The sequence below is a fragment of the Muntiacus reevesi genome, chromosome 3 (genome assembly GCF_963930625.1).
Source record: "Muntiacus reevesi chromosome 3, mMunRee1.1, whole genome shotgun sequence".
In the NCBI taxonomy this organism is placed as follows: Eukaryota; Metazoa; Chordata; class Mammalia; order Artiodactyla; family Cervidae; genus Muntiacus; species Muntiacus reevesi.
Genome location: NC_089251.1, coordinates 77,784,558 through 78,038,684, shown reverse-complemented (window position 1 = coordinate 78,038,684; position 254,127 = coordinate 77,784,558). Strand labels below are relative to the sequence as shown.

Here is a 254,127-nt window from a genome sequence, read left to right as displayed (position 1 = left end):
TTATCCTGTAGGTTTCAGATTTGTTATAGGACTGGAATCTGGACAGTAGAAAAACTCTCTGTGGGTTAATGGCAGCCAACTTCTAAGCCAAAACTGAAGGACATAGGATAGTTATGTACATGTTTCGGTGTCCTCAAATTTAGCTGCAGATTAGAGTCCCCTAGATAAAAGTTTTTTACACAACTTTCTTGAGCTATAACTGACATATAATAAGCTGCATACGTTTTAGGTGTACAGTAGGAGGAATTTTGATATATGTTATACATCTGTGAAACTATCACCATGATCAAGCTAATCACCGCTAAAGTTTCCCTGTGCCCCTTGGCAACCCCTCCATCCATTCTGCAACAATTGGTTTGTTTTCTGCCCCCATAAGTTAGTTCTCATTTTCTAGAATTTTAATTTAATGGAACCATACTCTTTTTTTTTTTGAAGGGGGGAGACTTGATTTCTCTTACTCAGCATAGTTATTCTGAGATTCATTTACATTGTTGCCTGTATTACTAGTTTGTCCTTTTTATTGCTGAGTAATATTCCACTGTATGAATATACCACAATTTATCTTAACCATTTACCAGTGAAGGACATTTGGGTTGTTTCCAGTTTTAAACAACTATGAATAGCACTGCTATAAACTTTCATGAGCAAGTATGAGCATATGAGTTTTCATTTCTCCAGGTAAATACCTAAAAGTGGGTATGGTAAGTGTACATTTAACTTTAAAAGAACCTGCCAAATTGTTACCCAAAGTGACTGTACAATACCATTTTGCTTGCTTACCAGAAATGTATGAGTTCCAGTTGCTCCACATCCTCTCCAGGAATTGGATTGGTATTGTCAGTATTTCTAACTTTAGCTGTTTTAATAGATGTGTAATAGTATCTCCATTGTGGTATTAGTTTACATGTTCCTAGTGACTGCTGACGTTGAGAATCTTTTCATGTGTATATTTGCTATCCTTATATCTTTTTTTGGTGAGAATCTTTGAAGTCTTTTGCTTATTTTTGGGGGGGGTTTTGTTTTCTTAATTGGTGAGTTTTAAGAGTTCTTTATGTGTTCCAAATATAAGTCCTTTGTCAGATGTATGATTGACAAATACTTTCTCTCTATCTTTTTATTCCCTAACAATGTCTTACAAAGGGCATAAGTTCTTAATTTTGATAAGGTTTAATTTATAATTTTTTTAACGGGTTGTACTTTTGGTGGTATAACTGACTGAAGATCACAAAGATTTTCTTCTCTGTTATTTTTCTAGATGTTTTATAATTTTAGGTTTTATATTTAGGTCTATAATCCATTTTGAGTTAGTTTTTATGTATGATGCAAGATATGGAATGATGTTTACTTTTTGCATAGGGGTATTCACTATTTATTGAAATGACTGACCTTTCTCTATTGAATTGCCTTGCACCTTGGTCAAAAGCCAATTGACCATATATTTGTGGGTCTTTTCTAAAGTCTCCATTCTGTTCCATTGATCTATCTTTATACTAATATCACATTGCCTTGATTACTATAGCTTTGTTATTAATCTTGAAATCCAACTTTATTCTTTCTCAAAATAAGAATTTTAGAATTAACTTAAATTTTACAATATTTGTCAACTTCTGGGTTTAAAAAGTCTAATGGGATTTTGATTGGGATTTGATTTTATAGATCTATTTGGGGAGAACTGACAGCTTAACAATTTTAAATATCCCAATCCAAGAACACAGTATATATCTCATATATGTGGTCATTTTTTAATCTCTTTTCAGCAATGTTTTTTCAGGGTACAGGTCTTATACTGCATTTTTGAGGTTTAATTTTAAGTAGTTGATACTGTTATGCCCTTGTAAATGTTTATATAAGTTCAGTTTCCAACTGTTTGTTGTAACTGTTTAGAAATACAGTTGATTTTTTTAAATATTGTCCTGCAGCCTCACTAAACTCTTTTATTAGTTTTGTAGCATTTTTATGTTCCATAGAATTTTCCACATAGATAATTATGCTTTTGAGAGTAAAGACAGCTTTACTTCTTCTTGTCCAGAGTGGCTTCCTTTTACGTATTTTTTCTTGCCTTATTGTACTTGCTAGAAGCAGTAAATTGCTAAATAGAAATAGTGACAGTAAACAACCTTACTTGGTACTTGGTCTTAGAGGAAAGAGAGCCAGTCTTTTCCATGAAGTATGAGTTATCATTAGGTTTTTCATAGATGCCCTTTCTCAAGTTGAGAAGTTCCCTACTTAACTGAGAGTTGCTTTTTTAAAAAATCAGAAACGGATCTTGAATTTTGTCAAATCTGCATCTATCGAGCTATACTTATGGTTTTTCTTTTAAGCCTGTTAATATAGTGAATTACATTGATTTTCAAACATCAAACTAACCTTGAAATCTTGAGGTAAATCCATTTGTTTACTATTTATTATTGTGTGTGTGTGTATATATATATACACATATGTATATATATAGTTAGATTCCATTTGCTAAAACTTACTTAAGAATTTTTACATCTATACTCATGAGAGATACCAGTCTCTGCTTTTCTTTTATTGTAATGTTTTTGTCTAGTTTTGGTATCAGAGTAATTCTGGTCTCATAGAATGAGTTTGGATATGTTCCATCCCCATCCCCTTCAAGTTACTTGAAGTGTTTGTATGTAGAATTATTATTATTTCTTCCTTAAATATTGGATAGAGTTCATCTTGGACTGAAATTTTCTTTGTGGGAAGATTTTTAACCACTAATTCAATTTATTTAACAGATGTAGAGCTATACTGGTTATCTATTTTTTTGTTTGAATGATAAATTCTATCAAAAAATTTTTATATTTCCTCTAAGTTGGCCATATTTATTGGCACAAAGTTATTCTTGATATTATCTTATAGTAATTTTAATATCTGCAGACTCTATAGTGATATCACCTCTCTCAATCCTGATATTAGTCATTTGTGTCTTCTTTCTCTTTCTTTCCTGATCAGTCTGGCTAGAGGTCTATCAATTTCACTAGTCTTCTCAAAGAACCAGCTTTTAATTTCATGTATTTTTCTCCATTGCTTTTGTTTTCTGTTTCACTAATATCTTCTCTAATCTTGATAATTTACATTTTTCTGCTTAGTTGAGGTTTAATTTGCTCTTTTTCTAGTTACTTATGGTGGCATCTAAAGTCACTGGTTTAAGGTCTTTCTTCTGTACTATGTTTAGTGGTATAACTTGCCTATAAATATGTTTTGGCTAAACTTCACAAATTTTGATATACTGTGTTTTCACTTAGTTCCAGATTATTTCTTAATTGCCCTTTTGATTTCTTCTTTGACCTGTAGGTTATTTAGAAGTGTGCAAATTCGTTCTCAAACAATTGGCTACTTCCCAGATATCTGTTTTTAACATTTAGCTTAATTCCTCTGTGATCAAAAAACATATTCTTCTGATTTAGATATTTTAAAATTTCATAAGACTTATTTTGTAGCTAGACTATGGTCTATCTTGGAAATTTTTCTGTGTGCTCTTGAAAAGAACATGTATTCTGACACTGTTAAGTGGAATGTCCTTAAAATGTTAAGTTAAATTAGTTGATAGCATTGCTCAAGTCTTCTATATCCTTACTGATTTTCTATCTTACATGTTCCATCAATTAGTAAGAGAAAGGCTTCGAAATCTCCAACTATAATTATAGATTTGTTTCTTTTTCTTCTACAGTTCTAAATATCCCACTGCCAAAGCCACACATGATAAAAATCAATCCAGAATCTCTGGGGGCATGACCCTGGCATCAGTATGCTTTTAACTCCCCAGAGTGATTTGGGCTTCCCTGGTGGCTCAGATGGTAAAGTGTCTGCCTGTAATGCAGGAAACCTGGGTTCAATCCTTGAGTTGGGAAGATCCCCTTAAGAAGGAAATGGCAACCCACTCCAGTACTCTTGCCTGGAAAACTCCATGGATGGAGGAGCCTGGTAGGCTACAGTCCATGGGGTCGCAAAGAGTCGGACACAACTGAGCAACTTCACTGGTAGAGTGATTCTAGTGTGTAGCCATGTTTGAAAAACATCACCTCATGCAGTCCACATTGTGGATTTGACAGATTCTCAAATGCATGATCTTATTTAATCCTCATACCTGCCTTTGAGTTAGACATTATTCATTTCTATTTTACCTAAAATGAAATTGAGTCCTAGACATTTGTCCAAGATCACACAATTGACCAGAAAGCCTAGCTGAGATTTGAACCCAAGTGACCTAACTCATAGTTTATTCCTTCGAGGTACTTACATTTTCTTCTGTGAGGTAGGTTTATTGACTAGAATTCTATCTGTATTTCCATTCTGTCCCCCTAACACACTCTTTTGGGTTGTGGGCAGAAGTTGTGTCTAACCCAAAACTTATAATTTTCACTGGACCTACCACAGTGTCTGTCCCCTGGAGACGATTCTAAGGTTTTTCTTTTTCCTCTTGAGAGATCTAAGTATCTGGGTTCATCCCACCACATACTCATCCATCTGCCTTTTTCATAGTCCATCCACAATCTAAGGTTTAAGTCAAGCTGTAATTAACACTGGCACACACTCTTCTCCAAAAACCTCGGGCTGCAGACGGTCAGCCTGCTTCACTCCACTACTACACAACATTGGCAGCCTGGGCCCAGAATTTGCCCTGAGCTACCCTTATAAGTTTGGGGCAAGATTATGAGAGAAGAGCAGCCGGGGATGGATGCATTTCCTGTTTTGTTTGAGTGCTTCCAACAGGAGAAGTAATGATGAAAGAAATCCTGCCCATGCCAACCCCTCATTTGTTCTTGGCTGTCAGGGGTTTCTGGCTGGTCTTTTTCGATTTGTCATTATTTGTCTCCAGAGGTTCTGGGTTTGCCTGCATGTGTCTGCTGGTATGTGGATGCTATGATTAATTAAGTTGGTCAAGGATTAATATTTAAAGATCAGGAATGATTTGAATCATTCCTCCAGGGGAGTTGTTCAACTGCCTCCAGGGAAAGGGATCAGCCCCCCAAAATGGCTCATTAATGTTTTTGACATAGTGTGCCTTTCAAAGAGACAGATACATCATAATTTGTTTCACCATTCCTCTGCTACTGTACATTGTTCATTGTTTCCAGTTTTCACAGTTATCAGTGATTCTCCCATAAATATCTATACTCATACAAAGATTTCGTCCCCCCTTCTTTTGAATTATTTCCTTTGTAGAAATTTCCAGGAGTGCTGTTACTATACAGAAGGATTTGAATGATTTTAAGGGATTATGAGCTCTTAAAAAGGCAGTGCCACAGAGTTCATAGCCCATGTCTCATCTTGATTAGTTGAATTAATTATGGCATGGAAGAGCCAAGTTATTTCCTAAAGCATCACTCACTGTCCAGTCTTATCCCACAGAGTGGTGTGAGCAATACTAGATAAAGGCATCTCCATCACCTCATTCTTTATTCCACAGAAACTCACTCATAAAAAAAAAAAACCCTCACACATTCTAAGTGATGAGCTTTTGGAATAAATTTAAGAAACTCCAGAACAAAACCGTGGGACAAATCAGTGATGCACCTCCTGAGATAAATCCTGTCTTAGAAATGAAATGAGAGCACGCAGTGTGCATGGCGGGGGGACAGTGGCGCGAGGGTCCAGGTCAGTTATGATTGGAACGCTGGTGTCACAGTTGTCCCCTGCAAACTGGTTTCTGGGAGCTGGGTGCAGACAGTCTGAGTTGAAAGCCTAACACAGACAGCAGCTGTTGAGGATGTAAAGTCTCTGGCCAAAGTGGATAGGGAGATGGGTGTGGTCACCCATAGACCAATTTCCACCCCACCCTATGAGCCCAGTGGCTCGTAGAGAAGAAAGAACTTCCCGTGTTGCATTCCAGTGCTCCTTTCTGGGCTTAGTGGGAATCTTCGAGAATGCAAGAGACTGGTTGCCAGGCCTGATTGCCCTGCACACACTCCCTCATCTGGGTTCCCCTGACAGTCACCGAGACTCTAGAGAACTCCACGACGAGCCACGCTGGCCCTGGATGGCTGCACTGCGCGGGCCATAGCCCCAGGTATAAAGTACAAGTCAATCCTCCAACCATCCTCGAGGGACTTCGGGGGAAAGTGCAGGGAGCATGTGGCTCTTTCCTGCATTGCACAAGGAAGTGCTGATCCACCAGATCACCACCGGCCCCTTCTGCAATTTCTCAGAACCTCTGACAAGAGCCCTCAGGCTGCATCACTGAGCAAGGAATCTTCATTATTCATTTCAACATCACTCTTCTTGGAAACCCTGAGTGCTCCACTCTCCAGAAATAATCCATCAAACTTTTCCCTTTGTTGAAGTCACACTGTGAAAACTCCCATAATCAAATTCCCCATGTTCGGATCTCTGATATTATTATGTAACAGCAGAGTCCAGAGCAAAAAGAGTGGGGCAGACTGACATCTTTTTTTTTTCTTTCTCAGTCTTTTAACTTTTTATCATGAAATGTTTTAAACATACACAAAGTGAGACAGAATGGCATAGTGAACCCCGTGTCCCTACCACCCAGTTGGAACAATCTCTACAGGTGCTGATCTTGTTTCAAGGAGCACCCCTATCCTACTTCCATCCCCTCCCCCACAAATATGCACATTTTCTTAACTGGAATTTTTTTTTTAATATGGACTATTTTTAATGCCTTTCTGAATTAGTTACAATGTTGCTTGTTTTATGTTTTGGTTTTTTGGCCTCCAGGCATATTGGATCTTAGCTCCCTGAGCAGGGATTAAACCTGCACTTCCTTGCCTTGGATGGCAAAGTCTTAACCATTGAACCTCCAGGGAAGTCCCTAACTGGAATTTTTATAAGCAAGTCCCAGACACAATGTCATTTCACTTGTAAATACTCCAGTATGCCTCTGTATCTAAAAAGAGCTTTCTTTTTTGATGCAACTTCTATAGGCACTAGTATTTATTAAGCAACTATTGGTATTTGTTTGGGATTGATATTTCGGTTAAGCATAGCATCACTGGACATAAATTTGATTAAAGTCCAGGAGGTAATGAAGGACAGGGAAGCCTGGCGTACTACAGTCCATGGGGTCGCAAACAGTTGAACACGGCTTAGCGACTGAACACCACCACATGACAATAAGACCCTTTACACAATTTAGTTAATTAAACCTCAGCCCAGCAAAGAAACACCTTAGAAATTAATAACCTGCACAGTGGAAAGAAATGCTCTGGTCTTGAGAACTTTGCTGTTTGCATTTTATTCATGAAGAAAACTGCTCAGCCAACTCAAGCTGTGGAGAGGCTGCAATCCAAGAGAAGGCAGAGCTTGGAACAAGAGGCAACGAGTCAGAGCCTGACTTGCTCCATCCCCCCTGGATATTCAGGTTATTAAAGGGACAAAGCTTCCTCGTATGAAAAATTTCTTTTAAAAAACAAAGCAAAGAAACCTTTCTTATACCTTTAAATTATATTATCAAGATAGAAACACCCAGACTTCTTAAAAAAGGTAGTGCCTTTAAAAAAAAACTATTCATAAAAAGAGTTTTGAAAAATCCAATTCCTATTTCTACTCTCTTCAGGTGTGTGTGCAGAGAGAGCTCTGGAGGAATGTTGCTTCAAGCCTAAACAATCTCAGTGGAAGTATTTCTGTTTGCTCTGTGTTCCTCCTTGCAATCTCTGCACCTAATCTCTGCACCTAATCTATGTACTCGTGCTCAGGAGATGGAACCAGAGGGGTAGCACTGGATTGACTTGCCCTAAGAAATGTTCATCTGCGAAAGCCTAGCCTTGGGGTGAGTCTCTGCCTCAAGGATGAGCTGATAAACCCACTCTCAGTCACATCGGCTTTGGGCCTTCTAACTTCAGCCTCCTAGACTCAAAACCCCAGGTCAGCCCTGGAGACAGTCACAGCATACTGCTGATTCTCCCTTACGATTGCCATTACTCATGCAAGAGAGCCCAGTTTGAATGGATGCCCTCCTCAGGCCCAGTCCACCGTGGCTGGAGGTTGGGATGTGTCACACCAAGAAGCTGCCAGCCACCGTTGTGGGTGAGGACTCTGCATGAGGAAGGAGGTGTTGTCGCCCTGGCTGGCCGTGTATATGGCGCTCACTGAAAACTGGGCTACTTGATTTATTTAATTTTTGGCTGCGCTGGGCTTCACTGCTGTGTGCTGGCTTTGTCTAGTTGCGGTGAGACAGGGCTCCCCTTTGTTGTAGTTCATGGGTTTCTCATTGTGATGGTTTCTTTTGTTGTGGAATACAGGCTCCAGGAGCTTCCCTCGTGGCTCACTGGTAAATAAGCTGCCTGCAATGCAGGAGATGTGGGTTTGATCCCTGGGTCTGGAAGATCCCCTGGAGGAGGGCATGGCAACCCACTCCAGTATCCTTGCCTGGAGAATCCCATGGACAGAAAAGCCTGGCGGGCTCCAATCCATGTGGGTAACAAAAGAGTCAGACACGACTTAGCCACTAAACAAGAATGGGCTCTAGAGCATGGGCTTCAGTAGTTGTGGTACACAGGCAGCCTATGGAATCTTCCTGGGCCAGGGAAGGCAAACTCTTAACCACTGGACCTCCAGGGAAGTCCCCGAGCTACTTCCATAGGCTTTGATAGGTGTTCCCTCCATCTGGGCCCACCCGTCCAATGTCCGTGTGACTTGCCCTCTTGCCGCTTTCACTTCTTTCACATCTCTGCACAAGTGCCCCATTATCAGGGAGGCCTTCTGCCCCCGCCCCAACACACAGCCAGCCCTTTCTTCTCCTCGCTCTGTCTCTACCACTCATCACACCCTGACACATAGTTATTATTTGTTGTCTGTTTTGGTCACTACCCTATGCCTTGAACCTAGATCAGTGCCTAGAATGTCCAGCAAGGGTTCATCACATTTGTCCAGGGTGAATGATCTCCTTCAGAACAAGGCCATGTCCCCTTTTTCCTGCCATACCTGAGTGATCAGAGCGGACAGTGAAAACAGATGCTCTTTGCCGAGCAGGGGCTCTGTAGGAAATCCATGGGGAGATACAAAGGATCCAACACTCACCCCGATCCAACACTTTCCAGATCCAACACTCACCCCGAAAACCTAGCTGTTCTAGTAGGAATGCCAATTTCTTAAATGTGTATCTTCTGTGCCCACCTTTGAGCTTGGGACCACCAACTTGTCCTATATTCTTACCCTTCAGGGTGTACGTGAAGCTTCCCAGTGGCCCGACTAACAAACTTTCAGGCACTTACACTTTCATAATAATATATCCCTCTCAGAGCTATACCACTGAAAGGTGTTCCTTCAACAACAGAAAGATTTATTACTTTCTTCCCCCACAGAAAAACCACAAAAATATTTTCTTCTTGACTACAGCAGTGAGTTCCAAGTTTCATTAAAGAACTGGCCAGATGCTTCCTCCTAGCTTGTGTGGGAAGAAGTTAAGATAAAGGGCACTTGGAACTCTACCTCTGGACACCTGCCTCATACCTTATTCCCTCATGATAGGTCTTCTTCCTGTTTTCCTGGGGTTGGGGATATACAGTTGTATGTGACCTGCTTCCCCAGCAGCTGGGACTCTGGAACCAACCCCCCTTCTCTGCCCTCTCTTTCTGGTATTAATAATAGATGGCTTTTATTGAATTGTGCACCTGTCATAAACCAGACATGGCACTTCACAAATTGTTTCAAATTCTTAATCTCCAAACTGGAAAGGAGCTGTACCCCGAGTGTCTGCTGCTTGGACAGCCCCTGTATCTGGAAAAGCAGAGTCTGTCTTTCTGTCTCTGTCACTGAGAACCACTCTCCTCTAGTAGATTTGCAGGAAAGAATGGCTCTCTCATCTCCAAAGCCAGTCCAGGCTGTGGCCAGTTCCACTGCTTTCTCCTGCCTCCAGCTCCACCTTCAGCCAGGTCTCTGCTCGCTGGAGTGTGGGTCCTGGCCTGTGTTCTGGGGCTGCCATCTTCCCTGGGCATGACGCTGATGGTGGCCTTGGGGGTTACGTTGACAGAATAACGGCCCCCAGAATGTCCACATTCTGGAACCTGTGAATATGTTACCTTACATGGTAAAAGGACTTTGCAGATGCAATGAAGTTAAGGACCTTGAGTTGGGGAGATTGTCCTGAAATATCCGGGTGAACACGATGTAATCACAAGGGTCCTTATAAGGGAAAGAGAGTAAAAGTCAGAGAGGGAGATATGACGATGGGAACAGAGGTCAGAGGGATATGAGGAAGAGGCCAAGGAATGCAGGCTGTCTTTAGAAGCTGAAAAGGGCAAGAAAACAGATTCTCGCTTGGTGGATTCAGAAGGAATGCAGCCCTGTAGACATCTTAATTTTAGGTCTTCTAACCTGCAGACCAGTAAGATAGTACATTTGTGGTGTTGGTGACAGTTCGTTATACCAGCCATAGAAAACTAATGCGAGGGACAGTGCAGGAAAGTCACGTTTGCTATCGTTGTCTTCCCTCTTAATTCTACACATCTAACATGAATGCGTAAGCCACTTCACTAAAAATTGGGGGATATGTAGAAGGGGAAAAAATGAAAATTAAATATAATTGTTCCCAGAGCCCCAAGTGAAGAAGGAAAAGCCCTTAGCAATGTGTCTTCGTAGGCCTGGTCCATTTCCTAACCTTGCTGACCAGTCCCAAGGCCAAACCTGTTTCTTCTTTTCCTCTATGAGCCCACTCTTCTCCATGGTGCCATTCATTCATTCATTCAACAAGTGTTTACTAATTGCCTGTGGTGTCCAAGGGACCGTTCTAGGTGCTGGGAGTAGAGCACACAAAAGACAAAGAATACAAGCTAAATATATCACTGTATTTACCATTTAATACAACACCCCCCACCCCAAGCCCCGTGATATCCACACTCAACAAAATCCATCCAACCCTTACCCTCCACCACAAATAGGATCATCTGTAGAGTAAGCATGATCCACAGCCAAACATTTTTCGAAGTCTAAGTTACTCAGAAATCATACCATGTTGTTAAATGACTCCCAGAATAATCTATGAGAGGTTTCGCTTCTCCAGTTCTTGTTCTCTTTAGGATCCCTCTGCCAGAGTATAATCCAGATACCCCTCCTCATTCTTCCTGTGGTCTTCTGATCACCTGCGATTAATTCTTAGATATCACACACACACACACCCATACACCAAAGAAAAACCATCAGTGTTAGCTCAAATCCATACTAAGGAAGTGAAGGGAGAATCATCCTGCATGAATTTCATTCTTTTTTTTTTTTTTATGAATTTCATTCTTCCAACATATTCTGCCCAACTAAATGGGGACATGCCCCACTTTTGTTATGCAAAGCAGCTCCAATTTCCCCTTTCTCAGTTCCTGCCTGGAGACCATGCCCAGGACTCACACTAGCAATGCTGCCTATTACGGTGCCCTTCCAAACAGAAAGACCTCTAGTCATTACATCATCCCTTTCTACCCAGAAGCTTGGTAGATGTGCTTTTTAGATTCATTGAGCCACATCGCATTCCTATCCAGGGCTTCCTCCACTAACAGACTCCACGAGGATATGAATCTGCGCCCTCTTTCCCCAGTCCCTACCACGCCCTCAAGAGTTATGGGACTTTTCTAGTTGGAGGAAGGAACTCCCAAGGGAAAATACCTTCTTTTCATCACTTGTAAATGATTCTCTCCTCCTCCTTCTCCTCCTCTCCTATGGTGTTTTCCTAACAAAGGGTGCACGGCACCATCCATCAGATACTTAAAAAAAAAATTGTATTGGAGTATAGTTGATTTACAATGTTGGCAGGTGTACATCAAAGTAATTCAGTTATACATATACATACATCTACTCTTTCTCAGATTCTTTTCCCAGATTCTTATCCCAATTACAGAATACTGAGTAGAGTTCCCTGTCCTATATCATAGGTCCTTGTTGATTATTTCATATGGAGTAGTATGTATATGCTAATCCCAAACTCTTAATGTACACCTCCCCCCTCCACATCCTAGCCTTTCCCCTTTGATAACCATAAGTTTGTTTTCAAAGTCTGTGAGTCTGTTTCTGTTTTGTACATAAGTTCATCTGTATCCCTTTTTTTTAGATCCCACAGACAAGTGATATCACATGATATTTGTCTTTCTCAAGCAAATACTTTTGATTAAAGCAAATATTAGCTCTCTGGGCACTGAGAAATTTCAGAAGGAAGAAATGCTAGCAATAGAATCCAGTGAAGCTTACTACCATTAGCTACACAGTGCTGGTTGAAGGGTGATTACTGTGATAGAAATAAAAATGCATTGATTATGTGTTTCCCTGCCAGGGACTTTACTAAATGTTTTTCTTGCCTTTAGCTCATGTAGTCCTCCTCTTCAATGAGGTTAGGATGACTTTTATCCACATTTCACAGATGAGGAATTTGAGACTGTGAGGGGTTAAGAAAATTGCTCCAAGATTACATTGGGAGTTGGTGGCAGAGTAGGGGTTCAACCAGGTTCACCTGATGGTCAGACTTTAACCTCTGCGGTGCTGTGCTTTAGTGACTGGAATGCTCTCCAGGCTCCTCCTATCTCCAGTTCCATTCTTAACTGAAAATAATAAAGGCAGGAAAGAAGGAAAAGACAGGTTTCCTGAGCAAATTTGAGCACCCTGAGAATTACAGATAGGTGAGAAGAAACCTGAGGCCAGGAATAAGAAACTACTTTTTAAATTACAACTAATTGAGCAATAATAAGTTTGAAAATTCATGGTTTAGAGTCAAGCATGGTGTAGGGACCAGTGGCAACATTTATTTTGGAAAGTGTCAAGGACTGCCACCTCCATTTAGATGCTTTTAATACATGACAGTCTAAAATACTCTAAAGAGAATCCCAGCAGAGACTACAAGCCAAGAGTCCTTGGCTTACAAAATCATGGGGGCTGCTGCTTCCTAAGTTACCAGGCTCAGAAGCAAAACTTGGCAGAATCAGAGACAAAGGATTTTGATCTTGTTCCCACCATTGCAAAACAAACCACTGGGTTACCTCTGTTGCTGCTCCTGAGTATCAAGACCCTGCGAGGCACTGTTTGAAAGAGAATCCCATTTAGGTCTTTGCCCAGGGAAGTCAGTAACCTCTAGAGGTAGTCCCCCAAAGACCTAAGTTCAGGGTCTTTTCTACCCCTTTTCATTTCCTGCAGAGTTCTATTTCTTAAGGAAATGTTCCACATGTAATCGAGTTGCTACTCTGACACCATTTTCATTGAGTAACTCATGGTGATGTCACACCAGCCAGGCACTAGGGGAAGCCCTGTTTTTATGGGTTGGCTCTTAATTTAGGAATTTTTATTTTCAGACTTCCCTCCCTTTTTTTTTTTTTTTTTAATTTTTTTGCTGGACTCCACTGCATTTGAGCAAGATGCCTGAGTGGTGAAGTGTTGCCTGCTTTTGAGAGAAGGAATTCCTGCTCGTTGAGAGGCAAATGGTTGAGTGAAAGCAAGATGTAAGTCCTGTAACAGTACATCTTAATTGGAGAGCTGGCAAGAGAGGAAGGATGTGTAGGCTGGTGTGGGCTCCATTGCTCCTAATGGGGTTCGTGGAACTGAGCTAAAGAGATGGGCCACGGACAGTAGGACTCACAACCCGCCCTCTGCTGCCACTGTCCTGTGTACCTAGGGAGCCAACTGCCTCCTCTCTGGCACCTGGGCAACCACATCTAACCCACATCCCAGCTTCCTCCCTCGCCTCTCGGCTGCTCTCTGCAAGCTTGGCAAACCTTGCCTGTAAAAGCCTAATCCAAACAGCATGAGCTCAGTGGGGTGACTCATGTGCAGTGATGCGTGAGGCCAGCAAGTGGAGATTAGGATCTGGCCCGCCCGCCAGCCTACCCTGCACTTCCTTTGATCAACTCTGATGGTTTTTAATTCTGCAGAAGCAGCTTCCTGCCAGGGACAAGTACCTCTTGGTGGAGGCTGGAGCCGTGTCGATGCTGACCTACTTGTCAGAGTCAAGGCCCACATGCGCTAATGGCATGCAGACTGACACTCTGGGCTCACAGTCCACACGGAGCCAAGAGGGGAGCCTCTTTCGCTGAGGTGCCCGTGGTAACATCAGAAGCTTGCTCCGAAGCCAACACCAGCAAGGCCATGGGTGTGAGCAGCCCAGTTTCTGAACCTGATCCTGGCGTTGGTTAGACTCGCTGGGTAATAAAGAAAACTGAAACTCTCTCTAGGGGACTTTTTTTTGGTAAGCTGGAGCATCTCTAAGGACAGTGTTTGGCACAAAATGAAACACTCTCTGGGCTCTTCAGAAGTGCTTTTTCACATCTGTTTTGCTCAAAATGGAACACATTCGAAGTATATTACTTTCTTGAACTTTTCTCCCCCTGCTTGAGTGGAATGTGTTTGGGTCTTGCTTCTTCCAAATGCCCTCAATGACCAACACCAAGCAGAGCCCCTGAGACCAGGTCTCATTCTCTCTGCTTCTCTCTCATCCTTTATCATGCTCGATCCTTAATCTCACTTTTCTCAGGAAGTGAAGGAGTGATTCTCAACCTCAGTTGCAAGTTAGGGAGACCCTGGGGTCGGGCTTGGGCTTTAAATAATCCCCAGTCCCAGGCTCCACCCTAGCATAATTCACTCAGTCTCTGAGGGTAGGTCCAGACATCAATAGTGTGTGCCTGTGTGCGTACTAATCACTCAATGGTGTCCGACTCTTTATGACCCTGTGGACTGTAGCCTGCCAGGCTCCTTTGTCCATGAGATTCTCCAGACCAGAATACTGGAGTGGGTTGCCATGTCCTCTTCCAGGGGGTCTTCCAGACCCAGCGATCAAACCCAAATCTCATATCTCCTGCATTGGCAGGTGGGTTCTTTACCATTAGCACAACCTGGGAAGCCCTCAGCAGTGTGTGAAGCTCCCAATTATGCAGGCAAAATTGAGACTCACTGAAATTTAGGGTCACATGGCATAAACTGTCAGCCCTAGAAATGCTTCCTGTTTCCCTGTCTGTCCTTCCCACCACCATTCAATCTGAGAGCCTTCTAGAGACTGGTGTATATTGATACTTTAACCAGGTTAAGGTAAGATGTTACCTCAGTTCACTTCCGTCGCTCAGTTGTGTCTGACTCTTTACGACCCCATGAACCACAGCACACCAGGCCTCCCTGTCCATCACGAACTCCCGCAGTTTACTCAAACTCATGCCCATCGAGTTGGTGATGCCATCCAGCCATCTCATCCTCTGTCGTCCCCTTCTCCTCCTGCCCCCAATCCCTCCCAACACCAGGGTCTTTTCCAGTGAGTCAGCTCTTCGCATCAGGTGGCCAAAGTATTGGAGTTTCAGCTTCAGCATCAGTCCTTCCAATTAACACCCAGGACTGATCTCCTTCAGGATGGACTGGTTGGATCTCCTTGCAGTCCAAGGGACTCTCAAGAGTCTTCTCCAACACCACAGTTCAAAAGCATCAATTTTTCAGTGCTCACCTTTCTTCACAGTTCAACTCTCACATCCATACATGACCAATGGAAAAACCATAGCCTTGACCAGACGGACCTTTGTTGGCAAAGTAATGTCTCTGCTTTTTAATATACTATCTAGGTTGGTCAAAACTTTCCTCCCAAGGAGTAAGTGTCTTTTAATATCATGGCTGCAGTCACCATCTGTAGTGATTTTGGAGCCCCCCAAAATAAAGTCTGACACTGTTTCCACTGTCTCCCCATCTATTTCCCATGAGGTGATGGGACCAGATGCCATGATCTTAGTTTTCTGAATGTTGAGCTTTAAGCCAACTTTTTCACTCTCCTCTTTCACTTTCATCAAGAGGGTTTTTACTTCCTCTTCACTTTCTGCCATAAGGTTGGCATCATCTGCATATCTGAGGTTATTGATATTTCTCCTAGCAGTCTTGATTCCAGCTAGTGCTTCTTCCAGCCCAGCATTTCTCATGATGTACTCTGCATATAAGTTAAATAAGCAGGGTGACAATATAAAGCCTTTGCATACTCCTTTTCCTATTTGGAACCAGTCTGTTGTTCCATGTCCAGTTCTAACTGTTGCTTCCTGACCTGCATACAGATTTCTCAAGAGGCAGGTCAGGTGGTCTGATATTCCCATCTCCTTCGGAATTTTCCACAGTTTATTGTGATCCACACAGTCGAAGGCTTTGGCGTAGTCAATAAAGCAGAAATAGATGTTTTTCTGGAACTCTCTTGCTTTTTCAATGATCCAGCAGATATTGGCAATTTGATCTCTGGTTCCTCTGCCTTTTCTAAAACCAGTTTGAACATCTGGAAGTTCTCGGTTCACATATTGCTGAAGTCTGGCTTGGAGAATTTTGAGCATTACTTTACTAGCGTGTGAGATAGATGCAATTGTGTGGTAGTTTGAGCAATCTTTGGGATTGCCTTTCTTAGGGATTGGAATGAAAACGGACCTTTTCCAGTCCTGTGGCCACTGCCGAGTTTTCCAAATTTGCTGGCATATTAAGTGCAGCACTTTCACAGCATCGTCTTTCAGGATTTGAAATAGCTCAACTGGAATTCCATCACATCCACTAGCTTTGTTCGTAGTGATGCTTTCTAAGGCCCACTTGACTTCACATTCCAGGATAGGGTAATTAGACTACCTATTAAAAGAATTTGTTCATCTGATTTAAAGTATTTACCCTCCCCTGAAGACTCTTGAGAGTCTTGGACTGCAAGGATATCCAACCAGTCCATCCTAAAGGAAATCAGTCCTGAATATTCATTGGAAGGACTGATGCTGAAGCTGAAATTCCAATACTTTGGCCACCTGATGCGAAGAGCTGACTCATTTGAAAAGACCCTGATGCTGGGAAAGATTGAAGGCAGGAAGAGAAGGGGACGACAGAGCATGAGATGGTTGGATGGCATCACTGACTCACTGGACATGGGTTGGGGTGAACTCCGGGAGTTCATGATGGACAGGGAGGCCTGGTGTGCTGTGGTTCATGGGGTCGCAAAGAGTCAGACATGACTGAGCGATTGAACTGACCTGAATTGAGACTTAGCAGAGATTGAACATGAAGAACTGAAATACAGACTAGATGGATCTTGCAGGGAAGGAGTAGGGAATAGCTCAGCACACAGCACAGGGACCAACCCAAAGGGACTTTCTGGGAGACAGGTTTGTATATTGTGGTGATGGGCTGTGGGTAGGGCTTTCAGATCAAATAAGGATCACTAGCTAAATCTGAATTTTCTAATAAACAACAAGTAGTGCAATATTTGGAACATACTTATACTAAAAAATTATTCGTTGTTTATTTGAAATTCAAATTTAATTGGGTGTTCTATAGTTTGTTTGCTAAATCTGGAAAGCCTAGTTTTAGATGGCAGAACTTCGAGGAGAATTTTGGGTATTTGAGGTAGTGGTAGGTCTCACCTGTGTGCATCACTGTCCTCCAGGGTGTGTTGAGGAGAACAGGTAGAATTTGGGCCTGTCCCAATGACTAGGTATTGTTATGAGCATCTAGTGGGTGTGAACCAGGATGCCAAGGATAATGCGGTATGTAGAATAGTTCCAATGAAGAATTATCCCATCTAAAATGCCAATATAGTGCTCTGACCTGTCCCACCCACTTCACCATTTTACCGAGGCCTCACCTGATTGCCTTCACATAATTGCTCCCTAGAAAGTAATGCACTGGCCTCTCAGAGTAAGTTCAGAAACTATCCCCAGAAAAGAGCCAGTTGGATAAATTCCCAGGTACATTCTTCATATAGTCCAACAAAACTATATAAATGATCCAATGAAATGAACCCTTGAAATTAACCCCAAGCCTTCAAAGTTTGCAATGAGTACTGCCGCCTTTGGGAAGCCTTCCTTGACTGCTCCAAGTCTTCACTGATCTGTTTCCTCAATTCCTAGAATCTTTGTTCTTCTCATTTAACGCTTGAACATATTTTAATAGTTGCATGTGTCTAGCCTGTGAGTCTCTCTAACCACCCAGGAGATATTGGGGAAGTGAGACCAAGTTCTAGGTGACCTTGGTCATGTTACTAATTTGATGGTTAGTTTTGTTGTTTGTTGCGCTTTGCAGGTTTTTTAAAAAAAACTCTGGTGTAGCTGAAATTAAATGTACAACTAGGTGAAGCAGTTAAAGTAAAGATGAAAGGGGGGGTTGAGAAACCACATAGAGGAAGGGGAAGATCAGGAGCTGGAGATAAGATAATTTTGTAAATGGGTATTAAACTTCAGTTCAGGCTCCCTGACAGTCAAAGCAAAAAGGGAAACACAGTTGGTTACTGTCTGGAAAAAAGGAAGCAATATTAGCTCATGAGGAAACATAGTCTTTTTCTTGTGAATTCTAAGTGAAATTTATCATATAGATCCTAAAAGACAAGACACTGAGAAACATAATGGAAAATGTCTTCCACTGAGTTTTCAGAAGATATCAAAAATGTGGGTGGGCTTGTTTATTTCTTTTGTTTTTTTGTTTTCCTATTTCTTCTGTTTACTTTCTAAGAAATATGGGACTGTAGTATTGAACTTTGACTCAGTGAAGGCACTCTTGTAAGGTGTTAAAAATATTCTTTTCTTTTGTTTGTTTGTTTTGTTTTGCTTCATTTCTAGTGATCTGATTAATCAGGGGGATCTCAGAAGTTTTCAGCGCCCGGAGTTTCCCATGGACAGAGGAGCCTAGTGAGCTACAGCCCATGGGGTTGAAGAGTCAGACACACCTGAGTGACTAAACAACAGCTTTCATGAAGGCTTCATGTGTGGCTCTCCCAGGAGCTCTGACAGCCATCAGGAAAAGGTAGGGATGCTGTAAGTATCTAGGGTTGTGGTGCGAGGTCGCGGACGGATGGCTGGAAACAGCCACATTCTGCCTCGCACCCAGCCTCCCCGCCATCCTCTCCGCCCCGCCACTCGCACCCCAAGTTAGAAGCAGATAGTTGGAATTAGCCAACTGTCTTTCCAGCCACATCCCCAGAAAAGGGATAAAGGAAAAGTGTGTGTCACCAGGGCCAGATCCCGAGAATGGCTTGAGGGACTGCCTAATGCCATGTATCATCCTTTAATAAAATGCTACACTTTGGGGTTATTTCGCCTCTCTTCTAAAGTCAGAGAACAAATAATCAGATGACTCAAAAGAGTTTCCTTTTTTGGTTTTATTTGGGGCTTTTTTTGTTTTGTTTTTAAACCAACTTACTAAATGGGTGGGGGACTAAAACAAACGGAAAATAAGCCACAGATGAAGCCCCCACCCTGGGCTGGGCAACATCAGTAAGAGGAAACTGTGGCCTGGGACGTTGAAGGGTGGCTGGTGAGCACACGTGTCCCTTCTCCCTAGCCACCCACCCCCACCTCGGAGGCCAACCCTTCTGCGTGGTGGCTAGCAATGACAAAACCGAGATGAATCACCATATGTCAGGATCCATAAATTGTGAAAAGTCTAAGCAGCAGGTCTGGGATGAGAGGTCAAGGCCAAAGGTAAATATTTCTGACACAGGCTTTTGTTTTCAGATGGTGGCAGCTTGGATTTCCTTCCTGTTGGTGAGAAAAGGATGGCGGGGCTAGGCGGGGCTGATCCAGCTGCAGAAGGAAAGGCTGCTAGAGCAGGAAGGGACGGCTCTTCTCACTTCCAGGGAGCCTCCCCATGGCTCCCCCGCTTCTCTTTGCTGAGGCTGGAGGGAGGGGGCACCCAGGGAGAAGTCTCCACCTCCTTTTCTTGGAAGTTCAGCCTGGTTGTGCTGACCATACTGGCCTAGGGCGCTTGCTTCTGGGTCAGAGGACATCAGCCTCAGTGCTGGAATGTGTCTCCTGGACTCATTTCTAATCCTCTGGCAGGTCAGTGTTGACTCACACTCTCCCTTCACATGGGATTAGAGGAAGGGGGTTCAGGGTCATTTTTGGCTATTGAGCATCTGAACCCCCTTCCCATGTTTGGGATGCTATCACTTCATGAATTTCAGTGCCCTAAAAAAAGAGTGTTCTAGTCTTCTAGAAGTCTCTAGAAAAGTCTAGTCCCCTTTGCAGCTAGGACGTGGATATACAACCAAGACTTGGCCAATCAGGTGCTCTTGCTCCGGAAGGAATCAGAAGTTATTGGCACCAGCAAAGTGGGACACTGGAGAATCCTTTCTTGGGGAGGCTGCAGGGCGACAAAAATATCCAGGTTCCCACTGCCCATGGTGTCGAGGGCTAAAGACAGTGATGGTGGAAGCCGCGGTGCAGCACTCGGCAATGGCAGCAGGGGTACCCTCATCTCACTCTTTCTAGGCTGTGATTGTACCTGTGGCCTTAGATACGATCCTGAGTTCCCGGTTCTTGTGTTTCCTGATCCTGTTTTTCAACCTTCTCAGTGATTATTCAATAGCTTTTTGAGAAATTCCTTTTCTTAAATCGGTCAGAGTTAGTTTCTGTTGCTTGCAGCTGAAAACCCTGATTCTGCCCAGCTACGACTGGTTTCAGTCAATCATTTGCAGATGCTCCTTTTGTTTTTCTTCCCTGCTTGCATTCTTCAAGCCTCTGTCCTCCTGGCAATTCCACAAGTAATCCAGAAAAGGAGGAACGAGCATGCAGAGAATTTGACCACAGCTGGGAAGTGAGCCAAGAGAACTCTGAAGAACTTGAGTATTAGATCCTTCACTTTGTTAGGTGGGGTGGATGTGGGATTAATGAGACAGAAGGCTGTGGGCTGTTCATCTTATGTTGTTTTTTTCATCTCTAATTTGGTTATACAGCGATTCCCTATTGCACTTACAGAGCCCATGAGGGCATGGACTGAGTCGCCTTGTTTTCCCCAGTATCCAAGTCTCAGTAAATAGTAGTAAAACGTGACAAAGAAAGTTTGAGAAAGAATTCAGGAGAAAGAAGCTACATATATCCTTAGTGTCTCTGTAAAAAAAGAACTGTCTGAACTATGTGGGCTGGTGAGTTGAGCCAACACTGCAGGCATTTGGTGGTGTTGATTGAAGAGCAGGAACCTGGAACTTTAGCCATCAGACTGTCAAAGACGTAGACACACTCCCAGGCAGGCAGAGCCTAACCTGGGTCTAGTCCAGGGAGAATGTCAGTCCATTCTTTCTTGGAGGGGAACCCCAAGAGTGCCTGCAAGTTCAACTGAGATGGCTCTCCAGAAAGCATTTTGAATCAATTTCAAATGCATTGACAGTACTTGGTTGAAACCCCAGACAGAGGTCGAGGGTGGATGGAGTTAGTTTGAATCTAGAAGACCAAGAGCTGGTTACCTTAACCATAAAAGAACCTCAGTGCATCTATTGTATGGGCTTCCCAGGTGGTACAGTGGTAAAGAATCTACCTGCTAATGCAGGAGACTCAGGTTCCATCCCTGGGTTGGGAAGGATCCCTGGAGAAGGAATGGCAACCCACTCCAGTATTCTTGCCTGGAAAATGCCATGGGGTTGCAAAGAGTCGGACACAAGTGGGCATACACACGCACACACACATCTTGTTTTGAGTAACACTCATTCAGATTTGAGTCCACAGAAAGTGTTTGCTACAAACTGACTCTGGTTCTAATTTTTGTTTGTGGGATTAACCAAGGAAATATTTACCTTAGGCAGGCCTCTTAACTAACCTAAGTTTTCATTTCCTGATTTTAAAATCTCTAGTTATAGAGAGTTTGGGCTATCTTGCTCACTAATTTCCTAGCTAAAATTCGATGTTTCTGTTAATTTTCTTAAGGACAAGAATCATGTGTTCTTTTTCAAATGCCCTTGCATCCAAGGCTGGATCCAGGAGGCACAGACAGCCCATGGTGTGGCCATTTTCTGAAAAGACTAGGCTAGACCCCTCTAAGACCTTTCTCAAGCCAGGACCTAACGCTAGCAATGAGAACGTTAGATGGGGGGAAACACTGTAACTAGGATCTGTAACCAGTTACAGAATCTTCTGAACTCTTTGTGGTGCTTAGTTTGGCTAGTAAAGCGGAATTTCCAAGATATCTACTTCTAGCCTATGCTTGTCCCTTGGACTGCAAAGAAATCCAATCTGTCCATCCTAAAGGAAATCAGTCCTGAATATTCACTGGAAGGACTGATGCTGATGCTGAAACGCCAATATTTTGGCCACCTGATGCAAAGAACTGACTCATTTGAAAAGACCCTGATGCTGGGAAAGATTGAGGGTGGGAGGAGAAGGGGACAACACAGGATGAGGTGGGTTGGATGGCATCACCAACTCGATGGACATGAGTTTGAGTAGGCTCCAAGAGTTGGTGATAGACAGGGAAGCCTAGTGTGCCCGCAGTCCATGGGTTTGCAAAGAGTTGGACACGACTGAGTGACTGAACTGAGCCTATGCTTATCTTTAAATTCACATCGAACAGTAGAAGGTAGTTAGAGCTGCTCATATGTCCAATACTGTCTGGGGCTAGTGAAGGAGAGAATTGTGAAACATCATGTGTGTGTATTAGTCGCTCAGTCATGTCTGACTCTTTGCGACCCCATGGACTGTAGCCTGCCAGGCGCCTCCATCCATGGGCTTTTCCAGGCAAGAATACTGGAGTGGATTGCCATTTCCTTCTCCAGGGATCTTCCCAACCCAGGGATTGAACCCAGGTCTCTTGCATTGCAGGCAAACTCGTTGCCATCTGAGCCATCATACACATGCACGTATATTTTAAACCTGTGCTGTGCATCTTGGTTTCAGCCCGTGAAATCTGTGGTGACTGTTTTTGCTCCGAGAAGGTGCTGCGCCTCTTTCCTGGGCTTAGAATGGTAAGCAGATTAGAAGGTCATGAGTGACAGCGGCCAGGATGGTCCTCTTACTTCCTCCGCTTCCTCTCTGGGGAGAGGCTGGAGGACTCCGGAGAAAACAGAGATGGGAAGGAAAACAAGTCAATGCCAGCGTGGGGAGCAGGGAGGGGAGAGAATGGTGACAGACTGTGGGAGCTGCCAGCAAACATCTGATTCCCTGCATTGCTCGGAGGAGAGGAGGCAAGTCTTCCCAAATCCGGGCGCCCCAACACGATTGCGAAAGCCACACCCATCGGCCCACAGACAGCCGACACTGCTGCAGAACCAGTGAGACACCTTGGGAAACCGCCCGAGTTTCTGGAGGCATCTCTGTAAAAGCTGCCTTTCGCCCTGGTGGATGCTGGAATCCCAGCACTGGGTGACCCAGAGCCGCCTTTTGTCCACGGCAAAGTTAATTTCAGAAATGTCGTTCTCGGATGGATGTGGTCCTCGGGCCAAGAGTCAATGCCTGCTCCCACCGGCGGCCGCGGGGCCGTCTGAGCACGCGCGCAGAGGCGCTCCTGGAGCTTTGAAGTCAGGAGAGGTGGGCAGGGCAGGCCACGGTGGAAAACTGTGAAGTCAGCAGAGTTATCGCGGGCACTCCTCCCTTCCCCCTTGCTTCCCCTTTCTCCACCCATTTCCCCCCTCTCAGCTTCCAGCTTCTCATTTCCCAGGGGATCGTGCAACAGAAGAAAAGCCGTCCAGAGATACGAGGGGCCAGCCCATGGCTCCAGCTATCGAAGTACGCTCTCCCCACCGCCCCCCCCACCAAGTCTAAAACAAACACAGGAACGCATTCCATACATTTCCAAAGACAAGAGAGCGCACACAGAAATCCTGGCCTTTGGGCCTTCTCCCTTAAACCCCACGAGTTTGGGGCCTCGAGTTTGAAGCCGGCTTCCTGCCTCCCCGGGGGTTTTAGAAAGATTCAAAAGCTCCTCAGACCAAGACAGCTGCTTGGTTGATGGCTCACATTGAAACCACAAATTATAAAATGATAAATCGCTGCTCAAAGCTCTTCCAGGAAGGGCTATGTTGTGAAGATTAAGTTACAACCTCATGGACCTATGAGTGAGTCGAGCTGCTGACTAACTCTCACACTTCTTTTCCTGCCGAAGATGTTTTTGCTTCGTGAACTTTCACTGTTTCTGAATACTTGAAACAAATGACTGAAGGCAGGAAAAAAACATCGGGGACTTCTTAACCCATGGAGCTTTTTACAGGCTTTATTATGTAACGGCTGCTTTCGTTTTGTGAGACCCAAAGGAAGTTGAAGAAATTTTCTTCTAGAGCACTTAACTGCCAGCGATCTGTGAGAAATGGCTTCGTGTGGGCAGCTCCACTCACTTGAAACCCTAGTTGGAACGTGTAGTGTGTGCTAAATCAAAGCTGGTTTTAAGGAATTTGGGTCTTAAAGTATCTGTTCAGTGATTTGGGCAGGATTGCAACATGAATTACTGTATTTGGTTCCCCTGAAATGAATTCTTTGGACTACTCTTACAGGGTCTGGTCTAGTGACAGAGTGTGACAGATAATTAGGCCACATGCATACTTCCATGTAATGATGCTCCTCTCTGCCAGGGTTTTGGCAGGCAGAAGGAGGTAAGATGAAATGCTTGTTTGAGGCCCGCATATTGCCTCCCCGAGGGGTCTGGCACACTGACCTCATTGAGATCACCTGGGGCTGCAGGAAGAAACTCAATCATCCATCCATTATGTGTCTCCAGCAAGGGCCTTGGTTACACAACTCTGATCAGGTTTCTCCAAGGCCACTCAAGTCTTGAGGACCATCAGACTGTGAGTCATAATCACTTTAGCATTGACTCCTAAGTTCCCTCTTGTTGATTTTACACCTCCAGCCCTTCAGTTTCTCTCTTTCTTGGAGGCCTTGGGTTCGGTGTGGCAGTTTTCTGATGTCATCTTGTGTTATGACCCACGCCATCCACTGCAGGACCTGCCACGGCTACTCTTGTCTCTGCTTTTCTTGAAGTCAGGCCTGCTGTCATTACTGCTGCTTTTTCTGGGCTACTTCGAGCTGTGGAGAGAGTTCTTTTCCTGTGATTATAGCTCTTTCTTCCAATTTTGACTGGTCTGGCATCTCTATGATTATAGCTCATTAGGACTCCTGAGGCTAGGAGGCACTATTTTTTTATTCTACCTTGTTTTTATTTTTTTTTAAATAACATGTATTATAACTTACTTTTTTCAGGGAAGTATAAATATGAAAACAATAATAGTCATTAATCCCACAGTCCAGTAACGCTTCACAGTATTTTTAAAAAAATAAAAGTAATAAACCCAAGGGAAGAAATTAAAGTAATAAAAATGGTATCAGAGAAGAATACAATCTCCTCTTCTGCCCCTGAATCCCTCCCCAAAATATAACTACCATTACTAATTTTTGTGTATCCTTGTTACTGCACATGTATGTATGTCCTTTAACAAAATTTTACATAAAAATAATCTTTCTGTATTCATCATCATTCTACATTTTGCTTTTTTCACCTAAAATGCTATCTAAGAGATTTTTCCATCTGTGCACTGCAGGGATACTCCCTATTTTTAATGTCTGCATAGTCTTTGTTAGAAGAGAATGTGCCTTCCAAATGAAATGCGTTCAAATAAAATTATTCCAGGTCATTTCTGTCCCTTACTTCCTCCACTCCCTGAATCCGCAGTGACTTATCTGACTTACAAGTTTGGAAGAATAACTTAGGCATGTTAGTTTCAACCCTGGCCTTCCTGAGACTCTCATTTTCACAGTGGTGAAAAAACTAGTACCTTCCTTGTATAGAGATTAGATGAGTTAATATATGTAAAGCTCTGATGATGCATAGAAATTATTCAGTAAGTGCTAGTTCTCATAATTAATTTTGCATATGCTGTACTGGGACTTGCTTTCTCCCTTAGCAATATATCTTAAGGATTATTCCACAGCAGTATATATGCATGCATGTTTTGTTGCTCAGTCATGTCCAGCTCTTTGTGACCCCATGAACTGTAGCCCACCAGGCTCCTGTATCCATGGGATTTTTTCAGGCAAGAATGCTGGAGTGGGCTGCCATTACCTCCTCCTCCAGGAGATCTTCCCAACCCAGGAATTGAACCCACATCTCCTGTGTCTCCTACATTGACGGCAGATTCTTTACCTGCTGGGCCATTGAGGAAACCCACTTATAGACATACTTCATTTTAAAAGTGGCTAGTATGGTGTTTCATAGTATAACCACTCTGTAGTTTATTTAGATGTGCCCCAGTTTGGGTTGTTTCTAACATTCAACCCTTTCTCATCTGAGGATAGAGAGTTCTAGAGTCAGTCATTATAAGGTTCACTTGCCATAAGTATATTTCCCTTTATTTAACAAACATGTATATCATTTACTACCTGTCACACAATGTCCTAATCACCTTTAAAACTTTATTATTAACTCATTAATACTCATAATGATGCTTTTGAAATAGGAGCAGTTTAATCTCCATATTACACATTGTATAATGATGCTTTTGAAATAGGAGCAGTTTAATCTCCATATTACACATTGGGAAACTGAGGCACAGAGAGGTTAAGTAACTTACCAGAGATCACATGGCTGGGAAAAGGAGGACTCAAAAAGCCAGGCCAGGCAATCTGTCTCCCAAATTCACACATTTGACCTCCCTGTCCACATTCTTCACCTCTCTTTATTCTAAACCCTGTGGCATCACTTCAACAAGACCCTGAGACTCATCTTGTCCCATTGCACACCCCTATTGTGGATGGGAATTCAGCCTCTTTGGAATATACTTAGGGACGTATAGGTGATTTAAAAGAGAACATGATCTGGACTTTGCTGGTGGTCCAGTGATTAAGACTGTGCTTGCCAACGCAGGGGGCACAAGTTCAATCTCTGGTCAGGGAACTAAGATCCCACATACTATGTGGTGGGGCCAAAAGAAAAAAAAAAAAATAGACAAAACATGTTTGCTGAATCAGTCTGACTCAAATTACCAAGAGCCAGCTTTTCTAAGGACTGTCCTGACTGTAGCCAGCCAACATGGAGAAAGCTTTTCAACTGATGATACTAGCATTTGCCTTCAGAGGTCCCAGGTCTGGGCTCTCTACTCTGCCACAGTGGCCCGCTGAGCAAACTCACAATGCAGGTCAGCAGACAGCCTTAAAATAAACAAACATGTTTGTGCTGTGCCTGGTTATGAAACAGTGCATATCCAATTTGGTAGTGCAAAACTCATGCAAATAATCTTTGCTTTTTCCGATTCCTGCTGTGTATGAATCTTTGACTTGGCCAACTCAAATTCCTAAAATACTAAGGTTCAGAAAGTCTGGTCAAAGTTTACTAGTTAAATATGAAACCCTGCCTCCTCTATCCGTCATCACTGCCCCCATCCCTACCCTCAAGCCACTTTAGCTTTTAGACGTGTACACTAAATGCCTTTTTCTTTAAAGATATGGGTGAGATATTTCTTTTGGAGTGTATCCAGATAATCTGGCAAATCCACACTTGATGTTAGCCACAGGGAAGAATATTTATGAAAACCAAAAAGAGGAACAAAAAATAAAATTAGGGCAGACTATGGACTCACCCTCCTTAGAAATCAGAAAAATGGAAGACCTTACCAAACTGAAGGGTTTAATTTTTTTTTTTTTTGCTTTGTTAATGGAAAAAATATGTACACATACATAATTTAATATTCTGGAAAATTCTTAATGATTAGCATTTATATTTTCATTTCAAAAGTTATTGCTTATTCTAACATACTAAGACCTGTACTTTTTCCTTTTATACATAAACTTCTATCTCTGGGTTCTGTCTTTTAGAAAGAAAGTTACTTAAGGCCAGTTTTTTACCCATCCTGAAGCTTAAATTTTGGCTCAAGGAGCTTCCTGTCCTGTTCCAGCTGTGACATGTTGAAAATAAACCTGGCAGTTGGAGACAATTTATTATACTTTCTGAGCTTTTGCTGTGGCTGTAGTCCTTTATGTCTTAGGAAATAGGGTGGGAGATAGGGAGAGAAGTGGGGGAGAGGGAAGGAGAAGGGGAGGAGATCTGATGGGAACAGGAAATAGGGTCTTCCGGTTTTCCCAGGACTTCTTTTACCTTTTACCTTTGCATCCTCCAAGGGGATGAACTGCCTCTGCACATACGGACACACCTCACTTTACTGTGCTTCACTTTTTTGTGAGCTTTGCAAATATTGTGCTCTTTACAAATGGAAGGTTTATGGCCATCCTGCCTCAAGGAAGTCTATCAGCACCATTTTTCCAGTAACATTTGCTCATTTCATAACTCTGTCACACTGGTAATTCTAGCAATGAACATGAAAAAAGAGTCACTCAGTTGTGTCCGACTCTTGGTGACCCCATGGCCTGTAGCCCAGTAGGCTTCTCTGTCCATGGAATTTTCCAGGCAAGAATACTGAGTGGATAGCCATGTCCTCCTCCAGGGTATCTTTGTGACCCAGGGATCAAACCCAAGTCTCCTGCTTTTCGGGCATATTCTTTGCTGTCTGAGCCACTAGAGAAGCCCTTTTTCAATATTGTACTTGCTACGGTGACATGATCAGTGATATTTCATGTTAGTACTACTACTCACTGAAGGCTCAGATGACAGCATTTTTTAGCAATAAAGTGTATTTAAATTGGGCTTTTTCTACGGCACAGTGGGTGAAGAATTCGCCTGCATAGGAGACATAGGAGACATGGGTTCCATTCCTTGGTCAGAAAGATACCTTGGAGGAGGAAATGGCAACCCACTCCAGAATTCTTGCCTGGAAAATCCCATGGACGAAGGAGCCTGGCAGGCTACAGTCCATGGAGTCACAAAGGGTTGGACATGACTGAGTGAGTACACATACACGTATTTAAATTAAGGTATGTTGTTTTTTTAGACATGATGCCATTGCACACTTGATGGGCTACAGGATAGCATAAGCATAAATTTTATATGCACTGGGAAACCAAAAAATTCATGTGACTTGCTTTACTACAATCTTCACTTTATTGCTGTGGTCTGGAACCAAACCCACAGTATCTCCGAGGTCCGCCTGTGTGTCTAATCCAACTCTTCTCATAGGGAGGTAGTTGAGCAAGAAGGGATTGCATTGGGATGGGAGCAGGGACTTGTCTTACCCTTAATTATAGTGCACAGTTCCTGAGATTGAACACAGGAAACTAGATTCTGGCAGAATTGCTAAGAACAAAGACAGAAATTGATTTAAAAAGAAGTGATCCATTTTTCATTAAAAATACCAACCACACACTCAGGAAATTAATCACCATATCCTCCCACCCCAGTGTCATCTACTGGAAACTGCTCTAAACCCTTGTCCCTACTGAAGAAGTAAATCCAACAGCCATGTTTTGTAGCTTGTTATCCAGCTGTCCATTCTCATGGCTGATTGGATAAGAGGTGAACACCTGATTCAAGGGCAGTTAATCCATAAATTCACTAGATGCCCATGACCTGTAGCCAGGTATGAAAAGAGAAAGAGATAGTGGGCTAATCAGAGTCATTCTCAGAGGAGTGGCATGAAAGCAAGGAGAGAAGTTATTAGCAGTGCAGAAAGGAGGAAGGTCGAACCATATTTAAAATGATGAAATCCCACAAACACCGATGAATGTCTGTTAGTGAGGTCTGTCAGGCCACCTCAAATTGAGAACTAGCTTTTAGCACTAGTTGCTCCGAGGGCCAGCCTGTGATGGTTTCTGTTCTTGGATTTCTGAAAGCTTCCATTATCTTATCTTGTATTTTTCTTAAAGTTCTTATACTCGAGCTAGCTGGAATGAGTGCCTGGTAGTTGTAGCCAAGAAAAAGCTGAACTAAAGCATTATTAAATAGGCAGGCAAAAATAAAGCCAAAATAAAGAGGACTGAGAAGTCAGGAAAGTCAAGGCCAAAAGCAATGGGAGTAGGTGACTCTGTTAAAGTTCTTGAGGTTGCCAATAATGCTGTTGAAACTAGTTCAAATTGATTAAAGAAGAAGAAAGAAAAGGAATTCATATATTTATGTGAAGGATGATCGAGTAGAGCAGGGGCAGCCAGGACTCTTAAAAACTAGTGACAGTTCCTCAAAATGTTAATCATGGTGTTATTACCATATGACCCAGTGGTTCGACTCCTATGAAAACTTAAGTGCACACTAAAACTTGTGCACCAGTGTTCATAGCAGCATTATTCAGAATAGACCAAGAGTGGAAACAGCTCCAATGTCCACCAACTGACGAATGATAAAGAAATTAGCATACCCCTACAATGGAATATTATTTTATCATATAAAAGAAATGAAATGCTGATACATACTACAGCATGAATGAACCTTGAATAAGTGAAAGAAACTAGACACAAAAGGTCACTTATTATATGGTCCCAGTTGGCTTCTGGGGGAGATGAAAATGGTCTGGAATTAGATAGTGATAGTGGCTGCACAATTCTGAATATAATTTTAAAAACCAACTCAATTGCATACTTCATTTTTTGAAATATTTATTTTTATTTATTTGGTTACACCAGGTCTTAATTGAGGCACACAGGCTCTTTGATCTCCGTTGTGGAATATGGGAGCTTTAGTTACAGCATGTGGGACCTAGTTCCCTGACCAGGGATGGAACTCAGATCCCCAGCAATGGGAGCTTGGAGTCTTAGCCACTGGACCACCAGGGAAGTCCCTCAGTTGTATACTTTAAAAGATAGAATTTTCTCAACATGTGAATTATATCTAAAGTTATTATTACAAAAGTTATATACATATGAAAACAGAACAAAGCCAAGCAAAACAACAATATTGTGTCTCAAAGTGGAAAGCCAGGAAGAGAAAACCACATGACTCTCTCTGTCTCTCTCCACCCACTACTGCCCCAGGCTGTCACCTCTGCTTCCCTATGGACATCTGCTTCATTCTTCCCTCTCTACAAATCAGCTTTCTTTGCTTTTTCATGCACAGAGCAGCCTATAAACCCCACAGTTCAAACTTATGTGTTGTGACAGAGACTAACCAGGTGGCCACCTGTCCATTTGTTCTTCATTCTGAGCATATAATGAAATGACATTTTTCAGCGTCCTTTGCAGATCAGTTCAGTTCAGTCACTCAGTTGTATCCGACTCTTTGAGACCCCATGGACTGCAGCACACCAGGCTTCCCTGTCTATCACCAACTCCCGGAGCTTGTTCAAACTCATGTCCATCGAGTCAGTGATGCCATCCAACCATCTCATCCTCTGTAGGCTCCTTCTCCTCCTGCCTTCAATCTTTCCAGCATCAGGGTCTTTACTAATGAGTCAGTTCTTCACATCAAGTGGCCAAAGTATTGAAGCTTCAGCTTCAGCATCAGTCCTTCCAGTGAATATTCAGGACTGATTTCCCTTAGGATTGACTGGTTTGATCTCCTTGCAGTCCAAGGGACTCTTTACAGTCAAGTGCAGTCATATGATGAATTATGGCCAGGAAGATATGGGCAGAAATGATACATACTATTCTCAGGCCTGGCCAATTAAAAAACCTACTTTGTACCCCTCCATCCTCTTCCTCTTCCTTTGACTAGGGCCTTAGAAAATACTTGAACTACTAGATGAAAAAGGAGCCTGGATATTTGATAAAATTTATTGGAGCACAGCATTTCCCCATTGACCTATTTGAACTGGATATGATTGAGAAATAAGCTACTGAAATTTGGGGGTCAGTTGTTGCAGTAGTTAACCTACTCTGACCATATATGTCCTCTGTACAAGAGACTAACCCAGATTGACTGGCTGGGCTCTCAGTTCCAATGTAAAATCTTCAGATAAGAAAATTGCATTGGTCCTAAGTGAGTCAGAGAGTCTCCTAGTTCAGTTGTCTGAAGCTGAGGCATGAGGTCACAGGGCATAAACATAGTTCCCTGGGCGCTACTTACATAAGCAAGAGGCATTTATTAGAGAAAAGATGTCCACTCTCGGGGTTAAAAAGGAGGGGTCACCGTGAATTAGGGAGATGAAGATGCGATGCCCAGAGCAACTCTATCTTTCTCCCCCTAATACATTCATAGAAATATAGGTATGGGTATATATATATTATAGATATGAATGTAATATATTCTGGTTCCTAATTTTAAAGGTAAAGTTCTTTTAAGGCAATTTGAAAAAAGAAAAAAAGACTGAGTCACCATTTTGCTGTACCTCCTCCACGCCTTTACATTCCATTCTTTCTTCTCCCCACCCCCACCCCCGCCATCCTAGGGGACAGTACAATGCAGTGTGTGCCTGCTAGGTCACTTCAGTTGTATCCAACTCTGTACTCCTATGGACTGTACCCCACCAGGCTCTTCTATCTGTGGGATTCTCTAGGCAAGAACACTGGAGTGGGCTGCCATGCCCTCCTCCAGGGAATCTTCCTGACCCAGGGATTGAACCTGTGTCTCCTGCAACTCCTGCATTGCAGGCAGATTCTTTACCGCTGAGTCACCAGTGTAGCTAAGAGTAATTAACTCTCTAGAATGAGATTACCTGGCAAGAGCTTTGTTTCACTGTTTCCTGGCTCTGGGATGTTGGACAAATTATTTAACTCCTGTCTGTTCTAATTTCTCCATCCATATGGGAATATTAATAATAGCACTTACCTTAGAAGAGTCTCATGAAGATCAATTAGTTAGTTTGTTCAGGGTATAGGATTGTGCCTGGTTCATAGGGAGAATTTATTTGCTGTTTGTGGTTATTATGTATTTGAAACTGCATTGCAAATTTAAAAAATTTTTTCTCGAATCTTCTAAAGATGAAAGGCGGACTGTATTTTTAGTGACAACTCTTTTTATGTTCTTGAAGATCCCAAAGAGGTGGCAATCAGTTGTTCTTGGGGATGCTCTGAACTGGTGGAGTTATCCAAATGCAGATATTTATATGGAGATTGAAAAGCAGAAACTTTACTTTGTCGACAAAGTTTCCTACAGTCAAAACTATGGTTTTTCCAATAGTCATGTATGAATGTGAGAGTTGGATGATAAAGAAAGCTGAGCATCAAAGAATTGATGTTTTTGAGCTGTGGTGTTGGAGAAGATTCTTGAGAGTCCTTTGGACTGCAAGGTCAAACCAGTCAGTCCCAAAGGAAGTCAGTCCTGAATACTAACTGGAAGGACTGAGGCTGAAGCTGAAACTCCAGTACTTTGGCCACCTGATGCGAAGAACTGACTCGTTAGAAAAAACCCCAATGCTGGGAAAGAATGAAGGCTGGAGGAGAAGGTGCCTACAGAGGATGAGAGGGTTGGATGGCATCATCAACTCAATGGACATGAGTTTGAGCAAGCTCCGGGAGTTGGTGATGATAGGGAAGCCTGGCATGCTGCAGTCCATGGAGTCTCAAAGAGTCGGACACGACTGAATGACTAGACTGAACTGAGATGAAGATACTGAGGTTTTTGTTTAAATAACAGAAAGAGCCATTTTTATTGGCAGCAGGTATACCTCTTCCAGATTATTTTAATGTCTCATTTCCTCTGTTAATGGTCTGAATCAAGAAGTTGGGGCCTCAGGACTTGGGTCAAGAGGACCAGAGGAGACTCCCATCCAGGAGATAGGACGAGCTCCTGCACCACACTGGCAGCTGAAATCAAAGGAGGGGGATGCTAGGTAGGAGCCCCTGGAAAGAGTCTTACAGGGGAAATTTAGGAGCAGTGATATCCAATATCCACTTTTACAGGGTTTTTTCCTGCACTGTAATTCCCCTCTGTAATCATTAAGACTTCATGAAGTTTGCTAAAATTGCAGCCTTATGTTAGCAGCATCCTGGGAAATAGAAAAAGGTTTTCATATTTCATGGTCAGGTAGATATTAGAGAGTGACAGCCAGCTGGAAAAGCTGTTACGAGATGGCTAGAGGTGACTGGGGAAGAATTCTGGAACAGAGCTGCTCAGTGTAAGGTGACCAGTGGAAAGCAGCATGGATTGGGGAATATGTAAATACCTGGAAAGAGGCAAGGACGGTAATCCAATAAAGCTGGAAAAATCTGGATAATCTCTCTCTGCATATGTGTTTAAATGTGCGTTTGTGTGTCTGCATACATATACAGAATTTATATCCACTTTGGATTTATGGCATATAATTTTTCCCATTATGTCGTGAGCTTTCTTAGTATCTTTAAATATTGTTCAAGTATATAACAAGTATATAATGAATTATGATCTGTTAACACCCTATGGTTTTATTCTCTTATTTATTTAACTACTTCCAACTTTTAGACTTTTTTTTTAATTTTTCACTTTTGTTAAGTAACACTGCAGTGAACATTCTTACATATTCTTCTTTGCATATTAAAAAATTATTTCTCAAGATAAGTTCTCAAAAGTCTGTTTTCTGTGCTAAATTGTATGGACGGTTTTAGGCTTTTGATATATACTGACAAATTGCCTGTTGGGAAGCTCATAGCCTAAAGGGCTCCATAACCACTGCACCCCATCTTTATGTGAGATTAGCTGTGCTCATTTAAGGAGGGTGAACGTGATAAATATGGGACCGCATTTGCTTATTACCAAGACATTTCGTCAAGGAAATATGTCTCAATTTCCTTGTCAAAAACTTGCCTTTCTTTACCTCCAGGATAGTCTTTCTTTAGCAGATTTAGCTGTGAGGAAACATTGATATTCTTTACAGAGAGAACTCTCTAGCCTCCCTCAAAGGGAACTTATTCTTTCTAAAATTTTTTTAAACTTTTTATTTCATATTGGAGTATAGACAATTAACAATGTTGTGATAGTTTCAGGTGCATAGCCAAGGGATTCATCCATGTATGTACATGCATCTATTCTCCCCTAAACTCCCCTCCCATCCAGGCTGCTACATAACATTGAGTTCCCTGTTCTGTACAGTAGGACCCTGTTGGTTATCCATTTTAAATATAGCAGTGTGTACATGTCAGTCCAAGCTCCCTAACTATCACTTCCCTCTATTCCCCCCGGACCTGCACCCCTGCCCCACTGGAAACTATTAGTTAGGTCTCTGAGTCTGTGAGTCTGTTTCTGTTTCCTAAATAAGTTCATTTGTATCATTTCTTTTTAGATCTCACATATAAGGAATGTCATATTTCTCTTCTATCTGATTTACTTCACTCTGCATAACAGTCTCTGGGCCCATCCTTGTTGCTGCAAATGGCGTTATTTCATTCTTTGGATGAGTAGTATTCCATGCATATATGCACCACATCGTCTTTATCCATCCCTGTCAATGGACATTTAGGTTGCTTCGATGCTTTAGCTGTTGTAAACAGTGCTTCAGTGAGCATTGGGGTGCAGGTATCCTTTCGGACCATGTTTTTCTCTGGGTATATGCCCAGGAGTAAGATTGCTGGATCATGTGGCAACTCTATTTTTAGTTTTATTAAGGAACCTCCATACTATTCTCCATAGTGGCTGTACCAATTTACATTCCCCCTAACAGTGCAGGAGGATTCAAAGGGAGCTTATTCTTAATTCTCCTCTGTCTACTTTGAAAGCATGGTGAAATGATCCATCTGCTGGTGGCATGACTGAGGGAAAACCTTGTCTATGAATCTCAAGTTTACCCCCACAGTAGGTATCTTGACTCTAGATAAATGCCCACTAGTTCTCACATAACATACTTAGAGTGATTGTAACTTTACATATTACTATAGAGAATATTGATGGCGAAATATGATGGGCATGTAGAGACCATTTACAAGACCAGACTGACGTATGTAACATCGTCCACTAGAATGTGCTGAGTGTGAGGATGGAGTTAGTGGCATCGCCATGAGAGGAACAATACAAGTGATGTGCTCACACCAGCTGTCCATGGCTCTCTTTTAACTGCATCCCTTAGTCCAAAGATAACCATGGGCAGCTCTGAACCCTCAGTTCAGAGGGAGCAAGCCATTCAATTTCTTTGATTTTATTAAAAAATTCATGGGAAGTAGCTCTTGAGAAGTCCCTAGAACTCTGTTCTGCACTTTCAACACTTGACATCACAAATCCTCCATGGAGAAGTTGTGGAAACTAAGCAAGAAGTTTAATTGCATCTCCTGAATCATAACTAAATAGTGAAAGGACCTGGATTAGTACTGTACATTTCTTTTTATTTGTTTATTTGTTCTTAACAGTACTGTTGCTGACTATCAAATAATGCATGTGTATAGGAGAGAGAAATGAAAGTACAAAGAGTAAAATAAAAATCACCCATAATTCCAGAACAATAGAGATTGGTGCTGTTAACATTTTGGTAGATTATTTTCTCATGCTTTTATCCATGGATCTATAAACATACTATCATCTCTTTTGTAATTCTAAGATCATACAGTATTATTTTGTAATCTCCTTTTTTCTTGTTGTGGGTTGTTTCTGATTTTGCACCATCAAAAGTTAATACCATGAGGGCATTTCTTGGTAGGTTAGCCTTTGTATGTAGCTCTGATTATTTTCTTTGGGCTGATTCCTCAAAGTGAAGTTGCTGAGTTAAAGGTAGTCACAGTTTAGAGCTTTTGATAAACAGTGCTAGCAGGCCCTCTAGAAATATGGACCACTTTCCGGACCTGTTAGTAGTAGGTGAGGCTAACTGTTTGCCTGTCTCCTCATCTACACCAAGGAGAATTCTTTTTTGAAAAATAAATTTTCCAAGTTGATTTCTGGCAAATGATGTCTCCTCACCTTAATTTGTACTTAAAACAAGATCTTCTCTTATACAGAATTATCGATGCTCTGTACTTCCTCCTTGATGAATGCCAGCTTGTGTCCTTCGCCGTGGTAACACTTCCTCACCTGCCTCGAGGCCAGCTTGGTGAGCCTCGTTTTGTGCAGAATCCTGGATGACTAAGAGTGACACCAGTGAGAAGATGCCTCTCTCATACCGTGTCCCTGGGAGGCCCCTAAGGCTCTTCCATAGGAATGGCTTCTCACTCCTGGGCAAGGATGGTCCGTTTTACACCATGGACTGTCTGTACCTGGGTCATGTCTCACTGCACAGCTGGTGCCAAAATGCCACCGTTTGGGAAAGAAGGTTGCAGGTCCGAGGTAATCTCATATTCATTTTAGTTCATAGACTAACCGATTTATAGATCTTCCCCAAACTACAGCTGTCACAGTTGCACTAAAATGAAAGTGGCCAGGAGGACCTTACCTGATAATGATCACTCAGTTGAGTGCAAGTCCCCAGGACCCGAGGATGAAAAACCCCCATTGTGACTGGAAGGACTTTGATGATGAGCACCACTGACCTGTGCCAATTGGAAATGTTCTGCATCACAGACCATTCCCACCTCCATCAGGCACTCAGTGTGGACAAACCAAGTTTTCGATTAGGAGGAGGGTGAGGAATGATACACACATTTCTTGATCTGGCGACACACATGCTTAGGTGCGCACAAATGCATTCTATTTGCACATATGCATAAAATTACTAGGAAAACAATAAATGCTGGAGAGGGTGTGGAGAAAAGGGAACATTCTTGCACTGTTGGTGGGAATGTAAATGGATGTAGCCACTATGAAAGACAGTATGGAGATTCCTTAAAAAAAACTAGGACTAAAACCACCATATGACCCAGCAATCCCACTCCTAGGCATATACCCTGAGGAAACCAAGGTTGAAAAAGACACGTGTAACCCATTGTCCATTGCAGCACTATTTACAATAGCTAGAACATGGAAGCAACCTAGATGTCCATCAACAGATGAATGGATAAAGAAATTGTGGTAATATACACAATGGAATATTACTCAGCCATAAAAAGGAACACATTTGAGTCAGTTCTAATGAGGTGGATGAACCTAGAACCTATTATACAGAGTGAAGTGAGTCAGAAAGAGAAAGATAAATACCATATTCTAACACATATATACAGAATCTAGAAAAGTGGTACTGAAGAATTTATTTGCAGGGCAGCAGTGGAGAAACAGACATAGAGAACAGACTTATGGACATGGGGAGAGGGGAGGAGAGGGTGGGATGTATGGAAAGAGTAACATGGAAACTTACATCACCATATGTAAAATAGACAGCCAACGGGAATTTGCTGTGTGGCTCAGGAAACTCAAACAGGGGCTCTGTGTCAACCTAGAGGGGTGGGTGGGGAGGGAGATGGGAGGGAGGTTCAAGAGGGAGGGGATATATGTATACCTGTGGCTGATTCATGCTGAGGTTTGACAGAAAACAGCAAAATTCTGTAAAGTGATTATCCTTCAATTAAAAAATAAATAAATTTTAAAAATTTCTAGGAAAAGAAACTAAAGGAAATGACATGACCAAAAGCAAATTATTCATTTTATATTTCTTTTTCCAGAAATAATTTCAGACTGTCTAAAGGCAAATTAATACAGTAATATCCATACAACTTACTCCTCGGATGAACCTTTGATAGGCACTCAGACTGCCTCCCTAAAGTGTGCAGACAAAAAAGGAAACTGCTTCTTAAATTCATTGGAAGTTTTATGTGCTTTACTTACACTCATGAAGAACCATAAACCAGGGGTGGGAAATCTCTCCAGGTCTTTAACATTATTATTATAATCCAAGTGTTTCATTGCACTAAAGAACCACTTAGGACTTCTTACGTTTCTAGTTACAGTTTATCTCTTAAATGCCTGTTCTTTACTCACATACTTCTGACATTTGGAGAAAGACTGAAAATAAAATAAATCTTCTATCTTTTATTACTTAAATCAAAGGCCATTTTAATTTTATAAGATTTCATTACAAGGTTTTGAACCTGTATTTGGTTATTTAGTTATTGGATTTAAAATTTGGTGTTTCAGTGGACCTCAGAGCAGTGACTTTCTAGAAATATACAATCAAGGTATCACCTAGTGGTTCACCTGAAAGTTTTTAGTTAATCAGACTTGGTTTTATCAGGTCATCCCACAGTAGTTTGCTGAGGTTTTACATATGGATGAGGAATATTTGATTTAACTCTGTAGGGGATATGAATTAGTAGAAGAATGGATTTTCTGAGGAAAATAAGAAACTAGTAAGGACAAGAAATTGTGATCTAGATAATAGCTGCTGTATTAGCTTATAGTGCAAACTGAATAGTGGAGGAAGGAGGACAGCATGGAGAAAAAGCATCTGCTCAGTAACTAATGAGAGGCTAGGAAATCAGTGTCTACAGCCCAAGGAGGAAGTGGGAGAGAAGAATTGGTAACCCTGGCTGGCAAGCATACTTGGGTACCCTGAATACTAAAAATTTGTGCCTTTATCATATACCAGGTCAAGTTAATTTTCTGCCTCTGCTCTTCTCCGTTCATTCATTAAGCAAATGTTTATTAAGCACTTGCCATATGCCAGGTGCTTGTCCAGGGACTTGGAATACAGTAGTGAACAAAATAAAGTCCTGCCAAAGTTCTTTCAACTCTAGCCTGTATTTTCTTCTTCAGCTCTCACGCTAGCCTCTCAGTCTTCACCCTCTTTTCCCCCCCTGCAACCTGATTTCTTTTCCTACCATCATGATAAAACAGCTCTCTGAAGATTAGGTCATCACTGTATCTAGTGCCCTTTTGTCTTTCCCCATCTTCCTCAGACTCTGCAGCATTTAAGAGCATCTGATTTCCATCAGTTTTTAAAACTCTTGGCTTCTCTGGGTTTTGTGACGTGACACTAGCTTGACATTCCTTCTATGACTGTTATGCTCTTTCCCTGACTTGTTCTCTTGCCTCCTAAATTGTGGTGGTCTGTTCATTTCTAACACATTGCTCATGTCTATTTTCTCTTTCTCAAATCTTTCTCCTTGATCCTTCTCATGACTTAAGTCATTGGCTCTATTTAGAAGTATCCTAAATCTATATTCCCGGACCCAGCTCTCTCCTAAACTTAAATCTCACATTTTAGACTTTGTGCTGGAGGCTTCCATCTGGGCATCTGCTCGTGATGCCCAGCGCAATCTGTTTAAAACTGAAGGCAGTGTTTTTACCACCCAGGGTTCAAAACTGCAAACAACAGAAACCCACTCTGGCTAATTCAAGCAGAAGACGATTTCACTGGGAGGATATCAGGTGGCTCACTGGGTCGACAGGGAAGCCAGAGGACCAAGCATGGAAAATGGGCAGGAACCCAGGCAGTCTAGGGCACAGAGAGCACGGCCAAGTTCACTCCATAGGAGGAGTCTGTTGAGGACGCTGCCCTGGAGCCGGCTTTCCCCGCACACAATCAACGCTGGCCTTCAGTGTCTCAGCCACCTTCCAGTGTGGTCGTTGATGGCTAGATTTTTGTATTATTCCCCCCAGGTTCAAAGACTTGGGTTGGGGCTTCTGATTGGTCTAGGTCATGTGCTGGGTCCCAGCTGCCCAGGATGACAGCTGATTCCCTTCAGCTTCCCACAAAAGGAAAGGGATCTGACACAGGCCAACCAGAAAATGGCAACTAACCACTATCTTTCCCCCTCCTCACTTCATTTCCTTATGTCCCCTTTTGCATTTAATGCTGCCATCCTTCTCTCCATTACTGGGAGTTGAATCTGGATGATTTCTTTTACTCCTTTCTCTCCCTTAGCTTCTGAGGCAGTCAGTCATCGAGGTTTGCAAGGATTTATTTGTCGTTCATTCATTTGTTGTTTTCCATCACAGTATTTTCTTCTTGGACCTTTCCATAGCTACTCCTCCGAATTGCATTCTCCACTTCCAGGACCTCCTCCAATTTATCCACCCACAGGTTCATTTTTTTCTGTAGCAACACTTTGATCTTATCACTTGCATTGTAGATGTCTCAGCCTGGCATTCAAGAATCTCCACAATAGAATTCTAATGAGACCAAGAGGCAAACTGGTGTAGTGAGAAGGGCTTGGCCTTCAGATACAGATTAATTTGAGTTCAAACTCTGATTTTCCCACTTTCTAGTTGTAAGACTCTTGAGGCTCACTTTCCTGATCTGAAAAATGGGAATAATAAAACCTATATCTCCTAGGGTGTTTGTAAGTCAGCTCTTTGAACGTTAGAATGGTGTTATGAGTTGTCTTTAGGTTACAACATCAACTCACAGATGCTTATAATGAACAATATTCAATTACAGACCTGTCTGTTTCCAAACTTTAAGTAAGATTGTCATCAGTGTGGTTTTGACAAAGGCAGTTTAGGATCAGTATGCTACATGTTTTGAGAGCTAAATGGAAATCTAACCACCATTTATAGCATTGTTCCTAATTTCAAACAGCTGACTTGCAAATGACCTTTTGGAAATATTTTATTTGCAAGTAGAGAACTTCCTGTGTTATTAATTTTGGGAGTTGAATTTCCCTGATTGGCTGCTTTCCACTATAACATTGCTATTTTAAAGTATTTCCCTGCAGAATTTCAATTTTGTGAGAGGCTGCTATGAATTCCTTCTGGGGAAAAAACATATAGTTATGGTGGACAGATGAAAATTATTAACTATTATTTCTCAGGCTCACCCAGCATTCTGTAAACGTGGTGAACTTATAGCACATAGAAAGAAAGCTCTAAAGTTTGTTTCACAGTCTCAACAAGCCCTGTTTCATGGCATAAGTTCTGGGTCGGCCCTGGGAAAACCCAGCTCTGCAGCCCAGACTGGAGCTTCTGTGGGCTTGACATGAATGGCACCATCAGAGCTACCCTAATTAACCTCAGTCGGCATTCATTCACTCACTTATGCATCCACACAGCAAATCCCCCTCAGTCAGGCGTGTTTGGTGAACCTCACAGTATAGGTTTCAGTCTCATCAGCTCCTGCCAAGAATTTACAGCACTGCTGATTGCTTGATTTTTTTCCCCTGAGGTCAGTAAGACTTTAGGTGAAAGATGGTAATCATGCCAAGATTGGTAAAAGTTGTTTAATTAGCATGATATTTTAAACTAGTCTCTACACATATAGTTTGTGGGTGGGTATGTGAATTAATATGCACTGCAATGTATTTTTTTGTCTCTCTAATGGTTTTTAAGGTGAACACATGTTAACAATATTATTAAAATAATACTTATGATTATTAAATATTATTTTTGATTAATAGTATGATATGATATACTTAAAAGTGAAATCTCCTATATTTCTCTCCACATATTTCTTTATCCACTCAATTTCACTTCCCAAAGGCAACTACTTTTTAACACATTGGGTGTAGATGCTCCCACACTTCTTTTTCTTTGGGAATAATTTTATTTATTTTTAAATGTATTTATTTAAATTGGAGGCTAATTAACATCTGTGTCTCTTTTGCTGTCTCGCATATAAGGTTATCATTACCATCTTTCTAAATTCCATATATATGCGTTAGTATATTGTATTGGTGTTTTTCTTTCTGACTTACTTCACTCTGTATAATAGGCTCCAGTTTCATCCACCTCATTAGAACTGATTCAAATGTATTCTTTTTAATGGCTGAGTAATATTCCATTGTGTATATCTACCACAGCTTTCTTATCCATTCGTCTGCTGATGGGCATCTAGGCTGCTTCCATGTCCTGGCTATTATAAACAGTGCTGTGATGAACATTGGGGTGCACGTGTCTCTTTCAGATCTGGTTTCCTCAGTGTGTATGCCCAGCAGTGGGATTGCTAGGTCATACGGCAGTTTAATTTCCAGTTTTTTAAGGAATCTCCACACTGTTCTCCATAGTGGCTGTACTAGTCTGCATTCCCACCAACAGTGTAAGAGGGTTCCCTTTTCTCCACACCCTCTCCAGCATTTATTGCTTGTAGACTTTTGGATAGCAACCATCCTGACTGGCATGTAATGGTACCTCATTGTGGTTTTGATTTGCATTTCTCTGATAATGAGTGATGCTGAGCATCTTTTCATGTGTTTGTTAGCCATCTGTATGTCTTCTTTGGAGAAATGTCTGTTTAGTTCTTTGGCCCATTTTTTGACTGGGTCATTTATTTTTCTGGAATTGAGCTGCAGGAGTTGCTTGTATGTTTTTGAGGTTAATTCTTTGTCAGTTGCTTCGTTTGCTATTATTTTCTCCCATTTTGAAGGCTGTCTTTTCACCTTGCTTGTAGTTTTGTTCGTTGGGCAAAAGCTTTTAATTAGGTCCCATTTGTTTATTTTTGCTTTTATTTCCATTACTCTGGGAGGTGGGTCATAGAGGATCCTGCTGTGATTTATGTCAGAGAGTGTTTTACCTATGTTTTCCTCTAGGAGTTTTATAGTTTCTGGTCTTACATTTAGATCTTTAATCCATTTTGAGTTTATTTTTGTGTATGGTGTTAGAAAGTGTTCTAGTTTCATTCTTTTACAAGTGGTTGATCAGTTTTCCCAGCACCACTGGTTAAAGAGGTTGTCTTTTCTCCGTTGTATATTCTTGCCTCCTTTGTCAAAGATAAGGTGTCCATAGGTGTGTGGATTTATCTCTGGGTTTTCTATTTTGTTCTTTTGGAATAATTTTAAAGTTATCCCTAGGCATTCTTTATAGTTAGAAGCTAGAACAACATTGCCATTTAGCCTATGACAGATCTTGGAACTCTTCCATACACTGCTTATGTTAAACATATTATAGAAACAAAGAATTAAAAGAACTCTTTTTCCCTCCACTCAAATATTGTTAATTTCTGATTCTGAACGCCAAAGAAAAAAGCCATGTGTTTTTTGGTACATATGCTTATGTGGACTATAGATTCATATAATCTACACAATTCCATGACCATAGCATTTAGTTTATAAAAAAAACATTCAGACAATGAAACAAAAGGAGAGAAAAGTCCAACATACTTAAAAAGCAAACAAACAAACTTAATTGCTCTTGAGGTCACTTTAAAAATGTCTGAGGGAGAGACTGTCAAGAAACCAAAGTTTCTAGTTACCTTTCAAGGCCATCTAGCTAATGAGAGCATAACAAAGAAACCATTATAGGAATGTTTTATTTTTCTTCAAATCTTAGGTCAGGGCATTGACAGTAGGTGTTGTGTGGCTTCACAAGTATTCAGAAACCCCTCCCACAGTAAGCTCATTTTGACGGAGAAGGGAAGGTAATAAAACACAGAGTCAAGGTTCTGTGTGTGAAGAAAATGTTTTAAATTCTTATTATTTGATAACTGTATTTAGCCTTTTGCCATAATTGAACTCCTGAAAAATGCTGCATATTTTTACTTCTGCTATTGAATTAAATGAGACTTAAAGGGCTCAAAGTGAGGGGTCAGGGGAGCTCTGTATTGAAAATAATCAAAAGGTAAATCTTTTGTTAGAGTTGTTTTTACCCACTTGTGTGCGACACTTTTTCGACCCCAAGGACTGTAGACCGCCAGACTCCTCTGTCCATAGGATTTCCCAGGCAGGAATACTGGAGTGGGTTGCTATATCCTTCTACAGGGGATCTTCCCAACCCAGGGATCAAACCCTAGTCTCTTGCATTGGCAAGCAGATTCTTTAACACCGAGCTACCTGGGAAGCCCTCTGTTAGAGTTCGGGGTCCAAACAACCACCCAATAATTGGTAACTGTTTAGTATATTTGAATTTTTATGTGTGTTTGATGATAATGTACAGCTATATTTTCATTTTGAGGGATTTATGTTAAATCTTCTATTTTATTATAGTAGTTTTAGACTGTTTGCAAGATCTAATTTGATAAATATAAAACAGACAAATTAATACTGGTTGCTTTAAAACAATTAGGCAGTGGTTGTTGAAATAATGTTTTCAGATTGACTAGTTTTCAGAGTTCTATGTTTGTTTAATATTCAGTAAATATTTATTGAACAGTTAGTCTGTAATAGGCACTCAATATATAATGGTGAGTAAAAGCAGACACAGTGCAAGCCCACTTTTAATAATAGCAGCAGCTAATACTTACCAAGTACTTGCAACATATGGGGCCCTGTTCTAAGGGTTCTTATTGTATTATTTCATTGCATCCCCTCAACAACTCTAGGAGTAGAAACAGTATTATCCTCACTTTACAGACGAAAAACCTGAGGGACAGAGAGGCTAAGTAATTTGTCCAGTGTTACATAGCTAGTAAGTGGTGGGGCTGGGATATCAATCTAGGCAATGTGACCCCAGGGTCTGCACTCTTAAGCACTGGGATACACTCTCTCCTATTTTCTAAAAGCCTTTCTTGTAGTATACAACCTAATGGGTAAGATACTAATTGAATAATCATTTAAGGAAATGAAAACTTCTAACTCTGATAGTGACATGAAAAGGAATATGGAGAAACTATTTGGGTCATTGTTACCAAAATGTTTCTCTTTTCCTTCTGGTTACCTGAACAATATTCCTAGTCTTCCTTACAGTTAACTGTGGTCATGCAACTAATCCCAGACTATGGAGTGTGGATGAACGTGAGGTTCATACTTCCATGTCTGGACTGTAAATTTTCCTGATTGATTCTCCCTATTCTTCCACCACTACCCCTATTTGGTGGCTGAAAAGAGTGGACTTAACACAGAAGAAACCTGGATCCTTGAATGGCTTCGTGGAGCAGAGTCCCTGATGATCTGTACTGGATAGTGATGAGTAAAAAAAAAAAATATTCTTTTAAGCCAACTGAAATTTTGGAATTGTTTTTAATAGCAGTCGGCCTATCTTGACTAATACAGAAGGTGAAACCTTGAAGTTGCATGCTGCTATAAGGAAAAAAACCCTAAAATATATGATTTGGAATTCGTAGCTTTTCAAAACGGTAGGGATGGTGTGGAAACAGAGTATCAGAGGGCAGAATACTTGAGAGTTTGTCATGTCATCACAAAAAATTTGCTACAACTGTTGCTTGTGACAACTTAAAAGGTAGCACATTACTTGCCTAGTAAGCCTACACAGCTCTACTGGAAGTTTTTGGAAAGAGAGTTGATAGTGTGTGTTGGCTACTATTTGCTAACTTCAGTGAAGCATTAGAACAAACAGAAAAGCTCAAGCAAGAACTGGCCATTTTTTAAGCAGGAGTAAAGGAGTTAGAAGAAGTCCAGAAATTTGGGGGATGAAAAATTAGAAAGCTGACTACTTCTTGACACTGAAATAAGAAACAAAATATTAAAAACCTGTGAGTAACAAAGTCCCTGTTAGACCCAGACTCAAAGATCTGATTAAGAGTGTGGCCTTCCCATCCAAGTCTAATGGCCTGAAGATAGCCCCCATTAAATTGAGAGAGAGGAATCAAGGAAAGAAAACAAAAACAGAAATCATGCTTGAAAATTATGTATAGGAAAGAACTTTGGGTGTGGTTACTGGCACACGTTGCTGACTGGAAGCAAACAGATCAAAAGCCTACCAAGTTTTTGAGGGAATCATGTTCTCAAAGAAATCCTTTGATTATTTGAGTTGAAAGTAACCTTTGAATTTCATACTAGCACCAGCAGGAAGTGAGCTGAGAAGACTCTAAGGAAGGTGTATTCCCCAACACCCTTTTTCTGTAGAGTAGCAAAGCCAGGGACCATGGAGTAGATAAGGGAATTCCTTGCAAAGACGAGTAACATTTAAACAAAGAACTTTTCTTACCCTTCATAGTAACTATCCCAGCAGAATTCTGGAATTTCTGTGGATAAGTGAACTATAAGTGACTACTGTATTTCTCCTCCTATTTGTTCTTTTTCTGAATAAGCATTTATTTCATTTTTCTGTCCGTTTTGTTTGCTTTTAATAAACTTCTGGTTGACTTTACTAATTAGGATAAGCATGAATTTCTTTCGTAAAAATGTAAGTAACTAAAACAGAGGCAGAGAAATTCCCTGCTGGTTCAGTGGTTAGGGCTCTGTACTCTCACTGCCGAGGGTTCGGGTTCAGTCCCTCCCTGGTAGGGGAACAACAACAAAAACAGAACAAAAAGCAGAGACAGATTTATCAAGAAATTAATGAAACTTAAGTTCTAAGGGTCTCTGCCAAGGCTCCAGAAAGTGTCTTTTCACTGCACCCTCCCCTTCATCACATTTCCCTTCATGTCACTTTGTGTTGGAGTGACCCTGGATATTCTGGATATCTGGCTAAGGGAAAGCTGAATTGGGGATACATTTAATTTCAGGCTTAATGAAACATACTTACATGGCTTACAGTCCCATTTAATTCAGTTATTGCTGGCTTTCCTTGTTTAGCAACAGATTCCAGGATGGAATCTATGGCCCTTTGCACTGATTCACTTGGCATCCTGTCATGGAGGTTACAGGGCTAGAGGTCATAATGTGGTATTAACACATGGTTGGCACTGGAAGTATGTGGGTAGTGTGGGAGAAACAAGGTTTGAAACATAAAGAGCCAGAAGTTAGTCCAGGGGAAATTCTTCTAATCATCAGACATGTACAAATTTAAGTGGAGAATCTGGTTCTCACTGATGTCAAACCAAAATGGAAGTTCTTTTCTGTTAGAAATATACTCAATAACGCAGTGTTTTATTTTTTAATTCATCATACATTTTATTTCTTTTCTTGTTTTTTTAAAGGGTAATCACATGAAATAGGATCAATCAGAATTCCTGCAGCAGTAATACAGCCTGTTCCATATGTGTGAGATGGTTTTTTATGCATCCCAGCTGTCCATAATAAAGACTGATTGATGAACAATGATGCCAGAGGAAAAACTACATTTCTTTTGTGCTCTCTATTAAAAAGTTATTTAAAAATCACAATCATATTCATAACACTGATCTTACAGGCTTACTGTGACAATGAAATGAGGTCAGGCATACAAATACAAAGTACTTGGGTACAAAACCTATATAACAGGTTCCCATATAGCAGGATCATGTAACAGGCTCATATGATCCCAGTAAATAACACCTATTAAGAAAAAAAAATCACTGTCATATGAAGAGGTAATCAAAGAATATACAACTAAGAAATTTAGTAAACATGTATTGGAGGTGTGCTGGATATTTAATTAGATGTCATATTTCTCAATTTTATAATGTTTATGGTATTTGCAGTCTTCTTAAAATGTATAATCTATTGTGATTACTTTTCTTAGTCTAAATAAATACTCGATTTAACCTAATTTTGTATCTGTATGGTTTGTATTAGCTTTTTTTTTTTGGCTGCATCACATGGCATGAGGGATCTTAGTTCCCTGATCAGGAACTGTACTTGCATCCCTTGCATTGGAAGTGCAGAGTCTTAACCACTGGACCACCAGGGAAGTCCCTATATTAGTTTTTCTTAAAGGGGCCTCATAAATAGAAAATGCGTCAGGCCCCCATAAAACATGGATCCTTCTCTGAATTAAAAATATACATTTACTTGCTGTATGTCAATTACATCTCAATAAAACTGGGAGAAAAAATGATTATTATTTTTTTTTAATTTAGCAGTTTCTTAAAAAAATGGAATGTACAGCTACCATTCAACCAAATAATCCAATTCCTGCGTATTTATCCCAGAGAAATGAAAAGTATGTTCACAAAAATATATATATACTTGAACATTAATAGCAACTCTCTCTATATAACAGCCTCAAATTGGAAGCATCCCAAATGTCTTCAACAGATCAATGGTCAAACAGTGATAATCCCAACCATGGAATTCTCAGCAATAAAAACAGCAAGCTCTTAATACTCACAATGACCTGGATAAATCTCCAGAGAATTATCCTGAGTGAGAAAAGCCAATCCCAAATCATTACATATTACATGATTCCATTGAAATGCCCTATTTATAGAAATGGATTACAGATTAGTGGTTGCCAGGAGTGAAGGAGCAGATGATATCAGGAGAAAAACGGGTGTTTTTATAAAAGGCAATTTGGATCCTCATGCTCATGGAAATTATACAGATGTTTTGTATCTCCACTGTATCAGTATCAATATCTTGGTTTTGATATTGTACTATAGTTTTGTAAGATATCGCTATTGCAAGGAACCTGGGTAAAGGATATTCTAACAAGTACATGTGAATCTACAGTTATTCCAAAATAAAAAGTTTTTTTTTAATGTGTATATATACCAGTATACAAGTTCTTATTCTTTTAATGGACTTAAAGCAGAAAGTTTTGCATACAGGCACAGAAGAGCAGCTGTCAGAAGTAAGCATGTCTCAAATATTAAGCAATTAAGACTTAACAGAATCATACAGATATGAAAATGCCCATAGCAAAGGAAACACTGGGTAAATAATTTCAAAGAAAGAGGAAACCTCAGACACCATTTTGTCTGTAACCTGAATTTATTTTGGCTGCTTTATGGCCCTTTTCCCCATAGCATGGTATTCAGAAGACACACAGGTCTGATATCCAAAAAAGAAATTTAAAGTAATTTAGACTTTCAGGGAAGATTTTTAAAGAGACATCAAAGGTGAAAAGTACGATAAGACTTTGACAAAATGTTTAAACAGTCCTTTCAACCATCCAGTTCCTCCAAGTTCCTCTCATTATGACAGTTGCTATTTCATTTTTCTCATCTTATTTCTTATCTTCCTCTCTCCTGCAGCTGACTAAAAGGACTGATTGTTGTTTAGTCCTTAAGTCATGTCTGACTCTTGCCACCCTGTGGACTGTAGCCCGTCAGGCTCTGCTGTCCATGGTGTTTCCCAGGCAAGAATACTAGAGTGGGTTGCCATTTCCTTCTGCAGGGGATCTTGCAGATTCAGGGATGGAACCAGAGTCTCCTACATTGGCAGGCAGATTCTTTACCTCTGAGGCATCACGAACATCTGTATTATCACTCTTAATCTCTTCTAAGCCAGCTCTTTATTATTGTATAGATCAATTTAGTTCCTGGGTACCTTATATTTCTCCTCTGTAACTAGTCCTCTGATCCATACAACATAGTCCCAAGAGGGACATGGGAAACCACTGGAAGGTCTTGAGAAGGATGGAGAATACAGGTGTGTGGGAGTGAGGATGAAAAAGAAGGTTTAGATGTTTTGGTTACCTGTCCAGTCTTCCATTTACAATTGAATAAAATGAGGCCCAAGCGAGGTTAGTGACTTGATAACTCACCTCTTGAGTCACATGGAATTGGGCCTGGAACTCAGGATTACTTCAACCCTTTGTTATAGTTCCCTAGTAGGCAATCCTATGATTTGTCCTGTCAGGGGTGGCTTTGCATCCCTGGTGGAAAACAACAGGAGGGGGGAATTAGTGCTAGTTCTGCCTTTACCAGGCTCCATGACCTGGCGCTGCTGCTGCTGCTAAGTCGCTTCAGTCAGGTCCGACTCTGTGCGACCCCATAGACGGCAGCCCACCAGGCTCCTCTGTCCCTGGGATTCTCCAGGCAAGAACACTGGAGTGGGTTGTCATTTCCTTCTCCTGACCTCGCGCAGGTTACGTCTTTTCTAAGGCTCAGTGTCCTCCCTAAAGCGGAGGCAAGATGAAGGCTTGGGCCCTGTCCAGTACTAACATTCCTCGCTTCTGGAACATCCTGGGTCCTGCCCTGCTCTGGGCCTTGGGCGGTGGAGTGATGGCCTTGAGCTAGTCAAGAAGACGCACCCTCATCTCTGTCCCTCAGCCTACTGGGGCAAAGGAAGAACCCGCGGAGACTGGATCCTCCCCCCACTTGGTTGCCTCTTTAGTGTGCTAAGACACTCGGGGTGGCCATCTCCTGTCAGAGGAGCTCCAGACTTGAGCTCCGAAGGGTCTCTCCGGACTTCCTAGGCGCTGCGAAGCAAGGAATCTTTAGAAGTTCATGAGTATCCCAGGCTGGAGGTCTCCCCTTATCCCCACTTACTCGGAACCAGTTTCAAGTCCCAAGTCCTAGGCTCTTAGGAAGCCCACCGCGCAAGCGCAGTCACCCATCCCCCGCGAGGGGGGCGGAATCCGAGGCAAAGGCAAGGTGAGAGGGAAGGGTCCGCGAGACCCCGCCTCCGGGTCGTCACGTGGGAGGCGGGGTCGGAAGCGTGACGGCGTGCGCGGGGGCGGAGCCACCGCTGCGCGCGGGCGCGGGGGCGGGGCGCGGCGCGGCGCTCACGGCTGCTGTCTGGGAGGGAGGCAGGGCAGGCGGCGGAGCGGCGCGGCTCTCAACCTGACGGGGAAGTGGTCCCGGCGGCCGCGGCTGACTGCCCCGGGGCGCGCGGGCCGACGGACTACGGAGGCGGGAGCCGAGCCGCGCGTCCGAGAGAGCGAGCGGGTCAGGCTCAGCGTCGGCCACCCTAGTCGGTCCGCTGAATGAAGTGCCCGCCCCGCTGAGCCCGGAGCCCGGCGCTTTCCCCGCAAGATGGACGGTTTCGCCGGCAGCCTCGGTGAGTGCGGCTGGGAGTCCTTCCTCTCTTGCGCAGGGTGGGAACCTTGTTCCCTGCACACGCAGCCCGGGCCTGCTCTCCACCCTGCCCCTCGGGATGGCAGCAGTTCCACTGCACATGTTCCCCTCGAGCCCGCCGCCCCTCTCCGGGCTCCGGTGAACTCAGAACCCCTCCCCCATGCCAGCCCTCCTCACCAAGACCCTCCTTTCCTCCCAGCGTCCCCGTCAGTGCGGGGCGCTTCTTCCCCGAAATGGGAACCCTTTCTTTCATAGAGTCCGCCCTAAAGCTGGTGCGGCACCCCCCCCCCCCCATACACTCAATGGCTCCCCCCACCTTCAAGGTTAGGACACCTCTTTCTCAAACCTGAATCTCTTCTGGGTACAACACTCCTCCCCCGTCTCACATACCGAGGTCTCTTTCAGGGTGGGGACATCCCTTACCCACGCACAGGCTCCCTTTTAGGGAAGGGACCCCCATTCCCTCCCTCCCTCCTCAAGCCTTCACTTTAAATTTGGAGTCGTCTTTTAAGTATCTCTTCGAGTAACTGACAACTTCCCCTCACTCCTTCCACTTGTGGTGGAGAGATCCAGTAGCACTGAAGCATCATTTTCCTAATACAGGAAAGGAAGAGGTGCATCTGTGTTGGGGGACCCTCTTTAAGAGAAGAGTGAAAGCAGAAGTCTGCCTGCTGGCTCTGCAAGCATGCTGGGGAGAAGTAATCCTGCCCCATGAATCCATAGGAAAGGGGGCCTCTGTCAGGGAAAGAAAGGATTCTCCATTTTTGGAATATGTTGTCTTTGTGGAATGGAGAAAGGGAAATAGGCTAAAGTATTGTTTCAGTGTTCCCTTTCACAGTGTTTCCCGAATAAAGGTAGTAAATTTTGTAACTGGTTACGAGAATCAGAACTCGTGGCTGGTACTCAGAGCCATATAATCTGTGTCTGGAATTACTATTCTTTGAGGCTATTGGAATCTGGTTACTGTAAAGATTGAGCTCAACTGTTACGATGGTGAGAGAAACAGTTTCTGCTTTGGCTGATACTGCAGTTATGTGATACCTACTGTTGGATTGGTATATTGAGTATTTGACGCCTTTCCTTGCATTTCTTGATAATAAATTCCTAGTTGGTTAATGTTCATGGATCAGTGCATGATCTGGCCATAGGCCATAGTTTATTCAGACGTGTTGAGATCAACTTTTTTTTTTTAATATAAAGTAAAAAAGTATATTTAAGAGCAGTGGACCCACTACAGGTATTAAATAGTAAAAACCGTAATTTTGGCTATGACTTTATTTGGGAAGAACACATACACTTTCTTTGGGAAACACACACTAGAGAGTGGAAATCCTAAAATAGGAGGCAACTGAGTGTTACTCTTTCCTCCCCAAAGGCACCTGTTGTCCATTATCTAACCTTTGATGTCTTATAATTCCTTTCATAGTGAAGTTGTTTCATTCTTGGGCTCGTTTTAAAGAGGTATCAGCTTCTCACTGCCTGTTTTTTAAGCCATATGCCTGTGTCTGGATTTATTCCCTCATCATATTGGACTGAAACACTTGTCCTTTATGTTCACAAAGAGGTGATCATATACTTGGGCAAAAAACTTGAGTGTTGGGGGATGTTGTGGGGCTGAGGTATCTGCACTGTTCGCTCCTCAGCCTGTAAGAATGGTGGGATCACTGCTCAAATTAGAATCAGCTTTTACTTCTGGCTGTTGGTTTGTGGACTTCGAAGGCTTGCCAAAACTTCATCTTCTGTAAGTGTTTTGTGGGAGTCGTTCTCACTAATTGGGTGCACTTAAGCGTTTATTTTGAAAGTGGATATGCATTTTTAAACAACTGTCCCTTCTTATCCTGTTCATAAGGTAACTGATAGTAGAGACTGAAAGAGAAATTTTAGTTGGGGCTCCCACTTTTCATAAAGAATGTTATAACTGACTGTGATGTTGAATTTTTGTATTTATTTAGTAGTTTTTTTATTCATTTGGTACCACCCTTGGGTGACACCTTGAGACTTTCCCCTTCTTTAAGTATGATATTGATCAGGAGCAGAAGAGATGCTTATATTTAAAGAGAGGAACCTATGTCAGCTGGGAGGGAAAGAAATGGTTCCTGGCAGTATTTTTGGAGCTGCTCCTGATGAAGATACTTCTCAGCAGAAAATTTGTGCTTTCTCTTTCTGTCCCCCTTTGAAAGAGTAGAACTAGGCCCCATCTTAATTGAAACCTTAAAGGATTGTGAGTGGGGAAGGGTAAAGCTGGTATATTTTACTGGTAGTCTTTAAACATAGTTTTGCCCAACTCTTGCCAGATGGCTTGTTTCTATTCCCTTCAGTTCGTTAGTCTAGCACTTAAGAGTTACGTTGATCTTTATTTTACCTTCAAGAGAGCCATGAATGTAAAGACAAGCTCTTGTATTCTAGTAGATGTTTAAAAACTTTTTTTAACCAAACAAGAATTCAAAACATGTGAAGTTCTTCTGGGGTCATGAGTATTAAAGTATTTATTCTCAAGGAAGTGTATGTGTTTCATTTTATATACTGTATGGGTTCTTGAAAATAAAGAAAACTACGTTTTTATAAGCAGAAAAGCTGAGTGCTTTGTAAACAGTGATTCTAGAGGAGCTGATTATTTAAGGGAATACTATGATGCATTATTTTGTTAAGTGAAAAACTTTAAAGATTCAGACTGTACCATTGATTGTTGAGTGTTTAGATAAGGAAAACACTTATGTGCATTTTATGAGATGTCTAATGGCAATTAAAACTGTAATGATTTTGAAATCATTGAGAGGAATGTTAGGTGCTGATCTGTGTTATACGTGCCATATTGAAATTGTATACCTGTTGTATTTCTTTTGTTTTGTCTATATGTTAAAAACAATGAAAGGATGCTTTTATTCTCTGCAGCTGATGAATTTCCGGCAGTTGGACTGGCAGGTGTTTGTACTTTTTCCTTTAGGCATAGTATCTTTTGGTTCACAAATTACTGTAATACAAAAAAGCAGCACTTTAGAAACAAGTTTTTTTTTTTTAAATTAGTGAGGGGGAAATACTAATTAATTGTCTTAGTGTCCTGCCTCCAAATCAGTATATATGAATATACACACACACCTGTACAAAACATGTATATAGTAAACATTTTAAATTTCAGGTTTATTGTGTTTTGTATCCTGCTTACATTTCCTATTCTTCTTGGTATACTTTAGTATTGTAATCATGTGGGATTCCAAAAATGAAGAAGTCAGAAGAAAATCAACTAGCTATATCCCCAAAGAAATGTGAAAATGTTAGTGCCACAAGGTTTTGTAAACTTTTTGCTATGTATAAATAAAAGGACAATTTTGAGAATCATGGAAATAGGAGAGGAAATGGTGAAAAGTTATTGTTGTCTACCCAAAATAAATCTATATGGCACCAAAAAAAAAAAAAAAAATTTCAGGTTTATGTGCAGAAGTGGAAAACTGTTGACAGAGCTTTTCGTGTTGATTTTCATAAGGCATAGATTAGGTGCGTTTCATGCCTAGTTTTTTTAGCATCTCTTTTTCGTAATAAAAGTTTTAATTTTAAAACTTGTCTTGGAAATAGCCTCAGGTTTAGTCAGTGTTTATGCCTTAAAGAAAGCATATTGTTCACCACGTCAGTTTTAACTTTTTTTGCTCCAAAGATTAAAAACAAAATTCCAAAACTTCTTTTTAAAGAAAAATTGTAATGAATTAAATTATAGGGTTAGTATAAGAAATGTAACATTCTTCAGTGCAGTAATAATATGCTTCAGTTTATCAGATACATGAAGAAAACAATTTTTTAGCATAATATTAGAACTTATCATTTCTCATCTCATATATACTCTTGCTTTCTTAAAGGAACAGTGTAGTGTAAGATTTTTACATATTAATCTTAAGTATTCTTTATTCATATAAAAATGTTTCTTATGTAGTAACATTACTTGTGGAATTTTTTCTTAGCTTTTAATTTCTTATTGGCTGTCTCTTGAAGGGCTCGAGACAGGCTTACATTATAATATGACATGAGTAGTAACTCTTAAATGGTTGTTTCAGCATCTATAACATGAGTTAGAGTATTTCTTAACGTGTACCCATTTTGTGACATGCTTCTTGCCCTTCAGGAGCTTACCATCTGGTTTTAAATAGGTATCTAGAGGTGTTTAATGCTAAGTAAAGGACCAAAAGTGGGAGTTGAAGGGGAAGGCACCATTTAGAATGCAGTGCTGTGTATCAAGCACATGACTTCTAAGAGATGACGTTTGGAGAGTACTGAAATTATCCTCAATAGAGCGTGGCTTTTTAAAACCGTGAAATAACTTATTTAGAAGTCCAAATATTAGGGAATGATAACTACTAGCTCCTTTTTTGCTTTGTATTTAAGCTTGAATAGCATGTAGGACAAGTACTGTATTAATTTTATATATATGATATTTATATATATATAGCATGTACAACTTCAGTGTTTGTTTATAAGAAATATTGTAGTAACGTTTTGATTTAAAAATAGATGGATTCTAAAACTTTTTAGAAGTTTAAGGAGATAATCTACTTCCCAAATCTGTAGTATATTTTTATGTCTGTGTGTGATATCTTGGCCTGTAGTTGTAGCTGTCATAAACTATTATAATGCCTTAGCTTTGCATATTGCTTTATAGTTTACAAAACTTTATCTCATTTAATCTGCACACTAACCTTGAGAGAGAATAAATTATTTCCCCATTTTTAGATGAGGAAACTAAAGTTCAAGGAGTTTGCAATTTTTTGAAAAGACTTCAAATCCAGATTTTTCTTTTCCCTTTCTTCTTTTTCTATGGTGGGGGTGTGGAGCCTGATTTGTAAGGTTTGTATCCAGTGAGAACACAATACAAAAGAAGGAAAAAAAATTTTTTTATTCCTAGTTTATTTGTATTCAGCTGACGTTAACATGTTGATATACACGTTTTTAGTCTTTTCTTGTGCTTTTTATACACAGTTAAAATTATACTATAGATATAATTTTGCATTCTGGTTTTCTCATTAGATCCTAACCATTTTTTTGACTTGAACTCAGATTTTTCTGATGGGACCCAGTGTTCTTTTCCTCATCCTATTACTGACTCTTCATAACCCACTTGCATGTCAACTCTAATGTACTTGGATCTGAACTGTTCTTCCTCTAAATCAACTTCATAATTTTTCACTATACATATCACCCAGCCTTAAAGTCTTAGAACCATGTTTGACTCGGCCTTTTTTGCCTACCACATTAAAATCTCTTCTAAGACTTATCAGTTCTTGTCACCTTTTCACATTCCTTACTTTCCTTTTCTGACACCACAGTTGAAGGCCTTATTTTTCTGTGTTTGCATTATTGCATAGCCTCAAGAATCTCTACTTGTCTGTAATTTGTTTTGTGGAGGAGGGGGGGGGACCTTTTCTAGATTGCTTCATTGCCTTAATGACTAAATTCAAGCACCTTAGCCTTGGTGTCAAGATCCTCCATTATTAAAAAAAAAAAAAAAAAGATCCTCCATTATCTCTTTCTACTGTCTTAATGTGATCTGGCCTTAAATGACCTATTTCTTTTTTCCCATATTTGATTGGCAATTTTTCATCCCTGTGACTGTTCTGTCTTGAAGTACCTTTCAAGGCCCAACTCAGATATTGTTTCCTTTCTGAGCACTCTTCTTTCTTTGTTTTCTTTCATTCCCAACTCACAGTATCCACCCTCGAACTTTTAACACAGGAACGTTTTTAGGGCACTTACCACAGAATATTTCTTCTCGAAAGGTAGAAGTAATTATTACAAGTCCTAAAATTACTGTAAGTCTTATTTCTACAGCCAGATTATAAACCCAGTGAAAGGCTGACACTCATGTGTTTTTGAAATCTCATAGCAGAGCAGGGGTGGTTTCATGATCCTGTGAAATTGGAGGGAAATTACTAGGGAACCAGTATATAACTGGCAATGTACAACCTTTGCTCTTACCATCATTTCTTAAAAAAGATGATAACTTGAAGGCCAAAAAATTACCATACACAATGTCAGAGTAGAATCCTTAAAAAAATTAAATAGCTCTTTATGTTCTTGTTTTTTTCTGTTCTTATTTCACCTGAAATATATGAAAACTTTCTCCCAACTTTGTTGAAAATTTAATAAAGAACCGTATCCCAGGTTTTCAGGTAGTGTTTTTCAAGTGGAGGTTTTGTGAATCACTTATTAAGGATTTAGAAGTCAGTTTATTGAGGGCCAAGATGAATATTTTAAAAAATGAGGAAGAGAAGGAAAGGAAAAAAAGATTATAAGATATTAGTGCTTTGCATAATATTGCTTCAAGAAATTTTCAATTTCATATAAATATGTTTGCCTTAGATTGCAGAATAAAATTTTTTCTACTGGGGGTCGCAATTCAGATGAAAGATAGATGTTTAGTGGCTGTTACTCCCTGTCTTTGATCTGCAGTCAGATGCTCTACCCCTGAGCTCTACCCCCACAGCCTTACTCCCTATCTTTGAAAGACGAGGCGGGACGGCTGACATATATGAAAATGTGGGTGAGCAATCAGAAGTAGTAGTTATAATGAACTGTGCTGTTTTTGAAAAGTTTTTCAGTTCAGTTGCTAAGTCGTGTCCAACTCTTGACTCTAAATATAATGATTATACCGTAGTTATCATCAGTAGCAGCAGAAGTATATCTGTAGTTCTAGAATCAGTTCAGGCAAACTCCATATGTAGAAGTGTGGTTTTATAAAACTGATAAGCTAGGGTATTATACTTACTTTGCAGAAGGATTCAACATATTGTGGGGTTTTTTTTTTTTCCGCTTTCTTGATGGATTTGTTTGTGTCTTGACTGTCTCTCCACTTCATTAGGTTTTCAGAATCTATCCAGTCTTTAAGGCATGGCTCAGGTACACTTGTCTTTTTCTGGAAGCTGTACCTGATTGTTCTAGTCTTGCACTCAAACCATTGCCCTGTAGAGCTTCTAAGGTCAAGGAGACGAAGTGCGTATACCTTAGGGATCTAGGAGTATAGCCAGAAGTTGTCTACTTAAACATTCATATGATTATTTTTCAGCCATTTTAATAAAGATTAGTTGAGACAGGAATCATTGATACATACTAAATCTATGGGATATTTTTGATGAGAAGCAGAATGTTTCAGTTCAGTTCAGTCACTCAGTCATGTCCGACTCTTTGTGACCCCACGAACTGCAGCACGCCAGGCTACCCTGTCCATCACCGACTCCCAGAGCTTACTCAAACTCATGTCTGTAGACTCAGTGATGCCGTCCAACCATCTCATCCTCTGTTGTCCCCTTCTCCCACCTTCAATCTTTCCCAGCATCACAGTCTTTTCCAGTGACTTAGTCCTTCGCATCATGTGGCCAGAGTATTGAAATTTCATCTTCAGCATCAGCCCTCCCAGTGAATATTCAGGACTGATTTCCTTTAGGATGGACTGGTTTGATCTCCTTGGAGTCCAAGGTACTCAAGAGTCTTTTCCAACACCACAGTTCAAAAGCATCAATTCTTCAGTGCTCAGCTTTCTTTAATAGTCCAACTCTCACATCCATACATGACCACTGGAAAAACCATAGTTTTGACTAGACAGACCTTTGTTGGCAGAGTAGTCTCTGCTTTTTAATATGCCGTCTAGGCTGGTCATAGCTTTTCTTCCAAAGAGCAAGTGTTTTTTTAATTTCGTGACTGCAGTCACAATCTGCAGTGATTTTGGAGCCCCCAAAAATAAAGTCTCTCACTGTTTCCATTGTTTCCCCATCTATTTGCCATGAAGTGATGGGACCGGATGCCATGATCTTAGTTTTCTGAATGTTGAGTTTTAAGATTACTTTATCACTCTCCTTTCACTTTCATCAAGAGGCTCTTTAGTTCTTCTTCACTTCTGCCATAAGGGTGGTGTCATCTGCATATCTAAGGTTGTTGATATTTCTCTGGGCAATCTTGATTCCAGCTTGTGCTTCATCCAGTCCGGCATTTTGCTTGATGTATTCTGCATAAAAGTTAAATAAGCAGGGTGACATATACAGCCTTGATGTACTCCTTTCCGTATTTGGAACCAGTGTATTGTTCCATGTCCAGTTCTAACTGTTGCTTCTTGACTTGCATACAGATTTCTTAAGAGGCAGGTAAGGTGGTCTGGTATTCCCATTTCTTTAAGAATTTTCTGCAGAATGTTTGCGTCTCCCCATACATTGCATATTAGTTACAAAGGGAAAAAATAGTAACTCTATACATTATGAAATCAGACAGCATCTTGAGTGCATGATCAAAATAAATAGCACCAGTGGTCGTTGTGTGCCTCTGAATGTGATGCCCTGCAGAAAGCACATCACTTAGGTAGTTCTCCAGCCAGGAGTGCATAGCCTGGATGTAATCATGAGGCCTTATTGGACTTCAATTGGGGAACATCCTATTTTATAAAAGAGTAGGGGGGAGACTCTACTCTTCAATGTTGATGTTACAAAGACAAAGAAAGGCTGTGGAAGTGTTTCAGATTAAAGGATATTGAAGAGACATGACAGCTCTTCGTGGTACCTGATCCTGGAATGGATCTTGTATTAGAGGGGAGGATGCTGTAAAGGATATTATTGGATCATTTGGCAAAATCGGAATATAGATGGTAGATAACATAAAGGTACGGCATCAGTGTTGAACTTTCTCAAGTTGGTAATCTAAGGTTCTATAAAATAATATTTTTATTCTTAGGAAATACATGCTGAACTTTTTTTAGGAATAAAGGGCCATGATACATAACTACTCTCAAATGGTTCTGAAAAAATTATGTATATATGTCATATATATATATATATATATATATATACACGCACATATATAGCTGTATTTGTGTGTGTATGTATTTGTGTTTGTACTAGAGAGGAGGAGGGAGGGTAGAAGGATGCTTCTGTGCAGTAATGCAAATGAATAAAATGTTAACAGTAGATGAATTTGGTTCACACTGTATGGGTGCTTTGTACTGTTCTTGTTCTGACAGCTTTTCTGTAATCTGGAAATTATTTTTAAATGAAAAGTTTTTAAAAAATCATATGACTTTGCATTAAAGTCCATAATATAGGATTTTAAAAGTAAAGAAATATCACCTCTCCCAGAAAATTCCAGGCGAACTCTTGGGATAAAACTGTGGCTCCAAGAATGTGTTCCATGTATATCATGTGGTTTCCTTTTATCCCTAGGCCTCAGTTTGAGAAACATGCCTCAGGGCCAGAGGCAGCTGCGGTTCAAATTTAGTCGGCAGACATGTTTTGTTTGGCCTTCTTGAGTGTGTTAAAAATTGGGAAATTTCACATAAAAATCTGCATCTTTGGTTTCTCTTGAAAAAATGGAATGATCTTGCCACTGTCGACTTGCGTTGCAGATGATCTGTATACTCACTGAGTGGTGTGTCAGGTAAACTGCCTCAGCCCCTGCCTTATGCCTAGCTTGTTTCAAGTATTTACCTTATTGCCTGGCCCTTGTAGGCTGTGTTCACAGCCTTTCTCTCGGGGATCCCCAAACTCTGGGCCGCTCACTGGTACCTTCTGTCAGATCAGCAACAACGTTAGATTAGAAATAAAGCTCAAGGACTTTCCTGGTGGTCCAATGGCTAACACTCTTACTCCTGATGCAGTGGGAACCAGATCCCGTGTGCCACAACTAAGACCTGGCATGGCCAAATAAATAACTTTCTTTTTTAATGCAATAAAGTGCACAGTAAATGTAAATGTGCTTGAATCATCCCCAAATCATCTCTCCCATCCTAGGTCCGTGGAAAAATTATCTTCCACAAAATTGATCCCCCCAGAAAGTTGGGGTCTGCTGCATCTTGCCCAGGAGGTGCTGAAGTATCTTCTTTGTGCTTGTAGTAGTTTGAGAATTAAGTTGTTAAAATGATGCCCTGACACCTGCTAACATTCAAGTGTATGTATCCTAAAAACAAAGACAATCTCCTACATGACCGTACTACAATGAAGAGAATCAGGAAATGAATATTGATACATTACTACTGTTTCACCCTCAAACCCATTCATGTTCTGCTAATTGTTTTAATAATGTCTTTTTTAGTAAATAACCAATTCAGAATCAAATGTTCTATTTACCAATAGTTGTCATGTCTCTTTAGTCTCTTTCAATCTGGAACAGTTCCTTAGTCTTTCCTTGGGTTTCATGGACTTGATACTCTGCAAGATAATAGGCTATTTGTTTTGTAGAATGTCCCTAAATTTGATGTTTTCTCCTGATTGGATTCAAGTTATGTATCTTTGGCACAAAAGCCACAGAGGTGAGCTGTGTTTTGTCTCATTGCATCCTACCAGGTAGCACACAATTTTGATTTGTCCCATTACTGATGATGTCCATTTTGACCATTTGATTAAGGTGGGGTCTGCCAGGCCTTTCCATTGTAAAGTTACTTTTTCTAGAAACTTTGTAATTAGTATTTTGTAGAAGGTGCTTTGAAATTTTATAAATATTCTGTCCCTCATCAGACTTTCACATTACTGGTTTACTTAATATATCTGTATGGAATCAGCTGTCTTATTTTCTTCCAATGGGTTATAATCCATTATTGTTTATATATTGATAAACATTCTTTATGGTTCTTGTAATTTTGTAACTGTGTAATAGTATATCTTACACTTAAAAATTGTGTTGAACATATGGACTAGACCATTAATGTAAGTTAGTTTGAAGGAATTTGCTGTAAGTGGGAAGCCATACAGGGTGTTTGTTACTATTGTGTTTCTATATTTAAATAATCAGCAATTATTGAGAGCGAGATGCTGTTGTGTGGTGTGTGTGTTTGGGGTAAAAGAGAATATAGTTAAGCAGCAAAGTCAACCATTTTCTTTCCCCTTTAAATATTGTGATCATCTTTCCTTCTCAGAGAGTATAAATATAAGCTTTAATGGATCCTATTCCATTATTTGGACATCTGATCTGCTTAAGCTGTGCTTATAGAACGTAGTTTAGCGTATTCTGGATGACCGATGGCCATGAGGAGCATCAGACGTGGTTCTGTGCTGTAACGCAGGGCCACTTCCTCTGTGCACTGGACTGACAGTTCCGACTGTCCTTGTGTCGTTCAGTGTCAGCGTGCTTACCCTTTCCTCTCTATATGTTACTTAATGAATCTCACCCTTAATGTTTGTTTATGTATCTTGAAAGATGACTCTTCTCTTATTATTAGACCTACAATTGGACAGTAATTTTTTCTGGGGATGGGAGTTGCACTGTGAGGCGTATAGGATCTTAGTTCCCCAACCAGGGACCAACCTATGCCCCCTGAGTTGGAAGCTCAGAGTCTTAACACCAGGAAAGTCCTGACAATAGTATCTTAATGTCAAATATCCCTGCTGGTCTCTTTAAGTGTCATTTTTCAGTGGTTTGTTTAAATCACGGTTTAAACAGGATCATACATTGCTTTTGGTTGCTATGTCTCTTTTAATCTATAGTGTATATTTTCCTTCCCTTCCCCCCCCCCCCCAGTTTACTAAAGAAACTAGACCTTTCTTCCTGTAAAGTTAAATTAACATAAGTACTGACTGTATCTTTTGTTTTTTTTTAAGCATGTTTCTTTGTTTTGTCTGTCCTTTAAATAGAAACTTTAAGATTTTTATTTATTTGGTGTATTTTGATCTGCTGCACCATTACGCTTCTAAATTTTGGTGCTTAGATTTTCCCATTGTGACCTGTCAGAGCATCTTCACATTGCTTCTTGAGTCCTGATCCTGGTGCTTTGTCAGCTTCTTTGCTTTCTGATAAGATGTTCAGACTTTACACTTATACTTCCTGCTCCATTTTTACAGTCAGCTGTTTTTCTAAGAAGTTGTGGTTCCTTTTGGTAGAAAATGGTACTCTAGGCTCTAGAGGTGCTTGTTGTTACTAGATTGGTTATTGTTTCTAATCCAGCCTTTCTTTCGATTTCCAGTTTTGAATTTGCTGCAGACTGGGAAGCCAGATAACAAAACTGTTTTGACTTATATAACGGTTGTTTCGGGTCTCAAAAAAGAACCCAAAGGAAAGACCTATGCCCTTTGAAATTATATGGTGTAGCACTTACAGGGACAGAATCATACCTAATAAATACTACTAACGTTGGTAATATGTGACTAACGTAATGTCAGATGTTACTCAGGATAAAACGATAAACTTCATTTTCTCACCCTAAGGATCCATCTTTTTTCCCCCTAATAATTCTATTTATTTATTTATGTTTGGTTGTGCTGAATCTTTATCACCGCACAGGCTTTTCTCTAGTTGCAGTGTGTGGGCTCCTCACTGTTGTGGCTTCTCTTGGTGCGGAGCACGGGCTCTAGGCACGTGGGCTTCAGTTGTGGCTTCCCGGCTCTGGAGCACAAGCTAAATAGCTGTGGCTTGCAAGTTTAGCTGCCCCTCGGCATGTGGGATCTCTGGATCTCAGATCAAACCCGTGTCTCCTGCATTGTCAGGCCGATTCTTTACCACGAGCCACCAGTGAAGCCTTCTGAATGAGGCCTTTAATAAAATACCTGAGCTTTTAGTTTATAAACTTGATGATATGTACATGTTTTAAATTATAGACCACTTATGTTCCCTATATCTTCGTTTTTAAGGTTATCTTTTGTTTTTTTTTTTGTTTTTCTTTTAGGATAAATCTCTGGATTAACGAGCTGTCAGTATCCTGAGAGTCAAATTATGCTATGTTAATATTTGTCATATTTCATAATAAGAATGTACTTCTTTTCCTTTTCAAAATTTTTTTCCAGAGAATGTACTTTTCTGACTTTTCAAAATGGATGACTTCCTAAAGTTGAGATGACTTGCTGTTTTAAAACAAAACTGTTTAGTTTTGATACCTGACATTTTTTTTGCTTAAGTCATTTTTCACTCATGTATGTAACTTCTTAGCTGGTTTTTAAGTGACATGTCAGAGAAAATGACAAAATTTGTTTGTGTTTTTCTTTGAGGCATTTGTTCCAGAAAAGTGCCATAACTGACTTCTGTTGATGAGTGGGAGATTTTTTTTTTTTTAAACTTTGGAGGATATCCTGTTTTCAGTTTAGTTGGGGCATAGTCTTTGACTTTCTTTGACTGCTTTGAGTACCTCTTGGCATTCATCTTATTTTTTTAATCCTCCAATTATAATTAGTGAGGTTTTTTTTTTTTTGCACAAACAACATTTTCTTGATTTTTAGGATCTATTATTGTGAATCATATAAGATGTAACATATTAGGGAACAAAGTTTAGAATAAAGAGAATGGCCACGAAAGTAACCAGTTTTTGACTTCTTTTCTTGAAACCTTTGTGAGTACTTGTGAGTGAAATTTAATGATTCTATGCACACTGAAACTTGTGCAGTGTGAAACTCCTTATCTTGGTTCATTAGTGCATACAGTAATGGGGCTAAGATTATAAGTTTGAGTCTCATATAGGCCACTTACTTGCGTGTGTTTCCTGATCATAAGCACATTCATTAAGTAAATAGTTTTTGATTAGCTTCTTTGGATCACACTCTGTGCTAAGTGCAGTGGGAAATTGGTGAATGAGACTCTCGAAATCCCTGCTCTCATGAAGCTTATAATTCTGTGGGGGATTCAGGCAGTATTTATTCAGGAAAAATTTATTGAATGCTTGGTATGTGCTCAGCACTCTTCCAGCTATAAACATAGTTCTTATGGAGCTTATGATGTTGGCTTTTAAAATACATAGTAATAAGAATTGTGGTGGTGAAGTATAGGAAGCTTTGGAAACAAAGGAGGACTACCTTAAACTTCCAGCATCCAGCCTTTTCTGTTTTATTCACATGCATGTCTTAGTTTTGGATGTAAGCAGAAAAATAGAGATCAGGTCACTGTAGCCTTCCCAGCTCATGAAAATGGCTTAAAGGAATGACATTTACTTTTTTTCCCTTCCTGCTCCCATATAGCTGAGAAAATGATAAACCACCAGTAGAGCTCACTTTGCAGTTTTCAATCTACGCAGAGACCATTTTCAGCTTTGCTCTCCTGGTGTCATCCTAATTTAAGTCAGTGAATGCAATAACTTTCATCCTCTCTGTTTTCTGTGTAAGTGGTGCTTTTCTGAGATATTTGCTTTTCTTATGTCTTTGTTGGAGTATGAGTCCTGTGATTAAGTCTGTGGTCTTCGATATACTTGCTTTAAGAAGTAATCATTGATGCACTACATCTCAAGAAATTGGTTAAAAAATGGGTTACTTTTTGAAAGGGAGTAGCAGAGCAGAGGCACTGACATTTATTCAGTGTTGTGAATTCAGGAAGTATGTCAGATACTTTTCATAAACTGTAATAACTAAATGGCAAAGAAGGTTGTTAACGTCAGTTTAAAAAAAATACCCTCAAGGGTAACTTTTAACTAGATTGAATAAAACTGAACTTGTTATTACAACCCTACATTTGAGGGCGATGATTATAGTAGTATCTGTATTAGACTTTTGGTGACTGAAATGAACTATTGCTGCTAGTATGAAAATCTAATAATTCAGCAAATATTTATTCACCAAGTGCCATGTGCCAGGAATTGTTTTCATACTGGGAATATATCAGTGAAGAAAAGAAACAAAAATTCCTACTAAAGCATATACTGTAGTGAAGGGAGATAGACAGTAAACAGTTTTCATTTAATTATTCACTCTTAGGATGTGATTCCTGCACTGTCTATTATAAACATACTGTCCTTTTTTTATATAATAGATGATGATACAGCCTGTGTGGTCTTTGGTTGTGTGAGATAAGCTTAGAGAAGAGTAATCTTGGGGAATGCAAAAACAGATAGGTAAAGTGTTGACTGTGCTGTGGCTACTTTATCACTGAGCATCTTAGTCACTGTATCTGATCATATGACAGTTTTGAAATAGTATATGTACTTCTTAGATGTCCACACTCAGACTCTTAATTTGTCTTTTTGCTTCATATTTAAAGTTTTATTGTTTACTATAATACTTTTATGTGTTTAGATGTATATTCCCTTGAATTTTAATATTTTTTTCTTGTGGAAAAATTTGACCATATTTCTCTAAAATCTTTTGCTTCCTCTAGGTTAGTTACTGCAGATCATTGTTTGTCAACCTGGATTCGGGACCCCTATTCAGTTACTAAGGCGAATTCCCAGGGTGCTGTGGAGCTCTCCAGACAGCTGTCTGTGGGTGGTGGTGAGAGTGGAGGCAAGCAGTGGGTTTTGTGACCAGGGTGAGGTCACCTCTTTTACCTCCTGGCCCTCCTTCTTTCCGGACTTTAACACCTACTTTGGTACTTAGAGCAGTTTGGGTTCTATGCTGTGCTCTGAACAGTTGTTTAGTAGTACTACCCATAAGATGATGTTAGATGTTTTTTGGATGGAACTCACAGGGGTGTGACGATGTCACAGCAACAACAAAGAAGTTGTTTCAGTAGTTTGAAAACCACTGGTATGGTTTTAAGTGTTCTGACCCACGATAGGCAATTGTTTTCATGTCTGCAAATTAAAGACTTCACATTTGATCTTTCCTGCTCTCGTTTAACTTGCATATGGCCACCAGAATGTTATATTGTCGCTTTCTGGCCTAAAATCTTTCTATCATTTTCAGCTTCTATGAGATGAACTCTTAGCTTGGGCCACCTGGCTCCAACTTACTTTTCCATTCTTATCTCTTTTTGGGGAATCTTAGGTGGATTCATTCTCTCACTATCCCTTTTCTTGCCATATTTCTTGCTATCTTGTTTCTTATGCCATAATTTATTATATATTACATATATAATATGTTGATGGGGTTGACATATACCCTCGGGAAAACTAGGGAATTTGAAAAGCAACAGATAATGACACATTCCTAAGACTTGCATGAGAAAGTGTCTTTAGAGTAAGGTCTTATGAATTGTTTTCTTTTCCTACTATTAACTTGTTCCTGCTTCTCATCACTGGTATTTTGTGTAACTCTGGGTAAGCCAATCTTCTTTTTTGCCAAACTTCATTGGACTTCTTTAAGACTGAGTGTATTCTGTTCCTTTTGGAATTTGTCTGGTATTTTTGCTATCAAATATAATGCATTTTTTTTTTTTTTTTTACAATGCATTCTTGATAGCAAATTCTCAGTCATTTGTTTTAAAACATCACCAAACACCTCATTATCATATCTTGATTTTAGTGAAAAAGAGTAGAACTACAGAGTAGTTTTGAGAATTCAAATTTTTTAAATCAGCTTTATTCAGCTGTGTGTGTTTTAAATCGTTTCAGTCATGTCTGACTCCTTGCAGCCCTATGGACTGTAGCCTGCTAGGCTCCTCTGTCCATGGGATTCTACAGGCAGGAATACTGGAGAGCGTTTCCATGTCTTCTCCAGGGGCTCTTCCTGACCTTGGGATCAGACCTGTGTCTCTTATGTCTCCTGCATTGGCAGGCAGGTTCTGTAGCACTAGTGCCGTCTGGGAGCTGCGCTTCACCTGTGATAAATTATGCCCATTTCAAGTGTATAGTGGGTCTTCAAAAATTATATAGTTGTGTATCTACTACCACAGTCAAGGTATACACCATCTCTATCACACCAGAAAGTTCCCCCCAAAGCTCCTATACCACCTTGCAGTCAGTCCTTTCCCTCTGCCCTGTTTCTGGTAACCACTGATTTGCTTTCTTTCCCTATATTCTGCCTTTCCTAAAATATCGTATAACTGGAATCTTACAGTCTGTGGTCTTTTGTACCTTTCACTTAGTGTACTTTTGAGATTCATCTGTGTTGCGTGTTTCAGTAATTTATTCCTTTTTATTGCTGGATAACATTTTACTGTATGACTGTACCACAATTAGTTTATCCATTCACCAGATGATGGATGTTTCAGTTGTTACCATTTTTTGGCTATTATGAATACAGACAGCTGCTGTGAACATTGGAACTTTGGCTCCCCACAACCCTGCAGCCACTAATCTGCTTTCTGACTATAGATTTGCTTGTCTGGTGCTCATTTTTTAAAAAAATGGGGTTGATTGTCTTCTTATTAGGCTTTGAGAGTTCTCTGTATACTGTGGATGCAAGTCCTTTATCAGTTATGTGTTTTGCAAATATTTTCTTCCGCTTTGTGACTTCACTTTTCATTTACTTAACAGTGCCTTTTGAAGAGTGGAAGTTTATTTTGATGAAATCCAATTTATCAATTTACTAGGATAAAGTTTGTCTTTTATAGTACATTTTATGTCCCATTAAGAAATCTTTACCTAACCCAAGATCACAAAGATTCTAAAAGAAAACTTTGTCTGCTCACAACACTTCTGACACCAGATGTCTGGGTGTTCCACACCACTAACTTCCTGAAATTAGTGCAGATCCTATAGGTTAAGGATTCAGTCCCTCACGACTGCCTTCCTTCTCCAGATATCAGTTACAAGTTCAGACCTCAGATACTTGTGACTGACCATTTATAAATATTTGGGATGTTCCTGTGCCACTTCTTGGGTCTGCTAATATGTTAGAATGCCTTAGAGAACTCAGGAAAGCACTTTTCTTACTGTTACTTGTTTATTATAAAGGATACAATGCAGAAGTACCCAGATGGAAGAGATGCATTGGACAAGGTTCTTAGGCAGGAGTATGGAGCTTCAATACCCTCTCTGGGCATGTCACTCTCCCATCAACCACCTTGATGTGTTCATGTACCTAGAAGCTCTCTGAACCCCATCATTTAGGGTTTTAATGGAGGCTCTGGTATATAGGCATGATTGATTAAATCATTGACCGGTATGGCTGAGCTCAATCTCCAGTCCTTCTTCCCTCCCCGGAGGGAGGGAAGGGGTGGAACGGAAGGGGTGGAACTGAAAGTTCAGACTGTCTAATCAAAGAACTGGTTCCTCTGGCAACCAGCCTCCGTCTTCCAAAAGTTACCTCTTTAACATAAACTCAGGTATGGTTGAAAGGGGCTCTTGACATCCCTACTACTCAGAAAATTCCAAGGGTTTTAGAAGTTCTATGCCAGGAACTGGGGGCAAAAATCAATTACATATATTGTATATTATATCACAATTTCTCTCCTATTTTCTTGTAGAAGTTCATAGTTTTTACTTTTATTTTAGGTTTGTGATCCTTTTAGAATTAGTTTTTACATATGGTATGAGGTACGAATCAAGGTTCATTTATTTGCACATTGATACCCCTTTGTTCCAGCAACATTTGTTGAAAAGATTAGCCCTTTTCCTTTGAATTGCCTTGGCACCTTTGCTGAAAATCAATGGACTGCATATGTGTCAGTCTATTTTTGGACTCTCTATTCTGTTCCATAGATGGCTATGTTTATCATTAAGTAAATACCACACTGTCTTGATTATTATAGCTGTAAAGACTTCAATTAAATTTTTTGTGTTTGAAAAATAATTTAGAGGAAGTAAATTTGACTTTACAGCTTTGTAGACTGACAGAAGATTACATAATTCAATGATTGTTGTTAACATTTTATATTTATATTTTAGAGTTTACTTTTTTAAATTACTTTCAAGAACACAATCTCTTGATTCACTAATGATTTTAAGAATTAGAGCAGGCATTGATATTCATATTTTATAAATGAGGAAGCTGTAATATTTAAGAGGGATAGTTTGAGTGTGATAAGGAAAGAACTAAAGCCCAAATGTTATGCCTTCAAAAAATCCAGTGCGCTTTCCACTGTAACACATTGCTTTCATTTGCTACTTCTCTTTATTTTGAATATCGAAGAATGAGTATTTTATGAAAAATTGAATCACTAAATTTTATTTAAAGTATAGAGCTATAGAAGAACAGTTAATCTGTTTTCTTGGTCACCAACATCAGAAGACACATTAAGAAGTCAAAATTGGACTTCATTCCCCCTCGCCACCCAGTGGTGTGTTTTACAACCAGAATTGGTATTTATAGTTTAATTTTAAATTTAGAAATGCAGGAAAGAAGCAGCAAGATTTGTTAAATGAAAGCTGAAAGATTGCTTCTAAAAGAACTGTTTTAAGAAATGAGGATATTCTTGCCATAGTGAGGATAAGAACAATAAAACTTGAACTTTAGACTGTTTGAAGTCTGAAATTATATAGTATTCTCTTATGTTGCCACCACATTCTTTTCTCCCCACACCCTCAGATCATACTTAAGAGATTCTTGTAGGAATACTGGTAAATGATGATGACACCTGGGGGTTTGTGTGGTAGAGTTGAAAGAAGTGGTAGCTTTTGGAATGTATTTTGGAGAGGCTGTCGATGTGCTGATGGATAGATGTAAGGGATAAAGAAAAGGAATGAATCATGATCCCATGGTTATTCACTTACAGGTTTTTTTCCTCTCATCAACTTGATGGTGCTATGTACTTGGGGTGGAGAAGACTTAGATGAATTGGAAGAGCCACACAGTGGAGAAATGGAAATCAGAGAAGCTGTTGAAGTTCTTTTTTTGAAGTTAACTTTTGTTGGAGTGTAGTTGCTTTACAGTGTTGTCAGTTTCTTCTGTACAGCAAAGTGAATCAATTATACTCCCTCTTTTTTAGATTTCCTTTCCATTTAGGTCACCAGAGAACACTGAATCGAGTTCCCTGTGCTATACAACAGGTTCTCATTCATCTATTTTATACATAGTAGTATATATATGTCAGTTCCAATCTCCCAGTTCATCCCATTCTTCCTCTTCCCTCTTGTCCATAAGTTTGTTCTCTGCACCTTTATCTCTATTTCTGCTTTTCCACTGAGTTATCTATACCATTTTCCTAGATGCCACGTATAAGCAATATCATTTACTTGTTTTTCTTTCTTACTTCACTCTGTATGACAGTCTCTAGAGCTATCCACATCTCTGCAAGTGGCACTTTTTTTTCCTTTTTATAGCTGAGCAATATTTCATTATATTTATGTACCACGTCTTCTTTATCCACTCCTCTGTCGACGGGCATATTTAGTTCGCTTCCTTGTCCTGGCTGTTGTAAATAGTGCTGTGGTGAACATTAGGGTGCACGTGTCTTTTTATATTGGTCACTTTGAGGGCTTATATGGTAGTTCTGTTTCTAAAATTTTGTTTTTATTGAAAGCAATATCACATCTCAGACCGAGAAGATAGAGACAAGATGAAATTACTTATGATCTTACCTTCCTAACAATCATTTAAAGTGTTTTGGTGTGTGTGTTTACCGCTTTGTGTAGAAATTGGCAAACTTTCTGTAAAGGCAACTACTCAATTCTGTTGTGGCATGTAGGTACCCATAGACAGTATCATATCATTGGGTGTGCTTGTGTTCCAATAAAGCTTTATTTACAGCCACTGAAGCATGAACTTCAGTTAATTTTCTCATTTTGCAAAATATTCTGGTATTGCTATTTCCCCCCAAACATTTAAATGTAAAAATTGTTCTTAGCTCATAGGCCATGCAAAAATCACTGGCAGACCAGATTTGTCTTATGCATTTGCTTTGTGGTTGCAGTAATAGCTTACACTGAATTTCATTACCTACTTTTTGTATATACTATAGGTATAAATGTGTACAGTTCTAGTTGAAAACCAAAGTGATCACATTTGCTGAATACTCTAAATAAGCTCTGATAAACTTAGAGTTTACAAAGTGCCTTTATATTATTTCTTTTAATTCTTAAAATAACAATGGGAAATATTTACCAAGCTTAAGATGGCTCAGACGGTAAAGAATCTACCTGCAGTGCAGGAGACGTGAGTTTGATGCCTGGGTTGTGAAGATACCCTGGAGAAGGGAACGGCTGCCCACTCCAGTATTCTGGCCTGGAGAATTCCACTGAACAGAGGGGCCTGGCAGGCTACAGTCCATGGGGTTGCGAAGAGTCGGACATGATTGAGCGACTTTTCACTTCTCTTCACTTAAAATACACCTTATATACATAATTGAGGGTAAGGATGTACATTATGATTGGAATTATTAGTCTCTTGCCTCCACTTCTCCATGCATGCTTGTTTTGTTCTTTGAAATAAGTTTTTTTCAGCAGCAGGGCTCATCCCAGTAGCTCTGCAAATGTGTCCTCAAGGTTTCCTTCCCTTAACTCTAATTTGAAAAATCCAAAGACTGGACTTTGGTCCTGCTTAACATCAAATTTTTATCCCACTGCTAATCATTAGGTTTACGAAGGGCAAATTCATCATTTAGGAAGATAAAAGTTCTCTTTTGGAACCGAAGTCTAGAATATTAGGAAAAGGGATTGAGTGGTATCTCAAATGAAGGTCTAAAGGGTAGCACATACAGCCACTTGGGGGAATTATGAATTGGACAGCCCTACCAAATCATGTCTATTTACAATCCTTGGTTAATTCACTGATTTAATTTTGTGTTCTTTTCTTCTACTTGTTTGTATCACACTCAGTTCTCTTTCCTTCACTCTAGTTTTCATTGCTACTTAATTGTTTTAACACCATCTCTAATTTTAAAAATCTCTAGCTTTGAAAGTCTCTTTCTCAAGAGTCTAGGTCTTACACCTCAGTGAAAATTATTCCTTTCTTTTAAAAGGTCTGTATTCTTTCTGTTGTTTCCTGACCACTCCAATCCCTTAAATACTAATATGCTTTTAGAGCAAAAATCTTGGTCCAGTCTCTTGTCACTTCTATAACAACATAAAAGGTTGGATGCGAAATAAGTGAGGATCATTTGGAAACCCAGACACTAAAATCTGAGTATATTTTGCTAGAGTAATTGGCTTCCACTAGAATTCAAAAGCCCCTAAAGCAGTTACTGGTGTCTCAGAGTTTTTAGGATAATTGATTCCACTGTCATTTTCAGTTTTCTCCAGTCCTTATCTAGAACCAAGAATGTGAGAGTCTTGGTTCATCTGTACAGAGTGTTCAGGTTTTTGCTAATGAGAGAAATGATAGGTGAAACCCAACAGTAGTAAGATTGTTTTGGAGGTTCTGAGATGATAGAGAGTATGGCTGGAAGGCCATGGAAATAGACATTTCAGCTGATTCGATCCATCAGCCAAACATTGGTCTTCAGCTGCATCACAGCAGGCTTCAAAGTGAAATACTAGATAATGTGCAGACAGTTTATCCTGCCGAAGAAAAAATTAATAAAAGGTGGTTTGGGGATGAAGAATTAGAAGAGGAAAAGCGTTTAGAATTATGTCTGTTGTGTAATTGTTTAGACTGATGGTAGAAAATTTTCTCGGGATAGAAATTACTGTGGAGATTTTATGTCTTAGGGCCAAACCCAATCTAATGCTGTAATGAGGACTAAAATGATTTCAGTTCTTTTACGTTTTGGCCGTTTGTCATCTCAGATTTCTTAATGTCCCCATCTCAAATTCTTTCACTTAATCACACTAGAAAGTTTGGGGTTTCTTTTTTTTTTTTCTTGCCATGTAAGGTGCCATTCACAGGTTCCATGGCTTACGACATACATAAAGGGACATTCTTATATACTTTTAGTTTTTCATTTGTTACTTATTGAGAGTAATATGCATTCTTATTTTTAAATGTGTTGATCTTACTTTATTGTCAGCTGGTTTTAAGATTTACCTTTTACCATTTTTAGGGCCATTCATGTTTTGCTTATTTTAAATCATATTTGTGATATATTATTTTTATAGCCTGTAAACAAAAATATATACAAAGAGATGGTTATTGTAAACTCTTCACTTCTAATGTTAAGTGTTAATTAGAATAACCTACAGTATGTGGTGAAGAAAATCATCTTTTAAAATGAGATTAGATAAAATTTATTTGTATGTATTTCATTTACTTTTCACTTCACATATTTTCTATTCAATTGTTTAAATTTTTATTCTGGATTTGTTGTACTTATGTACTCTGAATACAAATCCTTTGTCAACTATATGTGCTATTAATATTTCTCTTCACATTGTGAAGTTATTTTCTTAATGGTGTCCTTTGATGGATAGGAATTTTAAAACTTTCGGTGAAATCTAATTTATCATTTGTTCTCTATGACTAGTGTTTTTACTTTAGATCAATGATTAATTATACTTCAGATTGATTTCTGTATGTGGTATGAGATAAGGGATAAAGATCATTTTTTGCTTATGCTCTGTAATAAACAGCACTTTTTGTTAAAGACCTTGCTTTACTTTCCTATTAGGCTTGAATATTACCTTATTAAAATAATTCTTCAAGTAGTTACATAGTTAGATAGCTTATTGGTTATAGAAACTATGCTCCTAAGTTCAGTATTACAGGTTCATTCTTTTAGGATCAGTTAACTTGGCCTGGTCTTGTGGCCACAGATACATTTCTGATCTGCTTTAGCCATCTTGTAGACCTCTATAGCCTAACTCCATTGTGCTGCCAGATAAAACATTAGAGCGTATGCCCTCCATGATAATTCACAAATTTAATTAGTGTGAAAGACAGTGCGTTACTACATTTTTAAGGATGTAGTATGCATAGTAACATAGTGCCTATTGTGGCATGCTCAGTTTTTGTGCCTTACTAAAATAAGCAGAAGTACGTTAATTCTTGTAAACATTAGGAAATAATTTTCCAGATTTTTGTTTAGAGTGGAAAATGGAGACATGACGCTATAAAGTCCCTTTGTTGTTAGGCTTCGTGGGTAAATGATAATTATAAGAAATTTAAAGACAGGAAAATTTTAAATGTAGTTCTCTATATACTTGTGTCAATATATAGATGTATTACACAGACCCAGTCAGTGGCTTACATTTCTGAGATATCCCGCATTAAACACAGTCATCTTTTAAGAGACTGAATTTCAGTTATATTACTGTGGTAGAATTTGTGCCAACCTTTGGTTAATCATTATCTTGTTGATTATGTCTGGTTCAAGATGACTCAGTTTTCAAGGAGCTTTATTGCAGCATTACATATTTACTACAGGAAGCCTGGACGGAAGTGAAGCATCAGGTCATTGGAGATTTTTTTTCTCTAAACTTGATTGTACCAAGTGTTATTAAAGTTAATTATTTTTCAGTAATTGAATTCTCTGTAGAGCCTAGTATTTCATTAACCAAATGTTATAGGATCAGTTATTTCTTTTTCATGACAGACAGGTATGTATACAGTTTGATGATTGTTTAAATATTGATCATACTTCATATCATGCTTTTGACTGCATTTAGATAAAATACTGTATCTTCATTAGGTTGAGTATTATAATGAACTGAGAATTTTGGAAACATAGAGATTTCAGTTGATGAAGATGTGAATGTATTTATATGCTGAGGGCAAATGACCAGTAGATAGATCAGAGGTGAGAAGAAGGGGCCATGCATGATGGACATAACTTTTCTACAGATAGTATTTAATATTAGGAATTCTCTGTAGTACATTTGGTTTTTAACCAGAGACAACTGTTTCATTGTTGAGAGAAAAGGAGGTAAGGATACTGATATGGGGAGGGGTATTTCTACCTGAAGTCTGCTATTTTCTCTTTAAAAGAAGAGGCAGGACACATTCAGAGAGTAAGTATGAGGTAGAAATGGTGGAGTTTAAAGCTGAAACTGAGTTCTGAGAATTTGAAGTACTGAGGCTAGTGCGATTGGAGTTTACTTGACAAGTGTAGACTCACATGAGTTTGATGGCCTTGGATTTTCTGGTCACCTCAGTTGTGTGCATCATTTCCCCCATCCTGCCCCCACAGTACTCTGGTAAATATGGAGGACAGCATTTGAGAAAGGGAGAATGGTGTAAGAAGAGCTAGGGACCAAAAATTAAAGGTATCATAGTAAGAGTGGTTGAATGGATGTATCTTGGATGTCTGGACTGGATAGGGGAAGAAAGAAGTGAAGCCAAAACAAGACTGATTGGGAGAAAATGGAGGAACGTAGCACCAAAAGTTTCCTTGAAGCTAAAGTGTGAGGGGTGGGTTGGCCAGGAGCCGGGGTGAGGGGTGGGAGGGGCGGTGCAGAGTGTGAAAGGGCCAAAAGATAAGAAATGGTAGTTATAGGTCAAAACTATGAATTTTAAGGTTTCAGATGAATAATTGTTCTAGTTTATAAGGTCCAGAGTGATCATAGAGGTAGATTGTTCAGTTGAGTGTTGGATGTAAAGATCATTGTAGTTGGATACGTCCTTACTCCTTAAGGAGGAGAGCAGCTAGGATGTTCACAAGGATTTGGAAGTTACCTGGTTGATGATGCCTAAAAAGGCAAGTGAGGCAGTAAGACAGGCATTAAAACTACTCTGTTAAGTTGGGGAGTGATGGGGAAGTTGATTGATGGCAGTGATGAAAGTTAAGTAGAGCCTGGTTACAAATAAGGAAGAGAAGTTGTAACAGTAGACTTTTGGAGTAGTCATACGTGTGCCACAATAGGAGAATGATAAGAAAATGCTGATATCTCCCAGTCTGTTGTTGGAGAGGTACAAAGATAGGTGGAATGAGGTTCTGTTAAGGGTCTAGGAAAAGTTTATTCATAAAAGAAGCAGCATTGCAAACAGTGTAGTAAAAAGCTTTGGAAAGGAGGGCACCCTATCAGGAGAGAGGATGGGTAGGAAAGAGCAGGAACCAAGCCTTACAGAAATCAGAGGTCTGTCATTTATTGGCCAGATGGTGAATGTTTTAGGGAAACAAAAGTGGTTTGTATTGTTACGGAAGCATAGACGGAGGCCATTTGTTATGAGGTGGTGATTCATGGTACATCATTTATGCCAGTTTCAAAAAACAATTTTATATGGTACCATTCCTTAATGAGATGAACAATGGTTGGGTAAATAAGGTTGTGAAGATTTAGAATAGAAATACCAGTACTGTGTACACATGAATAAAGAAGTAAGAATTTCAGTGGTAATTACTTATGACCTTTGCTATACAAACAGCAATTTTTTGTGAATTCTTTGTAAATGCTTATGTGGATAAATGTTAATTTGTGGTCATCAAGCAAATTAATCAGTTCATTTAACAAATATATGTTGAGTTCTTATTTTGGTCATTGGGATTAAAAGCTGTCTTTTTTGCTTTAGCACTCTCTAGTCGAAAAGATAGTTTCAGAAATTATGGCACTAATTCAGACTCATAAGCTTTCTTTGTAAAGACAATAATTCTCAAGTTTAGCAGTTTGGCTCTAAACATCATAAACAATTCTAAATTCATACATAGAGGAATGTTTTAAATCTTTTTTAAGAGTTTTTACAGATACTAGTCTGATAATGTTGGCATGCTTTTTATTGAATCTTTGGTGGGAAAAATAGAACGTGAAGCAAAGCACAGCGCTCTGCCAAGGAGAGCAGAGGCAGCCATAGGAAACGAGGGCGCAGCCACAAGCACCAGCAGCCCGGTCTATCCCAGGTCCCGGCTGCTTCTTCCCTGTCTCCATGGGCTGCCTGCTCTGTTCTAGGGAAGACCCGGGTAAGAGAAGTGCACTCACCCTCTTTGTTCACTACACAGCAGCTTGGCAGAGTACAGTACTTGCCAAAGTTCTCAAGTTTGGAATATGACAGTCTTTAGCTTTATGACTTAGTTCAAAGTTTGAAATCCATATAAGTAAAATTTAAGTGAAGGGTCAGTTCAGTTCAGTCGCCTGTATTCCAATTCCCAGCAATAGAATTGAATTTCTAAAGGTTTTGTGACCTGTGCTGATGGTCAGTGTCTTTCTTGGCTGCATGCCAACTTCCTAATTAAACCTGTGAAAGCATTCCTGTCAAAATCTAGCTATTTAATTAATATGTAATTATAATAACTAACTTTTATTGAGCCCCACTCTGTAGCAGGTTGTATTCCAAGTTCTTTACGTGTATAGACTTGTTTAATCCTCACAGTAACCTTATGAGAGAGTAGTATTATCTGTTTTATAGACGAGGAAACTGAGGCTTGGGCTAAACAAGTCACTCACGGTCACACAGCTAGACTCAGTGTGTGTCAGTTGTAAGCTTGGTTTATGAAGTTAAACTTAAGACTATTAAACCTTTAAAAACTTAAAATACAAGTTATAAATATCACTCTCCATAAATATGTAAAGATGTAAGGTTTTTTTTTTTCATTGTTTAATGGACATAGTTTATCTTTCCATCTGTGGTAACCCTTTTTTTAGACTCTGAGATAAAAGTATTTTGAATCTATATTATGTACAGTATAGTTTTTCTCAATTTGAATAAATTTGGTTTGTCATTATTAAGCATACTAAATGTCTTGACATAGCTGTAATTAAACTTAACATAACAAAGTTGACTTGAATGTTACATAAATTTTATTTGTAGTACGATGGATAGTACCATTGCCTATGGAAGCAATTGTACAGGGTGGCTATAAAGTCTGGTTTCACTGATTAATATTACAAACCCTTTTTCTGTATACTTATCTGTGTTTCCAGATTTTATAATCACCCTGTATTTTATAAAGGCCTTTTCTGCATGCTTTGGTGTGGGTTTTAGTTGCCTGGAAGTAAAAAGGAAAAAAATCAGAAAAGAGATAAGTACTATACTTTTGTGGCATATATAAGAAGAAGAAGGCCTGGACTCCAATATTTTGATTCCCTGTAACTGTGTGATGATAGTACTAATCATTAAAATATAGTAACACTGCATGCATGTTCAGTTGCTCAGTTGTGTCCAATTCTTTGTGACCCCCATGGACTGTAGCCCACCAGGCTCCTTTGTACATGGAATTTTCCAGGCAAGAATACTGGAGTGGGTAGCCATTCCCTTCACCAGGGGATCTTCCCAACCAACCCAGGGATCAAACCTGAGTCTCCTGCTTGGCAGGAGGATTCTTTACCCCTGAGCCACTTTATTTAGTGCTTAAGGTGTTTTAGATATAGTGCTAAACACTTTATATGTATTTATCCTTTTAATCCTCTCAACGGTCTTATTAGGTACTATTTTCTATCCTTAAAAAAAATTTAGAATTTTGAGTTTTAGAGTATTAAACAGTGAGACAGGCTTCATAACTAGTGGCATAGACAGATTTTGAAGCTAGATTGATCTGATTTCAATGCCTAAAGCATACTCCCTTGTCTGTTCTGCTATATGATAGGGGTTGGCTTTTCCTGTAAGTGGTCATATGGTAAATATTTTAGGCTTTGTGGGACACATGGTCTCGCAGAATTGTTCAACTCTGCTGTTTTTGTAAAACAACTATAGACAGTACTTAAAAGAATGGGTGAGACTAATAAAACCTTACTTACAGTCACTGAATTGCATATCATTTTTGTGGGTCCTTTAATACTGTTCTTTTTTGAATTCAGTTTTCAGGTGTTCAGAAAGTGAAAAGTCATTCTTAGTTAGCTGGCCCTATGAAAGCGGGTGGTGGGATCAGATTTGTCTTGTGGGCAGTAGTTCGTCGACCCCTGCAGAATGATGTAATTGTTCTTTCCCCCACCAAGGATAACAGAAACGGAGAATTATTAACATTTCTTTAAAATAAACTGGTATTTTTAGGTACAGTTACAATTTAGAAATGAATCTAGGTAAATATTCTTTGGGCAGATATTCATGAAATGCTAAGATTATGAGACTTTAATATTCTTACTACTATACCATATACTTTTAGAAATCGTAAATATTCAACTTAGTTATTTCTGTTAAATTGCCAGTTTGTTCTATATCAAAATTTTTTTATTCGAAGCCTTTTTGTTTGTTAGAGGCTGAGGTAATTTGATTCTTCTGTTAAGAAAAAGGAGTGTTGGAAATACAATGAAGAGTTCTCAAAAAAGATGATTCATACAGAGTTTACAAAACTGTTGTCTTAGATTACAATTTGTCACTTATAAACTTGACCTTTTAGAATGAATTTACTGTAAGTTTGGCTTGTATGCAACAAAAATACTTCCAGATGTGATCACTGATATATGATTCTGATTTAAAATGCTTAATGGAAACTTTCAGTGTTGACACATCGATACTAATAAAAATCTGTCCCTACAGGTAGTGAGGTTTATCAGCAGCCGTTTACTTTTTTATATTTGGTAAGGAAAAAAGATACACGAACACTAAATTAATCTCAGTTTGATCAATAACGATCATAGGTATTGATGGAGTGAAATGGCCATTTATATTATATGGTTGGTGCTGAGTCAGTTTCCCTGACTTGCCTAATTCACAATAAGCAGTCAGTAAATGTGTGATATTAAATTCTTTGTCAGCAGGTACACAAATGGAGGAATCAAAAGATATGTTAGTATAAAAGGAAATATTATTTTTAGGAATTGTCAAGTTGAGTAAATCAGATTCTAGACAGAAATGGGGGAAATTACTTGTATTAATAATGCTATGTCAGAATCATTTAGTGGTTGGCTATTACCTGTAGTACAGTATCCAGTTTTCTTTGGGGTAGGATTCAGAGTGCTCCATAATTTGGCCCTAGCCTTTCTTTCCAGCCTTGGTTTTCATTCCCCAGTGTTAACAGACTGTGTAGTCAATCTTTGTTACTCAGTTGTCCACAAATACTCTCTCACTGTGGAATTTTCTTTTTTTTTGCCTAGCCAGATTTTTCTTAGAGTTCAAGATCTGAGTCCAGTCTCTCTCTTCTTTCAGTCAGACTGCTTTATTCATCATGATCTTTTTTTCCCTCTAAATTTCTAGCCCTCATTACTTCTGTCACACATTTGACAGTTACTGGCTTGTAATATTTCTTATAAAAATGTTACATATTTGTTTTGTCATCCCAGTCAGATGGAAAACTCCTTGAGAACAGAGAACATATCTTTTTTTCTTAATATAAATTTATTTATTTTAATTGGAGGCTAATTACTTTACAATATTTAGTGGTTTTGCCATACATTGACAGGGTGTACATGTGTTCCCCATCCTGAACCCCCCTCCCACCTCCCTTCCCCTCCATCCCTCTGGATCATCCCAGTGCACCAGCCCCGAGCACCCTGTCTCATGCCTCGAACCTGGACTGGCTATCTGTTTCACATATGATAGTATACACGTTGCAATGCCATTCTCTGAAATCATCCCACCCTCGCCTTCTCCCACAGAGTCCGAAAGACTGTTCTGTACGTCTGTGTCTCTTTTGTTGTCTCGCATATAGGGTTATCATTACCATCTTTCTAAATTCCATATATATGCATTAGTATACTGTATTGGTGTTTTTCTTTCTGGCTTACTTCACTCCGTATAATAGGCTCCAGTTTCATCCATCTCATTAGAACTGATTCAAATGTATTCTTTTTAATGGCTGAGTAATATTCCATGGTGTATATGTACCTCAGCTTTCTTATCTATTCGTCTGCTGATGGACATCTAGGTTGCTTCCATGTTCTGACTGTTATAAACAGTGCTGTGATGAACATTGGGGTGCACGTGTCTCTTTCAGTTCTGGTTTCCTCGGTGTGTGTGCCCAGGAGTGGGATTGCTGGGTTATATGGCAGGAGAACATATCTTGTACTTGTTTTAATGTATTGTAGAACTAGGGAGGAAAGTAAAAACTTCATGAATTCCATTTTTATGTTTGTGAAATTTTTTTTTCTAATGTGCGTTAGTTCTCCTTTTTCTTCAGTTTTTATTTTGAAATAGCTTCAAATATAAGGAAAAATTATAAGAATAATTCAAAGAACTTCATGTTCTTCACTCAGATTCACAATTACTAACATTTTGCTGTATATGCTTTGTTGTTCTTTCTCTACCTTTTTTTTTCCTACTGAGCCATTTGAGAATAAGTTGTAAATATTACTGTCCTTTATGCCTAAATACCAGAATGTACATTTTCTAAGAATAAAGGGCATTATACAACCATAGTATAGTGGTCAAATCAGGAAATAAACATTTGTACAATACTAGTTTTAAATCTGTAGACATGATTTATATTTCACTGATTGGCTCCATGTAGCATTACCCCCTCCCACCCTCACCACCCACCCCTGCCCCGTTCTAGTCCAGGATAATGCATTGCATTTAGTTTTTTTGTTTCTTTAGTCTTCTTGCTTTCTTTAATCTGGGACTGACCCATTCCTGAGTCTTTTTTTAAATGACATTAACGTTTTGCAGATTACCAGCCATTTATTTTGTAGGATGCCTGCCAGTTTGAGTCTGTCTTAGGTTTTATCATGACTAGGTTTAGGATATGAATTTTAGCACATGTATAGTCTATAAGTGATGTTGTGTCTTTAGAGTGCATCATATAAGGGACGCTTGATAGTTGTTTGTCTGGTTATTTTTGATGTTTTGTTTGATCACTTGATTAAAGTGGTTATTTTTCTTCTTAAGAGGACCTAAGTGCTCTCCTGTAGTGGAGCTAATTAATGTTAGAAATAGTTGAGGGCATTACCTGCATTAACTTAAGGGATATCAACTTCTGTTAATTTGGTAAATAATAAAATTTGAATCATCGCAGAATTATAATAGTCACTAGTGAATTTGGATAGCACAGTGATCAAGACAGACCTGGACATTTATCCAGACGCATAGTAAAGGTTACTGTAAAGCTATAGTAATCAAAAAAATGTAGTGTTGGTAGTTGCTTAAACAGGAAAAATATTTTAAAAGCAGACTCATAAAGCATTAAACATATGATGAAGGTTGCATTTCAAATTAGTGAGGAAGAGAATGAATTCATTAATGAATTATATTTGGGAAAAATAGAACTATTATACAACTTTCAGTTGTAAAAACTCAAGAGATAAAGTATCATTCTCATCATATCAAGATGCATAGCAGCAACATGATTTATCACTCCTGGCTGAGATGTTTTTCAGACTTCTTCACTGTAAAGTTACTACCCCACTTTCCCATAACTACTCTTTCAAAGGTACAACCCATACCTAAGGAATAGGGAGTTAATGCTCTTATCTCCTTGAAGGCAGTATACTTTCATATAATAATTTATTTGAAATTCTTCTACATGGGAGATTTATCTCTTCTCCCCTGTTAGTTAATTCATTCAGTTATTCCTATCAATTTGGACTCAATGGATATTTATTTTATACTTTGGGTTATAATCCAATACTACTTCATTTGGTACTTAGATTGTTCAACTTTTTTTTTATTTTGAGAACTTTTTTACTTTCTTCTATTATAAAAGGACTTAGTTTTTAGATGAGTTTATTTGGGGCAGTTCTTTTATGGTCCAGTGGTTAGGATTCTGCTTTCACTACCAAGGGTCTGGGCTGGATCTCTTGTTGGGAAACTAAGATCCCTCAAGCCTCATGGCCCATCTAAAATAAAATAAAATTTTATATCACTCAAAATTATATCCATAAAATTATAGAATATTCTTATGCTTATCTTAGAAATCAGTTGTTTAAATATTAGGAATGTGTTATAGTTATTAAAAACTGAGACTTTCTTTCTGAAGGAATCAGGAAGACGCCTTTGTAAACTTCTGTCTCTCATGCTCTGTCATATATTTCATTGTAGAGGCCTTTCTTTGCAGTTACAACTTTTTTTTTTTTTTAGTATTTTCCTCAACATTTATTGAAATACCTATAATATCACAAGTATTGTGGGAGGTATATGAAATATGATCTTCTATTGTGAAGGGACTTGCAGTTGGATCTGGTTAACAGTCTATAAGCACAGTTGAGAAAAATCAGTCACATATAGAAAGTATTAAATGATAGAGGTGAGGCTTATGAGAGTTTAGGAAAGAAAAGATTCAGTGTTGAATAGAATGAAAGAAAGAACTACTTGGGGGTGAGAAAGGAGTGAGTCCTGAAGGTAGATAGAGTATGGGAGATGGGCAAAGTTGTTTTAGACCAGAAAGTGAGTTGAGTGACTGTTGTTATCTGTAGAACAATGAGAAAATTCTCTTGGGTGGATATGTGTAAAACTGAAAGTGTTAGTCGCTCAGTCACGTCCAACCCTTTGTGACCCAGTGGACAGTAACTCACCAGGCTTCTCTGTCAGTGGAATTCTCCAGGCAAGAATACTGGAGTGGGTTGCCATTCCCTTCTCCAGGGGATCTTCCCAACCCAGGAATCAAACCCAGGTCTCCTGCAAATATATACTTGGGATATATATTGGAGTAGTTTAAAAGTATCTGAACCAATGGATTCCCTCTATCTTTTGTAATGAAGTTTAAAATCACGGCTTTAGACCCAGAAGGATGGCATGGGGAGGGAGTTGGGAGGGGGGTTCAGATGGGGAACACATGTACACCCATGGCGGATTCAAGTCAATGTATGGCAAAACCACTACAGTGTTGTAAAGTAAAATAAATAAATAATTTAAATTAAAAAGAAAAGTTTAAAAAAAAGAAAATCACGGCTTTAAAGTATGACCATGCCTGAAGGGGGTCTGAGAAATGCTGGTCTGGATGAAGGACAAGCTGAAATCAGGATTGCTGGGGGAAATATCAATAACCTCAGATATGCAGGTGACACCACCCTTATGGCAGAAAGTAAAGAAGAACTAGAGAGTCTGTTGATAAAAGTGAAAGAGGAGAGTGAAAAAGTTGGCTTAAAACTCAACATTCAGAAAACTAAGATCATGGCATCTGGTCCCATCACTTCATGGCAAATAGATGGGGAAACAGTGACAGACTTTATTTTGGTGGGTTCTAGAATCACTGCAGATGGTGATTGCAGCCATGAAATTAAAAGACACTTGCTCCTTGGAGAAAAGTTATGACCAACCTAGACAGCATATTAAAAAGCAGAGACATTACTCTGCAAACAAGGGTCCGTCTGGTCAAGGCTATGGTTTTTCCAGTGATCATGTATGGATGTGAGAGTTGGACTATAAAGAAAGCTGAGCACCGAAGAATTGATACTTTGGAACTGTGGTGGTGGAGAAGACTCTTGAGAGTCCCTTGGACTGCAAGGAGATCCAGCCAGTCCATCCTAAAGGAAATCAGTCCTGAATATTCATTGGAAGGACTGATGCTAAAGCAGAAACCCCAATACTTTGGTCACGTGATGCGAAGAACTGATTCATGTGAAAAAACCCTGATGCTGGGAAAGATTGAAGGTGGGAGGAGAAGGGGATGACAGGATGAGATGGTTGGATGGCATCATCGACTCAATGGACATGAGTTTGAGTAAACTCCGGGAGTTGGTGATGGACAGGGAGGCCTGGCGTGCTGCAGTCTGTGGGGTTGCAAAGAGTCGGACACGACTGAGAGACTGAACTGAACTGAAAGGGGATCTGTCCTAATTATTAAAGGACTTGGATATTTAAAATCTGCACATATTTCTCCATCTTCAAGTTTTGTGAATTATATCCCACTTTCATAGTAGTTTGTAGATGCTAGTCTACTTTTTAGCTGCCAGTATTACAAAGAATTCCAATATTTAAAAAAATCTGCAAATATATAAAATGTTATTAGAGACATTGAAATTTATCCTCCCAGGAAGGTTATATTACTTTCTCATTGAAATAATTTAAATTGTATAACTTTGCTCTTGTTACTGCATAGTGTATTGTCAATGTTCTGACAAGAGTAAGATTTATCTTTTGTGTGGTGGGTAATATAAGCTTAGGCTGGCAGCGAACAGTAATATTTTCTTCCCAGACACACAATAAGCCACTTAAAAATAGTATGTAAGCATGTATAACGGCGTTCTTTAGCCATTGTGGTACTTGACTACTTTGGTCCTTTGGATCATCTGTTAAGAATTATAATGTTTTTGTTGGTTTTAATTTCTTAATGAAAATTTTCTAATTGTACTTTTTTTTACTTATAGTTGATGGTGTTTGAAATTTAAACTAGTCTGTATTTAAAGTCATCTTATAATAAAATGTTAGACTTCCAAGTTTACCTGTCAATATCCACTGAAAATTTTTATTTATATTTTAAAGAGAAGGAAGAAAAATATATTTAAAAATTGACGATGCAGTAAATGTGTTTAGCTACGTAAGTTTTATTTTCTGTTATTTCTAATTGGAGGATACTTACTTTACAATATTGTGGTGGTTTCTGCCATACATCAACATTTAGCTGCGTAAGTTTTATCACAAGAAATCAGAATGTTTTATAAATGTTTGAGACTGTTGGGGAGGGAGGGTCATTTTTAGAAGCTCCCCTTCCGCAACAAGTCGCTGCTAAAATTCTGTCTTGATTTTCTTCTCATTAGAACTTTTTTTTTCCTATCCAGATTAACAGATATATTGACATGACATTGACAGATATGCCTACTCTATGTATATTATTTGGTACGGTATAAGGCAGATTATGCTTCCTTTCTTGCATTTATGTATCTACATCACTTTCCCAGTGTTTCTTCTAGGGCAGCATGTACCATTCATCAGGGCTTGGAAATAGGAAAATGTATCTGCAGATACTGTAAAAGTAGCTACTAGAGAAAGAGGGTTTGACAGTATTGTGTGATGGTAAAACACTGGAATAGGAGTGTGGAGGCCTGTGTTCTAGTCCTGGTTCTGCCCTGCATTATGTATTCTTGGAAGTCAGTTTCTGCATTCTCATTTGATTTATGTTATCTCCTAAGCCACCTTCTACATCATTTTATACTATGATTCTGCAGACAAATGAGCAAACTAGTTTAAAATGTCAAGAATAAAGTGTTGGAAAACCTCTGCTTCAGGTGTAAAAAAATTAAAATCTTAGAACTTTGCCCACTCTCCACCCAAGTACACTTATTTTTTTCATTTATTGATTCCTTTTTCAAAATCATTTTTAATTGGAGGATAATGGCTTTACAGTGTTTTGTCAGTTTCTGCCCTAAGATGTGAATCAGCCGTAAGTATACATATAGCCCCTCTTCCTTGAAACCTCCCCGCACCCCAGTCCCACCCCTCTAAGTCATCCCAGAGCTTGGAGTTGAACTGCCTGTCTTAGCAGCTTCCCACAAGCTGTCCATTTTACACATGGCACTGTGTATGTTTCAGTGCTACTCTTTGAATCCAGGTAGGCTTTTAATTGAAGTATAGTATACATACAGAAAAACTGTACAGATTATAACAGCACAGAACATGAATCACAAAACATTACCAGAATCCCAGAAACCCTTCGGTGATTCATAGTCACCCCTTTTCCTCTCCTTTCTAAGGATAACTGCAGTCTTGACTTCTAACATCATAGATTAGTTTTGACTATTTTTTAAATCCCTTAGTATGGCTTTTTGTGTCTGGCTTCTTTCCCTCAGCATTATATTTGTATTGTATTTTGTTCACTGTTCTTTTTTTTTTTTTTTAATTTATATTTAAAATTGAGCTGTAGTTGATTTATAGTACTATATAAGCTTCAGGTGTCTAACACGGTACCTTGTTCATTTTCATTGTGTAGAGTTCTTAGTATAAATATACTTTGATTTATCTAGTCGTCTGTTGGAATAATCAAAAGGAAAATAAATAGAACTACCTTAAAGTTAAGCATGTCTGATAGTTTTTAATCTTCAGGGATTGAGTATTTCCAGTTGATACTTTAACATACTGTTTAAATGAGCCTTCAAGTTACAAATGGATTCTTCAACTTAGTTACTGAGTAGCCTAATGTCTCCCTTTTTTTTCCTCTTTGCCAGCAGCCATTTTAATCTTGTTCTGCTGCCTTTACTGGAAGAAAGGGATAGTTTAATTATTATTTTAATAGCATGAAAAAAACTCCAGAAGCATACATATTAAAGAAGTAAAAGAAAAAAAAGGAAGTAAAAGATTAATAAGGACAGCAATTTAATATCTTCTAAATTTTCAGTTCTAGGGTAGATATAAGAATTAGAGTCTTAATTTCATATTTTTTAGCTATTTAGAAGGTACTTTTGTGTTTTCTTAAAATAAGTATAAAATTAGGGGTATTGATGACTGTGTTGTTATTTAAATACATCAACTTATGGTTCTCTCACATAATTTATAAGCTGAATATGTGGAATTTTTCTATTCATTTCATCAACATTTGTCAAGCACCTATTACACGTATAGTCATAAACTTTGTTTTACTGCCTGTGTCAAGTATTGTGTCAACTGGTGAATAACATATACAAGTTTGCAATCCTTAAAATTTTTCCCAGCAAGTCACTGAAAACCGAAACTGTAGAAGCTTAAAAGACATTTTATTATTTTAGACGCAGTTAATTCTCTATTAACTCTTTTTAAGGTAGCAACTTGGATGGGAGTCAGATAACTGACAGTGTCAGATGATGGATTCATTATGAATTTAAAGAGCAAAAAATACATCTAACACATTTGGTTTTCTGTAAATATCACCCAGTATATAAAAAATGAATGGTTTAAGAAATAACTTGCTATTTGTTGCTTAGCTGAGTTTTTATTATACAGTGAGTGGGATCTATATATTTAAAAAGACTAGGAAGTGATATTTCTAACTAGCCTTTTTCTCTTTTTTTAAAAAAAAATTCTTACCTGTTTAGCCTAGATATTATAGGGTCCTTTTTTATTTTTCAGTACATTGAGAATGGATCATTTCATAAAAATGAAGGATTTGGGCTTAATATTTGCTACTTAAGGTACTTTATTTATGTATTCTGGTTTTTAAAAAGCACTGCCAAAATTTAGCAGCTTTAAAGAACAAGTGCATTGTTATAAATCATATTATTTTGAGTCAGAAACTTGGGCAGAGCTTAACTAGGCAGTTCTACATTAAGGTCACTCAGTTATATTCGACTAGAAGGTCAGACAGTTTCATTTACATGTCTGGTACACATCTGAATGGCTCTCAGGCTGGATTTAGCTGAAACTTATCAAACTGAGCATAGGTTTGTGGCCTCTCTGGCATAATATCTCAGACTAGTTAGATTTATAAATGGCAGGTCAGTACTCCTGAAGAAAGAAACCAGAATCTTACAATATGCAAGGCTTATTAATATATAGTCTTGAAAGTTATGCAACCTCTATTAATCAAAAAGCAAGTCACAGGGCCACCCTAGATTCAAAGAAGAGAACTGTAGAAAGTCATGAATACTTCCTGGGAGGTGTGGTTTATTGGGGCATCATCTTTAGAGACTAGATACATTACAGGATCTAAAGATCTATAACTGCATAGTATATATAGAAAACTTTTTAAAAAACAGAATGGCATTCAAATACCATAACCCAATTATCTTAATATTTTTCTCTATTAAATCTTCCAGAGTATTCTGTAATTTGTTTATATTTTTCCTAGAAATGTATGTACCTGTTATTTTTTTCTCTTTTGTTATGAAAACTGCTTAATATACAAAAAAAGATGAAGTAATTTACAGTGAACACCTAGATAACCACCGTTTAGATTCTATAATTAACATTTTGCTGTACTTGGGTTATCACATGTCTGTCATCAGTCTGTCTTATTTTCTGATGACTTTGAGAGATGTAGGTACTCAGAAGTAGATTACTTTTTCCTTTTGATTCTTTCACCTTGGAGGATAGTCAGAATATATAAAGAATCTCTCTTTAAGAACTTATATGTTGGGAACTTTTCAACCTGCCTTATTCATCACATATCCAGCCAAACTTTGGTTTAGTTTTTCACAACTCTTAAACCTCAGAGTCTCAATAAGATCTTTGGAGGAAAAGAAGAAATCATTTTTTAAATTATAAAAGCAATCGCTCACAATCCCAGCATAAGCACAACTGTTCTCATTAATGTGTCCCTGTTCTTTTTCTATTGCTAGTATTTTTATAGTTATTTCTGATGTATTGCACAGTGGACCCTTAAACAACTCAGGGATGAGGAGCACTGACCCTCCAGGGAGTAGAAAAACCTGTGTATAACTTTATAGCCAGCCCTCTGTATCCCTGTTTTCTCTGTGTCTGTGTTCCACATACGTGGATTATGCCGTGGATAGTAGCCCTTGGACTATGTATTACTGTAGTATCTATTGAAAAAGAAGTCTGTGTATAAGTGGACCCAAGCTCTTCAAGCCTCAACTACATGTAGGTTTTAAATCTTTTATTGAATTTTGGAGTTTTTAGATTATTATAGCCTGATAATGAATGAGTGATATTTTATTGAATATCTGGATCACTGTTTTTAACCCTGCCCCTTTTGAACAGTTGCTTTTCAATTGAGAAAAGCTATTGAACCAATGAAATATTACATATATTGTGTGAAATTTGTTATATGCAAAGTTTATCCCACACTTCTGATTTATACAACCTCAACTGTTGAAACAGACGAAATGGCAGAGAAACAAAAAAGTTAGAAGGAACAAAGATGAACTTCAGTTCTGATTAACTTTGCAACTGCCTCAGAAGCAAATAAGGAAGTTAGAAAAAAATTTATTTTCAACTTTGGTGGAATGTTTTTGTCAATTTAAGTAAATTTTCATTTTCACCAGTATTCTCAGAGCTGGGCTGAGTAAATTTCCTAAAGTCTACCTACAATTTTAAGTGTACTAGAATTTTTTGGTGTCAGAAGTATAAGGACTAGATATGCATATTATATTTTCAATGAATTTTATTCCTGTCTGGTGTGAAACTCCTCTATGAATTATGAGAAGCAGTAACCACTTCACTACACTTTCATAATTGGTAGTTTCAAAATTTTCTCCCAGTTTAAGCATAATCAGCTAATCAGAGAGAGATTCAAACAAATTAGATCCAGTAATCTTAGGGATAAGAGTCTTGTAGGAGATAGTTTATGAGTTCTACTATAGTGATATGGGCTTCCCAGATGGCTGTGGTGGTAAAGAGCTTGCCTGCCAATGCAGGAGACGTAAGAGACGCAGTATTGATCCCTGGGTTGGGAAGGTCCCCTGGAGAAGGGCATGGCAACCCACTCCTGTATTCCTGGCTGAAGAATCTCGTCGACGGAGGAGCCTGGTGGGCTGCAGTCCTTAGGATCACAAAGAGTCAGACATGATTGACTTGGCACAGTGGTATAGGATTACACTTAATGTGTCAAAGCAGTTAAATCTTGTTCTATTTAAAGATTTTTCAGACAAAGCAGATTTTACTTGTTAAAAGTTATTCTTCCTGGAATTAACTTTTACCAGTGAAATAAAATTTCTCTCTAAGACCTGTTTTTCATGTTATATATTGAGTATATTTCATCTTGTTTGACCCTCAATGGAAACAGATGATTACTGTTTTTTATAGAGTAACTTTAGATGCTTAAAACCTAACATTTGTCTTCTAGGCTTCATTGTGCCTGAATTAAGTTATTTACATAATACAGACCTGAACAGAGCTTTCTGTTAGGAAAAAAAGATGCTCTCAGGGATTCTTAAAATATGCTCTGGACCACATTTGATCTTGTGTGTGCATATATTCATTGTCTCAATGAGTAGTTAGGTAATTTGAACTATCAATACATTGACTGCTGGGACTTTTAGAACTTACGCCCGAGTATCAGATCTATCAACAAATATTATAGCTAATTGCTTAACTAGAGAAAATGGATTTGATCTGAACTTTGAATTAACTTTGGAGAAGACATGGGGAATTTGATCTAGGTTCTGATCATCACATTTTTGGAAAATTCCTCAAATGAATGATTGATCCTGGGATTAATTTGTGGCTCTGATTCAGATCTGGGGTGATCCCATAAGATTGCATCATCCTTTACAAAGTGGGCTCTAGAATATCCCATTTTTTCCACAATTGAAAATTACTACAAGGATCTCTTGTTTGTGTGTATCCTCCAGAGCGTGTCTGAAGAGAATAGATGGTGGAGGAAAGAAGAATTAAATTTGTCTCATCATATTTACTTTGGTGTCAGCCTTTCACACTTGGTTCCTATCTGGACAACACAATACAATTTCATATGAGGAGTAAATGGATACTCCTTTAAATTTTGAGGGTGCTTTACTTTGACAATAAAAATATTTGAGCTCTGTGGATTTCAGCCAGTAGTATAGTAGTGACTTCTCCTTTGCCTTTTTCAAAATCAGTGATAACTTTTAGTGTAGGTATAATGCAATTGAGTAACTTGTTATGCATGTTCCTAAAAATGTAATTGAGATATATTTACCTTGTTCATCAGTGACATCATTTAAACAATCACAGTTCTTGGCAGTGAGGAACTAACAGTGAACACAGAAACAAGTGAATTCTGAAGCCAGGATTAAGTTTAGTTTTAGACCTTGAATTGAGTAATTATTGCAAAGACAACATCAATTGAAGAAATGCCCCTTTTCATAAGGAATTATCTGATGTCTTTGAAAAGGGCTACCTTATAAATTTCCAAGTTCTGCAAATCTTAGATTGTTTTAGTTCTTACATTGATGTTTGTTTTGCTTTTCACAAATTAAAAAATGACAGATTATGTTTAACATAAGCTTCAAAAAATTAAGTTTCTTTTGTGTTTTTGGATTTGTTTTGGTACATGAGCATTTCAAACTCTCTGCAGCCAGAAGTAGCTTCTTTGAAATTTCTGTCGTATATAAGAACAGTTTAAGAGTGTCAGTTTGTGGGGGTGGGGGTGGGGAGGATTTGTTCTTAATCTGCTGTTTAATAAGTGCATTATTTTCACTCATGCTGTTTTTTTCCCCCATCTATTTTTATTAGTTGGAGGCTAATTACTTTACAATATTGTAGTGGTTTTTGCCATACATTGACATGAATCAGCCATGGATTTACATGTGTTCCCCATCCCGATCCCCCCTCCCACCTCCCTCCCCATCCCCTCCCTCTGGGTCATCCCAGTGCACCAGCCCCGAGCACTTGTCTCATGCATCCAACCTGGACCGGCAATCTGTTTCACACTTGATAATATACATGTTTCAATGCTGTTCTCTCAGATCATCCCATCCTCGCCTTCTCCCATAGAGTCCAAAAGTCTGTTCTATACATTTTTGTGTCTTTTTCTGTCTTGCATATAGGGTTATCCTTACCATCTTTCTAAATTCCATATACATGCGTTAGTATACTGTGTTGATGTTTATCTTTCTGGCTTACTTCACTCTGTATAATGGGCTTCAGTTTTATCCATCTCATTAGAACTGATTCAAATGTATTCTTTTTAATGGCTGAGTAATATTCCATTGTGTGTATCTACCACAGCTTTCTTATCCCTTTGTCTGCTGATGGGCATCTAGGTTGCTTCCATGTCCTGGCTATTATAAACAGTGCTGTGATGAACATTGGGGTGCACGTGTCTCTTTCAGATCTGGTTTCATCAGTGTGTATGCCCAGGAGTGGGATTGCTGGGTCATGTGGCAGTTCTATTTCCAGTTTTTTAAGGAATCTCCACACTGTTCTCCATAGTGGCTGTACTAGTTTGCATTCCCATCAACAGTGTAAGAGGGTTCCCTTCTCTCCACACCCTCTGCAGCATTTATTGCTTGTAGACTTTGGATAGCAGCCATTCCGACTGGTGTGTGATGGTACCTCATTGTGGTTTTGATTTGCATTTCTCTGATAATAAGTGATGTTGAGCATCTTTTCATGTGTTTGTTGGCCATTTGTATGTCTTCTTTGGAGAAATGTCTGTTTAGTTCTTTGGCCCATTTTTTGACTGGGTCATTTATTTTTCTGGAATTGAGCTGCAGGAATTGTTTGTATTTTTTTAGATTAATCCTTTGTCTGTTTCTTCGTTTGCTATTATTTTCTCCCATTCTGAAGGCTGTCTTTTCACCTTGCTTATAGTTTCCTTTGTTGTGCAAAAGCTTTTAAGTTTAATTAGGTCCCATTTGTTTATTTTTGCTTTTATTTCCAATATTCTGGGAGATGGGTCATAGAGGATCTTGCTGTGATTTATGTCGGAGAGTGTTTTGCCTATGTTCTCCTCTAGGAGTTTTATAGTTTCTGGTCTTACATTTAGATCTTTAATCCATTTTGAGTTTATTTTTGTGTATGGTATTAGAAAGTGTTCTAGTTTGATTCTTTTATGAGTCGTTGACCAGTTTTCCCACCACCACTTGTTAAAGAGGTTGTTTTTTTTCCATTGTATATTCTTGCCTCCTTTGTTGAAGATAAGGTGTCCATAGGTACGTGGATTTATCTCTGGGCTTTCTATTTTGGTCCATTGATCTATATTTCTTCAATGGGACAAAATATATTTCTGTCTTTGTGCCAGTACCATACTGTCTTGATGACTGTGGCTTCGTAGTAGAGCCTGAAGTCAGGCAGGTTGATTCCTCCAGTTCCATTCTTCTTTCTCAAGATGGACTCATACTGTTTGTTATAGACCATTCAAAGCAGCAAAGTTCTCTAAAATGATGTTATTTACATATAATGCACACATAATACTTGTGATTTAAAAATACCAATTGTCCATATCAATTATATGTATGTATGTATATATATCTTAGTGCAGTTGAACAAAGTTGCTCTTTGGGCATTTTTGAGAGAGAAGCTAGTAGTAGAGGTAACAGGAAGAGGGAGGGTAAAACCACCCATCAACTCCATCACTGACAGTGGTCTATTTTGCCCCATTATTTAGGTTACCACTGCCTTATTTAGACTATCAATCCCTCTAACCTTCATGGTCCTAGCAGCTCCTTATCTGTTGCCTGGATTCTAGTCTCAACTCTCAAACCTATCTTTTGCCTTAAATTCATTCTCCATTTAGCTGCCAGGAGCGATAAGCTACCTAAAAATGTGATTTTGATCTGGTCACTCTCCTGCTGTCCTTTAATACGACAGTGGTTTTCAGAGTGATGTGTAGATGATTTCTTGGTGGTATAAGAAAAAGTTTTAGAATTTTAAAATTTACCTTTTAAACCTGAAGTCGAATAAAGGAAAGAACTGTGCTTTACCAATATTAAATAGAACAGTTAACATGCTGCCTCATTCAGTCTGTCAGATGGGACGGTCCTCTGTCATGAGAGGAGGCGTGGGAATCCACACTGCACGGGGATTGACAGTAGAACTCTCACGTACTCTCGTGTGTGGCAGCATGTTGCCGTTTACCCGTGCTCTGTTAAGGGCATCTGGCTTCCCATGTGCCTCAGACAGTAAAGAATCTGCCTGCAAAGCAGGAGACCTGGGTTTGATCCCTGTGTCCGGTATATCCCCTGGAGAAGGAAACGGTAACCCATTCCAGTATCCTTGCCTGGAGAATTCCGTTGACAGAGGAGCCTGGCGTGCTACTGTCCAGAACACGATTGGAATAACACTTGAGTCAAAGAGTCGGGCACAGCTGAGAGACTAACACTTGTCATATTATCTAATGCTCACAAAATAAATAAGTGACTTTGAGAGATTTCTTTGAAGAAACCGTAGGTTAATAATAATGATGATGTTAGTAAATCAAGCACAGGAAAACAACAAAATGGTACCGCTGATGCTTCTACTGTTAGTTCAAGCTCTTTGTCAGCCACATTACAGTCTTAACATCAGTGATCTAATCAGGTCTGTAAATCATCTTGCTAAAGTGAATATTACTGAGAAGACTTGGGTGAATCTTTCCCTGAGTATATGTATTGTCTTAAACTATTAACATAAGATTGAAAAGCCAAAAATAGTTTATTTGTCATGTCTTGATATTATTCACCACTCTGGGTCTGCATAAAATGTAAATATTATAAGCATCTTGGGGATTAAGTCCTATTGGGAAAATAAGACAATGTATTGGGAGTTTGTGAAAGGATTAAAAAAAATTGCAACCACAAGATTAAAATATTTGCTTCACTTGGAATAAATAAGTGTGCCATTTTTCAGGATACAAACAGAAACTAAGCTATTACTATTAGCAAGATATTTAAGATATCATTTACCTTTATTCCATAATTTTCATGTTTTTATTTTTACATGTTTTATAATATTGATAATATATTAGCACAGTTAATACATGTATAAAAATACACATATATTGGGAATGTGAACCCAGTGTTTAAAAACTTTTAAATTGTGTAACATATGTAAACATAATCCTGATCAATAAAGAGACTATACCCCAAACTCCAAAAGACCCCACCTTCTTATGCTTCTATCACTTACTATCACCTCTCACATCACTAATAATAGCCTTTGTTTTGTTTTCTGATAATATGGTATAGTTTTGCCTGGTTTTGTACTTTAAGTGGAATCATAAAGCATATATTCTTTTATGTCTGGTTTCCTTTGCTCAGTATTATGCTTGTGAGATTCATTTGTGTTGTTGTATGTAGCTGTAGTTCATTCAGTATCGTGATTATATGAATATACCACAGTTTATTTGTCCATTCTAATATTTATGGATATTAGTTTGTTCCCAGTGTCTTATTATGAATAATGCTGCTCTGACTCATATACGTATTTCTTGGTACACATGTATACACATTTCTCTTGGGTGTAATCATACAACTGGAAGTGTTTGGTCATGGGAAATTTATTTATTCCACTTTAATTGATCATGCCAAATAGTTTTCCATAGTGGTTGTACCAGTACATAGTCCTACCAGCAGTTCCCGGAGTTTGTGTCATCCCACATCTTCAGCAGCACCAGATACTGTTAGTCTTTTAAGCCATTTAGTGAGTGTACAGTGGTAGTTTAATGTGGCTTCACCTTGTACTTTCTGAATTACTAATATATGTACCTTTTTGTGTATTTATTATTGATCATCTGGCTGAAAAGTTTCAATTCAGGTCTCTTGCCCAGTTTTCTGTCAAACTGTCTTTCTAATTGATATGTGGGTATTCTTTGTATATTGAGGATATGAGCCCTTTTTGTTAGTTATATGTTCCAACCACTTTCACCTATTCTGGCTTGCCTTTTTACTCTTTTTTTTTAAAAATATTTATTTGTTGGGCTGCATTGAGTCTTACTTGCAGCACACTGGAGCTTTGTGGCAGGCGGATCTTTTCTTGCAGTGCGTGAATTCTCTTGCTGTGGTCCATGGACTCAGTAGTTGTAGCACGTGGGCTCAGTTGCTCCACAGCATGTGGGAATCTTAGTTCCCCGACCAGGGATTGACTCTACATCCCCCTGCAGTGCAGGGCAGATTCTTAACCACAGGACCACTCAGGAAATCCCCCACTTTTTACTCTTAATGATATTTTTTTATGACTAGACATTCTCAATTTTAAGACTAATCTCACTATCAACCTTTTAACTTATCAATGATGATTTTCATGTCTTATTTAAGTATCTTCTAAAAGGCTTATTGTTTCATCTTTCACATTTAAATCAACAATCTACCTGAAATTTCTATTTTCAATATGTTTTGAGATGAGGGAAAGGTTTCATTTCTTTTTTTCCACATATGGAGATTCATGTTACCCAGTATTATTTATTGGCATGATTCTTGTTTCCTCTGATCTCTAAAGTGCTGCCTTTGGTCTGCATGAGTGATTATTTTTGGATTGTCTTTTCAGTTTCATGGATCCATTTGTCTATGTCTTAATTACTATAGTCTCATAGTAAGTCTTGATATCTAATAAAACAAGTGCTCCTACCCTCTTCCTTTTTTTCAAGAGGATGTTAGTAATTCTTGACCCTTTGCTTTTCCATGTAGACTTTAGAGTAAGCTTATCAAATTTGATGTGCATGAGCACACACAGGATGTTCACACACAGGTTACTGGTGTTTTTCTGTATTGCATTACATTTCTGGGTCAGTTTGGTTAAAAGTGGCATATTTTCATTGAGTCTTCAATCCTTGAACATGGTATATTTATCTGATTACTTAGGTCTTTAACTTCTCCTACAGTATTTACTAGTTTTTTATATAGAGCTCTTGAATGTCATTTATTAATTTTTATTCCTAGGTATTATTTTTTAGTACTTCTGTAAATGATGTCTTAAATTATTTTTTCTTTTTCTGTTTGTTGCTAGGATGTACTAATACAGTTGGCTTTGCATATTGATCTGTATCCATCAATGTTGCTAAACTTGATATTAATTCTAATAAATTATTAGGATTTTTTAGGATTTTATATGCCTAATTGTATTGTCTGTGAATGATAATTTTATTTCTTTTCTAATCTTTATTTCTCTTGTCTTATTACTTGAGTAGAATTGCAGTACAGAATAAAAGTAATGAAAGTAGGTATCCTTGTTATCTTTTTTTTTTTTCCTTTGTTCTCTGGCTCAAAAGGAAGGCTTTAAGTATTTCAACATTAAATATGATGTTGTAGTTTTTTGGGTTTTGGTGTATGCATGTTCTGGTATGTACATGTTTGGTATATGTATGTTCTGCCAACAAAGGTCTGTCTAGTCAAAGCTATGGTTTTTCCAGTAGTCATGTAGGGATGTGAGAGTTGGCCTATAAGGCTAAGTGCCGAAGAATTGATGCTTTTGAACTGTCATGTTGGAGAAGACTCTTGAGAGTCCCTTGGACTGCAAGGAGATCCATCCTAAAGGAAATCAGTCCTGAATATTCATTGGAAGGACTGATGTTGAAACTGAAACTCCAATACTTTGGCCACCTGATGCAAAGAACTGACTCACTAGAAAAGACCCTGATGCTGGGAAAGATTGAAGGCAGGAGTAAAAGGGGTTGACAGAGGATGAGAAGGTTGGATGGCATCACTGACTTAATGGACATGAGTTTGAGTAAACTCCGGGAGTTGGTGATGGACAGGGTGCCTGGCACGCTGCAGTCCATGGGGTCGCAAAGAGTCAGACACAACTGAGCAACTGAACTGAGCTGGTTACTATGGCTGCATAACCAATTAGAAACATAGAGGTATAAAGCAGACATTTATTTCAAACATGGATTTGGATTACAAATTTAGAATTAGGGCTTACCATGGAAGGCTGTCTCCACTCTATATTGTCTCATGCCTTAGCTGCAAGGTGCAAAGTAGTGGGAAGGAATCATCTGAAGGTTAATTTACTTGTATATCTGGTTGTTTATGCAGGCCCTGGGCTCCCACCTGAGTTCTTTCCTGTGGTCTCTCCCAGTGGGTTAGTGTGAGCTTCCTCATTGCATGGTGGCAAACATTTCCAAAGAAAAGAAGGCTGGGTAGAAGCTGTTTCCTTTTTACAGCCTCATCTCAAAAGTCATGTAAGCGTCACTTTTTCATTCTCTGATTAAGCTGTCACAGGCCCCTAGCCAGATACAAGAAGAGGAATTATTAACCCTGCTTTTTGGTTAAAGGAATATCTGTCAATCACATTGTTAGATGAGCACTGGGATGGTGTATGTACATGCTTTTAATACATAAATGTATGTATGTATGTGTGTGTGTGTCTAACTAGGGAGAAATGTAGAAAATACGATCTCCCACAATGCCTTTTCATCAGATGAAGAATGTTCTTTTCTATTCATAGTTAATCAGATTAAGAATGTTCCCTTCTATTCACAGTATTTTTACATTTTTGTTTTGAATTGTTGTTAAATTTTATGAAATGTGTTTGTTGAACATGATCTTATTTTCTGTTAATGTGATAAATCTCATTGATCTCAATAATTAAACTTGACTGTGATTTATTATCCTTTTAGCATATTATTGCGTTTGGTTTGTTAATATTTTCTTTAGGATTTTTGCATCTTTGAAAATTCCCTGAGCGTAAGGACTATCTCTTACATCACTTCAGTATCCTACCATAGATTTAATATGGGCTTCTCTGGTGGCTCAGACGGTAAAGAATCCGCCTGCAATGTGGGAGACCTGGGTGGTATCCCTGAGTTGGGAAGATCCCCTGGAGGAGGGCATGGCAACTTACTCCAGTATTGTTGCCTGGAGAATCCCCAAGGACAGAGGAGCCTGGCGGGCTGCAGTCCATGGGGTCAGAAAGAGTCGGACATGACTGAGCGACCAAGCACAGCACAGACCTAAATAGAGCATTGAGCATATGAGATAGAAGCTTGGAAAATAGCTCTTTCTGTCACTTCCTATTCACAATACCAAATCCTTTGAATACTGAGTGTTGGTGATTTTTTAAGAAATGTGCTCTATTGTGGGACGCCTAGGAAAGTTTTTTTGAAAATGCGAACATATTTATCCTGTCACAGAACTCTTGACTGAGTAGTCTTCTGTTTTTCCTCAGATACTGTGTTTCTGTTCTTTATGGTAGAACTTTATCATTTCTGCCAGCTTGAGCACACTCCCTTTAAATAAGCAAGGATTTAATTATTTGAAGCAAGAAGTACTAACATGAAATGCCAAATTCTCTACTTTGAGGCTAAAAAAACTTTGAAGTTACCTTATTTTCTCCTTCAAAGTAGATGGCATATTGATTGTATGACTCTCTCTGTAGCCGTGGAGAAATAGAGTCATACAATCAATATGCCATCTACTTTGATTATGATGTTTCTTAGTCTTATTAATAAAAATTACTTAGTAAAACTGATTACCATCCTTTAAGAAGAGATACTTTTAAAATTGCTTTATATATTTTAAAATTATAAATATATACTTGCTCATTTAGTTTGATTCTACATCAGAAATTGACAAACTATGGCTCTTGCACCGAATCTACAGTCCCTGTATGTACATCGTTGTGTTGTGTGTTAGTTGCTCAGTTGTGTCCGACTCTTTGCAACCCCATGGACTGTAGCCCACCAGGCTTCTGTATACATGCAGTTTTCCAGACAAGAATACTGGAGTGGTTGCCATTCCCTTCTCCGGGGTATCTTCCTGACCTAGGGGTCAAACCTGGGTCTTCAGCATTGCAAGCAGATTCTTCACCGTCTGAGCCCCCAGGGAAGCCTAGCCAGGAGTAATTTGTATATTTTTAAACGGTAAAAAAAATCAAAAGAACAATATTTCTTGACACATGAAAGTTACATGAAATTCTAGTAGTAATTTCAGTGTTCATAAATGAAGTTTTACTGGAACATATTCCATCTGTAGAGATACTGTCTGTGGCTGCTTGTTCTGCAAGAGCAGTGTGATGACTAGAATAGAGATCTTCTGACCCGCAAAACCTAACATATTTACTTTCTGGTCCTTCACAGTAAAAGCTTGCTGACCCTTGTTCTTTATAAATGGATTTCGTTATTTTTTTTCCTTCCAAAAAACAGGATATAAAATACACTGTTTATACAGTGGATATGCATCATCTTGTTGGTGACTTTTTCCGCTTATCCACCGATCACTGATAGCATACTGATACCACACTGATACATAGTGTGTAATATTCCATATTTAGATACTATATTTCATTCACCTGATCTCATTTTTATAGACCTTTAGGTCTGTTTATACATACTACAGACATTGTTGCATCAGAGTACATATGTGTAATTTTAGTTATTTAAGTAGCAATTACTAGATTGCTTTTCAGAACATTTGTAGCAGTTCACAAGTAAACCAGTATAAAACTGCCTGTGTCCTGAGGCTTTGGCCACTATTTGCTGTCATTTTTTTAAAACTTTGCCTGTAAGAGCAGTAAGACTTATTTTAGTTTTCAATCTTCTGCTGACTAAAGAGGCGAAGCCATTTGTACTTGTAAAGATGTGCTTTAAAGGAGCTGAAGTTTCATCATCTCAACATTTCATTTTTCTGTTTTTTAAGATCTTAAGTGTCAGCAGTCACAAATTGCAAATTTTACGCCAGCCAGTCATCTTTCCTCTCCTTGCTTACAAGAAGTCTGTCCCTATTACAAGAGTACTGTGTGAGAGATTTTGACCTACTTAGCCCAGATCTCTCTCAGTATATGAAAAACATCCACATTAAACACATCTAGATACAATGAGTAGCATGTTTGTTTACAAACGCCATTATGTTTTTCTTAATCTTTGGGTAGCTTAGTAAACAGACATAATAGTCTTTTAAGCGATGCCGGCTGTAACCTACATTAAGAAAAAGATGTAGTTGTTCTTACAATTCCAGCTTCTTTCTCCCCCCCCCCCCCCCCATTGTACTCTTATTTAGTTGATTCCTATGTGCTTTTCACATTCTCAGCAATGCCCCAGGAGGCTCTAGTCAGTCATTTGCGGAAAATGGAAACTACAAACTTTCAAAGGGAATTTACAATTTAAATTATGAAATGAAAGTTTTTGTTGCTTACTGAATGGTTTGTTGTTGTTTTGGTGATAGCTTTTTTGCTCTATAATTCATATACTATACTTTTAAAGTATACAATGCAGTGGTTTTTAGTATATTCATTCCCAAGGTTGTGTAACCTTCACTACAATGAATTCTAGACCATTTTCATCACCCTAAGAAAAGATTCCATGTTTTTCAGCAGTCACTCCCCATTTCCCCCATCTTCTATAGTCTGTAGGCAACCACTAGTCCACTTTGCCTGTTCTGAACATTTTGAGTAAATAGAATCATACAGCATGTGACTGACTTCTTTTAACTTAGCATGTTTTCAGGATTCATCTGTGTTACAGCATATATCAGTACTTCATTTCTTTTTATGGCTGAATAATATTCCATTGCATGGTTATACCATGTGAATGAATATCTTTGTAATTCAGTGGGTATTTGGGTTTTGTTTACTTTTTGGCTCTGATGAGTAATGCTGCTAGGAACATTCATGTGCGAGTTTTTGTGTGGAGATACCTTTTCATTTCTCTTGTGTATATACCCAGGAGGGAATTGCTGGGTCATGTGGTAACTCTGTGTTTAACTTTTTGAGGAACTACCAGACTTTTCCAAAGTGGCTGCACCATTTTCCTTCCCAGGAGCCCAATGTATGAAGGTTTAGTTTCTCCATACCCTCACCAACAGTAATTGTCATTTTGACTATAGCCATCCTAATAGATGTGAAGTGATGTCACATTGTGATTTTCTTTAATGTGGTGTGATTGTTTTTGTATGATAAAATATGCATAACATAAAATTAACTATTTTAACCATTTTTAGGTATATGATTTACAGTGTCGAATAACTGTTACCACTGTCCATTTTCAGAACATTTTTGTCATTCTAGACAGAACTTTGTACTCATTAAATACTAATGCCACATACCCCTCTTTTCCTAGCCATGATAACCTCTGTTCTGCTTTCTGTCTCTCTGAATTTGCCTACTCTGTATACCTCATTTAAATGCAATCATATGCTATTTGTCCTTTTGTGTCTGACTTATTTTACTTAGCATAATAATTACAAGCCATGCTGTAGCTTGTGTCACAGTTTTATTCCTTTTTAAGGTTGAATAATATTCCATTATATGTATACACCACATTTTGTTTATCCATTCATCTGTGGCTAGTCATTTTGGTGGTTTCCCCTTTTGGCTATTGTGAATAATCTGATGTGAATTTTAGTACTGACATATCTGTTTGAGTCCCTGCTTTCAATTCTTTTGGGTACATATCCTTAGAAGTGGAATTGCTGGATCTGTTTAACTTTCCTGAGGAATCACCAGGATGTTTTGCACAGCAGTTATGTGATTTTTATTTCCATTTACAATGTACAGGGTTTTAATTTCTCCACATTCTTTCATGTACTTATTAGCAATTTATATATTTTCTTTGGAGAAATGTCTGTTCCACACTTTGGCCTATTTTTGAGGGTGAGATTGCTGGCTTGTAGAGTAAGTGTACTTCAAATTTAGTAAACCTTGCTAGCTTATTCTCCCAAGTAGTTTATTAATGTACATTTTCCCTCAAAAGGGTATAAAAGTTCTGATGCCAGTATTGGGTGTTGCCAGAATTTACAGCTTTTTTAAAATGTAATAACTATGAAATAAAAGCTTATGATTTTAATTGTATGTCCCTATTCAGTGAGGTTGATCCATTTTCCCTTCTTCCCTACAAACAGAAGTTTGCCAGCTCCTATCTTTTTCTTAGTTTGAGTTCTTTTTATAGTATCTGTTTTTAATTTTTGCCTTTAAAGTCTTTACTTTTCAAAGCAGAAAGAGCAGAATTTGAGTTTATGTTCCTGGGATTTAATATGGTACCTGACAAATTAGTCACTCAGTAAAATGTAGAATGAATAAGTATTTTATAGAAATCTAAAAATTTGTTCTGTGCTTAAAGAAATAATGCTACCTAAATTAAGACACAAATGGGTACTACCGACTTGCACAGCTGTGTAAATTGTATCTTTGTTGTTATTTAGTTGCTCAATTGGGTCTGACTCTTCTGCAAACCCGTGGACTGTAGCTTGCCAAGCTTCTCTGTCCATGGGATTTCCCAGGCAGAACTGGAGTGGGTTTCACCTTCCTTCTATGGGTTATCTTCCCAACGCAGGGATCGAACCCGCATCTCTTACATTATAGGTGAATTATTTGCCACTGAGCCACGTGGGAAGCCCAAATTAAAAGCATTTTACTAGCAAAATTTTGCCTTCTAGAAATTAAAGGACAGACTTTAAGAGTTGCTACTCAAGACACAGGGCATTTGGCAATGAAAACTCGGAGTCCTAACCACTGGACCAAAGGGATTCCCCACCTCAGCATCTTGAATAACTGTACGTCATAGTACTCAGATACTTGAATGTATGAATAGGCCTTTTAGAAAGATTGACTGTAATAGTAAAGAGGGAAGAAGTGCTTAAGCAAAGCAACTAAACTATTTAGGAACCAAATACTTTCTGGTCTGAAATCAGATTTTGATATGAGAAGAAAGAAATGCCCAAGGTATATAATCTACAGACTAGTAGCAGTCTGCGAATGGGGGGTGGTGAGAAGAACTTCAGGCCCTGGTGTGTGTGAGGAGCCTTTCGTTGTGTATTGGTTTACAGAGCACCAGGTTGCAGAACTTCTGGACAGTTCTATCATCTTAGGGGTCTGGGAGCCGTTCATTAGGGCTACGTTTGTGTTCAGTTCAGTCGCTCAGTCACGTCCGACTCTGCAGAAGAGTAATTAAGACCCAAATTATAAAACTGCAGTCTTATATTTGTCTGTTGACTGAAGAGAGACATAATAAAGTACAGTCTGAGTCAGAGCTTCTCACCAGTCAATAGCAAGAATTTGAACTCTGTCCTAGTCTGTGCCTGGCATTACATTTCCTTTGTATCATTCTATTTCCCCTCTGTCTGCTTTTATTCACTCTACATGGTCTCACCTAAATGTCCTTTATTTCAAACACATTGCACACCTCCCAGCCCACTTAATTCCTGTTAATCTTCCAAGGAGCTCCTGTATTTTGATGAATCTCTACCAGGTGTTAATCTGTAGAGAAGTATTTTCCCAAGTCTCACTTGAGGAAACACTCTTGGTGGTTCCTGCTTTCTTCTGTAAAGGCTTTTGTAAATATTAATCTAGGTCATTTTGCTTCATTCATCTTTTATCAGCTTTGCTTTTAGTTGATCCTTATCTCAATGTAGTTTAGGTTTTATCTGCTTCACAGTGTTTTGTGTGTGTGTTGATAGTAGTCATGTTATTTCTGTTTTGCTTTGGGTTGGTTTAAATTTGCTTTTCTCAATTATAAATAAAAGTTTAAAAGCAACAAATTGAAGAGATAATCCATCAGTAGTTTTGTTTTGACACTTAACTCCATGAATTTGTTCTTTAACTAGCTTTAAAAAGTAGTTATCAAAAGAATAAATACATATTGTATTCATTAACTTTCACCTGCTTTTACATACTTTTGTAAGAGAGACTAAAGACACTTGTAGTATTGTAAGCACATGTAGTTTAAAATTGGAATGTCTGACCAGATGTAAATTATTATAGGTTACATACTCATGCAGTTGTATTATTTTAAAATAATTTGGAAAAATAGTGAATTAAGAAAAATGACTGTTCCCATTGTTCATCATATTCATTATCTTACTCTGGTGAAATGGCTGTAATCAGTCAGCCAACTTAGTCTTTTTAACACTTAAGCTTTTTAAATTAATGAAGTGACCATTCTTTCAGTTTCTTTACAGTTCATGTGGATTTCATTTTATTTTAAACAAAGGCAAAAGGAAATGTGGCTTGCCACTTTGCACACACATTGTTTATTTCCTAGTAAAGAAAAGCACTCATTTGATGGGCTTTAATTCTGTTAATTATAGAAACTAATATGTTTTATGTTTCAGAAGGCAGAAACTGGGTTCTGTATTTGAAGCAGTTGAACATTACTCTTAACCAACTGAAAGATGATCAGAGAAGTAGTGCCTGAGGACAACCAAATTACTGTAGTGAATATTCATGTGGTGCATTAATTCATGTGTTTCTGCGTGCGCCTGGAATTTAGCCACTCCCGAAAGCAGCCTACGTTTTCTGTCTTTTTACCCTCCTTTTGCCTGCGTGCTGTTTGCTCTCCTTCAGTTTCTTTGTCTCTTTATAAATAAGTAGAAGTCTTTTCTTTAGATAAGAGAGCAAAGGGGCAAGAGAAGAACTATCTTAAGAAGTTTTTATTTGTGCCAACATAGAAGTGCTTTGTGGTAGGCCATCTGGACCGGGAGGATTTCCTCAGAATGTAAAGTATGTCGTGAGATTTAGAGAGCTGGGATTTGCTCTGGAACTATCTGGGAAGGCAGCAGGAAACGTGGACAGAACTGGTTTATATTGCTTGTAACGTAGGTGGCAAGAATGGAAGACAGCCTGCCTGGTCTCGCTTCAGTATGTGCTTCCTCTACACTTTCAAACTTCTGCACTGGTAACGTATCTTTCCTTTTCTGGGAGACATGTGTCACAAACTTTACTACTTGTGACAAAAGAAATCTGAGGATGTGGGAATGAATTTAGGCCCCTTCCTTCCCTCCTCCCTCCTCCGCCCAGCTTCCTTTAAATATATGTGTCAGTAATAGCATAAATATTTGGTTACCTACTTTTATAGATGACTTAAGATTGTACCCCCTTTAAGGAAATATTTTCCTGTTGTGAGGGCAGAATGGACTTTGTTCAGCTTGTTTTCCCTGTCCCCACAAAAGATGGTCATTACATTGTTCGTGAGGGAAAAAATAAAAACCGCTTTTACTGGAAAATAGTTTAAAAAAAAAAAGCGTGTCTCTTAAATAATAGGAAATGAGAATTGTGTAATTAAGCTTGACTTTTGCTTCTATGAAGTCTAACCAAAAAAATATCAAAAGCAGAATTATCTCATTGTGAATGAATCCTAGTGATAGAAGGAAGTAAAGTCCTTCCCTGGAACTAGCCTTCATGCTCAGAATGCTGTGGCAAAAATGGTTTTATATTTTCTTTTATTTTAACACAATTCCTCTTATAATTTATACTACTAGGGGGATTTTTTAGTAAGAATATCTTATAAGAAAAACAAACATGAGTTCTTTAAAATAGAAAATATAAGTCAATATTATTTGTTACTCAATTGAAGACAAATTAGATACTCTTTATTTTCATATATTATTACTAGCTGGACATGACTGAGTGCCTGAACTGAACTGAACTGGAGGTAAATAATATTGTCATTTTCTAAAGAAATAGAGTATCCAAATTTAACAGTGTCTTGTTTAAAACTTTGAGAGAAAAATTTGACTTTTAGCAGTAAAATATTAAGATAAATAGGAAACATTAATTCCTGCATAAATATATGTTCATATGAGCTCTGTTTTTATTAGTGTATTTTCTTATGGTTTATTTCCGAAGTAAATTGTAGCTGTTATAGAATTGGTAGTGCATAACTTTTTGATATAATACTTAAATATTGTCTTTAAAAGACAATATTTGAAGACAGCCATTTCCATTTTAGAACAAAACAAAAAACCACTTATTTTGCTAAATGCCTTCTGATGAGAATTTACTAATGTGACAAATCAGTTGTGATTTTGTTTTGTTTTTTGAAGAAATGACATTTAAAGGCATCCAGTTTTTCTTTGGATGCATTATATTGATTTTTGTGTCTCTCATTAGCCTGAGAATAGTTCTTTTAAACATCATGAGACATACTGTTACAAAAATGTTTTTATTTACTGTGTTTAAAAATCTACACATTAATCAAATTTGTATTCAAAATTTGGGTGCATTACTAATTAGGTTTACATTGCAGCCTAAATTAACTTTGCTTTTCTTTACTGAGAAAATAGTTTTATGTTTTGTTCATGAAGAATTTTTCACAGAAAATTCATATGAAATAAGAATATAAGGAAGCAGAATCTTCTAAAATCCCACTTGCTAGACACATACGTCCAGTTTCTATACAACTGTATGTGTATGTGTGCTTGTGGATATACAGTTCTACATGGATATAACTACACTATAAATGTTGCCTGCAGTTTTTTCCCTCTTTTGTAGTACGTTGTTACACCTACTAAACTTTGTAGTTTATGGTTTTAAATATATCCCATCCTTTTTAAGAGCTCCATGAGGTACCATAGTACAGACGTTTATTTAATCAGTTCACCATTGGTAGTGGTTTAGGCTAGTGCCTTCGCTGTTTTTTTTTTAAACTATAAACGATGCATGGTGTTATATGATTTCTCATGGTTTTTCACCCATATAAGCTCCTCTGATCTTCACCACTACCATTCTGTTCATTAAGGTCTGACCAGTGTCTTAACTTAAGAGTTGTAGGAAGGGGAGATCAGAAATGGTTTTTAATTTTTGTTTCTAATATTTGTTTTTTGGATGGTATTGTATTTCATATACCTTTTTGAGACAGACTCCCCCCCCCCCTCCAAAATTCATAGGTAACAAACTAGTCTTAGATCATACCATTAGGCCTCAAAACAATCATTAAAACCACAGGTTATTTGGTTTTATGACACAAAACTTCAGGATTTGGGAAGTGAAGCTCCATTTTTATCTGTTTGGGGATTTAATTTGAAAAACTGGTTTCATTGTTCTAAAACAAAATGAGTAAAGTAATTATGTAGTCTAGTCATTCCCATTACCCTTCCTGTCTCAGAAAAGTCACTAACTAACCTCCACCTCAAAAAAGTATAACACAATATGTTTTAATTGTCTTTATGACACAGATATTCTATTATCTGTGGACACCTCCCTTACTGTCCCCTGCTCTACACTATCAGAAGTAGCTATTGTCATAAATTTTGTATATATCATTCCCTTGCTTTATGGGTTTATTCTAAACAACATATCACTTTTATATTTTTTGAACTTTATATAAAGTCCAACTTTCTTTTTATAGTCATTGTTATATTCCTAAGATTTATACATGATGTTTCACGTAGCCATAGTTTATTTTTACCACTTACTAGTATTCTGTTGGGTGTTTGTATCACAGTTTGTTTATACATTTTACAGCTAATGATTGTTTCCAGTTTGTTTCTGTTGTGAACTTTGCTGTTGTGGACATGATTGAACGTTTCTATTGGTGTGCGTATGCGCAAACAGAGATTGGCCTGGCAGGCCACCTGTTTTAGTTTAAAAAAAAAAAAAGTTTTATTGGAACATAGCCACACCCAATCATTTACGTATTTATGGCTGTTTTTGTGTTACAAAGGTAGGTTTGAGTAGTTATTATAGAGATTATGTGGTCTGAAGGCCTAGAATATTTATAGTATCTGGCCCTCACAGAAAAAGCTGGCCAGCCCTGCTGTAGGTCAGGGTCTGTACACCCAGGAGTCTCATTGCTGGGTCATGCGATGTGTGCATCTTCAGTTTCACCAGATGAGGCCAAAGTTGTATTTTGTTGTTGTTGTTTGTTTTTTAGCTCAAAGTCTTGAAACAATTTACTGCCTACCGGCAATATATGAAAATTCATATTGCTCTTTATCCTAGGGAATACTTGATATACTTGATACTGTCACGCTTTAAATTTTTTGCCCATTTGGTGAGCATGAAATAGTAATTCATATGGTTTTAATTTTCCTTTTCAAGATTATAAATGAGGTGCTTGAGCCTCATTTCATGAGTTCGTTGGCTATTTATGTTTCCTTTACCATGAGGTGTTTAAATAGTCAAGGGTTTTGCGAATAGTTTTTCTATAGGATTTTTGTCTTATCAATTTGTAGGAATTCTTTATTCAGGATCCTAATCCTTTATCACTTATAAATGTTAGAATTATCTTCCCCATTTGTGAATGAGGAATGTGCTTTTTCTCTTTATTGTGTCTTTTAGTGAACATGTGTTCTGAAAGCTAATGTAGTTTCAGCATTTACTTTTATGGATAGTGCTTATCTACCTTGTTTAGGAACCTCCTTTCTACTTGCAGGATATGAAGATATTCTCTATTATTTTTCTAAGGGTTTTTATGATTTTGCCTTTAATTCTTTAACCTTCTTGAATTTGACATTCATGTGTGGTGAGGAGAGGTACTTCAACATACTGAATTTTAATGAATTTGTGAATTTTACTTTAACTTGGGAAGTTCCGCCATTACTTCTTCACATGTTTTTTTTTCACCTACAGTCTCTTTCTCCTTTTCCTGTGGGACTCCAGTGATACAAACATTAGGCATGAAACTGTGTCCATTTTCTTCCTCTGTGTTAAAATTGTAAGCATCATATGTATATAATGTATGTGCTTATACATACATTATTGTTAATACTGAGTGCAAAGAAAGAAGAAGAAAAGGTATGAAGAAAGATTACAAGTTTGAAAATGTAGTACTTTAATTATTTAATTAGAAAAATAATAGCTTCCAGGGCATCATTTTATCAGTGCTTGCAGCACAAAGTAAGTAATATTTTCAGTGAAAACTGAGTCATCTAGAAATGGCTACATTATAAATATATGCCCTTATTAGGAAAACAGGAAAGTTGAGTGTTCCACTTTAGAAAGATTTACATAAAATGATTAACATTCAAAAGATGCTAGAATATATAAGCATGCCTCGTTCTGATATGACGCTGGCTTGCCAACTTTTAGATACTTAGAATAGAATACCATATATTTGTCTTGGCAAAGGTAACACGTATTTCTTGACAATTCAGAAGACAGGTTAACTATGATTCACTGTAGTAAAAGCATAATAAGCAGTTACCATTGTAGTTTTAAAACTGAAATATTGAATATTAACATTTACCTCGCATTTCTAATAAAAGAGACTAACTTAATGCCAATAAGTACATTAGACTGATGGAAAAGAGGTTTATGAACCTTCTTTCTCTTTTCTTTCTTTCCCCTTAATGAGTATATAAACCCCTGGGAATTTATTTGTAGTTCATATTTTAACCCTCAAGGCTAGAAACTGTTAATACTTTGAAAGGAGCAAAGAAATAGGAGACTACCATAGTAAAAGGAAAAGGAATTAGCATACTTGGATTAAGAAAGGTGAGTGGAATATGCCTCTGGAAATGGGTATATTCTATTTACTGAACAGATGTATTCTTTAAAAATTCATTGTGAATGTGCATGTGGTATATTAGAAATTGAAGGAAAAAATAACAAACTTTTGAAAATGTAAAGAGGGAGCGTGACGGGTTCTTTGGAGTCATCTGAGGAAGGAGCTCTGACCCCAGTTGGCTGTATGCCCACGAGTAACTCTCCTAATTTCATAGTCTTAGTGTGTGTGTGTGTGTGTGTGTGTGTGTATGTATGTGCACGCGTGCACTCAGTCGTGTCCGTTACTTATCTATAAAATGGCAAGAGGGACTGTTGATCTTTAAGATAGTCTCTGTTCTAGCTTTTGTAATCAGTGAGTGCAAATTTAAGTTCATTGCGTTATGCTCTAATATGTTCCTTTATAAATTGGAATACTGTGCTTAGAGGAAACTTGCTTTAAGAAATCAAACTTCAGAAGCTGTATATTTTAGCTTAAATATAAGTTTAAATAACATTGTTACTGTGAAATTCAAATAATGTAGAAATACTTATACTAAAAAGCAAAACTTTCCCTTTATCCTGTCCTGACCTCATTCTCCTAGTTGGAAGTAACCCAATTACTAGTTTGATGTGTATGCTTCTAGATTTTTCCTCTTGTGCATTATATACATATGTAAATATGAAGTTTTTTGTTTACTTTTTAGAAGTATGTTTTGGTGCATGTGTGTGTGTTTCAATAAATTATTCAGTACATGTTATTCCCTGACTTGCGTACTCCACTTGAGTTGTCTTGTGGGGCTTTCAAATTTCTAGTTTATATACCTGTCTTATTATTTTTATGTTATTTATTTATTTATTTATTTTAAAAAATAATTTTATTTATTTTTGACTGCACTGGGTCTTCATTGCTGTGTGCGGGCTTTCTCTGGTTGCGGCAAGCAGGGGCTTCTCTTCGTTGCAGTGCATGGGCTTCTCCTTGCACTGGTGTCCCTTGTTGCGGAACTCAGGCTCTGGGTGCATGAGCTTCAATAATTGCAGCATGTGGGCTCAGCAGTTGTGACTCCTGGGTTTAGAGCACGGCTCAGTAGCTGTGGCACATGGGCTTAGTTGCTTTGTGGCATGTGGAATCTTCCTGGACCAGGGATCGAACCCATGTCCCCTGCATTGGCAGGCAGATTCTTATCCACTGCGCCACTGCAGAAGTCCACCTGTTTTACTATTTTTAATTGTATGGCTTTCTATGATGTGAATGTATTATCATAGCTTGTTAACCCCATCCAGGGACTTTAGATCATTTCCAGCTTTGTAGCAATAATAAAAACAGTGTAGTAAAGAACATGCCCACACAGAATAGTAACTTATTGGACCCTTGGTGTATGGCAGTGCTGTACATTATTTCATTTAATAATCTCAAACTGGAGATAAGTACTATCATGAAAAAGTTGCATGAAGAAGCCAGTCAGAGCTGGTAAGACGTAAACAGATTTATTCAGGCAGTGTAACACTGGAATTTATGCACAGTTCAACCACAGCTTTTATTGCTCCTGAAAAGGTGTAAAAGGCCAAAATATTAGGAGGATGTTACAGGATTTTAGGGCTATAAGGAACCATAGAGATCAACTCCTACGCAGCTTTGCATCTCCGTTGCTGCTGCTGCCTTGTCTTGAGTGACCCTGTAATTGATCATTCAAGCTGGAAAAGTTTAGAGAGAAAGAAGTGTTATGATAATATTTTTGCTGAGATAGCAGACATGTTTGTCCTGGACAAATCGAGATGCATGAACACCTTACCCCTAGCCTAGACCACCTTCACCTTTCACACGGGTTACTGCATTAGCCTCATGCTTGGTCTCCTTATGTTTACCCTTATCCTGTTCCAATCCATTCTCTCACAGCAGCCAGAATAACCTTTTTAGAACATAAATCTGCTTCTATCACGTCATAGTTTAAACCCTGTTTGGCTTTGTGAAAGAAGATATTTATTTGATCCTCCCGTGATTATTAAGATGCAACATAAAAGTAAAATGCACGTAAAACTGTGAGTCAAGTCCTTTGTTTGAATCTCATATATCAAGACTAGTTTGGTGACCTTGGGCAAGCTATTTCTCAAGCTGTTTCCTCAAGTATAAAGTACAGATAGACCGAGGAGGGAGAGGAGGTAATAAATATGAAAGGTCCTGTATAAATCCAGGACGTTGTTAATAGTTAACATTATGCTTGTAGTGTCCTTTGAAAAATTGTCCTTGTCTTAATCACAGTATCTAGCAGGTCGTGGTAGGATTTTTACAAGCTGAACCACCATTCATGTGACTGTCCAAGTTTCACAGTCTTTTTTTTTTTTTTTTTTAATCAAAATCTATAAAAGTTAAGTAATTTACCAAAAGTAAAAGCTAGTTACCATGTCGGCACTAAAACCCAAGACTGTATCTTTGGCATTATAGTCTGGTAATCTTTCCACTAGACTTTGCTTCCTTCCCAAAAGAATTAAGATTATGTGTTTATAAAAAATCACATAAATATTTTACCTGTGATTATAACTTTGATACATAACCCAGGCTTCTGTAATTTGAGAAAAGTTTAGAAAGGTGTATCTGTATAATTTCCTGACTTAATCAGGACTTTTGGCTTATAGGTGGTGGCTTTTGAAAGAGACTTTGTCGGGTTACATAGGTAGCTAAAAGAAATATTAGAGTAACTCTTAGAATTGATGGTCCAGGCTTCAGAGACTAGAACTGGAACTAGAACAGAGACTAGACTAGAACTAGAACAGCCCTAGGTCTGTATGTCCTTAACAGTTGACAAAAAAAGAACAATGAGCTACACCTCCCTCCCTCCCTCTGCTTTCTCTCTTTTTTGGGAGGACCCCTTTTGGCCTAACCCATACCCATAACCATTTCTGTGGTAGTGTTCGATTGAACATTATGAAAATACCAATAGACATATTCCAATAGACATATTTTAACCATCTAAAAAAGCCACTTCATATACATCACCTTAGTCGTGCAGGGTGTTATAGGAGAAAATGAGGCATCATAGATCCACAGCCCTAATGGAACCTCAAAAACCAGTAGAGTTCCACAAAAAAGCTGTTTTTCTGCTACCAGAAGAAGGAAAATAGGAAAGTATTCTGGAGAGACAAATGTTAATATAATAATAACCATAGTGTGACACAGAGGATGGATCAGTTAGAATACAGGTAGTGTATAGCGTGCGTGCTCAGTCATGTCTGACTCTTTGCAGCCCCATGGACTACCCCGCCAGACTTCTCTGTCCATGGAATTTTCCAGGCAAGAATACTGGAGTAGATTGCCATTTCCTACTCCAGGGGAATCCTCCTGACCCAGAGATCAAACCCATGTCTCCTGCATTAGCAGGCAGATTCTTTACCACTGAGCCACCTGGGAAGCCCAGAATTCAGCTAGACCATTCTGGAAATGAAAAAGACTTCAAATATAAAAATTTCTAAAATGAGAAGCTGAATTTTTCTTTCCTTAAGCATCTTAAAGTTTGACAGATCTGCCTTTTACGTAATACATGGGCCTAAAGCTCTCAAATTTTACCTTTTGTACTTTGCTGTTGTATGTTAAACATTTATTGAATGTCAGACACGTCCTGGATACCTTCCACAAAACAATCATTTAAAGACGAACTGAGGCTCAAAGAGATAAAATAACTTGCCTAAGATTACACAACTTATTAACTACGGAACTAGAATTCAAAGTCGAAATTGAAGGTAAAACCCAGCTTTTCCCTTCATTGCAGTACTTCTCAACGATTGTCATTGAAATACCTCTAAAGACAGAAGAGAGTACACGTGTATGCCTGAGATGTCTGTAGGCACATAGGATCTTAAATGAGTATGTTTGCTACTCTGTAATGAATGGTGAGAACTTTGGTTTTTAAATGCTGATGGTTTTGTTATTGTTGCTGTTTTTTTAGTTAATATATGGCTGTGCTGGGTCTTTGTTGCTGCAGGGGCTTTTCTCTAGCTGTGGCGAGTGAGGGCTACTCTCTAGTTGTGGTGTGCAGGCTTCTCATTGTGGTGGCTTCTCTTGTTGCAGAGCACAGGCTGTAGGGCACACAGACTTCAGTAGCTGTGGCTCATGGGCTCTAGACCACAGGCTTAGTAGTTATGGCGCAAAGGCTTAGTTCCTCCACGATATGTGGGGTCTTGCTGGATCAGGAATTGAACCAATGTCTCCTACATTGGTAGGTGGATTCTTTATCGCTGAGCCACCAGGGAAGCCCCCGTTGTTGCTGTTTTTAACTGAGACTTTGAGTTAAATTGTCTGCCTAAGCTGTCTGGCACATTATCTCAGCATGAGAAAAATGGCACACTGTGGCTTAGCGTGTGCTGCAACTAGAGAATGGCTCACCTAGCATATATCACTCAGGTCAGACCCATCAGCTGTGCGGACCTCATGTCTTGCGTGAATTTTTCTGCTTATAGTGAATTGTTACACAGCTTTGGAAGTGGTTTGTAATTGCTGTATTACAGCTGAACATTATTTTGTTGTTGTTGTTGTTGCATCCCTAAGGGAGATATTAGCTATGTGCTTTATAGAAACTATACCTTTTTTTTTTTTTTTTTTTAAGAGAGTTCGAGGCATTGGAGGGAAAGAGCAGCAAAAAGTATGCTACTAATTATGTAGCGGTGCTTGGGGGAGGAGGTTGGGAGTATAATAAGACAGAAGAAAAGAATGCTTTCTGGTCATTGATGCTGAAGGTGAGAGGTTCCCAATTTGATACAAAAAGCAAAACTGAAGTGATTTGAACTCCTTATTTTCATAGATAATTATGATAATGATATAATAAGTACGAAGGATGCTTTGACTAGTTTGCAGTTGCGCCGGTTTCCAGATGTCTACAAAGTGCTATATTTAAGGAACATTTTGATGAAAAAGTTGTTAAGGTGGTGGTATAATAAACAAAAAACTTGACCATGGGAAAATTTTCATAGTTTTAATTACACATCAGCTATATTAACTCTTTTGTTTTAAATTAGTTCAAGTAGCTATGAAAATCTTTACAGAAGTTAATCTGTGTAAAAATGATTTTCGGTTTTTCTCATCTTTTATAAGACTTACCTGGTATACATTTTCTTATACGTCATTAAATTGTTTCTTAAGCAGTTTACTTTAAAAATATTCCATATTTTCTTTTTTTTTTAATAGATGATAGTATTTCTGCCACAAGTACTTCTGATGTTCAGGATCGCCTCTCGGCCCTTGAGTTACGAGTTCAACAGCAAGAAGATGAAATCACAGTGCTAAAGGCAGCTTTGGCTGATGTTTTGAGGCGTCTTGCAATCTCTGAAGATCATGTAGCCTCGGTGAAAAAATCAGTCCCAAGTAAAGGTAATTAAGTGTGTTGTGAAGTAGGGAGAATTTTGCTTTTCACAACATTTTCTTTGAAATAATATATTAAATGTATTTTATCAGTGACATTAAGATTGGGACTATAAAACTATAGTTTCTCTTTGGGGTTACATATGACTAGAGTTTATTTTCCATTTCCTTTTTCTTTATTCCCGAGAAATTCTGAAAGTTTATTATTTTAAATTGGGAATTTTTGTGTAATGCCACTGATTGTACTTACTGACTTTTGTATCATAGTGTTTGTGTGAATTTAATGTCTTCCAACTGCATAACAAATTTACTTAGAACACAAACAGAATCATCTGTTTCCCATAGACTTTACAGTGTATGTTGAATATAGCAGATAGGCACTTACACTGTTAAAATGAACCCTCTTATCATTACAGAAATTATTTAAGCCATTGTAGTTCATATAGCTTCATGCTAAGCCTTCTGTGGTCCTTAGTAAAGTCTTGAAGAATTTAATTTAAACTCTGAAATTTATCGCCAACCCCAGTTCAATGGAAATTTCAAATTCCAGACTTTGGGAATTTTCACAGATTGAAATAAACAGTCATCAGGACCTTGTTGCTCTGAGTTTGGAGCAGATGTCGTGTGACTTTTCTCTTCTTCAAACCACCCAGAAGGAATTTTTAATTCTTTCACATAATTGAACAATCAAACACATCATTTCATATGTCTCACTGATTTCTTGGTAGAGTAGATGGACCATGTTGCAAGAAGGGGAGCCCTTCCAGGCCCATAAGTGGGCTCTTGTCTAGCACTCAGAAATGAATTGTCTGAGAAGACTCACATGCTGACAAAGCAAGAGATTTTACTGGGAAAGGGCACCCTGGCAGGGAACAGTAGGATAAGGGAACCCAGAAGAATTGGCTCTGCCACATGACTCACAGTCTTGGGTTTTATGGTGATGGGATTAGTTCCGGGTTGTCTTTAACCAGTCATTTTGACTCAAGAGTCCTTCTTGGTGGTGCATGCCTTGTTCAGCCAAGATGGATGTCATTGAGAAGGATTCTGGGAGGTAGTTGGACATGCGGTGTCACTTTTTAACCTTTCCTGAACTCTCCCTGTTGGTGGTAGCTTATTAGTTCCGTGTTCCTTACCAGGACCACCTGTGGTAAAACAACTAACTCATGTTAATGGTTACTATGGTGCCTGGACAGGGTGGGAGGTTTCAGTCAGGATGCTTCCCCTAACAAACATAGGCATAATTATCCCCATTTGGCAACAGGAAAAGAAAAGATTCATCACCTTACCTCTACTGTAATATGTCAGTGCAAATGATTAATCAGAGGAGTCTTACATAACTCCTAGATTTTTAGTAAGGAATTAGATAGTTAACTAGAATGTGAGGAGCAGATTTGGAAGGAAGATTATGAATTCAGTTTCTTAATGTTGAATTTAAGGTACATATATATGGTTTTTAGATAGATATAGATAGATATAAATTTGAGAATGTTCAGCTTATGGATGAACATTTCTATGTTGAAGTCATAGAAAGAGGAAGTAAAAAAGAAAGTAGCTCAGGGTAGTTCTTTAGGGAGCTCCAGTATTTCAGCATAGCAAAGAAAGAGTGATTCATGTTGCCAGCTGCTACAAAGAGGTCAAGTAAAACAAAGACTGAGAGGTGACCATTGGATTTGATATTTCTGAAAATATTAGAAAACCTCTCCAAAAGGAATTTTAGTGGCGTGATAGGATTACAAATCTAATTGCACTATTTGAGAAATAAGAATTGAAGAGAATTGTAGAATCAAGAGCTGCAGCTGTAGCCAGCTACTCTTTTCAAAAAATTTACCTGAGAAGGGAAGAGGGTAGTCAGCAGAACAATGCTAAATCAAAGGCCAGTTTTAATTTTAATTTTTTAAGATGTTATAGACTTGAGCAGAAAAATATGTTGAGAACAGAAAGGCAGCAAAGAGGAAGATGATGTTGGTGGGGGAGGGGTAGTGGTAATTGTGGCAGGTTTCCTGGGAGTTTGAGAAGGGATGTTAAAAGCAGATTAAAAGCTGTTAGTATTAGATGGAGTAAAGACTACAGCTGAGATAAGCTGGAAAGAGATAAAATTCAGTGGAGATTGATGTTATATTCACAGTTGTCAGTGCTGGAAGTTTCATCCCTTATCGCTTTCTCCTTGGAGATAGTGTTAGTCGCTCAGCTGTGGACTGGAACCCGCCAGGCTCCATGGGGTTTTCTAGGCAAGAATATTGGAGTGGGTTGCCATTTTCTTTTCGTGAAGCCCTTTAAGAAACTAAGACAGCTTCCGGGTGACAGACTGAAAAAAGGGAGTAAATGTTTGGACTGGTTAGAGAGTGGAGAATGGAAGGCCACAGAAAGAAGTGCTCAGGGACCCTGGTGTGAAACTTCAAGGGAGAGGCATTCATTCTGCCTGGCTTTCTGATTTACATTCTTATACCTCCCGCCCTCCAGCACTCCGGGGCTTTGTGTTAATTGTAGAAAGTTAGATAGCATGCCGTTAATACATTTGTCTTACTAACCACCATTAGATAAATATGTCAGTGGTATGGGATAAGAGTAAACTTCTTTTGACAAAAGACTTGATTAAAACCACTCTGGTTGTTATAAGTGGGTTTTTTATTTTTTGAGAACCTACTTTGAAGACTGTTAAGATCACGCCAGGGGGGGAAATTTGTTTGGTTGTAAATTGATTTTTATAAGAGGATTCTGGAGTATTAGTGTATATGGGCTACAGAGAAGGTAAACTCTGCGTAATGAGAGAAGAACAAGTTTCTCTTCTATACTTGATATGTGTATCCTCCGCTTCTGGCTCTATATTAAATCCTATAAGAGAAAGTGACATAGTATTTGATCATTACTCACAACATTTTAAAAAATTTATATAGTTTGTATTAGCCTACAATCTTTAAGAAATGTTATTATGCTAAAACAATAATACATTTTAATCTTGTTTTGAGGAAAAATTAAAGTGTTTTCTCCCATTGTTTATTTACTAAGGTATTTTAGTAAAGAAAAATTTATAGAGAAATTTAAAGACGGCTCTTTTTAATTTGGCATTAAATGATATTTTATATGACACATCAGTTACTTAGCATCTACTTGTTTCAGTTTCATGAAATACAAATACAATTAAATAGCTGTAGCCTCTATACCCAGGAATATATTTTTGTAAACTGTCCTTTTCTAATTGTCCTTCATTATTTCTTTGTATCTAAAGTGAATTTCGGATCAGCTTTGTTACAGCCTCTTCCGTAGAGATTTATCCAGTTCTAGAAACATCTGCAGTTTCTACATTGGAACTTTTTCTTCCACATAGTACTGATTATTAATTCTTTTTTTTTTTTTCATTTATTTTTATTAGTTGGAGGCTAATCACTTCACAATACCACAGTGGGTCTTGTCATACATTGACATGAATCAGCCATGGATTTACATGTATTCCCCATCCCGATCCCCCCTCCCACCTCCCTCTCTACCCGATCCCTCTGGGTCTTCCCAGTGCACCAGGCCCGATCACTTGTCTCATGCATCCAACCTGGGCTGGTGATCTGTTTCACTATAGATAATATACATGTTTCGATGCTGTTCTCTCGAAACATCCCACCCTCGCCTTCTCCCACAGAGTCCAAAAGTCTGTTCTGTACATCTGTCTCTTTTTCTGTTTTGCATATAGGATTATCATTACCATCTTTCTAAATTCCATATATATATATGTGTTAGTATGCTGTAATGTTCTTTATCTTTTTGGCTTACTTCACTCTGTATAATGGGCTCCAGTTTCATCCACCTCATTAGAAGTGATTCAAATGAATTCTTTTTAATGGCTAAGTAATATTCCATGGTGTATATGTACCACAGCTTCCTTATCCATTCGTCTGCTGATGGGCATCTAGGTTGCTTCCATGTCCTGGCTATTATTATTAATTCTTATTAATAACTTTATTAATTAGAGAGATAATAAGTTCCTTTCTGTTAATTCTATGTCTTAAGTTTTCTTTGACTGCCATTCTTTTTTTCTTTTTTGGCTATTACAAAAGTTTATTTAACAAAAAAGTTCAGTAAGAAAATGTACACAACCCAGTTTTTCTGGTAGTAAAATGCGGAGAAGGGGACACATGGAAGCAGTTGATTTCTCTGGTGAACACAGCCGTTGTTCATACTTGTTCCAAGGCTTCTAACATGATGATACTATTTCTTCATATTACCACCATTCCATTATTGTTCTGTTGCCCACTAGTTGCCATCTTCACCCATTCATCTATCACAAGATTCATAAAGGGATCAAATCCCTGCAATATTCCTTGGACATGTCTGCCACCATTTAATTTCAATGATAACTTCTTGTCCATAAATTTCTTCAACTCGGGAGGGTGTGCTTTGTCCATGATGTCTACTCTTCAAGCTAAAGAAGCCTCCAAACGGAATTCGAGTGGTCCTCTTGCCATTCTTATAATATGCTGATATGGTTCGCTTTTTCACTAGTCCACTAGTGAATATTCTTTAAGTTACTTTAGACACAGACTTTGAATTGCTGGCTATAAAATGGATTGATGGGGGAAGATTGATTATATAATAATTTGGGGAAATATTAATTAAGAAATGAGCATAATTCATTAAGAATTTATTACTGTTTCCCATTAGTGAAAAATTTTGCCTGACCATTTGTTTTCTAATATTGATACTAAAACAGCAAGAGAAATACATAAAGTTTTGTTAAATTTATTTGCAATTCTGAGCAACTTTATCTCAAAATGTATATATATTACAGTATAAAAAGTAATTGACAAATATTAAGTGAATTTTTGTATATTTTGTCATTTGTATATAACCTTAAAAAGATCAACTATCAGTTTTGACATAAAACAGAATTAACATATTAATACTATAAATATTTGGAATAAACACTTAAAGTGTTTTCTAACAAATGCAAAAAAATTTTTGAAAAAAATTTGAAAAAGTGAAATTATTTTGCAGGGATTTTATATTTTTTCCTTCAACTAAAAAGTAGGTGATCTGAAATTAATGTTATATGTCAATTATACCTCAATTAAAAAAAACCAAAATCATTCCTGATACTATAGTACAGCTTTATACGTGAAATTTTTTAGTCCCTTGTGAAATGAGGATTTGTAGTATTCCCTTTCACACAAATTACTGCACGACAGTAATCATTACCGTCTTCTTAAGATATTTAGAGCTTCTAGAGGACTCTTCTTTAGAGGTAAGAGTAAACTGCAATAGATAAGTGGGTAATAAGATTTTATGAAGCTGTGGTCAGAAGTGTAAGTCAGCTTCCTTATTGTTGAAGACAACTATTACATATTTTTGCTAGATGGTGGTGATAAGGAAACATGACTTGGCTGCAGGTAGGGCTAAAACTAAACGTGTATGCTAATGGTTTAATGACATTCTCTGCCACTTCATAGTAGTATTGCCATTCAGTTAATGCCAGACTCAGAAACACACCTAACTAGTCATTTCAATATTTTTAGTTCTGTTCTTTTAGTTTGTCCTCTCCAGTATGCCAGCAGTATTAAAAACTAAACCTCATTTTTTCTTGAACATATTATGTCAGACACTTAACTGAGGTAGAAAGTTTTCCCAATAGTTTTTAAGGTGGCCAGTCATTTAAATTTCTCATATACCTTCTCTTCTGTTGGAGAATTCTTTCCTTTTGACGACATATGTTCATAATATATACACCAGTTGCAGCTGAATCCTTGCCAAAAAAAAAAAAAAAATTACCTGTACTTTGGAGCAAAAGGGAAGGCCCAGGGAACACTCTGGCAGTTTTAACTGCCAGGAAGACAAATTATGTCACAGCTGGTGCCTGGGAAACCCATTAAGACCTCTTGGGGTGACCAAATGAATGTAATTTGAGAATATAGCCCAGTGGCAATATGTGAAGACAAGCTGTTAGTACACAATGGTATAAAAGCTCATGAGTCAAATTATCTAAAGGTGGGAAACCGTCATTTTAAACCAGGAAACTGCTGGTAAATCAGAAAAATCAAGCATTATGACTGCTGCTTGAGAAGTGAGAGAACCCAGAGGCAAACCTGAAATTTAGAGGATGTCAGTTCTCTAAAAAAAGCATTCCTAATTATGCAGAATCTAGGATAGTATACAGGCACAGATCTGTATCATTTGGCTCTTACTGTAAATAACATTTGGGAGCAGACAGAGATGGTCATGAGTTTGCTGGAAATGTTGTTAATAAGTAAATTCCTTTAATCAGATTAGAAGGAGTGAATTTCCTTGGTGGGGCCCGTAAGCTAAAATGATTCATAATTGTGGTAGGGGATGGAGAGTATCTTATTATTTTGACAACACATCAAAGACTTCTAAGCTGCTCTTTGTATGTGAACGTAAACGGGTGGATATTGCCTTAGACAAGGCAGCAATTACCATTTACAGAGCTCCATTTCTCCGTGAGAGTCAAATACTCTTTGGTCATTTCTACTCAGAATACTCTTAAAAAAATTAATGGCCAAGAGTTAAGACTAAAGTACACCTTCCTGTGAGACAAGAGAAAAGGAGAAACGTATGGATAGAATTCCAAATGGAAGAGATAAAATTTGATAAAGTATATGTAGTCCTCACTCTTTTCAAAGAATGAAGCAAAGTTTAACTGACAAATTGAAAAAGGTGGGAGGGAGCTTGAAAATGTGCAAAGAATGGAAGAGGTGAGTGTGAACTAAAAGTTTTCATCACAGACCATCTTTACCCTTTTCCTGATCAAAAAATTTCTCATCCTTTAGGGCCTCAAATGAGTTCTTGAAAATGATCTATTTTGGTCTCTTCTTGGAGTTGTTTAAAAGTTTTGTTTTGTGGTTCTGTTGGTATATATATATATTTGTTGCTCCTGCAAGATTATAAACTATTTGGAGGCAGGGACAGTTTCTTACATAACTAACCTTGGGGTGACTCAATAAATGCTTGTTAAAATACATGCAGGAAGAAGAAAGCTATAGAGTAGGAAGTTATTTTGTAAGTTAGTTTTTGGATGGAGGGATTGGGATAGATGCAAGAATAAGAAGATATTACAGATGAGGGTAGCAATATGCATTTCAGATTTGCAACACTTGCAGCAGTCCCTAGTGATAACTTTACTGTGTGAGTGTAGAGTTCAGTGAAATTCATTAGTATTTAGGAACTGTTAGGCTAAAATGTCAGAAAGATCATCTGCTTAGGTTTGTCATCAAGAAATATAAACAATGATGATTAGCATCGTTATGTCACAATAAAGTAAAATAAAGTATAAAGTTTATTCATTGGCCTTCAACCCTGGCATTATGATGGCTAAAACTGAAATTGTAATTAAAACTAAATTAGTACCTTCTTGGTTTATGGACTGTTAGCCTAATTTCTCTTATTTGAACTGTATTTCTGCTCAGAAATAGGACTACTTTTGTACTGTTGTTTACTAGAGGTCGCTGTTGCTTCCAGTCTTGCAGGCTAATCTTTGAGAGGCTTGTGACTTAGACTTTATAATGCCCAAGCCTTGGGGGAAGGGATGTAGATATATAAACATACGTGTGTAGATAATGATGCATTTTAGTCATAAATTTGTGTATCTGCAGTCATTTTTATGCTCCTTTCTTCCAGTTAGATTCCTAATATTCTAAATTTCAAAGAATACATTTTAGACTTCTCAGCCAGGAAACAAGCCTCTACCCACAGTTCCTTTTTGTTTTTTGCCTATGCTTTACATAACTCATTGCCTCTACTGTGGGAGATCATTCACCCTTTTATCCAAATACTAAGGATTCCTGGCACTAAGAGTTACTTGAAATTAAACTATAGGATGGACAGTGACCATGAAAATCTTTTGGCCTCTTCTTGCTACTTCACATAAGTACCTCGGGACCTTGATGATCTAGTACTTTTCTCTGCTTAGAATTTTCTTTTCCCCTACTCCCATCTGGTGAATTCCTGTTTGTTATCCTGGCATAGCTCAAAATGTCACCCTCCATAAGACAGAATTACTTCTTTGCACTTATTACCTAACCATTCCTTCTCCCTGGGGTCATATCTTGATTTCACTCTCTAATATAACCTTGAGCAAGTTAATAATCTCTCTAGGCCTCGGTTATTTCATCAGCAAAACTGGAATGATAATAGTATATCCTTTTAGGATTATAGTGAAGATTAAAGGACCTAAGAATTATAAAACACTTAGGATAACAATATTTAGCAAGTGCTTGATAATTAATATTAATACTCTTCTATTTCACTTACTGTATTGTATCTCTTTCCTTCATCTTTTCAATGCACCAGTCACTATTTTAGGTGCTGGAGATTAGAGAAATAAAAAAGGCACTGACTTTGCTTCCATGGGGCCTTAGGTAAAGTGAGAAGACAGCTAAGTCAATAATTATGATATAATAATTGATATTAAAAAGGTAAACTTACGGTGTTGTGGGAACACCTAACTGAAACTGGAATCAAAGATTCTTTGCAGAAGGTGACATCAGCATTCATCTTCCTTTATGATCCTAACATCCAGCTACTGGTACCAGTTCCCAAATTGTTAATCTGTATTCTAGACTTGAGCAGTTAAGAATTATCTACTTACTAGATTCTTCTGCTTCTTTGTCCCTCAGAATTCGTAAATGTAAAATGTCCCCAAGCTGAAATCATTATCTTTTAAGACCTAAATATTTCTTACATCTTCCTTTTCCTTTCTATTTATGCTACCTAGCTCTTATTTTAGGTCCCCATCATGCTATGCTTAGACCACTGCCCTGAAATCTACTCTTCATACAGCCAGCTAGGATGAACTAAGTATTTTTTTCAGCTTAATAGAGATCTTTGGTGGTCTCTCTCTCTTACAGATAAAATCTCCATAATCTAACTCCTCCTTACCTCTCCCATCTGGACTTGACCATCTGGACTCTGCTTTTTCTTGTTCTGCATTCTCACCACATGAAGAGCTCTTTTTCTACCCCACCCCCATGCTGTGCCCACTTACACACCCCACTTTACCTCCTTTCTGTTCCTTTACACACACTGGGAAAAGATCCATGTATCTTATCACCTGGCATTTACCTGGCTGCCTCTTACTTGTTCTTTAAGACTGGTGTGCACTTTTCCTAGGAAGCCTTTCTTGAGCTCTGTGTCTCTAATCATCCTGACAGAACCGTGTGTCTTTTCTCTGTACTCGTGTGATACTGTGTACTTATCACTTTGTTGCTGTACTTTATGTTTTCAGCGCTAGTGTGATTTTCTTGCAAGATTTTAATTCCCTGATGCTCCTGGCTCCCTTATATTCTCTTGTAAACACAAGGCTAGGATAATAATAGTCCTTGAGTGAATATTTGATGGATAATGAATATATGTTAATTGAGGCAAGCAGAGGTGACTAGTGTATTACAGAGAGAAGGACCATCCAGGAGCAAAGTGCAGAGGAGTAAAAAAAGTACTTAGTTTGGAAGATTAAAATAAACAGAAATATGAGGTGTGAAGTTGGGAGTGTCAAAAATGAGCTTCAACTGGTGAAGAGAGCCCATAGTGAAAGATTTTCTTATGCCTTGCTAAGGAATTTAGTTTTTATCCTGAGGACACTGGAGAGCCATTAAAGGATTTTAAATTAAGTAATGACAGGTAGATTTACACTAATCCATTAACTCTAAGATGGCCCTATTTCTTGCATTTTAACATCTCTGGAATTGCAGTGTGTCTTACTGTTGATTGTGTCTTACAGTTCTTCTAAGCAGCACTTCTTTCTGGTGCTGTTCATGATAATGGTATATATTACAATTGATGGCATGTTAAATTCAAAGATACACAGCATGTTTTAGAAAGAGTTCTGGCACAGTGTACAGGATGTTTTAAGAACAAGGTCATAACACTGCCAGAAGGGAGAACAGAGATAATCTGGTCATAATCCAGAAGAGAAATTTGAGGCAGTAGTGGTGAAGAATGCATTCATTTCATCATTTAGATATTAAGTGTTTTCTAGGATTCAAGCAGAATGCTAAGCATGGTGATACGGACAAGAATCATAACAAGTAAGATTTCCAGCTAGAGTTATAGGTTTAAGTAAAAATAAATGGTTTAAGTAAAAATGGATCATAGACCTCAATATGAGGACTAAAGCCATTAAAAATTCTATTAAAAAAATACATAGTAGGAGAAAATCTTAGTGTCCTTGGTTTGGCAAAGATGTCTTTTTGTTTGTTTGGCAAAGGTGTCTTAAACAGGACACAATGAGTACAAATAATAGAAAACTCAGTTATTTGAACTTCATTAGAGTTTTTAAATCTCTTCTTCCAGAGACTATCTTGAAAATAAATGTATTTACCTTTGAGAAATGAAAGCATATGTCCACTCGAAAACTTGTACAGTCTTGTTCATTGTAGCTTTATTTGTAGTATAGAAAACTGGAAACAACCCAGATGCCAGCAGGTAAATGAATAAGTGAATTAAAACATTGTGATACCCATATGATGGGATAGTATTGAGCTATAGAAAAGACTAATCTGCTGATACACTTACCAGCTCAGATGAACCTCAAAATAATAATGCTGAATTTTAAAAGGCAGGCAAGAGATATACACTGTATTATTCAATTTATATAAAATTCTAGAAAATGCAATCTAATCTATAGTGATAAGAAGTAGATCGGTGGTTGCCTGTGGACAAGAGTGAGGGAGAGAGCAATGAATCACAGAGGGACAGAAGGAAACTTTAAAGAATGATGGCCACATTCGTTATTCTGATTTGGTGATTGTTTCCAGGGACAAAGATATGAAAAATTTAGTATTAATAAATTGTACACTTTATGTGGGCTTCCCTCATAGCTTAGTCGGTAAAGAATCTGCCTGCAGTGCAGGAGATCTGGGTTTGATTCCTGGGTCGGAAAGATCCCCTGGAGAAGGAAATGGCAATCCACTCCAGTATTCTTGCCTGGAAAATCCCGTGGACAGAGGAGCCTGACAGGCTACATCCATGGGGTCGCAAGAGTTGGACATGACTTAGAGACTAAACCACCACCACACTTTATGTACAACTTATTGTATGTCAGTTTTCTCTGAACAAAACTGAAGGGAATTTTTTTTTTTTTTAAGAATGATAGATTCAACAGAGCTCTTAGTCACCCATTCATTGCCATTGAACGTTGGCAGTAAGGATGTGGAGGAATCAAAACTGATTTCTTATTTTCTGGTTTGTATAGTGAATGACTGTTAATGTCTTTCACCATGAATAAGATGTATCACAGAGTCCTGGTTTTTAATTGTATTGTTTGGTGGGAGGAGGGGCACATAAGTTCATGAGGAGGTATTCAATAGCAGTTAGATGTAAAAAATTATAAAAAGGGTATGATGGTGTAAAGATAACTGAAGGCCAAAATATAAAATCTGAGCAAGAAAAGAATATCCAGCAAATGAGAGTGAGAAGAAATCAGAGCTAAGAAGAAATTCAGGCAAGGACAGTGTCCTAGAAACTAAGGACATTGTCATTGCCTAAGTATTTTTCTTTCATGAAAGATCAACAGTATTAGATGCTGAAGAAAAGTTAAGCAAGATAACAACTGAAAAATATTCATTGAATTTAGTGAAAAAGAAGTCACTGGTGATCTTCTCAAGAGAAGTTCCTGTGAAGTGGTTAGATGATAACCAGGTTATGGAAGGCTGAGGTGCAGATTGGAGAGTGTAGACTACTGGCTGTTCTCCAGATATTAGACTTGGAATGGAGGTGGATGGGTGCATGTGTCAGGGTTGGGGTAATTAGGGGAAATGCAGAATCAAGAGTTCTTTTGAGTATACAGTCATCCATTAGTATTCTTAGAAGATTCGTTCCAGGACTGCTGAGGGGGATGCTCAAAATGCAAAGACATTTAAGTCCCTAATAAATTGGCATAGTACAGTTGGCCCACAGACTTGAGTGTCTGTAGATATTCATATCTGTGGGAGACGGAGGGTGTCCCAGAACCAGTCTCCCATGGGTGCCAAAGGACAGCTGGATATATTTATGAATTATACATACCGAGTTATGTATATATATTTTGAACAATGCCAATAAAGTTATTGGTGTTTAGCAAGTAGAATACATACAGTTATTAAATTCTAAATGAGTTACAGAGGACTTGCTACTCTTCATGCAAATCGTGACCATAATCAGACCAAAACTAAAGAGAGTATCCCATTTATACTAACTGGGAGAATGTGTTTGTTTTTCTTTTAGAGATAATTGCTAACTTGGTGTGTATGAAGTACAAAGTCTTCTTTCTCCTTGAGGTAAAAGAACATGAAGTAGCTTTTCTCTGTTTACGTACTTGTTTGTAAGAGAAGTTCTAAAATAATTTAAAACAAAATTCAGGGGGCTTCCCTGGCGGTCCAGTGGTTAAGACTTCGACACAGGGGGTATGGGTTCAGTCACTGGTTGGGGAGATAAAATCTCACATGCCTTGGGGTCAGAAAAAAACCCAAAAAACATAAAACAGAAACAATATTGTAACAAACTCAATAGACTTAAAAATGGACAAAATTTAAAAATAAATATTGATTAGTGGCCTATCTCACTGCTGCACTCCAGTTTTTCAGAATGAGAACATTAATGTATAATTCCTTCCTGAAAGACTTTTATCATGTGTATATTGGCAGGATTCTGATAAAGATATTAAAAATATAATAAACATGATTTGTACTTCTGTCTGTGGTGTGGCTGCAAAACTTCTCCAGTGTTTTTAATTTTGTTCTCGTTCACTCGTACTTATACAGTCAACCAGATTCAATGAGAGTTCAGGTTAGGCTAAAGATTTATCATTTTCAACATAGAGTACTTGATAATTTTCAGTCACACAGTATGTTTTTTGAGACCTACCATCTTATTCATATCAGCATCTTCATTTTTCTATTTTTCTTTTATTTTACATAATACAGAATAAAATAACTAGATAATTGCAAAAATATTTCAATTTTTTAAATTTTTATTGCCTGTATACTTTATAACTGGCTTAGTACTTGGAAACCTTTATAGTGAATAATAAAAAGGAAGCCATTATATTAATATATATACCTCGAAATGGCCAATACATCATAATATATCTCATCTTTTTGAAGTAAGTATCTAGGATGCGACAAGAGAACCTTCTGAGACTCATCAAAACTGTAAGGCGTAACACTGCCATCTAATCATGTGGAGATAAATGGTAATTTCACAAGATACCTTGGAAGCATTTGAAGAATTGAACAGTAAACTGTAGGACTTCGAAACTGATGATATATTGATTTTTTTAAACATTTTTATTGTAAAATACGTGGTATAAAATTTACTACTTTAACCATTTTTAGGTGTACAGTTCAGTGGCATTAATTACATTCACATTGGTTGTGTAACCATCACTACCATCCATCTCTAGAACTCTTATCTTCCCAAACTGAAGCTGTGCATCCATCTACTCATTTCCCCATTTTGGTTTTTTTTTCTAGCAACTACCATTTTGTTTTAGTTTATACGAATTTAACTCTTCCAGGTATCTAGTATAATTAAAATATGACAGTTGCTCTTTTCTTCTTATCTGGCTTATTTCACTTTGAATTAATGTCTTCAAGGTTCATCCATGTTATAACATGTTTTACAATTTCATTTCCTTATTAGGCCAACTAATGTTCCATTGTATATGTATATACCAGTCATTTGTCAATGGACATTTGGGTCAGTTCAGTTCAGTCGCTCAGCTAAGTCACTTCAGTCGTGTCCAACTCTGTGCGACCCCATGGACAGCAGCCCACCAGGTTCCCCATCCCTGGGATTCTCCAGGCAAGAACAAGGAGTGGGTTACCATTTCCTTCTCCAATGCATAAAAGTGAAAAGTGAAAGAAGTTGCTGAGTCCTGTCCAATTCTTTGCAAACCCATGGCCTCCCTCTCCATCACCAACTCCCATAGTTTACTCAAACTCATGTCCATTGAATCGGTGATGCCATCCAACCCTCTCATCCTCTGTTATCCCCTTCTCCTCCTGCCTTCAATCTTTGCCAGCATCAGGGTCTTTTCACATGAGTCAGTTCTTCGCATCAGGTGGCCAAAGTATTGGAGTTTCAGCTTCAGCATCAGTCCTTCCAATGAATATTCAGGACTGATTTCCTTTAGGATGGATTGGTTGGATCTCCTTGCAATCCAAGGGACTCTCAAGAGTCTTCTCCAACACCACAGTTCAAAAGCATGAATTCTTCAACACTCAGCTTTCTTTATAATCCAACTCTCACATCCATACATGACTACTGGAAAAACCATAGCTTTGACTAGATGGACCTTCGTTTGACTAGATGGCCAAAGGTCTCTGCTTTTTAACATGCTGCCTAGGTTGGTCATAGCTTTTCTTCCACGGAGCAGGCATCTTTTAATTTCATGGCTGCAGTCACCATCTGCAGTGATTTTAGAGTCCAAAAAATTAGTTTCCACTCTTTCCCCATCTATTTGCCATGAAGTGATGGGACCAGATGCCATGATCTTAGTTTTCTGAATGTTGAGTTTTAAGCCAGCTTTTTCACTCTCCTCTTTCACTTTCATCAAGAGGCCCTTTAGTTCTTCTTCACTTTCTGCCATAAGGGTGGTGTCATCTGCATATCTGAGGTTATTGATATTTCTCCCTGCAATCTTGATTCCAGCTTGTGCTTCATCCAGCCCAGAGTTTCTCATGATGTACTCTGCATGTAAGTTAAATAAGCAGGGTGACAGTATACAGCCTTGACGTACTCCTTTCACAATTTGGAACCAGTCTGTTGTTCCATGTCCAGTTCTAACTGTTGCTTCCTGACCTGCATACAGATTTCTCAAGAGGCAGGTCAGGTGGTCTGGTATTCCCATCTCTTTCAGAATTTTCCAGAGTTTGTTGTGGTCCACACAGTCAAAGGTTTTGGCATAGTCAATAAAGCAGAAGTAGATGTTTTTCTGGAACTCTCTTGCTTTTTCTATGACCCAGTGGATGTTAGCAATTTGACCTCTGGTTCCTCTGCCTTTTTTAAATACAGCTTGAACATCTGGAAGTTCACGGTTCACGTACTGTTAAAACCTGGCTTGGAGCATTTTGAGCTTTACCTTTTGGCTATGTGGATAATGCTACTATGAATATAGGTATACAGATATCTGCCTGACTTCCTGCCTTCAATTTTGGGGGCTGTATATACCTGGAATTGCCAGGTCATTTGGTCCTTTCATGTTCGCCAGTACTGTTCTGTACACCAGGGGTGTGTGTGTGCATGGGTGCACATGTGGTGCTGTTTTACATTTCTGTATGTAATATAGAGGACTTGGGATTTCAGTTCCTACATGTATGTAGAGAGCACTGTGAACAATTTGCATCATATATTCTTACTGAAAAATAGTCAAAGATCTTGAATAGATAGTTCTCCAAAGATATACAGATGGCCAGCAAATCCAGTAAAAGATTCTCAGTATTAGGGAAATGCAAATCAAAACCATGGTGAGATAGCACTGAATTCCCAGAGATGGCTACAGTTGAAAAAAAAAAACCCTGAAAATAACAAGTGTTGGCAAGGATGTGAAATTGGAACCCTCATACACTGTTGGTAACATTATAAAGTGGTGCAGCTGCTGGGTTTGGGGATTCCTCAATAAGTTAAACGTAACGCTGTGACCCAGCAATCCAACTCCTAGCTATCTACCCAAAATATTTAAAAACATGTTCAAAGGAAAACTTGTATACAGATGTTTAAGGCAGCACTGTTTACAGTAGCAAAGGGAGAAAACAACCCAGATGTTCATCAGCAGATGAATGGGTAAACAAAATATGGCATAGCTGTAAAAATTATTCAGCCATAAAAAGAATAAAGAATAAAATACTCTTACATTGCTGCTACGTGGATGGACCTTGAAAACATTGTTCTAAGTGAGAGAAACCACACACAAAAAGCACATAGTGTATGATTCCATGTATATGAAATACTCAGAATAGCCAAAAGTATGGAGACAATGAATATTAATGGGCGGCAAGGGCTGGGGATGTGTAGGAGGGAATGGGGGATGAATGAGTATAGGGTTTCTGTTTGGGGTGATAAAAATGTTCTGGACCTGGGTAGTGGTGATGGTTGCACAATGTTGTGAGTATACCAAATGCCGCTAAATTACACGTGTTGAAATGGTTCAAATAGTACATTTTATGAGTGTTTCACTACAGTAAAAAGAAAAATAAATTAAGGTAACAAGAAGTCACTGTTTGGCAGGCCATCACTAGAATCTGATGATCAGTGATATTAGCATAGTTTGGGGGTTATTTTACCTTATATGTGAAAATTTTCCTGGGAAGTTTGAAAAATAAATTGTAGTAGGTCTTTTCTTTTCCTTCCTCTCCTGATTCATTTTGTCTGAGGTAGGGAATAGGAACCTCAAAATTCAGGAAGTACTGTCTATGATTGACCCAAGTGGCTCCCAACAGCGTATCATTGTCAGAAATTCAGCACTGTACTATCACACATGTAACATCCTAGGCTGCCAGATGTTGTAGGCTCTGTACATAAAAGTTTTTGTTCCCTGTGCTTTTATGAAGGAAAAGAAATGAGATTGGCCAAATAGAAAAGATTTTCTTGTGTTCATGTGAGAAAACTGAGTTCAAAAATTCAAAATTATTCTCTTACTTCCAAATTTTTAAATAAATTTGACCCTTAATAGATGTGGCTCTTTTATCTTGTGACTGTGTCTTCCTTACCATTACCTTGCCAGCATATTCATCACACATACATTCCAGTCCTCCTCCTGTTTGAATGAAGACAACAGAGGTTATTTCATATATTTATGCTTTATTTATAGGGAACAGTATTCTAAGATTCAAGATTTATGATATCTAGGATTTCTAATCAATTAAATGTCAACAGAACCTGAGCTCTTTCTGAAAATCGCTGATATGTAGGGACTTGTGGTTTACTTAAGGCACAGCTTTGAATCATGTCCTTTAAAGCTACTGTGTGTGAAAAACAAGTAGTTTAGTTAGAGAATGACTCGAGCTGCAGTTTAGCAAATTAGCATGTCTTTTTTATAGGTCTGTTTTAATGAGATTAAATCTTCAGACAATAATATTGTGTGCTGCATAATGGATTTCTCTGAGACCTTCAGATCTTATTCATTTCCTTTTGAACTGTAGACAATACTGGAGATGTATCTAATTAAAGTTGGGTGTACAAGCTAGCAAAGTTCATTATTCTCTGGAGGAAATAACTATTTCATTGTGTTTTTATATAATTTTTCCAAATAATTTATAACTTTATATACCACATAGAGTTGTCTCAGTTTACAGATATTTATTTATCTTTTTGCACTCAGTCCTTTCTTATTTATATACTTGATGCTTACTGAAAAAAAATAATTTTGTATGTTGTTTATGGCGGGGTGGGCAGTCTGCTTACTAAATCTAAACACTAATGGACGTACTTTTTAAGCTCTAATCTTTGAGGAATATTTTGAAAGTTAATTTTAAAACTTTTTTCTTAACCATATCTAGGCCAGCCAGGCCTTCGAGAAGCTATTTCTATGTCCTGTATAACCAACGGGAGTGGTACCAACAGAAAACCAAGTCATACCAGCTCTGTCTCAATCGCAAGAAAAGAAACTCTTTCATCTGCTGCTAAAAGGTATGCATTTGTAAAAAGCTAACATTGCAAAACTATCTGAATGTGATAACTCAGTCTTCTTTTGAAAAGAATATGAAATAAGAGCTGTATGGAATTCAACTGAGCATATCTTTTGAACTCTTTGTCTCTGAATGTAGTGATATCCTGCTTGTACTCGCTGAGTTTACATTTATCATACTTATGGAGTTGTGTGAGGAAGTTTTTGGTTTTTACTAAAGAAGGCAGCAGTTTCATTTCCTGGTTTGATTTTGTTTCTTTTTAATAAACATCTGTTGATGAGATAAGCATGACTATATTTAATGTAATTATATAAGTGAATTTTGCATAGCAAGTAATACATTTGATATAGCATTTTTAGAATTTTAAGAATTCTTTACAGTATTTTTAGAATCTTTGGTATATATGTACATTGGTGGGAGATTAGATGCTTTAACTTTTATTCTCAATCATAACTATAAAATTGAGGCTTAATTTAAAAATGTGTATGTGTGTGTGTTAGGGGGTGGTGGACAGGAAGGCAGTGGAAATATTGCAGTATAAAAATTTCAGTGGATTACAGGTTTACATTCTCTGTGTTCTTTTCATGAGTTAATTAATTCAGTCTATTCTAATAAAATTGCTTATAGGATCTTAAAACTGTTTTCTTCAAAGAATGATTGAAGAAAAACTAAGTAATAGAATAATATTTAAAATATGCTGATGGAAAATGGTTGCCTCAGTAAGCTAATGCTGAGTTTTCTGTCAGTGTGTTTTCACAGATGTTAACCAGACATTTGACTACAGGAATGGTGAAGAAATGACAGAATCTTTAGGCCTTTTAAAAATCCCGTTCTGTAATTGAGTCATTAAGTCATTGTTGTTATAGAATCTAGACTTGATCCTCCAAAGCATGCCAAAATTTATTACCTGTGTTCCAGTTTGAGGAGAAAAGGACAAATGATGAAAACATAAACATGTGGTGGAAATTTTTAATACAATTTTTAATAATAAACCTCCTTGTTGTATCAGCCCATTTTCTTACATAGCTATAGTTATGTGCAGTGGTCAGTATTATGTACAGTAGTGACTTAGTTTAAACCAGATGAGTTTGTTCATTTATGATGCAGGGGCTTTGTGTTTTGTTTTGAAATAACCCAGAAGGAAAATCTACTGGGTCCATATAAGACTACTGGCCCAATGCTGTGAATTCAGAATACTTTGAAGACCAGTAAGAAAGAAGTAGTTTCTAATTCAGTTTTAAATTTCAAAGTTAGTTTAATATTTTTGAGGTAGAATTAAGTTTCTCAGCACATACTTTAAAAATTGAGTATGAACAAGACAGTCAAAAGCCAGTCTGAAGTCAGAACGTATCAGAATGAACCAGATTAAGAAATGTTACTATCAAAATTATATTTGCACATTATTCATTATTATCATGTGGTTAAATTGTATGTACTATTTACATTTGTTTAGCATGTTCTTAAACATACTTCTTTGTAGATTATGCACCTTATAGTAAATTTTAAAATGTCCTTTGGTTAAGGTAGTTGCAATTTTATACCTTTTCAACACTGGAATCGTTGTTTCCATCTGTTTTGTAATATTGTCAGAAGTGTTTGTGTAGTATAAGGACTCTTATCCAGTGTGATCAGGGATAGCGGTACTTCATTAACCAAGAGTCGGTGTGGAATCATGTGAATTTATAAATAAATATCTGAAATATTTTATTTTAGCTTAAAATATGTTCACATGGGCTTCTCTGGTGGCTCAGACAGTAAAAAATCTGTGCAATGCAGGAGACCAAGGTTCGATCCCTGAGTTGGGAAGATCCTCTGGAGAAGGGAATGGCTATCCAGTACACGAGTATTCTTGTCTGGAGAATTCCATGGACAAGCCTGGTGGACTGCAGTCCATGGGGTCACAAAGAGTTGGACACGACTGAGCAACTTTCACTGTGTTCATTTGTCAATTTTTTAGTGAAAGACTGAGTCTCCCCCATTTTTCTCTCTTATTCATCTCTGATTTACTTACTGTCTTGTGTAAAATACACCCATAAATTGTTTTTTTATAATTTTTAGTTTCATTTTTTAAGACAGAAAAAGAAACTTAAAATTCTTGCAAGATGGTATGAACTAGAACCCATCTTTTTTCTGTGATTTTTTTTCTTAGTCTTTTGTAATTGTTTCACCTACACAAATAATTTAATAGCAGTTCTTTTAGTAACTCATTTTTATTTGGTCTTTGCAAAGAATTCAGCTTAGTTTACATAGAAATTATTCTCTTTTCTTTGTACATTTTGTCAGTTTTCTTTGTATGTTATTAACTTAATCGTTAAAATAACAAGTACAACTGGTATAAAGAAGTTCAGGGGAAAAAACACAGTTGACTCTTGGTAAGTGTAAGACTCAGCTGCTGAGAGCAGAAGCATACAAAAGAAACAGGAATCAGAGGAAACCTACGGAACGTGAGCATTTAGTGTCCTTGGGCGTGAGTGTGCTTAACCAGGGGCAGTGGATAGTGTCACTGCTGCTCTGATGTGGGTAGACTGAAGTCAGGTAAGAGAGCTTTTACGGTCCCCCCACATTTGCTAAGATGACATAAGGCATTAGAGGCCAATTTGGTCCAAAGGGGCAATCTTCATAGGATATGCTGTCTTAGAATTATAATAAATTCTTACTGACGATTTTAATAACTTCCAGACTTCTTAAAGAAATATTTTCATTATTGAATGAAAGCAGTGTAAATTGTGTTAGCTGTATGATTTAGGATTTTGAATTATTTAATAGTAGTAACTTTTTCCATCATTTGACATCTTTTTTGTTTAAATGTGTGTTGTTCCATGTTATACTTTATTTTACAGTGGTACAGAAAAAAAGAAAGAAAAACCACAAGGACACAGAGAGAAAAAAGAGGACTCTCACTCTAATGATCAAAGTCCACAAATTCGAGCATCACCTTCTCCCCAGCCCTCTTCACAGCCTCTCCAAATACACAGGCAAACTCAAGAAAGCAAGAATTCTACTCCCACCAAAAGGTTTTAACTGACCCCAAGTACAGAGTTAGGGAATGGTTGTAATGATCCCTAAATTCTGTGACTTGAGAAAAAGTTGGCTATCCATGGATCCTAAGAGAAAAACTTGTTGACTTTTTCCCCTTCACTTCTTTGTGGCAGTAATCTGTATTTTAACACATTGAGGAATGATAATTTAAAATTACCACTTATAATTATTCAAAATCTATAAGTTAAAACTTGAGGAAAAAGCTAGGTTATAAAGATGAAAGGAAGGCAAAGGTAACCTACTCTAAAACCAAAACAACAGTTTAAAATTACAGAATATTAAAAATATATGTATAACTGCATAAATTTATAGCCATGGATAAAGAATTGCGTGTGTTCTTATGCTCGCCATATTTTGGCATCATTACAACCTTCAGCTTGTCAGGGCCCTTCACGACATACGGCTCTTTACTGTGACTGCGTCTCAGTTTCAGTTTTGGGTTTTGGGAGGATAAGTTCTTGCTTGAGTAGAGAACTGAATTCATTTCTCCTAATCTTTTCTATGCTAAAGGCTTGCTTGAGGGCTTCTCTCTGTGTCTTAATAATTGATATTTTTAAGTTATGAGAAGGGGAGAAGGGAGAAACGTTCTAACAATGTGTGTGAGCCTACATTGGGGGTCTAAGCTTGCATGCTGGGAGCTCAGCACCACAGCTGCCTTGTAATCAAATATTTAGACCAACTTAATGACATTTGCCTGCTTTAGGGATGTTGATTCAAGCTTTATGTTTAGGTATAGATATATTTTATCATCATACTTCCACTTGGAAATCTTAGGAAAATATTAAACCATTCCCAGAACTGGCTAGGATTTTAATAAAAACAAATGACATCCATTCCTAAAAGATTTTTAATATATTTTTATTTGATTAGCTTACTATTTTGCCTCAAATCTCTAATGGAAAATTTGGGAAAACACAACACCCTTCGCTTGATTGATGCATGTTTGACATTTTTTAAATGCTTTGTGTGTCTCACTCAGATTCTTACCCTATCTTAATGGTTTGTAATTCTCCTGCCTGATCTAATGTGCAGTTTTTCCTGGATATAGCTTATTAATGTTTTGCAGCCTTGGATTGTGTGTGATTAAAGGTGGCTTTTTTGTAATCAATCTCTTTAAGGTTCTGATTTGACTTGGCATCTTCTTTGTCCCGGATCTCTTTTTTCAGCTTCTTAAGGTCTCCTGGAAATGTGCTTGCCATTCTAAATTCCCCTTTGAATGTACTATTACAAGATGTATTAAAGACTGGATGAGTTGTAGGACAGTTAACAGTGCAGCAAAAAAATCATTTATAAATCAAAATATTTCAATTATAAATATGTGGGATTAGTTTTGATAATATCAAAATGTTCCTGTATTAAAATGTTTTTATTTCTGATCATGGGTAAAATTGAGAGATACAAACAAGAGTTTTGCTTTTAGTCCCACAATTATTTAGAAATTGTCGTTTGTACCATATATAATTTAATTACATGAGGACATAAAAAATGAAAAAGCAGCCTTGTCATGATTTTGAATAAGTTTTTTCACAAATTCACACAATTTCATAAATTATGAGAGAGTAATTATTCAGATTTAAGCACATGGGTGTTCTAAAAATCGAGTACTATTTATTCTAGTGAATCTTTTGAAAAATAGTGAAAATTAAAAACAGACTAGGTAATTGCCTTGTTTAACTCCTTCACTCATCCAGGCACAGAACCTTTCAACTAATCATTCTTTCTCTTTTCTGGATTAGCTTTAAGAAAATATTAATTGCTGCTCATATATTCTATTCAAACTGTCAGTTACATGTGATTGCCATGCATAGAATTTTTCTCTAATAAATTAATGTTTCTTCCAGCATAAAACGACCACCGACAGCTGAAAAGTCACATAATTCATGGGAAAATTCAGATGACAGCCGTAATAAATTATTGAGGGCAGTTTCAACATCAAAATTAATATCAAAAGTTATAAAAAATACAGACAAGTAAGTACTATATTTCTATCTGAAAATTACTAGTTCTTTTACTATCATGTTTGCATGTACAGTATATGCCTTGTTTGAATCATTTTTAAAAATCTGTATTTCTAATTTATATATTTTTTTCTAAGTACATTTTTTCTTTTGTGTTCTTTTAAAAAAGCTATGTCTTCCTGTTAATGCTTCTCAACTCATAATAAATCTCAATAATATCATAAAGTTAGAATATTTTTCATAAATTCTTTCTATGTTTTACTATTTAAGTGATCCTAATGGAATATTCCTTGTTTTATGATACAGTGTATATTAGTAGTTGAGACCAGTGAGAAGCTTTAAAGAATACTGATGCCTGAATTTCACATCTGCAGATTTATTTGGGATGTAGCCTAGACATTAAAGCTTTTGCAGTTTTCAGGTGATTATAATAGTGAGCCAAATAAGGTTATGAAATAAATATCTTTGCATTCCTTTTGTAGGCATAAAGATGTCATCATCAACCAAGGTAAATTAAAAATCCTTTTAAAAAAATATGTTTTCTAAATCATAAGTTTTCCCTCTTGATAAGAATATTGACTTATTTTCATTCAGTGTATTTTATTTATTAGCTCACAAAAATAAAAAGAAGCATATTTTATAGTCATCTAAGAAAATCTCTTAATTTTTATTGTAAGATATGTCATTTTTGTCTCAACCAGCAAAAATGTCAACCCGTGAAAAAAACAGCCAAGGTAAGAATAAGCTACGCAGTTGGTTGCCTTCTTAGTTAATTTCTTTCTGGATCTCTTATTTGGCTTTTCATTATTTATACTACCTGACTTTCCTCTTAATGAAGAAAATATGGTAATTTGAACTAGTGAATCCAAACACTTTTCCACTTCTGTGAGCTCTGAAGAGCCAAAGTCAACAGTAGAAATAAATATATCATCACAAAGAGGTATAAAATACCAAGGGGAATTTCCCCCCTTTAAAAAAAAGAAAAGTACTTAGAAAAGCCATTTAAAAGATTGATCAATTTTAACTCAGTTTCCTGTCTTGCCAACTTCATTGCAAATAATCACTCATTTCTTAAAGCTAAGACTTAAAATGTAATGAGTCTAGCAAATCCATTTCCTCCTAAATTTTTCTTTTATATTAATTGTAATCTCTGGCTCCTTGCTGTTGTTGGCTTGTTCTGACCCAAAAAAGGAGAACAGACTTTCTGTAAACGTGTATTTAATTTAATTGCAAAGTAGGTAAGATATATACATCAGTTTTACATTCCCCTTCAACTGCCTGCAAATTTAATTGAAGCATGCTATTCTAAGTAAAAGCATGTCCTTCCTGTGCATGCTTTTTACAGCTAATTTCTATGTGTCATAGTTATCTTTATTTTTTAGGCTATTATATTAACCATATACCATGTGGTTAAAATTTTTGTTAAGAGATTTAACTTGATTTCTATAGATTTTTACTTTCTTTGATTCTGCTAAGAAAAAAGTATTTGTGATCTTCTTTGGGTCATTTGTTTTTACATAGAAATTCTAAATTTGATTTTTGCTACTGTTTTCCTTCAGTTAGGTCTTATTTTCTCTTTCTTCTTTAACTAAGTACAGATTAAGTAATAGTTGAAATACCTTAAGGAAAAGTGAAAATCTATTTACAAAGCCAATTCTTACTATGTGCCAAAACATTAAAAAAAAAAAAATAGAGATAATGACAGATAGTGGAAGGAGCAGTGAGTGGAGAGTGTCTGTGTTTAATATTTGGCTCTGTTGTATAGCAATCTTGTGACATAGGCAAAATGGCAACATCTTTGGGTGGTTTTCTAATCTTAGAACAGTAACTATAAAGCTTACTTCACAAGGCTGCTGAAATATATATGGAAGTACTTTAAAAGCAGAAAACACTGCACCTATAAAAAAGGTGCTACTATTATTACATGTTTTGCTAAAGAACTTACATTTCATAAAAATCCATGTAGCTATGCTAAATGAGAAAGGGCTACCTCTCTGTCAGGCTGTGGTATGCCCTTCGAGAGGAAAAGGGAACTAACTTACAGTTAGTACATCATAAGTGAGTGGTTTGTGTTGATGACAATTTTCAAAACCATCCAAATAGGCAGATAAGTAAATGTATTTAAAAGGGAAGAGTTTTGCTAGAGAAGGATCACCAAAGTGGGGGGAAGAAAGGCTGGAATGGAAAACTGAAAAAGGATATAGAAAAATCAGTTAAATTCTATTACAAGAATTGTATGTGGCACTAGTGGTAAAGAATCCACCTGCCAATGCAAGATTCATGAGATGGGGTTTTGATCCCTGGGTCAGGAAGATCCCCTGGAAATGGAAATTGCAAACCACTCCAGTACTCTTACTTGGAAAATTCCATGGACGGAATTATTCCAGATGTTGGAATTTAATAATGTCAAGTGTTGCTTGCATTAAGCCTTATTTTTGAAATTTGAGTTTGTTCTTTTGCCACTTTAATCAGTTACATATATCATTAGAGTGTATCTTGAAGGAGAACTCTTACACTTCAGCCTGTTACATAATTCAGGTCTGACTGAAGCAGAACCTGTGGAAAGAAGTAGATGGTTCTAGAGATTGCAGGTAGGGTATGAGAGGTAAGGAACAGAGGGAATCATGAAGGCCAGCTTGAAAGTGGGTGAGAGGCATCTACTGAAATAAGGGACATTTCAGGAGGAGTAGATGTGGAGAAAAGAATAGTTTGGTTTAGGACAGTTACGCTTGAGTTGCCAGTAAATCTTAATTTACTTGCCAGAGATGTGTAACAACATAGTCTAGATCTTTAACACTTGTAGTTGAAGTCGAGACTGATTTCACCATTTACTTAACCTGTGATCAAAAGCAGATTAACTAATCTTGTCTTTGTTTTCTTATCTATAGTTGAGACAACAATAAAAACCCTCAAAGGATTATTATAAAAATTAAAGCTAATGATGTGTCATAGCACATGGCACATAGTACCAAATAGATTTTTGTTATTATCAATGTAACAGTAAAACTTTGCACTTAAATATGTGGAGTTAAGATGAAAAGATGACCATTAAATAGATGGTCTTCACTTGATGTAAGTTGTAGATTGTTTAGTATTCATTTTGCATAATATATTTCACAGCACATTTTCTTATACTTTCGTTATTTAAAATATCTCATTTTTGGATAGTCTTTTTAAATGTGATTTATTAGTTCTCTAACTCTTTTTTGACAGTGACAAGTGTGACTTGTTTTAAGCCATCTGCTTTGATTTGGGAGCAAGCTGATTTACATTTGTTATACATAAGTGAGTGGTAGCAGAAAAAGCTTGACCTGAAAGGACTGTGTTCTTTAAGCCCAGCAAAGTAAAAGAGTAGTAAATCTGCATATTCTGATTAGCACTTTGAAGAAAGGAAACCATGGTTGAAAGCAGTAGGAGGTGAAATGGGATGTACACAGAGCAATCACTCGTCTAGGTGTACTATACCATATTGTCTGAACTCTGTGGAACTTATATTCTACCTGTAAGAAACAAATAATAACTATTTAACATGTCAGGAAGTAATACACATTGAGGAAGAACAAGGAGTGGGGAGAATTGCCATTTTATATAGAGTGGTTAGGGGAGACATCTCTGATAAAGTGACGTTGAGTCACCTGAAAGGAAGTAAGTGAACAATTGGGTATCCAAAGAAAAGAATTTCATGAGCAGAGAAAATTGGAAATACATAAGCTCTGAGTTAAGAGCCTTCTTGCTGTGTTAGGATCAGCAAGGAGGTCCTTGATCATAGTGTGCATGCAATTCTGTATTTGTTAACCACTACACTTACAGAATATAGATTCATTCTAAGCAAGAGAGGTGTCGTTAGACACCTCACTTAGGAAAGGAAAGCAATGTTATTTAGTGGAAAGAGCATAAGAATAATAAGCATGAGACCTAGTTAGGGGTGAATCACAGAAGTTTAAAGAATCAGAATGTTACAGTGACTACAGTTATGTGTGTTGGTTGGGAAGAAACTAAAAGTTTCATTTGCCAGAGGAAATTATGAAAAAAGATAAAACATCCTTCATCTGTTAATAAATTTTTCACTTCCTCTTGGGACCTTGGACCTCAGTTTCCTGATATATATATACTTTGGCTTAGACTGTATATTACCAAGAGTCTCTTTAATCACTTTTTGAAAGCTCTTTCTCACAACAAATAGAAAATGGAAGACAGCGCTTCATACCTTGTCTAACTCATGTTTAATCCACCTCTTAATAGTTTGACTGCAGGTGCTCTTACTTAGTGCTTAGTACTGTTTTCTGACCTGTTGGCTCTAGACACGTTCTGTCCTAAAATCTGATCACATTATGTAAACTGAGCGTTGTGTCTGAAAACATAGCTAAAATTTACTGCAAGAATATAGAGTAGCAGTGTCCTACTGACACTGTTTGTATATTGTGTTACCTGCTAAGAGGAGGTATATTGTCGCCTGCTGAGAGGGTGTGCAGTTTGAAATAAACCAAAGAAATCAAAAGCCCTTGAGCTACAGATAGAATCTTTCCTTGTTGGATATTCCAAGGTAATATCCAGATCTTTGCAACTCCAGAAGTTAGAAAAAAGGGTGCTAACCCTAAATCTCTTTTAAGTGTAAATAAGCAGAAGAGGAAGGAAACCAAATATTGCACTTCCAAAAAATACACTCACCACGAAAATTTACCTATTGGCATATGTTAAATAGAATATATAAATATTAGTTAGATATCTAGGTCTTGGCTTTGTTCAAGTATATATTCTCTGTATTTAAAAAGAGACCAAAAAGGAGGGGACCTCTTCTCTGTTGGAAATTTTTTTTAAGCAGAGATCTGATTTCTTATTAGTGACAGTCATCTAGATTAAAATGTATTTCAGGGCTGTCCAGTTTTTTAAAATACAAATCATCCCAACTTCTAGAATATGTGTTTTTGACATCCTCTTTGCTTATTTTCAGCTGAGAAAAAAACCCAGACTGCCCCCCTTTGATGATTCTAGTGGTAAAGAACTCACCTACTGAACATGCATGAGATGTAAGAGATGCAGGTTCAATCCCTGGGTTGGAAAGATCCCCTGGAGAAGGGCCTGGCAACCCACTCCAGTATGTTCCATGGACAGAGGAGCCTGGCAGGCTACGGTCCATAGGGTCGCAAAGAATTGGACACAACTGAAGTGACTTAGCACTCCCCCTTGAACATGGAGAATATGAGTTTTCATGAGAATTTCTAGTCTTGTACATATTTATTTTGCTGTGTTTGAAGATGTTTCACCCATAATGAATTTTCACAACTGTAGGTAGAAGTTTTTTGTTTTGTTTTTTTAATTTAAACTAGGAAATACAATTAACTGGAAAATCTTCATTCCTTAACCATGCCGGTTAACTGAGCTAGTAGAGTTAGAAATCCATTCTGTCTGGAAATGACAATCAGACTCCATGTTATGTTGCTCATTCTATCAGTTGTTACTGTTTTCCTGAAGTGCTTTGAAAAGAATTCTGAAACTTGTGATTAGCGTAGCAGAAAAGAGGTACACATCATCAGTGAGATATATGAGAGTGCAGGAAAAGACACAGTGAATCACATACCACATTTCTAAGCCATACTCATGGTTGATTCCCTAAGGAACAAATTCTCCAAAAATATTCTATTGATTATTTCCTTTAATAATGCTTTTTAAACTTTTTAAAGATTTTGATATTTCTAAAAATACATGCAAATAATACAACAAGCACCCATCTACTGACCCCCCAAATTTATTAGATCTTTACATTTTGCTCTGTTTAACTCAGGTTTTTTGTTAAAATTTATTAACAATATCTGACACAATTTCTTCTTTTTTGTTTGTTTGTTTATTTTTCCTTACACCATGTGGCTTGGAGGATGTTAGTTCCCTGATCAGGGATTGAACCTGGGCCCTGGCAATTAAAGCACCAAGTTCTAACCACTAGATCACCAGGGAATTCCTTAATTTCTTCTTTTATAATTAAGCTATCTATCATTGATCAGATTTGATTAAGAATATTTATTTTATTTGAGCATAAGGTAGTAAGTGGTAAAGTTTAGATTCAGATAAGGATGGCCTTTATCACAAAGCTTGTGTTCTGTCCACTATACTGTATAGCCACCCTCTCAGTACCAGGAATTTTCAGTATCAAAATAGATAAAATGTTGAGATGAATTACATTTCAGGAAGCAGCAGCTTCATTATTGAATACAGATAGCCCTATGCTGCATTTACTATTATCAAGAGATAATTTAATCATTTCTTTTTCTCACATATCTGGACCACCAGACTTTATTAATATATTAATTAATGTTACTGATCTCATACTCTTTTTTGACCAGTCCCATGGTCCCTCTCTTCCCCTTGACTTTCATGCTGGTGTACAATGAGGACAGCCAGAAAGTAGCAGTTGGGTAAAACAACTAAGTTGTTTAGCTATAAGGTCAAGAAACCTGACAGACTCAAAATGTTTGCAGTGAGAATTTGACTCACTAGTGATTGAGGAGCAAAGAGGTTCTTCATCTGTATATTTTTTCTAATTCCCAAGGTAAAGACTCTCTTCTTAGTTTGCAAACTAGTGAGCTCTATGTTGGCCAAAGGTGTGTTTTCACATGATATTCTCCCTCTTTGGCAAAGGAGTAAACATTTAAAAATTGGGAGACTTCACAATAAATTATAGATTTTCTGTTTCTCTTGAAAAATGAGAAGCTCTAGCAGCACTGGGCCCACATTCTTCCTGAGGTTGATTAGGGAGGTTAGGTTGCTGCCTCCCTAAGATGGGCCTGGTGGATACCAGTGCCCCCACCTTAACTGATCATCCCACATGCTCCCAGGGCTCTCACTTTGCATTTCCTGCCTGGGCCTCTAGACACCTGAACTTGTGACCCAGATAGGACCCTCAGAATTCTAGCTCATTTGCATGCAGTTGCTGTTCTGTGGTCACTTTAAAGCTTTTGAAGAGAGATGATAGAGTGTTGAATAATGTATTATAAGCAGTTCCTAGACAGTGTTTAGAATGCTTACAAATCCAAAGGGAAAGAAAGATATACTTGTCAAGACCTCATACTTTACAGTGTGATATCTTATTTGTTCAATCAGAATTCCAAATGGTAAGTAGTAGTAGTATTTTATTTATTAGGAAAATGAGGCCAGAGTCTTATGGTTAGGAGGAGGATAAAGCTGGGATTCAAATTCCAGACAGTGTTTCTCTAAAGCTCATGCTCTTTTCCACTATAATGTGTTGCCCCCCTCAGTTTCCAGAATTGTTCCCATTGTCTAAGATAGATACTCGGCCTCCAACATGTATACGGCCAATTTATAGACCGGAAAGAGATTTTCACCTAACATGCATTGCCATTTTTATATTATATTAGAAAAGTTCGCAAGCATAGATACAGCTGCTTTGCTTATTATACTTGGTTGCTTGTGCTGCTTTCCAGTTGCTGAAGGCATCAGTGCAGTTTTCTGAGCTGGCTCTATTGCAGAAGTGAAGTTGCTCAGTCGTGTACGACTGTTTGCGATCCCATTGACTGTAGCCTACCAGGTTCCTCCGTCCATGGCATTTTCCAGGCAAGAATACTGGAGTGGGTTGCCGTTTCCTTCTCCAGGGCATCTTCCCGACCCAGGGAACAAACCCAGGTCTCCCCCATTGTGGCTTTACCCTCTGAGCCACCTAGGGAAGCCCCTATTAGCAGAGGAGGGCACTTTTTTTTCTTCGATGCTGTCCTAACCCATTCCCTTTGCTGGATACACAGTCTCTTTTAACTGGCAATAGAAACATCTATGAAGTATTTTTTTCCATTCAGAAAGCATTTATGCTATACACCTCTGACCAGTGGATGACCTTGGAAGATATTCCACAGGACAGGATATTTCCCTTTAAGGATTTATTTTCTTAAAAAAAAAAAAACCAACTAGAGGGAAAATTATGTAACAAATTGACACCTAGAAGACAGTGGACTTTACAAAAAATGACAGGGAGATAGAGATAAAGATGATTGCTGAAGGAAAATAGTTACAGTTGATAACTGAATCGTTTAGTTATCATCAAAGCCCAGGAAACAGAGCCCACTCTTAGATTCAAAAGTAATAGAGACATACATCACGTGGTGTTAAAAAATTGTGGCGTGGGAGGTCTTAGCCTGTTCTTAGATCAAACCCTGAGGCTGAGCACACTGTAATAATAATAAAAATAACTTGAACTTCTCACCCATAGCAAGTACAGTTTAAGTCTGACTCTGAAGAAATACTTACAAACATTCAGCAAATGGTTTTTTTCCTCCTGCTTTCATGGTTTGTGTTACATAAGCTATTGAATTATCTACGCGTCCCCTTAGTAGCTTAGGTCATTCATTATTAGAGGTCCCGAGGTTGATTCAACCTTTGATTGATAATCACACTTTGTTTCTAACATGATTTTCCTATCATCACAGACAAGTTAGCAAGTTCTAGACAGTGCCTATGCATTTGTAGTCAGTCCCTTATTTTCTCCTTCTCTTTTAGGTTCTTTTGTAAACATTTCACAGCCACCATCAACATTTATTAAACCTGTCTGTATGTAGGTCAGCCAAGGATGGGTGTTTTTGTTTTGTTTCTTAAGACTTACAAACAGTCTGATCTGTTCACTTAAGTATTGTTTTCATTTGTAAAAGGTTTACTATAAATGTTAATTCGATTCTAGAGTTGTCTTTTTAACATTTTTAGTTTTAGACTATTGCAGATCTTACAAGCAGCTATTGGTTTATGTAAATAAAAGATGTTTGTGCTGTTATGTTCATATTACCTATGCTGCAGACTAAAAAACTATTTCCTAGCACTGTCTTTGAGATTTTCGTGTTTTATGATTGAATTTAATTGCTTAAACTCAAGGCTGATTGTCGGCACAGCTGTGAAATGAAGAGCATGGGTCACCTTTCCCTCCACCTCTGGTCGCTGCTCTGGGCAACAGTGCTTGGTCTCTCTCTGTCCCCGACTTAGGGGGTGTCTGACTCCACCCATGTGCGTTCTGTGGCCGTGTTTTTTTGTCTGTCATTAAATGTCAGTAGGTTGATCAGGTAGTGTGGCAGACATGGTTGTTGTCAGAGTACTCTGATAATCTTTTTTTCAATTGTCAAAGAACCTTCCATCACAAAATTATTTTCTCTTGCATTTTTATACCTCAACTTTCCTGACTTTCTTGTTGCAATGTGTCAACTTATAGATAAATTATATTTTAATTATGAAAAGTTACTCTATGTTAAGGAATGACCAGTGATTTTCTTTCATTTGATGTTTTGAACTAGTCTTTATACAAAAGCAGTTGTATATAGTGAGACTAGAATTCTGAAGTAGCTATTTTCTATCTTGTTTTTATTATGTCATATGTCAATCCATTTTTCTATGAATATTCAGCAAATACATCTGTCTTAATTTTTTTCTTGTGTTTCAACAGAAGGAGAATACATTAAAATGTTTATGCGTGGTCGACCAATTACAATGTTCATTCCTTCTGATGTTGACAACTATGATGACATCAGAACAGAACTGCCTCCTGAGAAGCTCAAACTGGAGTGGGTGTATCCTCTTCTATTGTGACAGCATATTTGTTTGCTCTGTCTTTAAGAAAAATTACTTTACCTGACCTCTATCAAAATTGTCTTTATGTCAAGTAAAACGTGATAAACAGTGACCACTTGAGAAAGTAAACAGGTGTCATCTCTAATCTTTTCACATATTATATATATATTGCTGTTAGCAGCTTAAAAGCACCAAAATTAATATCTTCAGATAGGGTAAGCAGTATTCCATGGACATCGAGGCAGGTGCTTGTGGTGTAGTGAAAGAGGCATCAGATTACAATTGGAAGGCTGGTGTTTTGAGTCTTGGCTCTGCCACTTACCCCCAATGAACGCTACTTCTTCCAATATAAAAAGAGGTCAGTACTCCGTACCTCACAGGTCTGTCTTAAGAATTAAATAAGGAAACATCAGTTAAGCATTTTGTAACCTTTGAAATAATATGAATTATCTTATTAAGAGCTGAAATTAGCAAGATGGATTCTAATTTGAGAATTAACTTCTTCATGACCAGACATTTTCTTAAAAATGACTATATGAAACAGTGCTCCTTATTTCGCTTAGGAAGTCTCATTTCTCTTAGACATTCTAAGAAATTCTCAGTGAAGCAGAAGAAACTTAATGTTTGAACTTTGCTTTTTGCCTCCATTCTTTTACATCGTCTTTCCCACTCCTTGAAACATTCCCTCCTTTTGGCAGAAATTAGCTTGAGAAAACTCACCAATCCTGTGATTCTGCACTTTCTTAGCAGGCACTCTGCTTATACCAGATTGTGCCTGGCTATCTCTTATTCATCATTTAGGTCAAGTATAAGTGTCACTTTTTCAAGTAGCTCTTGTTTTTGTTTAAATTTTGGGCTGCACCATTCAGTTTGTGGGATCTTAGGTCCCGACTAGGGATCAGACCTGGTTAAGCACTGAAAGCACAGAGTCCAGCTGGTAGGTCACCAGGAAATTCCCTCGAATAGCCCTTCTTTTGATCTCTCTCTTTTTCTTTCTCCATTTAAGTTAGATCCTCCTTTTATGTTTTCTCCTAGCATCCTGTTGTTTTTCCTTCCACAATTTCTGATGATATACCTGGTGTAAATTTTTGTTACCTTTGAAAAGCATGAACTCCGGGACATAGGCCCACATTTTTTTGTGCAGAAGTGCCTGTTCTACTCTATGCCTGATACACATTAGGAGCTCAATATGTATTTGTTGGTTGAATGGGGAAACTAAGATTTAAGCATATTAAAAGTCTTGAAACTGCACAAGGGCTAATGGCAGGACATGAGGTTTATAGTTCCAGTCCAGTCCTCTTTTCTTATATTATACTGATTCCCTTACATATCATTAATAAATTATTTAACATTTTGAAAGCTACATTTGTTTGAAACCTTGACTCTCTTTTAAGATACGGTTATCGAGGAAAGGATTGTCGAGCTAATGTTTACCTTCTTCCTACTGGGGAAATTGTTTATTTCATAGCATCAGTAGTAGTACTATTTAATTATGAAGAGAGAACTCAACGGCACTACCTGGGTCATACAGACTGTGTAAAATGGTTGGTATCGTTTAATATTTTTTTTTTAATTTCATGCTCTTATTTTTGTATTTTATTAAGCTGGGTTTTTATTGGAAATGATTTCTTGTGGGAAAATGAGAATTTAAGGATATTATGGACATCCTGTAGATAGATTTCAAAAATAAAAAAGACTTATAGGCCTCCAAAATAGTTGGTGTGATACCTGCATCAATAGGTATCTGCAGTAGATACCTGCAACATATCTATAAATTTTGATGGGGGCTTCTTTTGCTTTCCCAGATCTTTTATACTTTTTCCTCTGGCCTATAACATCAGATATATGTGGCAGACTAGACTTTTACATACTTATGAGAATGATTATTGGTTACTTAATATTTATTGAGAATTTATTTTATGTAGGTGTTTTGAACTTGAGACTTTTGGGAGGAAAGGGAAATCATAGCTGAATAAGGATCAAACTGTAAAATAAGAGTGAGAACCATAAAAATGTGAGAACTCGTTTTCTATGCTTGGCATGTTTTTGAAGTACTCAATTTTACTACTTCGAAGTTAACTTGAATTACCTATTGCTTAAATTCATTATTTTCCAACATTTAAAATCTTCTGTTCGGGCAACTATATCTATACCTAGAAAAAGATTAATATATGTTAGACTTAAAATATAGATATTGTTAAACTTTTAGAGATGATTAAAATTTTGTCTTTTTCACTAGAAGAATAATAATACATGTACAGAATTACTTATTACAACATCATTTTTGATGGTAAAGGTTGGAAAGAACCTGAATAACTTTTAGCTGGAGACTAGTAACGTTGTGGTATGCATGCAGCCATGCAGCCATAAAGAAAGAATGAGGTTAGATGGACTTAGAGATTATCCTCCTTAAGTGAAGTAAGTCAGAAAGAGAAAGACAATTACTATATAGTATCACATATTTAGAATCTAAAATATGACATAAAAGAGCAGAAACAGACTTACTGACTAGAGAATAGACTTGTTGAGATTGGGGAGAAAAGAATTGGGAGTTTGGAATTAGCAGATGCAATCTATTATATATACGATGGATATACAACACAGTCCTATTGTATAGCACAGGGAATTATATTCAGTACACTGTGATAAACCATAATGGAAATGAATGTGAAAAAGAAAAAAATATATAACGGAATCACTTTGCTGTGCCACATAAATTAACACAACATTGTAAATCAACTATGCTTCAACAAAATTAAGAAAGAATGAGGAGAGTGTTTGTGTATTAAATGGAAAGATCGCTAAGATACATTCCTAAGTATAAAAGAACAAGAAAATGTGTAGTATTCTACCATTTGTGTAAAAAAGAAGGTGGAAGATAAATATTTATCTTGACTTTCACATAGGTAAAATTTTTCCAGAATTAGTAATAAAAAGAAACTGATTACAGTGATTACCTGGCTGGTGTTACAGGGAGTAGGGATGATAGCCAGATACATGAGACTCTAGCAGAATTTCATATGTGTTTTTATAGTTTTTGATATTTGAACCATGCACATATATTACCTAATCCAGCAATTTTGCTCTTTTAAATGTTTAAGATTTGAATTAAATATGGCAAAATGTTAATGTTAGATTTTTTATTAACTCTTAATGTAATTGATCTATATTTAAAAAAGTAAATTTGCTGGATTAGGTAATGTATGTGCTTGGTTCAGATATTAACTATTAATGTAATTGATCTCAATAAAGGATATATGGGCTTCCCTTGATAGCTCAGTTGGTAAAGAATCCACCTGCAATGCAGCAGACCCCAGTTCAATTCCTGAGTCAGGAAGATCCACTGGAGAAGGGATAGGCTACCCACTCCAGTGTTCTTGGGTTTCCCTGTGGCTCATCTGGTAAAGAATCTGCATGCAATGTGGGAGACCTGGGTTTGATCCTTGGGTTGGGAAGATCCCGTGGAAAATGGAAAGGCTGCCCACTCCAGTGTTCTGGTCTAGAGAGTTCCATGAACTGTATATTCCATGGGGTCGCAGAGAGTTGGACACAACTGAGCGACTTTCACTTTCATTTTTCTTTCAAAGGATTTGAACTATTGGAGAGGAAATAACATTAGTTAAAGCACCATATTGATAAACTCTAGCCTCTTTAATAGTAAAAGAAATTAAACTGATAATCTTTTATACCAACCAAATTATCAAGGCATGTTAAAAGGTATAGTTCTTAATATGAGAAAATTGTAGTGGAATTTTTAAAACATTTTTATTTCTTTATAACAATTTAAATTGATAACTGTTCCTCTGGAAAGTAATGAGCAATACATACCAAAAACAAAAAAATGTATGTTCTCTATTTATTGCTTAAATTCATTATTTTCCAACATTTAAAATCTTCACAATGTAATATTACATCTTCATGGTAATAAAACTATGTGAATATGTCTAGGTGCAAGACTAGAAAGAAACAAGTTCCTTTATCATGAATACATGATAAATTTATCATGCCACAATTATGAGTAGATATTTTCTTCAAATTTAGTGTTCTAATAATTCAGTTTAACAAAGGAGGCAGAAATACTGATAAAAAGAAAAGAAGTCCTATAGGTAATTGATGTTTATTTGATTAGCCAAGGAAAATAAAACATATGAGTCACATTGAGTTTTTTTAATGATTAAAAACTGTTGAAAAATGTTGATACTGAGGCATGTTTCTGCTGTTTTACATCTTTCCTGTATTTAAAATTGTTGTTAACACTGCTTTTTAGCCTTGCTATACATCCTGACAAAATTAGGATTGCAACTGGACAGATAGCTGGAGTGGATAAGGATGGAAGGGTGAGTGGCACAGTTTTATGCATTCTGTACCAGGTGATATTGATATTAGGATGGGATTGATTGTATTTAACCCTAACTCATTTATTTCATTCTCTTAAAATTTAACTATTAAGGAATTTTTAGTATAAGCAGAGAAAAAAATAATAGAATGTAATAACATTCAAAAAAACAAGTCACACTAAAATACTCGTTTCCAGAAAATAAGTGTTCTCCCTAAGGAAGCTATTTACTTATAAGAATGGGAGAACTGATAAGCTTATTAAAGTTCTTTTTTTAAACATAGAATAATTTATCAGTCTGCTGGAAGGTACTATAATTATCCTAAATTGATGGATCCCTAATTTTATATTTTACATATGATTTTATCTGTGTTTTACATATGATTTTTTAAAATTGATTTTATATATGACAAGAAATAGCACTTAAAATTTACAGTTATTATTCAGTACTGTTGGCTTACATGACAAATCCCTTATTAATACAGATCAGCAGTGAATATTAATGATGACTGATTAGCATATATATGACTAAATAACATTTTCTGCCTGGTTTCTTTAAAGAAAAGTAGTTGGAGGGGTTATATTGGATGAGTTTTAATACTCCTTCCAGGTCTAAATTCTGTTTAAGGGCTGTTTGCTTAGCAATTTTTTGGACATTGATTTTTTTTTTTTAAGTATTATTTTCTCAGGAATGAAAGTAATGCAAAAAGCAGGATTTCCAGTGCAGATTTGCTGGTATTAGAATCCTGACTCTACCTTTTAATAGCTGGATAACTATGGGCAAGTTATTTAAATCTCTATTTCAAAACAGCACTGTAACTTGTATATTACCATATGTAAAACAGATGACCAGTGCAAGTTCCACGCATGAGGCAGGGCACTCAAAACCAGTGCTCTAGGACAACCCAGAGGGATGGGGTAGGGATGGAGGGAGGAGGGGGATTCAGGAAGCGGGGAACACATGCACCCTTGGCTGATTCATCTCAATGTATGGCCAAAACTACCACAATATTGTAAAGTAATTAGCCTCCAATTAAAATTAATTAATTTAAAAAACTCTATCTCAATTTCCTCATTAGTTAAATGGTGATTATAATAGCACCTAACCCCCAGGGTCTTTGAGAATTAAATGAATGAATGCATGTGACGTATTAGAATAGTATATAGCACATACTAGGATACTCAGATCATTTGCTGCTACTATTATCACTTTGTCATTTCCTTATTTTTGTAGTAAGAGAAGAAAATACCTGCTCAAGATTCTTTGGGGGCATGTGTAAATGTACTGGCTATTTTTTATTAGGTATTTATCCATCCATCATTATCTTTTAAAGATGGCAAACAGTTCTTGTAGGAGTGGTATCTTCATCTATGTAAATGCTAGTTAAGTCCTGCTATCTTGTATTTTTCCCCTTGTTTTTGCAGCCCCTGCAACCCCATGTCAGAGTGTGGGATTCAGTTAGTCTTTCTACACTGCAAATTATTGGACTTGGAACTTTTGAACGTGGAGTAGGATGCCTGGATTTTTCAAAAGCAGTAAGTAGCAATTTTTAAGGGAGTAAGCCAGCCGCACAAAGATAGAGAAAAGACGTTACACTCAGTTTTGTGTGTGTTCATAGAAAGTGATCACTGAATTGAAAAATTAGATGTTGCTTATCAGTGACCAGCATTTTAACTGAAATACTAAAGGACTTTGGTTTAGATAAGATCCAGGATATTACACTTAATTATACTTATTTTGTTCTGCCTGAAATAGAATTCCAGTGTAATAGCAGGAAATGGTTAAAGGAATGCATACATAGCATAGTAAAATTGAAGCAAGTAATAAGATATGTTTTTGATTCAGCTTGAGTCATAGAAGTCTATTTTATTTAGAAATTTTATGGACATGAAACTTGGCCAATTCTGCTACAAGTATTGTCTTTTCTTAATGTCATGTTGCAGCAAAGAAAACAGTCAAATCTTTGTGCTCACTAAAACCATGAATTGTTTTGGTTCTGAATTGATGAAGGCATGATTTTATATCTAAGTTTAAAATTCAGCATCTAGCATTCTAACCTAAGTCTTGGTGCTTTATTCTGGGGAGAATGAGATAAGATGTTGCTCATTTAAACATTCTGTTTATTCTTGAACTATATGTAATTGTTATAAACCATACAGGAGAACTTCTATATTTTTAGGATCCATAATTTTTAATTTCAAACATAAATACTCCTCCAGATTTTATTGGGCCTCATTCTTTCTTTAGAATATATTTATGTATTCACATTATCTCTTCAGTTCCTAACTATCAGCAGCTGTATTCTGGATTATGACTGTTTTGTGGGATGTGGAGGAGGAAAGGACATTTTTAGAGCAGAAGTATAAATTTGGGTAGATACAGGAACTTTACTAGCTTACAAGCACTGAATGTCAAGGGTTCTCATGAATCAGGAATTAGAAGAAAGGAGATGAGAAAAGGAGATGAGCAGAGAGAGGGGAAATACTTTTACTACCTTTTTTACCCCCTAAAATCTCTATAGCAGTAACTGTTGTCTTCTTCTTGATACCTTTGTTACAGTATTAAGATTATCTTGAATTGCCTCATACAGCTGACTTTTCCTAGTTTAGGTAATCATTTCAATACAGGGTAAAAGGAGGCAAAAGAGAAGAGAATGAGCTCTGCCCTTCCTCAGTACTCTCACTTGTCACCACAGTATTTCTTTGTTCCATAGACATCATAAGGTGTATGTTACAAATGCTACTAGAAAAAATCTTTTAATATCATCCACAGTTCTTTTTCTAGGAGGCATCAATTAGTGAATGAAAATGGTTACAGGAAAATAGAAAGAAATTTAGTTATGTTTTTATTTATCTTGTTGATTCATTTTAATGTAAATTAAGAATATCATGGAAAACTAAAATTGGCAAACTTTCACATAGCTTATTCCAACAGATTTACTGAAATTTAGGACCAAAGTCATAAAATTGTATACATTTCACATCTACTGCAAAGGAAAATAAAAGCAGTCAGAACACTTTAAAGCAGAAAATACTTTAAGACGCAGAATGGACTATGCTCAAAATTAATTATTTGCTATTTTTGAATAGTGGAAGTGGCTAGATAGCTAATGGAGATCAACCTAGGGGGAAAAATTAGAAATTTGAAAAAAAATTAAGAATCCTTATTATATTTCTGAAGAAAATACAGTCTTAGTAAATAGTATATTCATTATATTTCAAAGAACCATGAGTTTAAAGCATTTTGGATTTATCTTAATGTTGGTGGTTTTCATATTATGGTGTTTCTTTTTAAAAAGTAAGCCTTATCTGAAGACTTTTAAATGCCTTATTTAAACTGACTTTTCTTTAGGATTCAGGTGTTCATTTATGTGTTATTGATGACTCCAATGAGCATATGCTTACTGTGTGGGATTGGCAGAAAAAATCAAAAGGAGCAGAAATAAAGGTAAAAAATTTTGAATTAGGGTATTTATCTTTTAGAATACATTTTTTGTTTTGCAAGTCCTTGGAAGTATGTTGCATATTCTTAGGTTTCAGGAGAGTACCAGCTGACCAAGTTCATCAGATTTGCTGATTTGTCATCATTCTTATGATGGTGGTGGTTTAGTCACTAAGTCGTGTCTGACTCTTGCGACCCCATGGACTTTAGCTAACCAGGCTCCTTTGACCATGGGATTCTCCAGGCAAGAATACTGGAGTGGGTTGCCATTTCCTTCTCTAAGCATTCTTATTTATGGTACCTTTAAGATAAAGTAGTCAAGCAGCTTCAGCCACTTTCAGTGATGTTTCAGATACATTGTACTACTGAAATGCTGAAGTAGTTGGATATCTAATCTCAAAATTAAGACTACATGCTCTGCTTGGCTTCTTCTTTAACAAAATGTTATTTTGTTCAATCTATAAAGCTTAAAAAATCTAAAGGAAAAATTCAGCCTCGGGAATATGACTGACATAACTGAAAAAACATGCAGTGAGAAGTTTTTTGGTCTTAATTATGTCTGTGGGATTATTACATAAAATGCTACAGCATTTATAGTTGCTGTGGAATAGTGTTAATCCTTTGGTGTGGAGCAGGCTATAACTTGTAAGAAAGGAATGAGGTTAGCATTGCAGCTGCATTCATATGGCTCAGAAAATGGCCTCCCTCTGACAGGCTTTCAGAGGGATCCAGAGGTACAGGATGGCTTTAAAAAGCCTGTGACATATTTGCTTTACTCTTAATTAACATCACATTCCAAAAAAAAAAAAAAAAATAACATCATATTCCTCCTCAGTTGCCCTCCAAGTTTTGTTTTGTAAAATCTTCAAGCTTTCAGCTTCTTGGATGAAAAGAGGTTATTTATTTTAGATAGTATAAGTTAATCTTTTGAAAGAAGTAGGGTAGATTTTATTTTACTTGAAAGGAATATAAGGTGTCAGGAAAGCTCAAATTTTAAAAAAACATAAATGAAGATAGATGGTCTTTCAGCCATCGTTCAGAGTAATTTTACATTGAATGTCATAGGGAAATAATACCACAGTGAAATTCGTAAATTTTGGTCCTTTGTATTAAAGGCTGCCAGATGAAGTCTTATGGTTTTCCTCCTGCTGGCTTCTCCTCAAGATCCTTTCTGGAACCTTGGGTGTATATGTTGCTGAGAGTTACACCCCGTGTCTTGTGCAAACACCATGTGCTGCTCCCATTGCTCCAGGCCTTGGCTACTACTTGACGTGTCCCACATCAGCTGACTCCAGCCCAAAGCAGCAAGGGCAGCTCTTGTTGCCTGTTGGACATCTTCATATAGAACACCCCAGCCCACAGTGTATACACATATGTACTAATCATATTTATTAGCCCCCAGTCAGTTTTGCCTCGCAGTGAGTAGCATCGCATTCCACTTAATTGCCCAAGCTGAAAATTTGGACGTCATTCATGACTCCTTTTCCCTCACTTTCACACTCAGCCAGTCAACAGGTGCTTTCAATTCCGTGTCCCTGATGTCTGTGTTAGAACTCTTTCTCCCTCTCTCTCTCTCTCTCTTTTTTTTTTTTTTTTTTGTAATTTTAATTTATTTATTTTTTGGCCACACTGCACAGCTTGTGGGATCTTAGTTCTCTGACCATGCATTGAACCCAGGGCCATGGCAGTAAAGTGCCTAATCCTAACCACTGGACCATCAGGGAAGTACCTATATTAGAATTCTTTCATTGCAAATGACTTCAAAACAACTAAAGCAAACTTAATAAGAATTTATAGATTCAGATTTAGAAAGTTAAAGAAGAGATCTTGTAAAGGCAGAGAATTTTGCCTCAGGAATGATTTAAGTCAGGGACTAGATCACTGATTTCTGTCCCTCTTAGCTTCTCCCTATGTATTGACCTTATTCTAAGCTTCTGTAGATAAGTTCTGTCCTAGTTTATGTCACAAAGGATCGGAGATTTGATACATTACTTGTTAATTTATGTAAATTTAAATTCAATAAGGCAACTTCATAACCTCATTGACAGAAATTAAAAGAAGACCTAAATAATCAGAGGATTGTATATTTATAATGAGTAGAAGATAATATTGTAAAGATGTTAATTCTTCTCTGCATATTGGTCTATACATTTCAATATAGTCAAAATTCCAGCTTGATTTTTGTAGAAGTTGTCAGGCTGAATATATGAGGAAATATGAATGGGTACGAATAGACAAAATCACCAAGGTTGATGAGGGTGTAAAGTAACTGGAACTCTTATATACTGCTGTTGGTCATGTAAATTGGTACAGTCATTTTGGACAACTGTTGGGTAGTGCCTAGTAAAGTTGAACACATGCATATGCCTACCCCTCTGACCCATCTTGTTGCACTCCTAAGTATAAACCCTAAAGAAAATGAATACATGTGTTGACCAAAAGACAAGTATTTAAAAATAACAGAAGCAAAAAAGAAAAGAAAGTTACTCCAATGTCCATCAATAAGAGAATGGATAAATCAGTGCTGTGGTCTTTCCATGTAAAGGAATACTATAAAGCAATTTGCATGAACAAATTGCAGTGTATATACCAACATTAAATATATCTCACAAATGTAATGATAAAATAAACTAGACACAAAAGAATACCCTCTGTGTTATTCCACTTAAATAAAACAGACAAGGCTAATCTTTGCTGCTGCAAATCAGGATCATGGTTATTTCAGTGGAGGGAGAGGATAATAACTAGAAGAGGGATCTGGGATGTTAGTAAATGTTCTGTTTCTTGCTTTAGATGCTGTACACAGATGTGTTCAATTCGTGAGAATATATCAAACTGTGTACTTAGGTTTTGTGAACTTTTCTGATTGTATAGTATACATTAATATCCTATAAAACTATACTAATACCCAAGTGATGTATTTTCATAGATTACTTCAGTTTATATCTTGAACATACCACTAGAACCGTGGGTGTGTATACTTAGAAATATTTATACCGGTGTGTGCTGGTGGCTCGGTTGTGTCCAACTCCTTGCGACCCCATGGTCTGTAGCCCTCCAGGTTCCTCTGTCCATGGGCTTTCCCAGGCAAGAACACTGGAGTGCGTTGCCATGTTCTTCTCCAGGGGATCTTCCTGACCCAGGGATTGAACCCGGGTCTCCTGCATTGCTGGCAGATTCTTTACCGTCTGAGCCAACAGGGAAGCCCAGGGAATATTTATAGTTAGCTTTGATTAATCAGTTTGGCATAAGATCTGTCAAGTAGTTTTGTTGGCGTGAAAGCTAAGGACTCTTCAATCAGTCTTTTAAAGATTCTGATTCTGGAAGAAAGATGACTAATTTTGCTTTGTTGTTAATGTATTATCTTTTTCTTCCTTTTTTCCTTCCAGTTTTGTTGAAATATAATTGACATACAGCCCTGTTTAAGATGTACTGCATAATGATTTGACTTAAATTTGTCATGAAATGATTATTACAATAAGTTTTGTGAACATCCATCATCTCGTATAGATAGAAAATAAAAGAAATAGGAACAAATCCTTTTCCTTGTGATGAGAATTCCCCTTACAAGTTTTGTATGTAGTATTCAGCAATGTTAATAATATGTTTTACATTACATCCTTAGTGGTGTACTTTTTATATATTTCTTTTTTTATTGAAGTATACTTGATTTCCAATGTATTAGTTTCAGGTACATAGCACAGTGATTCAGTTTTTTTATACACACACACATATACACAAACATATATGTATACATATATATACACACACACAGGTATATATTCTTTTTCCGATTCTTTTTCCAATATAGTTATTACAAAATATTGAATGTAGTTGCCTGTGCTGTATAGTAGGTCCATATTGTTTTATCTATTTTATATATAGTAGTGTGTATATGTTACTCCCAAATTCCTAATTTATCCCTTTCCCCCTTGGTAACCATAAGTTTGTTTACTATAAGTCTGTTTATGTCTTATAAATAAAACTCATTAATATCATTTTTTTAGATTCCACTTTTAAGTGATATCATCTGATACTTGTCTTTCTCTGTCTGACTGTGTTGTTTTTGTTGGTTAGTCACTAAATTGTGTCTGACTCTTTTGCAACCCCATGGACTGTAGCTCCTCTGTCCATGGGATTTCCCAGGCAAAAATACTGGAGTGGGTTGCCATTTCCTTCTCCAGGGGATCTTCCCACCCAGGGTTTGAACCCGCATCTCCTGCTTGGCAGTTGGATTCTTTACCACTGAGCCACCTGGGAAGGCCCCTTCACTGACTTACTATGATAATCTCTAAGCCCATCCATGTTGCTATAAATGGTATTATTTCATTTCTTTTCACGGTTGAGTAATATTCCATTGTATTTATGTACCACATCTTATTTATCCCCTCATCTGTCAGTGAGAATTTAGGTTGCTTCCATGTCTTGGCTATTGTAAATAATGCTGCAGTGAACATTAGGTGCATATATTTTTTCGAATTATGTTTTTTTCTGGATATAAGCCCTGGAGTGGGAGATATATATATAAAAGATCATATGGTAGTTCTGTTTTTAGGTTTTTAAGAATCTCCATACTGTTTTCCATAGTGACTTTGCCAATTTACATTCCCATTAACAGTATAGGAGGGTTCCCTTTTCTCCACCCCCTCTCCAGCATTTTTTTTTTCAGCATTATTTATAGACTTTTTGATGATGGCTATTCTGACTGGTGTGAAGTGATACCACATTATAGTTTTGATTTGCATTTCTCTAATAATTAGCAATATCTAACATCTTTTCTTGTGCCTTTTGGCCATCTGTATGTTTTCTTTGCAGAAAGGTCTATTTAGATCTTTTGCCCACTTTTTCATTTCTTTGTTGGAGACTGAGCTGTATATATTTTTTGGAGATTCGTCTCTTGTTGGTTGAATCGTATGCAAAGATTTTCTCCCTTTCTGTGGGTAGTCTTTTCATTTTGTTTATAGTTTCCTTTGTGCAAAAGCTTCTAAGTTTAACTAGGTCCCTTTCTTAGTTTTTTTGGTGGAAAGAGCATAAAAGCGCTTTGTGGTTTTTTGTTTGTTTGATTTTTCATTCTATAGGAATCTATAGTGACCATTCAGCCTTCAGTCTGAGGATGAATCTCTAAATCAGTAATGTTTTCTTGAATGAATGATCAATAGTAATAGTACAAAAACTGGGTTTTTTTTTAAGACCAAAATGGCAGTGTCTTTAGGACAGAATTTGTATTGCTCTTTCATTTGCTAGTTTTAGTGTTCTATTCCCTGAATGTGCAAGAAATTAAAACTGTAATTTGTGTAAATGTCTTTTTAGTGCAGAGTTATTATATATAGATGGCATAAAAGATGATATAATAAGATAAGGACATCAAATTTAAACCATTTTATTCTAAAAATCTATTAAGTTTTTCAGGAAAATAGACGTTGGAAGAAAAGGCATTTCCTTAAAAATTTTCCCTATCTTTGGGACTTCCCTGATGGTCCAGTGGTTAAGATTCTGTGTTTCCCCTGTCGGGGTCACAGGTTTGATTCCCGGTCAGTGAACTGATCTCCGACATGCTATGTGTGGCATGGCCAAAAATTAAAATTCCGTGTCTTTGATTATCAGGACCTGTAACTGGTATTTAATGAAGATAAGGATATACATGCATCTAAAGCTATATTTCTCTTTTCACAGACAACAAATGAAGTTGTTTTGGCTGTGGGATTCCATCCAACAGATGCAAATATCATAATAACATGTGGTAAATCACATATTTTTTTCTGGACCTGGAGTGGCAATTCACTAACAAAAAAACAGGGAGTTTTTGGGGTAAGGATCAGAATGTTACAACTTCATTATAGAACTTTAATTTTGAGTAAGCATAAAGTCATCATGCCAAAGGGACAAACTGAAAATTCTCATTGTTTCATTGTAGAAATATGAAAAACCAAAATTTGTGCAGTGTTTAGCTTTCTTGGGAAATGGAGATGTTCTTGCTGGAGACTCAGGTGGAGTCATACTCATATGGAGCAAAACTACTGTAGAGCCCACACCTGGGAAAGGGCCTAAAGGTACAGTATTCTCCTGTTCAAATCATTCTTTTTAGTTTACAATGCCACTATTGCAGTCCCATCTGTTACCCAGACCAGGAGAGAGAGAGCTGCAAGGAGACTGTATGAGAGTCACTAACATACATTTCATTTTTTACAGTTCTTCATAACAACCTTTTTTTAAATCAAATTATTTACTCATTTATTTAGCATATATAGCCTACATTTGACTACCTTTCCTTCCAGGAGATTAATACAAAATAATTAGAAAAGATAATACAGATGCCATGTTAAAAACTATAGAGATTGAGGGAGAAGTCACCCCAGTCTTCAATGTTTTGTGAAGCCCTCACAGAAGAAATGGTATTTAAGCTCAGCCATAATGAATGTAGAACACTGCAGAAGATAGGGAAACTTAATCCCAGATACGGATCAGTGTACATTAAGGGAGAAAAACGGTTATGACTGTGACGCATCCAGGATAGTGTGAATAACTTTGTCATGTGTTAATAGAAACAAGAAATAGCCAGCATGAAGGAATGACACTTCCAGGATAGTGTGAATGAATTTGTCATGTGTTAACAGAAACAAGAGCTAGCCAGCATGAAGGAAATACTGTTTTAAAAAATAGTAGTGTTTTGCAGTTGCTCTTATCAATTTAAACTAATATATACTAAGCCCTTGAAAATTCAAATCGAGATTAAAGGTACGGATTTTTTTGAGTTATTCACAATAATCCTTAAAACTGATTGAGTTCACCATGGAAGAGAGAAGAACTATGAGGCCAAGGATACTTTGTCCCACAGTTAGATGACCAGAAAAGAGCCTTCAAGGATTACAGATTTTTAAAAAAGAAAAGTTAGTAAGACAGAACTTTTTATTTAGTGCTCCTGAAAAAGGAAGAGGGGAAAGTTCCCAGGAGTGTCAGGAAGGAGGTCTATAAGAAGGTCAAGAAGAATAAGAACCAAGAAAAGACCATTAAAGTTCACAATTTCAATAGAAAAATGAAGGCTGTAGAACAGCTGAGTGTAGAATAGCCAGTTTTTAAATGGAGAATTTTGAGAATCCCAGTTGAAAATGGAATGAAAAGTAGAGTTACTCGAATCAGTAGTCTTTAAGGTTGACTAAACCTAAAAGTAAAATGAGTATTGTGGAAAAAAGATGAAAACTCATAAGAGAGATGGGAATAACTGAATTGGACATCAGAAGAAAGATTATCCTTGAAAAAGAGCGATAACTCTACATTTATTCTGAAACTGGAGCTTTGGAAAACTAGTATCTTATGTGGCTAAATGACAGAAGTCATGCAGGATTAACATTGCTCTCAGTAAAAGCAGCTCTCTGTTAAAAGCTTGAAGTTATTTTTAAATGGGTAGTATAAGAATAGTATACCTCATTGTAATACAGTATACAGTAGTATACATATACTACTAGTACTAGCATACAGTAGTATACATCATGTAATCAGACTCCATTATACTTCCATTATACTCTATACTTCAGAATTCTACTTATTGGAGTTGGGATTCAGCTGAAACCTTAGACCTGCCTGTGAGAAATTAGATTTATCAGAATACTAAAACTTAACACCTGCAAACTTTAGAGGTATCATTTTATAAATAGTCATTAAAATGGCTCCTTATCCACTTAAAAAAAAGATGGGCCCAAGAACCTTTTCCTTTCTTTCTTTTTTTAACTTTTAAAAATTTTTATTGAAGTATAGTTGATTTACAATGTTGTGTTAGTTTCAGGTGGATTGCAAAGTAAATCAGCCATAGGTATATATATATATATATATATACACTCTTTATTAGATTCTTTTCTTATATAGGCCATTACAGAGTACTGAGTAGGGTTCCCTGTGCTATACAGTAGGTGCTTATAAGTTACCTGTTTTATATATAGTAGTGTGTATGTGTTAGTCCCAGTCTCCCAATTTATGCCTTCTCCTCCTTATCCCCTCAGTTCAGTTCAGTCGCTCAGTCGTGTCCAACTCTGCGACCCCATCGACCACAGCACGCCAAGCCTTCCTGTCCATCACCAACTCCCGGAGTTTACCCAAACTCATGTCCATTGAGTCAGTGATGCCATCCAACCATCTCATCCTCTGTCATCCCCTTCTCCTCCTGCCCCCAATCTTTCCCAGCATCAGGGTCTTTTCAGATGAGTCAGCTCTTCACATCAGGTGGCCAGAGTATTGGCGTTTCAGCTTCAACATCAGTCCTTCCAATGAACATTCAGGACTGATTTCCTTTAGGATGGACTGGTTGGATCTCCTTGCAGTCCAGGGGACTCACAAGAGTCTTCTCCAACACCACAGTTCAAAAGCATCAGTTCTTCAGCACTCAGCTTTATTTATAGTCCAGCTCTCACATCCATATGTGACTACTAGAAGAACCATAAGTTTGACTAGATGGACCTTTGTTGGCAAAGTAATGTCTCTGCTGTTTAATATGCTGTCTAGGTTGGTCATAGCTTTCATTCCAAGGAGTAAGCATCTTTTAATTTCATGGCTGCAGTCACCATCTGCAGTGACTTTGGAGTCCAAAAAAATAAACTCAACCACTGTTTCCCATCTATTTTCCATGAAGTGATGGGACCAGATGCCATGATCTTAGTTTTCTGAATGTTGAGCTTTAAATCAACTTTTTCACTCTCCTCTTTCACTTTCATCAAGAGGCTCTTTAGTTCTTCACTTTCTGCCATAAAGGTGGTGTCATATGCATATCTGAGGTTATTGATATTTCTCCCAGCAATCTTGATTCCAGCTTGTGTTTCATCCAGCCCAGCGTTTCTCATGATGTACTCTGAATATAAGTTAAATAAGCAGGTTGACAGTATACACCCTTGACGTACTCCTTTCCCAGTTTGGAACCAGTCTGTTGGTCCATGTCCAGTTCTAACTGTTGCTTCCTGACCTGCATACAGGTTTCTCAAGAGGCAAGTCAGGTGGTCTGGTAGTCCCATCTCTTTCAGAATTTTCCACAGTTTATTGTGATCCACATAGTCAAAGGCTTTGGCATAGTCAATAAAGCAGAAATAGATGTTTTTCTGGAATTCTCTTGCTTTTTCAATGATCCAACAGATGTTGGCAATTTGATCTCTGGTTCCTCTGCCTTTTCTAAAACCAGCTTGAACATCTGGAAGTTCACAGTTCACGTATTGCTGAAGCCTGGCTTGAAGAATTTTGAGCATTACTTTACTAGCATGTGAGATGAGTCCAATTGTGCGGTAGTTTGAGCATTCTTTGGCATTGCCTTTCTTTGGGATTGGAATGAAAACTGATCTTTTCCAGTTGTGTGGCCACTGCTGAGTTTCCCAAATTTGCTGGCATGTTGAGGGCAGCACTTTAACAGCATCGTCTTTTAGGATTTGAAATAGCTCAACTGGAATTCCATCACCTCCACTAGCTTTGTTTGTAGTGATGCTTCCTAAGGCCCATTTGACTTCGCATTCCAGGATGTCTGGCTCTAGGTGAGTGATCACACCATGGTGATTATCTGGGTCATGAAGATCTTTTCTGTACAGTTCTTCTGTGTATTCTTGCCACCTCTTCTTAATATATTCTGCTTCTGTTAGGTCCATACCATTTCTGTCCTTATGGAGCCGATCTTTGCATGAAATGTTCCTTTGGTATTTCTGATTTTCTTGAAGTGATCTCTAGTCTTTCCCATTCTGTTATTTTCCTCTATTTCTTTGTACTAATCACCGAGGGAGGCTTTCCTATCTCTCCTGCTATTCTTACCCCCTGGCAGCTGTCAGTTTGTTTTCTGCATCTATAACTCTTATTTCTGTTTTGTAGATAAGTTATTTTGTACCTTTTTGTAGATTCCACAAGTACCTTAACAGCTGTTGGATAACACAGTTATTTGTAATATAGAAAGATAGTCCCAATTACTACATTTGTGGTACACTTTCTCCCTTTCTCATCTCCTTTTCCGAACATAGCAACAGACTAAAGGATTCACTCTCCCCTGGACTGAGTCTGGAGGTATCTGTGAGAGCAGCGTGCGTGGCCATGTGGTAAAATGGGAGCAGAGAGAAAAAAAGAATAAATTCATAATTAGTCCCGTTCTTCTTTTTGTTTTTCTCACCCCCCACCCCCAGCTCCTCTTCCCACCCCCAGTAGTGGGCCTTGGAGTTCATTCAGTATTAACCTCAAATTAGTTTTCCTTAAAAATACAGATATATTTTTATTCTCAAGTCTCATTTGTGCTCAGATATACAGGTCCACTTTGCCCTTTTCTTTGGTACATGAAGAGATCAGAGGAAAGTTATTGAAAATAGCCTTTTTTCACATACACACTAATATATATAAAATATATAATCAACAACATCCTACTGTATAGAACAGGAAACTATATTTGATATTCTATAATAACCTTTACAGGAAAAGAACCTGTAAAAGAATAGATAATGTATAACTGAATCACTTTGCTTTATACCTGAAACTAACACAACATTTTCTATCAACTATACTCCAAAATAAAAATTAAATTGAAAAAAATAGCATTTATTCAACCCTATTTATCCATACTGTTTAAGGACAATAAAACTGAAACAGTATCCAGAGAACCATATATAATACTTCCTTCAAGGTAGAAGATTATGAGAGAAAAATTAGACACCTTGTTCTAAAGTCAGTGGATTGGAAGTAGAGAGAGATTCTTTATTAGTAGGAGAGGGAGAAAGAAAAAGGAGGTTATGGGGAACCAGCCTGAGGTTCCTGAGACATTTCCCTGAGGATTTTTTTTTTATATTTGTGACATTACTGTCTTCCACTTCACACCCCTTTTCCATGTATGAAAGTCACTCAGTAGTGTCCAACTCTGCGGCCCCATGGACTATACACAGTCCATGGAATTCTCCAGACCAAAATACTGTGATGGATAGCTGTTCCCTTCCCCAGGGATCGAACCCAGGTCTCGCGCATTGCAGGCTGATTCTTTACCAGCTGAGCCATAAGGGAAGCCCTTTCCGTACATAAAAACCAAGAATTGAAGACATCTGTTAATTAGCCGAGAGCCTTCAGAACTAGCCGTTGAAATGAGTTCTCTCATTTCAGTTTGATGATCTTTCACCATCATCATCCTTAGTGCGAGCAAGTGACCATACGTGCAGTTTGAGGCATCATGGCGGATAGACAGTAAATTCCTTCCAGTCCTGGCACCTGGCCTGAGCGCTGTAGCCATTGCAAAGTAGATCACCAGTTATGATGAAAGGAGGTAACTCGAACAGTCAGATGAGAAAGGTGATTAGGACAAGGCCTGGGGAAGGGACCTGTCCAGAACCTCCTTGCCCTCTCCAGGAATAACACTCTGTCCAGATCTCCATGTGTTCACTGACCCAGAAACTCTGGTTGAGGATCCTTAAGAAAAAAGAGAGAAGAGCAGTATTATCAGTTGCCTTCCCCACTCTCTTTTCTTTTTCTTCTTACTCTCTTTTCTCTTTCCTAGGCATATATTTTCAGTATCAGAAATGACAGGAACAGTATTATATTATCAAAACAGTGACTTAAATTGTTGACATATATTATCCTACCTGTCTGAGAGTTTGGATATAAATGCACCCTTCATTGGCCTTAGTGTGCAAGATGAGAGGCTGGTAAAGGTTCTGAATTGTTTTTATTTATTTTTGTTTTTGTCTGAAAAACTGGTGCCTTACCCTTTGTGCAGAGAAAATCTACATAGACACAAACAGAAAACAGAAAATCTAATCTTGCAAGCTGCTGAAATTTGCTATGTGACTGACCCTATTATGAGCAAACTTGCTGAGAATTTGGTTTCTTCCTTTATATGTGGAGTTTTCCGTTATGTAAGTAAGGCTAGAGAGGATTTGGTGAGTTTAGTAAAATAAATGTGTAAGACGGGATCAGAACAGATGTTCATAGTTTCCATTTCTAAATTCTTGCCCCAAATTTTAATAGATTGATACAGTTTACATATTCCCTAATAAGATATTTCTGTACCCATGGCAGTCTTTATCAACCAAAATTTCAGTATACTGTCATAATTGCATCTGATAAAGGGACTTTAGGAAATTGCAGGAAAAAATGTATAATTTCACAGCTAATTCTTTTATTCTAGTGAATAGAAGACAAACGAAAACTGTTTTATGTCTCATAAGGAGCTCACTTGCTTCCAAACCACTTTTTCCTTATCTTAAATGTAAATTGAGGGGAATCTTCAAAGTAATTAGTATTTTCTGTTTCCTGTGTTTCCAGTTTTATAATATTTTCATATATAACCTTGTCTAGCTTAATATATATAGTTTTTAATATGTAACCTTATGTATAATGACTTGATACTTATATGTACTGCAGAATGATTACCAAAATAAATTAACATGCATTACCTCACAGTTACAATTTTTTTTTCTTGTGATGAGAACGATATTTGTGTGTACTGCAAAATGATTACCAAAATAAGTTTAGTTAACACACATCACCTCACTGTTATAGTTTTTTTCCTTGTGATGAGAACTTCTAAGATCTGTTCCCTTAACAACTTTCAAAAATACTTTAAAGTATATAGTCACCATGCTATGCATTAAATTTCAAAGTTTATACCTTTTAACTGCCTTCACACATTTCTTCTACCCCCACCCCCACCTCTGACAACCACCAGCCTGTTGTCTTTCTGTGAATTCTTTTTTTTTTTAGATTCTACACATAAGTGAGATCTCATAGTATTTATTTGTCTTTCTCTGACTTTTTACACTTAGCTTAATGTCCTCAAGATTCATTTATGTTGCATATGGCAGGATTTCTATCTTTTTTAATCCCATTGTGTATATACCACATCTTCTTTATCCATTCATCCATCTGTAGACACTTAGGTTGTTTCAGTATTTTCTGTTTCTTACTTGGGTACAAAGTGTTTGTTGTTCCCTACATATATGAAATAGTTCAGAGTTTTTCTTACTTGAAAAATTTCAGGATTCTTTAAGTTGAGGGGGAGGTTGAAAGTATGTATACCCCCCTTAAAATGTTCATTATTCTTAAGTCTTTACCAGGTTCCTTAAAGGAACTTCGAAACACCATTTCACCAAATAATCAACATGGGTACATTTGCACATTGCTGAGAATATAATGGGATTCCTGGGTGAGTCAGTGGTAAAGAGTCCGCCTGCCAGTGCAGGAGATGTGGGTTCAGTCCCTGAGTCGAGATCTCCTCAAGAAGGAAATGGCAACCCAACTCCAATATTCTTGCCTGGGAAATGCCATGGACAGAGGAGCCTGGTGGTCTGCAGCCCATGGGGTCACAAAGAGTGGACATGGCTTAGTGACTGAGTTCACATACAGGAATATAACATAAATTTTAAAGTCTCCCTAACATTTGATGCTATACTTAAAAAGGCACAGAAAGCCCTCCAAACAGTCTTTATTTGGCAGTCAAGATAAACTTGCTTTTTATGGAAACCTTGTTTCTGTTAAAGTTGAGAATAAAGGGGGGATTTGCAGTTAAGCTTGGATAGACTTGGCCATGAGTGTGCCTGGAGGTACAGTAGATTTTTAAATACAAGGATAATTATTTTTCTTGGCAGGTATTTCAAACATTATTTGGCTTAAATTAGAATGTCAGAAATATAGACCCATGAGAAGGAAATCTTTGACTATAAATTACTTTGTAGGTAAATACTATCTAAAGTAGAGTATTTTTATTCTTGATGGAGCATTTGTTCTTCAGTTTTTCCATTTTCTAAGATTCTGTCTTTCTAGGAAGATCTTAAGTTAACAAGGTATTTGTAATGTTTAGAAGTAAGGAAGACTGAATTTAAAATAGAAAAGCTGTATTTCACTTTCCTGCTTTCTGATGGAGAGTTGTAAAACACCACACCCCTGCATTTTATAATTTCTCACGTGGTACTCTCAGACTACTTTTGTTCATTTGACCATGCGTGAGAAAAATAAGCTCCTGCTCCCTCTCACCCCTCACCCCCACTTTTAACTGCCCAAATAAAGCCAGCAATACTCGCAGAAAGTTCGCGTCTCTCAGATGTTCTCTCTCTCTCGATCACATCAGAGCCATGATAGATAATTGGCTGGGTATCCTACTGGACACAGTTGTGGTGTTCAGTGTTTAAAGTATTTTTAGGTGATGAATGTTGATGTGAGCTGAGGCAGTTGACCTGAATAGCAAGTTTGTTGGAGCTTTGCTCCCAGCTCTGCTGAATCAGGCAAGGTCTACTCCAAAGCATGCAGGCCCTTTCCTTTCTCTTTGCCAGAGATACCCATCTATTAAGTTATTTGTGCCACTAGCTGCCTCACACTGAGTAATATTGAGAGTCAACTATAGCATAATTTTTTTAAGATACCAAAGCCCTACAAATTTTAGTTAATATTAACATATAATGGCAGCTCAAATGGTAAATGAACAATCTCAGTTTAACATCTTCTCTGAGATTATATACTTCAAATACCATAAAATTTTATCATTTTAAAATGTACAATTCAGTGATTCTTAATATATTCAGAGTTGTGTAATTATTACCACTGTCTAACTTCAGAATATTTTTATCACCCCAAAATGGAACACTGTGCCCATTAGCAGTCACTTCCCATTCCTCTCTCTCCTCAGTCACTAGCAACCACTTGCCTTCTTTGGATTTGCCTGTGTTGGACAGTTCATGTAAATGGAATCGTAAAATATATTGTCTTTTGTGAACAGCCTCTTTCAGTTGCATCTTAATGTTTTCAAGGTTCATCCATGTTATTGCATGTATTAGTACCTCATTCCTTTTTGTCACTGAATAATACCACATTTTGTTTATCCATTTGTCAGCTGATGAGCAATTTTATTAGAAAATGAACAGTTTTTTTCCAGTTTGTTGAGGTATAATTGACACACAACTTTGTGTAAGGTATACAATAAGGTGATTTGCTATATGTTTATCTTGCAAAATGATTGCTACAATAAGTTTAGTTAACATCCATCACTTCACATAGTTACAGATTTTTCTCTTGTGATGAGAACTTTTAAGATGTACTGCCTTAGCATCTTCAAATGTATGATACTATATTGTTAACTGTAGTCACCATGTTATACATTAAATTCTCAGAACTTATAGCTGGAAGTTTGTACCTTTAACCAGCTTCATCCATTTCCCCCACTCAATAGTTTTTAAACTTAATTTCCATGCCATCCCCCACCCCGCCCCTGCCAAGGGAATCTAAGGTGTATTTTATAGACTGACTAGTCATGTTTAAACCAGGCTCTACCTGGCCATTATGAACCTGGTAATTAGTCTGCAAGATACCATCTTCCAAAAAGCTTTTAGTGTGTTTTTTTTAAGCATTGAGTATTTAAAATAAATTTTGTTTTGCACATTGCATACATCTGCCCCTGCTTTCTATTTATTCATTTATTTTTAATTTTTTTTAACTGGAGGACACTTGCTTTACAGTGTTGTGTTGGCTTCTGCCGTACAACATCATGAATCAGCAATAAGTATACATTTATCTCCTCCCTCTTGAGCCTCCCTTCCACCCCATACCCCTTCTCACCCCTCTAGGTCATCACGGAGCAGCAGGCTGAGCTCCCTCAACTCTAGGAAGACCTTCTCTGAATAAGGCATCATGAATACCAAGGAAAAGGGCTTGAATACCAAACTCTTTTATCTTCAGATAAAAAGAGGCTTTGATTATATTTTTATACCTGCCTTGTTCCTTCCTGGGTGCTTGTGAAGTGCTAAGAGCATACCAGAAAGCTGGGCCATCGTTGAGCTCTCATGCTGGTATAGCTATCAGTTTTTAAAATACTTCTCTGGTTGGTCCAAAGCCACTGCTCCAAGCCACCAGTGCCCCTTCTGCCCCATACCTTCCCCAGTATCTCAGCAAATAAAAGGGGCTATCCTTGGCAGAGCAGAAGGTCTCCAGGTCAACAGTGGTTAAATGTTAAACATTATGACTTGCCCCAAGAGGAAATGAAGACTCTTGTGCAAACTTAAAGGAACACTAAATATAAGAGACTTGAGTTCCGGTCACAGCTTTGTCACTAGCTAACCATGTGGTGTTGGTTAAGCCAGTTCTATACCTGTGTGCTTAGTTATAAAATCAGAGGAGTAATATCTACCTGAACTGTTAAATGAGATGATTGTAAGAGATAGTAAAGTTCTGAGGCTAATATATCCCCTCCTGTCTGTGGAATTGTCACTACTTTAGCCTGCCTTTTTGTAAGAATATATTTTGAATTATTTTCAGAGTGAGTAAATATAAGCATGAATGCCAAAGATTGTATTAAGCTTTGCTATCTGCCTGTGGAAGAATTGGCTGGAAATAGATTTTTGATTGTTGAGTCATGAGAACTTCTGATTACTTACTCTGTAGTTCTGCTGAAGTTTTTTCCCAAAAAGACACTAAAATCTGATGGAAAGTGTTATGACTAGTGTTTCTATTTTACCTCTCATTATGTTAGGTGTTTATCAGATCAGCAAACAAATCAAAGCTCATGATGGCAGTGTGTTCACACTTTGTCAGATGAGAAATGGGATGTTATTAACTGGAGGCGGGAAAGACAGAAAAATAATTCTGTGGGATCATGATCTGAATCCTGAAAGAGAAATAGAGGTAAGGATGAAAACAGAACATAAACATTTTAAAATGTTAAACCCTCTAAACTCATGTCTTTTGTCCCACATTAAGATAACTTACACTTTTCTGGAAAATTTGTATACATTCTTGTCATTTCATTCCCTTGAAATAAACCAGGAAAAAAAGGACTATTCACTAAGCCAAATAATTTGAAAGAATAAGAAAAATGGGCAGAATAATTAACTTGCTTACTTATTTCTGACATTATTTTTTAGTGACCCAGAAATAATCACATAACCATATAAACTTAAAATTTGCCAGACATCTATCAAATATTCTATTCCATGGTATACAAGATGACCAGCTTAATTTTAAAATTCAAAAATAATCTTTTAAATGATGGGCTTAGTAATAATTGCTGATTATATCTCTGTGTATGTCTGCTTCATGGTATAAACAAAGTATGTCCTTAAAACCTAGCAGGTTTTATGTGTTCAGTGAAAGTTGAATTGAGATCTCAAGAAGTGAAATGGTTTAGAATAGTGTTTTAAATCACTGATTGTCAGAGCAAAGGCAAATCTCACAGTTCAGTATTGCTTCTATTTGTTGGTGACTTAAAGTTTGAATTTACGCGCAGTCTTCTCTACTTACAACATGTTTTGCAGACAAAATCTCTTAAAAAGAGAATTCTGACGTACTGCTCTTGGATTTTATTTCCAAGAAGATATATGCCCATATTATAAACACAGAAATTTGTCTTAGGCTAAATGGCTTACCCAAAATAATATAACCAGTAAGTAGCAAAATCAGGCCACAGTCTTCATGTAATCTCTCAGAACTTATTCCTTTATCCCCTACTCATAATCCTTCTCTTAAAATCATATAAAGTGTGAATTTAAAATTGAAGCATAAAAATGAAATTGAAGCAAAGAATGTTGATAATGCATTATAGCTTCTGTGTATAAAATGTAAATGTCTGAATAAATAATTTATTAATATAAAACTACCTTGTACTTTCAAATTTGAAATTCGGTCATTTATTACCGCATAATTGTGTACAGCTATAACTTCAGTCTGCAGGTTGATTAACACATTGTATTGTTTGTGTGGTGGCTTTATATAAATTTTTTTTTAGGTTCCTGATCAGTATGGAACAATCAGAGCTGTAGCAGAAGGAAAGGCAGATCAGTTTTTGGTCGGCACATCACGAAACTTTATTTTACGAGGAACATTTAATGATGGCTTCCAAATAGAAGTACAGGTAAGCTGTATGATTTTAACCATTAACTGAAAATTTTGATGATACCCTTTGTTTCTTATAATAATCGGCATGTTTCTTTTTCAGGGTCATACAGATGAGCTTTGGGGTCTTGCCACACATCCCTTCAAAGACTTGCTCTTGACTTGTGCTCAGGACAGACAAGTGTGCATGTGGAACTCGGTGGAACACAGGCTGGAATGGACCAGGCTTGTAGATGTAAGTGAAGCAAAATGTGATTATAATTTCCCCACAGAAACTCCCTAAAACTGACAGTTGGTAGCAGCAAAGCAAAAAGGACTCAGTATTCGTTAAAACCAGGTGTATTGCTATAGTTCAGTAAGGAGGAAGGGATAAGGGCAGAGTGTTTAGTTACAAAGTACATCATGAACCCACTCCAAAGAAGCAAGTTAACAGGATAGAAGCTCAGGTTCAGTAGTAAAAATCAAGAATATTTCACATCTTTATGGAGTGTTAATTGTTACGGACATGTTTGGGCTGCTGGTGGTGGGGCAGTTGGGTTCAGTAAGTACTACTCACTAACAGATTCTACTGTCTTCTTTTTGAGTTGGTCTCTTACTGTGTTTCCTCCCTACCCCACCCAGATATTCACCTTTTCTAGCCTAAAAGGTGTATACACGTTCTTTGCAGACTCTAAAGAACTGTACAAATGTTTGTTGTTACCCTTATTACTGTTCCACTGCCTCGCCGCAAGCTGGTGGGCCTTTCCCCCTCCCACTCTGCCAGCATGTCCCCTTCCTGCTCTGAAATTCTTTTTCCTCTTATGTCCATGTGGTATTCCCATTGGCTGTAGTAAAGTTGATTGAGATTCCATGTTTATGTGAAACAAGTTGTTTTCAAATGTTTGCCACTCTTCCCGTAGATCTAGGGAGACTTTCTCGTGTGCTCCCAACAGCTGTCTGTCTCTCTTCTAGGAACCGGGACACTGTGCAGACTTTCATCCAGGTGGCACAGTGGTGGCCGTAGGAACGCACTCAGGCAGGTAGGGTCTCCAAGGGAAACGTGAGCGGAGTACTCTTAAGTGGTGGGGCGTTTAACCCAGGAATGTTCTCTGTCTGGTCTGGAGAATTGGTCTTTTCAGTGGCACAGCTTTATACCTTTTGCTCTTTTCTGTTACGTATACTCGTTTAATTGCTCAGTAATTTCTTGTTAAGGACCTACCATTTGTTAGACCCAATTGTGAGAATTCAGGCTCCATCACAGAACAAGGCAAAAAACCCTGCCCCCATGGAGTTCACACTTCAACATGTGTCAGGGGTGGAGGCAGAATAAAAAAGAAGCCTTAACTAATTAAGTCAGTTACTAACTAATTAAGTTAGAAAAATGAAGAGCTATGATGGGGGAGGGTTGAGCATAGGAAGAGGGATCTGGAAGGGTACAGTTACAGAATGATAAATAAGGAGGTCAGGACAGGCTTCACTAAGGAAGGTGGCAGTTCAGCAGACTTGACCGTCCCTTGACATTTTCTATGGTATCAGAAAACTTCTGTCCTCGTTATCTTTAAAAAGGGAAGGAAATCGAATCTGAAATAACCCAGTTGAGCTTTTGTTTGAGCTATAGCTTTTTTCCTTCTTGAATGCTACACAGGTAAATAATAAAGGTATGTTTCTTGAAATTGTTATTAATTACTTATCTTTGCAGACCTTGTATAGTACCTTTCCAAGGCTATTAAGTAATATATATTTATTATTTGATTTTTTAATTGTCCTTTTTATTACCTCTGCTAGTAAGTAGCCCTCATCACAAATAGCTTAGTTTCTGTTTTAAAGAGGCAGAGGAAAAATATAAAGTCAATTTTCAAAAGTTAAACCCATAAAAAATGTGGAATGCTGATTTCTAATAAGGTGAAAGTATTGTGAACACACTTATATAAATATTTTTATGAATGTAACAAATATTGCAAATCATCCAGTTTATTTCAGTTCAGTCACTCGGTCGTGTCCAACTGTTTGTGTCCCCATGAACTGCAGCACGCCAGGCTTCTCTGTCCATCACCAACTCTCAGAGCTTACTCAAACTCACGTCCATCGAGTCGGTGATGGCATCCAACCATCTCACCCTCTGTCGTCCCCTTTTACTCCCATCTTCAATCTTTGCCAGCATCACGGTCTTTTCTGATGAGTCAGTTCTTCATATCAGGTGGTCAAAGTATTGGAGTTTCAGCTTCAGCATCAGTCCTTCCAATGAATATTCAGTACTGATTTCCTTTAGGATGGACTGGTTGGATCTCCTTGCAGTCCAAGGGACTCTCAAGAGTCTTCTCCAACACCACAGTTCAAAAGCATCAATTCTTTGCTCTCAGCTTTCTTTATAGTCCAACTCTCACATCCATACATGACTACTGGAAAAACCATAGCTTTGACTAGATGATTTATTTAATTCCAGTTTACTTAATTCTAACTAAATTTAGCCATTTAGAGTTTTTTTCTAATCAAGATTTCCCCTTTGGCTGTTAGATACAAATTAATACCTCCGGAAAATCAAAACATTTTCAAAATCCTCATTTACAGTGCTCAGAATCACGGAAGAACAGGTCTTTAAGGTAAAGATAAACTTTGAAATGTGGGTATGTAATTAGAGATGTTATTTGAGTGGTTCTGAAATAGTAGAATTTTAGAATTAGGCTGCTTGGGAGCGTAATTGGTGATAACTTAGAAATACAGATGGCTTTCCTATCTCAGATTTCGTCAAAATACATGTCATTAATAGATTGTTACTTGGACTAAACAGGCATATGGCAGGCCACTTTGTAGAATTTGGAGGAAATTTATTTCCTGTTTTACAAAAAATATATGTCTTAAGCATGTAAGAATCACCTAAACTATAGTGGTGAACTGGCTTTGAGGAAACTACAAAGGAGTTTACTTCAGATCTGTTTTGGGGGCAGCTGAACAGATATTACAAATGCTAATATCAATGAAACAGTAAGAATAAGAGCTACCATTTACTCACAGTCTGATGACACACCTTGTACTGAATTATTTTCCTATTGTACTTTAAATTTTAACAAGAATGCAACAAAATGTTCATTAATATCTCCTTTGCACAAACAGGAAACCCAAGACCCAAGTCACGTGAGTCACTTGTGCTTGAGCTGGGATTTAACTCAGGTTCTATATGATTCAAGTTCTATGTGATTTTAAAGCTTGTCTCTTTCCAGGACTCCACCAGTCCACTTTTGAGATGTGCTTATGGTGTTTGTAGTATTACTTAGAAATATTGCAAGGAAAGTCTATCTTAGAAGGTTGAGGCACTGCCTGACATAGTGACTTACTGTGTATAATAAGGCGTTCAGCACTGAGTGCAGTAGGAAGTGCTAGAAGGACTTGAATTACTAAGACTCAGCCCCGCCACTGGATGCATGTACAGTATATACATATGTGTACATACAGAGCCCCAGTTTTTAACGAAAAGCAGATCTGATGAAACTTACTGAAGTTACTTTCTAACATTTAGTGTAACTGTGAAGTCATCATTAACAAATTTAAAAGTAAAAGTTACTTAATGTAAGTGACTTAGCTAAGCCAGTTGTTTCCTTTTGGAGTTGTGAGTAGGAAAACCCTTAGGAATGAGTGATATAACTCAAAAGTGCTGTCAGTCAGTTCTTTCTAGTGTAGAGTTGGGGATTGCTTAAAATCTAGGGGAGATGTAGTTATCGGTGTTCATTTTCCTGCCTTTGATTCTTAGAGAACTTTTCTTATTTATTATTATTTTTTGCATGGGTCTGTGAACACCTGGCTCTATTGTCTAAAACAAAATTCCTCGGTGTAACCGTTCAGATTATTATCACTGACCCTAAGCCTGCAAAAAATCATACTGAGGGCAAGAATTTTTTTTTTAAGTTTAATACAACACATTATCCAAATTGTTCATGATCCCGAAAAGGTGACTAGCAACACGTTTAAAGATGTGTTCATGTCCATATCTAGAAATCTTCTACTTGTAATCAAGAAGTAAGCACAAGTGTGAATAAATTATCACAATGATAAATAAAATTATCATTTTTAAAGACTATATTATGAATATAATTTCTAAGGGAAAAAATGAAATGCATGGCCCTAAGTAGACACACTGCTTCCTTAACATTGCTATTCCTTATATATTAATAGTAAGGAGTCTTTTTAATAGCTTTATTGAGATATAATTCATATACCTTAAAGTTCACCCTTTTAAAGTATACAGTGCAGTAGTTTTCAAGAAGTTCACAGCATTGTGGAACCTTCATCACAAGCTACTTTTAGAACATTTCATTAACCCTGAAAGAACCCCTGTACACTATAGCAGTCATTCCTCATTACCCCCACCCACTTCCAGCCCTGAGTAACTGGTCTACCTTCTATTTCTGTAGATTTGCCTATTCTGGACATTTCCTATAAATACAATCATATAATTGTGATTTGTGACTAGTTTCTTTCAAGTAACATGTTTTGAAGGTTCATGTATGTTGTATAGCATGTATCAGCATTTCATTCCCTTTGTCACCAAACACCCCGCTGTATGGCCGTACCTCAGATAACCACGTGAGTTAATACTTCCGCTTTACGGCTGCCGTGAATGGTGCTGCTCTAAGCAGTCACACACAAGCATTCGTGTGGACAGATGTTTTCTGTTCTCTTGGGTATACACCAAGGAGTAGAGTGAACTATGTTTAAAACATTTTAAGGAACTTCCAAATTGTTTTGCACAACACCTATACCATTTTACAATTCTGCCAGTAAAATATAAGGGTTCCAATCTCTCTACATCCTCACCAACAGTTGTCATTGCTTGTGTGTTGATTACAGCCGTCCTAATGGCTGTGAAGCGCTTTTTCATTGTTTTAATTTGCATTTCTCTGATGGCTACTGATGTTGAGTGTCTTTTTCATGTGTTTATTGGTTATTTATGTATGGCCTCTTTAAAGAAATGTCTCTTCATATCCTGTGCCTATCTTTGAATTGATTTGTCTTTTTATTCTTAGTTGTAAGGGCTTTTTATATGTTCTGGATATAGTACCTCATCAGATGTATGACTTGCAAGTATTTTCTCTCATTCCAGTAGTTGTCTTTTCACTTTCTTTCTTTCTTTTTCTAATATTTATTTGGCTGTGTTGAGTCTTAGTTTTGGTACCCAGGACCTTTCACTACAGCGAGTGGTCTCCCTAGTTGTTGGCATGGTGTGCAGGCTTAGTTGCCCCATAGGATGTCGGATCTTAGTTCCCCAACCAGGGCTCAAAAACAAGTCCCCCCCCCCCCCCCCCCCACATTGCAAGGCAGATTCTTAACCACTGGACTGCCAGTGGAAGTCCCCCTTTTAACTTTCTTGATGGTAACTTTTATTGCATAAAAGTTTAAAATTTTTATACTGTACCATTTATCTGTTCTTTCTCTTGGTCTTAAACATTTACTACAACATTTTCTTCTTAAGAATTTTATAGTTTTAGCTCTTACCTTGGGATCTCGATTTATTTTGAGTTAATCTTTGTATATGATATGGGCTAATCTTTGTATAGATATTCAACCTCATTCTTTTGCATGTGGATATCCAGTGTTGCAGCACTGTTTCTTTCTTTCTTTTTTTAGCACTGTTTTTGAAAAGACTTTTCTTCCTGCAGTGAAGACTTGTTGAAAATCAGTTGACCATAATTGACTTTCAATCTGGATTCTCACTTATATTCCATTGATCTCTGTGTTCATCCTATGCAGTACAGGTCTTGATTATTATAGCTTTGCATTATGTTTTGAATTGGGAAATGTGAGTCCTCCAACTTTGTTCTTTTTCGGGGTGGTTTTAGCTATTCAGGATTCCTTAAAATTCTACGTGAATTTTAAGATCAACTTATCAGTTTTGCAAAGAAGCCTTGATGAGGAGTGTTTTCTTCTTTATAGATGAGCTTGAATATGTCACTATTTTAACAATTTTAAGCCTTCCAATTTCTGAACAGGTGTTTTTCCATTTATTTAGGTCTTCAGCTTTCTTCAAGGATGTTTTTAGTTTTTAGGGTACAAATTTGCACGCTTGTTAAATTGTACCAAAGTATTTCATTTTCTTGATGGCATTTTGAATGAAATTGTTTTCTCAGTTTCATTTTTGGAATATTCATTGCTGGTATATGTAAATACAACTGCTTTTTGCATATTGATCTTGTATTACTTGAATAAACAAGCGGTAATACTTGAAGATCAACAGAGAAATTACTGTGAACCTGAGTGGTCAGAGAGCACCTCCCAAAGGAGGTGGAGCTGGTCCTGCCTTGTAGGAGTTCTGAGATCTTAAGAAGGCAGTGAAGAGTTAGGAGCTCATATCAACCAGCGGAAGTGGATTGAGCCAACGCAAGAAACTATGAACTAACTAAAATAGAACATTCCTTAAAGGCCTCTTGATAGCTAAACAGTGGAATCCAAACTTCTTAGCCTGGCGTTTAAAGCCCATTAAAAATCTCTCCCTCACCATTCCAGCCAGACTGGTTAAGTTATTGCCCTTCAGATACACCTCAATCCTTTCTGTCCTCTCTTACCTGTTCCTCTCTATTTGATTCTCAGCACATTTGATAGGATGAAATCCTAAACCACCCACATCCTCAGTGATTACTCCCTGCCCTGAAACGTCATGATCCTTCATGATCATAAAAGCAGTTGGGAAAAAGTTAAAAACCTGCCACCCAGAGGATACACTTTATATGATGATGAATATTTTTTAATGCATTTTATGAACAGATACAGATTCATTTAGAGACTTTAACATATGATACTTTCCAGCTCTGAAATCTTATGATTCTCCTTTTGCCACTAAAGAAATCAATGTGTGTGTGTTTTTTTTTAATCATCAAATTATGGTGGTAGTGTGTGTGGTTATTTGACTTACAATCAAATTAGTTTAAATATATGGCCAAAGATTTCCCACCTCTGATGCTGAGCAGTTCCATTTAGAAAGATCCTTTAGGTCATGTAGAGCCCCATAATGATTCTTTGAAGCAGAAGCTTGGTTCCAGAGTATATACTGTAGATTAGAATGAGAATGCAATTCAACACAGTGAAAACTTAAATTATTTATTTGTAGAAAATTTCCTTTACTTCTCCATACTTTCATTAAGGATAGAGGTCCTGAGCTAGAAAGTCTTTTCTGAAGGTAGAATGTGAATTCATGCACTGAAAAGGGTGGGAGCCTTATGTATACTTTTCACAACAAAGTTATTTTAATTATTACTAAAACTTACTCGCCACGAGTGAAAGAATTAATCTCTGACAGCTTCCCACATAGCTCAGCTGGTAAGGAATCTGCCTACAATGCAGAAGATCCCACTTTGATTACTGAGCCTGGAAGTACCCCTGGAGAAAGGCATAGCAACCCACTCTAGTGTTCTTGCCTGGAGAATCCTCGTGGACTGAGGAGCCTGACGGGCTACAGTCCAGGGGTTTGCAAAGAATCAGACACAACTGAGCGACTAAGCACGCACACGTGCAATTAAAGAAACGGAAAAAGCAAGCAGAGGGTTTTCTGTTGTTTTTTTTAATTGTTGTTTGTTTCTGTTTTGAGAGCTACCATCTCTCACCAGTAAATAACTCAGTTTTAGATTCTACGTACTATATACCAACAGACATTCTGGATGATTTTTAATACTTTCTTTTTATTTTTTTTTTTTTGCCATGTGGGATCATAGTTCCCCGACCAGGAATCAGACCCATGCCCCCCTGCAGTGGAAGTGCAGAGTCCTAACCGCTGGACCACCAGGAAATTGCCTTTTTTTTAAAAAATTACTTTTAAAGAGAGTTTTCAGAGCAGTAAAATTGTTTTCAGTTTTCCTAGGAAGATTGAACTGTAAACAATATCAGTCGAGGTTTCTTCAAAATAAAAATTGGTAATTTTAAATGCCTAAGAAAGTATAGTGAAGTGTTTACATAAACTCATTAAAAACTTAAAGCCCACAGAGCAGCGTTGTGTCTCATTGTTCTTCAGGCATTTCTTGGCTAAAGAGTAGTTTCACGGTGGCAGCCATAAAAATTTATGAAGGAATTACATTCTCAGAAGAAACCTATAATCTCTGCATACTGTCCAGTTGCAATAAAGTACATTCCTTATGCACCTTTTGAAGTAGAAATGATCAAACCATGAGCCCGGGGCTTCAAAGTGCCAGTTTCCTGCTGATTGACTTTTCATAAACTTGGATATTTACAAATAGAAGCTATTTCTCTTAACTGAGTAAAAGGCAGAATTATTAATTAGGTTAGTACCTAGAAATTTCAACCCGTAACTCACAAGTTATTTGAAGGAATAGTGGTCTCTTTTCAGATACTTATTATAATGCTTCAAGATTAGAAGGAACTGTCATTGTGATTCCTGCTATTGAATTTAGTGGTGGAACTTTTCCCATCTGAGTAATTAAGAACAAAACTTGCTGCTCATTTGTCCCATTCAGTTCCATGAAATTAAGATAGTGATTTTATTTTTCCAATTTTGTCCCATTCTTTCCACTCCAACCATTTCTTCTTAACACAGTATTTCAGTTACATAATTCTTACTAAAACAGTATCATGTTTGAGACATTTTATATTTGTTCATTTGTCCATTCTGTAAATATTTATTTAGTCCTGATCTGAACCAGGCAGTCTCAACTCTAAGCTCCTCCAACCAACTGTGCCTGCTGTCTGTAACCTGCTCTCCTCTCTTTTATGTCCTTTAGTCGTCCTTCCTTAGTTCCCGGTCTTCGCTTTGTACCCCTTACCTCACCCTGCTCTTAGAAAAGGGCCTGATCAGAGTCACTTACTATGGAGTTGGATATAAATCATTGTCTTTCCTATCAAGAGACCTTTTCCATTTTGACTTTTCCTATAAATGTGATTGAAAAACTGCTTTTCAGAGAATTTAAGAGCTTTCATACGCTGGTGTTGGGGTTATTGGAGAGGTAGAGTGCCCCCTGCTGGTCCCTTTGAAATCTCAGCAAATGAATGGCCTGCCTTTCCCTCCCACTGTCATACTATCCATGCTTCTTCCCACCTCCCTGGCAGTGCGGCTGTCACTCCTGCATGAACTGCCTGTAATTCACCCTCAATGTGCAGCTCAACCCATATTCTACTGATATATCCTCCCTAAAGGGGTTTTTCTATGCCTGCTGTTATTTTCCCTCTGAATTCCTCTATTATACATAGTCACCATCGATGAGATTAGCACTTAATTGTGCTTTAATTAGCTCATTTCCTTTTCCTTGGCTCTAGTGTAATTTTCAGAAACACTGATCATCTTGTCATTTTCTATTTGGACAGTGCCTCTCAAAGAGACACCATGGCATTCAGTGAATACCTAAATAGAAATGAGAACATGCCTAGGCCCATACGTTTAAGTATATTGCATCTAGTAACATTTTGCAAAATGAATTCATCCTTCACTAGAAAAGGGTAACGTGTCCAGCTTTAGGGCATTTTTAAAATTTCTTTTTATAAGTACCACACGCTAACTGATTGCGCCACTGGAGCTTCTAAAATTTCTTTTTAAAGGGAGAAAAAAGTCAGCAGCCATTTTTTTCTGTAAATGCTAATGTCTGAGAAAAATGTTGATTTTTTACTTCCTAACAGGTGGTTTGTTCTGGATGCAGAAAGCAGAGATCTAGTCTCTATCCACACAGACGGGAATGAGCAGCTCTCGGTGATGCGCTACTCAGTAGGTAGGCAGGTTTACTCCCACTCCTGGGGCATTTACGGCTTTTCTCAGTGGTTGCATATTTCACTTCCAGTAATGCTGACTACTTTTTTCTCTGCTCTCTAAAGTTACTAAGTATTGAATATGTTTTCCCAACAGTAGATTTAATTCTGCTGTAAAAACTGCAAAAGATCTGCTAAAGCTGAACAGTATTCTAAATCATCAAGCAAACATAAATTTAGAACAAACTGTTAGAACTGCATTTGCAGTTGAAAGCAGAATACAGAGCAATCAAATACCATTTTTTTTAAACTATACCTACTTAGAATTTTGGATAGGTGTTAAGCTGAATGTTATTAAACTTAGCAATCTTTTCTTTGTATATAAGAGGATATAAAACAAATTATAATAATATTCGAAGAGTACAAATTTTATAGGCCCTTCAAGTTCTTTAAAAAATCTCTTTAGTTTGCTTTTTACTGTTTACATAGGAATGATTGGTTTGTTAATTAGATAAAATACTCAGCAACTCATTATAAGAATGTGGTCAGTTCATTTGGCTACTTTGAGTAATTCTTTTGTATTTTATTCAGAATATTTATTAAGTTTCCAACACCTTTTTCCCTGTATTAATATGGTTTTGATCCACACAGTTCAAGTGACATTTTCTTATATTCAGAAATATATTCCAGTAGTTGTTGGATCAGTGTGAAATCCAAATGATCTTTTTGATTGCTACTAAGTCATATCAAAGGAAGCCGAGAATGCTATTCTCTATGTTGAACAAGGAAGGAAAAGTATTTGCTTTGAGCTATAAGCTTGGCAGGAGTTATTTTGAAGAAGAAAAGGTTACCTTTTCTGTTTTAGTTTGACTTTTCTCAGTGCTATAATAGCAAATAACTGCTCAAATGTAGCATTTAAAACCCCAAGATCAAATGAACTTTATTGACCATCTGTTATGTGATAAGTACAATGGAGGAGATGATAGAAGAGAACACGGTCCCTTCCCAAGAGAACCTACCCCAGAACTGAAGAGATCACGTGTCCTCGGTTGAAATGAACAGTTGTACACTCAGCTTGCTATATGAATCCTATATACTTAAACCTATAAAACCAGGTTAACCTCCTTGGGCCTAGTCTGTAGCTAACTAGAAAAAGATGAAGCTAAGATCTGAATCCAAGGCCCCTGGAGCATTTCCAAGAAGGGATTGTGCACTTGACTAGATAACCATTTGGTTTTCAAGTATGTTTAGTGATGAAAAGAGTCATTCATTAAACACCAAGTAATAATTAATTTGATGAGATTTAACAACATTTGTAAAATATCCTTTGGTATCGGTCCAGTAAAGGGACAGTAAATATACCTGTCGGTGTATTTCTCTATTTGACTTTTTTTCCTGTTTCATTCTAGATGGCACCCTCCTGGCTGTAGGATCTCATGACAACTTCATTTACCTCTATGCAGTCTCAGAAAATGGAAGAAAGTATAGCAGACATGGAAAGTGCACTGTAAGTAGTGAAGGGAAATAAATTGACCTATAAAATTGTTGGAAAATTTTATTTCGTAAAAAGAGTTAAATGTTTGCATTGATGTATATCACCTTTAAACTTAGCAGATTGAAACTTCAGTCTCTATCTTTGAAAATTGACATCATCTGAGAGCAGAATTTTGCAATGCCCTTGCAGTTCTAGAAAGATTTCTCCTTTGATGAAAGTTTAATACTTGTCTCTCTCTGACTACTAGTTTTAATGCAGTTTCTGATATCAAAGCTACTTCCTTAGGAAATCCTTAGAAAATAATGCTTTTTTAAGATGAAGTGAGTCAGGAATGGAAGGGTACCTCTCATGTTTCAAGCTCAGTGTCCCATAATCCTACCCATCTTCAACACTGCAGTTTCGTTTCCGTGTGACCTCTGTAGCACTAAACAGAACATAATTTCTATGAAGAATAGAAACATACTTTCTTTAGTTTACTGCATTTCTGATTGATTGGTTTTATCATTGTAAGATGAAATTTAGGTTCAGTTAGACATACTGAGTATCTATCTTATCACAGGCAGTTTGCTAACTCAGGAAGCGTTCCAGGCACTGGGAATACACCTAAGAGTTGTTCATTGTCCTCTAAAAGTACATATTCAAAGTGAGGACAGAACAAAAAAGGCAGGAGGTATAGCGTAGTGGTTATGGGGATAAACTTGGGATTGGACTACCTGGATTTTAACTCTCATTTCACCACTCACAAATGTGACCTTGGGCAAGTTATTTAAAACCTTCTACTTTGATTTTCTCATTTATAGAGTGAATTTAGTAGTACTTTCTACTTCACTGGATTGAAACAAGGCATATAAAATACTTGTAATAGTGCTTGGCAAATAAATGTACTCAATATATGTTAACTATGGTTTTTCTAGAAAATGAGGTGGTTTGGTATGTGTTAGCAATCAGTTTAGGATTATCAAATTATTTGATGAGTTAGTGGCACAGATTCTTCAACAGTCTTTACTACAAAAGAGTTTTAGGGCAATGAATAAAATAATGCATTTTTAAAAGCAAATACATAAGTAAAACCCAGGCCATTTACTATTAGAGAAGAGACTTACTGCCTTTTTTGGTTTATTTTCTTTTTTCTTGGGGGGGAGCATATTTTGTACCATGTGCCAAAACCCACCAATAAACTGATCTACAGGCAACCTTGTAATTTTATAACTTACCCAAAATATTTTTATTGACTTTGACAAAAATTATGAATTGGCATCCATTAATTTATTTAAATTACATCTTTTAATCAATTTATTATCTTAACAGTTGGGATATGGAATAGTAGAGTAACAGTGTCTCATTGTATATATAGCATGATCAAATGTTCCACTGAAAGGGATTTTCAGACTACTTAAGTTTACCCTACCAGGCACCAAAATTTTAATTATTTTTTATCCCAACCTGTTTTTAAAAGTCCATGTCTTAATAAGTAGAATATTATCAAATATAGTATAATCTTGTGGAATCATAAAATTCTACAGTAGCACGTTAGCTCAGACCTCATTTTATAGACCAAGAGCCTGAGTTTCCGTCTTCAGAGAAGGTAAGTGGCTTGTCCTTGAGCGCATCTTGACCTAGTGGTTTTTGATCTGGGGCCTGAACCTGTTCCGCTGACTCTCAGTAGAGCAGACTTCTCCAGGTACAAAAACGCCTCAGATCTGTTAATATGTGTGTTAGTGTGCTGTGCGATGCAGGAAGATCAGCCTGTGACACTGGGCAGTGAGACGACCTTGGAAGTGTTGAGAATTGGCAGGTTTATCAATTGCATGACACTTATTTAGCCTTCTCCAGTTAGGCAGCTTGTATCTTTAGAGCATATGAAAGTATTATGTTGAGATATCTTTAAGAACTGTGAAATTTTATAATACATTTTGAGGCTATAATGAAAGGCTCGACTACTCTGCTTTTCTAATTATCTTCTGTTCTGTGCTTTGCTTCCAGCTCTCACTTCTCCTTGCTGTCTGCTTCCACCAGCTGGTCTTATAACCTCATGTCTGCTTTTATCTGTTGTCTGCTATGATATAGGACAGAAAAGGTTGGGCTAATGCTGCCTGGCCACTGTCTAGGTTGCAACTTTAGGCAAGTTAATTTCTGAATCTTAATTCTTAAAATTGGAGATTATAATAGTTCCTACTTTTATAGGATTGCTGTAAAGATTTTAAATGTGGCAATTGGACCTACTCTCAAAGTTCCAAACACAAATGCTGTTTTCTATTTTGTTTCCAGTATTTCCTGTTATTACTAGTTAACATTTAAGTGACCCTATAGCTTCAGAAACATCCTGGGCTTAGAACTCTAGGAAGTGTCCCTCTAATAAATTACAAGCAGGCAGCTGAAACTGTCCCTGAGTGCCAACATAGTAGCTTTCTGTTTGACTCAAACTCCCCCATGCCTTTTAACACTGCTACTCCCAAGATTTGAGCCCAGGAGAGAGAGTGTGTATTCAAGTTGCAGTGATGTACTAAAAAAGCATTATAAATAGGTAAGAATTGCTGGTAAAATGTTTCTTTTTTGGTCAGGATTTTGGTAAATGAAAATATATATATAAAGAGAAGAGTAAAAGACTTGTAAACCGTCTACCTGGAAATCACCAAGAAAATTACCCATAAAACTAATGTGTATATTTCAATATTACTGTAACAGGAATTCTATTGCAATCCTTTGCGGCTTAAACAAATGGGGGTTATGTTTTCATTTAAAAGAAGTCATCAGGGACTCAGGATTCATCTGTCTTTCTACTCCCATCATCCTCAGTGTGGTGCTCTTGGAATTCAGTCATCGTGTCCTGGTTCCAGGAAGAATCAGAGCAAGGGGAAAAAAGACATTCTTCCTCCTAAGTCAGTTCTAAAGTTTCCCTAGTAGTCCCACTCAGTGACTTCTGCCACCCATAACTGCAAAAGAGGTTAGCAAATACAGGGTTTTAGCTGGGCACTGGAAAGGAGAGATAGTGGAATGGATAAATATGCTTTACATATCTGCACTCTGACGATTGAGTTAGAAAGGCTGATCCGCTGGAAATTAGCTTTCTCTCAAACCAGCAAAGCACATCAAAAATTGCAATAATAACAAAAACTGTCGATGCTTTGAGAATAGACTTAGCAAGAAAAGCACAGGAAGCTATGTGAAGAAGCATGGCTGAAATACAAACCAAGAACTGGAAAACAGACATAACGTATTTCTGGAAGAAAAGACTTGACAAAATATCTGTTCTCGACAGATTAGTCTCTAAATTTGATGCATTCTTACTTAAATTTTCATGACATTTATGAGCTTGATAAAATGGTTCTAAAGTTCATCTGAGATTTTCCACATTATAAAACTATCACAGTTGGCTGGGAAAAGGTAGATAGACTAATGGAACAGAGAGTCCAAAAACAGATCTCTGTTTATGTGGAAATTTACTAGATAATACAAGAGGTATTTCAAATCAGTAGAGAAACAATGGGCTCTTCTCAGCCTGCATTGTCCAGCGTCACAGTTATCAACTGCAACTTTATGAAATTAACTACAATTCAGTTCCCTGGGAACACTGGCCACATTTTGAGTACTCAGGAGCCACAGGTGCTGGCTGCTGCTGCATTGGACTGCACAGATACACATGTTTTCATCACTGCAAAAAGAAAGGTCTGTTGGATGTCACTGCCCTAGATAGTGAGGGGATACCTGCTAAGTTGATTCAGTCGTGTCTTGACTCTTTGCAACCCTATGAACTGTAGCCTGCCAAGTTCCTCTGTTCATGGAATTGTCCAGACAAGAATACTGGAGTGGGTTGCCTCCAGGGGATCTTGCCCAGGGATTGAACCTGTATCTCTTATGTCTCCTGCATTGGCAGACAGGTTCTTTACCACCAGTCAGGACCTGTTAGATAATAGAAAATTGATTCTTTGGGGAGTGTCATTGGGCTCGGTGAGAATCAGATCCCTCAACACTTGACACCTGTTGAAAAACTGCCACAAGCTTTTCAAATATCCAAACCAAGAAAGCCCCTTGTTACAAATCTACTTCATTGTCAGACTCTCCATGGCTTAGCATCATGGCCCCCCACCCCACAGCATCCACCTGGACAGCTACTTAGGAAAAATTTAGTGCCATATGAACTCAAGTCCTCAGTACTTTTTTTGAAAACTCATCAGGTAATATTAATCTACAGCCAGGGTTGCAAAGCACTGATGTAAGTGATGACGTTCTGTGTGACTAACGAAAGATTTAGCTTCAGACTTTTCCAGAGTGTATGCTCAGGCACCATCACTTGTGATTGTTACTGTGGTTACACCATTCAGCTGCTTAAAGGCACTAATGAACATACCACCTTAGAATACTCTTGTTTCTCTTCTGGGAGGTATACTTATTTGTTCCCAGTCATGTCTTGCCTATGCGGGGGTCACTTGAGGGGGTTTCCCCCCAACGTATGCATGTATCTTTGCTGGCCTGTGAGTTAGACGAGACAAGGACACTCTGAAGTGGAATCTGGGAAGGCAGCATCATAGATTGCTCGCTGAAAGTCGCATCTCATTTTTGCTTCTTTATTGGACCCCATATCAGGGAAAAAATACTTTGTTTTCCAGTATGAATTGATAGCTTTCTAAATTTGAGGACTTTTCCTACTCAAGTTCTTTTTGAGAATACTTGATATTTAGAATTTTTTACCAACTAAATACATCGTGTCCAACACAGATGTGAATTAAATGAATGTTGTGTATCCATACAATGCTTTTGATTCTTTTCTAAGTAATAGTATTGAAGTCTCTTCAGAGGGATTCAAACAGTATTTTTAAACACTCCGTGAGGAGGAATGCTTCCTGGAGGACAGCACTTTGCCGTGATTAGTTAAATCCTTCATTCATGTAGCGCGAGTGTTCTCATCTTGGAAGCTTGGCTTCTCTGGATGCCAGCCAGGCATCAGATTGATGAACCCTGTGAAAAAGATCTGTGTGACCTCGTCCTGCTGCCATATTCAGAAAATACCCACAGACCATATGCATCTTACTGGCACTGATTTCTTGTTAAGTTGGGAGGTCTCCCACATGCCTAGCAGTTAATTCCTAACCTGTTTGCTGACATACCACCTAACCTCCAGTGACTTCAGAAAGCTTCACGGTTCTCAAATTCACGTAAATCCATTTAGATGTATGAAGTTGGGTATTTGCTATACAGCACTGTGGTGGATTATAGCGCCAGGGAGGTTTTAGGACATGTTGTTGAACTGCAGAAGGCTCCTGGAATAATTAAAATACTTTGTGTAAGTCATTAAAAAGTATTTTGAATTTATTAACATTTTTTAAAAATTTATTTTTGGCCCTGCTGGGTCTTCATTGCTGCACGGGCTCTCCTCTAGTTGTGGCTGTCGGGTGCTGTTCTTTGTTGCCGTGCTCGGGCTTCTCATTGCAGGGGCTTCTCTTGTGGAGCACAGGGTCTAGGCCTCGTAGGCTTCAGTAATTGCGATTCCTGGGTTCTAGAGCACCGGCTCAGTAGTTGTGGCACATGGGCTTAGTTGCTCCGAGGCATGTGGGTCTTCCAAGATCAGGGATTGAACCCATGACTCTTGCATTGGCAGGCGGATTTTTTACCACCGTGCCACCAGGGAAGCCCCTGAATTTATTAAGTTTAAAAATAAAAACCATGTGAGCAGAAAAAACCAGTTCAAAAAGTACAATCAAAATTATTAATAAATGTCTTAATACAGAGTGCAGGAGAGAAGTGATTTTGAGTCTGTTGGCTTTAGTGTAAACTGTAAGACCTGTGTGATTTATCTGCAATTGTTTATTGAAAGTCATCAGATGCTTACACGTGAAGCCAGCATGGTATGGCACTTAGTAATTTTTTGTTTGAATTCCCAGTGTTAGTAAAACCTAAGCAGAAAAAGATCTGTCCTTTTGTATAAAGAGTCAGATAGATGATTAATTATTGGATCCAGTTGATCAGAGGGAGTGTGCTATTGGGTAACTTTTCCCCCAGCATATTCTTTGGAGATAGGAGTTTTTTTAGGAGATCTCCACATGCCATGGGTACTCAAGAAACAGGCCAGGAAAACTGTATTCTTTTTGTATCCAACCTGGAACCAATATTTCATTCTCAAAAATGAAGTCACTCTGATTAGGGCCACTAGTGACTTGAAATAAGGCCCGAAGTTTTCGTGTCTGTTCAGTGCCTTCTAAGAGACTGTCTTCGCTGGAAGTGTAGCACTGGTAGTCCTCGGTGATGGTATCCAAGTGGAGGCACCAGCAGGATACTCCCAGCTTCCCAGTGCTAACCGTTCCCACTGTGGTCGGTTCTCTTCAGTTCCGCAGTTCTGGCTCCCAACCAAAGACCTGCTCCAAACCATAAGCCTTATTTAGTTCCAGAGGCCGTGATACTGCTCTACTTCAGGAATTGCCAGTGAATGGCTACCAAGAAGGCAGTATTGATTAACTGTGAGACTACTTGTCATTCATTCAGAACTCTAAATACATTCTAATGATTGATGTGTTACTTCCTAGGGACATTCCAGCTATATCACACACCTTGACTGGTCCCCAGACAACAAGTATATAATGTCTAACTCTGGAGACTATGAGATCCTGTACTGTAAGTATGAATGATCACATACGGCTGAGATGTGTCTGTCAGGGGGCAGTGAAGAGCAGGCTCCATGAAATCTGAAATGTGCGGCCACTGCACACTGGCCCCTCTAACATGACAAAGCATGTGCTGCTCAAAGCTGACCAAGGACTGAGAATCTCAAAGTGATCAGTTCACTCAAATGTCATGTAAAATTATTCAGGGAGACTGATCCTGCCATGGATGGTTCTGTATTTAACAGCTCTTCCTGGAGATAGGAAGGAGTATAATAATGGATGGGCATTTATGCTTTTTAAAGAAAAAAGAATAACTTCAGTGGGAAAGTGTATAGTTCTGTGTGTGCGTGCGTGTTCATTGCATCCGACTGTTTGCAACCCCATGAACTGTAGCCCACCAGGCTCCTCTGTTCCTGGAGTTTTCCAGGCAAGAATACTGGAGTGGTTTGCCATTTCCTACTCCAGGGGATCTTACTGACCCAGGGATTTAAAACCATGGTAAACACTTTCTTTTCCTCTCAACTGTGTCTTAATATGTTTCAGTGTATGGATTATAAATACAAGTAAACATGGCTAGTTTAAATCAAGATGCATTTTCAAATCCATTTGTACACAAGCACTATGATTATACTTCCTGTTTCTAAATTTAAAGGGGACATTGAACATGGCTGCAAACTAATAAGAAATCGATCAGAATGTAAGGACATCAATTGGACGACATACACCTGTGTGCTAGGCTTTCAAGTCTTTGGTAAGCTCATTGCACTTGATGGGAAAAGTCGGTCTTGTGCTGTTTTTTTGTGTAATACTTAAATTTCTAAATGAAAAATAGTCTATGTATTCTTTTATTTTTTATTGAAGTATAGTTGAATTACAATGTTAATTTCTGCTATCTAGCAGAGAGACTCAGTTATTCATACACATACATTCTTTTTCATATTCATTTCCATTATGGTTTGTTACAGGATATTAATATAGTTCCCCATGCTGTACAGTAAGACCTTGTTGTTTATCCATTATATATACTAGTTTGCATCTGCTAATCCCAAACTGCCAATCCAACCCTCTCACACCCCTCCCCCTTGGCAAACAGCAGACTGTTCTCTGTGTCTGTGATTCTGTTTCATAGATGGGTTCAATTTGTCATATTTTTTTTTCCAATTTGTCATATTTTAGATTCCACATATAAGATATCATAACGGTGTATGTCTTTCTCTTTGACTTCCTTCATTTAGTACTACATGTGTTCTTTTGTGTTAACTGCTATTAATGTCCAATTCAGAGAAGTTAAATATATTAGGATTGAACCAATACAAGGTTTATTCTCTACAGAATCCATTGGTCCATAATAAATATAAAAAACAATTAAAAAGGAAAGATATTTACATAATATTATAGATTGCCTTTCACACTTTTTCCTCCAGGTGAAAATTGAAGCTTTCAAATTAGTAAAAAGCATTTTCAAAATAACAGCTTTAGTATCACATACCATATACCTATTTAAACTGTACAATTTGGTTATTTCAGCATATTCACCGGATTGTGCAGCTATCATTACTGTTGAATTTTAGACCATTTTCATCACCCAGAAAGAAATTCTCTGCCCGTGAGCAGTCACTCCCCTACCTCACACTTCCACAACCTCCCAGCAACCGCTGGTCTCCTTTTTTTAATGATTCACATACTCAGAACAGTTCATATAAATGGAATCATACAATATGTGATTCATTGAAACGGACTTTTTTCCCTTAGCACAGGGTGTCCAGGGTTCATCACGTGGTAGCAGGTATCAGAACTTTGTTATGGCTGAATATCCCCATGTACAGCTATACCACACTGTTCATCATCAATTGATGGACACTTAGGTCGTTTCCACTTTTCAGCTATTATAAATAATGCCGGCATAAACAGTAATGTACAAGTTGTAGTGTGGACATGTTTTCATTCTCTTGGGTATATACCTGAGTGGACTTGCAGGGTCAAATGGTAATCCTGTGTTGGACCTTTTGAGGAACTGCTGGACTGTTTCCCATAGTGGCTGCGCCATCTTCCTTCCTCCCAGCAGCGTACCAGGTTTCTGTCTCCACATGGTTGTCAGCAGCTGGTTGTGGTTTTGCATGTGGGTGTCCAGCTTTCCCACTACCATTGGTTGACATATGAAGGCATTTTCAGTAGACATTATTTAAAGATAAAAAAGTGGAGATCATTCCTAATACGATGTTTTGACCATTTCTAGAAATATGTCCTTTGACAGTTTTCTCAATCTTTGCCAGACTGTAGGATTCCTTCTGAGAAAGTTAGGATTAAAAAGAGATGGCATACTCTGTAACTAGAATACTGGATATGGATCTGGCACCAGCACCTAAAGCAGCACCCAGAATAGGAGGGGTTTTTTCCCTTATCAGTGTATCTCTGCCTCCTGAAAGCTGGACTCTCTCCACCCTGGTAGTAGCTTCTTTATGCAGTGTACATTAGAAGAAAAATCCATTATAGGTACTTGTTCTAAACTAACTGCTATAGAGATGAAGAAGCCAACTAAGTAAGCTTGGAAGAAATTAAAATAATCCTGACTAGGCCATAAACAAATTCATTATTCTGGGTGAAGCTGAAGCAGTGGCCAATAGGTAGTAACTTACCTAGTTATTTTAATGAAACTATTTAATTTACTTATTAAGAGATGTTAATTAATGTATTAACTAGAGACATATTAATACATCTTTTGTTACTCAAATGTTATTGACCAGAGATGTTTCAGTATTCACTTACCTAACTAATCATTGACCACAGGCATTCATTTCTGCAAAAATTACTTGGTCAATAATGTGTTACGAAGTGTTTGTCTTAACTAAATTAAATGCCCCCCCGCCAAAAAAAATTGTTCTCTAGAGCAGTATTGAACTAGAGGAAGCCAGCTTCTCAACTCTTACATATTATTTTTAGTCTAGTAGGGATTTGTGCTAATCATGTTGAACATCACCAGTACCTCAGGATGATTTCAGAATAATTAAATTTGCTGTGTCGACTTTTGGACATAAATAGTAGTTCCAGGAAAATTTTATGGATAGCGTGATAGACTAGTGGATTATGACCTATGCCTTTCCATTAAGAAAGAAAAAGGTTTTTTTAAAAAAGTGCCTGCCTGAAAAGGAGCAGTGAAAAAGTACATAAATTTTAAGACTGCCCAGAGTCCACTTTGCAGAATTAGTTTCCACATTGCTTCTGCACTCTGGTACAGAACTAACTGAGAATTTCCCCTCCAGCTAGAAACTTTGAGGAGCTTATTGTCAAGTTGAGACAAGCTATATTTATTAGCCCCACCTGCTGGTTACTAGTGAGTACTTTTGAGTCTTAAAATCTTAAATTTTCAATCTTGAGGTTATTTCATTTTAATTACTATTAGTTAGATTTCAGATAAAATTTCATTTGAATGAAGTATTGAGGCACTAAGAAACTGTAAGGGAAATGTAGCAGCTAAGAGTCTGAACACAGATGAAAATTAATAAGATCCTAAAATAAACATATGTAGCACGGCAGTTGTATTTTTCAGACTAATTTTTCTAACACTGCACCGCCCCCCCTCCCCGCCATGTTTCCACATCAAAGGTGTCTGGCCAGAAGGATCTGACGGGACCGATATCAATGCACTGGTGCGATCCCACAACAGAAAGGTGATAGCTGTTGCTGATGACTTTTGCAAAGTCCATCTGTTTCAGTATCCCTGCTCCAAAGCAAAGGTAAAACCAACTTAATAAAGACTAGTGTGATATTTGGGGCCTTTTGTTTGGGGGATAATTTTGTGTCAACGGTGGGAAGGTATTTGTAGGGTTCCTAATTAGTCTCCATGATGCTAGAGTGCACATGGGGAGAGAACAGGGCCATCTGTGAGCGTCCATGCAGGCAGTGCTCGTCTCTTCCTTCATTATGGTAAAAGAGAAGACACTTGATGACGTTTCACTCATTTTTATTTATTTTTTTCATTTTGACATCTTAGCAGTTTTATATTTCTTCTAAACATATTAAAATATTTTATTTGATACATGATCAACATTATAAGACTCCTAAACCATCTATAATCCTACCAACCTAGTAAAGTCTCCCCTAGCCAGCTCAGTAGAATAGTCACTAAACTCTTAACAAGTATACCAACCTGACATCCAGAAGAGACATTTTTTAAACATAGTCTAAAAGTACAACTGTCCAGTTACTTTGTTTCCCACATGAACAGCTGTTGAAAGGAGACTGCTGCTGGCTTTATCCTTCAGCCGGTGACGTGTAGTTGTTTAGCTTGTGTCACCAGCTGAACTGGCCGTCCTAAGCTAGTCTCCCCACTGCTGTAAGCAGGCGTGTAGGGGATGAATTTAACTCTGCTGTCTGATTTATTTCACGTAGGCTCCCAGTCACAAGTACAGTGCCCACAGCAGCCACGTCACCAATGTCAGCTTTACTCATAATGACAGTCACCTGATTTCAACTGGCGGGAAAGACATGAGCATCATTCAGTGGAAACTTGTGGAAAAGTTACCTTTGCCTCAAAATGAGACTCTAGCGGATCCTGCTCTCACCAGAGCCCCTCCCTCTTCTGTCGAGAGTGTGGCGCAGTCTGATACTCCCACCCCGCCTCCTTCCCAGCCCTTAAATGAGACAGCTGAAGAAGAAAGTCGGATAAGCAGTTCTCCCACACTTCTGGAGAACAGCCTGGAACAGACCGTGGAGCCCAGCGAAGACCACAGTGAGGAGCAGAGTGAGGGGGGCAGCGAAGACCTCGGTGAGCCTGTTTATGAAGAGCTAGCCAGTGAGCTAAGCGAGGAGCAGAGCAAAGCCGCTCTTCCTGGGGACCAGCAAGACCCCTCATCCCTGTCCTAACACCAGGACTGCAGTGCGACTCGCTTCCTCCTTCAACCGCGTGTGGTCTTGTGATAGCAGAGTTCAGATAACAGGCCGAGAAGTGATGAAGAATCACTGTTGATGAGTTTTGGTTTCCACGTAATCTGTTTTCAACAATCTCATCTTCCGTCTCTTAAATGCAGTCAACCTAAAGGTTCGGTTTGATGTGTGTTGAAAATTAACCAAACTTAATAGTAGGAAAAGACTGAAACATTGAATATGTCTCAGAAATTACTGTGTATGTGAGTAGTTATGATGTAAATACTGGAAACAAAAACACCAGTTGTATAGATTTAAAAATAAACCCCTCGTTATCTGAACAGGTTTTCTTCAGGAACAACCAGAGACATCACAAACACTGTTACTCACCTGTTCATCTACTGGCTCAGACTGTGCTTTTTTTTTTCCTGATACTGAAAATCAGAAAAACAAAAACCAAAAAAAAACTCTTGCTGAGACCCTCCCACCCCAAATATCTAGTGGAAATTTTTTAGTTAACGAAAAACTTCAGTATCGCTATGAGCAGTGGTATGGCCTTCCTGAATAATAACACCGTTTTCTTATGCTGCCAGCAGACGTCCAGATGTGCTTGTTAGTCTACTATGTAGGTGCTGCCTTTTCTAAGTCAGAGTGAGGAACAGTCCCTGAATTCCCTGTGTGCAGATCTATTTTATCTTAGAATTAAGCAAGCAGTGGTTTGTTAAAGAGCTTTTAATGTATATTAAGCCATTGATTCAGAAATAATGGATTCCGCCAAGGATCCCTTTACCAGCCTAAACATTTTCAAGTGAATGGAAGAGAAAAAAACCACATGCCTATAAAACTAAACTTGGCTAATATTAGCTTAGCCTTCATCATCATTTGTTCCCTCAATAACAGAAATATTAATACAGTAAGTTTAAATGATTAAATTGGTGCTTGAAATTCATTGGTTTAGTTGTAATTTTTATACAGATTGAGGGATAAAGTAACAAATTGCAAATTCTTTTTTACAGAAATGTGACAGTAGTCACAGTAATTTTTTATAAATTGCATACTTAATAGACTTCCTATATATATGGTGATTTTTCTCTGGTGGAGTTGCTTTAAGCCTTGCAGTTCTGAGTGACTATCCTCTGCTACTGGGGGCAGTGCATGTATTTTTATGCAGTGGATAGTTTTGGTTTTTCATTGTTTTTTTTTTAAGTTTTGTCAGATGATTGTTTTTCTTAAGTATGTGTCTCCTATTTTCAAAATAATTACAAATATGCATTTCCTATATATTTGTTTATACTTTGATTATAAAAAGACTTATTTTTTAACTTGCTGCATTGTTTTGATATCTTTTTGTTGTTGTTAGATCATGTTTAGAAACTTCAGATGAGTTCAGAAGTCTTAAGTATGCAAGTGTTTACGTGATTGTGCCATTCCAAAGTGCTTCAGAACTGTCATTCCCTTCTGCTATCTTCTCAGGAGTAATACAAGTCAGGTATTTCATCATCTGGTAACATACAGACTCCAGTGAACGCCCAAGGACACTCACCACATTCGTATTCAGATGCTGTATGTAGGGTGTGGGTATGTGTGAAGGGGTGAGTGAGTGTAGACACTTACTCTGCGTGTCTCTCTCTCTATAAGAAGATATGTGCCACATTGAAAATACTCAGTGTGTTTCTCTGTGTACAGATATATGTTGTGTATATCTCTTTCCTTTTGTTTACAACTGTTCAGAAAAAAAAAACCTCAAAGCAGTTCTCTTCAAAAGAAGAGAGACTTCAAGCAACCCATCATTTTTCAGTATGTTTATACATAATTATCAGAGGGCAGCAGCAGTATCAGGCATGTGTTTTTTTGCCTATTAGCTGTGGTGATTGAATCATTAGGTCAGCATGTGCTAGACCCTGCAAAATAATAGGAGATGAACAAGTAATTCTAGAAGAAGAAAAAAGCATTTTGTAAAGTACGTGGGGGATACTGCTCTCCATGACAAACAGGGAGTATATCTGGGGATATCAGTCACCTTTGGGGTTGCTGTGTACAATGAAATTTATATTCGTGATATTTGTGATATCTTGGGTGGTAGTTTCAAAAAGACACTACTAATACGCAGAAAGCGTTCCAGCTCTCTATTGCTGGCAACTACTGTTTAACAGTCAATTAAATCTGTGATTATGGTTGGAAGTGGGTGGGATTATGAAATTATAGATGTTTTTAGAAAAACTTGTGAATGAAAATGAATCCAAGTGTTTTATGTGAAGATGTTGAGCCATTTCTATCATGCATTCCTGTCTTATGACAGAAAAATTTGAAGATTAAATAAAATAATCAAGATGTTTCATTTGTCTCTAAATGTGTCTTGAGTCTTTCTTCCTCTATGCTGCTGGTTTCATCCAGTTATCAGGAGACACGACAGACAGTTCAGAAGGACATGTTTATCAGTTGACCACTGCCGCTGTGGATACAGCCATTCTGATAGTGACAGACTCCATCTCATAAAGCTAGAGGAAATTACTTCTGATTTATGCTTCCATTTAATAGGCAATAGCTTCGTTTTAATTTATTTCATGTCCGTACTCACTCAGATGTTTACACTGGGTGATCCTAGCTACCTGCCTCCCCGGTGTTCACCTGCGGGAAGCCCTTGAACTCAGCATCCCGCTTTCTCCATCTCCCCTGGGTTGCTTAGTGACACATCCTCTTCACACCACAACCATAAATTAGCTGCTGCACATTTTTCTTTATGAGCAGTTAAGTAGTCCATACATTTCTCAGTTTTACAGTCATGGAAATGGTGGGGTTTTCATCGTCACCTTATTCATCCGTGGTGCCTATGAATGTATGTTCACAGTCACTCACACACTAACCTGTGAGAGGCGTCCTGGGCCCAGCAATTCCTCTCCGCCAATTCTGAGACAAAATGGCTGGCAGGCAGCAGAACAGACGCGCCAATCAATGTGATTTTTCTGAATAAAAAAGGAGCTCCAAGTCAGGAACCTGTTTATGGGGAAACAGTGGTGAATCAGATCTTGGACATACTGGTGTGGTCCTATAAATGCTAGAAGGAACTGTTTCCAGCTTACAGGGGAACTAAAAGGCAGCTTAGGACAAGGACATGTTTCTAGGACAAAGGAGACAGGCTGAAGAGCAGGTATGCTGGCCATGAACGGAGCAGAGCTACTGCTCGAGGAGTCTGTGCGGCCAGAGTCCCCGGACGCCCCAGCCTCATCAGCGCACGGGGCGGGCTGGGGTTCAGAACAGGCCCATGTTCACTCACCCAGATGACCTCACGCCAGGACGTTATGCGCTGTCACTTTGAAGCTGGAGCCTCTTCCACTTACACTAGGAGAAAGACATTCTTTAGAAACAGGGAGGAAGAAGGAAAGGATGCGGGTGAAGATTCACAGATTTTGGAAGGGAGACGGGGCAACATCAGAGGCCCTATGTCATCTCAGTCCTCAGTCCAGGGGAGGATGCTACACGTCTGTCACCATCACAGAAACAGGCTCTGCTGAAGAAGCTGCCTTCGTCCAGGATGCCCAGGACTGGCATCTCCGAGGACCTTAGAAAAAGTTTCCAGGCATTTTCCCTGAAAAGTAGATGCAATCCTTTCTAAAGGGCAACTGCTGCTCTCAGGGACTACAGTCATCTTATTCCTTTTGTGCATAACCTTTTCCAGAGGAAACCTGGATTTCTACGCCAGCCTCATTAATGGATTCCTACAATAACCTCTGATACGAAACAGGCAAAGGAACTAAAAGAGAAATAATCCAAAATGGAAGAAGAAAGTTTGGTTCCTGTAGACTTGTCAGTGTGTTTCATTTCTGAATCCGTGGCTGACATCCTCAGGAGAACATAACTTACCAAACTGAACACGTGTGATTTTTAATTTTATCAATCCAGAAATCTGGAAGAAAAAGATACCACTTCTATATCTCAGAGGACAAAAATACAAAAAATGTAGGAACAAAAACCAAGTGCTCGTTGATGACGACACATCCACATAGAACTAAATGTTATTGAACCAGAAGAGCTGACACTGGTGTAACATTTTAGAGCTTTCCACCAGTTCCTCCAACCATCCTATATTCCGTCACCATTTTACAGATGAGTAAACTTACAGATGAAACTGTCACCCTATAGGACCCTAACAGCACCAACTGACTGAACCAAGGTTTGGTTCTCCCTCTTCTCACTCAGGGTTTGTCCTCCTGCCTCCAGAGTCCCTGGGGTAGCTCTGCAGCCGGGCACTGTAGGAGATGCTTACTGCAGAATAGTAATATAGTGATTATTAGTAACAGAATGAAATGGGCTAAGCTTCTGGTAGGAAGGATTTGAGACCACTATATCGAAAAATCACAGAAAGTGGTTAGGCTTTGGAACAGTTGACTCGGCTCTGAACAATCAGAGATGACAGGGACCCCTCCCTGGCACAAGACCCCTCGTGCCAGCCCTACAAGTGGAGTGGGGGCCAAGCTTCCAGGTCACCCCGCAGCACCTCTGCACTTCCTGCCTGCCTTGGCTCCTGAGTCCTCAGTCCCTGAGGTTCCCTTTTAAGCCTATTTGTGTGGAAACGCTGCTCCCTTATTTTCCAACCTCTGAGCAATTTCTGTTTCACTAAAAAGCAGAGCAGCTTCCTTCTTCACTGGTCAAGTGCTTCTTCCCTTAATCTCCGGCCCAGGCTACGCCACAGGGCCTTGATCCTGCCTCTCCTCTCCCTCAGCAATGTATACACGCAGTCCTGAAAGCAAATTTCCCTAGGGAGTCACCCAGGGACAGAGGTGGATATGCATAACCACCGGTGTGTGTCAGTGGGATGACGCACGTGCACTTTCACCAGATCTCACTAAGCGAGCTGCAGACGAGTGCTAGAAGGGGACTTAGGGAGGAAAAGTAACTATAATAAAAAGCAAAAGCCCACATACCTGGTCATCCGTTTCATCCTGATGTTCCCATAGCCACCAAGCCAGAGTGCGCCGTAGGCAAGGTCAAGGGGTACTCCAGCCCACCCCTCCACAGTGATGCCCATTCAGCCAACACTGGGCTGGGCTCCCTTGGTGACCTGGTGGAAGCAGGGAAACCAGAAGCCGGCATTCTCTTACCGTGTCAGCCATAGAACTTTCTCAGTTAACACAACTGTATAAGTGATGTCCGGGCAGGGCAGAGCCTCTTCCTTCTGCAGACTTTCAGTCTCTGCAATAAAAATGTATTGTGCTGCTGACACAAAGAGGGAGCCGGTCTGAACCCAGCAAGCTTGTGTGGGACTCGGATCCACAGGTGTTATTGTTTCATCAGGTGTACGTACAAATCCTCCTCATACAAGGAACTCGACCAGGCTCAGCAGGGAACCTGGCAACAAGATACAGGCCCTGCCCTCATGGAGCATGGATCCTACAAAGCCAATCTGGAGAGTTTACCAACTGTATGTTTCCATGAATAACACTCCTGAAGTGACTCTAAAGAATAAAGAACAGACTAGCGGTTGCCAGGGGACAGCAAGGGGGAGACGTCACCTAGAGGGGCGGCATGGGGGTCCTCTGTGATGATGAACAGGCTCCATCTTGGTTGTGGGGGCGATGACATGAACCTATACACAGCACTCAATCACAGTGGTGGAAACCAATTAAGACCTGTAGTCTGCATGACCGTGCTGAGCAAGTGAACCCTTCCTGGACTTAACAATACTATAAACTATGTATGATGTCACCATTGGGGGGAAGCTAAGGGAAGGGGTCACAGGACTCTTTTTACACTTCCTCTAAGTCTACAGTTATTTCAAAATAAAATGTTTCTCCAAAGTAATGATATAGAAACTCCCTTCTCTTTATGCTTTTGAAGGAAATATGGAAACAAAAATGGGCTATAATACAACACAGATTTTTTTTTAACAAAATTTCTATCCTGGTGCACCTGAGGTATTCCACCTGTGATCAAATAAAACACTGCCGATGTGGAACACGCTCTCTGTAGCTTTTCCCACCTCTGCTCGGCCCCCGCAGGGTCCGGGGGAGCCCCTGGCAAGGGGGGCGCACTGGTCAGAGGGTGTGCCTGGGAGCACGGAGGCTTTACCTGCTTGCGGCTGAGAAACAGTCAATGCATCATCCTGCCCCTAGCAGAGTCCTCCCCGCCCCTGGGCGTTCACCCCTCCTGGGTCTGCACTGGCTTCCCCTTCTGCCTGGTTTGAGTGTGGCTGATGCTCACTCCCTTGGAAATGCTCGCATGGCCAGTCCCCCACAGCTGCCTTCCCTCAGGTGGTTAGGCTGAATCACCCTCCCTTATTCAGACTTAATAAAATGACAAGAAAAAAGAATTCTACTATTTATGGGTCCCCAGTGAAACTGCTGCAAAATTGAGATTAGGTGACCAGGCTTTCTTTCTCCTTAGAGAGTGATGGCCTCATGGTTTCACTGGCAAAATCCATTTTCATGTGGCCTACTGTTTGCTGCCCATGAATATCTCAGCTCCGGACTCATTAGCAGGAGCGTTTGCCAGGCTTTGACATTTCCATTTAGAAGATGAATTAATTCTGAGCTGAGCCACAAGTCCCTTCTCTCTTGGAAGAACGTGTTAAGATTCAAGCTCTCAGAGGCCCCCAGAGCATCAGTGAGATCTCACACCAGTCCCACCTGATGGTGGGCCAGCCCTTCCGTGAGGGCAAGTGAGGAATCTGACATAAAAAACTCAAGGCTGCAGTGAAGGGGCATTTTTCATTGTGAGTTTGGTTAAGTTTGGACCCCTCCTCCTTGGTCTCTGTCCAAAAGAGAGAGTAAGGGTTTACCCCCTGGGAACACCTGATCCTCAGGGGAGAGACCTCCTGGCGAGCTCGTGGGCTCCGCCCCCACCTGCCCCCTGTAGGCCCGGCATCCAAGGGACTTGAGAAAAGCAGGGGAACTGTTCTCACCTCAGGGCGCAGGGAAGGTGTCCCCTCCGGGTCATGGGCACGGGCTGGGGCTCCATCACGATAAACAGGGTTTGCACGGGAAGCGATCAGCAGGGTGACAGATTGTGTGGACAGCTAGTAGAGCCTGCAGATGGCTCCACTAATAAAGCTGCCATTCACAGCCGCCCAGGCTCAAGTGGTTTCTATGGAAAACCCTCACACTGAAACAGAAGGAAGTTCTTTTAAATTACAGTAGTTGATAACTTTTTTGATCAAACATGGTCAGATTTAAACGAAGGGATCTGCCTGGGAGGGCACTCTGGAAACCACAGAGTGGCCATCTGCAGTGCTAGGAGCTATGACCCAAGCACGGGTCACATGCTCTCAGGCACGCCCTTCATCCGAGGGTCTTCGCGCCTCCCTCTTCTCACTCCGTGTTAGGGTTTGTCCTATGCCACTCCTTCAGCAGTGCTGGGACCATGGGAGGATGAGGGGGGTAGCCTCCAGGTCACTCTACGGAGCCAGCCCCAGGCTCAACCTCTGGGTGTGTGTGACACTGGTCGTCATCCTCTTTCTTGAAAACTCAAACCTCTCCTGCCAGGCACCACAGACTCCAGGTTTCTTTTCTTCTTTCCTCTGTCCACCTGTCCTCTTTCCTTATTTCCCTTCCTTCCTTCCTCCCATCTTCCTTCTGAAGGGCACCAGAATATGCCAGCCCCAAATTTGCCACTTTGGGAGGTTGATTGTTCTGAGCTGTAGGCATCTGAAAAACAGCCAATCCAATGAGAGGGCTGTCTCTGAACACTCCCATCTGCCTAAAGACAGATGCTCCAAAAGGAGCTCAGTTGTTATAGATCCCTCCCAGGAGCTTCATCAACCAGGGGAGATTGACTCTCGTTACAGAGGAGGCTGAACCCACCCCACACCCAGACACACTTGTCACAGACCATCACACTTCCCAATCACCGTTCTAAGGGCCTCACATCATCCCTAAAAATCACTCTCCCCTAGGTCTAGGTCTATCCTCCCCTCCCCCCACCTCACCCCCCCGTCTTCCCCACTAAGACAGTGTTAAAGCCTGAATTCTAAGCCCCCTCGGGCAGCTGCTCGTTTTTCTCTGTGTATCTCCCATGTACACGTGAGGTCTACATGTTCATAAACTTTTTTATTTTCAAGACAGATTAAAAATTTTTTTCTTCTAGTAAAAGGTATCTATTACTTTGAAATAAGATACACATATGGGTTTATGAAACTGGATGTGCAGCCACAATCCAACTTTATTCTGGATGTGCCATGACACCTAACGTAAGCAACAACTTTAAATCAGGCGTGCTCCTTATTGGCGGGGGCAGGGGGTGGTGCGGGGAATTTTTCTTTTAATTCTTATCAGCGTATAGTTCAGAGAAGGCAATGGCAACCCACTCCAGTGTTCTTGCCTGGAGAATCCCAGGGACGGCGGAGCCTGGTGGGCTGCCATCTATGGGGTCGCACAGAGTCGGACACGACTGATGCGACTTAGCAGCAGCGTATAGTTACTTCTGTTTGTCTCTTATTAATCTCTCTTTCAATACAGAGGTCTCAGCCATGGACTCTGAAGACTGGAAGGTAAACTACTTTTCCTCCCCTACACTTCCATCTTCCTTTCTAAGTTTTTAAAGATTTTATTTTCAGGAATAACTTACAGCAAAGTGCAGAAATCTCAGGGCATCTGCGTTTATCTGCCCACACATGTACACACCCGCCCAGAGGAAGAACTGCCATGTTCTAGGGACACAAGCCTGCCCTGTGATGCCTCCTCCCGTCATTAATACTGACAGGAGAACGAGTGTCAGCTCTGTTCTGACCTCTGTCACCACCGAGTGGTTCTGCCCAGCTTTGATTTTCATCTAAATGCAGTCACATCACGGAGTATGCTCTCTTTCGTGTCCAGCTTCTTTCATGCAACATGACATCTGCATTCCTTCTGATCTTAGACCCTGGGGCCATCACAAGCTCTTGTCTTCACCACCACTCCTGAATACCGGTATTTTCCCCATTCTATTTCCTCACCTTCATACACTCCCTAACTATGTAGCAGACACCAGGCTTCCACTGGCCCTACATCCACATTCCTACCTCTAGTCCAAACCCTGGGCTTATCTCCAGACTCCATTGCAGACTCAAATTCTTTGCCTAGAGGGCTCACAGGCGATCCATTTTTTCCAACAACACACGCACTGCCCTGCTGACCCCCAGTCCTGCACCTCCACTGACCCAGGAGCCAGGCTGAGTCATCCTGGGAGCACCCAGCAGCCTGCCTCACCCTCACCTCTAATTGTGAGGTGCACTCACTGTTGCCTGCTTAAGGTCCCTGGGCTTCACGCCTCTCCCCACGCCCACTGCCGCTGGTCCCCAGGCCCCCACCATCTCTCCACCGAACCCTCACAGTACCCTCAACCAGTCCAATGCCGCAGGTCTTTTCCCCTCCAATGTGCCCTCCACATCAACACCATGGATTCAAAAGCAGCAGCACAACACTGGATCCTGTGGCCATTCCCCCCACACCCCACGTGCTCACCCACCGGAGTCCAGCCCTCTCCCGCGTCTCCCACCTCCTCTCACACTCCAGCAGGCGCTGTTCCCTCGGGCCAAACGTCCCTCCCCGCTGTACGCAGCAGGAAACCCCAACGCATCCCTGTGCGATTTACACAGTGCCCCTCTGAGGGCATCCCCGCCGCTCCTCCTCATTCCTGGGCCCCAGCCCTGACCTGGACGCTTCTGTTGCACTTTGGTTGGGCCTGTCCTTCTCTGAGCTTGGGAACCAGCGACAGCATCACCTCTGTCTGGCCCCTACTGCCCAGCATGCAGCGATTCCAGAATGAATGGTGTGTGCCATAAGGCTTCCTGATGGTGAACGCAGGCCAGGTCCCCAGTCTGCTAGGGAGACAGGGCACCAACCCTCAGGTAACCCCAGAGCCGCTCATAGAAAAGCCCTGCAGGAAATGACAACAGGGCACCTGATGGCCCACTGAGGGAATGCCCAGAAAACTCACGGGGAGTCACAGACAGCCCAGGGAGCTGGGCCAACTCCAGGAAAGATAAGAGCCAACAAGACTTCAAGCCCCAGCTCAGAAGTAAACGGGTTGCCTGGCACTACTAGGAAATCCCAAGCCTGAGCCCTCCTGGGTCTGAGGCACTATCCTTTTCACAAGGAGAGTCAGGCTATCCCTTCTATTTTTAACGGCATCTGGTCCAGATCCTAGACCACAGTGAGCTTCTTCTAAGCCCAGAACACAGTATGAGCTCAGGAAAGACCAGCAAGGACCCACCCCCCAACACTCCCACCCCCAAGACATTCAAATAAGGGTACAGTCAGCATTTCTGACCTCTGTCCAGAGGTGAGGCTAAAGGAAGCAGACCTCCCTGCCCCGCCTCCTGAGTGCTGGGGGCCTAGAGTGATCCACCTGGAGGAATCCCGGCTTACAGATCCTCGGTCATAACACCTCTCATCCACAGTCATGCAGGAAAATGAACAGAAAAGATATGCTGGGTGACAGGTACTGGAAGCCCGGAGCAGGCACACAGAGCTTGTCTCACTCCCTGCTCCTGCAGTCACAAGAACGGAGCCTGGGCGTGCCGCCTCCTCCAGGACACTGAGCCTGCAGACAGGCCCGGATGAGGACTCGGACCATCACTCAGCAGGAACGAAGCCCCACACCCAGAGCATAAATGCTCGGAGAGAGTGTGGTCACCGAATGACAAATGGCAGGACTCACTCTCCCAAACTAAAAGGCCCTCCTGGGAAGACCAGGCCTCACCTCGGCCGCCTGAGGTCTGCCCCTGCCCAAGCTTACGACTTTAACTAGCCCTTCACTTCCTGTCCCAAGGTCACAGGACATGTCTTTGCAAACTATACACCTCAGTTCAAGCCCCAGCTGCAATTACTTATCCCAGCCTTCCGGCAGCCTGCTTCCCCTGGTGCAACTTCTTCTGATGCTCAGTAAACAGGACCCAACTAAGGAAGGGATGAGCAGACACACAAAGTTATGAACCAATTTTCCGAATGGCCGTTTATTCAAGCACATAATTCCAGAGGAGAGGGAACAGACACCCCAAGTATAAACAACGGCTCTGCTGTGTGACTCTAACTAGAATGACAACTAATTAAAAGCAATTTAATGTTGGTTCATGAAAGGTTAATGGAATTCATGCTTTGGAGATGCTGAATGTAACACAGACTTAGCCAGAAACACAAATCTAACCTTTATTCTCTTTAATTATTCGATCAGAATAATTTCCTGAGAGTGGGTTTAGTCTCTGAATGGCTTTAATTAAACACCACTGAACTTTGAAGTTGACACCAACTCATCCAGCTGCAACTCAATTTCCAAATCAGTCTGCGGTCTAACACAAAGTCTTGTGGCCCAGACAGACGAGTTGGAAGATGAGCTTGGAGCAGATGGCCTTGGAGCCTGACAAGGACCCCATGGACTACCCAGTCCATGCAATTCTCCAGGCCAGAATACTGGAGTGGGTAACCCTTCCCTCCTCCAGGGCATCTTTCCAACCCAGAGATCGAACCAGGTCTCCCGCAATGCAGGTGGATTCTTAACCAGCTGAGTCACAAGGGAAGCCCAAGAATACTGGAATGGGTAGCCTATCCTTTCTCCAACAGCTCTTCCCGAACCAGGAATCGAACTGGGGTCTCCTCATTGCAGGCGGATTCTTTACCAACTGAACTATCAGGGAAGCCCAGTGGAGCCTGACAGGTATTAACCAATTCTGGAGCATCTTACATCTTTCCCCACCCTCTCCAGTGGAAAGACATTTCCACACCACGTCAGGACCTCCCTAAGGATAGGGGCCTGGGCCGAGCTGCACAACCACGCTGCCTCTTTCCTGGCACTTCCCACAGCCCTGAGCTGCAGAAGCCTGGTCCAGCCACACCCTGAAGTGACTCTGGGGCCAGCAGCGCCCTACCCAAGCACCTCCACTCCAGCCGTGCCTACCTGCCACCTGCCTCCATCCCTGCCCCTCCTTTGGAGTGCAGGAATGTGTGAAGAGCCACAGCATGGCCTTCCTGCCTGGCAAGGTACCCACAGGAAACACTATTTCTGAGCTGACTTCTATCCAGCACTCCACCCAGGCCCCAGGTATCAGCCTCTCCTTTTCTGAGAACCCAGGTCCCTAATTTTGGCAGCTGCAGTTTGCACTAAGCTCCTGCTTCTTTTCCTTGCTGACTTGGAGGCAACCCCACCATTTCTTACAGCCTGGGCCAGTTCAGCTGACTTCCTCAGGAATGACATTTGGAAGAGCGGAGGCCTCCCGTCGGGCTAGCACATGTGAGACAGCGTGAAGGACCTGTGCTTGGGCCCTGAGGCGCTGCCACGTGATCACAACAAAGCTGAGCTTCATGGACAAGGTTGGGGCACAACGCCCTACGAGGGCTGTGACAGAACTGAAGGGGGTAAAAATTATCTAAAGAATGATTTTCCAGTTACCCTGCTTGCCCATTACTATTTTGCAGCAGCCTCCTTAGAAATCAGATTCCGGGCCCTGAGCAAACAGTATCCGGTCTCCATCGGCCATCCCAACAGCTCCTGCAGCAGCATGGCACTCCTCGCGCCCTGGAGCCACGCAAAGGTCAGGATTCTTAATCCAAGTTTATGCACGTGTACATGACCCACAGCAGGTGGCTGGGCCACCCCAGTGTCTCTGTTCGGGTGATGAGAGTCAGGGTCAGCAGATGCCCCCTCACACTTATGGGGCTGACCCACTCAGCCAAGGTGTAACCTGGGTCCTGGAATGGAAGCGACAGACAGGCTTCCCCACCTGCACCCAGGCAGGGCATCCTGTCCTCCCAGACCAGGACAGCTGAGGGGTGACAGCAGAATTCCTCCATAAGAGGGAATTTCTTTCTTTTTTAATCTTTTTACTTTGTATTGGGAGACAGCTGATCAATCACGTTGTGACAGGTTCAAGTACATGAATCCATTCTCCCCCCAAACTCTAACAGGGAATTTCCTTAGGTTTACCAATCCTAAGAGATTAGGAGAGAATCTGAAAGGACCTGAAAGTAATTCTTAAATCAGTTTCCCTAAATCTAATCGCAGCACTTGCTTGCAAAGGCAAAGGCATCTGATTCATCTTGGGGTCCCTGGCTTCTGCACACCAATTAACTACCTGGAAGCAGCAGAGCATAGTGGAACTTCTTACTGAGTGACCGTGGGTCAGAGGCAGCTCTGGATGACTGATGATGACACCCAGTGAACCTAACAGGAGGGGTACTCAGGACAGGGCCCCCCTTCTCAATCCTGACATGGGCAGTTTTTGGCGCTAAAGAGTGCATGCTTCAATCCAGGATATGTGCAAACTCTCAGACAAATGTATTAAATCACTGGAACCAGACAATATCAGACTTTCTAAGCAGTCAACCATTACTGCCCCTGGATAACCTCTAGCTGCTACATATCATCAGGTCAGAAAGTAAAAGGTCTGCACTGTTTGCAGCCATAAAAAAAAGTTCTAAAGAAGACCTGGGTATCAGGAACCTCAACATTTGACAAGGCCGAGAAGCCTGCCCAGGGCCACACACATAAAGGAGAGAAAAAGTATATAAATCCAAGAAAGCCAGCCAGTGTTATAAAAGCCAATTCCATCCTCAGTAGGCCTCTGACAGCTTCACAGCGGAGTCACCATGGATGAGGGGCCAGGAAGGAGAGGGAATGCAAGTGCATCTGGAAAGGGACTCTGGCCGACAGAGAAATCAAGAGGAGGGGTGAACGGGCACGTCCCTGAAAGAAGTAGCAAGTCACCACTTCAACCTTTCCTGCTCGTTTACCTTGAAAGAATTTTAAAACTCTGTGAATTCCTCTTTGTATTATGTAAGCTTAATGCTTAACATCTAAAGTTGTCCATTATAAGTTTAAACGGTTACAAAGAACAGTTTCTGGTGCATTGTAAGTAACGGTTTAAACTATTAAGTCACTCTTATAGCTCAGATGGTAAAGCATCTGCCTGCAATGCGGGAGACCCAGGTTCGATCCCTGGGTCGGGAAGATCCCCTGGAGAAGGAAATGGCAACCCAATCCAGTATTCTTGCCTGGAAAATCCCATGGACTGAGGATCCTGGTAGGCTACAGGCCATGGGGTCGCAAAGAGTCGGACAAGACTGAGTGACTTCACTTTCACTATAAATGTAGCCAGTGGACTGTAAGTACCACCACAATTAGACACCCACCTTCATCCAATTAAAAATACAAATGTCGGGCTTCTCTGATGGTCCCGTGGTTAAGAATCGGCCTTGCAGTGCAAGGGACACCAGTTTGATCCCTGGTCCAGGAAGCGCCCACATGTCACAGGGCAACTGAGCCCCTGTGCCGCCAGAACGACTGAAGCCCTCGATCCCGAGAGGCCGTGCTCCGCAAGAGAACCCACGGCGACGAGAAGCCCACTCACAGCAACTGGGGAAAGCCCACACACAGCGGTGAAGACCGAGCATAGCCAAAAATGATAAACAAATAATGTTTAAAAAAAAATACAAATGCCTATTTAAGTCAGAAATTTCTTGAATTTGTAGCTCCATCACTCTACTCCATCTAGAATTCTACCCCCCAAATTTCAGCCTGTGCTATGCTAAGCTGCTTTGGTCATGTCCAACTCTTCGCAACCCCATAGACTAAAGCCTTCCAGGATCCTCTGTCCATGGAATTCTGCAGGCAAGAATTCCAGGTATGGAATTCTGCCATGCCCTCCTCCAGGGGATTTTCCCAACCCAGGGATTGAACCCACTCCTCTTATGTCTCTTGCACTGGCAGACAGGTTCTTCACCACTAGGTGCCACCTGGGAAGTCCAATGTAACATACTTTCAGGCTCGAAAGTCTCTTATTGACTATACTTATAATTCCCTATAAAATATTAAATTTCCTTTAACCTTAAGCTCTAAGTGTTAAAAAAAAAAAAAAAAACATTTTATTCTGGATTGGATGATTATGATTGCTGCTAGCACATATTTCAAAACAAAAGAACATAAATACTGATCATTATTAAATATGAGCAAAATTTCACTCAAAAATCCCAATTAGAGGAAGAGAGAAGGCTCATGGTTCCAGGGATGAATCCTGGTTATTGTTAAGAAGATTTCAGTACCAATTCCATTCCTGTTTTTCATTTTTACATATATTAAGCCCTGAGAAACCTTGTTCTCACAAATAGATGGTGATGTAAGTTTGGTAATGGGAATATCTCTGAATTCCATGAATTCCTGAGTTATACACCAAAGTCATGCAGTGATCTATTATCAAAATTATTTTTAATGACCAACCAACAACTCAATTGGTTCCTCCTTCAATTTTGTTAAAAACAGACTCGGGGGATAAAAAAAAAAAAAACACAGACTTGGAAAACTTGTAACCTGTAAAAGGATTTGTTCCTTTACAAAGGACTCATATTCTCAACATCAGACTCATAGTCTTAGTCATTAGACTCATATTCTCAACATTTATATTTAGAATTATCTCCACAGCACCTCGGGGCGTCCCCGATAGCTTAGTTGGTAAAGAATCCGCCTGCAATGCAGGAAATCCCGGTTCAATTCCTGGGTCAGGAAGATCCTCTGGAGAAGGGACAGATTACCCTCTCCAGTATTCTTGGGCTTCCCTTATGGCTCAGCTGGTAAAGAATCCACCTGCATTGCAGGAGACCTGGCCTGGGTTTGATCCCTGGGTTGGGAAGATGGGGAAGGCTACCCACTCCAGTAATCTGGTCTAGAGAATTCCATGGACTGTATAACCCATGGGATTGCAAAGAGTCAGACACAACTGAGTGATTTTCACAGAGTCACTCACTCACTCCACGGCACCCCAGAGAGCAGGGCAATATACCATGGTCCTCTCCAGAATGGGTAATAGTTTGCTTTCCTTTTGCAGAATGGAAATGACCATAAGGGACCTCTCTCTTATGCTAGGCGTGCAACTTTAAAAGTATATGGAAGTTGACCTAAAACGCTGATTCCCTTAGAACTATCTTTGCCTGGCTACCCCATGGCATCTTCCTACCCCCAGGGCTATCTGAGTTCAGACCCCTGTTGTGAAGACTTAACCACATAGCCTGGAAGAAGTCAGGAGTGACTGTCCCTCTGCCAAAAGCATCTCATCCCGACAACAAGGACAAGGAGGATGGTCCCCCTCTGAGTAAACAGTCCAACCTGGCCAGGGTTCAAAGTACTGGGCTCAGCAGGAATAATCCTGAGAACACAGTGAAAGGCTCAGAGCCTTCAGTTGAGACCCACGAACAAGCCACCCTGAGCTCCTTCACTGCATCTCCCCCGACGGGCTGGTACCAAACAGTGGACTGGTCAAGTGGGGGACATCTGAATTTGGGGCTAGACAACCATTTCCTACCACGTGCAACAAGAAACAGAGATAAAGCTGATCCACAGAAACAGCTAAACAGCTGCACGGCTAACAGAATAACAGAAAAGAAAACCACCATAGTCCCAAAGATGGGTCTTGTGGCCCAACCCACTTTAGTTCTGGAAAATCCCCCTTTCCGCCCTGGCTGATTTTAATGAATCTCCGGATCTTGCAATTAGAAGAAGTGTGGCTCACACACAAGTCAGCAGAATCTGTTTCTGAGGAATTCAGTCTGATGGACCAATAATATTTAGACCATTATCACAAAGCACCTGGATATAAGCAGGCCAATGATTAGATAGTTCACACAAAAAAAGGAAATATAACTTACCTTTGTAAATGAAAAGATTTTAAATGTTTTAAATATAAGTTTTAAATTAAAGAAAGATATTCAGTATCACTAATTACAATGGAAAAATCATTTAAACCAAAGAAATTTTATCACTTACCAGATTGGCAAAGATGAAAAAGTCTGATAATGCACACAGCTAACAACAGGGAGGAGGAATAGGCACCCCTGGATGAATAGGATTGGAAGTCAGCACTATCTCTTGTTGTGACAAATAGCTATCAAAGTCAGAGATGCACATTCTCTTTGCCTGAAAAGTCTCACTTAAAGAAATTATACTACAAATACATTCAGCAGTATGTAAAATGACATGTAAAGATTATACATTTAAAGCAACGTTTGTAAAAGCAAAACATTTAAGACTAAATAGCCATCAAAAGGAAACTAGTTAAAAGTATGGCATACGTATAAAATGGAATACAATGCAGAAAAACAAGATAGAGAACAATTTCCAAACTAAGTAATAAATAGGAATGTATAGTACCTACCACTATAGGTGAGGCAAAAATAAAACAGGCAGAGAAGGAAAATGCACCAGTATACATGAATAGAACATACCTGAAAGTAAACAGAAAAAAGTGGGGTAGAAAAAAATACCAACACAAGATAAACAGACAGTACTCTGTGTCAGAAAGAAACTGCCCAGACTGATAGGGGCCTGTCAGGGGGACAGAAAAGCCAAATGTGGGCCAAAGCTGAGCATCAGATAAATAACGGCATACTTGGTTATTACACTCAATGAGAAAATTACACTAAAACCTCTTAAAAGAGTACTCCTCTTCACTGAAACACATCAACAATGACACTCAGGAAATCACACCCACCTTAGTAATACATGATTCAGTCAAGAAATCATCATGGAACACCAACACTGCGTGTAAAACCACTGACCTCATGATATTCCTGGCCTCAAATATCATCCCACAGATTACTTATCAATTAAAAAGGAGAAAGGGTATCTGTGACATCTTAATTAAGACTTTTTGCATCCCCATGGATGCAGGCTACAGTCCATCGGGACTCTCTAGGCAAGAATACTGGAGTGGGTTGCTATGCCCTACTCCAGGGGATTTTCCTAACCCAGGGATGGAAACCAGGTCTCCAGCATTGCAGGCAGATTCCTTACCGTCTGAGCCACCAGGGAAGTCCTAATTAAGTTAGCCAACTTCAAATCTCCAATAATGAGACAAACTGGTATCAAGCACCACTTGATACAATGACATCACACCATATAGGAAAAATTCCTGACAAAACTGCTTAGCCTGAATGCAATCATGAGGAGACAGTAAGATAAGTCCAAATTGAAGGATGCTGTACAAAATACTGCCCTGGACTCTTCAAAGTGGTCAATATCATGAAGGACAGTGAGGATTGTTCTGCATAAAAGGAGACTAAAGGGACATGATAACGAAATGTCCTCATTCTTAGGAGATACTGTCTAAAGTATTTATGGCTGAATTACAATTCCATAGCTTTATCTTAAATGATTCAGCAAAAACCAAATATGTGTGTGCCTGTGTTTGAGAGAGCAAGAAAAAGCAAAGGGGACAATATATTGATAACTGTTGATCTAAGTGAAGATGTGTACAGACAAGTGTCTATTGTATCATTCTTACAATCTTTCTGTAGTCTGAAATATTTCAAAATAGAAACTTCAAGGAAATATCAGGGAAGTTTAGACTTGTATAGACAAATAAGAGGTTCCTAGCCTGTGAGAATAATATTGAGTGTTTTCATAAGCCGCATTTTATCTTCGGTAAGAGGTCACTGTTCTTTGCTATGGCAAAAGACAGACCACGACTTTATAGTAATAAAATTCCGCCTTTTCCAGCATTAATATAGAGCATGTGAAGTCTACCCATTGTGGCAGCACAGGAAATCACTGTCTAAATGAACTGTGTGTTACACGCACATTTCAGAAGAGTCAGGCGGCTTCTTGTAAGGAACCATATGGTAATCATCAACATGCCATTTGCCTCCTGTTACTTGACTTTGAGGAACCATTTTGTAAAGATTATCTGGTGTCTAATTAAAAAGAAAGAAATTAGACTCAGCTATAAGATGCCTCTGATGTTTTTCTGAAAGCACTCTGAAAACTTATTCAAAAGGACTTCAAACTTGAGATTTTTTTCATTCATGTATTTATTCCACAATTAAAATAAATCATAATTCAAAGCCATAACATTTTTAAAAGGTAAAGGAGAATCTGTGTCACAGCTGTGTTAATAAAACAGACATTGGTCTAAAGTGCAACACTAAACAGGTGTTCTCTGTTCCCATGGTGGAATAAATACATAACTACACATAAAATTTCACTGAAGATCTGAGATGACGCAAATAACCCTTTGAAACAAACTGCCCGACGAATGGAAGCAGGCTGCAAATAGTTCCTATTAACATTGAACTGCAAGACAGAAAAGTCCCCGAGGTGGCTAACATGTTCATGTGCCAGGCCTGAGCTATCTTCCTTCCTCAGTCACATCCTAATCCAGACAGGCTGCCCCACCCCGTGTTCAGTACGCCACCAAAAGTCCCCAGGGACCTCAGCACACATGGCCGCTAATGAGCCCGTGTGCAGCCTTCATCAGGAGCTCCAGGGAAATTAGGAGCCCAAATGCAGGGAGCGACATCGTTCCTTTAAACAACAGTTTTAACTGCTGAATGAGCTCTGGCAGGCCACGTGCATTTTCATAACAAACCAAAATATTGTCTTAATATCTTTCTGCTCTTCTTTAAGAATGTTAAGTGGGACATTCAAGTAAAAAACAAAAAAATTACAGAAATAATGAAAAATGAAAATTCAAAGGATTTGTGCCAACAGGCAAACCAGCCCTCTGCAGCCTGATTCATTTGTTTCTGGGCCGTGAGGCCATGTAAAGGGCGATCAGGCAGTAGATGGTCCCTCCCACTGTCAGCGCCATGGTGGTCCGGTACAGCATTTGGTCAGGCAGGCCTCGTTTCAGGTGGACAGGCACACCGTCAGATTTCTAGAAAGAGAGGATTATCAAGGACATAGTTGATAAGAAGAAAGATTTTCACAATTTAGGCTAGTATAGGACAAAGGCCTCTACTTTATAATTAACCCACCAACCCGCTGCAGTGCAAAAAGCCCAAATCTACTAGAATGAGAACAATAACACTTGGTATATTTTCTTAACAAATGCAGCTGAAGTCAAATGCAGTCTGTAAGTCAAAATCATTCTCCAAAATGCAGTCTCAGAAACAAGCATGCAACAAATTCCAAATTTCTAAGGAATTTATCACATATTGCTTAATTACAAAACGGGGACTGGTGACTTTTTTTTAAGGCAAAGGTAATCAGCAGCTAATTAAAGACTTGTAAGCATAAGAAATGCTATACATTTAATCTGACTTCTGATCATTAGTGGATGCAGTCTGAGCACACCTGGTCAATTAACCGGTTCAAGGCCATTTTGTATTCAACTGCCTTCCCTCTGTAAAACTGCTAAACCCCTATTTAATAACAAAACTCCATAAAATATTTAATCCATTGTTTTGCATAGTCTCAAAAACCCCTCCCCACCCCAACTCAAGACCCCAAATGCCCAAGTCTTACTTCTCAGATAAAAAAAGAATAAAATGATCAAAAGTTCTCAAGCTGGTCCTAAATCTGGACATATTTTTGAGGAAGAGGAAGCTACCTTCCGGTGACAGCAGTAACAGCTACTGCCACTCCCACAATGCCTGAAATACAGTCGAGTCACTGACCTCTCAATTAAATGTATGTAGATTAACATTAATAATATTTTAAAATCCAATCCTAGCTTCTCTCTGCTAACCAGCAAAACCAAGAGACTTCTCCACTTCTACCAACAGTTCGGTGAATTTTAGTATCAACCAAGCAAAAAACAATTAAAAGAAAACATTGCCTAAAGTCACTGCATGTGTCACAAAGCCAAAGATATACTGAATAATTCACAGTGCTATTATATATTATATATGCTATTGCTTCCTCCATCCAGTGGATGATCAACAGCTACATATGCAATTTAAAAATCTGTACACCCTTAAATACTGATGAGAAAGTTACTCATCCTCCCTTCTTTTATCAGTTTCTTTCTACACAAAGTTCTACCAGTTAATGGCTCAAACTAAAATACAGAGAATTTTATTTAAGGAAAAGCAGACGAGTGAGTAGCAAATTAGACTAAGACTCAGTTTCAAAGGGGTTTTTAAGGCCATTCATTTCACAGCCTTCACTGTTCGTAAGAGTGTCTTCTCTGACCTGGAAAAACTTCTGCAGCTCTGGAACCGTGTTTTTCCCAGCATAATCATATGCAATAGAACTGGAGCTCAGTTTAGTTGGTGTGGCAAATATGATAGGCGGTGCTTCTGTGGAAACAACAGGCCTTAATCCCTGCAGGAAAAAAGGAAATTGGTCAAGTTTAAAGTGTATCTGGGCCTGTGGACAAACCTTTCCACGAACAGGCTGTCTGGAGCAGGGCGAAAAGGAAAGTATCTCCATCTCCACGTCATATAGCATTTAAAGTCCTTACACTTGGAACAGAACACCCTGGCCCACTTTCCTAGAGCAAATACAGTCAAGAACTCTCTTGTCTGTGAAGGTAGAGGAAGGGGATGGTAGGGAAGCAAACCACAACGAAGGCCCAATCTGGGCATCCAGATATACCCATCGTGTCTGTCTTCTCATCCAACCAGTAAAACAGTTACAATCTGGATAAACTTTGAGTTAAATTTCAAAAGAGACCTCGCTGTTCCTTTTCTCCTCTGAGTGAGTAGGTGTACCAATATCTCGATCCCTGAAGTGGACTTCAGAAACTTTGCAGACACACGGTAAAGAAATATCTCAATTTGGAAGAGCTTGTAAGGGGAAGAGAGCTGTCTTTCAGGACCAGGAAGCAAAACAATTAGAGTAACTGAACTTTCTGGCATTAATAATCCATAAGTTATAAAACATATCTCGGGGCTTCTCTGGTGATCCAGTGGTTAAGAAATTGCCTTGCAATGCAAGGGACATGGGTTCAATCCCTGACCTGGGAAGATTCCACACGCCATGGAGCAACTAAGCCGGCGTACCACAACCACTGGGCCTGCCCTCTAGAGCCCCAGAGCCACAACCACTGAAGCCCGCGTGCCTAGAGCCTGTGCTCCACGAGAGAAGCCATCGCAATAAGCCCACACACCGCAACCAAGAGTAGCCCCACTTGCCACACTAGAGAAAGCCCACGCAGCAAGGGAGACCCAGCGTAGCCAAAAATAAATAAATAAATCTTTAAAATACACACACACACACACACATACATATAGTAAAAATAAAACAGAAAACCCCGGTGTTCTCATGTGTGACATGCTGATGACAAATGCAGAGTGGACTGCGTGAAGCAGTACACACCTAAGGAGGTGTCTGGCACACAGCAGTAGTCAATAAACGTAAGCTGAATGAGACGTGAGGGGGCAACCGCTCCCCCAGCCACATGAACGGATAAAGGAAGAACACACAGTCTTACTGATAAAAATGAAGAGAGAAATGAAGTACTGATACACGCTGCCATATGGATAAACCTTAAACACAGTACACTGAGGAGAAGTAATCAGTCACAAAGGATCACAGATTTTATGATCCCATTCATACGAAAGTCCTGAATAGGGATATTTACAGAGACAGTAAATTAGTGGTTACTTAGGGATTGATGAAAGTAAAAGAGGAGAGTGATAAAGTTGGCTTAAAGCTTAACATTCAGAAAACTAAGATCATGGCATCTGGTCCCATCACCTCATGGGAAATAGATGGGGAGACAGTGGAAACAGTGTCAGACTTCATTTTTCTGGGCTCCAAAATCACTGTGGATGGTGACTGCAGCCATGAAATTAAAAGACGCTTACTCCTTGGAAGGAAAGTTATGACCAACCTAGATAGCATATTAAAGAGCAGAGACATTACTTTGCCAACAAAGGTCCGTCTGGTCAAGGCTATGGTTTTTCCAGTGGTCATGTATGGATGTGAGAGTTGGACTGTGAAGAAAGCTGAACGCCGAAAAATTGATACTTTTGAACTGTGTTGTTGGAGAAGACTCTTGAGAGTCCCTTGGACTGCAAGAAGATCCAACCAGTCCATCCTGAAGGAGATCAGTCCTGGGCGCGCACTGGAAGGACTGATGCTGAAGCTGAAACTCCAGTACTTTGGCCACCTCATGTGAAGAGCTGACTCATTGGAAAAGACCCTGATGCTGGGAGGGATTGGGGGCAGGAGGAGAAGGGGGTGACAGAGGATAAGATGGCTGGATGGCATCACCAACTCGATGGGCATGAGTTTGAGTAAACTCCGGGAGTTGGTGATGGACAGGGAGGCCTGGCGTGCTGTGATTCATGGGGTCGCAGAGAGTCGGACACGACTGACTGAACTGAACTGAACTGAACTAGGGATGGGAGGGAGGGTGCTAAGGAAGAGGCTGGTGATGGCTGATATAGCTTTCTTTCTAAGGTGATAAAATATGCTCTAAAATTAACAGGGTAATGATTGCATGTTCTCTGTGAATACACTAAAACCATTTAATTGTACACTTTAAAATGAGTGAATGTATGATATGTGGATTATATCTCAAGAAAACTGTTTTTTTAAAAAGGAACCTAAGGGTAACTCTGGGTTTCTATCTGATGGAATAAACCTACAGTGGCAGATAAATGATTCTCTAAAATAACCTGCAGATGATATTAAGGAACTTAAGGGTCACATTAAAGAACTTCTTTTTTTAACCCTTTCATATTAAATTCTAACTCAGAAAAATAAAATCTTAAAGTTAGAAAGCAAAGTTCAAGTTCAGCCCTTCCATTTCACAGATGAAAAAGGAAATCTTTTGCTCAAATTAACAGAGTTGTCAGACTTTTCTTAACCTCTTCAAAAAAAAAAAAAATTCTAACTTTATCTATAATTAACAAGAGACCTAAAAATCACAGCATTACTTTCACCAGGCAAGCACTGGGCTCAACAGAGCAACAGAAAGGTATTAAAGTAAACTTGGCTTCTAATTCTTCTGACAGGATCCCATGAATGGGAATGAATCATGGCCTTTTTTTCTGTCCTGCTTTCACTCATCCAACATATTTTACTGAGGACTTACTATATAATGAAAATACATAATGAATAAGACACAACCTCTGCCATTACAGATATTAATGTTACGGAATAATAACAGCTAATATCTACTAAGCTCCTGTTACGTGCCCAGCATCACATTAAGAATTTCATATGCATAATTCCATTTAATCCTGACAGCAATCTTAGTAAGACGTTACCTTTCCCTTTTTACAGAGGAGAAAACTGGATCAAAAAGGGTAACTTGCCTGAGAACACATAACAGAAACACAGACCTAGGGCTTCCCTGGTGACTCAGTGATAAAGAATCTGCCTGCCAATGCAGGAGACGTGGGTTTGATCCCTGGTCTGGGAAGATCCCTCACGCCTAGGAGCAACTAGCCGTGCGCCACAGCTACTGAAGCCTGTGCTCCACACCCAGGAGCCACACCAAGGAAGCCCACACACCCTAGAGCCTGTGCGCCACAATAGAAGGCACCGCAGTGAGAAGCCGCACACTAGAACTGGAGAGTAGCCCACTCACCGCAACTAGAGAAAAGCCCGAGCAACAGTGAAGAGCCAGCACAGCCAAAATAAATAAATTAAAAAAAAAAAGGCCCAAGTGTGGAGACTCAAGCCCAAAGCCCTGGCATTTAAGTACTACCTGCCCCTGCTACCTCCCGTCAACTACTGCTCAAAAACAGCGCTTAAAGAGAAAGTCTGCTTGCTGTTGGTCTACATCTGGCCTATAACACACTCAGACTCAGGAGTCAGAGACAGGAACAGGAGTTCCAACTACTGAGATAACAAGGCTATAGAAAAGATCTCTCTTTAAGCTAGAGATGAGACGTTCCTTTACCATTCTGCGAACTCTCTGTATTTTCTCCTAATGATCACTTCCTCTCGAATTGCAAAAATTTTAAAACACTTCACACCAAGCACAGAGAAGGCGATGGCAGCTGCTCCAGTCCTCTTGCCTGGAGAGCCCCAGGGACGGGGGAGCCTGCTGGGCTGCAGTCCACGGGGTCGCTAAGAGTCACTGAGCGACCTCACTTTCACTTTTCACTTTCCTGCACTGGAGAAGGCAATGGCACCCCACTCCAGTGTTCTTACCTGGAGAATCCCAGGGACGGAGGAGTCTATGGGCTGCCGTCTATGGGATCACACAGAGTCGGACACGACTGAAGCGACTTAGCAGCAGCAGCATGCCAAGCAACTTTCAAAATGGCTTGAAATTTTACTGTGAAATGTATATTCTCCTCCAATCTGTTTTTCATAAGCATATTTTAATCTTTATAGTCACAGTGCAAAACCCCACATTCTGCTTTTCTCACTTGTAATAAGTGCCTTTTCAGGTTCTTACACAATCTTTACAACTAAATTTACTCTTCACATCAACCCTATAAATTAAGTATTATCAGCCCAAATAGTAGATGATTAAAACAAAGCTCAGAAACACTGTAAGTAAGATGAGGTTCAAACCTACACATGTTCATTAAACCATACTATCAATAATAAGCTGTCTTGGCCCCAAAGGCAAAAAGAATGGTAAGTACTTCACCCTACCCATCATTAAACCTCCCAACAACTGAAGGGCAGTCATGTTTCCAGTATTTCAAGGCAGCTTGTAAGACTAGCACTAGGCTTCTCAAGAGCAGACCAGGAAGCTGTATTTACAGGAAGGGACCTACAGCAAATCCCTTCACCTACGTCTCTTGCAGGGCTATGGCTGCCCCAGCCTAGAAGAATTATGAGCCTCCTATACGCCCCTCCTCATCTCAATAAATGACACCACCATCCTTCCAGTACTTGGGCCAAAAACCTTGAAACTGTTCTTCACACCATTCACTCACATGTTTGAAAATACTTTTGGTTCTGCACTCAAATTATATTTAGAACCTGACCACTTCTCACCTATCTTCACCAATCCACATCCTGGTCCAAAGTCCTAGATTTTTACAACAGCCTCCTCAGTGCTCATCCTGCTTCCATTCCATCTTTCCTGCCTTGCAGTCCACTCTTAATGTAGCAACCAATAATTGTGTTAAAACAGAGGTTGTCACTACTTAACTCAAACCCTCCCAAAGGCCTCCAATCCCCCTGAGAAAAGCTCAATGTGCTTAAAAGGACATTCAGAACCCCATGAGATGCACCCCTCACCATCCCCCACTTTACACCACCCTCGTCTCCTCCCCAGAATTCCGGAAAAGCCCTTTACGCCTCCCAAGCCCCAGGCATGTTCCCTCTGCCTAGAATGCTCTCTCCAGGTGATTACATGGCATGCACCCTCACCTCATGTCGCCTTCTCAGTGAGACCTCCCCTTACCACCGTTTTAAACACTGCATGTCCCGCTCCATCTCTCCCCTTCCCTGCCTTATTTTTCTCCAGAGCACTATGACCATCTAACACACTATCACTCTCCCTACTGCAATGGAAGCCCCATGAGGGCAGGATTTAGGCATATTTTGTTCACTTTTCTTACTTCCCAAGACTGAGAAAAGCAACTGGCACAGAGCACATTTAGTAAATATTTGTTGAATGTACTAATAAACCAAGGAAGCCTGAAGTTTCAATGCAATGTAAACTTGCGTGTTTCAGAACCAAAGTCATGAAAACTAGCACTTGATGGTAGAGCCTCCCACACAGACCAGAGCAACAAGAAAACTGAAAGCTGTTCTTAAAATAAGCGGACTGGTGACCAAGTAGAAATCACAGCTTTTGCTTAGTATCGAATCTCTTAGCTATTTACACAATCACTACTTCTAAAACTGATGAAGAGCCATTCACCTGTTACCACGTTTCGTAGTTGAGTTCTTCCTAGTCTATTTTAGCTGCTCCAAATTTTTACTTTTAAAAAGTAAGTATGATTTTTTTCACCTCAAAACTGACTGGCCCAAAGTTTTCCTTTTATCTTTTAGGCTTGAAGAAGAGGAAGAAGGTGGAGAAATAAGAGAAGTATTCCAAAAATGTTTTAATTTTTAAATGATAGAAACAGGAGTGCTTTCATTCTGATTTAGGACCACAAACAAGTTTCAATCCACAGTGATCGAGTCCTTCATTTCTAATTGCCAGCTAGGTATCACCACCATTTCCTGGAGACTTCACACTCAGTGTTCAAAATTCACCCAGCTGTTTCTCACAGAAACATCCCTGTTTCTGTGGAAAGCACCGCCATTCTTCCATTACCCAGTCATCCTGAAGTCCTCCTTCCTCATTTCCAAAATCTCCTTCAGCGGGTGCTAAGTACTCATCCTCCAGACCTCTGATTCTCCCTCTACTCTTACTGAGAAGACCCCGAACTCTTCTGTAACAGGCATCCCTGGCACTGGTCTCTCCCAATCAGAGTATCTTTTCAAACACAGCTCTGATCATGATACACACTCCATCATCATCAACCTTACGTGAAACTAAAAGGAAGACGCATGCCCTTGTTTCAACCTCTGGACAAGACTCAACCACAACTTTCCGCATCCGTTGCTTTGTAAATTCCTATTCATGTCTCACAAAAGTCCTTCCATCATGATCTACCTCCATCCAGAACAGCCAAAATGACCTACCCAATGATTCCCTTGCAGCCCCCCTCTTCCCCTTCATTCTCGCAATTCCCTTAACCTAGAATATCCTACCATCTTAATGAGAAGAACTGCTGGATCATATGGTAAAATTACACTTCACTGTTTTAGAAAATGCCAAACTGTTTTCCAAAGAGGCTGTACAATTGTACATCCCCATCACAGTGTAGTAGGGTTCCAGTTTCTTCACATTCTCACATTCTGCTTTTTTTTTTTTTTCTTTTAAAGCAGGTGTGAAGAGGAATCTCCTTGTGGTTTTGATTTTCATTTCCCTAATGACTTATGATGTTAAAAGCATATCTTTCCAAATGCTTATTGGCCTCTATTTTTGACACAGGACACAGAGAAGTAGGGAAAAGGCTTTTCACTCAACCACTGGAAAATACCCTCCCCACAATCACTTGCCATCATGTTGACTTAAAAATCTACCTGTACTTTTGTTAGAGAACTAGCTTTTCCATTATTAGGTTACTCAATGCATATTATTCACTTTACATAACACTGAAAATTACAAACATCAACTTACATTTACAAAATTTTACACCTTAAGTGTTTTCAAGAAAGGAAAAATTGAAGTACTCCTAATAACCAAAGTCAGAATACTCAGGTTTGGGGATATCTGTAACAATCACTCTGAAGTCTACAATTCATATAAACCCTCACAATATTGTTTCTTTCAACATAACTTAAGAAATCCTTAAGAAACTAAGAAGTTCAAATTTTCAAGAGAAACACCAATTCAAGTAATGCTAGAACTCTGAAGTCCTTATCTGTACCAAAATGCATCTTAGGGTAATATCTGCTCAAAGTGCTAATTTAATTTCAGGATTGTCAGTTTTAGTTTAAAATTTCACTTTTTCTTACTAGGTAAGAGAGTCTTGTGAACAGCAAGGAGATCAAACCTGTCAATCCTAAAGGAAACCAACCCTGAATATTCATTGGAAGGACTGGTGGTGAAGCTGAAGCTCCAATACAATGCCACCTGATGCAAAGAACCGACTCATTGGAAAAGACCCTGATGCTAGGGAAGACTGAGGGCAGGAGAAGAGGGCGAGAGGATAAGATAGTTGGATGGTATCACCGATTCAATGGACATGAGTTTAAGCAAACTCCTAGAGAATAGTGAAGGACAGGGAAGCCTGGTTCATGAGGTGGCAAAGAGTCAGACACAACTTAGCGACTAAAAAACAACAACAACAAAATCTAAATTATGCTAAAACTCTATTAAAAGAAATTCTACATCCAATGGAAAATATCAACTGTGATATATTCATACAATGAAATTCTGTACTGCAATAAAAGGAATACATGTAACATGAATGGACTTCAAAAATACTGATAAACTAGAGGCTTATACAAAACAGTACTGTGTGGTTCCATTTATATGAAATTCAAAAACAGGCAAAACTATCTATATCTAGTGATATAAAAAAGAATAGGAAGATGGACATGGAATGACAGGGCAAGAATAAAAAGGAACTTCCTGGGAGTGATGCAATGTTATATGTTTGTAAGTGTGGGTTACACAGTGTGTTTGTCAAAATTCAAACTGTAACATTTTAAGATCCACCTGCTGAAAAATACACATCTCTATAGTAGAAGAGTACTTGCTTTACAGAAGCCAATATGAATAGAAATGGTTATTTCTTATAATCTTCAAAGCCAGTCATTTTGTCAATTCCTTCCAATCCCCAATTGGTTTTTTTTGATAAAATTTCCTCCTCCACTCACCCCTCATGTTTCTGCAATCTGATCAAAACTCCATCGTTCTTCCCTAATGTGCTCCCTGGATGATCTCTCCCACCACAGCTTCTACTACCACCTACGAGCTAAAGACACCTAGATCTATTAAACTTCATATTCACAAACCCAGTTGCAACCAGACACGACATATTATCATGAGCTCAATCTGGACTCTTACTCCCCAACCCGACAACCCAAAAAAACTTGCCCTTTTTCTTGCCCTCCCTATCCTGTGGCAGTTTAGTTGCTAATTGGTGTCCAACTCTTGCACCGCATGGACTTCAGGCTGCCTGGCTCCTCTGTCTGTGGAATTTTCCAGGCAAGAATACTGGAGCAGGTTGTCATTTCATTCTCCAGGAGATCTTCCTGACCCAGGGATTCAACCAGGGTCACCTACATTGCAGACAGACTCTCCAGGGCTGAGCCACCAGGGAAGCCCCATTAATAGCATTTCTATTCTTAGATTAAAGTCATTCTTAAACATCTCTCCCTTGAGCAAGTTGCAGTGTTTCACAGAATGAGGAGGAGGTAAGGATAGAGCATTCTCTACATCCCACCTGGGGCCGTTACAGTTCTATGCAGTCTTCCAAATGCATATCTCATCAACCCTTGCCTACTTACTCTGAGGATGAGGAATGAAAATGATGGTATCTCAGACCTAGTTTCTAGAGAACAGCTTATCCAGTAACAGCCACCTGCCAACGATTGCTAGTCACTTGACACACACCTCATTTAATGTGTATTACAGCTGCTCTAGAGAAAACTGAGCTCACAATGAATTGACTTGGTCAAGGTCATAAAATGAAAGCAGCTAAACCAAGACCTGAGCCTAAATTAAGAATCTGGGACTCTAAAAGTCCTTCACCTCTACACTATAAGCTGGAGACTAACCCTTCAATTCGCTCGGGCAAAATCTGAGCGAAATCGCAATAGTTTTCAAACCATTCAAAAGCAACAGTCAACCACTTTACAGCTAGGAAAATGTCACGTCTTTGCACGTAACTACGAAGACTCACCCAAACATGTGAATTAATTAAATGTCCTAATTCTGATCACACAGCCCCTCCTGTCCTTATGGCTTCCGTTGTTGCCGTCACCCCAGCTCCCAAATCTGCTGAATGGATGAACCTGTGTTTTAGGCTGCAGCAGGACTGTGACAATGGAATGGAACACTGAGGCGCCTGAAAGGCTGGTTCTCCTTTAAAAGGGCAGGGCCAAACTTCGGCCTCTGTCGGGTCCCATTCTGGCCCCACGAGCCACCCCCACGACCCATAAGCAACGACCTCGGGAGTCACCTTGACTCCTACTGAGTGCGAGGCACAACTGCCACACCAGACACCAGCTAGCCAGGGGAGCAGGTACAGAATTAGGAGCTCCATGGCTGCGGCAAGTGGGTGAGAAGAGATGAGGGGCCAAGAAAACCGAAGCGCGGGCAGAAGCCTCGCCTGGCTCGGGTGCCGGGACTGCCAGGCGCACCATGAGACCCGGGCCGCTACTTCTCCTGTCCCAACCGGCGCCGCACTACCCTTACCTGAGGGCTATAGGCGTCGGAAGCCCATGCTCCGGCCAACTTCTGCGTGAAGCCACTGAACTTATAATACATGACGCCCCGTCTGGACTTCCCGCAGCCACTGCCCGCGCGACTGCCCCAGAGAAGGACCCCGCCTTCCCGGGTGTGGGCCGAAGTCTCAGCCTAAGGACCCTGCGTCAAAAGGCGGGCTGCCCGGGGACCGCCTCACTGAAAACGCGCCCTCTTAAGCCACGTAAGGGGACAAAAAGCCGGGTTCTCAGGGCCAAAAAGACAAAACCCAGCTCTACGGCGGAAAGCCGCTGTTGCACGGTGTGCAGAAAGTACGAGCGTCCTTCTTTCCCTCACGTTTAAACAGAGTCGGGCAGTGCCAGGACGCCCTAAGAACTGCGCAAGCGTCCCGGAGATCCAGCCGGAGGCTGAGGGACCTGTCAGGGTTGAGGGGACGGGCTCGGGGCGGGGCGGGGGCGGGGCCTAGGGCGGCAGGGGCGGGGCGGGAAGAGTACCCGCCTTCCCTCCCCGAGAGCCCATGCTTCCGGGCAGTTCCCCACCTGGACTGATCTTAACTCCTCCCCTACCTAGGTCACCTCGTGGAGCGTCCGGCTCTCACTCGGTTGGCCCAGGAGTATGCACCCGTAGCTAGGCTTCTCTGGCAATCTAGGAGCGGTGTGGAACAAATAAGAAAAATTGGAAACACCTCCTGCAAGCTGTTGGGGTTTCGCCCCAATAATATCAATGTATAAAGATAGTCTCCTGAGCTTTATGTAGAGGAAAGACATCTACATTTCCTATGAACTTAAGGCACAGGGACATAAATTTTGCACAGTTCTCAGAACTGATTTTTACTCTTGCCTAAGCGTTATGGGAACTGATTATTCATCCTTTCCCTGGGCTCTGCCCTTGGAGATAAATGAGGTGGGGAGTGGAGGAGAGGTGGCCTAAATATTTGCAAAATCTGGAGCTTGAGCCTGAAAGAACAGGACTACCCCTTTCAGTTCTGGTAGTATCCACTTCAGTTCAATTTTAAAATGTCTTTAGAATCTCCACTACATGCAGTGTAGTGTATAAAAGGAGTATACAATTCATAGTTTCCTGCCTCCTGGAATAAAACAAAGCCTGTCTTGGCTTTATCATCTAACCAGAGGTTTTCACAAGTGTGTTATAAGTGCATTTATAGTGCACTCATGAAAGCATGTGGCAAACTGACAGGTGATGCTAACCTGTATATAAGGTTTTCCATAAATAAACTCATTTAAGCTTTACAACAATCCTATGAGATACAGGTGCTATTATTGTTAGCGGAAGCACACTGACTGAAGCCGCCCACCCTGGCCAGGCACCATAGTAACTATTTGCATGAGTTGTTTTAGGACAGGAAGTCCTGTAAGGAACAGGGAACTAATAAGCCACCACCAACTGGAGGAGTTCGGGAAAAGTCAAAAGGAGACACTGCATGTCCGACCACCTCCCAGAATCCTTCTCTCTGGCATCCATCTTGGCTGAACAAGGCGTGCACCACCAGGAAGGATTGAGTCAGAATGACCAGCTAAAGACAACCTGGAAACTAATCCCATCACCATAAAACCCCAGACTGTGAGCCACGTGGCAGAACAGTTCTCCTGGTTCCCTTACCCTCCTGCTCTCCACCCGGGTGCCCTTTCCCAATAAAATCTCTTGCTTTGTCAGCACATGTGTCTCCTCGGACAATTCATTTCCGAGTGTTAGACAAGAGTCCAATTCCGGGCCCTGGAAGGGGTCCCCCTTCCTGCAACATTATCATCTCCATCTTACTAGACAGGAAAATTAGGCCCAGAAAATAACTTGCCCAGGTCAGCTATCAGTGAGTGGCAGAGCCAGTCATCTGGCTCAAGAATCTGTACTCTTAAGCACCGTGGCTGCTCAGTTACTCAGTCGTGTCCAACTCTTTGTGACCTCATGGACTGTAGCCCACCTGGCCCCTCTGTCCTATTCTTTCCTAGGCAAGAATACTGGAGCGGGTTGCCATTTCCCTCTCCAGGGGATCTTCCCAATCCAGGGATCGAACCTGCATCTCTTGCATTGGCAGGCAGATTCTTTACCACTGAGACACCCGGGCAGCGTAAGCTGCTGAGACACCTTAAGCACTACATAACAGATAAAGCAGGGGGCATTCCCAGTGGCTCAGCAGTAAAGAACCTGCTTGCAATGCAGGAGATGCAGGAGACTCAGGTTCGAGCCATGGATTAGGAAGATTCCCTGGACAACGGCATGGCAACCCACTCCAGAATTCTTGCCTTTCGAAGAATCCTATGGACAAAGGGGCATGACAGGCTACAGTCCATGGGGTCACAAAGAGTTAGATGCCACTGAACACGCACACACAATAGTTAAGTAGATATAACTCCACTCTGAGAAGAAGCAGATGCAGGGTGAATACTCCAGAGCTAGGATGTACACTCACATCCCAGCTTTGGCAGGTGTAAGCCCAAGAGCCCCAAGTGTTCAGCATTGCTGAGACTCTAAAGAGCAAAGGTTTTAGAATATTCATGTGGCCAACCAGTCCAAAGTCAACTACTTTTATGAAGCAGCATTGTGATAGAAAGAACACATGATTTGGTTTTGAGCTACAGTTTCTTTAAGGCTGAGTGATTGCCACTAGTTATTTACATTTTCTGAGCCTCACTTTCTCTTCTATAGAGTAGGAATCATCATCATTAGAATATCTTCTGTCACTAGTGTTCTGAGAATCAACAGTTACACACGTTACGTTGCTGATCTTACCTTTGAGTTACTTTTCCATGGTTCTTGGCTACATATAAGAATTCTGCACCACCAGGACTTCATCGGCAAGCCCAGCGGCATCTCCCTATCCAAATTTCCCCCAAATATAGGGATTGGTACAGAATAGCCTAAGTCAGACAGCTTCAGATATACTAGACTGCACCTAATGGGGGTTCTTGGCTTAATTCTTACTTATGACTTTACGAATACTGCTAGCTAAGTTACTTGTATCTCACCTGTTTTACAAAACTGTTGTTTCTTACATTATCAAATGTATTACTGAGCCTCTGATAAAATGATAGTATATAGTTCCAAAAAATTAAAATTAAAAAAAAATCTCAGTTAATTTTTCCTATTTAAGTTAATTAATTTATTAAATCCTGGAGTCACTCATACCACGAAAGGAGAATGAGCTTGTTAGCTAATACTGGGTGGAAAGAAAGGCCTTTCATGGAGTTTAGACTGAGAAGAGAAATTTAATGATTTGGGACAGCTCCCTAGCTCTAACCCAGCTGTCTTCTAGACATATTTTGGAAGAAAAAGGTAGAGAACATCCCCCAGCTTTTAGCAGCACTAAGGTGTACCAGCTTCTTGAAGTATAAAGGTGCCTGTCAACACTGATTATTTTCTTAAAGTTCCTGCCATCTGATTTTAGATTCTGCAAGACATAAATTAAGACTCCTGAAAATGTTACAACAGCCGGGCTGTTCAGTGGGAGATAAAATGTCAGTAGCAGAGTGTGGGTTGGGATGTCACATGGAGTGGCTGATCATAGGAAGATTTTGTCTCATTTCCCAAATAAACCGCAGCACATTCTGACAGCACTAAAGCACCCTATTCTCATTCTTATTTGCATAATCCCACCCAACATCAAAGCATGATCTTTCTTTAGATCATGATCCCTTCAGGTTGTTTCCTGGATCCTATTCTGAAGGGAAGTGACCACAATTCCTAGTGCAGAGAAACTTGTTAATTGTCAAATGATTTGAGTGAGTGCAAATGCCAGTCTGGCTCCCAGTGAGTCAGAATGCTGCTGCCTCTCCATTTGTGAAGGCTGCGTGCTAATGGCCTCTGGCAGGTCGCTCTGTCAAAGCCCTCAGGAATGCATGGAAGATCAATATAAATTTTAAATTGGTTGTACTGAATGTTAGATAGGAATGCATCCTTGTGAAATAATTCTTAATTTTTTAAATTCTCCAATTTTCTCAGAATCTTTTTCTTTCTTTCTGTTGTTGTTGTTTGTTTTTTTTTCCCTTCAGTTTTTGGCTGCATTCCAAGACATGTGGAATCTTAGTTCCCTGACCAGGGATCAAACCCATGCCCCATGCATTGGGAAGCAGAGTCTTTAACCACTGGACTGCCAGGGAAGTCCCCAATTTTTTCAGAGCTGACTTGTAAAAATTTGACACTGAGTGGGTCTGCCAGAGTTAAAGTATGTAAGCCCTGTAGTTGCTGAGGTCACTGTGAACTCCACTTGCTGATTCTTTCATTCCTTCCTTGTCTTCAGAAGGGTTCATATATCACCTGGCTCTGGTGTCACCAGTTGGGAGCAGATATATGACTAATGAACATCTGTTCCAGGATGATTTATCATGGAGAGGGTCTCTCTCAAATAAGGACCTATAGAAGGTCCTGCTTTCCCCCACTTGACTGTTTCTTTGCTGCCAAACCTGAAAACTGTAGAAACTTTCTAACCTGGGGAAGCACGTTTGTGGACGTAGATTTTGCCAATTCTAAGAAAGCTTCCCTGGTGGAAAACAGACCATAATAGTCTACCCTCTCTTTGGCAAAAAAAAGGTAGAGGGAAAACATTTTCCCAGCATTTAAAACTGCTAGTGATATCCCCAAGGAAAACATCCCCAGGAAAATACTGGAAAACAAAATAGAAAGCCACATGTACTTTATGATTTTCAGAATGATAACACCATTCGTGCAATTATTCAGTAATTTTCACGTGGCAGAATTAGAAATCTCAGCTGTCATTTCTTAGTCTTTTTGTCAAGTAAAGCCCTATCTGGTATGGCAATTTTATGTTTGTGTTTTAAATGTGAAATCTAGATTATATCAATATGGTTGAAAAACAATTAAACCTTTGTTAAATCATGGTATTTTCATAACAAAGGAGCTGAAGGTCCGAATGGTGCATTTCTTACCCAAAAGCAGGGAGCAGCAGCTGGGATTGCAGTTGCTGAGACAGCTTTATTGCAGTTTGGGATGAACATACTAACATCAACTCCCTGCTCTGACCTTCTCCTTGTTGAATGTCAATATGGTGTGTGAAGCTGCCTCACTTTTGCCTGCATGATTTTCCTTACGTGCAAGTCAAAAGCACATCCACAGAGATTATGGATTTAACTCAATTTTGACACATCACATCTCATTTCGCTGGTGAAGAAAGACTGAGGTATGACTCATAATTTATTTTAAATCATCTTAAATACACTTAATTATGCATAGAAAAAAGTTGAGAGCCAGAACAAGATTCATGCAAATTTACATGAACATCATCTATAAAAATATAGAATATGTAATGTTGTCTTATACACAAAATTAAAAGGTTAGCAGGGGCCTTCTCCAGGTTGAGGTTGGAGGGTGTTCCCTAATGACTGGAGATTCTCACTGCCTGCCTGAAATGTGTCTGCAGTATTGGAATATTTTACAGTGGGCATGTATGATTCTTATAAGTCCATACATACACTGATAAAGAATACAAAATTACCAAATGGTATAAAAACTAGAATTTTTAAGTGTTTCCATGTACTTCTACCCTAAGCTACCAATTCATTTAGAATATTCTTTGATCATCCCTTATGTAGGTGTGAGGAACCTATCAAGCCACAGTCCCCAAAAGTATTAAGCCATAAGAACCTCACTCAAGGGCCATTCTGATCATTAGAGTCAATACTATGGTGCTTCTTCTCCACAAAGATTTGAGGGAAACAATGAATGAGTGAATAAACAAGTAAGAGTTAACACTATAGTAGTTGTTCACGCAGCTGCTGGAGAAAAGAAGGAAAGGGAAGAAGGAAGGGAGGAGGAAGGAAGGAAGGGGGACATCCTCTCTACACATTGCCTTGAGAAACCAGCAACCACGCCAGACTGTTAACATGAGTGCCCCGATTACACGAAAGCCGGTGACCAAGCAGAAAAGGAGATTAGGAACCATACACCTTGGTGAATGTTGGTGGATTGTTTTCTTTTGAAATAGTAGAACTTTTTGTCTTCAGAAAAATCTGACTCTATCCAGTATCAAAACATGGGATGCTCCATAGCCACTGAAACCAATACATCCAGTTCCCAACCCTGCACTAGATTCGCAACCTCAGGCTAATTCCTTAACCTCTCCTGGCCACAGAACAAAAATTTCAAAATAACAGGGTGTATACAAGGATTCCCAGGTGGCTCGGTGGTAAAGAATCCACCTGCCAGGCAGGAGACACAAGTTCCATCCCTGGGTCAGGAAGATCCCCTGGAGAAAGAAATGGCCACCCACTCCAGTATTCTTGCTGGGAAATCCCATGGACGGAGGAGCCTGGCAGGCTACAGTCCATAGGGTCACAAAGAGTGGGATGTGACTGAGCAATTAAACCAACCAACCAACAATGCAAGGATTAAATAAGATGGTATGTGATGAATGAGAAGTTCATGCACAGCAATGAACAGCTGCTGCTGCTGCTAAGTCACTTCAGTCGTGTCCAACTCTGTGCGACCCCACAGACGGCAGCCCACCAGGCTCCCCTGTCCCTGGGATTCTCCAGGCAAGAACACTGGAGTGGGTTGCCATTTCCTTCTCCAATGCGTGAAAGTGAAAAGTGAAAGTGAAGTCACTCAGTCGTGTCCAACTCATAGCAACCCCATGGACTGCAGCCTACCAGGCTCCCCGGTCCCTGGGATTCTCCAGGCAATGAAGAGCAGCCCCCGCTCAACTAGAGAAATCCCATACACAACAGTGAAGACCCAGCACAACCAATAATAAATAAACAGATTTTTTTTTTAAAAGATGATATGTGCTTAAAAAGTTAAAAGAAACTTTGTAAATATATGAAAGCCTATATAGGAAATAATATTGAGTAAAAATACTAAAAATGGATTTGCAATCAATCAATACATGCCAAAAAATCAATTTTGCATGATACAAAGCATTAGAATTTTAAGTGTACTGGATTTACTGTTCGGTAAAGTTACTTGGTTATAATAAAAACTAAGCTAAAAATCTTTCCAAGTCTTTAGCCGTCACCCCTGTCTCTCTTTCGTTTTCCCCTCTTCCTTTCTCCTCTCCCCAAGAGTAGCAAAGGGCATGGGAAATCAGGCTAGAGCTGTCACGTGGAACACAGCCCCCAAAGACATGGAATTTATCTTTAAAGTTTAAAGGCCAAAGAGAGGAGTCAGGTGTCCATGAAAATATAGCCAACTTTTTGGCATCTGCATTAAAATAAAATGCCAAATCCATAATTTTACTTGCCTCCCCTTCCACCTCAGATTCTCACATAGTGGAGATGTGCATGAAACCCAAAATCATGACCCTAAGTTCAGATCACCTTCTGAGGAGGGTGACGGGTACGTGGGCTATAATACTAGTCTTAATGTTAGTCGTTCCACCGTGTCTGACTCTTTGTGACCCCATGGACTGTACCCTACCAGGCTCCTCTGTCAATGGGATTCTCCAGGCAAGAACACTGGAGTGGGTTGCCATGCCTTCCTCCAGGGGATCTTCCAAACCCAGGGGTGGTCTCGTGCATTGGCAGGCAGATTCTTTACCACCTGAGCTACCAGGAAAGCCCACAGAGGTTTAAATCCCAGCTCTTTCTCCGGACAAGCTCAGTTACCTTGGGAAGGTTACTACCTCACTCTGAGTCTCAGAGGTGAAATGAAGATTCTAAACCACAGGAGCATAAGTGTGTTACTAAGTAGCAAAAATACCAACCTGTGTTCACTGCTACCTGGGCACAGAATGCCAGGTGATTCCAGGATTCCAGAACGACTTGGGGAGGAGGGCCGGGGAGGTCAGCCTGGGTCGTCTTCTTCCAAGAAATGGACAGGCCTCTGACTGTCACCATGATAGTCTGGGAAGCAAGGCCACAGGTGGGAAAAGTAGGAGAAAGTTATAAATCTGAGGAAAACGTCTAATGAAAAACCAGTGCTCACTGGCTCAGTCATGTCCCACTCTTTGCTACCCCATGGACTGTAGCCCACCAGGCTCCTCTCTGTCCATGGAATTTTCCCGGCAGGAATACTGGAGTGGGTTGCCATTTCCTTCTCCAAGGGATCTTCCCAACCCAGGGATCAAACCTGTGTCTCCTGCATTGGCAGGCAGATTCTTTACCACTGAGCCATCTGGGAAGCCCAAGGAAAGCCAATTTCCCCCTTAAAAGAAGAGGAGCCAGAAACAGCATAACATTCCGCAAACTCCAGCTGAGAAACTCAGAGCCTGAGTCAAGAGGCCCAGGGCCCTGAGCCTGGGACTCCCAGCCACACCCCTGCCTTCCGACCCAGTAGAGGAATTTGCCAAAGCACCAATCCAAAAACCCAAAGGCTTCCAGGTGAAGTTGGCTTTCTAACAGCAGGGTGAACCGGAGGAAGATAAGACTGTTGGCAAACAGTTGTGTGAGCTTCACGTCTCATTCAGTCCCCAGACTTCAAGGCTATCTTGTCCTTCCTTGATACCTATTCCCGGTGCCAACAGCCCACGGATGCAAACTAGCTGCATCGATTTTCATTTAAATCATAATAAAGGGAAAAACTGAATCAAGGTGTTTGTGTTTTCTCCCAAAGCAGAAGCAAGTGCTCTGCAAACAGACACAGCCTTGTTTCGGGCACGGATGTCAGAAACGTGGAGCCTGTAAATCTGCCCAGGCAGTTCTGTTCTTGAATCATTAAGAACAACCGAGTGGGTGGAATGAGAACATGAAATTGCTGTGTGCACTCATGTTTTGTTTATGGACCAATCATCTCTAGACGTGTTTTCTTTTTTTATGGAGAATCTTTTCTATGTTTGATTTTGAATTCCCCACCTTCTTCCTGGTCCCCAGCTCTCCCACACTCACTAAAAAGAAATGAGAGTATTACGAAAATCTCCGCAAATTTAAAGAATAGGTTCTATTTAATGTCTCTCTCAACCAATTCCATTTGCTCAGTCAAAATAAGTGATTTAGGATTATGAATAACATAGATAACAACTGAATCTGAATATTGCATGTTACTTCCCAGGTTCTTAACAACTGTCCCAAATCATAAAAATCACTTTTCATTTCTCCATCATTGTGCAAGGAGGATTTCCTTAGTCCAGTCAACTGCAAGTCCTGTGATGCTAGCTATCAGCAGGATTTAACTGGAGGTTTATTCCCCTGCCACAAGATTCTTCACTCAACTTCACTGTGCCTCTGTCTATCTATAAAATGGGCATTATATCTAATTTGTGAGGACTGCATGCCTAGAACACAGTGGTGGTGGTGGTTTAGCCGCTCAATCGTGTCCGACTCTTTGCGACCCCATGGACAGTAGTCTGCCAGGCTCCTCTGTCCATGGGATTCTCCAGGCAGGAGCACTGGAGTGGGTTGCCATTTCCTTCTCCAAGAACTCATTAAACTGTAGCAGTTACGGCTGTTACTGGGCAGACAGGATGGAGCAAGCTTTTGCCAGATCCTATGAATCTTCTTCTCTGACACACCCCTTCCCCAACCTTGGCATCCAGCACATAACAAAGGGTACCTCTCAGACTTAGCATGGTGATAACAATCCCAGTCAGTGCCCCCGTCTTCCTAGCCCCCCTGAAGCTTCTATCCATCTCTAGAGAGACCTGCCAGCAGCTTCCACCCTCGAGGGAGTGTGCGTGTTTGCTGGACTCTGGTGCTGTGTTTACCATCTGGGTGGATCTCATTTCACTGTCTCTTCTCCTGTTGTTTCTGGCTTCTCGGCCATTGTCCTGCCTGGGGCCTGCCCCAGTCACATGCTCTGCGGCCCATCACTGTGACGCCCCTTGTTTTTGGCAGCAGGCTTGCTGCTAGAGGCAGAGAACGGTGGCATCAGGTGCGTAAAGCAATCGCATTACGTTTTCTCTCAGGAAAACTATCTTGGGTTTTAAAAAATGTTCTGTGGAATGGATCTAATAACTTAGGTCAGTAATAATTTCTCCTTTGCCGTCTCTCACTGCAAGAATTCTTTCAGAAACAATAGAGCATTATTGCTTTGCAATAGGTTAATGGGGCTGAATTTCCAGAGGACTCTCAACGAGAAGAGGAGAGCTTTTCAGATTATCCACAACACAAACCGACTGGGGCAACCCTCCCCTGGCCCGGAGATGGATACAGATGGGGCAGCAAGGCCAAGACAGGTCCTGCAGAAAACCCAAGGAGCTCTCTAGGTTCCATGGGCTCTCTAATCAGTCTCTCCCCGAGGCTCCGCAGAGGTTTGTCTCTTGAGCTGAGACCCTGTCCAGCCAACGTTCAGTGTCCCAGACAACATCTTAGCCACAGGAATGCTAACCAGGCCAGCAGGCCTGGAAATGCTGGGGGCTGTCCGTCCCCAGCCGGCTCCTCTCCAGGAGCTGATCAAATTAGAAATGGAGAGCGGTGGCCACAGACTTTTCCCAGAAAGCTGTAGAGCTGTCAGTCAACTAGCACTTAATTTCCGGTGGGTTGTAAAAGTGCCATTTATCCTGCAAGCTTTAGAGTGAACAGGCTGCTAGGATTCTAAGTTAAACGATGCAAAAACAGCTACTCTTGGTGATGTTTTGTGCTTCAGAATCAAAAACAAAGCCAAAAAGACCAAACCTGCTTTTACAGTGATTACAGTGAAGAAATCACTTTCTGGTAAATTCCCTTGGTGAAGCCATGTGTAAACTGTGTGGACAGCGACTGGAGGTCCATAACCATTCAGCAGGACTTCATGGGCACAAGTGGAGTTCTGCCTGAACTCCTGCCTGAGGTCAAGTTTTCACCACTTTTGACACAGTCCCATCAATTAAGGGATGGCCCCCAGGGAAAATGGGTATAATCAGGCTGATTAGGATCTTGGGGTCTGCCTAAGTGGGACAGCAACAGTAGCCCTGACACAGTGAGGCGATTGACTAAGAGATGAACAGATGCTAGTCTGAGGCCATTGGACAGGACAGCTCTCCTGGGCTTGCAGACCTAGGATTTAGAAAATCATGGAGATGTTTTCATTGCTGGGCAGGGCCACAAGGGATGTCCCTGGAGGTCCAGTGGTGAAGACACCAAGCTTCTACTGCAGCAGACACAGGTTCGATCTCTGGTGGGGGAATCAAGAGCCCACATACCACGAGGCATGGCCCAAAAATAGCGGGGAAAAAGGGGCCAGGTGAAAAAGAAACTTCATGGAGCCATGAAGCCAGCACATTTGGGTGGTAGGATCTGTGCATGTGGTGGGGCTTGGAAAGGAGGAGATTTAGCGGGGGGAAAAGATTATTTCACTGACTTATTATTTAAATTACGTATAGGATACAAAAATGCTATCAATAAATACTACCCAAAAAGGCACAGTTAACTTTAATAATAAAGATAGATTAGCAGCCCAATAGAACATTGGGTAATGATGGTAATGTTCTTTGTCTGGGCTGGCCAGGTATGGCTATCAAGCACTTAAGAAGTGGCTAATGCAACTGAAGAACTTCATTTGTACTTTTACAACCTTTTCATTTTAATTTGGATAGACACATACAGCTAGTGGCTATGGTGTAGGATAGCACAGGCTTACGGGATTCAAGGTGGGGAAGAGAAAGAAGACATAAGAACAACCTCCCTGTCAACTATATTTCAATTAAAAAAACAACAAAAAAAAAAACTTCCTAGTTTGTCCAAGCCCCAAAAGAAGGAAATCTAACACATTTGTTAATGAATTGAGGCCACGGGAGTAAAAACATAATTTCAACTTGTATTGAAAGTGTGCTTTAATGTCTGTCTAAATGTTGAATCATAATAGCTTCTCGTTCACAGTTTCGGTGGGAAAAAATACCATTTTATGCTTCTGGAAAATAGAAGTGTCATTCTCAGCATGTGCCCACCATTAATACCTCCATCTCCCAGCCCCACAAAGCTTTGTCTCTAAGCTTCTAACGTCATGTTATGAATTTTAGTCAGAAGCACAAGCAAGTTCTATTGCTAATGACAGGTCAGATTCCCCACTCTGAATTAGACAACTGCTCCATCCAGGAATCTGCTGCCTTTTGGCATTTCCACTAGTGAAATGACAACTTATTCCTCCAAGAAATGTTTCACTGTACTGATTGTTGTTCGGCAGCCAGCTCACGTCAGTGAGTTTGAGTGGTACCCCTGGGCCTGGGCAAATCCCAAGAGGGGATGTGGCCTCTGCCCACAGACAGCAGGCACCAGGGAAGAGGCAGGACACCTGCTATCCACCCACAGGCCAAGCCCCTAGCAATCCTTTTGGAGCAGACCCAGAAGCCCAGGCTTTAACCCTTGCAAGGGACAAAGGTCAAGCATGAGTGAAGGGGAACAAAGACATCTCAAGCAAGGCACAGGCTTGGCAGAGGGGTGTAAGTGGGGGGTTTCGGGTGGAGGCGCTTCTGATTAAAAACAAACAACTGAAAGAAACCGGTCAGCCCACAGCTTGGAGCCTCCTATCTGAGCCAGACAGTAAGCTTTTAAAAGTTCATAAAGTGCAAGCACCGCACAACAGCCCTGTCTGATGTCAGAGCCCTGCCGTGGTCTTGTGAAAAGCACCAAGGCCCCTTAGTGGCGGGAGTCCCGTCTGGCGAAGAGCGGGATGTCCCAGCCAGCTGTCGGGTGGGAAGAGCCCAGACGCGCCAGCCCCGGATTTGCAGACCTGAGTGGCAGCTCGGCCAGGCCTGCTTAATTGATACAAGCTCCTAATGAGCAGGATAAACACCATTTGGGGCCATTTGCTGTGAAATGGACTGGGGTGTATGAGAAATCGGACTTACATGGGCAGAAAACACACACGTCGGCAGAAAATAATGTGCTGGAAAAGTTTTAAATTGAAGACATGCCGTTCTGGGTGTGCAGAGGTGTTAATGCTTATGTAATTAATCATTTCATATTTGAAGATTGGGATTTTTTCCCTTTTAATTAATTAACCAGTAGACTCATTATAGTACATTTTTCATGTCATAAAGGCAGTGGGTTCTCAGGGAAGTGGGGGGTGGGGTGCAGGGGAGAAGTGGGACAGCAGTAGTGATAGAGTGTACTGTGAAAAGTTCAGGGAACCAGAGTCACCGCTGCCCGAAAATTCCCTGCGAGGGGACCAGGAACCCTCGACTGGTCCAGATGCATGGGCTTTATCCAGTTCCCATGAATGCAAGACTCCACCGTGCTCAGCTGAGCACACACACACACACACACACACACACGAGTGCAAGACTCCACTGTGCTCACTTTTTCATAACCTGCATTTAGCAAGAGTTATGGCCTATTTGGCAGATGGATTTGTCTTTTACCAGAAAGAGGGTGTGGGCTTCCCAAGAGGCGCAGCAGTAAAGAACCAGCTTGCCAATGCAGGAGACGCAGGTTGGATCCTGGGTCAGGAAGATGCTCTGAAATAGGGAAACCCACTCCTGTATGCTTGCCTGGGAAATCCCACTGGACAGAGAAACCTGACAGGCTACAGTGCATGGGGTTGCAAAGAGTCTATCGTGATCGGGCTCTGCCGCCACCCACCCTCGGTTCCAGTCCTGACTGTACCTTCTTAGCTGGAGATTTGGCGCAAGTCACTTAAACCTTTTCATGCCTCAGTTTCCTGCTCTGTACAGTTAAGATAATGGTAGTACCTACCTCAGGGTTATTGAGAGAAGAAAATAAGAGTGCATATAAACTGTTTACTTAAGTACCTGGCACAAACCGGTGACTGAAAAGTGGTGGGTTTTATTACTAGAACAGTTGCACTTCTTTGTGGAACAGACCACCCTTGACTTCTTCACAAAGCTTTGTGTGTGGCCGTGGGAATGTGGGAGAGAAAACAGAGAGGGTAAAATATACTCAACATAAATTTTAGCGTTTTAACCATTTTTAAGTGTATAGTTCTATGGCATTAAATATACATTCACATCACTGGAAAACCATCACCATTGTCCTTCTCTGGAACTTGTTCACCTTCCCCAACTGAAACGGTGAGTCATTAAACAATAATTTCCCATTCCACTTGGCAGCCACCTTTCTACTTTCTGTCACTAAGAGTTTGGCTACTCTAGGAACCTCGTATGAGAGGAATTGGCCCATATTTGTACTTTGTGACTGGTTTGTTTTACTTAGAATAATGTCTTCAAGGCTCATCCATGCTATAGCCTGTATCAAAATGTCTTTCCTTTTTAAGGCCGAATAACAATTCCATTGTATGTATATATCACATTTAATCCATCCATTCATCCATGAGTGGACACTCCTGTCTTTTGGTTATTATGAATAACGCTGCTATGAACAAGGGTGTACAAATGTCTCGTCAACACTTGGCTTCCAACTTTTTTGAGTATATACCCAGAAGTGGAATTACTGGATCATGTGGTAATTCCATTTAATTTCTTGAGGCATCATCCTATTATTTTCCACTGCGACTGTACCATTTTACAATCCCACCAGCAATGCAAAGAGTTGCAATTACTCCACATCCTCACCAACACTCATTTTCCAGTGTTTTTTCTTAATAACCATCCTAATTAGCATGAAGTTGTATTCCGTTGTGGTTTTGATTTGCATTGTCCTAATGACTAGTGATGTTGAGCATACTTTCATGTTCCACAGAGCTTTTTGATAGCAAATATAAAGGAGAGAGCATAGCAGAAACTCCCTGGGTTCTGGGCACAAAACAAGCTTGTGTGTCTATCAAGCTGTTAGATAGACAGGTGAATATGGAGAGATATTACATTTAGTATAAACACAGAAACAAAATGCGTCTGCTTTATGTCAAATCATTAACTCACAGGGTTTAGCTCTGGGACAGTGGGAAGAACTTTTCTAATTTACTTTATATGTTCCATGAGAAGGGAGGATGGAGGTGTGTGTATGTGAAATTACAGGTGTCCTACTTTTGTGTTTTTCTATGTTTCTCAATATTTATATAATGTGTTGCTTTTGTAAAAAAGAAAAATATTTTTAAAAAACAACCTTGGTAACATTTGCATTTATGTTGAATTTCATAAATTATTTGTTTCAAGGAACACAGACCAAGAGCTACAATCCATAAACATTTGAACTGAAACCCTTCTAGGTCCAAGTAGGGTTGCATCCTACTTGGCAAAGGCACAACAGAAATAGTTCAATGGCTCCGCCTGCCCTAGGGTCAGCTAGGAGGCCAAAGCTAAGACCACAGAGGAGGAAGATCTACGCCTGTTTTCATGACCTTTACAGTCTTGCTGCCGCTCACACCAAACATGGTGAGGGTACCACAGTGGGCTTAACAATTGTGTGAAAGTGTGTGTGTGTGTGTGTGTGGATGTGATCTAGGTACTTTTTGAGACGAGATTGCCCAGAGTCTGCCATCGTTTGGAAGCCTCCCCTGGAGGTGTCGCAGCAGTGATGAGTGGGTCCTGAGCTGACCTTGAAGGATGAGGAGCATTAAATGGGTGTGTTGAGGAAGGAGTCAGATAGTACTCCAGGCCCTGGTGACAGCATGGTGCGAGGCCTAAGATGAAACGAAACCAGGGCTGTTCTGGCACTATAGGATGCTGCCTGGCCGGAAATGAGGCACAAGTTAATTTGTGCCTCACATGATTAGACAGGAAATATAGTAACGTTTTTACCTTGACTTCAAAAGTAATACATGTTCATTAAAGAATCTGATGAGATATAGATATAGATGAGAAGATATTTATTTTTACCAAAATATTAAAATGTTAATATAATGATGTTATGACCTTCCCTGGTGGCTCAGTGGTAAACAATTTGCCTGCAATGCAGGCAATGCAGGTACTATCCCTGGGTTAGGAAGATCCCCTGGAGAAGGAAATGGCAACCCACTCCAGCATTCTTGCCTGGAAAATCCCATGGAGAGAGGAGCCTGGCAGGCTACAGTCCTTGAGGTCACAGAGTCAGACACGACTTAGTGACTAAACCACCACCAGCGCTGACCCAGGAGGGACCTGTGTTTGCCACAGCTGTGCCTCTGGGGGCCATTGCTCCCCACCCAGACCTCCCTTTTTTCACCCTCAGGGCCGCTCTGTGGCTGGGCTTAGAGGACCAGGACACGCCGTAATGGATCAGATGGGCTCCATTTCCAAGTGACTAGGAACCTGAGGAGGGTCCTAGGAGGCCTAAGTCTCAGGGTCACCCTTGACGGGGCCCTTGCCCAATTCAGCTACCGGTAGGGTCGCCAGGTTTAACAAATGGTAATATGAAACACTGTTAAATTTGAAGTTCAGAAATAACAAATAATTTTTCTGTATAAGTACGTTCCAAGTATTGCATGGGACATACTTTTATCCAAAACCATTTTTTAAAGTTACTCATTGTTTATCCAAAATTCAAATTGAACTAGGTATGCTGTGTTTTTGAGGGCTTCCCCAGGGTTCAGCAGTAAAGAAACTGCCTGCAATGAGAGCTGCAGGAGACATGGGTTCGATCCCTGGATCTGGAAGATCCCTTGGAGGAGGGCATGGGAACGTGGAGAATCCCATGAACAGAGAAGCCTGGCGGGCTACGGTCCATGGGGTTGAGAAGAGTCGGACATGACTGAAGCGACTTAGCATGCTCACATACATGCTGTATTTTTATCTAGTAACAGATTTTTATTAACCTGATGTATTCGTTTCTTATTGCTGCTGTAGAAAATGACCACAACTTTAGTGTCTTCAAACAATACAGATTTACTGTCTTATAATTCTGGAGGCCAGAAGTCCAAAATTAGTTTCATTGAACTGAAGACATTGTTGGTGGCAGGACTGGTTCCTTTTCCAGATTCTCAAGGATGACTTCATTCCTGTGTTCATGGTCCCTTCCTTTCTCTTTAAAGCTAACAGCAAGGCATCTTTAAACCCCTCTCTAACTCTGACTTTTCCTTTTCTCTTTATTATTAAACTTTTTATTTTGTATTGGTGTATAGCCAATTTAGGGGATTCCCTCATAGCTCAGTTGGTAAAGAATCCGCCTGCAATGCAGGAGATCCCGGTTCGATTCCTGGGTCAGGAAGATCCGCTGGAGAAGAGATAGGCTACCCATTCCAATATTCTTGGACTTCCCTTGTAGCTCAGCTGGTAGAGAATCCACCCACAATGCAGGAGACCTGGGTTCAATCCCTGGGTTGGGAAGATCTCCTAGAGAAGAGAAAGGCTACCCACTCCAGTATGCTGGCCTAGAGAATTCCATCGACTGTATAGTCCATGGAGTCACAGAGAGTTGACATGACTGAGCAACTTTCACTTTCATAGCTAATTAACACAATGCTGTGGTAGTTTCAGGTGGACGGCAAAGGGACTCAGACGTACATACATAATATCCACTCTCCTCCAAACTCTTCCTCCATCCAGGTTGCCGCATAACATTGAACAGAGTTCCTTGTGCTATACAGTAGGTCCTTGCTGGTTATCTCTTTTAAATATAGCAGTGTGTACATGTCCATCCCAAACTCCCTAATTAACCTTTCCTCCCATCCTTCCCCACAGAAGTCTGTGAGACTAAGTCTAAGTCTCTGAGACTCACATTTCTGCCTCTTGCTTACAACAGGTTACACGGGGCCCACCTGGCCAATCCAGGATAAATCTCCCCATCTCAAGAGTGATAATCTAATCACGTCTGCAGTCTCATTTACCATATGAAGTAACATATTCACAGGTTCTAGGGATTAGGATATGGACATCTTCAGGGAGCCATTATTCAACCTATTACACCTGCCTGACAACCATCACACATCACACTGTTTTCATGGCAAAAGGCATTCTGAGTGCCTAACTCCAAAACCAACTTCCTTCCCCCATCTGTATGACAGTACTTGGCATTCTATATTGTAACTATTTCACAAAGGTCTGTCTCTGTCTCCCTACTCCCCTGCTCCGAGGATAAAGACAACAGCTATTCATCTCAAGTCTGCCCTGTGCTTGACACAGTGATGATAGACTCACAGTGCTTGAGCAAATGCCGATTGAATACATATTGAATTGTAAATTAAGCTGTCCCTTTAACAACGTATTTATATTATGGAAATAAACAACAAGAGGTGTGTTAGGTGAGAATGTGACTCGCTGGGAAGAGAGATGGGCTCTGGACTAGATTTCTGAGCATCAACAGGAGCAGAGCAGAGAGGCTCAAGAGAAAAGAGTGAGGAGGAAGGGCAGGAGCACCCCAGATCATAGCCCCTCCCTGGGTCCTGGGTGCAGGGAGTGTAAATCTGAGGTACATGTGAGTGTGGGAGGGTTCCCCACGCATACTCTGAAGCAAGGACTTGGGTGCAAGCACTTGATTGAGGAAGCGTGAGAGGGAGTGGCTCAGTAAGGCTGCACAGGATTAAAGCCATGTAAGAGTGTGTTGATGGGGGCCATGGGCATAGAGGGCCGACCTCCTGGGGGCCCCTCAGAATTGCCCCCACAGAAATGCATCCACAGGAACATTCATTGCCCTTGCTGGGGCTCTGCATGAGAACTGTTTAGAGGTGACCTGAAGGGGGCCCTGAAGGGATATGGCAGGACAAATGCTGTCTGCTCAACGTGATTATTACTATAAGGTGAGATTATATGGATGTTCACTTTTGATTTTATTTACTTTTGTAATATTTTAAAAGTTTATGAAACTTTATTTAATAAAGAGGAATATTTCCACACCAGTCAGAATGACCATCATTAAAAAGACTACAATATAAAATAAAAAGCTTTTTTTTTTAAGTCTACAAAGAGGAAGAGGAAGTAGAGAAAACAGAACCCTCCTACATTGTTGGTGGGAACACATTAATCAGTTGGTACAGCCACTAGGGAAAACTGTAAAGAGGTTCCACAGAAAACTAAAAATAGAATTACCATATGATCCAGCAATTCCACCCCTGTGCATATATCCAGACAAAACTATAACTCAAAAAGATACATGCACCCCTACGTTCATAGCAGCAATAGCCATGACATGGAAATCAACCTAAATGTCCATTGACTGATAAATGGATGAAGAAGATGTGGTACCTATACACAATGGAATACTACTCAGCCACAAAAAGAACAAAATAATGCCATTTGTAGCAACATAGATGGAACTAGAGATTATCATGCTAAATGAAGTAAGTCATAAAGAGAAAGACAAATACCATACGATATTCCTTATAAAGTGAAAGAAAGTGAAGTTGCTCAGTCATGTCCAACTCTTTGTGACCCCATGGACTGTACCTGCCAGACTCCTCCATCCATGGGATTTTCCAGGCAAGATTACTGGAGTAGGTTGCCATTTCCTTCTCCAGGGGATCTTCCCAACCCAGGGATCGAACCTGGGTCTCCTGCATCGCAGGCAGACTCTTTACCATCTGAGCCACAAGGGGGCTTCAAGAAAAGGGGCTTCCCCATCGCTTATATGTGGGACCTAAACAGACACAAATGAACCTATCTATGAGACAGAATCACAGACATAGAGAACAGATTGGGGGCTGCCAAATGGAAGGGGGTTCAGGGAGAAGTGGGGTGGAAGGTTGGGGTGAGCAGGTGTAAGCAATCATATATAGAATGGGTAAACAACAAGGTTATACCGTACAGCACAAAGAAATATATTCAAGATCCTCTGATAAACCATACTGGGAAAGAATATGAAAAAGAATGTGTATACATGTATAACTGAATCATTACAGCAGTAATTACCACAATATTATAAATCAACTATACTTCAATTAACAATTATTTCAATAAGTAAATTAAATAAAAAATTTAAAAGGGGAATATTTCCTTTTGTGAAAAATACTATAGGAAATACATATTCTCCAACCCCTCAAGATACTACTCTACAGTTAAGTCTTTGAGAGTGAGCAGTTTTCAGCCTCCAAGGCAGCTGCCATCTCAATTCTCCTCGTCTGATACATATGCACAGAAAACATTCCTCTAGCATTTCTGACTTTAAAACTCTCTTTCTCTCACCACCCTTACTAGCCACAATCTTTGTACATTTATCAGTTTCCCATCATACTTCCTCAGAGTCCATCTCTGATCATCAATTGACTCTTCTGAAAAGAAAATAAATATCAGTAATTATAAATTCATCGAGTTCATTCTGTTAGGATAAACTTTTTTCTTGTGTTTTCTTGCTATAATTAATTTTGGTTTCATCTGATTGTTTTTAGACAATACCCTACCCTGGGAATTGTCTGTGTGAATATCTGCATTCACTCCTTGATTCTGGAGTGTTGGGCTATGAAGGAAAAGGCCACCAAAAAAAAAAAAAAACAAACTAGCTGTCATCAGTGACAGGACCTTCTGAGTAAGGAGAACTTCAGTGAACTGCCAGGCTCTGTGGGTCCCCTTGGGGTCCATGGTGACAAGATAGCCAGTCCCTACCACAAGCCCCTGTGGTCACTCTCAGGTTCAAATCAGAGTGACAGCTCTCCCCAAGGACACCTGGGTTTGGGGGGATAAGGGATAACGAATCAAACCAGAAGCATCACAGCCTAAAGGCCCTGGAGACCCCTTTCCTGTCTAATTTCTTTATCTTTCTTGGCCACACAGCATGGCTTGCAGGATCCTAGTTACCTGACCAGGGAGAGAACCTGTGTCCCCTGCAGTGGAAGCAGAGTCTAAACCACTGGACAAACAGGGAAGTCCCCCTGTTTAGTTTCTTGAAGAGAAAGAAAAGGAATATGAGAAACTTTTTCACCCCACAACTTGTTGTAAAGGAACCCCAGGGACTGCACTAAGCCTTCAATCCAAGGTTAAATGTGAATTACCTTTCCCAGGAGGAGTAAACTGTGTGATGCCTTGGATGCTGTCTGACCACCTCTGAAATGGAACACATAAGGGTGGGGAGGAAATAGAAAGAGGAAAGGGAGCAAATAATTCCCCCACCCACACCAGGGAAGCACTGGGGTCAGAGTCAACTGCCCTCTGCTGCAGCTGATGAGTGCCCAAGTTTAGAAAGACAAGGATCATATTCTCTCTAAAACCTTAAGGAACAGAGCGCATCCATAAATAAGCATCTCTCTCTCTCTCACACACACACACACACACATTCCAGAATACTCTACTGCCATGTCACAATGGAAGGAGGGTTGCATTTTTGTTTACTTTGGCAAATCTAAATTTGGACCTAGAGTCTCATCCCAAAGACTGCTTCATAGGCCCTGGTCCCTATCAAGCCTGTGTCCCTCTTGCTGTGGGCCAGGGGATCAGGCCACCCCACTAACACAGGCTAAAACCAGGGCCTGAGGTCCCCTGCCAACTGTTCCCTGACTGCCCACCATTCTGCCCATTCACTGTGCAATCTATTTTGCAAAAACAATTGGCATTCAGTTTTCAGGGGGTGAGCACTAAGTGCAAAATATTTAGCATCTAGAAGTTAAGCTACAGCACAAAATTGCCTCTTTAGTGAGTTTAGATTCAATTACTTGCCTCCTTTTCTTAGCTGTGCATTGTAATAACCAGTAATGCCCAGCTCTGTGCATATCCACATAAGGCAGTTCAAGGGAGGGGGCTAGATGGGCATTTCGTACAAAATGCCACGGGCAGAATATTACTGCAAAAGAATGGCTGGCTTTTCCTCCAGGTTTTCTTCCACTAAGGATTTGGCTCCCCCCACCCTCCTGGCATCTACACTCAGCACTCTGAGAGCGGCAGGAGACCACTCTGCTCTGACAACTTTCTCTGCCACTGACATTATCTCCTAATTATCTTCTCAGCAGTGATGGCTGGGTACCAGTCCTCAACTTGTGCAAGATGATTATATTACCCAATCTGATTGGGAGGAAAGGAAATTCTGTTGTTCTTTGAGTTTCTTGGAGTTGTTACCATTTTTCCATAGGAGCCCAAGTAATATTCACAATAATAAAGAGGAAAAAAACCACACACACATTAACTTCAAACAACCATTACTGAAAACAATAACACACGTTTTTTTTGCCAGATGAATATGTTTATGTAACAGGGTGACTCTTGTCCTCAGCACAGCTTCCAAGAACCAGAGCCATTAAGTTAATGGCCTGAAACAGAGCCCAAAAGACCTGTGTTTTTTCCATGACACACGCGATGGGTGGTGGGATGCACAGCAGTTCTTCAAAAAAAGGATTTTTATTTTTTAAGAACAAATTACTTTTTCCAACTGCCTTGAGCTATGCAGCTGCAGTCTGTGGTAAGCTTTGCAAGGGGAAGAGGCCAGTTTGGTCTGGAAATCAAGAGATGGTATTTAAAGGCCAATTTCAGGAACTTCCCGGGCAGTCCAGTGGTTAAAGCTCCGAGCTTCCAATGCACGGGGTACAAATTTGACCTCTGGTCAGGGAACTAAGATTCCTCATGCCGCATAGTAAAGCCAGGGGGAAAAAAAAACAAAACCAAAATGCTATAAAGGTAAGCTTCAATGGGTCTGTCATTGCCATGCACGTGTCCTTAGAGAAGGAAGACTAGAAGCCATACCCACATCCCTTCCCCAGCCTCCAGCCGGTTCTCTGGTCTCTGGTCACATCTTGGTGACCCAAGACAGTTTCTGTGACCTAAGCCCATTTCTTTTCTCCAGCACAGAGCCAACTGGTCAGATAAACAGGCCTACCACCCAAGCCTGCACTAACTCTCGGGGTTTCAGAAGCCAGCCAAGCTTGTGGTACAAGGGAAGGACTGGAAATGGACTGTGCTTCCCCAGCAGTGGAAGCCCCACCCAAAGTGCTCACAGGCCGGACACCTTGGGGTGAGGACCACACACAGAGTTCCGCTGCAGGTCAGTTTGCAGCCCTCCTAGATTCTTCCTCCTCAGGGACTCTCTAGAGACAGCCCTGGAGAAGTGCAAAGGCCTGAGAATTTGATACAAGGCACAGCACAGTGTTTCTTAGTTCTTAACTATATGGTCAACTCCAAGACTTCCAGACCAGAGCAGCGATGTGGGTTTGCTGTAACTGGGAGTTGGGAGTTGCTTCTCCAGTTTCAGTTTGACTCTGAACATACTTTGCAGTTGTCCAAACACCACCTAGTTCTTTGGGGCTGTTTTCTTTCATTTTCCAAAAATAAAGTTATTAGAGCAACCTCCCAAGCCATCAGCTTACTGGTCAATAAGCCCTAGAATTGCTCAGGTGAAAATGACTGTCTAAATTAAAAACCAGCATTAATGATTCTATCACTGGCTTTATGAGAGGAAATGCTGGAAGCGTTTGTCACAATGCTCGAGCTTCCCTTCCCCTCTCCTGCCCACCTGCCTCCCCTCTAGCTCTGCAGGGTGCCTGCCTCACCAGTTTCTGGAGTGTGGTCATTAGCAAGGCTGCCACTGCGGCTGCAGGAAGCTGGGACACATGGGCCATCAGCAGGGCCCATGTGTCATTTATAACTTCAGGCCTGGGCTATTTCTTGTAGGTAATTGGAGGAACAAATGCCTTTCTCACGCTAGTCTTTCCTCAATCCCTCTTCAAATCAATTCAACAAAGACCTGCTGGCCAGTTACTAAGCTTCAGACGCAGGTGGAGAGAAGAATGTAATCCCAGGGAAGATGTATTTATCATGACCGACGATATGCAAGACGCTGAGGCTGGCCCTGAGGATGCTAAAAGGAATGTCACGAGTGTCACCCGCTTAAAGATACTGACAGAAGACGCGGTCCTTACCCTAAAGGAACGAATGGCCCCAGAGAGAAATGGTAGGTGCCAGTCAACTGGCTGTGACGCAAGGCTGAACACCGAGGCAGCAGAGGGCGCTCTTCCCGAGGCAGGGACGGGGGAGGCTTCACGGAGGCTGAGCATCTGAGCCGGACTGAGAAAGGCGCAGGATTTCAGCAGGGGAAAGAAAGTGACCCGGAATAGGATGCAGCCAAGTGCAGGAGGGCTTCAAGGAAAGCCGGAGGGATGTGCAGAGGAGCAGGGAGAGATGAGCTGTGTCTGTGGCTGCAGGCCATTGGGAGTGGACGTGGGGGGGTCTTGGAGGCCACACTGGGGAGTCTGAACCTGACTCTAACAATCGGGAGCCATGGGGAGTCTCAGAGGAGAGGGCCTCCCTCTCATGTTCTTGCTTCCTCTGACTCAAGACCCCTCACTAACCCCCACACCACATCTACCTTCCCAGTTAGGCCCTTCTCACCTTCCAGACACAAGTGTAGAGTAGGGAGGGGCCAGGGCCAAGCCTTCCCTCTCTCCTCGCCTGTGGGAGAGTGCAGGGAGGCAGGGACTGGGCTTCAAACATCTGGGTCTGCCCAACTCTGATCACACTGCCCCACTGTGTGACACCAGGCCCATCCCCCTCTGGCCTGAATTTCGTCTTCTCGAGTCGAGAGTGCCCAGCAAGTTGACTCTGAGGTTTGTCCCACTCTGCGTGCTCCATCCCGATGGCCCATTTGGGGACAGGGATGGGTCTGGACTCCAGCTCGGCCTCTCCTCATTCCCCAGTGGGAAGGAAGGTCAAGGGGAAAAGACCAGAACTGTTCCTCCCATAACCCCTCACACACCTGTGAGCCCAGAAGCATCAATTTGCATATCTATGGTCAGCTTCACCAGCTAGTAGCTGGTAGTGGTAGAGGCAGGAACCAGTGAACCCCAAACCACAAACAATAACAACCACCATTTACTGGGCTTGTGCAATGTGAGCTGGGTGCTTCCCATACCTGGTGTCTATTTAATTAAGCCTTAGGACAATTTGCATGCTGGGTATATTGCAGAGGAGAAAACCCAGCCAGGACAGGAGACATAAAGCTGCCCAGAGCCACAGACCCCAGAAGTGATGGAGTGACTTCTCCACCCCATCCACACACCACACCCAGATTCAACATTCCTAAGCACAAGGTTGCTCTTGTTCCTATCTCATTCATGAACTTCTTTCCAGAACCTACTCACCCCCCCAGAAAATAAAATCCAGATTTCTTAGCATGGCACTTCATGACCTATCATATATTTCCAGTCTTATTTCTACTCCCCAAACCATGAACTGCGTGTCATTCTGAGAAGGCATAGCCTGGTGTGTTCTTGGCCTTGGCTTACCTTGTCCCTCCACATAAATATCCCTGTGCCCATCAGCACCTGTCAGAACCTCAGCCCCTGTGAGTGTCCTCTCCCCAGAAGCTTTGGCCTCCCCACCTAGTCCTGTGCTTGTTCTTTTTCCAGATCCTCATTCAAGGCACTCTCAGCCTTTTGAGCCAGACAGTTGTTTGTTATATGGAATTCTTCCCACGACTGCAGGACACTCAGCATCTCTGCATCTGCCCATATGATGACCTCTAGTGATAATTAGATAACTAGATAATTATCTAGTGATAATTAAAATAATACCCCTCACCTGAAACTACAAAACTCCAGAAGAAACCCAGGCAATAACCAGTCTTGGTAATGATTTTGGGGGTTTGACAACAGAAATAAAGGCAACAAGAGCAAAAATAAATGAGACTATACCAAGCTAAAAAGCTTGTACGTGGCAAGGGAAACCAGCAACAAATGAAAATGCAACCTACCTAATGGGAAAAAAATATTTGGAAATCATGTAGCTGGTAAAGGGTTAATATCCAAAAATATACAAAGAACTCATATAACTCAATGGCAAAACAATCCAGTTAAAACATGGGCAGAAGATCTGAACCGACATTTTTCCAAAGAAGACATGCAGATACGTGAAAAGGTGCTCTACATCACTAATTATTGGGGAAATGCAAATCAAATTCACAATGAGATATCACCCCACACCTGTTAGAATGGCTATTATCAAAGAAATGGGAAATAACAAGAGTTGCCAAGGATGAGGAGAAAGGGGAACCCCCATGCACTGCTGGTGGAAAAGTAAATTGATGCAGTCACAATAGAACACAGTATGGAGATTCCTCAAAAAATTAATGTACAACTACCATATGATCCAGCAATCCCACTTCTGGGTAATTATCACAAGAAAATGAAAACATTAACTTGAAAAGATATGTGCATACCCATGTTCATAGTAGCATTATCTATAGTAGCCAAGATATGGGATCAACACAATGTCCATCAAGTGGATAAATAAACTGTTAGATATACACATATACACAATGGAATAATATTTAGCCATTAAAAAAGAAATCTTACCACTTGCAACAACATGGATGAATGTTGAGGGTATTATACTACATGAATAAGTCGGAGAAAGACAAATACCATATGATCTCACTTATATGTGGAATCTAAAAACAAACAAATTAATAGACAACAAGGTCCCACTGTATAGCACAGGGAACTATAGTCAATGTCCTGGGATAAACCGTAATGGGAAATAATACAAAAAAGAATGTATATATATGTACAACTGAGTCACTTCGCTGCACAGCAGAAGCAGAAACTAAAACATTATAAATGAACTATACTTCGATTTAAAATGTAAAACAGGGCTTCCCTGGTGGTTCACTGATAAACACTCCATCTACTTATGCAGGAGACACAGGTTCAATCCTTGATATGGGAAGATCCCACATGCTGCGGAGCAACGAAGCCCATGTGTCACAGCTATTGAGCCTGTGCTCTGAAGCCCAGGAGCGGCAACTACTGAAGCCCGTGAGCCCTAGAGCCTGTGCTCTGAAAGAAGATAAGCTACCACAATGAGAAACCTGCTTCTGGAGAGTAGTCCCCACTTGCCACAACTAGAGAAAAATCCCGGGCGGCAATGAAGACCTAGCACAGTCAAAAATAAATAAATAAAATTATTTTTTTAATGTAAAATGAAATAGAAAATTAAACTTAAAAAATAATTAAAAATTATTCCCCCAGCATTTCCAACCACCTTCTGGGATTGAAAACAAAACTGCCTTGGGTAACAGTGACGTGCGTAGGTGTCTGTCTCCCCAGTGGACGGCGTGTACCTTGAGAACAGGTGGTATTTTTTTCATGCAGCTTTTTTCCCTATAAGGTTAGCACAATGCCTTGCACATTTCAGGTGCTGATACGTCTGTTGAATGCACATGTACTACAATGTTCTTTTTAGTTTCCTACTTAACAAGTAAACTGATCAAGTTCTATAGTCAAAGAGAGCAATAGCAATCCCCTTGCCAACATAAACTCTTCCTGGTTCTTCCATTTAGTCATCAAAATTTTTACTTAACTTTCTGAACATTAAGAAATCTAGCAGAGTGCCAATGTCTGCAACTGCTCTCACTCGCTAATGCAAAACCTGCAAAATCCCTAAGAGGATTTAAAGATATTTATCCACGCTTCTATTTGCCAACGTAGAACAAATACACAAATAGACAGATATCGAGCCAGATCCCAACACTGACAGATCCTGACTTTCCCTTCTCCAGCAGAGCCATTTTCAGTAGATGCTACCTTCCTTTTGGGACCCAGGATCCAGGCTTCACTTTGCAACCAGGTGGATGCACAGGATAAATCAAGGCGGGCTGCTCGAGACACTGTCAGAGACTGCACAGCCTTTGAGGTTCTGGAAAACATACAACACAGAAATAGCTCATGCTTGGCATGAAAATGGTAGAATGTAACATCATTCCATTTCCAACATGAAATGCATGAGGACCAGAATTTGCCTGGGGATGGGGAGGACTCTGGAGGACTGGGCTAGTTCTCTGAATCCTACTCCTGAGATGGCCCAGGACTGCTGCAAAAGAAAGAGCTAGACAGGCAGTAACTGATAGCAGGGACAGGCAATGATCTTGGAGGCAAGAGGCCCTGTTCCTGGTTCCACTTCCGTTACCACTAGGCAGGTGACTTTGGGCAAGTCAGGTAACCTTCCCAAACTTCACTCATGAGGAGCGATATCACATGCCTTGCTTACTGCTTACTGCTATGGCAATCAGTTAAGTTAATGTATGTTTTTGTTCAGTCACTAAGTCATGTCCAACTCTTTGCAATCCCATGAACTGCAGCACACCAGGCTTTCTGTCCTTCACTATCTCCCAGAGTTTGCTCAGATTCATGTCCATTGAGTCAGTGATGCCATCCAACCATTTCAGCCTCAGTCACCCACCCTCTTTCTCCTCATTCCCTCAATCTTTCCCAGCATCAGGGTATTTTCCAGTGAGTTGGCTTTTCACATCAGGTGGCCAAAGTA

General features: G+C 39.3%; 2 protein-coding genes, 1 long non-coding RNA gene and 1 pseudogene across 5 annotated transcripts; 1 reads left to right on the top strand and 3 right to left on the bottom strand.

Annotated features, from left to right (window-relative positions):
• Positions 1-50,297: 50,297 nt before the first annotated feature.
• EML4 (EMAP like 4) lies at positions 50,298-198,121 on the top strand. 3 transcript variants are annotated; one of them, XM_065929374.1, is made up of 24 exons: positions 50,298-50,603; positions 115,271-115,453; positions 132,916-133,045; positions 135,885-136,058; positions 137,925-138,053; positions 138,524-138,549; positions 138,743-138,775; positions 147,469-147,592; positions 148,988-149,137; positions 151,861-151,930; positions 153,355-153,465; positions 155,282-155,377; positions 161,045-161,179; positions 161,286-161,421; positions 171,816-171,967; positions 173,067-173,192; positions 173,277-173,408; positions 174,125-174,192; positions 182,759-182,847; positions 184,234-184,331; positions 190,838-190,925; positions 191,568-191,666; positions 194,519-194,649; positions 195,305-198,121. In XM_065929374.1, the coding sequence occupies exons 1-24, from the start codon at positions 50,579-50,581 to the stop codon at positions 195,776-195,778; spliced, it is 2,979 nt and encodes a 992-aa protein (XP_065785446.1). In that variant the 5' UTR covers positions 50,298-50,578; the 3' UTR covers positions 195,779-198,121. The 3 variants fall into 3 exon arrangements, with proteins under 3 accessions (XP_065785446.1, XP_065785444.1, XP_065785445.1); XM_065929372.1 differs by lacking the exon at positions 50,298-50,603 and adding an exon at positions 105,201-105,568; XM_065929373.1 differs by lacking the exons at positions 50,298-50,603; positions 138,743-138,775 and adding an exon at positions 105,201-105,568.
• LOC136164439 (small nuclear ribonucleoprotein G pseudogene) lies at positions 119,650-119,838 on the bottom strand (annotated as a pseudogene).
• LOC136164440 (uncharacterized) lies at positions 195,810-212,721 on the bottom strand. Its single transcript, XR_010662354.1, has 5 exons — positions 212,498-212,721; positions 202,677-202,876; positions 199,053-200,968; positions 198,643-198,772; positions 195,810-195,947 (listed from the first exon to the last, which is right to left on the bottom strand). It is a non-coding gene; the product is annotated as an uncharacterized lncRNA (long non-coding RNA).
• A 1,794-nt stretch (positions 212,722-214,515) lies between these two features.
• On the bottom strand, positions 214,516-226,454 carry COX7A2L (cytochrome c oxidase subunit 7A2 like). The gene is made up of 3 exons (XM_065929375.1): positions 226,299-226,454; positions 216,644-216,775; positions 214,516-215,384 (listed from the first exon to the last, which is right to left on the bottom strand). The coding sequence occupies exons 1-3, from the start codon at positions 226,368-226,370 to the stop codon at positions 215,244-215,246; spliced, it is 345 nt and encodes a 114-aa protein (XP_065785447.1). The 5' UTR covers positions 226,371-226,454; the 3' UTR covers positions 214,516-215,243.
• Between the last annotated feature and the right edge of the window lie 27,673 nt (positions 226,455-254,127).

What these genes read in the sequence shown, in the direction of transcription:
- EML4 (XM_065929372.1), top strand. Translation starts at nt 105,502, where the DNA reads ATGGAAGACAGCCTGCCTGGTCTCGCTTCAGTATGTGCTTCCTCTACA. An exon ending in AAAATCAGTCCCAAGTAAAG is followed by an intron (nt 115,454 to 132,915) that starts GTAATTAAGTGT and finishes AACCATATCTAG; the next exon opens with GCCAGCCAGGCCTTCGAGAA. An exon ending in CAAAAGGAGCAGAAATAAAG is followed by an intron (nt 155,378 to 161,044) that starts GTAAAAAATTTT and finishes CTCTTTTCACAG; the next exon opens with ACAACAAATGAAGTTGTTTT.
- COX7A2L (XM_065929375.1), bottom strand. Translation starts at nt 226,370, where the DNA reads ATGTATTATAAGTTCAGTGGCTTCACGCAGAAGTTGGCCGGAGCATGG. An exon ending in CCGACGCCTATAGCCCTCAG is followed by an intron (nt 216,776 to 226,298) that starts GTAAGGGTAGTG and finishes TTTTTCCTGCAG; the next exon opens with GGATTAAGGCCTGTTGTTTC. An exon ending in AGCTGCAGAAGTTTTTCCAG is followed by an intron (nt 215,385 to 216,643) that starts GTCAGAGAAGAC and finishes CTCTCTTTCTAG; the next exon opens with AAATCTGACGGTGTGCCTGT.